Source organism: Eublepharis macularius, chromosome 2, assembly GCF_028583425.1.
Source record: "Eublepharis macularius isolate TG4126 chromosome 2, MPM_Emac_v1.0, whole genome shotgun sequence".
Lineage (NCBI taxonomy): Eukaryota > Metazoa > Chordata > Lepidosauria > Squamata > Eublepharidae > Eublepharis > Eublepharis macularius.
This window is the reverse complement of record NC_072791.1, coordinates 142731054-142978069: the sequence shown is the minus strand read 5'-3', so window position 1 is coordinate 142978069 and position 247016 is coordinate 142731054. Positions and strand designations below refer to the sequence as shown.

The window sequence follows — 247016 nt, the reverse complement described above, 5'->3', positions numbered from 1 at the left end:
CACCTACTGAGCTCATGGCAGTAGTGGGATTTAAACCAGTAGAGTGCTGATTTGCAGCCAGACCACTTAACCACTGTGCTACAGCAGCTTTCAAGATGTCATCTGCATATTGTTGTCATCTAATTCCATAGCTACGAATGAGTTCTCCTAAGGGGTTTGCATAAAGGTTGAATAACATCAGAGATAAAATTGCATCTTGTGGAACCCCACAAGATAATTTCCACTCTGAGGATAGCTGGTCTCCAATAGGAGCTCTTTGAGTCTGTCCCATGAGGAACAATTTAAACCAGTCCAAGACACATCTGATATTTACTTCTGCCTCCAAATGCCGCAACAGGCTGTAGATAAATGTAGGAGGAGCAGTAATGAAGCATGGCCTTTGTCTACATTTAGGCAGAGGTAATCAAACTAGAGCTGCTAGGACCACCTCCATCCCATAGCCTGGCCTAAAACCAGACTGAAAAGGGTCCAAGTCATCAGAATTGTCCAAGAAGGCCTGGAGTTGGTCATCTACTTCTCTCTCAACCACTTTGTCCAGAAAGAGCAGATTAGAGACTGAACAATAGGGAGAAGACACTTTTTAGTCAGCTGTAAGGGGAACCCAGCTTCTTGTGGCACCTGAATTTTTATACCTCCCTACAGCATTGGCTACAGTGGGAGAGAAAATACTGAACAGAATTAAAGTAGGAAAGAAAGCAATGGCTGACATTAGACAAGCTTTTGAATCAGTATTAATGATGTGTGTAATTTCACTTTCCAGCTTCTGTACTCCGGAGCATAAATAAATGACTGCCACTTACAATAATGAGTCCATCAAATTAATCTTGTGTATAAGGAGAATTTACTGCAACACTAAAAGCCTTGTCTTCCAAAATAAACCCCTTTTTATCATGTGAAGCTGCCAGCACCATAAAAAGCATTTAGGAGGCACAAAGTAGTGAGTGTCTGTGCATAGCAATTCAGATGCAGGTGCCAGGATGTTCCCTCTTCTGAGCATGCTTCAAATAAAACTTTGTCTGTATTAGATGTGTCTTTTAGTAGGAGCTGCCATGTTACCCCGAGCATGATTAGAATAAACCTCTGTTCCATTCAGTCCGTACAGACTGAATTTCTAACCCTGAATATCAACAATACTTAGTGTCAGGGTCTCTCCCACTCATTATAATAGCTTTGTCAATGTAAAATGAGCAGTGTGAAGGCCAAATCACTGAGATCTATAGCATCTGGAAACACTTAAGTGATACATTCTGCAACAATCCTTAAGCAATTTTCTTGAAGTACCTCTGCTCCTGGAATGTCAGTATGAGTTCAAACGCTTTTGAATTAAAATGAAACTGTCCATAATGATTCTGGCTCACTAGAGACTTTATGCCAAAAATATCACTTTATTTCCCATTAAAAATCTGGCAATGCCTGTTCCTAAGGGCACAATACTGCTAGTTCCAGATCTCATAATTTACAAATTGGAAGCCAGCAAGGAATCATGGTGGGAAATAAGTAAATGGAAACTTCCTCCCATTCTAATTTTTCACTTACCTTAAACTCTTATGGGGTTTCAGCAGGCCAATAATATCTTCCCCCTCTATTCCCTCCTTGAAATAATGAGTATTATTGTAAGTCTGCCCCCTGAAGCGCAGTTAGTATGCCCAGTCTTCATCACACAGGGCTGAATGTGTGTGTTTAGTGCACAAGTCAATTTTTTCTCCATGCCTCCTAGAACAGAAATCCTTACCTTCTTTTTGGATGTCCCTTGATAGACACTTGACTGGAACATGAGATTTAGTAGAGACAACAGCATACAGGCCCAGAAGCCGGGCTGCTAATCATCAGATGGGCTTTAAACAGGCTAAAAACCATATGGCCTTCTGCTTTTTCTTTACTTTTAACTTACACACAACATTGTAAGGCCAACAAAGATGCTCAATACTGAGCAGGCCATTTTGCACATACATCTCTTTTTTCAAGATTCTTAAGCTCTCAGGAACTCAAGCAAGCTAACTTCCTCTCCCCTCAGGATTTCCCCCTTTGTTGTTGTTATGTGCCATCAAGTTGCCTCGAACCATGATGACTCTATAAATGAAAGACCTCCAAAATGTCCTATCATTAACAGACTTGCTCAGATCTTGCAAACTGGAGGACATAGCTTCATTTGTTGACCCCAGCCATCTTGTTTAAGGTCTTCCTCTTTTCTTACTGCCTTCAGCTTTTCCTAGAATCGAATCATAGAATCATAGGGTTGGAAGGAACCTCTTGGGTCATCTAGTCCAACCCCCTGCACAATGTAGGAAATTTACAAATACCTCCCCCTCCCATGCACACACCCAGTGACCCCTACTCCATGGCTAGAAGATGGCAAAACATCATCAGGATCCCTAGTCAAACCAGCCTGGGGAAAATTACTACTTGACCTAGGGATGCCAGACCCCCGGCGGGGATCCCCTGCACTGCACCCCCCACCCCCCACTTACCTGGCCAGCGGGGGGGTGCACCTTCCGTGCGTGCTGCGGTGTGGTGCTGTGCGCTCCCGTGCGCAGCAACCACCTGAATCAGGCCCGTTTTGGCCCAGATCGGGGCCGCTGCGGAGCACGGGAGTGCGCCTGCGTTCCGCAGCAGCCCAAAACGGGCCTGTTTTGGCCCAAATCAGGCTTGTTTCAGGCCCATTTTGGCACAGACCAGCCCCTTTTTGAGCTGCTATGGAGCGCAGGAATGCTCCTGCACCCCGCAGCTGCCCCAATCCTGGCCAAAACAGGCCCGATCTGCACCAAAACGGGCCTGAAACAAGCCTGATTTGGGCCAAAATGGGCCGTTTTGGACCGCTGCGGAGCACAGGAGTGCTCCCGTGCTCTGCAGCGACCCCAATCCAAGTCCCTGCGGAGCATGGGCGTGCTCCCAGCGGGCTGCATGATGACATCACTTCCCAGAAGTGACGTCATCGCGCTTGCAGGGGCATGCACGCGCACACCCCCACACCAAGAGGTAAGTGCAGGGAGCCAGTCCCCTGCTGGGAGGTTAAGAGGGCCTGGCAACCCTAACTTGACCCCAGGGTGGTGATTGGTCTTACCCTGGGCATGTAAGAAGGGGCCATGAGAACTAAGCACTGATGTAACCCTTCCTGCCCTCCTTCTCATGATCTGCCTAGGTTCGCAGAATCAGCATTGCTGTCAGATGGCTATCGAGCCTCTGCTTAAAAACCTAAAAAGAAGAAGAGCCCACCACCTCCCAAGGAAGCATTATTGACTTTTCCAGAGAGTCTTGTCTTTTCATGAAGTTGCCAAAGTACAATAGCTACATTTGTCAGTTTAGCTTCTAGGGAGAATTCAGGCTTGATTTTACCTAGAACTCATTTATGTTTCTTTTTGGCTGTCCATGCTATCCTCAGAACTCTCCTCCAGCACCATATTTCAATTTTCTTCCTGACAGTTTTCCTCATTGTCCAACTTTCACATCCATATAGTAATAGAGAATACCATAGTCTGGATTATCTTGCTCTTGGTTCCCAGAGAGACGTCTTTATCTTTAAGGATCTTTTCTAGTTCCCTCATGGCTGCTCTTCCAAGTCTCAGTTTTCTTCTGATTTCTTGGTTGCACTTTTCCTTTTGATTGATGATTGAGCCAAGGAATAGAAATGCCAAATGACATTTTACTAAGGGCATTTGCAGATGACCTGGTCTTCACCTTAAAAAACCCCTTAGAGGGAATAGAGGTATTAATGTCTAAACTAAAGGAATTTGGTGAAGTAGCAGGATTTAAAGTTAATAAAGGAAAAACAAAGATGCTAACAAAGAATATGCAGGAAAAAGAAAAAAGTCAGTTAATGGAAAAAACGGGATTTCTAATTGAAAAAAAAGGGTTAAATATTTAGGGGTTGTCATGCCTCAGGTAGGGTGAGCCACCTTATGCTGCCAGCACTCTGGGATTTAGGGTCCCTTGGGAAGGCCCAGAGTACCCTCCCAACCCTTCTGACCTCTGTAGCTTGGCCAATAAACAGGAGTGAGGACCCAGCAGAGTAACAACAAACAAAAGGGTTTATTTACAAGGAGGTCAGTTAATATCAAGCAAGGTGTATTAGCAACAATAGATGGGTGAAAGTAAAATAAACAAAAGGCCCTAGAGCGACTGAAGTCACTGTCCCTGTCTGCCAGGCCTGTCTTCTCACCCTATCTGGATGAGGGCCTCTTCCCCTAACCGAAATATCTCCTCTGGCCTGCTCCCTGGGAGAAAGAACACAGGCTTTTTTTTTCCTCTCAAGGCTTATATAGCACTAGCCCCCTGTGTTCTGATTGGCCAAAAAGGGTGCCAAAATGGCCCAGGGGCTCCTGGGAATTGTAGGCAAGCCCACTCCCACTACTAACAGGCTTCTGAGGCCTTGCTAGGCCTTTCTGGCACAGCCAGATCATGACAGGGGTAATACTGACAAAAACACAATGTTGTTTCAAAATATCTATGTCATGGTATGGAATGAAATTAAAAAAGACCTAGAAAGATGGGAGAAATTACAACTATCATTGTTAGGAAGAATTTCCATTATTAAAATGAATGTTTTGCCAAGACTGATGTTTTTGTTTCCGACAATCCCAATTTTAAGCTCTGATAAGCAGTTAGAGCTTTGGCAAAGAGAGATAATGAAGTTTATATAGCAAAGGAAAAGAAACATATTAAACAAAAGGCTTTGCAAGATGCAAAGGAAAGAGGTGGACAGGGTGCCAGATCTAAAATTATATTATGCAGCTGCCTGTTTAGTTTTGTTAAAGGACTGTATAACGTTAAAGAATAGGAGACTCTTGGAATTAGCGGGACATGGTTTAAGGTATGGGTGGTATGGCTACCTGTGGTACGATAAAATCAAAGTAAATGTAGATTTTAAGAATCATATTATACGCCAAGCCCTGATACGAATCTGGAATAAGTTTAAGGCAAGAATAATAACAAAAACACCACTGTGGTTTTTACCACATGGGGCACTATTCAGGAGAGAAATATTACATAAAGATAAGTGGCTAACACATGATTTATGTAATTTCTCACAAGGGGGGATAAAAATGCACTCAAGAGAGGAACTGAAAGAGAAAGGCCTGGATTGTCAGTAGTTTGCGTATATGGAACTATCAGAAAGGTTTAAAAATGACCTTAAAATGTATGACATGGAAGAAACAACTAGTACATTTGAAAAAGTTATGCACAAAAGATCACTTAATATCTAGAATGTATAAATTTGTGTTAAAAATGGAACTGGAAGAAGAACAAGTGAAGGATTGCATGATTAAATGGGCTAAAAATTTTGGATATAATATCCATATGGAGCAGTGGGGAAAATGTGGAATTATGATCTAAAATTTACATTGTTACAATCTGAAAGAGAATTTTTATAAAATGATGTACAGGTGGTACATGATCCCACAAAAATTAGCAAAGATGTTTAATGGGGTGTCAAATAAATGTTGGAAATGCCAAAAAAATGAGGGTTCCTTCTACCATATCTGGTGGACCTGCCCCATTGCTAAAAAGTATTGGAAACAAATATACTTAACAATGCAAAAAATATTAAAGAGTAACTTACAATTAAAGCCAGAGATGTGCCTATTGAGCTTAGTGGATAATTCAATAGAAAGTGAATTTGGAATTTTGATTAAATATATGACAACGGCTGCAAGATTAGTCTATGCACAATATTGGAAATCGAATAAACTTCCAACAGTAGATGACTGGTTAATGAAAATGTTGGAGATTGTGGAAATGGCAAAACTAATGGAGTTGCTGAAGGATAAAACGACAGCCAACTTTGTGAAGACCTGGAAACCTTTCATGGACTTTCTATATGTAAAAGAGGTCAGAGCTAATGATTTGCAGATTCAAAAATTAGATATGTAAGGCAGGCAACAAATGATAGGCTAAAATATGGAAAAATGCGGATATCTTCGCAGTAAAGTCAAAGTTATATACTTAGTAAAGATATGGGTATTACGGAAGAGTTATTGATTATGTAATGAGTAATGAGTCTCCCTTGATGCTCTTTTTCATTCATTCTTTTTTTTCATGTTTATGTTCTTGTTTCTTTATGTGAATTTTTGCTTGTTATCTGTTGTAATAAAATGAAAAATAATATTAAAAAAACAAAAAAACCGCACAAAATTTGCCAAGAAACCGGCCAGAAGACTTGAGGGCATGTTCTAGTGTATACACTTAGTTCACAAGAAGTAGTTAAAGGCATCAAACTTGCAAACTTTGACCTGGAGTATATGCAACATTCTCCTATAGCAGCATGTGGCAGAGGATGCTAATTTTGAATAAGCTAAATATTGTTAAAATAAAATCAGTAATAGTGGGCAAACTTCTGTTCAGTTTTCCTTTTCACTGAGAAAATCCTGATAAGTTACCAGAACTCTTTATAGACAGGATATACCTGTACTTTTCAAACTATTTTACAAAATGTAATCATGGGCATGTGTTAGAAGGGTGTGACATTAGTACAACAAATACATAATATGTAATGATAATGGGTCCCCATGCTCACATTCTGCAAAATTAAAAAATGATCAACAGAAATACCAAAATTTATCAAGAAATACCAATACAAATTTTAAGATAAGTATTTCAAGATCAAAATGCAAATTCACATTTTATTTCATAAGTTCTCATTCAAAAATGTGCATAGTGAAACTAGAAAATTCAGTACATAAAACTATTCACAAATATTTGTTTCAGCGTTCACAATACTTGCAGCAGTTAGCAGATTCACTACCAATTCCCTTTGTTTGTTTATAACACTTCTAGGAAAAATTTAAAAACACTGTTATTGTAGCAGGGTATCGTGTTCCCAAGAATTGAGACCAGACAGAATCTTCAGGAAGGAATGATGTTTATTGCCGGCAGAGCTCAGCGTGACTAGTGCCACAAAGAACTGAGCTCCAGTATAAGGAAGCAACATCTCTGATATAGCACAGCTTACAGTTACGTCACAGAAGGTGGTTACTCACTAGCTAACGGTTACAATTTGCTGTGGCTGCAATCTTACAACATACAGTTACAGTGTACCATTATTTAGCTTTATCATCAAGATCATTGCCCCAGACATGACCTTTTCTTAGTGCGGCATAAATTCAGACAAATTCTCTTAAATCATCAGTCTTATCTTTTAAGCAGTCTATTCTAAGATACACAATGCTGTAACTTCCTCTTTTCCCAAGCTACAGGCTTCCTGTTTCAACAGTATCTAGCTGACTTCAGCTTGACAGCCATATTTTACTCTGAAGAAGGATTTTATTTTATCTTTCTAAATGTTAGTTTATCAGAACAATATTATAACACTTATTAGTTAATAAAACATTAGCAAGGGACAGGTTGTTTGAAACAAGCTGAAAATGATTAGATATTGACCATTGATCATAACTATTGGCTATACTAGCTGCGTGTAGCAATTTACCAATTTCCTCGGCTACATTTCCCCCCTTTTCGGCCTTGATAGCGAAGCAGGAGAGGCCGAACAATGACAGTATATCTCCCCTCTAGGGTCAATACGCCCCCTCCTCCTCATCAGGTCCTGAGGACTCCAAGCTGCACATTTTAATTAAGCGCACCCTGTCTGGGGACAGTGAGGTAACTGTCAGTAATTGGGCCGCAGGTGGGGCTCCCTTACTGGGCGGAGGCGACACTGGAGTTGCTAGCATTGTCATATTTGAAACAGTTGATTGTATTAAGCGTGTTATACAAGGGATACAACAAGGGAGAAATATAAAGCTAGCTAGAGCACATCCCACCAAGAGCAGAGCCTTCCTCCACCAGGCCCCTCCGAAGATAGAATCCCACCAAGCAGTGTCCCAGGCAGATTTCCACGTCTGCACGGGTACATGGGCAATTTTACGGATATTGGTAGCTATGTCAGTGACTGTTTGCCCACTGTCGTCAATTCGTAGACAACAGTTAGATAAATTAAATTTACCACATACTCCCCCTTCTTCTGCTAGCAAATAGTCCAAAGCCAACCTATTTTGGTAGATGGCTGCTCTCATCTGCGTTTGCTGTCGGGCCAGAAGCTCGAGGGCCATAGCAGTTTGATTGGTAATGATTTCAAGGACTGCCTGGAGACGAATTATGCGATTTAACATATAAACAGGTGTACAATAGCCCCAAGACCCATCCTGCGCCCATGTGGCCGGTCCATAGTATTCTATTATGCGTTGTGCCGGCCACTCATCACCCCATTGTGAACCTCCAATGTCCACTGAACGTTTTGAACGCTGCAGGTCATCAAATAAGGGTATACCTAAGTTATCACCTCTTCCCTTTGGCAAGAGGAAGAACCCTGGCCGGATTGTCCCCATGGTACAGGACCCAGCCCACCTTCTGGGGAGCCGGGAGTAGGCAGTTGACCCGCATATCCAATAAAGGCCTTCTGGGGCTTCCCAAGTGAGGGAAAGAACTTGAGGATCATCCCAAAACGGCTTCAAAAAGGTGAGATTTGCCCAGGGATTCTCTGTTGGAGTTGTCCGCCTGTCAGTATTGTTTACCCAAATGGGAGATGTGAAACCCGGGGAGACAGTTAGGGCCAGTTGACAAGGGGTTTCACCAACCTGGATAGTATAATTGGGACCTGCAATCCGAATGAGGCAAAAGGTGCCTTCAGTTGGGGAGGCCAGGGCCCAGCTGCAAGGCCGTGCTCGGGGGGTGGCCTGTACAGTATAATTCCATTGAGCCAACATATCAGGGGTTACCTCCGATGCTACCCAAGGCCACTGCTCACTCATTAGGGCCCCCCCACAAACCCAGCAATCTGAAACATTCAAAGAAAAGGTTATTTGCTCTGCAAGAATCAGAAAAAGGTTTCTTCCAGGGGCCGGGACAGGCACATCAGGGGCTAATTCTTGATACAGGGAAGAATACACCACTATTGGGGGTTTGGTAGTAGCTACAGGCTCTGACCGTTCGGTAGCGGCAGAGGCCTTAACCCGGACCGCCGGAAAGCATACCCAAGGAATGCTGGGACATCCCTCTATCGTACCGGACCAGGACCATCCCAGATTCCGGACCATAACATATTGTGTTCTCCCATAATAACACGGTTTGGCCAGATGCCGATGGTAACATTTTGCATTAACAGAGACTTCCGAGTAAAAAGTCCGGATTCCCCGTTTAAGGCCATAGCAATTGCTACACCTCTGTGGACGAGTGGGTATAGGGAGGAGGAGGCAACATGCAATTAGGACAAGTGGTGATAGCATAATGCTGGCAATTACAAACTGGACAAGTTTCAATAGCGGGTCGGCTATCTATCCAGAACCTGAGGAGGCAGAAAAAGAAAAAAGCTATCCACACCCCAAGTATACACCCAGTAATGACGAACAAGGGATTCAAATGGCTACCAAGGAATGACATAGAATCTTTCTGACGATCCAATCTTCCGCTGTGGGTAGACCAGCCGGCTTCCAGAGCGACTGGACCAGAGCGCCGCCGTCTCTTTGGCCGTGGGCCCGGCAGCGTCCGGAGTGCTCGGGCTCAGGGCTACTGGAACCGTTGCCTGTGAATCTAGCCGTTCCCGGTAGGCTGAGATCCAGAGGATACCTTCTTCAAACGGAGTCGGAGGGGAGTATCTGGACAGAGTTCTGAAACCCAAGGCACGGCAGCTGGTTTAATGTTAGTCCAGTGAACCCATGCTGCAATGCCTTCTACTTTAACTGCTGTGGGGGTAGCTAACAGAACAACATAAGGGCCCTTCCATTTAGGTCCCAAAGGAGTTACCCGCCAGTCTTTTACCCAGACCTCATCCCCTGGCTGGTACCTATGGACTGGGTTAAACACCGGAAGGGGTTGTTGTTCCCCAACATACTTTCGAATCTGCTGCAAACTTTTCCCCAGTGCCATGATTTGTTCCCGGAGCACTAAATTCCCCAATTGACAAGGGTCTCCTGTAACTCCTTGTAGGATAGGAGGCGGTCTGCCGAACATTAGCTCAAATGGGGACAACTTGGTCCGCTTGTTCGGCCGACATTTGAAAGAGCACTATCGGCAGAGCTTGGGGCCACTGTAATCTTGTCTCCTGGCATATCTTAGCTAATTGGGTTTTAATGGTTCTGTTCATTCTTTCCGTTTTTCCTGAGGACTGAGGCCTATATGCCGAATGAAGCTTCCACTGGATGCCTAAGAGTCGGGACACCCCCTGGACCACTTTATCCACGAAGGACGGGCCATTGTCACTTCCTATGATCGCTGGCAAACCCCATCTTCCCACAATTTCCCTTATGAGACAACGGACCACCTCCCCTGCTTTCTCAGTTTTGGTGGGGTACGCCTCTACCCACCCCGAATATGAATCGACAAATACCAACAAGTATCTAAAGACCTGGCATCACGGTAGTTCAGTAAAATCTACAATTAGGGACTGAAATGGTAGGGAACCCGGGGGTTGGAACCCAGGAGGCGGACCTGGCCGTTGCCGAGGGTTGTTCCTGGCACACACGACACAACTTCTGGAAACAGCTGCACACAGTCCATGTAACTTGGCAATATACAAATCTTTGTTTAACAATTCAGCCAGTGCGGACTTCCCATAATGAGTAGCTTCATGGGCGGCTTTTACTACTGCATAGGCGATTGTTTCAGGCACAAAGAGTCTTCCATCAGGGAATTGAAGCCAACCGTCACATCTCTGACTAATCTGGAGACCAGCCCAATTCTCTTCCTCCTGAGAATATTTCGGAGTCAAATCAGACATCTGGACTTGGAAAAGAGGGTACTGAAGGCTCAACGACTGTGAATACTCTTCCCTGGCAGCCACCTTAGCTGCTTCATCTGCCCGGCGGTTCCCTTTTGCCACAGGGCTCAACGGCTTCTGGTGGGCACGGCAGTGCATAACAGCCACTTTCAGTGGGGCATTTACGGCTTGGAGTAGTTGCAAAATCTCAGGTCCATTTTTAATTCCTCTCCCTGAAGCAGTAATGAGGCCCTTTTCTTTATACAAAGCTCCATGGGCATGCAGGGTCAGAAATGCATATTTAGAGTCAGTCCAAATATTAACTTTCAATCCCTCTGCTAGTTGAAGGGCTCTGGTTAACGCAATAAGTTCAGCTTTCTGAGCAGAGGTATTAGGGGGCAGGGGTTTAGCTTCTATGTCCTTAGTCCAGGTTACCACTGCATAGCCTGCCTTTCTAACCCCATTTTCGACAAAACTGCTACCATCAGTAAAATAGTCAATGTCTGAATTTGGCATGGGAACATCGGTCAGGTCTCTTCGGCTAGAATAAACTTCATCCATGGTTTGAAGACAATCATGAACTGGTCTGTCTTCATCCACTGGCAGCAACGATGCTGGATTAAGGGCACTGACTACAGTTAGCTCCACCTGTGGATTTTCACACAACAGCCCTTGATATCGAGTCATACGCACATTGGTAAACCAGTGGCTCCCCCTATAGTCCATCAGGGCAAGCACAGAGTGGGGAACCTTAACACAGACCTTCTGGCCCAAAGTTAACTTCTGTGAGTCTTTGACCAGCTCTGCTGTGGCTGCTACTGCACGAAGACAAGCTGGCCAGCCCTTCGCCACAGCGTCCAACTGCTTAGACAGGTATGCTACGGGCCGTTCCCAATTCCCCAGTCGTTGGGTTAACACTCCTGCTGCAGTGCCATTCCGCTCATGTACGAATAAGCAAAAGGGCTTTCCAATATCTGGCAGTCCCAGGGCACGAGCTTCTAATAGCTGTCTCTTAAGTGTTCGGAACGCTAGCTTCTGTTCTTCCCCCCACAGGAAAGGCTCCCGTTCTCCCCCCTTTGTTGCTTCGTAGAGGGGTTTTGCTGTTTCTGCGAAGTTGGGAATCCAAATTCGGCAGTACCCTGCAGACCCCAGGAATTCTCGCACCCGCCTCCGGGAAGTGGGCTCTGGAATGGAGCAGACAGCTTCCTTGCGCCCTTGACCTAGGGACCTGGTTCCTTCTGATATCTCGAACCCTAGGTACTTCACCCAGGGCTGGCAGAGCTGCACTTTCTTTCGCGACACTTTGTAGCCGGCCTCGTAGAGCACCCCAAGCAACCTCTGGGTAGCCTCACAACAAGCTTCTTGACTTACTGCCGCCGCCATTAAATCATCCACATATTGCAGCAGCACCCCCTGCTGGGGGTCGAGGGGGAAGTGAGCCAAATCTTGAGCTAGCGCCTGACCGAACAGGACGGGGCTGTTTTTGAAGCCTTGGGGCAACCTAGTCCAGGTGTACTGCAACTTGCGTCCCGTGTGCTGGTCTTCCCACTGGAAGGCAAAGAGGGGCTGGCTCACTGGGGCGAGCCTCATGCCAAAAAAATGCGTCTTTAAGGTCCAGCACACTGAAGTAACACGCTCTCTGGGGAACGAGTCCTGGTAAAGTGTAGGGGTTGGGGACAGTGGGATGAATGGTCACTGTCCGCTGGTTGACTGCCCTCAAGTCCTGCGCTGGCCTGTAATCCCCTCCTGACTTTTGGACTGGTAACAGAGGTGTGTTCCAGGGAGACTGACACTCCTTCAAGATACCATATTTCAGAAGGTGGTCCAGGTGTTTCTGTATTCCTTGGATCGCTGCAGTGGGGAGGCGATACTGTCTTATGCGAATGGGCTGAGCTCCAGGCTCTTTCTGGACCACTATAGGGGCATGATGCCTTGCCAAACCTGGGGAACTGTCTTCTGCCCAGACCCCGGGAATTCTATTCCACTCGGGTAAGAGCGGTGCTGTTTGCAGGTCACCCCCAGGCTGATGCAGCCTCCACTCCAATGGGCATTCCAATATGTAAGTTCCAGCATCGGCTGAATGCAGTACAGGGGGAGCGATCTGTAACGTAACATCGTCTGGCCCCTCGAAGGAGATGGTAGCTCGCAATTTGGATAACAAATCTCGGCCTAGAAGTGGGACAGGGCATTGGGGCACATACAGGAACTGATGGCACACTATATGTGAGCCTAAATTGCAAGTCCGGGCAGCCAGGAATGGTTGCTTCTGGCAAGTCCCTGTTGCTCCCTTTACAATGATTGTTTTATCTGTCACTGGAGCTATTGGCTGCGTCACAACAGAATGTTCAGCCCCAGTATCCACTAGGAAGGAAATGTTTTGGCCCCCTACAGAAATTTCGACCGTGGGCTCCTGGGGGCCAAGATTGAAGGTGCCCGGTCTGGCCTATGCTTCCCACTCCTCTTCCCCATCGGAGTCGCCATCCCATCCGTATTCATCCTCATTCAGCGCTGCCGCCATAGCTGGTCCTCGTCTTTCATATATCCCCTCCCGAACTTCCCCTCGGCGTTGGAAACCTCTTCCATTGCCTCTTTTGTCATTTCGACCCTTTCCTCGGCCCCAGATATTCTGGAGCCTTTCTTTACACTCGCCCTTCCAATGGCCTTCCTTACGACAATATGCACACTGATCGAATTCTAAAGGCCGTCTGCCCTCTCTTCTACCCTTCATGGAGCCTCCCATACGGCCCCTTTCTGGTGGGTAGGGTCCCGGTTGGGGTTGCTGTGCCAATGCCACCGCCAGCAATTCCGCCTTCTTCTTCATCTTCCTCTCGGTCTCTCTTTTCTCCAATTGTTCTCGACTAATGAAGACCTTATGGTCAATTTCTAGCAGCTGTTCTATATTCATCCCCAGGAACCCTTCTTGCTTCTGTATTTTCCTTCTAATATCCCCGGCCGCTTGGGTGACAAAGGTGTTTAAAACCATTCTCCTGTTTTCGTCTGCTTCTGGGTCATAGGGGGTATATTGGCGGTAAGTCTGGTAGACCCTTTCTAGGAAGGCACCAGGTGGCTCGTCTGATCCCTGTTGGCACTCCTGTACTTTCCTCATATCAGTTGCCTTTTCCCCTGCAGCCTTTATTCCTTGCATCAAGGCTTGCTGGTACCCGGTTAATCTAGCCAAGCCTTCCCTCTCTTTTTTTTTATGAAAAATTTTTTTATTGGGTTAAGATCAATTAATTTCACATTACAATCAATTCTCCCATTTTCCAATTTCTAACCCCCTCCCTTTCCCCCCCTTTTTGTTGACTTCCAACAGTTTTCCAACCCTTTGTCCCTTTTCCCTTACTCCTTTTAAATTCCTCTATCTAACAAATATGTATTCTCCCTTTATTCTAAGCAATACTTCTTTAACTATTTTTAATACTCTGTACCCTAACTATGAGTCCTTATTTCCATATTGGATAAACAATTTATCCCATTTTTCATAATTCCAATTTCAATTATTTCTATAAATCATAAACCATATAAATCAACATCTATATAAATCAAACAATTTGACTTATACTCTATATGTTACTCATTCTATCTTCTTCTTTCTATTTTAGTCATATTTGATTACATTAATATTTCTATTCCCCTTCAATAGTAAATCTATATAACTATCATCATATAATCAATCAATTTGACTCATATCTTCAAATAAACATATCCAGTTTGGTACATTATACAAATCTTACCAGAAAGAAAATATTATTAGTTAATCAGTCCTTATAGTTAACCCTTATGGTTAGTTATTTTCTATCAATATTCTGTTTGTTATTCTATATATATCAACCTGTTAACCTAACTGCTTAGAGCTTCACGTTTACCTCTTCTCCCCCCCGGTAAAGTCACCCCCCTCTACATTTTATTGTACTTCAATAGTTCTTAAACTGCCACAGTTCTCCTCCCACCTCCCCTTTCTTCTCCAAATATTGTTTCAGCTTCTCCCAATCTGTGTTAAACTGCCCTGAGTCCAGATTTCTCAATTTTCTTGTCATCTTGTCCATTTCTGCCATATACAGCAATTTGTAGATCCAATCTTCAATAGTTGGCACTTCTTGTACTTTCCATTTCTGCGCATACAAAGTTCTAGCTGCTGCCGTCATATAAAATATCAACGTCCTATGATGGGCTGGAATTCCCTCCATTCCCAAATTTAGTAGCAGGAGTTCTGGGTTCTTATTTACTTGAAATTGCAAAATTTCACTCATTTCAGTTATTATTCCCCCCCAGTACTGCCTAGCTACCTCACACGACCACCACATATGATAGAGGGAGCCCTCATGCTTCCTGCATTTCCAGCATTTATTAGAAGTGTTCAAATTCCCTAGCGCAATCTTCTTTGGTGTCATGTACCAACGATAAATCATTTTGTAAATGTTCTCTTTAATGCTAGTGCATGTCGTTGTCTTCATTGTAGTCTTCCACAAGTATTCCCATGCCTCCATTGTTATTTCTTTGTTGAAGTTTATAGCCCATTTCACCATTTGTGTTTTGACTATCTCATCCTCAGTATACCATTTCAACAGTACTTGGTATACCTTAGATATTCTTTTCTTGTCCTCTTTGAGAAGGGTCTGCTCTAGTTCCGAATTCTCTGCTCGTATACCTCCCTTTACAGAGTCCGAATTATATAGGTCTCTAATCTGTCTGTACTGGAACCAGTCATAGTAAGGTGATAGTTCCTCCTGCGTCTTTATTCTACGTTTAAATGCTTCAGTTCTAGTTATTTCTCCATAAGTTAAACATTGTTGCTCATTATCAACAGCTCTCAGATCTATCACCTCATATGGAACTACCCACAATGGGGTTCCTTCTTGTAGATAAATTCTGTATTTCTTCCAGATTATATATAAACTTCTCCGTATATAATGATGCAGGAACATCGAGTTCACCTTTACTTTATCATGCCATAGGTATGCGTGCCATCCGAATATTTTTTTATATCCCTCTAGGGCTAGTAATTTCTTGTTCTTTAGCGTCATCCACTCTTTCAACCACACTAGGCAGATTGCGTCATGATAAAGTCTCAGATTGGGCAGTTGCATTCCGCCTCTTTCTTTTGCATCTTGTAAAACTTTCATTTTCACTCGAGGCTTCTTGCCTGCCCATACAAAATCTGATATTTTCCTCTGCCATTTTTCAAATTGCTTAGAGTCTCTGATGATTGGTATTGTCTGTAGCAGAAACATTACTCTTGGTAACACGTTCATCTTAACTGCTGCAATCCTTCCCAACCATGACAAATTCAACCTGTTCCATTTAATCAGATCTCTCTCTATCTGAGTCCATAATTTTTCATAGTTGTTTTTAAATAGGTCTATATTCTTTGCAGTCAGCTCAATTCCCAAATATTTCACCTTACTGGTTACTTCACAGTCCGTTATTTCCGTTAACAATTGTTGTTTCTGCTTAGTCATATTTTTGCATAATATCTTTGACTTCTTTTTATTAATATAAAAACCTGCCAAATCTCCAAACTCCTTAATCTTATCTATCACTTTCGGCATGTTCTCCAATGGGTCCTCCACAATTAACATTATATCATCCGCAAATGCTCTGACCTTGTATGAATAGTCCTTTATTTTTATTCCTCGAATTTCTTCGTCTTGTCGTATTTGTATCATCAGAATCTCCAATACCAAAATGAACAACAGTGGAGACAACGGGCAACCTTGTCTTGTTCCTTTACTTATAGTCAATTTCTTAGTCGCTTCTTCGTTCACCACAATTGCTGCAGTCTGGTCTCTGTAAATTTCCTTAATTGCTCTGATGAATCTTTCTCCCAATTGTAGCTTTTCCATAGTGGCAAACATAAAGTCCCAGTTTAAATTATCAAACGCCTTTTCAGCATCAACAAAGAAGAAACCAACCTCTTTGTCACAACGCTTGTCATAATATTCAATAGCATTAATCACTGTCCTTAAATTGTCTCTGATTTGTCTGTCTGGCAAAAAGCCTGCTTGTTCCTCCTCTATGACTTCCGAGAGCCACCCCTTCAGTCTCTCCGCCAATATCTTCGCAAAGATTTTATAGTCATTGTTAAGTAACGATATAGGTCTGTAATTTTTCACATTGGTCAAGTCTTGGCCCTCTTTTGGGATCAATGATATATTCGCTTCACCCCAAGTATCTGGAATCCTTTGATCCCTTAGAACTCCATTAATCACCTCTTTTAGGAATGGTGCCAGTTCATTGGCCATTGTCTTATAAAATTTAGCCGTAAGTCCATCTGGCCCTGGCGCCTTTCCTAGATTTGCAGATTGTATTGCCTTACTTATTTCCTCGTCCGTTACTTCACTGTTCAATTTATTTCTCCAAACTTCTGAGATTACTGGAAGTTTCGTTTTCTCCAAATATAACGCTATTGATTCTTTATTTACCTCTTTCTTATTGTACATCTTAGCGTAAAATTTATAAAAGGCTCTACTAATGGTAATCTGTTCCAAATACGTTTTATTATCTTCACAAATTTTATTTATTGTTTTCTTTTCTCTTCTCTTCTTCAATTGCCATGCCAGGTACTTCCCAGGTTTATTTGCGCCTTCAAACGTTTTCTGATTCAGTCTTTTAAGATTCCACTCCAATTCTTTGTTACTCATTGCTGTTAACTGTTCTTGAAGTATTTTAATTTCCTGATACAGTTTCTTTCTCCCTGGTCTCTTTTTTAACTGTATTTCTTTGGCTTTTATTTTCTCCTCAATCTCTTGTCTTTTCTCCTCTTTCTTTTTTCTTGCTCTGCCATTTAAGTCCATCAGTATGCCCCTTATAACCGCCTTATAAGCATCCCAAACTTTATCAGTTGGTACTTCTTTATTCACGTTGTATTGTATGAAGAACTTTGTCTCTCTTTTCAGCATCTCCATGTTCTCTCCTTCCTGTAGCAAGTCCTCATTTATTCTCCATGCTTTCCTTTTTCTCCTTTTCCCTAATTTCCACATAATTGGATTGTGATCTAAGCCTACCATCGGCATTATTTCTACCTCCTTAGTCCATAACGCTAAGTCTTTTGAGGCCCAGATCATATCAATTCTTGATAATGTAGAGTGCCTTGCAGAATAAAAAGTAAACTGTCTGCTTTTAGGATATTCTCTTCTCCATACATCTTCTAGAGTCTCCTGTTGTATCAACTCAAAAAAGAGCTTTGGTAATAGTCCTCTTTTCTTTTGTGCCGTTATTGTCTTTTTATCTAATTCCAAGTTTGTCACTCCATTGAAGTCTCCAGCAAGAATTATCTGGTCATATGAAAGATCGTCTAGTTGCTTCCTCAAATCCTCAAAGAAGCTTTCTTTTGCACCGTTAGGTGCATAGACTCCGACTACCAACACTCTCTTTAAATTCCAAGTACATTCCACTGCTATAAATCTGGCATCCACATCTTTCATTACAAATTTTGGCTGTAGCTCCTCTTTTATATACAACACCACACCTCTTTTTTTCTTATTTGAGGCCGCTGCAAATTCCTTGCCCAATTTTCCCAATTTTAAATATTTTACATCCTGCTTTCGAATATGGGTCTCTTGCAAACAAACAATGTCACATTTTTGTTTTAATAGCCAGTGGAAGATATTTTTTCTCTTATTCGGTGAATTTAGTCCATTTACATTCCAAGATAGAACTTTACACTCCATACTCATAGTCTTGTTGGTAAGTCTTTTTCATTGTCCCTTATAAATCGCTCCATCTCTCGCTCAGATCTAATGCGCTTTTTGGCCCCTCCAAATTCAAAGGACAAACCTTCTGGAAGCTCCCATCTGTACCTGATTTTCATGTCCTTCAACATCTGGATTAGCGCTTTATATTTTTTCCGATCTAGTAACACTGATCTGGGTAATTCCTTCATTATGATAATTGTCTTGCCATCAATCTCCAATTGGTCTTGAAACTGTTTAGTCACAATCTTCTCCTTCATATTTCGTGTCGTAAATTGCACAATCACATCTCTTGGTAATTTTCTCTGGGTTGCAATTCTCGAGTTTACGCGATATGCCACATCAAGGATAGCCACAACTTCCTCCTCCTCCTTCCCCAGGTATTCAGCTAACACCTCAGTCATCTGTTCTTGCGCTGTCTTTCCTTCCACCTCCGGCAGACCGCGAAATCTCAGCTGCTTCTCCATGTGTCTACTTTCCGCAACCGCCATTCTTCCCCTCATCAGTCTCATCTCTGTTTGTTGCATGTCTGCTAGATTCTCCATCGCTCCTTCTACTGTTTTAACTCTCTGCTGCGTTCCTTGTAATTCATTTTGTATTGTTTCCATACCTTTCTTCACTTCTGACAGCTCCAATTTTACTGTCTGTTTAACCTCTTTGATCAGCTCCAATTTCGTGTCTTTAAGTTCCTTAATCACCTCTAAAAGTTTTTTATCCAGGTTTTCTATTGCCGATTGCCACTCTTTTTTCGACATCGTGGGGCTTGCTTTAGCTCGCTCCCACGAGTCCGCTCTCTTCCTTAGCTCCGTGGCGTAAAATTTAATACCTTTTTTGTTTCAAATGTCCCGGTCTTCTTGCATAGATTAATTTTTAAAGAGTCCAAAATGTCGGGCGTCTTTTCTCTATGGTTCCTCTATGATTTTGTAATCCAAAATGGCCTGCTTCCTTTTCCGCTGAAGCCGCGACCCTTCCCCTTTCAAAGATGGCGATTCCCTTCTTCCTGCCCTCCAGCAAGGGCCGCTTCTCTCCAGCCACTCTATTGTTATTACGCACTTCCTGTCTCCCGACTTCCCACAGCAGATCTCGCGATGGTATCTTTTTCTCACAGCTCCATAACCGCAAGTATTCAAAACAATAGTCCAGTTTCTTTAATAACTTCTTTAAACTTACTCTCTTTTCAAATACAACTCTTGCCGAGTCTTCCCCTCTTTTTCATTAGCCTGTTGCAGTTTAAAAATCTACTTTTATTCCTCTCTGCTTTTATCAATCTGTCCCGTATCAGAAGATAGTGATCTTTACCTTCTCATTCACTTTTCTCGGGTTGTAATCGCTGTTTCGATTTTAGCTTCTCCTCTCCACTTCTTCCCCCAATCGAAGCTTGGGTATGTAGGTCTTATGCCAGCCGAATTGGCCCCAGAACTGCCGCAGAGATTGTAGCCAACCTGTCGCAGGGTGGGACCTCAAGGATCGGGAGGGGACCCGTTGTGTAGAGCCCCCCCTCGTCCGAGATCTAACTCACCCTAGGGTCTTGAGCGTTCTTTGCCTGCTCTCCGCCTGAGAGCAGTCGCCGCGGGCTATTTTCACCCCGCCGGCCGCTTAAAACGGCAGTCCGGTCAGCTCCGCAAATGGAGCTGCTTCAGACCTCCATAAATCCCAAACCGGAAGTCCGCCAAGCCTTCCCTCTCATTGGCATCCCAGTTTGGATCTGCCAAGGGAAATGCCTCTTTCACCTTTGTCTCTGCATCCTCTCCTTCTTTTACTAGCGTCACTAAGTATTTTCTGGCTCCTTGTATAATACGCTTGCGTTCCTCTGTATTAAAGAACGTGATCAGGAGCTGGTTACAGTCCTGCCAAGTTGGTTTGTGGCTATTAATTATGGACTGGAACAAGGTAGTTACGGGTTCTGGCTGTTCAGTGAATGGAGGAGTTTGCGTCTTCCAGTTATATAAATCGGTGGTTGTAAATGGTACATACACTAGGTGCAACCCAAAGCGTGTGTCCATTGTCTCTCTTAAAGGACAAGCCTTAGTTTCTTTCAAGGGACAGACATTGCTCGCTCCCTCTTCTCCTTCTAGGTCTGGGACCTCATCATCTGCCCTTTCAGCTGCTTTCTGAGTCTGGGATCTGGTTATGGCAGGGGTAGCATTAGAGGGTTTCTTTGATCCACTTCCACCTCCCACTGCCTGCTCTTCTACAGGCTCTTCATCTCTCTCTCCCCCCTCAGGCAGAGAGGGAGCATATGGTGGCGGGGGTATCTCTTCTTATTGGGTTTGCTGGACAGGCTTAGCCTTTGGCTGGAGCCCCGCGTCTAGAGGAGCAGTGGGGCGAGTTCTATTCTGGCCTAGCTTCACCGGCACCACAGGGTAAAGGCCTCCCTTTGGGGTTCGCCTTCTGGATGGCGGGTGCATCCCCTGCCTCCTATTTAGGGCCAAAAATCTCGCCTTCTTCTTCCCAGCCCGGAACCCCGGCCATTTCTTAACCCAGGGAGGGGGATTCAGACAAGTGTCGAACCATGACTGAGCATAGATAATCTGGTCATCATGATACTTAAGAGTAAACTGGTACACATCCAGTGCAATTGATACATCAAACGTGCCCTCCGGTGGCCAGTCCAGATCGAAAGTAGGCCACTCATAGGTACAGAAAAGCCTCAACATTGCAGGGGTTGGGTCTTCCCCTGACTGGACCCATCCTCCATAAACTTCTTGAAAATGTTCCAACATCAATTCCAGTGGAGTTTATTTGGACGAAGAACCACCCATCGTTGCGCACCCAGACAAGACAAGACAGACTAGGGAGAACAAATAACAGCAAGAAACAGTAGGGGGTCTGTTTCTCAGGGGTCCCTACACAAACTCTTCTCGTCTTTGACGACCTGGACGCGGTCGCCCGGCCAGGAACTGCATCTCAGAGATTCAATGCACCGATCGCCTTATGGCGTTCCACTCATGTGGAACGCCATATGGCGTTCCACACGACAAGTTTCCAACCCAGTACCTACAGCAACAGCGGGTTCGGAAGAGTCCCACCGACTCCCCTACTTGGGCCGTGCTAGGGGGTGATCAAGCCCCTCTTCGTTTCAAAAGGAAACGGTAACCCCAGTTACTCCATACTTACTTGTCCCGGGACTTTCCTGGATCACTCGTTCCTGATTCCGTCACCGGGTCGTTGACGCCCCAGTGGCGCACCGCCGGCACCCGAGGAAGGCAGGGCCTGCTCCTGAAAAACTCAGGGGGCGCCCACAGGTCCACTACCAGTCTAGAACCAGCGGCCACGGACTAGGGGTCAAGGGGGCACCCCAAGGGTCCCCTCAATCCCAGACGAACGAGCCCCCAAAATGTAGCAGGGTATCGTGTTCCCAAGAATTGAGACCAGACAGAATCTTCAGGAAGGAATGATGTTTATTGCCGGCAGAGCTCAGCGTGACTAGTGCCACAAAGAACTGAGCTCCAGTATAAGGAAGCAACATCTCTGATATAGCACAGCTTACAGTTACGTCACAGAAGGTGGTTACTCACTAGCTAACGGTTACAATTTGCTGTGGCTGCAATCTTACAACATACAGTTACAGTGTACCATTATTTAGCTTTATCATCAAGATCATTGCCCCAGACATGACCTTTTCTTAGTGCGGCATAAATTCAGACAAATTCTCTTAAATCATCAGTCTTATCTTTTAAGCAGTCTATTCTAAGATACACAATGCTGTAACTTCCTCTTTTCCCAAGCTACAGGCTTCCGGTTTCAATAGTATCTAGCTGACTTCAGCTTGACAGCTATATTTTACTCTGAAGAAGGATTTTATTTAACTTTCTAAATGTTAGTTTATCAGAACAATATTATAACACTTATTAGTTAATAAAACATTAGCAAGGGACAGGTTGTTTGAAACAAGCTGAAAATGATTAGATATTGACCATTGATCATAACTATTGGCTATACTAGCTGCATGTAGCAATTTACCAATTTCCTCGGCTACATTATTATTGAATGTCATTTATATTCCGCCTTTCTCACTGAGACTCAAAACGGATTACACAGTGTGAGATTAGTACAGTCAATATCAAAGACATTTCTATAAACAATGCCATAGAGTAAATAAACAAGTTGACAAAGACATAGCATTAGTAAGAATCCAATACAGAGTTGGAGAAGTGCTGAAACAGAACATAAGCAGTTCTAGGACTGACATGAAGCACAGGTAGCTCCTAGGAGCACATATTTAAAACAACAGATAGTACATAAGGCAACATGGTGAAGTCTATGGTCTATAACTCTAGCGAAGCATCTGAAACCCCCGCCCTACCATACAAAAGCCTTTTTGAATAATTATCTATTATTATTAAATAACTGTCCATGAAAGAATAGAGCATGAAAGGTGGCATGTTGTGTTATTGCGCAAGCTCACTGATTTTAAATAATTGCAAATGGAAAGGATAAAATTAGCAAGACTGTTCAGAGAAATAGCAACTGTACATTAGATACTGGAATAGAACCCAAAGGGTATGAGGACCAATTATCATAATAAAGAATATGAGTCAATTGGTTATGTATAGAAGTATTCTCTAGAAAAGATTTATTGAATTTTTAGGTCATGTATATATCTCAAACCATCTTCATACTCCAATCCAGCAATCCCATCACCAATATATGTTCTAATGTCTACTTGCTTGTTGACTTTTGGAGATAAAATTATCATAGTCTTGAATGGTAGAGGAAAAAACAAGGCGCTTCAAGTTATTCCCTACAAGCTGAAAGCAAGCGATGCACTGAGCTCATTCTGAGAAGGCATGTCATAGACACATTTCAGCTTGCCCATAAACACAGACTGTCTTATGTCTCTGACTTGGAAAACTTTCTCTACAGCTGTACAGCGAGCAAACCCTACCCCCTCCCCTTTCTTTGGAAACTGAAACCGAACAATATCTCCTCATTTGTGCAAATGGCTTTTTCTGCCTCTCCACTACCTCCTGGGAGCAGCAGATATTTCAGAAAAGCCAAGGTGGCATCACTTTTGTGTCTCAAAGGAGCATCTGTTTTGAACCATTTGTCTGTTGTTGGAGGATACTTGGTTTGGAATTTCCCAATATTTTGTGATTGGTCCCACCTTCCATGGCAGCCCTTTTGTGACTGACTTCCACCTCCATGGCAGCCATTTTGTGTTGCACCCCCTACTCTTTCGCAAAATTTTAAAAAATTCCCTCAAGCACAAGAAGTTTGCCAAGTCAAAGTTTCCCAATAACAGAGCTACCAGTAACAACACTAGAAAAATATGTTGTATAGAGGGGTATTTAAAGAATAAAACAGGATCTCTTAGCCATACATACAAGAAAAACATAAGTTGTTTATAATATGGCAGAAACATAAGTTGTTTATAATATGGCAGAAACAATAAGCAAAATTACCAGGGTGTAGTTCCTCTACCCAGTAGCTCTACCTATGGGCATTTTCCAGTGGTTTTATTCTAATAGGGTCTCTCTGAAACAAGGGCGTAGACTTTCCATTTTCCCTGGGGGGGGGGGCTGGGGCTGGGCCAGAGGCACTGCTATATCCGGTCCTTAAAAGAACCGGGGTCCAGTAACATCATAGGGAGGAGCCAATGACATCATAGGGAGGGGCTTCCATCACCACCATCTATGGAGGCGGTGGCCATGGAGGATTTAGGGAGGGGCTCCCCACAAATTTAGGGGGACTCAGGCACCCATGAGGACCCTCCTAACAATCCTCCTGGGCTGGGCCAAACCTAGGAAAAGGTGGGAGTTGGCCAGTGGTTATAGTGCTATCTCAGCAATCTCCCGCTGTGTCCTGTTTTTGAAATTCACTTTTAGGATAGTCACTTTAGGACAAACTAATGGTCACAAATTTGACACTAAGAAAGTCAACACAAACCCTGTAGGGGGAAATTTGTTAAGTTTTCCTGGACGTTCATTTACAGGAGTGTTGATTCTGCCTTATTCATAAGGGTGACTTAGTACTGAAATTTACTAAATTGTAGAATTGCAGATGCCGTCACTTGGTAAATGTGTGGTTGAAGTTTGAATCAGGGCAGAATACAAAACAGTTGCTGTGCACTCGATTTCTGAGCAATGTAGAGTTCAGAGTAGTAGCAATCTCCTTTTTCTCATTTCAAACTCATATCTGCTAAGTGAGTACAAGCACATTTTGAGGCAATTCAGAACAGTGCTAGTCACAATCCCAAAGGAAACTCACAGTTATACTACCTAGGATTGCATATACCTTGCTTTCTTAGCACACTGCTTAAAAACTCCACCTTAAAAACACAGACATTCAGAATACATTATTAACAAAATTACATAATTAAGTGCACATTCCTTGCCAATGTTCTCTCCAGGCTGCACACAGGGCAAAAGGAAATTTTTAAAAGGCTGATCTGCATTCCCCCCCGCCCCAAATCTTGTTCATGCAGATGGGCTTTTTCATTGTTTCAGAGAGACAGCACTCAGGCTGCCATTTTAGGAACTGTCCTTTTTGGCAATAGATACCACCTCTCCATTTAAAAATGGAATTGAAATTGAAAGAGGAGCTTAGGAGTGGCTGAAGCACCCCCACACACTACCATGAAAAAACTAACTGTTCTCCCACACCCAGCCCCCCCCCCCACAAACAAACAGCAAGCAAACAAACAAACAAAGCTATTTCAGCAAGGAAACAAGGTGTACCCCTTCCCAGTGTTCCATTTCCAAAATACAATGTAATGATAAAGTAACTGAAAAGTAAAATAAAATAGACTCATTTTTCCCTATTAAAAGGAACAGAAACTATTCCTTAACAGAGTAGCATTGATTGCAGAGAAAACGTGATGATTGGTGGTTGGAGCATGCTGGCTGGTGTCAGTGTAAAAGAGAAAGAGAAAATAACAAACTTATACTTGCCTTAGTTTTAGAAAAGAAGTAAGAGTTCTTTATTATAGGATTTCTGTACTTTGATAGGAAAGTGGAGAGAAAATTCCTATCTACCGATCTATTCCTGAGGAGAAAGTTCTGAGATTAACAATCTACACATCAAAGGATTTTTCAGGGCAGTAAAGGAGTAAACAGATGCCCTGACCTGTCTATCTTTCTAACTCTCTGGTTTCTCCTCTTCTGAAACTTGAAGAAAAGGACAGCGTTAGAAGTGAAGTCTTGTTGTTGTTATGTGCCATCAAATTTCCTCTGACCTATAGCAACCTCATGAATGAAAGACCTCCAAAACATCCTATCATTAACAGACTTGCTCAGTTCCTGCAAACTGGAGGATGTGGCTTCTTTGATTGAGTCAAGCTATCTTGTTTTAGGTCTTCCTCTTTTCCTACTGCCTTCTACTTTTCCTAGCATTATTGACTTTTCCAGAGAGTCTTATCTTCTTATGATGTGACCAAAGTACAATAGCCTCAGTTTTGTCATTTTAGCTTGTAGGGGGGATTCAGGCTTGATTTGATCTAGTATCCACCTTTTTGTCTTTCTGGCTATCCATGGTATCTGCAAAACTCCTCCAGCACCACATTTCAAATTAATCCATTTTCTTCCTGTCAGTTTTCTTCACTCTCCAACTTTCACATCCATATATAGTAATGGAGAATATCACAGTTTGGATTATCTTGATGTTGGTTCCCAGAGAGACATCTTTATTTTTAGGGATCTTCTCTAGCTCCTTCACAGCTGCTCTTCCAAGTCTCAATCTTCTTCTGATTTCTTCATTGTAGTCTACCTTTTGGTTGATGATTGAGCCAAGGAATAGAAAAACTTGGACAATTTCAATTTCCTCATTCTCAATGTTAAAATTGTGTAATTCCTCAGTAGTCATTACTTTTGTCTTCTTGATATTCAATTGTAATCCTGCTTTAACACTTTCTCCTTTAACTTTCATCAGTAGTTGTTTCAAGTCTTCACTATTTTCTGCCAGTAACGTGGTGTCTTCTGCATATCTCAAACTGTTAATGTTTCACCAGTTTTCACTCCACCTTCTTCTAGATCTAATCCAGCTTTCTTTATGATATGCTCTGCATAGAGGTTGAACAGGTAGGGAGATAGTATGAATCCTTGTCTGACACCTTTGCCAACTGGAAACCGTTCTGTTTCCTAATGTTCTGTCCTTCCAGTAGCCTCTTGTCGAGTACAGGTTGTACATCAAAATAATAAGATGTTATGGCAGCCCCATTTCTTTTAACAGTCTCCATAGTTTTTCATGATCCACATAGACAAAAGTTTAGCTGTAATCTATAAAACACAAGCTGATGTTCTTCTGAAATTCTCTGATATGTTCCATTAGCCGTCGTAAATTTGCAATGTGATCTCTGGTGCCTCTTCCTTTTCTGCATCCAGCTTGAACATCTGGCATTTCTTGTTCCAGATATGGTAAAGAGTCTTTGGTTTAGAATTTTGAGCATCACTTTGCTTGCATGGGAAATTAACATGATCGATCAATAGTTGCTGCTCTCTTTGGCATCCCCTTTTTGGGAAATTATAATGTAGACTGAGGGTTTCCAGTCTGTGGGCCATTTTTAAAAAAATGTAAATTGGAGCCAAGCAATTATGTTGCAATTATGTCCAACAGAGGCCTTGCAATCTGACTGTTGCTACATTGAATGTGGGTGGAGCCAGCCAGGATTAAGGCCTAAGCTACTTAGTGTTGGCCATAGCCATAGGCATTTTAAGGCAGTGTATAAATTCTTTTTTATATAAAATTTATTTTTATAAATATAAGCAGAACAGAGAAAATAAAATAAAAATGATAGCACAATTATAATTACATCAAAAGAAAAAGAAATGATAGAGTAAACATATAATAAACAATATAAATAACTCAGGGTTATTTATATCCAGTATCTATCAATCCTTGAATGTGTTTGGCATCTGTCAGAAAAGAAAGTATAGTCTTCTGTTTTCAGATTTTTGATCCTCCAAGCATCTTCCAATTGTAACATTTCCATATAAATTAAACACATTTTGGGGAAGTTTGCCTTTGGTTTTTTTCACCTATCATTTTTTTCAACCCATTACCCCATTCGTATATCCAAAGATCATTACCTGCTTGAAAATCGAAAAAGGATTGGAAAACATTTTCATAAAAATTTTCTCTTGCATTGTTTGGCGCATATATTGTTGCTAGTGTGTAAATCTTGCCTTCCAGGAGCCTGATTTTCAAAATCGGATATCTTCTGTCAGAGTCTCTTAATTGTTCTGTAGCATTTCTTTGTAAATTGTTTATATAAACTGCAACTCCTTTTAAAAATCATACATTCTTAGTAAACACAGAAATACATAAGGGCAAAAAACAGGAACAAAGCCCCAAAGAATCATGGAAATTGTAATATAAATAAGAGGAGTGGACAGTCCTGTGCTTCATCTGCCATTATAACTGAGTCCCTCATATGATGGTTGTTGTGGGTTTTCCGGGCTGTATTGCCGTGGTCTTGGCATTGTAGTTCCTGACATTTCGCCAGCAGCTGTGGCTGGCATCTTCAGAGGTGTAGCACCAAAAGACAGAGATCTCTCAGTGTCACAGTGTGGAAAAGATGTAGGTCATTTGTATCTACTCAGGAGGGGTGGGGTTGAGCTGAGTCATCCTGTAAGAGTTTCCCAGGGTGTGGAATGCTAATGGCGGGAGGCTTCACTGTATCCTGAGGAGGTTCTTTTGCATATGGATTGGTGCTTGATGTGCTAATCTTCTCTGCAGGGCTATTGTTGGGTGTAGAGTGTTTTGTTAGCCTGGTGTTTTTCAGAACTGGAAACCATGCTCTGTTCATTCTTAAGGTTTCTTCTTTCCTGTTGAAGTTTTGCTTACGCTTGTGAATTTCAATGGCTTCCCCGTGCAGTCTGACAAAGTAGTTGGAAGTGTTGTCCAGTATTTTGGTGTCCTGGAATAAGATACTGTGCCCTGTTTGTGTTAGGCTATGTTCAGCCACTGCTGATTTTTCAGGTTGTCCAAGTCTGCAGTGTCTTTCGTGTTCTTTTATTCTTGTCTGGATGCTACGCTTTGTGGTCCCGATGTACACTTGTCCACAGCTGCAGGGTATACGGTATACTCCTGCAGAGGTGAGGGGGTCTCTACTGTCTTTTGCTGATCGTAGCATCTGTTGTATTTTTCGGGTGGGTCTGAATACTGCTTGAAAGTTATGCTTTTTCATAAGCTTTTCCATCTGATCAGTAATTCCTTTGATATAAGGCAAAAACACTTTTCCTGTACCCTCTACACCCAACAATAGCCCTGCAGAGAAGATTAGCACATCAAGCACCAATCCATATGCAAAAGAACCTCCTCAGGATACAGTGAAGCCTCCCGCCATTAGCATTCCACACCCTGGGAAACTCTTACAGGATGACTCAGCTCAACCCCACCCCTCCTGAGTAGATATAAATGACCTGCCCACACCTTTTCCACACTGTGACACTGAGAGATCTCTGTCTTTTGGTGCTACACCTCTGAAGATGTCAGCCACAGCTGCTGGCGAAACGTCATGAACTACAATGCCAAGACCACGGCAATACAGCCCGGAAAACCCACAACAACCATCGTTCTCCGGCCGTGAAAGCCTTCGACAATACATCCCTCATATGAGTTTGTCATTGCTTGCCCCCCTGACCAAATTCAGGGGGGCTTGAGCCCCTCAGCCCCCATGTAGTTCACTGGTTGCCCGGGGGCGGGCTCAGCCCCCCCTGGCCAAAGCCAGGGGGGCTCGAGCCCCTCAGCCCCCCCGTAGTTTACATCTATGCTCTGAACCCAAGATGTCTGCCAACTCTATGCAAAGCCAAAATAAAATGAAGCTACTCTTTTTGTTTAAATGGTATAGTTTTTATTTTTTCTTTTAAACATGTTTATTTTATAAAATTTCTGTTAATAAAAATTACACTTATTGCACAGAATTTCAGAGTAAATGTCTGTTTTTCTTTAAAAGTACAACATTGAACAGGACAAGGCACAACCCAGCAACGAATAATCTAAGTAGAATTAAGGCACCCCCCTCCTTCAATGTATAAGGTTTTTGTCCAAGTAATCCACAGAGTCAAACTCTGCACTTCATACTGGAGTAAGACATCATTAAAATATTATTTCCTAAGCAAAAATGCTTTAAGGATTGAGGCACTGACAGATTCTCAGACAAATCTACCTAGAATCAAATTTCACTGTGCTTCAAGCAATGTACTTGGAATTGTTCGCCAAGTATTGCTAACTTACAGTGAAATTTAGATTTTGCCAAAGCCACAATAGGACACAGGAGCCGTCAGTGGAAAGTACATGTGTATAAGGCATCTGAAGGTCATTTTTGGCTTTGGACCCAGACTGTTTTGGGACAAAACTCCCAATTATACTTCAGGAGCCAGCAAGTATAATTGTGTGACCACTGAAATCAACAACTAAATTCTTTGCAAAGAGTCAGGATTTTTCCCTACAATAAAATAATACAGAAATGTCCTTTAGTATAAATTGCAGTTTTACATTCTCAACATTATGAAATAGTTCTATTGTAAGTAATTTAATATGTACAAAATGTAAGATTTGAAAACAATGAAAAACTAAAGTATTCAGAGTCAAAGATTTTGTTTGGTTGTTTTTTAAAAAAAGATTAAACTACAATATTTATTTAAATGTTCTAACTCAATCCACATAACAAAAGATGAATGACACAAGTTGGACCACATCTAAAAGAAAACTTGAAGCCTCAGCTTTTGCTGCTTTTCTTTCTAATGTACTTTGTTTCGCAAAACTGACATAACTTAATTGGAACTTCCTTCTACACCAGGTATGAAACGCCAAATTGTTTGTATATGGTAATCACACAGGGCCTCTGAGCCTTTCATGGTAGAGCTTTATTCAGTTTCCCTTCTTTCTTTTAATGAATCTCTCATCCAGCATCTTTCATACCCTATCCTTCAAGCTGCCTTATGAATTCATGGGAATTTTCAAAACCAGTTTGTAGATTTTGTTGGGATTTCTCTGCCAATGTAGGGACATACAAATTTTTCCTTTGGATTTTGCCCAAAGAATCCAGACTCCACAAAAATATATATTTCTACTTAAATCAAGGGCTATAGCAAAATAAAGATGACAATTAAATGTAACATTGACACACTCCAATGAATGGAGACAGAGATTTTGTGTTGCTTTATGATCAGTGCTTACAAGACATATAGCTCTATGCAGGTGTCATTATAAATGTCAGATGTGCTGTGAGTGATGGGATATGTCAGTTCTAAGATCTTGCCTGTCACTTATGGTAGAAGTGAATGGAAATCCTGGTAAACCAAAATGCTATGAGAGCCTGTCTACAAATCGTTTTACTTGACTGTGCAAACATTCTCATTTAATTCTGCCTGATTCTCTTATGTATAGCTCTGTTCCTACCATATACTTTCACTTCTTCAAGGAATGCTGAAATATTCAAAGCTGCCTTACCATATAAAGCTAACTTTGCATTTCAGTAAAGAGACAAAATACTTCAACAACATCAGTAAGAGAATCACAAGGCTTCCAGAGTTCTTCTGTCATCTTCAAAACCAATAGCACCATTCCACAAGGCACTGGCTCTGAATACCTTCTCAACACCTTCCTTGGCATTTCTCTATACTTCTGTGGAGTTATCCATTTCACTAAACAATAGAAAAAAGGTTTAATAATTTCACAGTTTATTTATTTCAAATTTCTATTCCGCCCTCCCTGTGGCAGGCTCAGGGTGGATAACAACATATTAAAATACAAAATACAATAAAAACAACATATTAAAATACAATAAAAATCCATACACATTTAAAACAGGATGGTGGACAGCCTTCACAGGGAGGGTTTTATACACCCCTTTTTTCAGGCCGGTGGAGGCCCAGCCTCAGCCATATGCCTAACAGAACAACTCTGTCTTGCAGGCCCAGCAGAAGGATAGTAAGTCCTGCCGGGTCCTGATCTCAGCATTCCACCAGGTGGGAGCCAGGACCAAAAAGGCCCTGGCTCTAGTCGAGGCTCGGCAGGCCTCCTTGGGGCCAGGGACCACCAACAGCTGTTTGTCCCCTGATCAGAGTATCCTCCGGGGAATATATGGGGAGAGACAGTCCTGTAGATATGCTGGTCCCAGTCCATACAGGGCCTTATAGGTCAATACCAGAACCTTGAATCTAATCCGGTACTCCACTGGCAACCAATGCAGCTCGCGTAAGAGCAGTGTTATATGTGCCTTATTTGGCACTCTCATAATAATACGCACCACTGCATTTTGTACCAGCTGTAATCTCTGGGTCAGGCTCAAGGGCAGCCCAGCGTAGAGCGAGTTACAGTAATCTAGCCTAGAGATGACCATTGCTTGGATCACTGTATGTAAGTCACGGGTTGACAGGTAAGGGACAATTTGCCTGGTCTGCCACAGATGGAAAAAAGAGGACCTGACAACCGCTGTAACCTTTGCCTCCATTTTCAGGGAGGCATCCAAGATCACCCCCAGGCTCTTAACCCTTGGAACTGGCACTAACGGTGCCCCATCGAGGGCCGGGAGCCATAGTCCCAAACCTAATCCCCCGTGGCTCAAGTACAGGACCTCCGTCTTCATCGGGTTCAGTTTCAGCCAACTCTGCTTCAACCAACCAGTCACGGCTGCAAAAGCATGTTCCAGGACATATGGGGCTGAGCCGGGCTTGCCGTTCATCATCAGATACAACTGGGTGTCATCTGCATATTGATGACACCCAAGTCCGAAACTTCGCACCAACTGGGCAAGGGGGCGCATATAGATGTTAAACAATAATGGGGAGAGTATTGCTTCCTGTGGGACCCCGCACACCAAAGGGTGGCGGGATGACAATTTCTCCCCAAGCGCCACCCTCTGTCCCCGACCATGGAGAAAAGAGACAAGCCACTGTAAGGCAGTCCCTCGTATCCCCACATCGGCGAGGCAGTGAGTCAGAAGATCATAATCGACTGTATCAAACGCTGCCAACAGATCCAATAATATGAGCAGCGCTGAGCCGCCTCGATCCAGATGTCTACGAAGATTGTCTGAGAGGGCAACCAGCAACGTCTCCGTCCCATGTCCCGGACGGAACCTGGACTGGAAGGGGTCTAGGGCTGAGACATCCTTCAGGAAGCCCTGCAGCTGTTCCACCACTGCCTGCTCAATCACCTTTCCCAGTTGCATCTTGTATCACTTTAGCAGAATCTTGTAAGCAATGGCAAAAGTAAGGAGATGTAGAAATGGTTGGTGCTTGGATGGGAGATTACTTGGAGTCCCATGTAAAACCCTCTGAGCATATTAAAGAACCTGTGTTTCATACAAAGGAATAATTGAGTGGTCAAATGGCAAGTACATATGGACATAAATTCTCACTATATTTAAGCACATGTGGACTTTATCTTGCACTAAAGTAAACCATAGTGGTGGTAGCAGTAAAGAAACCATCTTCTCTGCTGCTGTAATTCCTGCAGTGTGCTATCCAACTCCTTCAATTGATTTAGCCTTCTCATTTTATGGATGAGTCTGGCACTATATTTGGAGAAAGTAAACTACTTTATATTACTACTGCAGGGCCATACTACTTTAAAGAGCATAGTCAGAGCCATAGGTACCAGAGCCACTGCCATGTCTTCTTTAGATTTGCCTTCAGTTTGTTTCACCTGCTAAATCAGAAGGTAACCCTGAATTACTGGCAGGTCAGAGTCAGTGTGGAGAGATTAAACCTTGGCTGGTGGCTTTGGTTATTAATTTTGTGCTTGAGAAAGGAATAGGGTGGGATGATGTCAAATCTGTAGGCTATTCAGAGTTCTTTCTCATAGGGCTTGCCCAGCCTCCAAAGGCCACAGCAGGATTTATTTTATGAGGAAAGTCACATGGTCTTCTTGAAGGAAGGGCAGGGTAAAAATGTGCAGAACAAATTGCTTGCAGGGATTTTTAGATCTACTGTCTAGATATGAAAAGGTGCTCTAATGACTGTCTCCATGGTGGGACTAGTAACTGCTTTTAGAACTTGTCCCATGACATGGGTGCCCATCTGAATAAAGATGACACAATGATTACATGTCAAGAGAATAACCTATAGTTAAATTAAAGTGCAAGAACCAGTCTGGAAGATATTTATTTTATGGCTTACATCATTCTCCTCTATTTTATCCTCTCAACAACACTGTGAAGTAGGTTAGGCTGAGACTGTATGACTGGCCTGAGGTCATCCAGAAAAATTCCATGGCAGAGTGGGGATTCAAGCTTGGGTCCCCCAGATCATAGTCCAACCACTTTCTCACACTGGCTCTCAAATTACTTGGATTAGTTCCCTTTGGAGGAAACAGCACTATGACTGTGTTTGTGTAGTGTTTGCTTTATTTACAAATATACAAATACAGCACAGGTGGAGGCAAAGAAATGAACCTTCAGGCAGCAGATCTTCTACCCAGATCAGACAGAGATCCTACATATCCAAGGTACTTCATGCAAATCTAAGCAGAGTCTGTTTCTCCCTCTCTTCTCTTCCAGTATCTAAAACTGTGCTTTTCTTCTCTTTCTCTCTTTGTCATGCTCACACACCTGCTAACTCCCTGATGGGTTACTTGAACAACCGATTTCCTAACAATTAAAGCCAACTAAGAAGACATTCAGAGTCCTTAAGACATGTTACCATTCCCTTTGGCATGTAGGATGAATCAGATCCCAAGCTCATTACTTTCTATATTAAGTGTAGTATAACTGGCTCCTTTTATCTGAAGAAGGGAGCTCTGACATTAAAAAGCTTATACCCTGAAAATCTTGCTGGTCTCTAAGGTGCCACTGGACTCAAATCCTGCTGTTCTACAGCAGACCAACATGGTTACCTGCCTAAAACGGGCTCCTTTTAAAGGAAATCAGGCCAGAAGATGGTATCCAATCTGTTCAAGGAATTCAGCAGCAGAGGTGAGAAGGTTCCAGCATCAGGGCTTTTTTTCAGTTGGAATGCAGTGGAATGGTGTTCTGGCACCTCTAGAAAATGGTCATGTGGCTGGTGATCATTAAACTTTAAAATCCACCCTTGCTCCAGCTGACTGGCGCCAGTCAGCTGGACAAAGGGTGGGAGTTTGGATCACCTTCCACGCCGCTTGTGAGTGATGCAGAGGGCAATTTAAACTTTAAAAAAAACCCTTTGCTCCAGCTGACTGGCGCCAGTCAGCTGGAGCAAGGGGGGAGTTTAAATCGCCAGTGGCATGGAGGGCAATTTAAACTCCCTCTCTTGTGGGAGCACTTCCGGAGGTTGCTGTGCCCTGCACAGTCCTGGCAGTGTGTGTGCACTTTACGCGCATGCATGGTACCCGGGGCACCATCTCCTGCTGGGAATTGCCCCATGTGCTGCCAACCCACTGAGTTTTACCACCTCTTTTCCCAGAAAAAAGTCCTGTCCAGCATCAAATTATATAGTTATTAAGTCAGAATGCTCAAAGCATGGATCCATTGTAACTGAAGAACAAAGCATTAGTGGAAGAATAAAAACAAATTCCAGGGACATGTATAAGCGAAGATCACAGTTTCCTTGATAGTCAACAGGCAGTCTTAAACTCTTGTTTGCTCTGTCCTCTTAGGGCCAAACTAGAAGTTGCATTTTATACCAGTTCACCACAGTGACTTGCAGCCATGCTGCAGCTGTGAGTTCCCACTGCCAACTCCATTTAGAAGGGCTGCAGAAACTTAATTTGAATCAGGACCATGGTGTGAAGGTGGGGGACTCTTGCTTTCCCTCCTTGCACCATTTTCTGAAATGGTGAAATGGCCCCAGGAGTGTTATTTGCTGGTCAGGAGATGCCTCCTCATGCTGTTTGGGATTGGGGAAAATGGAGTTGTGGGGGGAGAAGCAGGAGCCCCTCCTACCCCCTTGTCATGGTCCATATAGAAGTACCATTGTGGTTGTGGTACTTCTATATGTAGCTGCCACCAGGAACTCACAGCTGCAGAATGGCTGCAAGTCCCTGTGACAAACTTTTGTAAAATGTAATGTCTCATTTGGCTCTTAGGAGAATCATGCCTAAGACAAAAACTACCTACCTTAGTTGTTTCCGTAGCCTCTCACATTTCTGTTTCAGATGCAGATTCTTAATCCTTCTCGGGACATCAGGTACAAACCATGCTGCAATCAGTTTGATGCACAGGGCCACATGCTGTAAAAAGTTAATGACTAGATCAGATTTTGTCTGTCATAAGAAACAGGCTGCTAAAAATTTCTAGGCAGTGACAACAATAGCCAGTCAATCTTCTGTTCTTACTTGCTTCACAATGGCTCTTTTGGATGGTCAACTGTTTCACTGTGTGAGAAGTAAAGGACTTTTTGCTATCCTTAGTCTCAGGTTTCAGAAGGGGACTATAAGAGAGTTAGCAAGACAGAGAGGTCAAGGGTCTGTCCATCCTTCCTTTCTACTATCCTGGGGCTATCCCTTTGAAGTGTCAATAGTTTTCTCAGGGACTTCATTCCTTCTTGCACCACACTTTCCTCTCTTTGTCTTCTTCTCCATCTTGCTACTGTGAGAGCAGGATATGCCATCCTGCATCTCTCAGCATCCTGGACTAGATAGACAGAACAGAATGTCATTTCTATTCCTTTCCTATCCTCAATGGAGTTCTTGAAATAAATAGCTCATATTTCTTTTCTAAAGTCTAAGCTGGGCTCCATGTATGAGTTTGTTCCTTAGGACACACTTCGCATTCACACCTCATATGTCCTCTGCTGCATCCACTATGCTACTCTGCTAACACATTACTACATCATGAAATTCAGAAATACAGATCCAGATCAAACTCTTACTACACTCAATATAGATCCTTCCATTGACTGTAAAGGAACTGGTCTGAGAGGCTGTGCCAAGTTCACAGGCAATCCAAGGTGATGCCCCAAGTATAATTCACTATTCTTCCTATTCCTGGGAAAGTCAAGACTGGCACTCTCTTGCTGGCTGGCAAGAAGCTGGGCCCAGATAATAGACTAAAGATATGATTCAGTATTTGATACTGAGGAGGCTTGGCCTGGTCTGTACTGGGATGGGAGACTAGCTGGAACCCCATTTACATGCATACCCTGAACTCTGTGAAATACAGAGGAGATACAGATGTTACAAATAATAAGTGAACAGCTCCGTGTAAAGGAATTTTGGGCAGGGTGGTTTCTTGGATCAGTTAGAGAAACTGGTTCTCTAACTGTTTTCTCTAATTCTGTGTCCAGCTGCCATTTCATTCTGCCTGTGCAGTGCAAGTTCCTATATCCTATAGATCCATATGGCTGCTACTAAGGAAAACTTCTCTTGCTATGGAGCTCCTGAAAGGAACAGTAGCTGTATGTTTCTTCTCTTATGTGCAAAGCATCAGTTCAACATGCATGTCAACCAACCGAAGCTCTGGACTTCAACCCAATTTAGCAGTGCTGGTGCACCTGGAAGATTTTTTTAGTGCCTTTCTACTCAATAATTGGTAAGGAACATTATATCTGGAACTTACCAAAATGATCAATTCAGAGTGGAAGCACTTCAGGTCATAACGCATCTAAAGGAACACTCTTAAGGAGATGCCCCACTCCTGCTCATTCAACCAACCTGCTGGGACTCCACCAGAGACTGCCTCCCACAGCATTCTACCAAAAATACTTACTTCAAACACGATAAGGAAGCTAAGGCGTGCAGCAAAAACATGCCAGAACTCAACAGAGTAACTGTAGTCATCACTGTTCCGGTAGTCTCGGTACCTGCAGGAAGGGGTGTAGTAAAACATTAATGCTGCACTGTGCACTGCCTCATCCAACCTTCTATTTTCATACATTTTTTTTCAGAGCCAGCTGACAGAGATGGAACAATCAGTACTCTTCAATCATTACCTAGTAACAACAGAGTACTGTTCTCAGTTGGGCTTCCAAATCCGGGCAACAATTAAGTTAATGCCTAGATCAGCATAGGCCTGGTGGGTGGTGTCGTTGTTGTCTTTTGGGATTCTATCCCCCGGCTCAATGCCCTGTCCAGGACTCTGCTGGTTTTGAGAGTGTGTATCTAGTGTTGGGAGCGCAAGACAGAATTGGGATTCTGTTGGTGTACCACCCACCTTGCTACCTAGCCATCTCTATGCCTGAGCTAGTGAAGGTGGTCTCAGAGGTGGTGTTGAGGATGCCTAGGCTCATTTTGGAGGGAATTCAACATCCATGCTGAAGCTCTGGATTTAATGGTCTCCATGACTACTATGGGTTTGTCTCAAGTAATGACAGGCCCCACACACTGTGTAGGTCCATAGTGTTGATCTGATATTCTGCTCTGGGAAGTAAGAAGGTTATCTGGAGGTGGGGGGATTGAAGTTAGTCCCCTTGTCAAGAACAGATCACTACTTGCTAGGGTTTAGACTTACATGAATACCAGGACTCCATATGGGTGGGGGATCGATTATGATCATCTTCCCCCATAGCCTGATGGATCTGATTGGTATTCAGATAGCATATGGGGATTTTCATCCTGATATTATTGGTGCTCCTAACAATGCCTTGGTTGACCTCTGGCATGAGGAAATGACCCAGGCAATTCACATGATCTCTCCTAGGTGCCCTCTCTCAGGTCTAAGAGCCAAGGCAGCCCAATGGTTTACTGAGACGCTGTGGATGATAAAGAGACGAGGGAAACACAGCTAGAGCAACAGTAGAGAGAGACTTGGGATGAATCCAACAAGGTGCAGCCTAGAGATCATTTTAAAGCCTATTCCACAGTGGTGATGGAAGCAAAGAAACAATATTTTTCTGCCACCTTTGAATCTGAACAGTGTAGACCTGCAGAATTCTTCTGGGTAGTCGGGCCTATTGGGCTCTGGCCTACAGGAAGAGGTGGACTGCTCTGTAGCCAACTGCAATAATTTTGCTAAGTATTTTGCAGATAAATTCTCTTGCGTCCATTCCAATTTGAACTCTGCATTAGCAGTCAAAGGACTGGATGGTCCAATGGTGCCAGTTTGCCCAGTTGTGTGACTTAAGAGAGCAGTAGTGGACCAACTCCAAGTCTACTTGGATAACTTTGGTGCTCTGGACTCTTTTCAGTCTGATTTCAGGCTGGGCTATGTGATGAAGATGGCTCTAATGGCTTTAGTTGATGACCTCCATCTGAATATAGACAAAGGCAATGCTTCTTTGTTGCTCCTCCTGGATCTATCTGCAACTTCTGAAACGGTAGATCATGCCATTCTACTGAGACATTCGGAGGCAGAAATAGGTATCAGAGGGATGTGCCTTGGACTGGATGAAATCATTCTTTAAGGAACAGACTCAAAAGATTGTTGAAGACCAGCTATCTTAAGTGTATGAATTACCCTACAAGTTTCCACAAGGGGCAATCTTATCCCTCATGTTATTCAACCTCTATGTAAAGCCTTTAGAAGTAATCATTTGTAGCTATAGAATTGGATGTCATCAATATGCAGATGACACCCAGCCCTGAAACTCGTTATCCAAATCCCCTGCTGATGCAGTAAAGACCTTTGTATCTGATGAAGGGAGCTATGACTCTCAAAAGCTCATACCCTGGAAATCTAGTTGGTCTTTAAGGTGCTACTGGACCCAAATCTTGCCTGACATCTGCAGTCAAATGACTGAAATCAAACAAATTGAAACTGAACTCAGAAAATATGAGGTAATGCTGGTTGGGAAGCCAGAGATATTGAAGGACATTGCACTCCTCACTTTTGATGGATTCAGTTGACCATTGCAGACTCAGTTGAGCCTAGGGGTTATACTGGCTCCAGTACTGCTGCTAGAGAAGCAAGTAAATGCAGCTGCAAAAAATGCCTTTAGGCCAGAAGATGGCCTTCTACCTTAACACAACTGATATGGCTACCTAGATCCACTCCATTGTTACATCAAGACTACTGTAATGCAATCTACATAGGTCTTCCCTTGAAATCAACTCAAAGACTCCAGTTGGTGCAGAATGTCACAGCCCAATTATTATCAGGAACAAGGTGAAATATGTGTATTATTCCCATTCTGCAGTAACTCCATTGGCTTCCCATCAGTTACTGCCAAGCTTTTGGCTGTCATCTACAAAACCCTTAATGGACTTTGTCCCTTATATCTACAGGACCGCCTCTCTCCCTCTGCCACAGCAACTTTGCTAATCTGAACAGGGCTCATGTGAACAGATAGGACTGGTCCCAACTCCTCCTCTCCTGAGAAACCACAAGTAAGAATGAATGGAATGCTGGGCCAGGAAGAGTTGAGGTTCATTGTAAGAAAGGGAGAGAAAGAGAAGGATTTTGGTGAGGCTCAGGGAAGGCAAGCAAAGCTGCTCCAAAAACGTTCTCCTTCTCTCCACTCTCATTGGTTGTTTCTCAGGAAAGGCAGAGCTGGGACCATTCCTGTCCATCACAAGGGCTTTCTGCTGATACCATCCTGCAAATGGGCAAAATCAATAGCTGTCCATACAAGTGTATGGGCGATGCTATTGTGATGACCCCTACCATATAAAATGGACTACCTGAAGACAACAGGAAAGCTCCTACTCTCTTGGCTTTCCACAAACCACACAAAACTGTGGTCATAGATCCAGAGGATCTACAGCTGCTCACCCTCCAATGTGATGTATGCCCTCATGTGCCAATAATGTCCATCTGCTCTGTACATTGGACAAACCAGCCAACCTCTGCGCAAAGGAATAAATGGACACAAATCTGACATTAACCAACAGGCTAACGAAATACTCCACATCCCACAATAGCCCTGCAGAGAGGATTAGCATATGAAGCACCAATCCATATGCAAAAGAACCTCTTCAGGATACAGTGACGCCTCCCTCCATTAGCATTCCACACCCTGGGAAGCTCCTACAGGATGACTCAGCCCAAACCCACTTTCCTGAGTAGATATAAATTACCTGCCAACATCTTCTCCACACTGTGACACAGAGAGATCTCTGTCTTTTGGTGCTTCACCTCTGAAGATGCGAGCCACAGCTGCTGGCGAAACGTCAGGAACAACAATGCCAATACCATGGCTATACAGCCCAGAAAATCCACAACAACCATTGGTTTGGTTTGGTTTGGTATTGACGTTTGTTCCTTGTTTGGGTGTTGTGTGTGTTCATCTGTTTTTACTGAATTATTTCATATATTCTTTATTTTAAAAATTGTTTTAATTGCCTTCACACAAAGATAAGGCTTCTTTGTACCAGCTAATCTTCATCCCAACACATCTGCAATGTAATTGTGATTGAGTGAAAGCCATCTCTAGAACAGCCAAGCATTAGGTTGGTTTTCCATTCATTGGGCTTTTGAAGGAAGGCAACGCCAAGATTGGTTATCTGTATTTCATGTGGGAAAAGAAGTAGCCACATCATTATAATGCTGTCCTAATAATGTGAAAGAAAATGGGGCTTACACACATATTCCACTTAATGGATTGGGCTGTGAGGCTTCCCTGATAAAGCTTGGAATATGGAAAGTTAAAGTCATAGTTGCCAGCACCTGCAGTGGGTTATTTTATTCCCCATGGAGTCCTTAAGAACTGGCAGTTCATCACGATTCTCAAAGTCCTGGATGGAGAACACAGACAGGCTGTGATTCACATAACCTGTGAAACAGCTACAAACAAGCAAAAAAGAAAAAAAGAAAAGCAGGAACATTATTAACTGGACTGCAATTGTATCCTAGACAAATTATGCAGGTTATGAGCCCCTGGCCAAGGCTTAGAAAAGTTTTCAGCAATGCGCTTGTTTTTCATCTTGTATCATGTATTTGTGTACATTTTCTCAAACTAGATGCATTAGACTTAGAGCTGTTGATGTCATTTTATTTTCAATGTTAAAGTAACAAAATAAATTGAGACATTTCTGTATTTTGTATAATGTAAGTTTACATCAATTCTCATAATTTGTATTAAATAGTTTCCTAGTTACTTGTAAAAATATCTAGTCTGATCCTGCTTTTACTGGAAGAGTCTTCCTTGACTTAATTATTGTAGAAAAAAAATAAGATTTGCCATTATGGAGAAATGCATTTGTTTGGACTGTGTCAAAACTTTCACCCCAGTTAGCTGAGAACTGGTAGGATGGAGGAAGGAAAACCAGATGCTTTCTAAGCCATATCCAGACTGGGGCTTTAGTCATGCAGATGTGGCCAGAAGACCTTCTGTTAAAAGCTTAGCCTTCCAGGTATTGGGGTGGGGGGAGGTTGTGAGGACTAAAATGCCAGAAAGGTTACTTCCTGGAACATCCAGGAAAAGCCTCTCTGACCTGCACCTTTGACCTGCCCAGGGGGTGGGAGGAGGCTCTCTTTGGCTGGTTTGAGCTGGAAGCTGAAGGAGCTGAGAGGGGGCCCTTGCAGATGGTGGCAGTTGATCGTGTGGATGCTGGAGTCCTGAACCATGAAAGGCATGAAGACGTCTCAATATGCTGGAACTTTCTAAAATAGAGAGCCTTCCTAAATAAAAGATCTAAGTTAGGCACATACAAAAGGAGGAATAGAGGAATTGCATTTTTACCCATTTCTTTTTTAATTCCCTTGTTTGCTTTGGTGCTGTGCTTAAAAGTGTGAGTGTGATCATTTTTTTCTTTTCTTTAATAAATGCTTTTAGTAATAATCTTAAATGCTGGTAGCTTCTTTTCTGTACCACACAGACTCCTACTGTTCAACCACGCTATCTTAAACAAGTGCCACAGGAAGGGGGTGGTCTTTTGACAACTGTCTGATCCACCAATGGTGCACAAGTGCCATAAACAGTCTTACAGTAACCAGGTGCTGGGTAGCAGGTGACCAAGGCAGGGCTCAGAATGGCAAGCTTGTACAGGTGAGTGAGCAGCCTTGGCCCTCTCCATGGGTAATTCCCACTAAGGCCAAGTGGTGGCAGTGGGCATGGGACAGGAAGCCCCTCTGGGGGGGCACCATGTGGATGCAAGTGCCAGGCAGAGACTTGAACTGCCACTGGTTACCCCTAGACATCTCAGACCTAGGTTTGAATCCCTGTTCTAGCATGGAAGCTCACTGGGTAACCTTGGGTTGGTCATCGTTCCTCAGCTTAACCTACCTCACAGGGTAGTTGTTGTGAGAATAAAATAGAGAAGGAAGAACAATATTGTAAGCTGATTTGGATCTACTGGGGAAAGAGTGGGATATATGTAATTTTTTTAAATCCCCCCGAACAGTTTTTTCCCAGCTATAAGAATGTTTTTTAAAAACAACAAAGCACTTGGCTTAAAAACTTTGGCAAAACAGCTTTGTCATCACACAGCACAAAAATTCATGTTACAGACTGATACTAGGGGCGGGGATGGGCAAATCACTCTAGTATCACCCCCTGATCCAACCAGATGAACGTATGTTCCTGTTCTATGCTTCGTAACAAACTGATCTTTGCAAGTGGTTCAGAACTCCTATCACAAATGTCAAAGAACGTGGATATTTTACTTCCCCATCTCATGGAGAATGTTGATCCACCCAGCAGCTCCTACCAGCTCTTGCATGGGTTGAGATTATTAACTTTTGTAGAGTGGGTGTTATATGGCAAGACAGGGTAGTACCAGGCAGTTACAGGATCAAGGAGAAGAGACAAACTAAAGCAGAAAGGGCACAAAGGAAAGAAGAAGCACTGCCTTCTAGAGCTGATTCCAACGCGCACTTGGCCACAAAATCCTACCATGGTGGGAGGATGCAGATCAGAGCCTATCTGGGGCTGTGAGCAAGGTACTGTATATCAATTTGTGTCCATAGCACATCCCTCCAATACGAAGATTTATTTCTCTGATGCAAGGTTGTTTTGCATGTTCTTATTTTTATCAATGGAATGTGCCTTATGCTGGAGAAGGACATCAGGCATACAGTAGCCAATGGAACAGAACTATGCTCACGTTTCAAGGATTTTTAAAACCTCCTCCTCCCTCCTTGCCACAGTTCACCCACTTTAAAAGATACTAACTTCTTATTTCGTCACACCTTTCAATATCTTTCCCTCACTCTCCCAGACCTACTATATGGATGGTTCTTACACACAGTTTTTAGCAATGGGGGAACAGCCTCAGCTTTAAGAAAATCATGATTACTACATTCACAGCCCTGCTTGCCTGCTCTTGCATAGAACTCACTCTATGCCAGTGTAATTCTTCTGCATACACGGACCGCGTGTATATTTATACACTTGCATGGGGATGAAGTCTGAAGTGATAGAAATCACAAGGCCATTGGCAATGACAGCCAAAATACCAATCGCTTCCACGACCTGCAGCCAAATACCTGCAAAAGGAGAGGAGGAGAGACAGACAGACATTTTCCCTTGGTCAGCTTGATGCTGAGAGCAATCCCTCCTGCCAGGCTTCCAGCATTGGCTGAACAATCTGGTTATTGGTCCCTAGCCAAGGCAAGTATATCAGGAAAAGGGAACAACCAGACCCATGTCCTCCTCTTTCATTCCCCTTCCAGTTTGTAATTAATTAGGTCTCTGGGCCAAATTCAGACCCAGAGGGAGGGTCCCTGAGATCAGTGGCTTCAGGCAAGAGAAGCAGGAGCCTGGGGTGTAAGTGGCTCATTGTCCTGTTGACCAAGCAAAGGCAGGAGGGCAGACTCCAAGTATTTATTCCAGGGTTAGCTGTTTTAAGCTAGGCTTAAACTTCATTTGCCAGCCAGTCATGAACAGATGCTGCACACTGATTCTGAGGCTTGAGGATATTTAATTAATGTTAGTTCTCCAGACAAGGTCCAAGTCTCAGATGCAAATGACTTCTTCTCTTATTGGCTTTTCCCCTTCCTGATGCTGAATCCTATAGGGCTCCTATTTAAACCATTTCCCCAGGCTTTATCTCACAGAGAGGCTCTGCACAAGTCACAGTAAAAGTCTTGGAAATACTGTATCCTCATAATAACTTGGGTAAGAGTATTCCCCAAAGAAGCAGAGTATTAGTAAGTCCAAGTCTTAGGGCTTACTCCCCAGTTTGCTCAAGTCATGTACTTTTCCTCTTTCCTAAGTAACCTTTTCACTAAACCTTGATATAAGTCAGCTACCACTTTGTACATGAGCCCAGTATTGCCACACTAAAAATCCTGAGGTAATATAGAAGCCTGTCTTGAATTGTCTGAACAGGGAGCTTTTCTCTCTGATCACCACCGTACCAATATCCTTGGCTTTCCTGGGCACCATCCGCCTCTGCAGTTTTGCCATCTTGACAGCATCGTATCGAATTTCAATGAGGTTGTTGAAAAAGGCCAGCAATGGGGCAAGTGGGAAGGCAGCCACAAAAATGGTGGTGAAGCTGTATTGGATCACTGAAGATTCAGAACACAGTACAGTGAAAAGAGGTAGTAAATGGCAGAAATATTCTGGCATGGAATATGTTTTCTGGACTTCCAGAGATGCACCAAAGCCCAATAGCCTACATACCATAAGCAGACTGGTACAAACCTAAGGTCAACTCCTATCATCAGTTGTTTTACATGAGTTTCAGATTGGTGTGTTTCAATCCCAAGAATACGTTATTTTCCTGGACACAGGTTTTAATACCCAGGAAGAAGTGACAACACCAGGCGTTGCCAAAGCTGTGTGTATCACACAGTTCTGAGACTGCATTTCATATGCAGAATGTTCCAGACACAGAATTCAGCATCCTGAGAATTCAAAGTTCATGTTTTTAACAAACAAGTTGCTAATACTTAAGAAGGCAAAGATAATTCCAAAAACGTGTGGTAATTCTTTTGAAATCTGAGATGCTAAAATGGAGAGGAACTGAGTAAGCTTTCCAGTAGTAGGATGGTAGACTTCAGTGCTCTGTACAGGTTTATGGCCCTCCCATCTAAAGTAACAGCAGAATAAAATTATGCAAAATATTTATTTCATATTTTGGTGAGAGAGCAAGTTCCACAATGAGGTACCACAAGAGATAGGTCTACCATTTGCCCACTTACAGTGGGCAATCTTCAGGTTTTGGTTGAGTTGCTGTCACGTCACTTTTAGGGTACAACCTGGAAGTGACCATGGTAGCTCTCGGAATTGCTGGAAACTCTATGGTAAAACCATCATTTTACCATTATCAGCAACTAGGCTGGAGCTTTATTCATATTTATTTTTCTCCCACTGCCCTCCCCCATCCTCGCACTGGTTGCAAGGCTTGGCTGCAGGCCATTCACTCTACTTCATATGGCAGAGGCAGAGCCTCTGACAATGATCTTAATGGATGGGTAGGCTGGCTCAATTGAAATTGTTTGAAATTGTTACAAGTTTTTCTATTCCTTGGCTCAATCATCAACCAGAACAGAGACTGCAACCAAGAAATCAGAAGGAGATTGAGACTTGGAAGGGCAGCCATGAAGGGACTAGAAAAGATCCTTAAGAATCAGTTGCATCTAATCTATTTTTGCCCTCAACAACAGGAGTGAAGTTTAAGTGGAGCGGGAGTGAAGTATCTGAGCGGGTATTCTGTTAGCAGCTAGGGCAATTCAGATTGCAGTCCTAGGCAGAATTATGTTAGTACTAATTTCAGAACAAATTGGTGTGTTAGAATTCTTATCTATGCACAAATCGTCATATCTCTGGCATTCTACCTGAAAAAACCTAACACAGGTGGACAGAACTGCCAAGTCACCAGGAGGCAGGCAAGTCAACAAACATGGGGAAACTTGCATGAGCAATACAGGTTGTAGAATTTAGCTTTTCTTAAAGCAAAGTTTGTGCTTTTTATTGCAGAGTATACTTAAGGCTAATCACTGTTTCCAAAGTTCACAATGTAATCTAAAGCTAGTTATTGATCACATTTTCTTCAGAGAATGGAAGGTGATATGACAGATGCTTCATGCATATATCATTCCCTGTCCCATTCAGTGTTGATAGGGTTTTTTTGTAGCACTTCAAAAATTCATTTGACTTGAAACAATTGTAGGACAAAAGAAATTAAGTTTGTACATTCTAGTTAAAGCTCTGTTATTGAGCCACTCCCCCTTCCCCCCATGATAACTTACTCATCTCCAAAAACTCATTGAATAAACTGAAGATATCGACTTCGTTAAGCTGGTAGTTCTGCAACCATTCATCCTTGCATTGGTTCTGGGCACTCTCCTCCATGTGAACTCTGCTGTGGGATTTGGGCTTGGCACACAGCTTTCTGCATTGACACTTTATCCAGCTATGGGAGGAAATAAAACAAGACAGAAAAAGCATCAAAGTACTGGACTTGTGAACTGCCAAAGGTATCCATAAATCATGACACAGAAGTGGGCAACAATAGCTACAGTCAACACTGAGATTTCCTTATCACAAGAAAACATCTGTTTTCTGATGAAGGTCTAGAATAGAGGTGGGCACGAAACCAATTATGAACCAAAATTTGGCACGAACCAAGCTGGTTCAACGTTTGCTAACTGACAGTTTAAGGGAACCCCCTTTTCATGAACTTCCACGACTTTTTAGGCCGGTTTGTTTGGTTTGTAATTGGTTCATGAAGCCAGACAGCCTGGCACTAATCCATTAATTTCCTAGGCAACGGAGGGGATGATTGTCTGCAGACCTTCTGCAGTCGTGGAAACACCAATCTTAGCCCTCAAAACCTTGATAGGCAGTTCTCCCTGCCAACCAGAGAGCTCCCATTCTGTTCTATGCGGGCAAGAAGCAAGAATTAATTCCCTATGCAACAGAGGGGATGGACGTTCTGCAGCCTTGGGAACACCAATCTTAGCCCTCAAAACCTTTATAGGTAGCTCTGCCTGCCAACCAGAGAGCTCCTATTCTGCTCTATGGAGAGCAACGAGTATAATAACCAGGTCTCAGCCTTGTGGTTCCACTTTCCAACAGGCAGAGAAAAAAGGAAGAGCTGCTGTTGGGAGTTGGAGAGAGGGGGGGGGAGGATTTTGGAGCATGTTGGTGGAGTCGCAGGCTTGCTGCTTAAAAAGAGACTGATAAACAGTCTCTTTCTTATATAGAGTACCTTTCCTGGCTGGGAAGATGTTTTGTGTGGTGGGTGAGGGCCCTTTTCCCCCATCCCAGTCCCAGGACTACCGTTAGGCTCTGAGGCCAAACTTAGTGGCTTCCTTGGCTGAGGGCTCTTCTTATTAGCTCCATTAGGCCAGAGTGAGGGGCAAAGGTGGTCATGGAGAGAAGTCCCAAACTCGTCCTGCAGTCCCACCAGTGCCCAGCAAAGGGCCTCTTTTTCAACATCCACTTGTGGGGATGGAGGAGGAGGCAGAAGAGTTGTCAGTGTTGCCAGAGGAAGAGCAGCTGCTAAAACTTTTTGAGGAGGAGGAGGAGGAGGAGGAGGGATCTCAACTGAGCAGGAGGGCTGGGAGGCCAACCACAAACCACCCTGGCTGCCTGCCGCGTTGATGGGGCAGCTGGCTCACAGCAGCATGCCCTACGTGATGACGTCACGTGTAGTGACATCATCACACAATCCAGGTGCACGCGTGTAAGTGCTCGGAGGGCAGCAACAGCCCTGGAGCTGCCCCCAGGGGTGGTGGTCCTCTCTACAGCCCTACAAATCCCAACCTCTTGGGGATGTTCTTGCCTGCAGTCCACCCCTTGCTGCATCCTCCCACCCCAGCCACACCTGTCCCAGTCCCCATTTCAGGCACGCACTTTGGCAGCACTTCACAACCCTCCCCAATGGCCCCTGTGTGGTACGTTGCTGGCACTGTGATATCCTGATGCGTAGGGGCTTGGACCCCAAGCACCTGTTGTCCAGCGTCCTCCACAGGCATCTGCAGAGGCAGCACATGAGTCTGTTGCCTCTGGAGCAAGGAGAACCATCCAGCAGGGGGACGAAGAGGGCTTCTGAGCAAGGAGAAGGGGGAGGGGAACGGGAGTCCACCCTGAGGAAGAAGACTCGTACTGAGGGTGCTGTGGGTGGGAGTGGAACTTCCAGGCAGGCTCTCCTTCAGGAGGTTGTTTCCTTGGGGTTGGTGGCAATGCCAAGAAAAGGAAACAGGGGGAGGGCTCAGGAGGCGGGCACTCGTGTGGTGGCAGAGATGGGCTTTGTCCGTTGTTGAGGGTGTGGCCTTTTGACAGGTGCTGCATCATTTTTCCCCCTAGTATACCATGTCTTTGCAGCAGACAATTGGCCGGAAAGTCTTGCCATCCGTCTACTGCTCTATGGTAGAGCTGGTCCATGACGAGCTGTCCAGTGCACAAGGGCGAACTGTGCACTTCACGGCAGACCTGTGGAGCATCCGTCAGCACTGCTACCTCATCCTCACTGCCCACTAGTGGCAACCAGAGGACCTCTGGACCCCCAGGACAAAATCAGGGTCCTGGGAGGAGGGGACAGCCCTGCTGCCGGGCTATGGAGTAGTTCTGCTCCAGGTGCGGGGGATGAATGAGGACTGCATGGGGGGATGAACATTGCTGCCACAATCAAGGGTGGACTGAGGGACTGGGCACCCACGGGTGATGTTGTCCATGGCTACATGATCACATTCACCGGTAGAACCATAGTGAAAGCCATGGATGTCACATCCCTTGAGGGCATTGGGTGCCTGGTGCACAAGCTGCACCTGGTTGTGAAGGATGCTCTTGGGCTGGGGTCAGAACATCAATCCCACCTGGGACCGGGGAACATTGGACACGCGTGACTTGTTGGACAGCTTCCAGCTGGCTACTTTTTCAGCAACATTCATTCTTCCCACCAGCTGCACGAGAGGTGGGAGGAGGAGGGGGATCCCAAGCACCAGCTCTTCAAAGACATGCCCACCCGTTGGATCTCCACCTACGTCATGATGACTTGTCAGTTGGAGGAAAGAAATGTGGTGCAGGGTCCTCTGTGCCCATTGTGCAGGGGGGAGAAGAGTTCAGCATTAGGTCCACGGACTGGCTAGTCCCAAATGGTCCATGTCCTGAAGCTGTTTCAGGAGACCACTGACCTCCCTGCTCCTACAAGGCCAACCTGAGGCAAGCCATCCCCCTGATCCTGGGCTGGACCAGATGCTGGCCAAAGAACTAGAGCAGGGGGAAGCCCTTCTCCACAACGTCAGGGACTTGGTGATGAGGTTGTAGGCAGGTGTGGACGCCTGCTTGCATCCTCTCTGCCAAGAGGGGGTGTACAGCCAGGCCTGCATGTGTGACCCCTGTATAAAGGGCAGCATCGCCACATGCAATGCTGAGCTCCAGCGATGGATGCAGGACCTCCACAGAGAAGTGTGCAGTTTCCAGGAAAAACTATCTGGCCAGAGGGAAGAGGGCATGGAAGAGGGACTGGGCGGTGGCAGCAGAGCAGGAAGCCGATCAGCCCAGTGCCCCAGGCCATGAAAGCCCATCCAACAACCTCCCCACACTGGTCCTCGGTGATGAGCTGGACAGTTGGCGGCATCAGGGAGTCCACGCATGCCCTTGCAGAAGACTTGGAGGAGGTGAGGTTCAGGCACCTTGCCAAGCCCCACCAGCCCCCCAACTCCGATCCCCTGGAATGCTGGGCACACAAAGCTGACATCTGGCCTAACTTGTCATCTGCGGCCATGAACTTCCTCTCTCCCCCCACCACCTGTGTCCAGATAGAGTGAGTATTCTCCCATCTGGGAGACCTGCTTGGTGCCTGCCACTCACGCCTGGTGGATCAATTGGCCTTCATAAAGTTCAACCTCCTCCTGCTGGGCTACCCCTCACCACACCTTGGGGACTGAAGATCCAGGTTCCCCGACAATGAAAGTTAAGCTTTCCCCCCTCACCTGGAGGTATCATGGCTCCGACCCCACCCCAGTCTCTCTGCCACTGCCAGGTTTATGGGCTCCTCATTATGGAATGCAATGCTGTTCCCTCAAGGTCTGCTTCCCCCCAGGATTAACCTCCCCTCATGGATTGCCTTTTTCTTTTCCTGTACAAGAATATCCTGTCTCCCCAAAGAACATCTTCTCCTTCTCTCTATGGGAAGTGGCTTTAATGAAAGAGATTTTATGTACCTTTATGGGCCTTCTATTACAGTTATGCACTTTTACTATTATCAGGAGCTAATGTAGTATTTGTAACGCAACTTGCAAGAAAATGAGACTTGAAACAAAAGACCAATGCAGAATGTATGTTATACATGGAAATCACTGTGAGAAGTAAGATCAAAATACTGTGAAGCTTCCTACCAGGTAGGTTGCGCTTGCCAAACACCTGCTTATGACTTGACACCTGTTCATGACTTGATACAGAAACCCCTTTGTGAAACTGCTTATGCAAAATGTTGCAATGAAAGCTAGCTGAAAGCTAATTAGATTAGCAGAACCTTTCAAGGGTGAGAGGAAACCACAAAGCAGAGGAATGGGTGCTGAATATAACTTTAAGCACATTCCTAGGGAAGGGAGAGCGCTCCTCTCCCACGGAACCCAGAGAAATATTCTCCGCTTGAAACCCACAAGGTTGCCAAAAGTGACAGGGGGGAACATTTACTAAATGTTACATGGACCAAAGGAATGGGCCTAAATGAAAAGCCTATGAAAGAGATGTGTGGGAAAGGAAGGGAGATGTTCCTTCAAGAGATAGACCAAGGACAGATAAGATAAGCAATGGCAATCGGGTAATATTGTAATTGTGCTGTTGACCTAAGTTGTTTCTTCCAATAAGGATACCCCTGGACACTTCTGCCATGAGAGGTGGTCACCCATCCGAGCCAATGGGGGCCACTATATTTTCTGAGCCAATAGAATAACAAGTATTATAATTAACCAAAAGGTATTAATTGCTTTGTACTGCTATTGTAGCTCTGATGAGCGTTGGACATGAGGAGACCTTTTATTCTCTGTGTAACCATCGTTCTTGCATCGTTTAATAAACGGTTATAGATTGCTTCATCCGCAGGACTCTGCGTCTGTCTCTTATTATGATTGGCTAAGGGATATTTGGGCCACAAGTTGTGTGGAACACCTCCAAGATTAACCTCCTCTCATAGACTGTCTCTGTCCTCCTCTCATTGAAAAGAATATTCCTGTGACCCCAAGAACAGCTCTTTGACTGGGGAAGGATGCCAAGGAAGGCCTATAAAGATGGGCAGGGACAAGGAGCCAGTGATGAGTAGTCGGGAGTGAGTGAATTGGAGAGATGAGTGAGCGTGACAAGGTCAGAGAGAGAAGGAGCGACACTGGCCATCCCAATAGAGGAAGTGAGGGATCCAGAGTGTCTTCAACCCCCCTCCATACCTGAGGCTTTCATTGAGCTCTAGCTACTGCCCAGGCCAACATGGAGGGCATGCCACCCCCCAGACTCTGACAAACTTGGCAAGGAGCCTGACACAAGTCAATTGGCATTTGTGGCTGGCTCCCATTATATCTAATGGCTCTTCTCCATGCCCGCAGCTCACGCCTGGACCCGGCCCTGGTGGATCAATTGTCCTTCATAAAGGTTAACCTCCCCCTGCTGGGGTACCCCTCCCTTGACCTTAGGGAGATATTGGGGCTGTGAGCCACCCCAGTCTCTGTCCGGCTGCCAGACTCAGTTGCCCACCCTCAGGTTCCCTCGCAGCCACCCAGTCATTGAGGTGGGTTTTGGCTCACCTGAGGTGGAGAACTACCCACAAGGCCAACTTAAATCTCCTTTCCTCATGGTCCACCAACGGCAGCCATCCCCGGCTGTATCCCAATAGTGGGAGCTGGATGTTCAGAGCTGAGCTCCAACTCTGCCCCAGTCTCTGTGCCAGTGCCAGACTCAGAGAACAATTGTCTAGGAGGGTCTGGCTGTCCCATTTCCTTAGGCGTAAAACATCTCCCTGAAAGGGGGTGCCATGGGCCACCCTCTGAGCCTGTAGCCCCCAGTGGGAGGAAGGGAGATGGTCCATTGGCTGCCTCCTGGGCCCGTGAAGAGGAGGCAACCACTGTCAAAACCCACCTTTTCCAATGCGGTGGCCGCCCCTGGAGACAAGTGGAGTGCTGCGGGCCACCCCTGGAGACTGTCCCCTGGGGGACAGAAGGGAAGTGGTCCAGTCCATTGACCAACTCCTGGGCCTGCAAGGAGGAGGTGGTCACTATCATAACCCATGTCTGGGGGCTGTCATTCCATCCTCAGAGGAAAATTCTCTAGCTCCATCCCATAACTTTTTGGTGCTGCCTGAAATGTGTTCCAATGGAGCCTATGTAAGTCGACCAGTATTCATGGCTCCCATTATATCTAATGGGACTTTCCTGGGGGTCTATTACTTGGAGATCTGAAAGGAAATCTTCACCAAAGTTCAAGGAGGACTGGAGGAGAATCTGCTGAAGAGTCCCTGTGGGTTTGGCATCTTTGCATGTGAAGGGGGCCAATTCTAGGGCCTGGGGAATTGATGAACCAAATGAACCAGTTTGTGAACCGGGGCAAGTTTGTGAAAGTTCATGGTTCATGGTTTGTGAAAGGCGATGAACCATGAACCACAGTTTGTTTCTTTCCCAGTTCATGTCCATCTCTAGTCTAGAACATTCTCTTTCTGAATACTGATTAGAACCAACTAAAAAGGTTTCACCAGGGCCGGCACGCCTATTAAGGCCAGGTAGGCGGTGGCCGCAGGCGCGGGGTGCTGGAGGGAGCGCCGGAGGAGGCGCGGCGGGCAGAAGTGCACGCCACAAAGCACCAGCCTCCTATCCCTCCCACCCCGCACCGCTGCCGCCGCCAGCACAAGCCCCCGGCCAGGTGCAGCCACCGCGGGCAGGCATCTGCGGCGGCGCAGGCAACTGAGTGGGAGAGCTCGGAGGCTGCCCGCCGCAGCAATTGGGCTGGCGGCAGCGCGCACTCCCGTGATGATGTCACGCGTGATGTCATCACGCAGGCTGGTGTGCACGCGCGTGCTCGTGCGTGCGCAGGGGAGCCCGGCTGGCCGGCCGGCCACAAGCACGGCAGACCCTTGCGCCGCCCCTGGGTGTCACTTCAATTTTTGAATGTCCATGCTTCTGCAAAGAGAACTGTTCCTCTTAAGCCTGGCTCCACTTGAGGTGGCCAATTCATGGGAATGTGATGGGCCCCTGGTGGACTTTTGTGACCAGTAAATCTATGTAGGGAGTATCAAGAAACTCTCTCCTCTAGAAGGTGAGGCTGATACAGTCTCTGCAGGCTTTCTGAAGGCCTTTTCTATTCTGGAAGACTTTTGAATGGTTGGTGGATTGATGAGATGGTGCTGGTTATTACACCCTGAGATGGTTTTTAATGGGATTTTAAGTTATTTTAAATTTGGTTTTATGTTTTATGAAAATTTTAATTTGTTTTTTCTTGGAGGTAGAGAAGCAGCATAAAGCCAGAACTAATAAATTTATAAATTCTGCAGAGGCAGCTGCAGTTTCTGTATCCTGGTGGCCTTACAAAAAGATTACCCGAATTGCACATGCCCCAAATAGCCATGAGCGTAGCCCCTACACAAAGACAGCAGTTCTCACAAAAATCACCTACATGAATGGAGTCCACAAACACCCTTACATGCTCTGAAAAAACTTATATAAGGGCCACCATATATAAATATTTTGTGTGTGTGTGTGTATGTGTGTGTGTCCCTGTGACTTACATAGGCTCCATTGGAACACATTGCAGGCAGCACCAAAAAGTTATGGGATGGAGCTAGAGAATATATATATATATATATATATATATATATATATATATATATATATATATATATATATATATATATATATATATATATATATATATTGTTTATACTCTTTCAGTTTTTTCAGCTTTGTATTGGATTTTTGCTAATGATATGTATTTATTTATCCTATGGCATTGAAATGTCTTTGATAATGATTGTGGTAATCTTACTTAATGTAATTCACCTTGAGTCTTAGTCAGAAAGGTGGACTATAAATGACATAAATAAATAAAATAAAATATGAACTGGGTCATAGAGTCACATGGAGTGGAAATGATCATAAGATCATTATATCACAACACCACCCCTCAAGACTCATATTCTCATAGATTAGCTCTTCAACAGATGGTATTCCATAAAAATGCTGAGCAGCACATGACATTGCTCTGCTTGAGAACAAAACATCTCAAGCAAGTCAGCCTAGCCCCATGCTGCAGGCAAAGGAAATACCCAACCCCACTCCAAATCACTGCCCAATCTGGTGTGAAAGAACATAACATACATCCTGCCCAAATTCACCTGATTCTCTCCCAAGAACAAAGTACAATTCACAAAATATTTCCCACCAAAGGAATGTGATTTGGGCACATGCAATCACCACAGTATCCTTTTTCTAACTATGGAGGTCTGCAATACCCAGAGAAAAGGTGGACCCGGTTCCAATTGCATGAGTTATGCTTACTTACGGTAACAAATACTCCTGAAGGTGGCTCAGGGTTTGTTTTAATGTCATGATTATAGCCATCTGGATAAAGAGATCTAAAAGGCAACCACTAGGGTGGCACTAGAAAGAAAAAGAAAAAGAGAGATGTGTTGTATCTAAAGGTTGGTCCCAAGATCACTTACTGCTATTCATGTTCTAAAAAAAATGTTCATGGGAAACAACCTGAGAGAGGGCCTTCTTGGTGGTGGCACTAAATTTATGGAACATCTTCCCCAAGGATATTTGTTTGTTTACCTCTATCACTTTTCTGCCAGCAGGTGAAGATTTTTTTTGTTTTGTCTGGTATTCTCTCAATAATACTTCCTACCTGCCTTATATTTTAATCTGCTCTCTTAAGTTTTATATATTTATTTTAGCTCAGATTTGTAGTTGTTTTTAAACTATATTTTTATTATGCTTGTTTTAATGGTTAGCCACTTTGGTGCCCTTGATAAGAGTAGAAAGGTGGAATACAAATGCTGTAAAAATAAAACAAACAAATGTCCAAAAAATGCTGCACATCTGTAACATGAAATTGACAAAGCTCCAGAAAGTTTCCACCATTCATGCATATCAGATTCCGATTTGCCCATTATAATCAAATATGCCAGGTATGGAAAAAGAACCCGTATGGCAAAAGAAACTTACTTCTTCCAGTCTCCACTTGCCAGCAACACGAACATAGTTTCCAGGGTGGCCATTAATCCTAACAAGGAAATTAAGATTAAAATATTTCAGTTCTTATTATCATCTATCCTTTCTCTCAAGAACATACAGTTTAGAAGATAAAACAGGAGTCCGGTAACACTTTAAAGAGCCAGTTTGGTGTAGTGGTTAAGAGCGTGGGACTCTAATCTGGAGAGCCAGGTTTGATTCTCCACTCCTCCACTTAAAGCCAGCTGGGTGACCTTAGGCTAGTCACAGTTCTCTGGAGCTCTCTCAGCCCCATCCACCTCACAGGGTGTTTTGTTGTGGGGATAATAATGGCATGCTTTGTAAACCGCTCTGAGTGGGCATTAAGTTGTCCTGAAGGGCGGTATATAAATCAAATGTTGTTGTTGTTGTTATTATTATTATTAAAGTCTAAGAACATTTATTCCAGCATCAGATCAAATATAAGAGCCAGAGCTCAGATACAGGTTTGGAAGATAATAGTCAGATGCACAATGATTATGGAGATGCAGAAGGATTAGGAAGCAGATCCCCAGATAAGGAAAACTAAAATTGGTGCCAGCTTGACAAAGAGCAAGAAAAAAGGATAAACAGAGAACGAGAAAAACCATCAACCCCTGTTCTCTGAATACAGCAGCACTGGTTTTGTCAAAAAGGCACTATGGCAAGCAACTCTGCAGTTTTTACATCTCTGTTTTCACCTCCAAAGTAATATCTAAGTCTTTAACACCAAAGATAATTTATAAATGTAAAACATGATTTAAAATTTGCAAAGTGATTACAGTGTGTAGATTTGTTCTCACAACCACAAAAGGAAAGCCACCACTTTTTCTGTTTCATAGATGTCACCTTGAAGCAGAGAAAAAGTAGCAGAAACTGAATCTAGAAAACTTAGTCTGAAAGTCTAAACTGTGAACCACACTGGCACTTGCTTCTTTACCTCCCTAAGAAGAAAGCAACGTAGATTAGAGAAGAGAAGTGGGTGAAGAACTGGAGGATGAAGATTTTGACTGTGAAGTTGTTCTCTCGTTCAGAGAATGTCCTTGGTTTCTCTGGAAACAAGAATACAGACACACAAGTTAGTGGCAGCATCTAGCATGCCCATTTTTATTCTTGTATGCCTTCAAGTAAGGCTGCTCCAAGACCATTTTGAATGGCACTGAGGTCATGTCCACAGGTAATTCTTATCTCCTCATGTCCACAGGTAACTCTTATCCTCTCTAAATATCTCTGATATTTAGTTCAAATACATGTCAAACAGATTAATCCATGTACATAAAATGAGGCTTCTCTTACCCAGATCACAGAGGAACACAGCTACGTGCCTATTCACCTGTAAGACACAAGAGGCACACAAAAGCAGTAAGATGCATACCATGAAAAAGAACTATAAGACAGAGAGCAGAAAGATACCCCACTATATAGTGTTCATACCTTGCTCATAATGATGATGGACAAGTAATGCAACACAGCCCCAGTTACTACTGCCATAGTAGTGGCTCGCTCTCGAAAGAATCCAGAATTGGATTGAGCAAATAGAACTGTCACCACGACCCGATAAAGGACAATTGCATGTGCAATACCAATCAGCACACAGATCTACAAGGCAAAAATGTATCAGTAATACTAGAAGAAACAAATACAGGAATCCAGTAATTGATAATAGTCATGTACTATTTTCACTGCAGATTTATGGGACTGATCTCTGACAGAAAGGTATATTCATTTCACTGTAACTGTCAAAGCTTCCCCCCCCCCCAATCCTGAGAACTGTAGATTTAAAGATGGTTAGAAATCTGCCACTGATTTTACAAAATGACAGTTCCCAGGGTTGCCTAGGGGAAGAGAAGGAATATTCAATCATTTCAGTCTGTACTAGAGATGGACACAAACAGGAAAAAAACCCGAACACAATGTTCGTTGTTCATTGCCATCCACGAACAGGGATTCACGAACATCAACAAACATGACCTGTTCACAACCATGTTCATAATTGGAGGTTCGTGGGAGCCAGAACAGCCCCCTTGGGACTTAGCTGAACTTGAGCCAGAAAAGGCATGATCCATGGGACTCCCCCTTTAATGTCAATTTCTCTTCACAGTGGCAAAAACTGGACTGTCTGCTGGAAGCTACTTTGAGGGGTTACAAGCCAGAAGGAAAGCCAGAAGTTCAGACAGAGTTCAGACAGTCCATGCCTATGTTGCCAGGGGAATTGACTGAAAGGCGCCAGACTGTCTGACTTTACGAAGGGCTGATGAACGCCACGATGAGGGCTTGGAACGAACATGTTCGCTGGGAACGGGTCCTCACGAACAGCTTGCTTGCAAACAGCGGACTGGGCTGTTCGTGGCTTTTTTTTGTTTGTATTGCTGTTCATGCCCATCTCTAGTCTGTACTATTCATATGTTCAGAAATGGCAGGTTTAATGTGCACTCTATTCCAACTTGTGGTCATTTCTTGGCATGACAATATTTGTACAGATGGCAACAATAAGCAATGGCTTAAAATTAATTTTTGAGGCTTTAAGCAGGGAGTAATGCTGTTAATTGCCCCCTTTTAATGGGAAAGCTGGGCCTTATTTGCTCATTAGTTTTTTTATTTAAATAGCTCATTCTAGAGGTATCTGTCAAAGTCTTATTACCAAGTCTTGTGATACTCTGCCAAGTCTGCTCCCCATAAGTGACTTTTCTAACCTCAATCCAAGGAAGTTTTAAACATGTTTTTAAATATGCACTGAAGGGACAAGAGGAAAAAACCACATACCATAAGTGTAAATAAGATGAGCACAATTGTGGTGCGCACATAAGAGTGTTGGTACATCCGGATTTCACGGCCTTTTGGATTACTAATGAGCTCCATGGCCAAATCATCCTAAATGCAGAGAGTAAAAATATAAGTCATATTGATGAACTTTTATAGACCAATGAGCTCCACCAACAAAATGCTAACTCTAATTTGGATTTGCCAGTGCATCCTGACCTAGGACCTGGAAGGAAAACTATATGAACCACACACACTGTCATCAGCAACTATTGCTGGCAGCTTGGTTCCCCTCCCAAAAGACAAATATTCTAAACACTAGGACATCACTTCCTACAGAACTGAGACATACACAAAACAAGCCACCCTTGGTATTCTAACTGTGCAAATATTGTGGAATTGGTTGATAGCTCTGTAACCAAGACAGAGAGGAATTCCCTAAAGAAGTTCCTTTATTAAAATCAATGGTATGCTGTTCCAGTGGCTGATGGACAAGACATATTCACATATGAAACTGCCTTATGTCCTCAGACTATTAGTCCATCTGGCTCAAGATCAACTACTCTGACTGATAGCATCTCCAAGATCTGAGGCAAAAGACTTTCCTATCTCTGCTTTCTGACATACTGCTAACTGGAGATGGCAAGGATAGATCCTGGGACCCTCTGCAGGCAAAGAATGTTCTCTGCCACTGAGATAATGACCATATGAGTCAAGAATGGTGTGTACAAGACCTATCTGTGGTGGAAATGCTGCTTTGTCAAGCACAGAGATAATATGCAAGCCTGCCCCTGTGAAGTGCTGCAGAATGAACTTTCCGGAAACAGAGGGAACAACCATAGTAAAGAGAGAGAGAGCTCTGATCAGCATCAAATTTTATTGGAAAGCCACTTTGAAGAGAGGATAGAGGGTAATGGGCCACAGTCCATTCCCACAGTCCAAGGTCTACAAATGGCACTCCTTCCATATACTGACTTACCGCTGCAGTGGCAACTTGGGACAGATGGTGCCTCTCAACAGTCCATATTTGTTCCAGAGGTCACTAGTTCCCAAGCTCTATTACAGATATCTATCTGCCTTAATACAGAACTGAACTGGAGGATTCCTAAAACCTCTATCAACATCTTCAAACATCATCATGGTTGGCACAGAGTGAAATCAACAGTGTGAGCTCTTCCAATCTTTCTGCCAAACAGGACACAAGTACTAGCACATTCACAGCAGGATACCCACAAACACTAATGTAATTCTGTTTTTCCATTTAGATCAATGATATAGTGGCCAAAGAAAGAGACAACAAGAGGTGAGTCATTTTTACCTTCTCTTCATCCCACCAATATAGGTTCCATTCACTAACCACTTTAGCTCTTTGTCTCTTCCATAGTTCCAAATATACAGTGGCTGTAATATAAAGACACAACATAGTACATAGAATTGAATGTGCAGTGGAGACCAAAAAGACTTTCTGTTCACCCTTCTTGTAGAGATCCTCCAGCCAAGTACACTAGACATGGCAGTCCATTTTACACCATGGAAGAAGCAGAGGGAACCTGGATATGAACAAGATGCATCATTTTGATATGATAACTGATTTCCTTTAAGTTGTTGGCCATTCTAATGAGAAGGAGATCAGAACATATTTTAAGGCCCTTCTTTGATCATATGAATCTTAGGAAGCTTTATTTAGAAAATACACACACATTTAGATCCATAGACATATTACGCAGCATCCACCACCACGTTGTTTTCTAGAGTTATGCCTTCTTACCTACTCTCACAAGTGATTTATTTCTCAATTGCAAACAAACAGTTGGTTGCGTCAATGTTTAGGTTTGCATGTAGTTCAGTGGAGCTCAGATCAACCTTCAGCATATGTAATAGTGGCTTTTAAAGCTTTTTATGGAAATTTATTCAAGTGCCAAGGATACAATCAAACAAGCATGTATTTGTAATCTGAGAGCTAAATTGATTCAGTTCAGATACAACTGTGGTAAGAGTATTAATGAATGAGCTGTTGCATTCACCTGCTGTAAGCTATTAAGCAGTGAAGCAGGGCATGAAAATCTTCATCATCTCTCTAATAAATTTCCTGTCCAGAATCATCAGTTATAATCTCACCTGTCCTTTCTACTCCCACTTCGACATATACAATTTTCTCTCTTTTGTAAACATACATCATTCTCTGATGTGGACGTAGAGGTCTAGAATTTTTTAATCAGCACAAATGTCAAGTTTTCCCATTTTGCTAAGATAATAAAGGATGGGGAGGGGGAGATCCCTAGATATAAGTTAGGGATTGTCTCATCAGATCCAAAACAGACTCATCCAGAAACTTACCCCAAACAGCCATGAATATTGCAAAGAGTACCGTCCCTTCATTGTCAAACAAATGGGTGAGCTAATTGGGAAGGAAAGAAGAAATAAAGCAACTCAAGTGAAGAGTCTCACAGCTGCAGGGGGATCTCTGAAAGAAGGATCTCCTCTCTCCCTATACTCCACTATGACATATGCCACTCTGCATATGGGCACAATCAACAGCTGCCTGTACATGCGTATTCTCTGTGGTGGCTCCCTCCTTATGGTATGGTCTGCCTGATGAGATTTTGAGGCCTCCCACTCTATGGCTTTCTGCAAACTATGCAAAACTGAATTATTCAGGAGAGGTTTATCTACACAGGTAGAAGGGCTGTACTGTAAGGAAATGGTTCAAAGAGATGCTTTGGTAAAGGGATAGGGACTACAGACTATATTACCGTATACTGTCTGTTGCTTTAAGTATGCTCCTATTGAATAGTTCTGTGTCATGTCAATTTGCTCCTGTTTTGTTTCAGCATTGTTTTCAGCACTGTAACTGCTTGTTTTCAAATTTCTGCAATCCACAACCTATTGTATTATTTTTTTTAGTATCTCTGTTGTTGATCGTATTGACTTTCACTGTGCAATCTGCCTTGAGTCTCAGCGAGAAAGGCAAGGGAGATCATTCACAAGTAATGCCATGGAAAACAGTTTGCAAACAACTTTTCACTGAAACTCAGAACATGATAAAAGGGGTAATAAAAAGACAAAGAAGCCAAGTGTGGAGTTTCCCTGTACTGGTAAAGGCCATGATGCCTCTGTGCCATTGCTTAAATCAATAAAGATTCATTTAATTTCTTACTATGTGATCATAATCAGAAATGAATATTTTGTATCCTGTGGGATGCATCATGCTGGAGTCAAGGACAGAACTGTATTCAATTCATGTTGTAGAGCAATCTTACCTTAGCATAAGTGCAAGTATCTGACAGTGGCCAAAATGGGCACTTCTGATCACAGAGTGGACACATGATAGTAGTGTTGGCTGCACAGATCTCTTGGCTGGAGCAAGAAGGACAGCAAAATGCACCATGATTCGTAAGCTAGCTCTAAAGCATCTCACACTCCATTACCAGTCTCATTCAACCAACTCAACCCAGTCCCATGCAAACAAGGCAAGAAGGAACTAACGAAAGGTCCATCCTGCCCATGGTACTCACAGTCATAGGCAGATGCTGGCATGTAGCCAACTATGTCATTCCAAAGACTAAATGGCACTTCAGTCTTCAAAAAAATGGGGCAGTCATTTTTGCAATTTCCCATTCCCATTGCAACCCCCCCCCCTACATTGCCTCTCCTGAGCTGATCCTGAAAGTCTGCTAACCCTCTCCAACAAAACCTTAATGCAGACTGGCAATCATAATAAGTGATGGCATGTTCTTGGATATTCGGCCAGGTCATGCTGCTGTATAACTCCTGCATTAGAGTAGAAGCAGGGTTATATAGCAGCACGACTTGGCCCAATATGCTACTATTGCCAGTATAGGTAAAGACTGCAATTAGATATTGCTTTGGTAAAAGAATCCTGCCACAACATCACAAGCAAAACCTACAGTCCTGCAAACCATTTGCATTTCAAAAGACTAAAGAGGTTCCATGCAGAGAGCCATTTTTGACATCTACGAGATCTCTCTAGAGGGATATGGCATATAAACAGATAAATGCTCGTGCATGTATGTATACACTGGTGACTTCCATAAAACTAACTAGTTTCCATAAACACAGTTTATCTTTTCAGGTTCACTCACCTGACCTGACTGGAATTAAAGGACATGAAGCCATATATGACAAGAATTATGCCTGGCACTGCAGCTATGAGTAAGACGTAAGTGTACCAGCTCAGCCAGGCGAAATATAGGGCGACTTTCTCCCCAGAATACATCCTGAAAGGCAAACAGAGAGGCTTAAACTCCATAGATCACCCTTGACACTACAGATTCCAAAACTTTAGCTGTAGAACAAACTATGCTATGTAATACTATTTCACTACTGTCTGATGATACATTATGTTCCAAAACAATATAATCAATATAATGGACTGAATGGATCACTGGTTTGATCCAACTGGGCAACTCCTAATCACTCAAAATTATAACATGTTCACTCTGGCTTGCAAAACTGAAATCTAATGGCACCGTAAAGATCAACAGCATTTATTCCAGCATGAGCATTTGTGAGTCAGAGCTCACTTCCTCAGACACAATGCAAAGAAAGAAAATAATGATTCTCTTTCTTTCCACTGTATCTGAGGAAGTGAGCTCTGACTCACGAATGCTCATGCTGGAATAAATGCTGTAAGGCTTTAAGATGCCATTACGTTTCTGTTTTGTTTTGCTACCATAGACTAGCATGGCTACCTCTTTGGGTCATTCTGGTTTGCACCAGTTACAGATGAACTTTAATTCAGTCATCCTAACAGCTTACTGAAATGCTGAAGAACCAATTTTCTGGCTGAAACAGATTACTAGAAGTTTGCAGAGTTAGATAACATGACAGATAAATTTTGAGATGCAGCAGCAGTTATGAGTTACATGCCTTCATCTTATTATATTTTATGGCAAGTTTGTAACTTCTGATCATCTACTCCATTCACAGCGAACAAAGATTATTCAAGTATATAGAAAAAAATCCTTATTCACAATCAAAATTTGAATTCATGAATATCATGAAAATCTTCCTACAATAGGTTTATGTAATGAGAGCCTAACTATCGTGAGATTTTTAGATCACATAATCCCTTACCTAAGTTCTTCAATAAGATGTGTATTGTGGATACTTCTCCAGTTTATCTTCAGGAACGTATCGTTTTTCTTTCTGGGTACAAAAACATGATAACACATCTTAAGACTCCTGACACACCGTATATTTCATAGGCCATTTCTCTAGGCCAGACTACCAAGTACGTGTAAGCATACTGAATAAACATCTATCATGTAAAACTTCTCCTTCAGTAACCCTGTCCCACTACCTCAAATGTATTTTCACATGCATTTAGTGCAGTCTCCCTCCGTGTGTGGAAGCTGGACCTATGGCTCAGGATTCCAGCAAGAATGGCTGAACACTGGTTCAATATAGGCCTGGGTGGTGTCTGCAGGCCATGGCCTAGCTGAAATAAGCTGGCTCAGCTAATCAACAACAACTGCAACTGGTTTCTGAGTCTCTAGTGAAACAACCTTGAAGGCCAGTCTCAGAGAGTGCTATCTATCCTCCCTGAATGTTCTCAGAGCAGTAATACCAACTAGCAGCTTTGGCCCTGATTGGCTGCTGAGTTGCCTAGTGACACACTGAGAGCTAGAAAAGATGGCCTTTCAGTATAGATACTGACCTACCATTCTCTGTTCTTCACCTTGGCAAGCCTCCCTGTTGCACCACCCAGGCATGGAGAGGGCTCCTATTCTACCAGATAGGTAAGATGAACAGCTACTGGATGCCAACCAGAGAAGCTTAAGTTAGTCAGCAATTAAAGTTTTAGACAGGGAGATTTTAGTTTAGCAACAGTAGGGTCATTTATTTTGTACCTGTTGCCTGTTTGAGTGTCCTTGTGCTTTGCAACACTCTCTAAAGTTAATAAAATATATTTTAATCAAGCTGTGTCTGGAATTGCTGACTGAGACATGAGTACACCCCAGGAATGAACCCAGGGACTGGAGAGTCAAGGCCTTGGTGAAGGCAGAGCCCGCAGTCCATTTTGGTAAAAGGTTAGGGCACCTCATCTGCCTGACTGTTGGTGTGGCTGTGCTCAGCACCCAAAACAGGAGGCTTGGGGTGTCTAAACCCACTCCCCACCTAATGCTCCAGCCACCTAGGGTTCTTATGTTGTTGGTTCACTTATTGACAGGGATAAAGGTTGACTGCATGACTATAACTATTTCACAAATTGTGAAATTTGGTTTCAGACAATGAATCTAGAGCAAATAATTATCTTTGAAAAGAAAAAAAAGACAGCATCTGTCTTTTGCCTATCTTTTTTCCTTCTAAGACTAATAACTGAGAGGGGTGCAGTTTTGATAAACCATGCAGAGGTGGAAGAATCATTAGGATCTTGTTTGTCTTTGGAGTCCTCCTGATCCAAGATGTACCTACAGCAGCTGAAATATAGCTTTAAAAACCAAGTTACAAAAACAACCCCAAAGCGAGTAATATAGCACCCAGCCAGAAGCTCTGGAAACATTGGGGGGGGATTCATTCCCCCCTCCCCCCCTCAAAAACCTCTTGAATACCAGGAAGCCTGCCATATAGACAGTGCAGCTTGCACTGGTCACGTATCAGTATAAACTGATTCCCTTGAGAGTTCAGAAAGGAACAATCAGATGCAGCAAGTGAGAGAAAATGACACCTGAAACAGGGGTCATCTACTCTGCCTACTTCTCTTGGGAGTTTTCAATTATTACCAAGGCTGACAATTACATGCATGCAAATTCACTGGGAACAGCATATGAAAAATGCCATACAAAAAACTCTTCCTCATCAGTCTGGGCGTTCAAGGGAATTTGAAAATGTTCACACTTTTGTTCCATATAAAGTTGACCCATATTACCCCCCTTGTTCTATATTCTTGTTCCCTGAAACACACAAAACTACCAGGATTTCAGTATATACTCATTCTCACCTCATGGAGTGGAAATGCTGTTTCAAAGACATTTTCTTTCATCAAGTCTTGAAAATTCTCTAATAGTAGAATAGGAAAAAAGTTAAAAGACAAAAAGGCATATATCCTGAACTTACTGTAAGGCTGCTTCGTTAAGGGTAGACTCTTAGAACAAAAAGTAGACACTTAAGTCCTTCTTAGCTACCCTTACATGAAGCAGCAAAAAGTAAACCTCTCAAAAGTCCCTTTCAATCATTACATTTGGGGGTGTCCAACCATACATACTGACAGCACGTGGTGCCCATGATTCTCCTGGCAGGCACTGTCTCCATTTCATCTGACTGGGGAACCACATGTATTTGCAGTTTCACATAGTGCTCTATTATGAAATGGTGACTAGCTGCACATATTGAGAGGCTTGTGGGTAGCAGACAGTCCCAGTATACTTCACAGGGCAACCCAAACTTAATGACTAAGAAGAGCTTTAGTAGTACTAGAATGGGAGCCAGATATAACACCGCTCCCGCCCCCCCCCCCCTCTTTACTGCAGGCCATCCCTTCAGCCCTAGATAGATTATCTCAGAAATTTAGACAGTGTGCCTAGCAAGTTTCCAAGGTGCGCTGTTTCTATCAAAAAAATCTCTCTCAAGAGGCTGTATATATTTTTTGACTGTCAGTTAACAATCTGTCTTTGCATTCCAACCCCAAGAAGCAACAGTTACCCAGATATTTCTGCAGTTGGAAGGAAATCAGGCCCAGAAATTCAGTCATAGCTACAAAAATCATGTTTTCATGCCTCCTTTGACACGTTGATTATTCAAACAATATAGAAATGACAACAATAGGTGAGCCATCTTTAAGACCCAAACTACATGAGTCATTGGAGAAACATCTTATAAGACTTGCATTCCCTGCAGCCACACAGAAGCTATGGCAAACTTATTTCTCCGGGTGCTCCAGGGCCTGATTGGGATCAGGATTCTGGTATGAGGGAGGGGTTGGGAGGCTGCATATGCCATACTCAGTGTACATAAAGTAGTGCAATGGTGCAAACAATACCTCTGGGGCCATTTTGGGTCATAAAAACAGCATGGCTGAAGCCCTGCCTCCCCATGCACAGCAGTCTTGATTTGAATCAAGCTCTGTGGCACTTAGGCCAGCCTCAACCCAATCCATGACAGAACATCTCTCATAATTTAGGCCTAAGATCCTTCCCCCACCCCAAACTTCAACTGAACTCACTGGAGGTTGACTCTAAAGGTGTATTCCTAGGTGTGCTTACACAGGAGTAAGTCTCAGTGAAATCAGTGTGACCCACCTCTGTATAAAGATGTGTGCGCCAAAAAAAAATTAACAACTGAATTAAAGTATTAGAAAGTGAGTTTTCTAGTAAAACTTCATTTTTGCCAACTGATCAGCATCAGGAAAAGGACTGAGATGTAAGATTAACACTCTTGAAGATACACGATGGACTGAAACTCTGCCAGTGCAACACATGTGAAACTGGAAATGTGGAGATTTCTGCACAAGCCTAATATGCAAGCGAGTTCATATGACCCTTTTCATCTGGTGGTACGTAGTTTAATCTTTTGTTTATTATCTGTTTCATACATCTGAATAACACCCTTCCTCCAAGAAACTCAGAAGCATTTTAACTTCTCAATCATCCTACAAAAAGACAATGACTTGCAGAAAAGTACCCAACGAGCACCACAGCCAAGAGCCAATTCATGTTTTCTGTTTTGAAGGTCTATAGAAAAGGCCATGCTTCCTTCCTTGCATACAACATGCGAGACTGTATTAGGCAACCATTAGCGTGAGAACTAAAACGAAGTCTGCCCATGTCATGCACAAGTACCATTCACAACTCACAGTGCCATGCATGTATCTTGCCATTTAAACATAAGAACTTTAAACCTAAATACAAAATCAAATTAGGCATCTCTGAGAGACTTTGGAGATCTGTGATCAGATTTCCTATATCTTTAATGTTTCTATAAGTAGCAGGGCTAAAGACCCAAACTTCATTAGGACCTGGATACTGGCAGCAGGATTATCACTTTCCCCCACAAGCCATTTTCCTAATATAAACCAACACAGTAGCCAATTACTTCAAGATGAAAACATGAAGTTTGTTTTTCTTACTGAAACAAACAGTAGCACAAAAGGGAGGATTAATACCCTCCCCACACTATGATTCCCATCTAGGTGGGGTCTGTTGAGAGAAATGTATAAGATCAGGGTCAAATCCACATTCACCCATTACCCGCATGTTTATCGGATATCTTCCGTTTGCCTCCAATCCGCGATTTTTTCCTCTTCGTTCACATTCCTGCTTCCAATCCGTCTTTCTCGTGCATCCCTCTGGTCACATGGCCTCTCGAAAACCGCTTTTTTGGGCGGGACCTTTTTTTCCCACCCATTTTTAAAAAAATTTTGAGCGCACTTTTCCGTTATTTCGATCTTGCCTTATAAAGAAACATCATTGAAGATAATGATGCCTCTCTTTCCCCCACTGACAGCACTGATGGCTCTCTCCCGTTTCTTTTTTGGAAATTTGGAAGCATGTGGGAAGCTTTCGTGGGCATTTCCTAAGCAGGACAGTTCAGTGCCTGAATTTTACTGAAGTTTCACTTCCTTGGAGTGTCATTATTTCGATATTTTGTAATTTCGATATTACAGTAATATAAAATAAAAAAAACAGTTAAAAAGGAAGATTTGCGAGTCCGTTCTGAGGATGGATTCACCCCAAAATGATTTTTCAAACTACCAGATTTGATTCAGAAACAGCATAATCAATAAATCCAATGCTATGAAGTCAGAAACAGTCTTTTGCAGACTACGGAGCACTTGCAAGTTGAATCAGCCAATAGGAACTCTCGGAACGGCCGGAGAGACAGGAAGGGGGGTGGTTTTTAAAAAAAACTGCGTAAATTGCGCATTGGCCCGGTCACGGCCACCGTGAAACTCCCGTTGAAAACCTGTGACCACATATTCGGGAGAAATGCGAATGAAATGCGTCTGTTTAATGAGGTAATGTGACCGGCACTCGGGATTGCATGGGGAATGCGGGGAACATGCGACTTAGAATGAGTAATGTGGATTTGCCCCAGGTTTCCACTCACAGATCTTTACCATCTTACATAGTTTGGCCCTGATTAGGAATCAGAATCTGGCTTCTCAAGTCTCCCCCTTGCACATACCAGACAAAAGGGAAAGATACACTGACAGTATTATAGAAACTCCAAGGCAAAGGCACACTAAGGACACGCCAAAAGATTGCTGCTGCAATCCAAAGCTTTATTCACAAATGCTGAGGGTCAAATCAAGAAAACAGGGGAGCGCCCACACTCTCCGGCTGCTCCTGGCGGGAGATTGGCAACGGGTTTGCCTGGCTAAAGTGTCCCGTTTCGCAAGGCTCACAGCTTGCGAATCAAGTTGAAGAAACTTGATTCTTGTCCAGCAGGTTATTTTTCAGTAAAAGAAACACGTTTTATACTAAGAATTCATTTGTGGCTTTTGATGAAGCTGTGAGCCTTGCGAAACGGGACACTTTAGCCAGGCAAACCCATTGCCAATCTCCCGCCGGGAGCAGCCGGAGAGTGTGGGCGCTCCCCTGTTTTCTTGATTTGACCCTCGGCATTTGTGAATAAAGCTTTGGATTGCAGCAGCGGTCTTTTGGCGTGTCCTTAGTGTGCCTTTGCCTTGGAGTTTGGGACCATTTCCCCTGTCTTTTTGCCTAGTATTATAGAAACAACAAAGAAAAATAATTCCATACGCTTTGAAGATATATCCGTGTTCTGCAGGATAAAGTTGACAATACGTATCCTAAAAAACACAAGAATCAAGAATTAGTTGACAAGTGGGAGACCTGTAAGGACTTGCAGGGGTCATCTCATTTTCCCCTCTCTCAACACGTCATCCTCTTTCCCTTCCCTGGCCCCCATAGCCTCTCTCTTTTTCCCTGCTTCTTTCTCTCCTCCCCACCCACTTTTTTCTGCCCATCTTCACTCCCTGCCAGCAGCTTCTCCCTTACTGCCCAGTTGCATGGTGCCAGTTGAGTCAGGTCCAGTTGCATGGTGGGGAATATGCAAGGGCTTGTGGAGTGGTGGTGGTATTTCACTTTTCCTTATATCCCCATCCCCAAACTATTTTCTCACAGCCTCTATATAACTCACCTTTCTTATGTCCTCTCCTTCAAAACCACTACCCAACTTATCTTTTACTTGCCCATATTCATTTATATTTATTGACTTCATTTATATACTGCCTTTCTTCACAACGAAGATGCAAAGCAGCGTACATCATTCTCCTAGCCTCCATATTATCCTCACAGCCCTGAGAGGTAAGTTAGGCTGTGTTTGTGTGCCTGGATCAAAGTTACCTAGTAAGCATCCACAGCAGAGTGGTAATTTGAACCTGAGTCTCCCAGATCCTACTCTGAAACTCTGACCACTGTACTATGTGGGCTTTTGTTGGGAGGTGAGCTGCTGTTGAGCAATAGCAAGCAACCAGGCCTGGGTGACCCATGCAAATCATGTGATATCAAGTAGCATAGTGGTTATTTCAGAGAAATGACAAGGAAGTAAGGCAATAAAATCATAGCAATGGTTCAGCTCCCTCCAGAAAAAAATCCAGCAGTCTGTTGAAGGACAACAATGAAGGAGTTGATCAAACCTCTTAGGGCCAGGAGTCCATAAGGCTAGGGGCCATGGCTGAGAAGGCCTTGTCCTGTGTGAACACCAACCTCAATGTCAGCACACAGAGATGGCCTACAACAGTTATTCTTAAATGGCAATCGTTTTCATATGAATGAAAATGGTCCCTCAGAAAACTTAATATAAGGCCGTTTAAGCTTTTAAAGGTAAACATTAGCACATTGAGTTTGGTCTTATAATCACTCTGGAAGGCAGACTAAAAAAGGTCTCGCTAATCAGTATCATCTAGACAACTCTGAAGTTCCACTGTTAGTGCTCTCCTGAGCACCTTCCCCACAAACATCAAGTTTGATACTAGATGGAAAGTATTTAACCTAGGAACAGAAGGCTTTTAAAAATAATAGTGTAATAACTGCCTCCCTTAAAACTTTTGGAAAGGATCCACCTTGTGATAAACGATTGCCTAACCAATCATTGATTCAAGCCCTCCTTGGTAGTAGCCATGACAACCAAGAGCTGAGGACACAAGTGGTGGCTGTTCTTTTTCCAAGGATCCTGTTCAATCTTCAGGCTGAGCAAGCTTAAAAATATCCCTAAAAAACAGAACCACTGGAAACTTCAGGAATGTCCACAACATCCATTCTTAATGCAGAATCCAAATCAGAGCAAATACAAGTGATTTTATCTACAAAATCATAATACAAACCCATAATACAAAATTATGTTAAAAGATTCCCCCATCTGTCTCATGAACCCAATGTCAGGTTCACAAAGACAGCTGAACAGGATACCTGGTAAGAGAGATGGTATCCCTATAGATCCTTTCCGCCCTGTCAGCCACAAGATTTCAGACTACAGAGTAGATCACCATAAATTTGGGACAGCATTCTCTGCAACAGTGCAACACTTTTCCCCCTCTAACTTTTGCACTGGTGTGGAGAAAATCAACCCATCTATGTGGTGAGCTTCTCCATCTGAACAGCAAATCAAGTTATAACATTTGTCATATGAGGCAACCTAGATTCCGCACAGTGAGTGACACATGGAGATCAGTCCTGAAAATATTATAGAGTTTGATTTTTAAAAAACATTTTTACCTTGTACAAGTCATTCCCTGCTGTTCATCTTCTGGCTGTGTGTTCAGATAATCCAATTCATAGTCAGGATCGCTCAAAAGGCACTTGTATTTTTGGATAATTGAACTTTGGGCACGGATTCCATGAAATAGCTTTTTGTCCTTAATTGTCTAATAATTAGAGAGAATGAGAATAAAATAAAGAGAATAATATAGTATGGGTTGGGAGTGAGACTGGACAGGCCTTTTAAAGTTTCTGCCTTAATGTTTTAAGGTTTCTAAGCAAGCCTTAGCCATTTATTTTATTATTTATACAAATTTATATAAGTATTTATACCCTGCATTTCCAGGTAGATTGTTGAAAGTAACAAAAGTTTATCAGAATAAAAATTTCAATAATGGTATAAAATTAACAAAATAAAACACAAACCACAGCAAACAGTCAAATCATTAAATCTGTACTACATAATACACAGCAGGGAGGAAATCAGCAAACATTGGGGTGGTGGTGGAAAGTGTCATCAAGTCTCAGGTGACTTATTGCAACCCCTTAGGGTTTTCAAGGCAAGAGACATTCAGCGGTGATTTGCCATTGCCTGCCTTTACATAACAACCCCGGACTTCCTTGGTGGGCTTCCATCTACGTACTAACCAAGGCTGACCCTGTTTAGCTTGTGATGTGATCAGACTAGCTTGGGCCATGCATGTCAGGGCAAATAGTGTATCTGAAAAAAATTCTTCACCTGGTACCTAAATACCAATAACTAACAGTATCAAGAAAACCTCATAGAGGCTTGTTTAATGGCTTGTTTTTAAATACTGTTGTTTTAATGGTAAGCTGCCTTGAGCAGGGCCATTTTCCCACAGTCTAAAAATAGTGTGATACTCACAGAACGCTGCAGGCTTCCTTGCACAATTTCCAACATCCCCCATTTACAAAACACGATTTCTGATGTCCCCCGTTACAAAATGTCAGAAATAGTGCGAGGAAGCATTTGCACTATTTTTAGACTGTGGGGAAATGGCCCAGGACTCTGAAGAAGTGGCATAGAAACATCTTAAATAAATAATAGACATAGGCATTCCATTATGCCTGAAAGAGGACAATCACCTATCACCACCCACTTCATTTCAAATGGTGAAGGAAGCCCAAGAAGGAAGATCTTATTGAACTGTCCCACAAACACACAGGAAGCCATTGCAAGTCCTGCAGTACATGATAACATAACTGCAACGTATCCCTATCAACATTGCTGCAACTATTAGATCAGCGTACGTTTCCAATATGTATTCAAAGACAATACAGTACAATCTTCTAATCTTGAAGGAACCAGAACATGGATAAACCTAAGGAGATTCCTTTTCAAGAAAGCGTGCAGCTGGAATGCCAACCAAATTTAGTAAAAGGCACTGTGAATCATCAAGCCTCTGACAGTGCAATCCTAAGCAGGCCTCCTCAATAAAGCTTACTCCCTTAGGATTGCACTGTTAGGCATTCAAAGATAACACTGGATACAAAAAACACTCCCAACCTGTGGACATGAACTTTTTAGACAGAGTGAAAGGTCCCATGCCACTACCCAGATCTGGAGAACTTTGCCACCTCCAGAATGTTCACTATGTTCACTGTACCATCAAACTTTAACAAAAAGTTAGGTTGATGACACATCAACCAAATCCCTGGATGACATTAGCAAGCAGTTTCATGTAGATGTTAAAACAGCATGGGAACAAGGTACGACCCGTAAGTGACAACTTAGAACTCTGTCCGAATCCTGGAGATTTCCAAATTAAATATTACCATAAAAGTTACATGATCAAAACTCTATCAAAACTAAGAAAGAGCTGTTGCCTAGATTCAATGCTCCATTGTGACTGGAAAATCAGTCTCTCCATCTAGGAAAACAAACAATTTGCACCAATTCCATGCTAAGATGCAGGGCTTCACATTTTTTTTTTGTTTTAAGCTGCCCTGGACCTTTATTATACAGCTTTTCCTTATGTGACCTTAAACTTTTGCATCAGGTAGGCTCTGGTAACAACCAACACTTCTTCCCCCCACCCCCAACACAGAGCTTCAGGTGTTCTCTGCTTTACTCAGATCTTTTTAACATTGATAAAACCTTCCCTTTGGGGTTTGAATCCCACCAATAACACCACTTGTGGTATTTTGCCTCTTTTGTGCGACCTGCATATTGCTGCCTCCTGACATCCTCAGTATTCCCAACAGGTTTTCACCATTACCAAAGGCTTTGACTTTATATAGAAAGGTTTTGTTATAGATGATAGTATGACAGAACAGTCAGCAAGTGTCACAATAGCACAGAGTTTCCCCCCTCTTTTTACTGCTCCACATGCACAAAATACTCCATGTGGAGCAGAAAAAACAGGGGGGAAACCTAATTTCTGTGCTATTTTGACACTGGGGATGGCTTGAGCAAGAAGGGAGGAGCCCCCCTCCCCCTGTGGAGGCATTCTTTCTGAGGCTGTTTGGGCTCTCCTTAATTTTTTTAACAGCCATTCCCCAAAGCTGCTGTGTGGCTGGGGATCCCACACCAAACTCTTTAAAAACCTTCATGTCTAGCTTGACCTTGAGATATACATAGACTGACCCAGGCTCACATACAGTTTGCCTGACTTTGACAAAATGAATACTTTCCCTTAGCACATTGTTTAAAAACTGCAGTTCACTCCGCCCCCTAAGGTACAATTACCATCCAACTACAGCACACTTCACTTACCCATCCAGAGGCCTGCATTTAAACTCACAGTAAACATATATTCAAAACCCCACATGAATACACAGAAATAAAACACAAAAACTTATTTACATGGAAAACATTACAAGCTGGTTCTGAAGGTTTTTATTTATTTAGTTCCAGAAGGATAGCTGTGTTAGCCTGTTGCTGTGAAATAAAAGTCCAGGGTACCTTAAAGACTAACCACATTTATTCTAGCATAAACTCTCATGAGGCAGAACTCACACCATCAGATGCATAGAATCTATTAATACTTAAAGTTACAAGCTATTTTATTTAAGTCATTTGTTTACTACTTTCGCATAAAATATGCTCTAAACAGAAGTCAACACACTCAAATATTTTAAAAAAATTAAACACAATCAGATGAAAATCAGCAATCTTAAAATACAGAAAGCAAAAGTTAAAGACAATAAAGCAGCTTATGCAAAGTGCTGTCCAAAAGCAGAATACTAACAGAAAGACAAATAAAAACTATTTTCACCTGGTACCTAAAACTTAAAAGATTGGGTGACTCTCTGTGAGGAGGGCATTCCACAACCAACCCACCACTTTATCACTCTCTTCAGTGCTACAGTCAAGTCAGAACCTGTGCTAGCTATAAAGTGTTACTGATACTGCTGTTGTTTTATTTGACTTTAAGACTTTATTGTAAACAGGCATTTTATATGGAGGTGAGATAAATACATTCAAGAAATAAAAACAATACTTGGAAAAATACCCCACTCACCTCGACAATTAACTTTTTCTTACGCAGTTCTTCCAAAAACTCTTCTTCCTTGCTTTTCTTTGTACTTAAGGGTTTGTGATCATCACATACCAGGACAAAATCCCATTTGTTCGGCATCTGGCCAAAGAAACCAACCAACTGAATCAAGAGTGTCACAATAAGAATCTCTCCTTCGCTTACATGATTTTAAAGATTCTTTCCATCCCAAACCATGCTGATTTCCCTGTTTTGTATGATTAAAGGTGAAATGTAAATAGCAGCCCTTCTGTCCTGGATTCACAATCCAAGGGTTGCCAGCTCTGGGCTGAATATCCCTGTAACCTAATTTAAATACTCCAGTCTCCCAAAAACTATCTGACTCACAGTGGAGCGTCATAAGGGTTAATTTGACGCTGGCAAATTGTACGTGTTATTAGATATTGCAAGTCACCCTGAGCTTGTAGAGAGACAGCTTTTTTTAAAAAAATGAACAGTTGGCTTTGGGAGTTGTTTAAAATGGAAATTAGCCCCAAGGAATTGTCCAAGAATTAAATCCTGGTTCTCGCATCCCTGGCTCTTTTGACAACCATCTCCATTTCCTAAGGAACCAGTTTTTAAAATCTACCCACCCCAGCCATAGTTACTGTTATCCACACACTCATGATGATTTTTGCCTTGCATGATCAGAATCCCATGAAAAAGTTCAAGCAGATATTGCAAATAGTGTTTCAGTGCAACTTGCCACGAGGAAACCTCCCTTTCCAAAAGGGAGAGGTATAGGAAATGGAACAGGACCTTGAGCAGAGGCAAGGATGGAGTTCATTCACAGTGCAGTGCCAGCCACCTACTTCTGCCCAACACTCTGCCCCAACACTGTCCAACATTTCTGCACCATCCCTGAACTGCCCAACACATGCATCTAGTTACTCGCTGGTGTGATTGCCAACTCTCCTATTCTAGTATATTGTTGAAGGTTTTCACGGCCGGAGAACGATGGTTGTTGTGGATTTTCCAGGCTGTATAGCCGTGGTCTTGGCATTGTAGTTCCTGATGTTTCGCCAGCAGCTGTGGCTGGCATCTTCAGAGGTGTAGCACCAAAAGACAGAGATCTCTCAGTGTCACAGTGTGGAAAAGATGTTGGCAGGTCATTTATATCTACTCAGGAGGGTTGGGGTTGGGCTGAGTCATCCTGTAAGAGTTTCCCAGGGTGTGGAATGCTAATGGAGGGAGGCTTCACTGTATCCTGAGGAGGTTCTTTTGCATATGGATTGGTGCTTGGTGTGCTAATCTTCTCTGCGGGGCTATTGTCAGGTATAGAGTGTTTTGTTAGCCTGGTGTTTTTCAGGACTGGAAACCATGCTCTATTCATTCTTAAAGTCTCTTCTTTACTGTTGAAATTGTGCTTATGCTTGTGAATTTCAATGGCTTCCCTGTACAGTCTGACAGAGTAGTTGGAAGTGTTGTCAAGTATTTTAGTGTCCTGGAATAGGATACTGTGTCCTGTTTGAGTTAGGCTATGTTCAGCCACTGCTGATTTTTCAGGATGGCCAAGTCTGCAGTGTCTTTCATGTTCTTTTATTCTTGTCTGGATGCTACGCTTTGTGGTCCCGATGTAAACTTGTCCACAGCTGCAGGCTATATGGTATACTCCTGCAGAGGTAAGTGGGTCTCTACTGTCTTTTGCTGAATGTAGCATCTGTTGTATTTTTCTGGTGGGTCTGAATACCGTTTGTAAGCTGTGCTCTGGGATGATACCTTTATCATTTGGAGCCATGGTGAGGAAGAATTGATGGAGTTTTTAAACCACCTCAACAATATCCACCTGAACATACAATTCACCATGGAGAGAGAAACCGAGGGTAAACTTCCATTTCTAGATACCTTGGTCATCCGCAAAGCAAACTTTCAGTTAGGTCACAAGGTCTACAGGAAACCAACTCACACGGATCGGTACTTACACAAAAACTCCAATCACCACCCTCGACAGAAAAGAGGCATAATAAAAACATTAGTAGACCATGCAAGACGGATATGTGAACCGCACTTTCTCAATGAGGAAATTAATCATCTAAACCACACACTTCAAGCAAATGGCTACTCCAGAAATGAAATCAGAATAGCGAGTAAACCAAGGATAAATCAAACAACTAAGGAAAAACAGTCTCCTACAGGAAAAGTGTTTTTGCCATATATCAAAGGAATCACTGATCAGATGGGAAAGCTTATGAAAAAGCACAGCTTACAAACGGTATTCAGACCCACCAGAAAAATACAACAGATGCTACGTTCAGCAAAAGACAGTGGAGACCCCCTTACCTCTACAGGAGTATACCGTATAGCCTGCAGCTGTGGACAAGTTTAAATCGGGACCACAAAGCATAGCATCCAGACAAGAATAAAAGAACATGAAAGACACTGCAGACTTGGCCATCCTGAAAAATCAGCAGTGGCTGAACATAGCCTAACTCAAACAGGACACAGTATCCTATTCCAGGACACTAAAATACTTGACAACACTTCCAACTACTCTGTCAGACTGCACAGGGAAGCCATTGAAATTCACAAGCATAAGCACAATTTCAACAGTAAAGAAGAGACTTTAAGAATGAATAGAGCATGGTTTCCAGTCCTGAAAAACACTAGGCTAACAAAACACTCTGTACCCGACAATAGCCCTGCAGAGAAGATTAGCACATCAAGCACCAATCCATATGCAAAAAACCTCCTCAGGATACAGTGAAGCCTCCCTCCATTAGCATTTCACACCCTGGGAAACTCTTACAGGATGACTCAGCCCAACCCCAACCCTCCTGAGTAGATATAAATGACCTGCCAACATCTTTTCCACACTGTGACACTGAGAGATCTCTGTCTTTTGGTGCTACACCTCTGAAGATGCCAGCCACAGCTGCTGGCGAAACATCAGGAACTACAATGCCAAGACCACGGCTATACAGCCCGGAAAATCCACAACAACTATCTCCTATTCTAGGCTGGATACTACACCACTGCAAGTTGCACAACATACACTTGATGGACCACCATAGTTGTACCTATTATGAGAATGCAGTTATCTATGATTCTGTAATCTCTTGGTGCAGCTTTCAATGGCATAGAAGCTTTATTATGCCAAGATAACTGGACACCCAATTATCTGACTAACTTTCAGAACTCCATTCCTGCAGCTATGTCTCTGTTTTAATGGCATTGGGTAGATATGGGTTGATTCCCAGACCCTACTTACTAACCTCACCTGTCTTCAGAATAGAAGATTGCTGAAAGTGTCATCCACTGACTGTACAGTTCTGCTCTAGTAAGGGCAGGTTCCTTGGGGTTCACCATCCCCCTGATTGTTGTTTAGGTGTTATAAACCATGTAAGCTATAGAGCGTGGGAGAACAGAAGATGAAGAAAAAATGTCATGTGAGGTAATGTAGTATTACTAGACTGCTAAAACTAAGCAGGTCAACTTGGTCAGAATTTGTATGTCAGACTGACCTGGAATCTCATTTACTTTAGAAGAAAAGCAAGATATGTGTATTAAATAATGTCACTATTTTACAAAACTGACACTGTAATCTTAAATAAATTGACATAGCAATATTTTATATTAAATAGTTGAGTGTTTCTTGCTAAAAATGTGCTCATAATGAAGACATATGCTAAATAATAATAATACTTGTATTAACAGATGTCACACCTACATTTTGCTTCCTGTGTCCTACAAGTCTCATAGCTGCCAAGTTTGCTACCTCTTCATACCCTGCTCCATTCACAGCTAAGAGGAAAGTAACCACTACCAGGTGAGACCAAAGCAACAGAGCAACAGAATGTGGTGGAAGAATTGATAGTACCAACTTCAGGCTGTAGACAGGGGTGTAACATACACATCTACACGCAACTAAACACAACACCACCTAGCCATGAGAAAGGTTCTGTCCTGGTTTACTCACTTCCATGTTGGTTTTCTACTTGCAACATTTTTTTCCATTTTATGCAAAGGAACATTAAAGAATGTGATCCCACCTGTGGCCTGAATTGGTATAGTCTATTATACATCTCAAGATTCTGCTTCTTCATTCAGACACATCTGTAATATATGCTCATAGCAAGGTTGTCAACTCCTTGTAAGGAAATTCATGGAGATTTGGGGGTGGCGATTTGGGGGTGAGGAGGGAGCTCAGTGGGGATAGCATGCTATATTATCAATCCTAATGTTAGCTTGTAGGGTTGATTTATCCATATAGGCAGTATCAATTGCCTAATCTGGGGGGAAGAACAGATAAAATAAAGATCATGGACTCTGTTCCTCTATAAAATACAAACTGCTGGCTTATGAAACCATATATTGTAGCCACATGAGGGAAGGGGGGGGGATGAATTTAACTCTTCAGCTCCTGCTCAGATTGCTAATTGGAACCATTTTAAAGAAAAATATCATCTCTGGAAGGTCACAGAATTTCCATTTGAGCCCTGGATCCTGATAAAATGATCATAGTCTTCTCCAAATACCATTTTGTGAGAATGTGACTGTCATTTACATAGTCTTTCCTGTTTGGCCTTGTCTCTTCTGTTCTTGAGAAATGCTACAATGCTTTAGCTATGTGGTAGGACTTAATAAGTGGATACTTTGCCGTTATCTTGTTTATTAATCTTTAGATCTTGCATTTATTCTATATCTTGAGATTTTTTTTCTTAAACTGTTAGCTGCTTTGAGCTTGTGGGAGGGTAAAATAGGAATAAAAACTTCTGGTAATGTTTTAGTACCAGTGTGGTACAGTGGTTAGAGTAGAGCTAAGTAACAAGTTCAAACCTTCACTCCACCCTGAAGATCACTGAATGATCTGGAGCTAGTTATTATCTCAGCCTCACCTACTTCCCAGGGTTTTTCTAAGGACAGGAGAGGTATATATGCTGTCCTGAGCTCCTTGGGGGAAGAGTGGGATAAAAATAAATAGGAAGTTGTCTAAGTGTCTCTGTACACAAGACAGCTTACATGGGGACGGTCAAGTGACTTACTTTGTGTGGCCTTATATTCAAGTGTACACTGCCTCCCAAGTAGTGCACTTAGATCCACAATGGGAGAACAAGTATAAGATCTTTCACTTGATCCTACTCATGTAAGATGTCTTGTGCAGAGAGACTGCAAAGCTGAAAAACAACCTAGGTGTTTCTCTGGCAAACAAAACAATAATGTCTCCTGGTGAGTTGTTTTAAACCCTAGAACTCAACATTCCTGCAAGTAAACTGAACTGAAATTATATAGGTTGATTGATTAAGGAATGTTTACCCACCGGCTGCTGCAGAAAAATAGCAACTATAACATAAGCAGGGATGACAGACTAGTTAGCAGCCACAGACATAATCCATTATTGATGTAAGGACTAGGAAACAAAGTATACGGCTGTAAATGTTCATGGTTTAGGATACAGCTGGGTTGAAGCCCTGGGTCTGAATCTCCATTTTGCTGTCATCTAAGACTATATCAATCTTTTCTATGGTATTAAAGAACTCCAACCTGGGATGGAGGAATCAGAGCATCAACATCTTCTGAAGGATGGTCTCTCATAGGCACCCATACACTGTTATCCTAAACAGAGAGAAAGAAATGGAGGCATAGAGAGATTTAAAAAGTGACCTTTCTTCTATAATGGCAAAAAATAATTGCACAAAACAAACCTCTTCTAGCACAGTTTCCAAGCAGAATTGCCAGCTTCTTTAAATTGCTGTATGTCAGCTGCTACTAAGCATTCTCCATCAGTTTACCTCCATGTAGAACATTTTACCTACTAATCTTCTGCCCAGCAGCAGCAGCAGCAGCAAAAAAGATAAATAAAAAAAAATTGGCAACCACCCTAGCATGCAATTGAGTTTTTGTCATAATATCACAAGGAAAAGTTGTGTTGGAGCCAGTATATTTTTCAACAAAGTGGAAGCAGTTTGAAAAAAAAAGATTGCTGTTTGTGATATGTCCATTCATCCTGCTTTTAACATTTTAAAAAACCTGTTTGCACAATGGGGCCAAAAAAAAATCTGTGCGCGCATCAGGAGAGTGAAACTTTTTTTCACAGTTAACTCTCCTAAAAACCTATGGTCTGGCTCCAGCCTCAAAAGTTGCCTTGGTGAAAATAAAGATCATTATCACATGGGCTATTTGCCCCAAGTTGAATGCTATTAGTTTTTTCCTGCGTCCCCAAGCATCATGGTGTGATGCAATGGTGTACCTCCTAGAGTATCCCCAGCTTTTCTCCAAACTTTCTCAAACCCTTTTTGTTGTAAGTATGGGGAAAGTTCACAGCAAAGGTGATTTCCCCACAGGAATGGGCATTTGGGTTTTCCCATTGCTGGTGCAGCTGCTACAGCACAGTGGCAATGGAGCTTCCACATAGCAGGTTTCTCTGCAGTCTCCCTGCCCCACTCCCCCAGTAGCGGCCATTTCTACTCCTCTAGGCCAATGGGGCTTTTTCAGGGTTTTTTTTAATTGTCAGTTTTACATCATTATATTAATATATAATGATAACAATAAGTGGGAAAGGTTCTGCGAACCTTCAGCTATATTTTTTTAAAGTATCCATTCCTTTCCTCTTATATCTCTGCAAGGGAGGGGGATGAAGACTTACTTTAAAAAGTTAAATTAAGTGACAAATTTTTAAAAAAGTTGGGAATTCACAGATCCTGTTACTGTTATAACATTGTATAGATATAACCGTAAGAAACTGCAAGGAAATCGGCCATGCTGAAGCCCTGTTGACACTGTGTTGTATTAGCAGCAGCAATTGGGAAACAACACAGGTCTGTTCTTGGGTTGAAATCACCCAAGGTGGAAATTAAAGAATCAGAGTTAATTGTTCAGCAGGAGAGCCTCAAAGCAACAGTTTAAAGTGAAGATGTTTCTTTCTTATTTGGACAACTATGGCTTCATATATTTCTTTGTCTCAAACAAATATGTGTTTGAGAGTTTGCAGGATCTGAGATAAATTGGGTTCAGAGTCACAGGATAATTAAGTTACAGATTAATCAAGCATTTAAGTTACAGATTAATCAAGCAGAGCTGAAAATTATATGCAGCTCAGCATATTGTAAGCATTACAAGATTATCAACTATGGTCTATAAAAGCCCATACTAATCAGGGATAAAGTAAATATATACCAGTTTGATATCACCTCCACTCTAGAATATGTTCTGTTTGTGTTGCTCTATTCTTCCAGTGTTACAGATGAGCCGAGTCCGACCATTATTTTTTAGGCCTAGTACAAATTTGTAAAATGCCCCCCAACACTCCATCAACCCGTACATGAAATTTCATGAACCATAAAAAGTTTCTTTTAAATTATTGCTACACATTCTACATTTCTGAAAAATTATTGATTTTGCAACTTTTGTTTAGTAATAATACCCAGCCTGAGAGCCCTATAAGAACTATTTTGTAACTTATTGACCATTCTGTAAATGTCTTTTTAAAAAATTCTAATTGACAAAAGTGGCTGCAAAGATTAGGCCAATTAACTTAAAGCTTTATACTTTGGGGGGAGTTTTTCATTAAAAATCATCAACTATGTCAATTTCTCTTGCAAGTTCACACTCAGTGGACAAGATGGCTGGGTGGTTTAACTGCTCCATTGTAAAACACCTGCAGTTTTTGATGAGTGCTGGTTGCTGAAATTTCTTTCAGCTTCTTCCACAGAGACTGGCAGTGTTGAATAAATCTGTAGGGCTATGCACACTTCTCTGAAAATGGCTTTCCATAGACTCAAATATATTTTCATTTTGATTTTGTTCATCTGTTTCCCTAGTTACTGAATTGTTTGCCTGACCACAGAAGGGCCTTGTTGGGTTTGAAAAACTGGAGCAGAGACTGGTTTATTTTAGCTTCCTTCCCTTTCTTTTACCTTCTTATATTTTTGGCTGCCCAATTTGTATTTATACTCACTATGACATGGCAGTGTGGAGTATGTGTTTGGATTGTGAGTGAATTAGACACACATAGTTTGAGCCTGCAAATCCTGCCCAAAGAAGCAGCTGCCCTTGCTCCCATTGTCTGACAGTGTTTTGCTCTGCCATTCTCACAGTTGTCCCTCCCTTCTGCCTGTGCAAAAAGAACTCTGGGACTGGGGTGCTTGATTTGATAGACTCACTAGGCCCAGAATTTCAGAATACTGCTTGAGATTGCTGCACTAACACTGCTTCTTATTGGCTCTAGCAAATCTCACAAGATTTGGCAATACATAAGGAAATAAGTTTCTAAAAATATCCCCAGGCATGGTCTACAGTTTATCCACAATTTTTTCTTCATGGTAATAGGAATTGCAGCCTGGGCCAGGGCGATCTGGGCCTCTAGGCCCCAGTAAAAGTGTACCCACCCCACCAGTTATGGGCCTACTCAGTTCAAGGTATTGGCTATCACATACAAAGCTCTTCACAGCCTCAATCCAGCATACCTATGGGACCGCCTCCCTCCCTACGTTCCTCCATGGCAGCTTCGCTCATCTGAACAGGGTCTCCTGAAGGTGCCACGGTGCACACAGGCAAAATCAACAGCTATCTGAACACATGTATTCTCTGTGGTTGCCCCTACCCTGTGGAACGGCCTGTCTGAGAAGATCAGGAGAGCCCACACGCTCATGGTTTTCAGCAAATGATGCAAAACTGAACTATTCAAAAGGGCTTTTTACTCAGATAAGAGGGCTGTATTGTAGGGAGGGGGTCTCAGATGGTTCGCTAATGAGTTAGGGATCATAGACTTCACCACTATGTTGCCTTACATTCTATCTGTTGCTTTAAGTATGTGATACCTGTGCTTCAAGTATGATCCTACTGGGTAGTTATATGTTGTCTAATACCAGTCCTAGATTTGCCGACATGGGGATACAGGGGATGGCACTATAGTGGCTTGTCTCCTTTCTCCATGGTCGGGGACAGAGGGTGGCGCTAGGGGAAGAACTGTCATCCTGCCACCCACTGGTCTGTGGTGTGCTGCAGGGGGCACTGCTCTCCCCGTTATTTTTTAACATTTATATGCACCCCCTCACACAGTTGGTGCAAAGCTTCAGACTTGCAGATGACACCCAATTATACCTGCTGATGGACGGCCAGCCTGGCTCGGCCCCAGAGGTCCTAGAGCATGCTTTTGAGGCCGTGACTGGATGGTTGAAGCAGAGTCGGCTGAAGTAAAATCCCTATGCACAAACAGAGGGAGGTCTCCAATGACATTAACACAACCAGAGCAGAACTCCTCAAGAAGACCATAAACACTACCAGGTGTTATCCAAAGTTAATTATATTAATTTAAAAGTGCAAGTGCTCAATTGTGAATGATTTTTCAAATATTTGTAAATTCCTTTAGTCCTCATTCCAAGTTGATAAAGTTATGGACTTACTTTATCAACATGGAATGCGGACTAAAGGAATTTATAAATATTTGAAAAATCATTCACAATTGAGCACTTGCACTTTTAAATTAATATAATTAACTTTGGATAACACCTGGTAGTGTTTATAGTCTTCTTGCGGAGTTCCGCTCTGGTTGTGTTAATGAAGTTAAATCCCACGAAGACGGAGATCCTGTACTTAAGTCGTGGGAACGTGGGTTTGGGACCCCAACTTCCTACTCTTGATGGGGCAGTGCTTACACCAACCCTGAGGGTGAAGAGTCTAGGGGCGATCCTGGATGCCTCCCTGGGAATGGAGGCCCAGGTTGCTGAGGTTGCCAGGTCTTCGTTTTTCCATCTTCGTCAGACCAGGCAGCTTGCTCCCTATCTGTCAACCCACGATTTAACTACAGTGGTCCAAGCAATGGTCATCTCTAAGTTAGACTACTGTGATGCACTCTATGCAGGGCTTCCTTTGAGTCTGATCCGGTGGTTGCAACTAGTCCAAAATGCGGCGGCATGGGTCATCACTGGAGTGCCAGGAAATGCACATATACCATCAGTATTGCGCCAGCTGCATTGGTTACTGGTAGAGTACTGAATCAGATTCAAGGTTCTGGTTTTAACCTATAAAGCCCTATACGGACTGGGACCAGCGTATCTACAGGAACGCCTCTCCCCATATGAGCCCCAGAGGACGCTTGTTCCAGTGAAAAACAGCTATTAGTGGTCCCTGGTCCCAGGTAGACCCACCTAGCGTTGACCAGAGCCAGGGCCTTTTCAGTCCTGGCTTCAACCTGGTGGAACTCTCTGACTGATGAGACCGGCGCCCGGCAGGACTTGCTATCCTTTCGCCGGGCCTGTAAGACAGAGCTGTTCCGCCAGGCGTATGGTTGACGCTGGGCAGGGCCCCCACTGGTTGAACAGAAGGGATCGTCCCTCCCTATCAGGAAATAGCTACCACCCGACCCTTTGTGATATTCTTTTAGGGGCGGTTGGATGATGGATTATATGAATTGTTTCTGTGCTGCTGCTTTTTGTACTCGGTATTTTAGATTTTAAATGATATATTATTGTCTATTGGTTTTAAAGTTGAAATGTTAATGTTTTTTATAATGTATATGATGTAATCCACCCTGAGCCTGCTGATGTGGGGAGGGTGGAATATAAATCAAATATAAATTTTTAAAAATATATTAGCTTATTTTCTGTTTCAGCATTTCTTCAACTCTGTATTGGATTCTTGCAAATGCTATGTCTTTGTAAATGTGTATTTATTTATCCTATGGCATTGTTTATGATAATGTCCTTGATATTGATTGGACTAATCTTATGCTATGTAATCTGCCTTGAGTCTCAGTGAGAAAAACAGACTATAAACAACATAAAAAATAAAATAAATGAGAGCTCAGTCCTGGCAACAGGTAGAGGGGGCAGTACTTACTGGGTCTTCAATCTTTGAGCCCACACTCCTGGCCAGCGCACAATGATGTCACTTCTGGCAGTGACTTCATCATGCTGGCTGCAGGAGTACTCCCACACTTTGTGCAGGGCTGATTCTTTAAGAATCAGCCTGTAGGGTGACAAAATCGGCCTTGCACGAAGCACAGGAGCATCCCTGTGGACAACTCAATGACATCACTTCTAGAAATGATGTCAGTGTGCTGGCTGGGGGCGCACACATTGCTCATTTGCCTGGGTTGCCTGCTGGTGGCAGGTGATCCCCAGGTGGCTTACCATATCCGATCTATTGCCAGTGATCAGCAGGCAGAGGGGCAACTTGCCAGGAGTTTGCCTACCACTGGCAGGCACCTGGTAAGCCTAGTCCTGGCTGTTTTTGACCATTATAAACTTTAAAAAAATATTACTGCAAAAGTTTAAAGCACTTTAAGGGACAGGAGCTGTAACTGTTTAATTTAAAGGCAAAAAGCTTAAAAGATAATTCAGCCTTCAATGAAAAGAGAGAACATAAATGGCTTGCTGGATCAGACCAAATGTCCATTTAGTCAGGCATTCAGATTCTAACAGAGGCTAAGTGCTTGAAAGTAGAGCATGAAGCAGATGATGCAACTATTGTTGTCTGATGTATCTAGGATTGCCAAGGGTCCCAGAGACTCAAGTGGGGGGGCAGGGAGGTGAGGAGCAGGGGACAGTGGGGCACTTACCTCCTGTGCATGTGCTCTGCATGCATGCTCCCACACTCCCCCTCTGCAGAGGAATTCCTGTGCGCGCTGACTGAAAACCACCCCTTTGGAGGCAGTTTTCACTTTGAGCATGCATGCTCCGTGGCTCCTTCCTTCACCCAGTCCCATTCATTTTCCAATGGGATGAAGGAAACAGACCGACCCCCATACTCTCCCCTTGCTAGCCCGGAGAGCAGAGCCAGGGGACAGCATGTGGGGGCAGGGGATCCCCAGCCTCGGGTGGGTGGATGGGAAGCCTAGATGCACCTAAGGCTGCCAACTCTGGCTGTCAGAAATTCCTGGGGCAAAGCCTGGAAAGAGCAAAGTTTGGGGAGGGGTGGGATCTCAGTAGGGATGTGATGCTACAAAGCATTTGAAAATATTAAGCTATTATTTACTCACATTATTAAATCTACTAAACTATAAAAAGTAATAAAAGCACTGAAGTTCACTGTAGCTGAGTATGTTAACACTAATGGTTGGTTAAAATATGTAAGGTCTAATTTCAGCTGGGATACAAAATCAAGGCTATAACTGAGCAGCTGTGATTCAGCTTTTAAATTTCCTTAAGCGACCATGTCTATCCACTTCCAGCAAAAGGGTGCTGTGCTTGGTGAAAAGCATTACCCACTTTAAAATTACGTGAGCCTATTTTTTATTCAAAGAAATATTTCTTGAATATTAATTTTGCTATGTATCGGGCTTTTACACACAGGTTTTTTTAGTTGGTTCTGGCTCCATAAAGCTTCTGTTTATCCCCCAGTTTCTGCACATATTTGTCACTTTAGATTTCTCTTTCTTTTTGTTTTTGTTTTTTCCCCTGGGTTTCTTCCAGTTCTTTTGAGATCACTTTACGTCAATCTTTTTTTTGGAAGCTGATTTTGAGTCACTTTTTTCCTCACGTGTAATGTTTTTTCAGCTTTCTTTGTCTCACCCAATCCCACTAAGGTTTCCCCCCTTATTTTGAAAGCAGGGGTGCCAGCTGGGTGGGGAGTGCATGCTCCAGAAGTCTCTGCTGACGTCACTTCCAGTTTAAAATGGAAGCAATAGGGCCTCCGCAGGGTCAAATCAACCCCAGACAGCAATTTTGCTATGTTTTGGAGCCAATTTGGCCCCGCTGAGCTTCCATCGCTTTCATGTTAAACTAGAAGTGACATCAACAGAGGCCTCTGGAGCATGTGTATGCCATATTTTTTTGTGCTCTGTGATCTCCAACCAGCCTCCCAACAATTCCCACCCCCCACTAGCCAAGTGAGCATGGGAGGGGGTAGGATTGGCAGTTCCTCTTACCCTCCTGGTAAGAGGCACTTGCCTTCTTTTTCTCTTAAAGAATCAGCCCCAGGAGTGTGGGAGCACTCTTGAGGCCTGCGCAATCACTCCTGAGAGTGACGTTGTTGTGCTGTGTCAGGAGTGTGCCTGGGAGGCCTGTTCCCCTGCTCGCCCCCCAGCCAGGTGAGTGGTGTTGGGGGCAGAGGCTGGAAGTGGGTTGATCCACCCCACCAGGGTACCTGGAAGCCCTAGGTGGGGGGCAGCAGGTGGGGGGCATTTACACCCTGAGCAAGGGGCTGGGAACCTTAAATCCCACCTGCTTCCAACCTACTTTTTGATGATGGAACTGTTGTCATCGTCAAACTATTCGCTCTCTGATATCCATTCCACCCTGAGAATGACTGGTTTCTTTTTCAATCTTTAAAAAAAATTAAACCCTTTTATTGATATAAGCTCCCAAAATGTCTTTTCAGCAATTTAACAAGGCATTATTGGAGGGGGGAGGGGTGGTCCCTGTTGCAGTTCTGCAGTCTGTATGTGTGAGAAAGAGAGAGACAAAGAGAGAGAGAGAGCATGCATAAAAGAGAGCGAGATTGCGGTTAAAAAATCAATGGGGGAGGAAAGGGGCAAAAGGTAACAGCTCTAAGCTGATGGTTTCCTGTACTGAGCCTGCAACCATATGGAGAAGATATGGTGTGAGTGAAAGAGGGAGCCTCCACCAAGGCAAAGCTGTGCTCCGTGTGGCTTTGCATGTTCAGCAGGCTCTTTGTGCCTTGGTTGACGTGGACTGCCTCTTTGCATGGCAGCCAGTCACCACTGCTTCAGGTGCCATTCAACAGAGGTCATTTTGCCCCAGTGCCGGCCCACGCCTGCTCACTTGGGGTTGGCCCTCCCTGGCGGAGTACTTTGGTTTGGACTGTGGGATATGGGTGACAGATCTGCTCCCCTTTTGGGCCTCCTCATGCAAAGAGAGGCAGGCATGGGTGTGGGCTAGCACTGACGTTCCCTAATAGCCAGCTGCAGCCCCACTGCCCAGGAATCCTCCCCCTGCCACAAGCAGCCTTGTGTTGTGTCTGTGGAGCCTCCTCACTCTTTCTCTTTGCCCCTCTTTATGGGATGCTAAGCATGTGTTCATTTTCAATCTTTTTAAAAATCCAGCCTTTATATCAATATAAGCACACATGAAAAAAGAATGTGTGTGTGCTGCAATACCACCAATGACACCACCAATGACAACAGCACTCTCCCTTGAAAATCCTGATTATTTAAGGCACATGTAGAAGAAAATAAACCAACTCCCCACTGTAAAAATGCAGAGGGATGTGCATAAGAACTGTGCCCAAACCAATTCCAATATTTGTGGATTGATTGCCAAGAAAATCAGGAGTAAATGCTACAAATATATATGCACGACAAACATATGTTTAAGTTGTCATATGTGTTATGTTTATCAATCATACATGTGTATTTGTAATATTACAAAAGGGGGTTAGGCCATGACTCAATGGCAATCTGCTTTGCATGGTCCCAGATTCAATTGCTGGCATCTTCAGCTAAAATGACCAGGTGGTAGTACGTGAGACCTTGGAAAGCCAGTGCCAATCAAAGTAGATAATACTGACATTGATAGACCAATGGTCTGACTCAGTATAAGGGGGCTTCATGCATTCAAGTGGATTTGTGGGATTAAATACCATTATTTTCCCATAAAACAAGTGTTAGCTGTGCATTAGCCAACAAGCTCCTTTACATTAAAATTACTGGGGAAATCTTTCATCTCAAGCTCACCATCTCAAGGAAAAGGTTTTACCACCTCAGCTCTCTGTCTGAGTTCACCACCTGAGTCTTACCTTGTAATTGAACTCTGGCTTTTTCAGAATGCTCAAGTTTTATTGTTGTTGTGTGTAGGGCAGGAGTATAGAGCTGTTTGGCTATCAGTTCCCTTTTCTTGAGTTTATTGTCACTAAAATAAAGAGTTTTGGTTGGATTTAAAATGTTGGGTGGTACCTCCACTCCAGCCTCTCACCTTTTGGGGGTTTTCCCCTCATTGTTAACTCTTAATAAAGTTAATAAATTTGCTCTCTTCCTTTCTCGTTACAACATCCCAGTGATGAAGAATATCTGGTGTGAAGTTAGCTAGCCTGACTTTTGCTTTCTTTGCTGAGCACACACTTGAAGACAGGTCTCTTCAACCAAACAAATTTCTTTTAATTGCAACAAATAGGGTTGTCAACTGCTAAAATTGTGACTTCAGTTGTGCTTCTAGGAGTGGTGTGAACTGCAGCCATTAGACAGCACCAGAGCTTTTTTTCTGGGAAAAGAGGTGGTGGAACTCAGTGGGTTGCCCTCAGAGAAAATGGTCACATGGCTGGTGGCCCTGCCCCCTGATCTCCAGACAGAGGGGAGTTAAGATTGCCCTCCACTCGGTGGCACAGAGGGCAATCTCAACTCCCCTCTGTCTGGAGATCAGGGGGCGGGGCCATCGGCCATGTGACCATTTTCAAGAGGTTCTGGAACTCCGTTCCCCTGCGTTCCTGCTGAAAAAAAGCCCTGGACAGCACTAAGCATCATCAGGTACTATAACATCATGTGTTAGAAAAATGCACAACAGCAGACAAAGCTGTGGGTTTTGGTCAGCTGCAAACTCTTAAGTGTATGCTTGTACTTTTCTTCTCCTGCTTGTTTACTTTGTATTTTTGGTATTGTAAGCCATTTTGAGAAAAACAGTTTATATATGCTTAAATTAATAATTAAATAAAGTGGCCCAGAACCAAGGCACAATCTCTAGATAGCATGCAATGTGACTTTTTAAAAATGTCAGTGGAAGAAAGATTTTCTTAATCTGTACTCAGCATTGTTCAATTAATTAATCTGCAAATATCTCCAAATAAAACTAACAGTTACAGCTAGTTTGTTTGCAAGCTAGGGATTGAAAGGGTTTAGACAGAATTAGTGTTAATGCAATGTAAAATTGTGTTTATTTACCCTATGGCATTTTTTATGTACTAATCTCACACTGTGTAATCCACACTGAGTCTCAGTGAGAAAGGTGGACTATAAATAACATAAATAAATAAATGTTAAAAAGGCTTTCAGTGGTAGAAATATAAATGCTGTTTAATCACAATTAAATGTTGTTTAATTCTACAAACCATTTCATCAAGTGTTTTTTTTATCCATGGATCACTATAAAAAATAACTTGTAAGAAGCCTGAAGCATCTTTCTTTATTTCAAACGTGTCAGTTTTATACATTTTAACTCTTGTAGTTTTTCATCAATGAATTCTATACACTGTCGTTTGATGAGTGTATGGCAGTTCCTTCACTTTATCACAGAACTACAGTTCCCGGGGTTCCTATGACTATGCTCCAGTTTGAAATAACTCCTTTATCTGTGATTCTCTCAGCAAATTGCTTCCTCTGATCAAAAAGAGTCCAGTAGCACCTTTAAGACTAACCAATTTTATTATAGCATAAGCTTTCGAGAATCAAGTTCTCTTCATCAGATACCTGATCAGATTCAGAATGATTGTCAATTTTTCCTTTTAAGCAAAAGGCTTGTGTGCAAATGCTCATGTGGTAAAGACTAGAGCCATTAATGAAAGTAAGAAATATGGGCTTAAGCTGTTTTGCAACTCTCTTGGTATCTTCCTATCAGGCTGAGAAAATCTTGCCCATATACATAAACTATGGTAAACAATGCCTTCCTCCTCCCCCTTCCCATGCAACACTGCAGGCTCCCACCCCAGCCTGGAGAAATGTGACTGTTGGGAAACTTTATTTGCATTGGCAATTAGCACTATTTGTATGTGTTCACATCTGTCTCTGATAACCTAACCAAAATTAGAGGTGTCACCCAATTAAGTCTGCCATTTTAATTTTTAATCAGCTAAAAACTGTTTAGATATTATTGTAGCTTATTCCAAGTGATAATTTGAAGCTGCAGCCTTTGCCCACTTATTTGAGAATGAGCCCCATTGAATTCATTGGGATTTGCTCCTGAGTAAAGAAGCTTAGGGTCAGGGTACACTTCAATTTAACAAACAGTCTTGTAATTTCCCTTCTTTAAACACCGTGACACTGGCAAAGTCACTCAAATTAAGGGATATGCACATGAAACATTCCTTAAAGCTTCTCTAATCAGCTTATTTCGGTATCAAGAACACTGGAACAAATATTGATTGATAATAACAGTTCCCCAATAAGAGCCTCACATTCTTCTGAGGACAAACATACATATTGAAAAGTGTCTTGAAAATTTAAGTATTGCTGATACAAATGATTAACTAAAATCAGGTTGTTGTTTTTTTCAGGGGCATGCACCCATATGGAGTACAGGCACCTCTTGGGCATTTAGGACTTGGGCTGAGACAAGAGAACATCATGAATATTGGCACGTCTTTTATTTTTAAAAGGAAAAAAAAGCAATGACTATCATGAACTACCTAGCTGAGGCATTACATTAATTTTGAAAATGTTTGATTTACATAAATATATGAACAATTTTACATGTAATCAATTTTTATTATTCATGAGAAAAAATAGAGGCCCTTATATCTTTGTAACCAATTTAACACATTTGTAAAATGTGGTGTTTTTTAAATGTATATATTCTTTTAAAGAGCAGAAAATTCAGCCATGTTATATGTCAATGATCATGGTAACTAGCACCTATGTGATTCACACATGCAAGAGAATGATCCCGGAAGATGGTAGAAAACTGAAGTGGCAGAATGGTTTAGTCTGTATCTCATCAGATTAGAGGCAGAGTGTCACGATCGTATGTCCCTTATGTTAAGACTCCCTGGAAACAGAAAACCAACATTGTAAACAAAAGGGAGGGGGTTAGAAACTTTCTACAGGCTGTGTGCTAGGATGCTATTTGCGTAAGTGAAAAAAGATTCAAAACCTCAATCCACCGTTTGCTGTTTGAAGCGGTGTAATCCATTCTACCGAAAGAGGTTCTGCCACCGAAACTGAGCGTGCACCACAAGTCGGAAGTCGATGGCGGTCTGAAAATCTGACACCTGTCTTTAAGATCGTTGCTGGCAATCCGAATATTAATCAGATCTTGTTCTTTCCAAAGACTGCCGTACCACCTCTTAAAGCGTACAGCAGCCTTAGCCACCTTCAGGCCGTACAGAAAACTTAGCCACGGTCGGCGCGGAGAGACTGCACCGGTTTCTCCCGTCCAATCACATTGTGTGCTGGGGAAAGGCAAGGCTCGTTCGAGATACGATCGTGAGCGATCAAATACAGTCAAGACGCAGACCGCGGGAGTATGAAAGGAACGTCAAGCCCGCGTGCAAAGTACAGGCTGTCCAGAAAGCTTGGCTATAAATCGCACGAAGGAGCGCATTTGCCTTACCTGCATGGTGGAAAGAAACCGGCGCGGCTCCCTCTTTTTTTCCTGCCTCGTGCGAAAAGGTCCGTCCTAGGCACGGAGCTCTCGCCTGCGATTCTCGCCACTCAGAGGCTCAATCTGAGATCGTCCCGGGTGTGTGCGTGCGGGGCGGGGGGGCACCCTCTCAAGCCTCTCTTTCTCTCGAGTTTCGTCAACTCCAGACCGGTCGAGATGAGAGGACTTCCGCGTGTGGCGGTTTTGACTCTTCCTTCTTAGGAGGCGCCTGTCGCTCTTGCCCTAGATGGAGAGGGCGCTGCCCTTTCCGCCCCCTCTGCCTTACCTGTGTGGGACGACGAGGCTGGGCAGGGACGGCTTAGCGCACCTGTAGATTGTCATTCGCGACTGGCTGAGCCGAGGCTCTTCTCTGCCCGGCGGGTGGGGAGATGACAGGAGCAACCCAAGGCTAACCGCTCTGTGGCACTGCCGTCTGCGTCGCCCGCCGTTTGAAGCCGGGAGAGCATGGACTTTCATCCACATTGCCACATAGGAAGAGCCCCGCCAGAGTAGTCTCAAGGGCCCATCTAGACCATAACCTTGATGATGCTTCAGCAGATGCCTCCAGGAAGCTGTTCCAGATAAGGTGGGTTTTTAAACTGAGGGGTGGGGTGGCACTGAGAAAGTGTTTAGAGAGAGAGACTTCTAGGCATAAGGGGAAGCAAAAGAGAAAGCCCAAGATCTTTTAATCTCTCCCTCTCCCCTCTCTTTTTCTTTCTCACACACACAAATCACCCATAACAACTGCTTGTACAGGGAGGGTTTCAATTGTCTATGCAAAGCTCCACATGTGGAGGGGAGCATGCCGTGGGTGGTTTTCATACAGTCTGTTTCCATAGCCCTGTGGCTGAAAGGCTATTAACAATGGCACAGCTTACACTGTCCTGTGAATGAGCTCTTTAGCACTTAAAAAGATTCTTTGGGAGGTTCAACTGTCCTGTATTTTAGATTTTTAAACTGGCTAAAGAGGTGCTGTTATAAAGATTAATACAACTTTAAACAGAATGTGGAAAAGTGGGAAGAAATATTTATCCCCCAGCTCATAATATTAGAATTTGACATCACCCAGTTAAACTTGACTATTAAGATTATGGGAAGGGGATGTATGCATGTGCTTGCAAGTGTGTGCACCCTTGTGGAGAGTTACATTTCCCTGAGGTACTGGAATGCAAGGTGACAAAATGAAAGTTCTAAAATGTTTATATTTAGATGGTAAGCACCTCAAGGAAGGGAACTCATTACTTGTTTGAGTTGCTGTAACTCTGTGAAGCGCATTCTACATCAGTGGTACAGTTTAAATAATAATACTCACACAACACATAATTTGTGGAATTCGTTATCACAAGATACAGTGATGGCTACTATCTTAGATGAAAACTACTCACAGGATGAAAACGACTCTCAGAATATATAATTAAATTCATTACATTACCATAAGTAATGTTGATGGCTGTACCTTAGATGGCTTTCAAACAACAGGAATAGATATATTTATGGAAAATAGGATAGTTTATACATAGGGCCTATATGTTCAACATAAACGATAGAAGGACATTGCTGATTATTGTCTGTTAGATCCTGCTTAATGTTGCCTATGTTGACAGGGGACAGAGGTGGCACTGGAGTGTATTGCAGAAACTAGTCCCTGAGTGGTCCTGCTGTTGCTGGTGAACAGCCATTTTATTTAGGATGTGGGAACAATGGAATGTAGCTTCTGATTAGTTGAACAGGAAAATAAAAATGTTGCATTCAATTTTTGTCAAATATGGAATGTTTCTATTCTTCATCCAATAGACCCCCTTACCAAATATCATACAGAGAAGACAAATCATCTTGATTTTATAAGGAATATAATTTAAAAAAACTATGCAAAATTCAGCATACTAACAAGTATAGAAAATGTCCAAGAAGATATTTCATAGGTCCACTTTACCCAACCACTTGCTAAATATGTAACTTTGAATTTCTACCTGATTTAACAACAGGATTTCTGTCCAGTGGTATCTTAAAGAGACCAACAAGATTTTCAGAGTGCAAGCTTTTGAGTGTCAGAACTCCCTTCTTTAGACACCAGGTTTTGGAATCACAGTAATATAAGAATCATACAATGAGAGGGACAAGGAACCAGACTAATATTCTCTGTCTGACTGAGGAGGACACTTCATGCCAGAGCTACCATCTGCAAACTGTTTTCTGGCCTGCATTCTCTGACCCAGCTCTGCATCTCCGGGTACAGGAGAAAAATTCTTGAAACCACTGATACATGAAAACAGTAGTCTTGTGTAGTACTTAGTGAAAAGACAGAAACCTGACAGGTACAAGTTTCCCAATTTGCAACATGTATGTATAATTATCTCGTGTTTAGAAATTATATAAAAGTTAATGCTTCTGTAGAAGTGCAATTCAACATACTTTTCTTTCTTTCTTCTTCTTCTTTTTTTAAAAATGACAGTTCCAAGATCAAAAATCTTTTTGATAATGTAAAAAGGCTGTTACAAATTCACTTGTGCCCCCAAAGCATGAAAATTTTAAATTAAGATTCCTGCCAATTTCTATGCCACATAAATGATACACACTCACGTATTGTGCTCACTTACAGCTTAAGACTCCATGCATTTATCCTGAAATTGAGGATACCATAGGGGCAGTGGATAGGTGGCTATGCATCCCACCCACACATATACACTCACCACTTTCCTTATAATGTTTAGGACTTCGACTGCAGTGATGGGGTGTTTATGCAGGCAACAAGGTTGATAAGTGCTGAAAGCAGATGGAGATGAGACTGCAGTCAGCCAGCCATTCAGGTGAGTGTCTCCATTGTCAGGATGCAGAGGAGTTAGCCGTGTTAGTCTGTGGTAGCAAAATCAAAAAGAGTCCAGTAGCAACTTTAAGACTAACAAATTTTATAAGCTTTTGAGAATCAAGTTCTCTTTGATTCTTTGAGAACTTGATTCTCGAAAGCTTATAAAATTGGTTAGTCTTTTTTTTTAATTAAATTTTATAAATCAACATAACAGTAAACAACTTCAAACATCACATAAACAGTAAATACAAAGGGTAAGGTATAGAAATAACAATAAGATGTTTTACATAGAGAAATTGATAACAGAATACTATTATTTGCAGTCATTACAGTTAGAAATAGTATACAGAGTCTAGTGAAACAACTTATCTTATACCTAACTATCAAGAATTTTCTGATATAGATGGTTTGGAGGATTTGCTTCTGTTCTGTCAACGTAATCTAAGAAATGCCACCATTTTTCATAGTTGGATTTGTGTACTTTGCTGGTTAAATTATCTGTTATTTTATCTATGATAAGTTGATCCCATACTTTTGACAGCCAGCGTGAGATTGGTGGGGGTGTCTGTTTTTTCCAAAAATAAGCAATGGTTAGTCTTAAAGGTGCTACTGGACTCTTTGATTTTCCATTGTCAGGAAGCAACATACAAGTTAGTACAAGAAAGGAAAATGTATATCCTATGTTCATGAATAAACTGACTGTGAGATCCCCAGGGCCAGGGGCCATCATTTCTCCTCATGGCCAGAGCTAAGCCCATACACCAGAACTATGTAGCTTCCACTTTAATGGCATAACTCTTGTACACTGCCAACTCCCAAGATCCACCCCCACCCTGTGGCCCTGCCAGCTCACAATACCTCACCCACTACTGCATACATCTGGCTGCTAGGGCCACTTTCCCCATCTGGGTCTTCATTCTAGGTCCTTAAGTTCCTGCCCTGGCCACTGCACAATTAAGCCAGGGAGTAATCCATTTGCTTGGGTAAGCTGAGCAAGGTTCCTCCTGGCTGTCTTCTTGACCAGAAACACCAACCTCTAATGCTTCAGGAAACAGTCTATGTTCCTGTCTGCAAAGGCCCAAGCCTGCCTCTCCTAATCTTCAACCAACTGCCTCCTCACTGCCCCCAGCTGAGGCTTTTTATCCTTCTTCCCTTGGCCCCTCCCTGCTCTAACTCTCAAGCAAGCTCTTCCCCTCAGAGTAGTCCTTTTTTCCACAGGAAGCTATTACTGGCAGGCCTTCCTTCTGGCTGCTCCTTCCTTGCTGTTGCTGCCCCACCTGGCTCTCTTCCCAGTTCATCCACTGGGTGGCTGCCCTCTTTAGGACTATGCCCCTGCTCCACTCCTCTTCCCTTGAGGTAGGATGCCCTGGGTTGTGAAATATGCATATGACTGGATTGGCTTTGCTTTAAATTAATTAATTAAGAATTTACAATCAAAGAATAACTAAGTATGGAAGCCTAATTTTCAGAAAATGCCTGGATAACAGCTTTTTTATTGATTGAACAGGTACAAACTGGGCTTCACAAGAGACTGTTCTGTCAGTGCAATGCTTGCAAGAATATATTAAACATTGGTATAACACTGATCCCAGCTTTTAGTGCCCGCTCACCTTGCAGAAAAGGAGAAATAAGACTGAAAGACTAAGGGGATTTAGTGGGTGCATGGAACCCAAGTCAAAAACAACACAGGAGCCTTAACTTACAATTTCCTTCCATGCATTTTAGTGCATGAATGGATTTGTAAAACCAAATGGGTATAGATCCTAGAATCTTTTATTTGCATGAGTCCCTACCCAGGAATCGAAACAAATGCATTTGTACTTTAGGGCTTGGCTGTAGCCATTAGATCACATAGTTTGTGGTAGCTTAAAGCAAGTACGTATGCCATCCTACAGAGGTCACAGAGTAGCAGAGCTTTGGAAGCCATATATCTGCTTAGGATTGCACTGTACGTTTGTTACAGGAAAAGGAAATAAGAGTTTTTGTGGGCAGCTTAAAGACTGACACATTTGGATTCTTGCATAAAGCTGTCATGTGCCTTCGCCATCTGATGATACAATTCTTGCTAGTGTTTAAGGTGCCACAAGACTCCTTTTTATTCAAGTAGCTACAGTATGTGTGAGCATTCACTGTGTTTCAAGTATAAGTTACTGCTTTATATGAACAGCTCACTGTTGGGCTGTCAGGTCCAGAAAATGAACGAACTGTAAGGACTAGATTGCTCCATAATGTTGGGATGAAAGTATCTTGGAACTGAAAGGAACTATTTCGGAACTGAACTTGTCTTTCAGCACCATCTACTGTGCTGTTAGTAAATTGCAACAATTAATCTATGCCATTTTATCCAGTGGCTAGAGTTTAATTTAGTCAGAGTAAGTGGAAATTTACATTTGATAAAACAGTTCTTGAAACTGGTATTTGCAAGGCACATCATTCATTATGTAGCTCCAGATTCAAATAATTGATTATTATGTTTATGCTCTGACTTGGGAGAGCCCAGGCAAGCCTGGTCTTGCTAAGCAAGGATCAGCCTTGGTTAGTAGTTGGATGGGAGATCTCTAAGGAAGACCAAGGTTGCTATGCAGAGGCAGGCAATAGCAAACCCCCTTGTCTTGAAAACCCCAGCAGGGGTTGTCATAAGTCAGCTTTGACCCAATGGCACTTTCCACCACTGTATTTCCTACTAATGTAGGCATTTTGTTTATAATTTCAATGTCACTTTTCTGCTTTCATTTTACTTTGTTGGATCCAATCAGCTTTTCTGCTTTTGAAAAAGGAAGGAAGGATCCTGTTTGACCAACCAAAAATATTATGCTAAGAACTGAGGGATCTGCGTGTACAAAAGCCAAGTGGGATGGGGGTGGTAGTATGGAGGGAAACTGGACAAGATGGAGTGAAAAAGCTGGCTCAATCCAACCCGCTTATTTTTCTTTTTAACCACAGAAAACATCTCCACTGCCTATTTATTCCCCTGTAGTTCTCTTCCATACCAGAAAAAAACCCTGAAAGACGCAGTTAGAATAAAATATGAGGAAGTCAATTTATCTGTGCCTGCTTCTCTTTTTTTCACATGCTCATGTATGTAGGCTCACAAATGTATGGGAAAAGGTCAACATACACTGAAGCAGCACTTGGATACAGCTGCATTAAGTCCTGTGGTTGTGGGTTTCCTTTTGGCATGATGATAAAAATGGCTGGCTCATGTTTGACATAATTGTATACACAGCTATAGACAAATGTGTGTACTATCATGTGATTCTATGATGTAGGAGAACATATTCTTAAGAGCTCCCATATGTAAATTACAAATTTGAAATAAAATAAAATAAAATAAAACAGTATCTCATTAGGATTGCTGCTCCTCCATGATGTGGCTAAGAAAACTGCTGTTTAAATGTGTAATATTTTTATATCCTGTGGCACAACAAATGGTCAAGTATCTTGGATGCTAAGGTGATGGGTATATTTTAGCAAATGTTCTGTTAGTTTGACAATCCATGTGACCTTTTATAGAATCTGTTTGTCTTCTTTACTTGTCACAACTCTCTTGATGAAATAGGCTCACCTGCTCTGACATCACAACAGGTCTATGTTTCTGTCCCAAGAAACACTTTAATTTGAATTCTGAATCTCACAAACTTTGGCTTAAACACAATAGCTGTAGAGTGTATTTACAAATAGGCTTTCAAGTCATACTTTCCTCAGAGCATCCTCTGGTCAAGAACAGGGAACAGACAGCTTGTTGGTGTTTATAAGGTGGGATAGACCATGGCAAGATGACAAGGCAAGTCATATTCCGCAGTTCCAAATCTGTGAGCAACACTTTCTAATTTCCCAGCATTCATATACAAACATGGACACAGGCCCATAAATACTGTCTTGTGTGCTACAAAGAATTGTGCAAGCTCCCAATATTCTATTCCCCCCCCGCCCCCGCCATTGTTGGCTTCCTTTTTTGTGATGATAGCACCCATGTTGTGAACTGCTGGGAAATTTTAAAAGACTGCAATGAAAGCAACAAGATGCATATGCTCTTCATATTGGGAAGTCTCCCAAATAATTTAAGTATTACAAGAATCCTCATCTGGCAGAAGCTTACTCTGCAGAGTATAGCGCAGAATGATTAATCCAGCCCTGGAATTGATTGTGCATAAGAGTGTACTCATATTTTGGATAGCAGTGCTTTCAAAGACCAGTTCCAAAAACTCAGTAAAAATTGGTGTGGTGGAGGGGGGGATGTCTTTTTGATTTCAGTGTTCCAGAGATAATATTGCTGAGGGAGAGATGGATAAAAAGAGCAGGATTTTTTTCTGTTGGGTATTCAGTGCAGGGCTGACACTCATATTGCTTTGTTTTACCTTGAGCGTTTACTCAAAATGAAGTACTTATACTTGGTATGAAGTAATTATCAGGCTGTAGAAGAACATACCAAGAAACCAAGGAGGGTATTGGCTCACATGTATGTTGAAGGAAACTGTTCTTATGTTACTTCCTGCATGCTTATTTATTTATTTTATTTATATTCTGCCTTTCTCACAAAGATTCAAAGCAGATTACAAGATATAAAATAATGCAGTTAGTCAGACAGCATAAGACCATCAGTAAATGATGCAGTAGAACTAAGATTACCAAATTAGAGAACAATGTGAAAAGCAAGGTATACTATAAAGAATACACACATGTATAAAACTCCCATGGACCAAAACATAATGTGATAATTGGCCCAGAGTGTATCAAGAAACTGTGTAGCAAAAGGGTAGTCCATGTGATTGACTTAAGAGCTCTAGTGTGGAATGGAAATCTGTTATTTATATCAATATCCCATCTTCTCCATATTATATTAACAGAATAAAAAACCAGCTAGGCTACATTCTGTGAATATCATCTGTATAGACTTAGCTGATAAGCAATTTGAAATCATACCTGCTTGCTTGTCTGGTTGAACACTAAAGAGACTGTCAGTCAGGGCTGGAAAAGTCTACAGGCTCAAAGGAATGTGAAACAAATGGGTGTATAAGAAGTTAAATCCTTTCTCAGTTTCTCTACAAAGCTGATTACTAGAATTTTTCCAACCTTGTTTCCACTGTAATAACCCATGGAAGGTAATGTTTGGCCTGGGATCTCTCTCCCCAGCTTCTAATGCTGTTGCTGCTGCTGTGGCTATGAGATGACCCAACCGTAAAGTCTCTGTTCTTTTGGGGGAGTTTTAGTTTTTCAGCAGCACAGGTATTGACATTGCCTATCCTAATAGGAACCATGATGTGTTCTAAGGTCAGTTTGGTGAACTCATGCAGCTGTCAATATGGATACACTCAAATTTCTAGCCATTCAAATATACCAAGGAGATAATAACCTGCTTAAAACCCACCTATTTGGAACAATCATCAGACTGCTGCTTTCAGGTACCTAATGTATGACACCAGCTGTACTGGAAGATGTGGATGGCTGCCTGCAAACAACAAAAAGTTGCTGCTGTATAGATGATCTAGTAACCAATTTGGATTTGAACTGACATCAAATACACTACAAAAACTGCAACATGATTGAAACTCAGACATGTTTCCCCTTCAGTAGCACAAAGAATAATGAATGGGAAGGAAGACTAGAATGCAACTGAAGGTTTTAGCTCATATATTATTCTTTTAAATGACAGAATATTCTTAGTAATAATGATCAGCTGTCAAACTTGGCAGCCACATTCATCAATATTGGTTCAATCTTGGCAGCTGAAGTTAGAAAGGAAAGTGAGCAAATTTCAAAATTGATTCATCAGACAGTGCCATTAAGCTGTCCATGATCAGGTAGACTGTTGTCTTCAGTATGTAGGTGTGTGGATTCTCAATAGGGTTGCTAGATCCCTTTACCCTCCCAGTGGGGGGGGCAGCACTCATGTTCTGCGAGTGACATCATTGTGCAGGCTGTGGGAATACTCCTACACTTTGCACCAGGCCAATTCTTAAAGAATCAGACCGTTTTGGGCCCAAATTGGCCTGGTGAGAAACATAGGAGCACTCCCACAGCTTGTGCAATGACGTCACTCCTGGAAGATATGTCACACAATGCTGTGCTGGGAGAACACCACAGGAGGGCTTTTCCTGCACCTCCCCCTCCCCCTGCTGGCCAGGTTACTAGTGGTGGTGGGGAGGCTGGCAGTGGGGAATCCCCTACAGTACTGGCAACCCTAATTTTCAGCAACATTAATCATAAACAGACACTGGTCATAACTGCAGACCAACCAGTGCATGCTATTGCTGATCAAATTAAGTGGAGATACCCTGAATTATATTGGGAAGACAAGTTCTTCTTCATGCTAGGAAACCTCTATATAGAACTGGCTGTAATCTCAATGAGCAGAATGTGGTTAAATGATAGTGGCTGGAGTGAAAAACCTAGTCTAGTCAGGAGTTATGACATCAGAAAGAGCAGACAGCATCCTGAAGGTGTTGATTTGCTCATGAACTGAGTCTCACAGGGCTTCACATTCTTCAGCAGCTAGCTTATGACAGTGAGAACATGACAGAAAGCTTCTCTGAGTGATCTAGAAGAATGCAATAGGAATTTGGTCAGTGAAAGTACTGGAACACAACTATGGAACTCGAAGTTCTCGTGTATATTCAGAGCATATACCAAGGCAATATTCACAACTTCATCCTCAGATGTACAAAGAATTTGAGAAAGGAAACACTGAAGGAAACACAAAGGAACTTCTCAGGCATGACTCACAATCAAGTCCATGAGCAAAACAATAAACTTGTCAAACCTGATGCTACAAAACTGTCACTTCGTAGTAATAAAAGTGCATTACAAAGATGGCTGATTGCAAATCCTGAAATCACAAACTTGATCTCAGAGTTGGAAGAAGTCGTTAACTTGAATCATGAAGCTGCATCTTCTGAAAATAAACACCATGAAGACAGCAATCCATTTCCCAAACACTTCCAGAAACACATAGTTGATTTTGTGTGTTTCTACTCTTTACAATTGAAGAACTGTGGATAGAGTATGGAAGTGGGAAGCATTTATAGTAATTGACTTATTCATAAATTATATTCCAAACTTCTGTGTGGTATACCAGACCTGGTACCATTTTCCTATGCCTTCACAGGGCGTAGTGTCACTTCATCCTTTTCTGGTATTGGAAAGAGAAGTTCCTGGAAAACATGGCTATCATTTCATGATGCTGATTTGGCTTTCCAAGAATATTCACACATCGCAACAACAGTAACACTTGATAGCCCATCTTTTGCTGTACTTCAGCATTTTGTGATGTTAATGTATCATGCTGTTAGCACAGCAAGAAACATTAACCTAGTGCAAAGGATTCTTTTCTCAAAAATGAACAGAACCATTGAAAATGCCCTGCCGATAGCAGATGCACTGATGCCACACTTAAAATGTAAGAGTTTTTAATGCAACATGTGGAAAAATTGCCTGTCTACCAAAATCCAAGATCATCATCTGTGCCTCTAGGGATGGAAAAAAGTTAAATTAACATACATACCATTATAGATAACATTTCCCGATGTGAGCGAACAATGCTAAAGGGCAGTGTCCTGCCGGTATAAGGAATGGGACATAAAATGGGGACCCAAGGTCCAAAGAGACCACCAACTAGTATATATTATTTTTTAGTATTTTTTTAGAAAGTGGAAGTGCAATATGTGCAAAAATTATTAATACTTTGTAAATTACACTACTGCCCAAACATTGGGTCAAACACATTAATATTCCATAACCAATGCCAAAAATATCTCAGTTTTAGGAAAATACATCCATAGAAACATTCATAAGGTCTATCTCAATACTGAAAAAGTATTGAATATTCAGTTACCTTTCAGATGAGACCTTATGCATTAAAATAGATCATTTATTTCATGAGATAGTTAAAAGTAAAGAATGAAGTGTGGTGGCCGTTTTGCTAATGTCATCACAGCTGACCTAATAATTTCTGAGAGTGTCTCCCAATTGATTTTCACAAAAAGTATCCAACTATGTCCTACTCTATTTTTACTCTGTTTACTGCTTGTTCCACACACTATCAAATGGCCCTGGAGAGATGATGCCAGTTGAGTAGAGTAGTGGGTGGGTAGTAGGGCGTAGTTGGATACTTTTAAAAAAAGTTAATAGCAGCAACTGTGGTAGTGGTGGAGAGTGCCATCAAGTCATAGCTGACTTATGGCAACACCTGCTGGGGTTTTCAAGGCAAGAGACTACCAGAGGTGGTTTGCTATTGCCTGCCTCTGCAACCCTGGTCTTCGTTGGAGGTCTCCCATCCAATTACTAAACTGTAACTGACTAGGTTTGTGCATAAATCCAACACGGGTTCTCTGCCATCTAGTTTACAACTCCACCCCCACCCTGGCGCGTATCTTCTTGCGACTTCAATGACCCGTGATTGCATTTTCGTGCTAATTTTTTTTGTAAAGTGGTAAAGGCAGAGGAACATCAACCCCCCCATCAACACTCTCCATAGGAAACCGTCTGCAGACTTTCTCTACTAGAACACTCAGCCTATTGCTGTGATGTGTCTTTACTCAAAATTAAATCCCGGCTTCTTTCCCAAATATGTTTAGGATTTCAATCTTAAGATTGCAGCCCTAAGGCTTACTCATCTACCTAACGGGCAGTGTTGGGGGACCATCGGCTACCAATGCGTTAGACCGGACTGCAACTTTAAAGGACAGATTGACAGCCCTCCGCTCCCACAGGCAAACGTGCCTCTTTCTTCGTTCCGCCCCCTTGGATATCAGTACTGCGCAGGCGCGCAGGCTCCGCAGCGAATCAGGCCTCCTCTCGGATTAGCCCCGCCTCTCCATTCTGTCCTACGTGAGGTCACGGGGAGCGGCGAGGAGGCTCCTTAGGCGAGTTGTTGGCAGTCTCTGGCTGTTGTTGCCTGTCTGATGGGGCCGGCGGAGGGTCATGCCTGGTGTGCGCCCGGAGTCAACTGAGCACCCTTGTTTCTTCCTCTCATTCCCGTCATGAGGCGCAGTGAGCGTAGGAGTCACGGAGCGGGGCCCGGCAAGGCAGCATTAGAGGAGCAGCTCAACGGCGGCGCAGTCCCCGTTATTGCGGGGGCTTCTGGGCTTCGTGGAGACTCGCTGGCAACCAGTCCCCCGGCTGTTACTCATGGGGCCCGGCGCAGCACGGAGTCTGAGGTGTACGACGACGGGACCAACACTTTCTTCTGGTGAGAGACGGAGAACGACCCTCCTCCCCGCTTTCCTTTATGAGCAGAACGATGTAGTTGGCGGCCGCGGGATCGAGACCGTTATCGATTTATTGTTATTTGGGCCGTCGCTGGGCTTAGTACGCGAGTCAGGCATACACCAGGCTTCTGTGTCTCTGTGCCCGCCAGGAAAGTGTATCGGAAGGGGAGAGGTTCAGAGGGGAAGTTCAAGAATGCCAAACCCCAAGGTGAATTTTTAACGGGCGTTGTAATCTAGTTGGGACCAGGTGAATCTCCCCTTGCTGCTGATGTTCCTGCCAACGCGGAGATGAACTCAGCATCCACCTTAAACTGACTTCTTTCTTAAATCACTGTTATACCATCACATTCAGTTGGCCCTCTATCCTCACATTCCCTGACACGAATTTTTAGCTGCATGTTGGGAGGAGGGGAGAAGTTAAAGACCAAAGGTTTGGGGGCGGATATACACATGGCATTCCCATTTGCTTGCTTTAAATCTGAGTAGGAAAAACATATGTGCGTATGCTCTACTTGCTACCTCCTTTCTAGGCTTAAAAGGTGGTGGAGGGGAATTTCTGTTTAGAGAAACACTCTGTGAGGAGAGAGCTAGAAAGGGAAGAGCTTTAAAAAAAATCCTCCCCAGTGCTGCTGCAGCTCCCGATCAGGTGATTGAAAAGGCATCTTTCAGAGCATTGGGGAAATACTCTCCTAGCCTGCAGGTGGGATTTGTCCATTTCTCCAAGTGCTTAATGTTTTTGAGTGGGCTTCAGTTTTTTCTGCTTGTATTCTGGCTCTTATTTTGTTTGTGCCCATCTTTTGTATCTAGGCGTCATTGAGGGAGATATATGGAGCCTGTTTATAGTTGATTGGGCATGGGAAAAATGGCTGCAGGATATTTGTTTATTTTCAGAAAAAAGAACGAATTGACACCTCAGCTTAATACTCTGCCATCTGCAAAGCAAAAATGGTACCTGATAGAAATGGTACCTGGATACTGATAGCATAATATACTGAATGAAGCATGACAAGTGTGACTCTATTAGATGTTTTGGGGCATGGCATTAGTAAAAAGACTGTTAAACTCTGGATAATTACTGTTTCCCAACAGATCTAGTAAATAGCATCCATGCATCTTATTTTTCTGTTACATATGCACATATTTCCTCTCTTCTAGTAAGAACTGTAATTTTTTTTAATTATTTCAGATATAGTCAATACCATTCTCAACAGTTGTGAAACTTTCTGCAGAAAGTTTTCCAAAGCAGAAATTTTCTGGAAATTGTTTCAGTGTTCTATTTTGTCTGTGGAAAAGTTTCTACCCCACATATGTTAGTATAGTGTATTTTTTCAGGGCTATTCTGCAAATTGATCATTAGGTGGTCTAAGTGTAAGATATGAAGTATGGACAAATGCCAGCGCTTATACACGGTCCTGGCTTGTATTTGCCATCTTTTGCAAACATTGGAATCAGAAAATTTTCAATTCAAATTTTCTTTGGAAGCCTACATCACTGATTCTCATACTTTTAATGTGTTTGATAAGGTGATTCTTCTGTTAATCTCACAGTTGGCAAATCAAATTATTTGCTGTGATTGAGAACACAGCTGTCTCCTAGAAAACAATGTTCTTATCACAAGCGTGGTAATAAATGCAGTTTCTAGTTTAACTTGCCAATTTTTTTCTTTGTACTAAATGAATAATAATAATAATTAACAACAACATTTGGTTTATATACTGCCCTTCAGGACAACTTAATGCTACACTCAGAGTGGTTTACAAAGCATGTTGTTATTATCCCCACAACAATTGCCCTGCGAGATGGGTGGGACTCGAAGAGCTCTGAGAAGCTGTGACTGACCCACAGTCTTGCAAAGAGAAAAAAAGTGGTTATTGTGGAAAATGGTCCTTTACTCTACAACTGTCTGTTAAAGTTCACTTTATTTGGCCTACTTTGCAGGGTTGTGGTAAGATGGTAGGAGCAAACTAGCAGGTTAGAAGCTGACTCCCAGCTAGGGATGCGCAGTCCAATTGTGATGCAAGTGGACTCTGCTTGTGTAATTTTATAAAAGGGAGAAATCCTACCTCTACTGGAGGTGGGGTTGCCAGGTCCCTGGAGGGCCAAACTGGAGGATGAGGGCATGTGCAGGGGGGACAGGACGGGACTTACTCTAGAAGTGCCCCACATGTGCCAGGAATGACATCATTCCTGGTGTGATGTGGGACTAATGGGTTGTGCCAGAGGCCAATTGAGTAAAAATAAGCCCCAAACACTAGATTGGGGGCTGATGGTTACTCATTATTCCTGGCCCAACATGGGGTAAATGGGGGTGCTCCTTTGCTGCTACCACTGCATTCCCACACCTCCCCCCTGCCAGCCAGGTGAGAGGTGACGGGGGAGAAGAGGCTGGGGGCAGGGGATCCCCCCAGTGGGGGACTGGCAAGTCTAACCAGAGGGGGCAGCAGAAACGAAGGATAGCTAGGCCACCTTCCCCTGTCAAACAGAAATAGACAAACTATAATCCCAACAAGGGAGAGTAGCTCAGGTGATAAATTCTCTGAACAGTAAAGGGAAGCTCTGTGTTCCTGGGCTCTCTTGTTTTGCTCTCATCTCTGGACTCATGACAGCTGGTATGAAGGATTCTCTGGGATTCCATTTTGACTAGTGTAGCCAAACAATGAGGAAAAACCCAAATCATGATCTCAGGGTAATAGAACTTTCCTGAAGGGTTGTTCCTCTTAGAATTAAGTGCTTATTGCTTTAATTATATCCGTTAGGAATAAGTTTAGTTAAGGGGACATGGGCAGTTTTCACCTTTGACCATAAGTATTACTGTATAGAATGCATTTTGAAAAATACTGAGTGATCTAATGCATCACCCTTATTACTAGTGTTATGGATCGGGGGTGGTGGTGGTTCTGTGTTCTTCCCTCCCTCTGGTCCCCTAGTGTCTCCTAAATAGGGCTGCCACCACCCCAGCTAAAACAGGCTTTCTATCCAGTAGCCATTGGGAAAGTTGGTTAGCCTCTGAGCATACAGAGTTCTGGCAACTGACCAAACTGTAGGCACATGGGTGAGAACTGACCCACTTTTATCTTAACCAAGAAAGGTCTTTATTGAACTACAGCAGACTACAGAATATGAAGAGCACACAGGTAAGGGAAAATAGATCTTGAACAAAAGGTTTGCAGCTATGAAAGTAAACAAAAGCAGTTGCTAGTGTCTGTCACTTCAAGGTTTACCACAGTGTACTGTATTCATCTCCTACTTGAGATGGATACCAGTGTCTGGTGCGGGGAAGGAATCCTGGCATCCATGAACCTCTGTCCCACCATCCTAGGAACTTACCGGAGCAGCACAGCTAAACAGTTGCAGGCTCTTTTTGTACCCTCTCTTTCCCAAGGGGGGAGAAAAGTTCCATCCCCTAAAACCCAGCCTCTTTCCTAGCCATCCATGGCTAGGTGGTTCTCCTTGCACGTATCTATCTCTTGGCTCACATGTCTCTAGTTTTATGATGGCTAGAACAATAATTTATTGCAAATTGTCTGTTTCCCCAAACATTGGAAAGAGAGGTGTCAAGGGAGAAACAAATGACAATTCAATTGCCCTGCTCTTCCTGCCTCTGCAGGTTAACTCAGAGCTTGATTATGAAAAGGTGAATCAGAGGCCAGTTTGATATTAAAAGGCCTGTGCCTGAACATAACTACATTTGAAATTGTGCTTGTCATGTGACATTGTTTTTGTTTGCTTTAAATGACAGTTGGGTGAATATTGCACTATTTTCTGTGGTTCTGAAGGCAGTAACAGTCTACTCTGATTACTTTTAAAAGTTCATGCTATATTTGTACATTCTAGACATTGTAATAAAGTTTAGTATTGTGAATAACCATCTGGATAGACTTGCTGTAAATATGACTTTCTTCCCCGTAGTTTTTAAGAGATGCTTCAAGTTTTAAAACATCCTGAAAAACAAATTATATCCTTCAAGTCATACTATGTTTGGGGAAAAAAGCTAGGGTAAACAGCTCTGAGTGAGATGAAAAGGTGTAACAGAGTTTGTCCTTTAAATGCTATAAGCAACCTTTTTAAAAAGAAAAACATATTTTAAAAGATCTTTTGATCTTCTATAGGTAACTAATATTTTGATATTTCTTCTTTTCACCCGAAACCAGTTGTTTTAGATAGAATTCTAGTGGGTTAGCCATACTAGACTGTTGCAGCAAAAGAGAAAAGGCATGGTACTGGGAAAAAAATACTGTCAACTTAAGTCTAATTCATTTGTTCTGACAAAAGTCTTTTGTGCATTAGTGTTCCCCTCAGTGTTCTCAGGAGATGTGGTCTAAGTAGTCAAGATGCTGGGAGATTAGTGATCAAGTCTTCTCAGCGTTTTTAAAAGTGAAAGATCATGCTGGTCTCCAGTTTGAATTTAACTTTTCCACCCCCGTTCCCCCATAGTCACAACCTGCATTCCCCCTTACTCCTATTAGCCCTGAAAAGGAGAAAAAAAGACAGTGAAGGTGCTTTTGTCTGCACCCCCTGTCAAGGTCTCATGACAGCCGATGGAAGGAATTGATGTTGATTGGCAAACCTGGGCATTGCAGAGGCCCTTTGTTGTTGCTGTTTTCCTTTTTAAAAACCACTGGGAAGAGCTCATCATAGATCTCCCAATGCGTCATCTAGTTAAACAACTCATACGTACATGGGCATAGAGGAAGAAGATTGTGAAGTGTAAATGAATTTGTATGAATGTGAGCTGTGGGTGCAAGATAAGCACGTAACAGTCGCTTTCACAAAAGCAATAATTGGCATCAACAGGATCTTCTTAGCTTTTCTACGCTAGTTAAACATCTATAGTGGGGAGAGAACCTTCTGCCTTTCTATTTGCTTAGAACTAAAGCTTGCAGATAAATTCCAGTTCAGCAGTTTCACTCAGTTGAATTTTTCAGTTCATTTTGTTTAGTGATGGTGACTTTTTGGTTAGCAGTAGAATATTTTTTGAATGTTGCAATTTATTGGTGTCATTTTATTCTTTTCTGGACACAAATATTAGTGTGACTCTTCAAATGATTTGTATATCAACTTTTAACACTTAATAAGTTTCTACTGAAGATCCAGATAGCTGTAATCCAACTTTGGTTTCTGCTGAATTTTTGCAAAGCAGGGGTACAAAGGCAGTAGGGGCTTGGAGGATTTTTTAGGTAAAATCTGCCAAAGATAACATTTCAGTTGACTTATTGAAGGAATAATGCTGCTTTCTCAGTTTCTGGTGTTCATTTTATGTGATGGATCATAGGAGCTCATGCTTGATTGGTAAATCAAGTGTGACTGTGGCCCTTACAACTGAAAATGAGCTTATCAGTCTTTAAAGGTAAGAACTTCAGCCCACTGGATGCTGGGGCACTTACATACAGTTTTAAATCTGCAGAAATCTGTTCTGATAATTTGCTTTGACAAAGCACAGATATTTACTAAATTGATGCATTTCTTTGCAACATACTGTCTTAAATTAGTGCATCAGCCTCTTAGGTTACTAACTTTGAAAAATAAAGTACTTGAGTGCTTACTCTGTGTGAACTCATTTTTCACATTGCTCAAGTTACTATCCTATTGTGAGAATCCAGGTGTCTATTAAGGATAGTTTATAGTGCTGCATTTAGTTTGTGTTTAGCTGGTTATTGATGGGAGAACAGCTCTGATTCTCCCAGCAATTTTTGATGCTGTAGACAGTACAATTGTTTTAAGGCCATCTTGAAGATATGGTAGGGGTAAGGTATCTGGCAGAGTTCTGTCTCCCTGAGTGAGCAATGTGGTCGGAGCTCACCTTGAACCCAACCAGTGGATGTGCAAGACTGGGAGCAAGTGCCAGTGACATGTAGGCATCCTTTCCTCATGGCATCCTGACTGAGCAGATGCTTGGGCTAAAACTGAACCCTGGTGTTTAGCTGACACTTGAGAGTCATGTAAAACCTTTCTGTTTGATTAGATTCAAACTGTGGCCATTGAAAAGGCTACTTCAGCACTGTAACACCTGTGGAGTCTCTAAAGGCTCAGTGTTTTTGCCAGTATTGTTTAAATGTTGTGTGAAGCTGTTTGAAGAGATTTTGTGATTAGGTAGTATCATTAATGGCACCCAACTCTTTTTTACATAAACAACTAGAAGGATTTCTAAGCTCTAGTACCTGGACGTCATGGGTGAGTGGAATAGAGTTGGCAGATCATTGAAATAAAAAAAATAGTTTAATATCAGGCAGACATTTTAAAAACATTAATTTCATTAGAAAAACAAAGGTATTTTAAACAGCATCAGCTTTGATACTATTGCTAATTTTAAAAAGCCTTATATAACAGTGTAATTAAGGACAGTTTTCTATAAATGTGGCTGATTCACTTCTTCACTTTGGTTTTTATCCTGGAACATATAGACCTGCCTACATTTTAAAACATAAAACAGAAATAAAGCAAAAGTGATAGCAATGTTTAAGGTGCCACTATAGTAAACCAGCACCTGGCTAATGTTTTCTGTTTAGAGATGCCTGCAGTTATAGTAGGCCAGTGGGAAAAGTTTTTTCTGTGCTGCTTTGCCTGTCCCATCTGTTGCAGGCCAAGCAGGCCTCCTGTCCTTGCCAGCAAATGATACCATATGGAATAAAACAAACAATAGCCTAGTAACTATGCTGTCATTCCATATTTTAGGGAATAATTTAACTATATGACTGTTTTCAATTGTATGTATTGGATTGGTCAGTTAGTAAAGTGTGCCAATCCTGTAGTAGATTAGACAAGTGGGGACCCAAAAGGACATGTGGAGAGCATCTAATTTCCCCATCCCCCACATGTCCTCTTTCCCTTTCTTGCCCCCATAGTCTATCTCCCTTTTCCTACTTCCTTCTCTCCCACCTTTGTCTGCCCCCATCTTCACCTTTCCCCCTCCCCCTGGCAGCCTCTCTCCAATGGCCCAGTTGTCTGGTGCAGGCTGAGTTGAGCCCAATTGCATGGTGGGGAATGTGCAAGGAGGAGAAGGGTGCTTCACTTTTCCCTCTATCCTCTTCCCCGCACTATTTCCTCTTTTTCTCCTGGCAGCTTCCATATGTTGTTCTTTCCCTGCATCCTTCTCTCCTTCAAACAATCCATATTCAATAACTTGCCTTTTATCTGCCCCCATCTTCACTTGTATTTTTATTTACTTCATTTATATATCACTTTTCTCCACAAAGGGGACCCAAAGTGGCTTACATTGTTCTCCTTGCCTCTATTATCCACACAGCAACCCTGAGAAGTAGGTTAGACAGTGTGTGTGACTGGATAAAAGCCATCCTTTGAGCTTCCACAGCAGAGTGGGAATTTGAACCTGGGTCTCCTACACCCTACTCTGAAATTCTAACCACTACACTTCTCTGGTTTTGGAGGGGATGGGCTCCTGTTGAGCATTGGCAGGCAGCTGGGCCTGAGTGAATCATCTGAGTTGTGGTATCAAGTTGTCTGGTGGTTGCTTGCTGCTGGGCCTGGCCCCACTGAGTCCTCTCTCAAAGGCAAAACAGCCTTAGAAAGAGCCCTTTCCTCCCTATGCCTTTTACTGACAGAAAACCTGGAATACTGGATAAATTGTTATGTAGGGTTGCCGGCTTCAGGGTGGGAAATTCCTGGAGATTTGGGAAGTGGAGCCTGGGGAGAGGAGTGAACTGAGCAGGTATAATGCCACATAGGCCAAATTCCATAGTAGCCATTTTCTTTGAGGGAAATGATCTTTCTTGCCTGGAGATCAGTTGTAATTCTGGAAAACCACTTGCCACCTCCTGGAGGTTGGCAATCTTATGGTTATGGTTGCCTCGCAACAGCCACTGAGGGCATCTAGTTAGAGCTACAGGCACTCCTTTGATCATTTTTTGTGTTTTAATACCCACTACCATGTGTTTTTATAGATTACAGATTTTTCTGCAAACCTTGGGAATTTTTCAGGTGTGTGGGAAAATCTGTCTTGTCCATTCATGCCTCCAATCTCTGGATTTAAGTATCCTTAGCTCAGGGCCACTTGGCTTTTAGTATGTAAGAGTAAACAAACTGAATTGTAATGTTGTGTTTGGGCAGTCATCTCATCACTCTAGTGGGGTAGGTTTGGAACCTTAAGAGTCTCCTGGTGTTTGATTCGCCTCTAGGAAAAGTAGCTATTTGGAATGTGTTTTATCAGCTGCACGTATTGCACTTACTTCAAGGGGACTCTCATCATGCTTATCAGTGCTCTCGTAATCATAACAGTAATGTGCTTAAAACTGAACTGCTCTTGATGAAAACCTGGACAATGTAGTTGGTATAAAATTCTGTAGCCTGCCTTGCAGGGAAGTAAACATATCTAACCAGTTTTGCAGCAACTCTACAGACTGTCTGTGCTCTGTTGGTTCCAATTTGAGGTACTGATGTTTACCTTTAAAACCTTTCATGGTATGGGACCAACCTACCTTAGAGACTACCTCTGTCTATGTGAGTTCCCACACTGTTCACGACCTCTTGATCATTATTTGTCCTAATATCAACTGCTAGAAGCAGAACTTTTACCACAATTGTCTTGAGGCTCTAGACCTTCCTATGAAGGCCAGATCTAGCTCCTCAGAAAGATAGGGTTACCCACATAACTTTAGTGCATTTTGAAGTTTGACTTGGTGGGCAAAGGGTCTGCTTTGAATTGTTGGTATTTGTCTGCTGATGTAATTATTTTTATTTGCATTTCTGTCTAAGCCACCTTGAGCTTGGAGAGAGCAACATGTAATACTAATAACTGCTGCATTCAGCTTGTTGAAAATACTGAGCCATCTGTTAATAGAACGAAAACATTTTGTTAACTTGCTTTTTTCTATGCGACAGGCAAGCACACACGTTAACAGTCCTGTTTATCCTTACTTGTACCCTGGGATATGTGACCTTGCTTGAAGAAACTCCTCAGGATACAGCCTACAACACAAAAAGGTAATTTTTATAATGCGGAACAGTATGAACTTTGCCTTGACAAGTTTTTATTAATTAGCTATTAACATTCTTAAGCATTACTTTTGTCATTTTAGTGTACTTTTGTATCTTTAGCAATGATATTTATTACTTCCTTTATTTACACTCCCTTTTTTCTCAGTGGGAACCCAAAGTGGCTTACATCATTTTTCTTCCCCTTCATTGTATCCTCACAACTCCTCTCTGGGGCTGAGAATATGTGACTACCTCAAGGTTACCCAGCAAGCTTCCATGGCAGAGCAGGGATTCAGATCTGGGTCTCCCAACTCTAACTATTACTGTACATTGGCTCTTGTTTGATTTACTAGTCTTATTTGTAAAAATATTACAAATCATAAACAGGATGGATTGATTTAAATCACTGAGTGGAAGAGGCCAATTTAAATCAATTAATTAAATTGGAGGAAAAGCCAATTTAAATCAAACGTTTCCATTTGTGTGGATACTTCCTAAATAAAAGTGTATAGGAAATGTTGTAAATAAATAAATTTAACACTGAGGGTTTATGTATTCCAAGAGGGCACACTATGGTTGTTGTGGATTTTCCGGGCTGTATTGCCGTGGTCTTGGCATTGTAGTTCCTGACGTTTCGCCAGCAGCTGTGGCTGGCATCTTCAGAGGTGTAGCACCGAAAGACAAGGTTCTCTCAGTTTGACACTGAGAGATCCCTGTCTTTCGGTGCTACACCTCTGAAGATGCCAGTCACAGCTGCTGGCGAAACGTCAGGAACTACAATGCCAAGACCACGGCAATACAGCCCGGAAAATCCACAACAACCATCATTCTCCGGCCGTGAAAGCCTTCGACAATATATAGGGCATACTATGTTTCTTAATTTGTTAATATTTTTGCTGTTTTAGAAAATGATAGTATGCTGATGCTTTGAAAGTAAAAAGTCAGCTGGGGGATGTGGGTAATCCAGTGTTGCATGAAAGAACCGTACTTGTGTGGTGGTGGAAGATAAATTTAAGCTGCTAGGCATGAAATTAAAGGCTGGGACTTCCTAGACAGCATTTTTAGAAATGTTGCTTGTTTCATGCAAAGGGCTATCTAGACAAGTAGAGATTAAGGTTTTCCGATCATGGGTGAAACTGTGATGTTGGGAGGAAGAGTTCATATTTGCTGCACTGTGGAATGTTTTACAGCCGATTGATTCTTTGCAAAAGATCAAGTTGGGTAGCTGGGTTTTGTAGTCTGTGCAAAAGAGATGGACTTCACTTCAGTCAAAGTGGCATAAGACTGCTGGTGGTTAATATTAAAAGGTTTAAAAACTAATATAAATCTAACTCTTTGCAAAGTGTTAATCTCTTAAAAACATGCAACTTGTTCATAAAAGTGGCCCCCCTAGTGTAGTTTTAGAGGGTAAGAAACTTAATGCTTATTTTTAAAAAGTGATCTAGGAGGATGTCTGGGAAATTACATGCCAGTTACCCTAATATCTATTCTGGGTAAATTGGCAGAAATTATTGTTTAAATATAGAATTACTGTAAAAGCTTTATTAAGCAGTTTCCACAGGGAAGTGGTTGCTGGTTAACCAAATATGCTGGTTAACCAAGTTTTTATCCAGCACTAACATGGCAGAAGCATCAACCTGGCTGGAACCTCCAATGCCACCTGCTTGGCAGTGTCACCACATTGTTCTTGATGGCTCTTATGAGGCCTGATTAGATATAAGCATGTACTTAAGAAGCTGCAGGCATCTTGTTAGTTTTTCTACATCAGATCATTTAATTTATTACAAGAGGTACACCTCAATAATGTCTTAGATTTGTTACGGGTACAGTGTACAGGTAATAGCAGAGCTTTTTTTCTGGTAGTATGCACCAGTATGTGGTACCAGCACCTCTTTTTGCAGAACTGGCACCTCTTCCACCTGGCAGGCTTGGGCCTCCAATGCAGCAAACATCATGAGTACCAGCACCTACCTACCTACCTACCTACCTACCTACCTACCTACCTACCTACCTACCTACCTACCTACCTTTCTTTCTTTCTTTCTTTCTTTCTTTCTTTCTTTCTTTCTTTCTTTCTTTCTTTCTTTCTTTCTTTCTTTCTTTCTTTCTTTCTTTCTTTCTTTCTAGAAGTACTGAGTAATTCTATTAGAGAAGCTCTGCTTCTGTTTTAATCTTTTATTAAAACTTAACTATTACATTTTGAACATTGTCTAAATCAACACAAAACTACCATCCATTATTACTGTTACATAGATAATTAAAGGAGAGCAATTACATGAATCCATAAAAGTATCTTACCTAAAGCTGAGCAGGTCACAAGTAGACATGGGCACGAACAGCATTACGAACTGAAAAAACCCACGAACAGCCTGATAGGCTGTTCACGAACAAGCGGTTCGTGAGGCCCCATTTCAAACGAACAAGTGGTCGTTGCAAGCCTCGTTTGTGGTGTTCGTCAGCCGTTCATCAAGCCAGACAATCTGGCACCTTTCAATCAATTCCCCTGGCAACATAGGCATGGACGGTCTGAACCCCTTCTGGCTTTAACCCCTTAAAGTAGCTTCTGCAGACAGTTCAGTTTTTTCCACTGTCAAAAGAAAATGACAGGAAAGGGAGGGACCCATGGATCCCATGGAGATTCTCCTCACCCCTCTCGCACCGGGCCGCAGCAGCCTGGTGACACTGGGGTGGGGCAGGGGGGGTGGGGGTTGTAGGTTGTTTAAAGGGCCCTGCTGCTTGCAAGTGGCAGGACAGGGCCCTTTAAACTATCAGCTGGCAGGCAGCAGGGAGGAATCCCCCCCCCCGCCGCCTTCCAGCTGATAGTTTAAAGGGATCTTTAAAGGGCCATGAACAACAAACATGTTCGTGTACAGGTAATGTTCGTCAATGTTCGTTGTTCGTGGATGGCAACGAACAGCGTGTTTGGGGGTTTTTTCCTGTTCATGCCCATGTCTAGTCACAAGCAAGGAGCCCTTTCTGAAAAGAAGCTGTTGATCAATTTAGCTTCCCATATTTATAGGTTTTAAAAATCATCTCCTAACAGTAGCTAACTGTCATGCTTGATAAGGATGCACATTTGTATCTAACTTAATCGTATAACTTCAAAAGCCCTATAAGATTATCTATATTTAAAATGTCTTCAAATATATGAAAATTGTTAGTTCGTTCTTGCCACTTTTTCTCTTAACAAAATCTATTAAAATAGTGATTACTAGTCTATCATACATATGAATATCATTTGATGCTTCATCATACTCCTATCTGTATGAAAGTTGCTGACCCAAAACTAGGTCTTTGAGAGAAAATGGCTGAACTTAGGTTCAGGACTGTAAATGTTGTAAGGTTTGTGGTCAAGCCTAGGAATGTATTTGCAGAGTTGATTGGAAACACCTCTGGAGCAGTCTTTAAGTTCCCCAGGGATTTGACCTTGGAGAGACTGTTCTTAGAGAGCTCTGTGTTGACTCCCTAGTTTTTCACACAGCTGTAACACCAATGAACAGCTTGACCCTGATTGGTTCTTGAGTTGCTGGGTGATTCACTGAGACCTGAAAAGATGGCTTCCCAGTTTGACTAGTTTTCATCATGATGCAAGTATGCTAGAGAGAAGTTAAAAGCTGCATGCTATTCTATCACCTTAGCATGTCCTTATGCCAGATCAACTAGGCATGAGAGAGGGCTTGCTTTCTGACGGATGGGTGAGAGATGCAACAATAGAAACCACTTAGAGATGCTTAGGTAGTTAGCTCTCAAGATTTAGATAGGCAGTTTTAATATTTAGCAACAATAAGGATTTCTTGTTTTATTACTTGTTGCCTGAGTAAGAGTGCTTCATGTTTTTGGAGACACTCTTTAATTAATAAACTTATCTTTTACTAAACTCAGTCTGGAATTCATGTCTTGTGCATGAGAACACCCCAGAAACAGACTCAAGATAGGAAAGCCTGGTCTTTGGGAAAGGGAGAGCTTTCGTTTTCACAAATAAGGTGAACTCATTCTACCTGCCTGGTTGCTGGAGTGGCTATGATCAGTGCCTTGAACTGGGAGGCAAGGTGGCAGGTTCCTTATATCATCTTTGAACTATATCTTCCCTTCTGTGAGGATCAAAGTTCTTGCCATTCTCCAGTGCTTCTGCACCTGCGTCTCAACACATAATATCTATTCATATAGGTTAGATGGCTTCCAGTCTATACAAGGCCATATAATTGGGCTACTTTTGTTTCTTGCTCCTCTCTAAGGCTATTACATTCTGGGTCTCTAAACTCTTTTTGGCATGTTAGCTGAGAGGCCAGGTTAGCTTTGTTTCTGTGTACCAAGACATCCTTCATAATCTTCTTTGTCAAGTCCAGCAAATACTCCCTATATTTCTGGCCATATCTCTGACACTATTATGCCCTCCTCACCATCCAGGTAATTCAGAGGAATGCCAGGAGCTCCAGCCTGGCAGCAGCGAGAAAACACCAATGCTAAATGGGTGATGCATGGGTGACTCACACAGGCATCTGTATATGTGGTTTAACAGATGTTTTACAATATGGAGTATATAGAAAAAGATCTACTGAAGAAAAATCAGCACATCTGCAAAAGGAAGCCTTGCTTCTTCAAACTGGTAGGGTCCTAGAGGTAGTTAATTATCCACACATTAATGGACTATAAAATAAGCATGATCTAGAAGATATTATGTTCTTTTAAAAGCTTTTGGCAAAATCTTCCAAAATACTTTTCAAAATACTTTTCAAAATACTTTTGAGTATTAGTCATACAATAAGAAAATGGGTCTCATGTGTTTAATAATTGATTACGCAGGAAGCAGAGGCTAGGAATACATGATCAGTTCTTGCCAATATATGGAAGTAAGAAGTGGGATCTTATGGGGGCAAGCAGTGAAGTGATCAAGTTTGTGGATGATATTGGGTAGTTCATTACAATGAAAGCCAAAATTGATCGTGGAAGAAATCCAAAGGATTTCTCCAAATTGGGAAAGAATATGGCAAATAATTTTAAGTAAATGTAAAATGATGCAGATTGGGACAACAGACACTGATGGGGGCTAAATTGGCAGAGACCTCTGCATCAGGAGTCCTGTGCATGCTTCATCAAATATACTTTATTCATTGGACAACAGTGGTAAAAAGCCAAAACCTGTGTTAGGGAGGTTATTGGTGAATGGGTTGAAAATAAAATGGCTTTTATGTGATTCTAGTAGGATAGCCTTGTTAGTCTGTTGTAGTAAAACAAAACAGAAGTCCAGTGACACTTTGAAGACTTAACAGCATCTATTCCTCTATGAGCTTTTATGAGACAGAGCTTACTTCTTCAGATACCATAGAAGAAATAAACCCCTTAGCCTCAGTTTTACAGAAAATTATAAAAAGGGAGGACCACTTGGATAGTTTATTAGAGGATGGGAGAGGTCAAAGGTTCTGGCCTCAGACCTTTCCCATCATCTATTAAACTATTGAAGCAATTTAAGTCCAGACATAGAGAATATTATCTAATGTATTAGACTAGGCCTCACTCTGCTGAACTATTTCCTTTCTTATAATTTTCTGTAAAATACAGAAGTGAGCTCTGTCTCATAAAAACTCATAATAAAGTGACTTGATGGCACAGAACACACAGACTTTAAGGTACCACTGGGCTTCTGTTTTGCTGTTGCAATGACCTTGTATATATCTGTGGTGCAGCTGCATTTGGAATATTGTGCGTAGTTCTGGTCTTTCTGTCTCAAAAAGAATAAAAAGCTAGAAAAGGGCAAGTAATGTGATCTAAAGGTTTCCTGAACAAGGAAAGTCTAAACCATTTGGGGTTTCTCAGTTTAGAAAAAAATGGTTAAAGTAATAAAGACTTGGGACCACTTATTTAACAAAATTTATATCCTGCCTTCCCTCATAAGGGCCACCAAGGCAGCTAATTAAGGGTAGTAGATTTAAGATAGAGAAAAGGAAGCACATAATTAATATGAGATGCAGCACATAATATCTCACTGCAGTGGTTTGTGGAGATGACTGGAAGCTTAAATTGTTTTAAACGGGTATTAGACAAACTCATGGACAATAGGTCCATCCTTGGATATTAGTCATGGTGGCTGGCCTCTATCTTTGAAGGCAGTATGCATCTGAATGCTAGTTTCTGGGGTGGGGCAGCAGGAGGAGGAAGCTGTGACATGTGTCCTGTGCTGTGAGTCTTTGGTATTTGGTCAGAAACCATGCTGGACTAGATGGACCATTTATGTGATCCAGCGCAAAGGCACTGGCATTCTTACGTTGTTGCACTACTTGTTTTTAGATGCACTTATAACTGCAAATAGTGTATCTCTTATGTCCTGCAGCAGCCATGACAGGGTTTCTTAAGGTGTCAGTTGGAATCAACACTAGCAACTGCTGCTGCTTTCTGCTGTTCCTTTTCTGGCTCGTCTCTTCATCTTTGCCATTTAACTACAAGAAGCATAGATTATTTCTATTTGCTGGACAAACCAGAAATATTATTTTGGTTTGAATCCAGTGGCACCTTAGAGACCAACAAGATTTTTTTAAGGGTATAATCTTTTGAGAGTCAAAGCTCCCCTCTAAGTCATATGATTAATGTAGTTTGTCATTTTGTGATATTACTTTTTATTTACTTCATTTATAGCCCACCTTTATCACAAGACTAAAAGTGGTTTACAAAACAGAAAAAAACAATTAAGACAGGACAAGGCATCCAAAACTAAGAGGCTGAACTAGAACATACAACTCACACTCTGAGGCAGTCCTCTAACCACACTTAAATTCCTAAAGAGTTCATAAATTTGAAAGGTAATTGAAAGAGTGTATCTGAATGTTGTCCCAGTAGATTCCATGGAACTTGTTCTGAATGTTCGTTATGAGTAGGGATAAACATCTAGGAAGAAAAACAGATCGCTTGTGTGTTTTACTAGGCATAACTTCCAAATAGCCTGTGTAAAACAAGATTTCTTTGTTTTTCCAATAAGGAAATGGTGGTTGGTTTTGTTATGATTAATAGCAAAGCCAGTTTGTTAAAAGAAACAAAATTTACACTTCCACTTTACACTTTAAAGAATTCTCTATGCTAACAAGTCTCTCTTTTTAAATTTATTTATTATAACTTTTATACAGAACACAAAAACATGCAACTTACAACTTGTATCAAGATATGGATGTTAATACAACTTAAGCTATTTGTTATGTGGCTTGTTGACAACATTAACTTTATACATGATATTTGGTAACTATGTTTACTGATTAAGAATGTTTTGATATAATTGTTTCAGAGATTGTATCTCTTCTCTATTGATATATTCAAAAAAGGGCCACCGATTTTCAAAAAATTTTGTTGACCTTGTAGACATGGCATCTTGTTGCAAGTTATCTGTAATTTTTTCAATAATAATTTGACCCCATATTTCTAAAAGCCATTGTTTTGATGTAGGGGGTGTTTGTTCCAGTGTGAGGGTATCAGTGACTTTGCTACTACTAGCAGGCTGTTTATTAGGTCATGTCTTATTGCTGGAATCTCAATATTTTGCCATAGGTTTAAAAATATTAATTGAGGCTATAATGGGATTTTATACTTCGTTATTTGTTCAATTTGTTGTATGATTTCTTCCCAAAATTTGTTAAGAATTGGGCATTGCCACCAGCAGTGTGCATAAGATCCAATGTTACCACACTTCTTCCAACATGAGAGTGAGTTAGATGAGTAAATTACTGATAATTTTTTTGGTGTTAAGTACCACCGTGTCATAATTTTGAAAGTTTGAAGCTTTGTATTTATTTCTTGGGAGTTAAAATAGTCCAGAGGTCCAGATTTCTTTCTATGGATCTTCAGTTATAGTTATATTACAATCTTGATGACATTTACTTTGATATTTAAACATTTTTGGTTTGTTTATTTCAGTAAGAATTTTGTAAATATGTGAGATGGTTCCTTTCTTTTTTATTAGAATCTAGGATTTCTTCAAATGCAGTTTTTGGCTTACGTGTTATCTCTATTAATTTGATTTGGTACGCCATGTGTGATAATTGCAAGTAGGTGAACCAAGGTATAGTGTTCTCCTTTTTTTTCTAGTTCAATTTTAGTTAATAAACCTTTGTGTGATGCTATATCAATTAGTCTTTTGTTGTCAGATAGTTTCCATTGATTGCTGGTTGATTTTTTATTTCCTGGAGGGAACCATTCTTGTGACAAAATAGTAGTGAATCTTGATATGTTAGGGGTTACTTTTGATCTGAATTTATCCCAGGTTTTAAGTAGATTTGTCAAAAATATATCATCATTGATTCGAATTGGATGAAGATTATTTTTACTCCATAAAATTTCTTGGAGAGACATGGGGGTATAGAGAGGTTCTTGTATCTGGATCCTAGCTGGGTCTTCTTTGTTTTTTAGTATTTGTATTATTTTTGAAAGTTGAACGGCATTCATATATAGTGATATGTCTGGGTATTTAAAACCACCGTTATTAGTATTTTGTCTGACTACATAAAATGATACTCTTATTTTTTTGTAATTCCAAAGGAAGTTGTTAAGCATTGTTTGCCATTGATTTATCATGCTGTGGGGGAATGAGATAGGTATTGCACGAAATAGAAAGATTAGTTTAGGGAGAATAAAAGCTTTAAGTGAAATCTATCGTACCAGGAGTACTGTTGTTTGTTCCAGTTTAAAATGTTGTTTTTATAGCTGTAAGATGTTCTAGGTTAGAAGGAATGTTAATTCCTAAATATGGTAGATATCTAGTTACCCATTGGAATGTATAGGATGCTCTAATTTTGTCTTTTGTTGCTTGCGATAGGTTGGTAGGAAGTATATTTGATTTTGAGACATTGATAGTTAGTCCGGATATTTCTGCAAATAAATCTAAGAATCATTGTAGTTGAGGTAAAATTGAGTTTGGTTTGGTAATGTATAAAAGCATGTCATCTGCGAACATGCTGAGTTTATGGGATTTGGATGCTATTTTTATTCCATGTATTTGGTTATTGTTTTGGATTTCTGCAGCTAGAGGTTCAAATGCTGTGGAAAAAATGAGTGATGAAAGAGGATACCATTGTCTGGTCCCTCTTGTAAGTCTTATCTCTTTGATAGTTTATGCTAACAAGTCTCTTGAGGAACATAGTTAAGTCTGGCTTTAACCAAGCTGAGCCCAAGTGTTCTTAACTGATACTTATGGAGTTCACTTTACTTTTACAGTCACAGTTAGAGGTATAAAGTAAGCCTCTAAGGAGACTGGGGCAGTTGCTGAGCAAGGAACAATCTACCATGGAAGAAGGAGCAAAAGGAAGCAAACTATTATATGCCTTTCTGTATGCCCCCATCCACTGTGCAAAAGGATCTAGGAGAGGCTTGCAGTCATACAAGGGAGTCTGCTCATTGAAGAAAAGCAAGCCTCAGATCATTCCATCATGCATTTTAAAAATTGAATTATATTATATTGTAATGCTTTGTATGCAATGCTATTTAATTTTGATTTTATATCTGATTACTAATGTGAGTGGGTTTTTTAAAGTTGTTCCTGTAGGTTTAAATATGGACCTCTAAGGAAAAAAGGAGGGAGGCTGGATGGGTTAGTGGAGTACGATCTGATTGGATGGTAGCTGTACCCTAGGGGGCAGAGCAAACTACAGTTTATAGTCAGTGTGCAGAGAGAAAGTATTCATTTTTGCTGAGTCAGGAAAACTGTGTAGAACTTGTAAGAGTCTAGCAATATTCTGGTTGTCAGTCTTTGGGTATCTCAGACTAAATCAAGCAAGTTGTGTGGAAGCCTAAGTCAGACAAACCGTGTGTGCGCCTCGGTCAGTTTGTGTATATCTGAGAGAATGATTATTCTATATAGGTCTAGGGTTGCCAAGTCCCTCTCCCCTCCCGCTGGGAGAGTAGGGTACCTGACACTTACCTTGTGTTGAGCATGAGTACGTGCGCGCCCCAGGGCTGATGCGGTGATGTCACTTCCAGCATTAATGATGTCACTGTGCTGTCAGGGAACACGTGTGCAATGTGTGTTCCCTGGGTGCCTGCTGGTGGTGGGCAACCTCTGTGGGGGCTTGCTACCTCCTGCTAATTGCTGGTGAGTGAGGGGGCAAATCCCTGGGAGTTTGCTCGCCACTGGCGGGACACCTGGGAACCCTATGTAGGTCAGGCAAGCTGTGTGGAAAGACCCAAGTAAATCTGTGTGTGGATGAGAAGACTGTGTATTCTGCTAGTGAAGATCTGTGTGGAAAATTGCAATGTAACAGTCTGTGAATATGCCTTTAAAAAGAGAATTATTTTTTTAAGGATTTATTTGACTCAGATCAAAGGAAGACAGGTTTTAGAATTAAAAATTCAGAGTTAGAAGAACTTTTGTTAGGGGATAACAATAAAGCAATCTCTAAAATGTATAAACTGTTATTAAAGTGGTTTACAGAAGATGAGGCAGTCAAGGTTCAAATGATAAAGTGGGCGATACATTGTAATAATGAAATAACGATGGAGGCATGGGAGCAATTGTGGGAAAATACCTTAAAAATTTCAACATGTACCAGTATTAAAGAGAGTGGCTATAAAATGTTATATAGATGGTATTTAACACTGAAAAAATTAGCCATAACTAATAAACAGCTGTCTAACAAGTGTTGGAAGTGTAAGGAGCATGAAGGTTCTCTATTTCATATGTGGTGGACTTGTGGCAAGGCCTAGAGACTTTTGGGCTAGAATATGTGCCGAGATGTCTTTAATACTCCAGTATAATGTTAAAAATCCAGAAATGTTGCTGTTATCTTTACATTTGGAAGACGTTAATAGAAATGATAGGATATTATTGTACTATATGATAACAGCAGCAAGAATATTGTATGCACAATACTGGAAGAGAGAAGAAACACCTGAAATTGAAGAATGGATACGAAAACTGTTGTACATGGCTGAAGTGGACAAATTAACGAGAAAACTGAGAGACCAAGATCCAAAGGGATTTTTCGAAGATTGGAAGAAAATGATAAAGTACTTAGAAAGAAAATGGGATGTCAATGGACAATTGTGGTCTTTTGAAGTATATTAAATAAGATAAGATATACTTTAGATCTTTACCAGTAGTAACAGACTAATAATTATGGTGTAGAAATATGATCAGAAAATGGGGGGTTGGAGTGCTGTTGGAAGTCAACATTGAAAAGGGGGAGGGGAGGGGGTGGGGAACATATACTTACGGGAACTGAAAAGAAATGTAGTTGCTTTTAATTTGATTGTATGTTAACCCATCCAATAAAATTTCATTAAAAAAAAGAATTATTTTTGAAACCAACAAGCTTAAGAATTATTCTGAAACAGGGTGGATTTGATTTAAATCAAACTGATTTAAATCACTAGTCAGTAAGGCTTGATTTAAATCATAGTTTTCTACATAAAGACTAATTCTTGCTGGTATAACTTTAATATGCAAGTAGATGAAGATTTTTAGAATAAGAACTTTTCATATTAGTTTTACAGTTGTATAAAATACTGATTTTAATACTATTAGAAACACATTATAGTTAATTTATTGTGAGATGAATTATCCCCAGTTTAGGTTAATCATTCATATTTGGACAACTTTTCTGTTGTACTTTATTGGAAGGAGAAAAATAATCATTACCTTAATAATAACAATTTAAATAGTTTTATTTATTCAACTGAAACAATAACATTACAGCATATGTTATTTGCAAACATCCATGTTTGTTAACTAATTTGGCTAAACAAAATATGTATATTTTAAGAAACTTAGACTGAAAAACTTAAATACTGTCCTCTGTAGCTCACTCGTCATCTTCATCTTCTTCTTTGTTCATAATCTGGAAAAGAAAAACAAGCTTTCCTGCTTTATTGGGTCCCAAACGATTTCTCAATTTAGAATGAATGAGTCCAAAGGAAGAGAATATTCTTTCAATGCCTGCAGAAGAAGCTACTGCTGTTAAAAGTGAAATCATTACTTGAACAGTCTCTAAATCCAAGTGCTTAAGTGACTTCCACCAGTTCACTGGTATGACTTTCTTTAAAATATCTTCAGCAAACATATATTTCTTGAATGGTTCCCCCTTAGCTCTGAAGTTTATTATAGTTGGCATTACAGATGGATGATTGCTGGATACCCATGTCATAGCTAACTCATCTTCCTCAGCACTTACGTTTTGACCCTGGTACTGGATATTGACAATATTTGCCAAAAAATGAGCTGGAGACAATGCTTGTCCCATTCGTTTTTTTAATGCTTGTAATTTAATTCTGTCCATGTGTAGTTCTGTTTTTAAGTGTTCACTCAGTTCCTTCCAAATTTCAACAGCAACAGCAATAAAACAGCTATTTTTCTGTATTTTGTTTAAAGCTTCAGAGATGGGTTTCAGGATGCTCAGCATATGTTCAACATTTCTCTTAAGCCCAATGTTGAGGATTTTGGCCGTGACAGTGCCATCTATTTTATCTCAATTTTGTTCACAAACTGTCATCAGAATAATATCTTGTAGGCAGAGGAACTGCCCAATAATCTTACAAAACCTCTGGAAGAGCATGACATTGTGAATGGATTAATGGAATTTATTTACCAAAAAAATTAAATATATACAGCCTTATTCTACATAATTAAAAACTAATCTTTATTTCATGATGGAATAACCTTTGGATGGTAATATATTTTCCTCAAAAAGCATTTTATTTTAAAAAATCCAATTTAAATCAAAAAAATCCGATTTTTTAAATTTTTTTAAAAAAATCATTGATTTTTATCCACCCTGTTCTGAAACCAATACTTATCAAACCACCATCTATAACAAGCCTTCCTATATTACCAGTTAAACTGGACTCTAAGGCTAAAGCCTTCAGTGGCAATGAAAACCTTTTGAGGGAGTTAGGGAGACAGCAATATGAAGGTTGTACAAACACAAAAGGGAAAGTGTTCTTGAGGTAAAAATCTGAGCAAAGTAGAGGACACCTGAAGCTCTGTGTGAGTGGAAATAAAAAGAGCTGGTTGACCAGAGCCCTTTTGAAGTATAAGATTAAGGTAATGTAAGGAGGGCCTGAATTAAAGGTCCAAAAGCAAAGGTGCGAAAACGTTTAAAAACAAACAGCAAATCAATATATATATTAATGGCTATTAGAGATGGGCAGAAAACCAACCACGGAACGTAATTCTGTTTGGAACGGCTGGTTCGTTTTTAAAGAAACACGTTCCGAGCAGCCACATTTTTAAGGAACAAACAAACTTTCCTAGCATTTCGTTTTCCTGGTTTTAGCAGCAACACACATTCATTCCATCACCCAGGCAACGGTGGCAGTCTTCAGGTTGCCCCCAATCTGAAGCCTCCACGTTTGATTGACAGCTGTCCTTGGCAAGTAGAGAGCTCCCATGTCTGGCCAATCCAGCCAGGGAAAGGGGGGGAGGGTTAGGATCTCTAAGGCCACTGAGGAGATGGGTCTTCAGCAGCCATGGTAACACCAATCTCTTCCTCCAAAACCATGGTAGGCACCTTTTTCTCCCAACCAGAGTGCTCCTGTGTTGTTCTAATCTTGGCTTTTTCTATAAATAGGGAAAGCCATGTGACCTGGTTTCATTTTTCTCCTGAGTGGGTTGTAGAGAGCTTGCTGGCTGCCTGTCTGGCTGTTTTGCTAGGAGAGGATCTGTGGCCATTTCTTGCTTCTTGGGAAGGCACTAAAAATCCTCTTTTCTCTTTCTTCCTTTTCTTACTGGGGACTGGGGGAGGTTCTTGGAAAAGGGTACTTTTTTCCCTTTCTTCCCCCACCCCATTCCAATGCTAGCTCTCTCTCTCTCTCTCTCTCTCTCTCACTCTCTCACACACACACACACACCCAGCCTAGTCCTAGGCCTTTGAGTGGGACTGGGTTTCTTGCTTTTTCTCTGTTTCTCTCCATCTGCTTTTTTGAGCTCCAGTCTTCTGGTTTGTTTTCTGGGAGTTTGTGGCCCCCCTTCCCCAAGGAGCCCTTCTTTTATTTGCTTTTCTTTCTTCCTCTGCTTTTTGGAGGGTCTGTCTTCTGTTTTGTGTGCCCCCCCTCCAAGGAGCCTCACTTTTCTGTAGGCTGGCTCCCTGTGTGTGTGCACTTGTGTAGTGTGGTGCAGTTTCCCTCTTTTCTCCACACTCCTCCAGTGCCCTTTACTTTCATTTGGAGTGCCTCTACAGCCTGCACCACTGACTTGGTGGTGTTTGGGGGGGCTTGCACCTCTAGTGAGCTAACTCACACCCGCACGGGGCTGTTTGCTCTCTGTGTGGACTTGTGTGGTGCAGTGAAGTCTGCCCTCTTTTCTGCACACTCCTCCTGTGTAGAAAAGTTTCCTGTGTTGAAACTATTTCCCATGTTCTTCTCCAGTGCTCTCTTTATCTGGCGCCACGCCGGGATCTTCTACATCCTATATTAGCCCAACTTTCAGAGTTTTCTGATGATTTTAAGGTTCAGTTTCTGCTTGACAACCCAGATGTGGAAATAACTGAAATAGTAGCAAAGTTTCTCTACAGTGCCATGGCTATACGCCCTGACAAGTAATATTCTTTACTGGTTTTGCTGCACTGCTGCCCTGTTCCTATCTGTAATTTTAATCTCATTTTGTATGGAGTTTCTGTATTTACAATTTTATATTTTATATATGCCAATAAAGGCTTGCTTGCTTGCTTTTCTGCACACTCCTCCAGTGCCCTTCACTTCTATTTGGAGTGCCTCTCCAGCCAGTGCCACTGGGCTTGCGCCTCTGGTGTGCAGATTCACATCTGCACAGGGTTGCTCAAATGTCTCTGCTGCACACACCATCAGCGCATGCACTGTTTCATTTTATTTTGAGCCCCTTTCCAGCTGGGGGCAGTGTCTGAGTGGAATTGGTTTTGGGGGCTGCCTGCTGACACACAACTGCATGGGTAGCTTTTCTGTCTGCAGGCTCCCCAATTGCACACTTCTGTTGGGCAGCTTGCTTTTGCTGTGCGCACGCACACCATCAGTGCACACACAGTTTCATTTTATTTTGAGCCCCTTTCCAGCTGGGGACAGTGTCTGGGTGGAGTTGGTTTTGGGGGCTGCCTGCTGACTCGCAACTGCAAGGGTAGTTTTTCTGTCCACAGGCTCCCCACTTGCACGCTTATTAAGCTCGCCTTTGCATGCACGCACCCGTATGGCTGTGAGGGTGGGAACGGGATGACACCACGCAGCAGCCAGACCCCCCCGCCCCAAGTTGGGAGGTGGCCAGCCGCCTCCCAATACCCACTTGCAAGGAGAGGGCGGCCGCCTACATGATCCACACACCAGGTGTGCAGTCGCCCATAGGGCTGTGCAGGTGAGCACGGGGTGCCGCCAAGCAGTGGCAGAACCCTGAACTTGAACTGGTTCGGGAATAGGGTGCGGTTCGGAAGTTCGTGGTTCGTGTTCCATCAAAATGAGCGAACCTCGAACCAAGCGGTTCTTTTTTTTCTGTTCCATGCCTATCTCTAATGGCTATATATAGATAATAGCTTTTCAGAGAGTTGGAGGCAGCAGTATTGGCACATCTTTTACTCTGTCCAGTTACAAAGCTTCGGATTACATGATTGAGGCTTTTGTCTGTAGTCTTAAGAGAGATGTTTCTCTTCAGAAACTGTTAATATCCAGCCATTCCTTCCCCCCACCCCACACAAATAAGTACAGTTGGGGAGACTCACTAAACATTTCAAAATGCCATCTCTGTGGTGTTTGCCTCTCTACGCTTCTTTCATGAATAGAAAAAACTAGTTTTTTCCACATGAAATATGGATAATGAGTAATCTGTTATTTTTAGGTCTTTAACATAACAGTACTTTAGAGCTAAGAATGAGACATGTTAATTTGCTGTGTTTAAAGCTGACCTCAGTCTAATTATGAATTCAGGTTGATACATTTATTTTTCCTTTATATTTTGGGAATAAAGGAGTAGTTAATGCATGATCCCAACTGAGATAAGCAAGATGGGACCCAGTAGTAAACTAGCAGATATGTCAATGGCTGATTGAGCCCAAAATCTAAGTGGAAATGTTGCTTGCGGTCCTGATAACCAAACAGTGTAGTCCTAAACAGAGTTATACCTTTCTAAGCCTACTGACTTCATTGAATCTAGAAGGGTATAAGTCTGCTTAGAACTCAACTGAAAATTCTTTTAAATGCCAAAGAATGAAGATATGAATGAAGATATGTATGCATGAGTGTATATATAAAATCTTTTTTATATAATTAAGTCTTAGTCCTTTTTCCCAAGAGAACTTTAAGTTTAACTGGAGATACACTTACAATTCTGTTTATTCAAGAGAGACTGGAGCAGGAATCTTAAATCCTCTTAATCCTACAATGAAAGGCTGAAAGGACCCATTGCAATCAAAATAATTTCAGGTAGGTAGTCGGGTTTGGTCTGCAGTGCAACAACAGGATTTGAGTCCAATGGCACCTTAAGAGACCAACAAGATTTTTCTCTGAAGGGAGCGTCTTGCTGCAAGTTCCCAGTGTTTACGGCTTTCCACAATTTGAAATAGTTACTCTTTGATTAACAGGATAATTGTTAATACTATGAACAGATTTGTCCACAGGTCATAGTGTTTAATTCAGAGATCTATACAATTATGTAGTACGAAAAATTTAAGGAATAAAGATCGCACATTCATTAAATATTCCTTAAATCTGTTATATTTGACCAGCATTGTATTTGTACCAAACAATTTCACAACATTGTTACAGTGACACTGATAGAGTAACTGTAAGGATTATATTGGACCTTTTGAACTCAAAATTGGGTCTGTATATACTTAGAATGTAATGTGTGTGAGAGGCCCTGGAAGTTTCTTTGGTGATGGCTGTGGTGAGCAAGCTACAGAATCACGTGAATGCTATGATTGGAGTGGTCATGTTTCTTTCCCTCTGTATGTGCCTTGCAAAAGGGAATTTGATTGCAGAAATGAACTCCCCCTCCATGGAATACATTCTCTCCAGGCCTCCTCTCAGTCATGCTATGGTGCTCCTTTCTGTAGAAGGTTCTTTGTTCCTGCTTCTGGTGTGTTCTTTGTCATCATGTGTTGGTTAGCTGTTTCAATCTGTCTGGCATGAGGGTTGTGTTGGTACACTGCTCCTTAATTGGGTTGCTGTGGATTCTGACACATGTCACAGCTTCTTCCTACAGCTGCCCCACCCCAGAAACTAGCATTCAGATGCATACTGCCTTCAACGATAGAGGCCAGCCACAATGACTAATATCCAAGGATGGACCTATTGTCGATGAGTTTGTCTAATACCCTTTTAAAAGCAAGGCTTTTTCTTCATCTGTCCTCTCACCTTGATAAATGTAAAGTACAGACTAGGAGTGGCAGTGCTATGCTGGTAATGCTTTGGGTTCTTAGGATGGGGCTGCACAACTGCTGTATTTAACACATGATAGATCAGATTAGAATCCCTGTGCTCATTAGCTCAGACATAGTCCAGTAGCACATATGGCAATATGCCTCAGTATAAAGGAACTGTTGTTAGAAACCTTTCCCTTCCCTGCCCCCATTGTCTTTCCTCCCTTTCCTGCTTCCTTCTCTCCTTCCCACCCACCTTTGTTTGTGTCCCCATTTTCATCTTTCCCCCTTCCATCCCAGGCAGCCTCTCTCCTATGACCCAGTTGCATGGTGAGGATCCTGTAAGGAATTGTGTGTGCATTTGGGGTGTGTTTGCTTTACTTCCCCCTGTATCCCCTTCCTCACACAATTTCTTCTTTCCCTCCTCCTGGCAGCCCTGATATGCTCTTTGTCCTCCTTACCTCCTTCAAACCCACTAAACAACTTACCTTTTATCTGCCCCATCTATATTTTTAATTGTCTTCATTTATATACTGCCTTTTTCCACAATGGTGACACAAAGCAGCTTACATCGTTCTCCTTGCCTCTGTATTATCCCATCAACAACCTTGGGCCAAAGGCCAAAACAGCCTTAGAAAGAGCCCTGCCCTCTCCCCCTGCCTTTTACTGACAGAAACCAAGCCTGGAATACTGACTGACCTATCATGGATGCCTAGCAACAGCCACTAAGGGCATCTGGCAGGTGCTCCTTTTATCATTTTGTTTTTTTAAAAACCTCGTATTTTTTTTAAAAAATCAGATTTTTCTGCAAACCAGTGGCATTTTTCAGGTGTATGGAAAGATCTGTCTTGTTTGTTCATGGCACCAGTCTCCAGATGTAAGTATCCTCAGATCAGGACCACTTGGTTATTAGTATATAAGATGTTACAATGTTAGTGCTTTGAGTACTGAAACATTTCGATCTTAGAACAGTATCTGCCATTAAAACTTTGACTGTGTTTTAACGTATAGTTCACTTAAGTGAATAGAAAACTACTCAAATCAATATTGTTTAATTATGAAAGTTTTTCTTTCCTCAGTAGTAGTTCTCTGTGTGCCTGTTGTTGATGTCTTTATTCTGATCAATAACTGTGCATATATGGGCATTCATTGCTGTGGTCCCCACCTTAAAGAATGACCTGCCTAAGGAGATCAGGAAGGTTCCCATATTTCTGTCATTCTCCAAACTATGTAAAACAATTGTTCAGAAAAGCATTTTTATAAAAGTTACAAGTGAATACAGAATAGTTCAGAAGGGTGCTTACATAAAGGGAATTGAACTGTGGACTATACAAATGAATATTGTATCTATTATCCATTTGCTGTATGTATTGCTGTCACTGCATTGTTTCTGCTTTTGTAATACCATTTTCTGTATTGTCTAATACTTGCCATATCTAATACTTAAGCTTTCTTTCAGATTTCTATAATCCTAGTCTTATTACATCACATGTTAGATGTCTCATCCTATTGATTACATTGACTTCACTGTATAATCTGCCTGGAGTTTCAGTGAAAAAGGCAGACTGTAAATAATATGAATAAATCAGCAGCAATAGACTGTGTGGCTTCTGTATAGGATTTATTTAGATACTTGGTTTACTTTGTCCAAGAACTGATTCAAATGTTCAGAAATAACACATGATGCAACTCTTATTGTATAATAACTTGAGAGTACAGATTGGGTCACAATTTTGAATGTTCACCTACATAAGTAGCTCCAAGTGTGTAGAAAACCATGATGTCATAGAAAAGTATTTTAATCTAGTCCCACTGTTGCATTTCTCTTTAGACCACTGTTCTCTGGAATGCCACAGATCATGCCAAGTAGATTATACTGGAAGTTCTTGGGTGAAATTGAGATTCTCAGCCTTGCTGGGTCAGTTTGGAATCAGACCCATGGCATTTGGCCTCTTTCCCCCACCCCACTGTTTCCCCAACTTGAAGTGGTTTGGGGTGGGGACTCTATTTTTCCTGTTAGGAAAATGAGTGCCCATCAGCACACGTTTCCCTAGCAAGGCAAATAGTGGCTCTTCCACTATGCAGGAAGAGCATACTATGTAATTCGGCTCTGTGGTCCTGCCCTATTTCTTTGTAACTATAGTTTGTAAAGTTAATGGGTAACTGAAGATGTTTCCAGGTACCGAGAGTTGATTTTTACTTGCTACAGGTGACCAGGAAAGCAGGTAAATACAAGTCTACTGTTGGCAACTAGTAACTTTTCTAGGCATGCAGTATGCTTGTTTGTTTGTCCTCATGTTACCTTAATCAATTTTAGTTTGGAGTGGGGTGCCTTCTTGCTATGTTAAATTACTACTTCGATCTTTAACCTAACAGACCAGAGATACCTAGCAGACTTCTATGGGAAATCAGGAAGGGATTCCTTTGCCAAAGCATTTCTCATTTAGGAAACTTCTTTCAGCTATATACCTTATGTTTTACAAAAGTTCTTCCACTTCTTGATAAGGCTAGACCAAAAGCCTGTGAGGCTCTGTGTAGGATCTGTAGCTGGAACCAGTGGGCTTGAGGTCCTTTATTCCTAGGCTAACTTTAAATAATCTTTTGATGAACCTTTCTCTCTCTTCCCCCACCATCCTTTTTAAGAGGTATTTTGTATCTGTATTTTTAAAGGATTTGAGTGTTGATTTTAATGAGCACACAGGCAGAATTTTCTTCCTTACTGCATGTTTTTGTCTGCTGAAACTTACTGAAGAGGCTGCTTATTAATTAGTATGAATTTAGAGTATTTCATGATCCTTCAATCTTAAAACAACTCCTTGAAACTAATATTTTAAATTTAGACGTTGAGTGTTGAAACAAGTGACTTTGTCTTTTGTTATCAGATGTACACTGAAGAGTATTTTGTTCTTGATTTTTTTCCAGAGGTATTGTTGCCAGCATTTTAGTCTTCTTGTGTTTTGGAGTCACTCAGGCTAAAGATGGGCCATTTTCAAGACCTCATCCAGGTAATCCAAGCTGGTATAAAATAAAAAATATACCTAGATGCTACCAAAATGTTAAGATTTGTATAACAATTAGGAAATTCTGCTTAACACCACAGGCCCTTCAGGTAAAATGTAGTTTTATTAATTTACACTAATTTAACCTGGTATTATGGAAAGCCTTCTCTTGCATTACTACTGAGACGTCACTTTCCAGATTAGCAGAACCATCAACTTTAATGGATTTTAAAAGGATGTAACTGCTCAGGATGGCACAGTGAACTTTTTGTTTACCATTTTATTTCCTTTGGAGTATCAGCTGACACCCATTGTGTCCAGTATCTTTTCAACATGAGTTGACTGGCCAGACTCTTAATTTAAGTGATACGGCTTGTCACTCTTAAGCTCAATAAAACATAGTTTTTAGAGGACTGATTATATGCCCTGGGTTTAGTTATACCTGGAAAGGTATATCTTTTACTCACCCCCCTCCCCGCCAATAGTGCCATGCTACCAATGAGTATATTGACAATCCTTCTCTTATGATCTCTGTGACAGGTTTTTCTCACACACAAAAATCCCTGCTGTAGACAATTTACTAAATATGCTTCCTATAAGAAGATAAGAATATGCAACTCTTCTGACAATGCAGCATACTCACTGTTGTAGTTTTAAATGAATTTTGCCATTGAACACTTGGAGAACGTTCTAGCCTTAGTCACCAAATGTTTGCTTGATTCTCTATACTATTTGGCAACAATATACTGAGGGCTTTGAACCTTCATGGAGTTTGAAGACAAAGTTTAGTGGTTAACAGTTTAGAAAATGCAAGCTTATGCTGACCTTCACTTCAGGAATTTGACCTTTTCTGTTCACATATCTTGTGGGGAGGAGAACAAAAGAACCAAACTGAGTGAAATGAAGATCCTTTTGTAATTCTGAATGACTGAAACATCAGAAAATGTTGAAAGGAACAAGTGGCCCTTTTCTACTGATCCTGAATCACATAATTTTCAATCAATTCATAAGAACATAAGAACATAAGCAAAGCCATGTTGGATCAGGCCAGTGGCCCATCCAGTCCAACATTCTGTCACACACAGTGGCTAGAAATCCAGTGCCATCTAAAGGACTGTCAGTGAGGCCAGGACACCAGAAGCCCTCCCACTGCCTTCCTTCCAGCACCAAGACAACAGAGCACCACCTCCCCACAAAGAGAATACCATCTATCTCCTGTGGCTAATAGCCACTGATGGACCTCTGCTCCATATATTTGTCCAGTCCCCTCTTGAAGCTGGCAATGCTTGTAGCTGCCACCACCTCCTGTGGCAATTCAAACATCTTGACAGCTGTATAAACAAGATTTCAAAACTATTTGAAAAACACAAAAAAACCCTCCTTTTCACCATGCAAAGAAAGTGATTGTAATAGGAATGTTTTAGTATGATCATTTTTCTACTGAATTTACAGGCCCCATCCCTAAGCAAAATTACATCCTCAGATGAAATTAGTGGGCTAACAAGAGTGTAACTCTGTTTAGGATTGCACTGTTAAAGTAGTAAAGAGAGAAATTTCCATCATGAAAGTAGAATAAAAGAGCAAACTGTCATTGTGGATAAATAAGTTCTTAATGAGTAAACTGGAGCATATTTATCATGGAAAGTCTCATAATAAGGTCACTGTAAAATGAGAGGTTCAGAAATGGGCAGCATATATAATTAGTTGTGATCTTAAGGAATACAATATGCTTGCTGGATAACATCTAGATATACCTGTGAGGTACACTTTCCTTCCACAGCAGCATGTGCTACCATCCATTTTCTTTTAAGAGATTTTAGTGGAATAACTGAAACTCTACAATCCTCCTAACAGAACTGATAATTTGTCAACTTAAAATGAACCACCTGATACTTGCCCAGGCTTATTATTTAGTGTAAACTAGATCAGCCTGAAATGAAATTTAGCACCCTTCTCCGGTTGATTTTTAAAAAAGTATTTCAAAGAAGTGTTAATTAGTATTTCTGTTAGATAAATTTAGTCCTGTTCTTGTTTTAAAAAACCATTTTTATCAAGAAAGCGGATCTTTGTCTAAAGAAAATACTGGCAAAGATCTTTCTTGAAGTCAGGTTTTTTCTATAAAAATGTAAGATTGACTAAAATACTAATGTTATCAAAATATGCTGATCAGTTAATTTCCTACAAACTTGTCAATGTTCTCTGAATTCCTTTTTACCAATTTATCAATACTAGAGGTGGGCACGAACTGGGAAAAAACCCAAACCATGTGGTTCATGGTTCGTCCCATTTCCTGAACCACAAACTTTCACAAACCTATCCCAGTTCGCAAACAGGTTCGTGGTTCATGGGGCTTAAATAACCCTTTCTGTGCTGCTTCCCAGAAGCAGGGAAAGGGATATTTCCCAGCAGCAGGGAAAGGGGCAGGGAAAGGACCCACTGGGGAAAGGGGCTGCTTTCCCCAGCGGCAGGGAAAGGGACAAGCAGTTGATCCAGGGGTTTAATTGCCCCTTTCTGTGCTACTTTGCAGTGACCCGGAAAGGGGCATTTAAACCCCGCCCCCCATCAGCTGCTTGTTGGGGAGATCCCTGACAAGCAGCTGATCCAGGGGTTTAAATGCCCCTTTCTGTGCTGCTTTGCAGCAGCAGGGAAAGGGCCATTTTACCATTGCAGGCTTGGATCAGCTGCTTGTTGGGGATCTCCCCGACAAGCAGCTGATGGGAGAGTTAAATGCCCCTTTCTGTGCCACTGTGAAGCTTTTGGGCTTTTACACAAACTGAACAAACTGGCAGACCAGTTCATGGAAAACAGGCTTCCACGAACTGCTGGTTCATGAAGCATGAACCGGCCCAGTTCGTGACCAACTTCGTGACCATTTTTCCTGGTAGCTGAGTGTTTTAGGTTTGTTGGTAAGAAGAATATTGTAGATTTTGGAAATTAATTCTTTACATGGGTGTACCGGTTTGTCTATTATATTTTCAAAATCAGATTTGGGTTTTCACATTATCTGTGATAATTGTATCTGGTTTGTCATATGTTTAAGTTGTAAATAGGTGTACCAAGTGATTTTCTGATTGATTTTTCTTTCTATTTCAGTTTTCTGTAAGATCCCTTCCTCAGTGGCTACGTCTTTCAATCTTGTTATGTTGTGTTGTCTCCAGATTTCTTTGTTGAGAGGGCTTTTGTTTTGTGAAGAATCTTTCATGTGTTAGAAATGTGGATAAACAAGATATCTTGGGAACTGATTTGGTTCTAGAGGTTCCATGATTTGAGGAATATGTTTTCTTTTGTTGTTGGAGGATGAGAGCTTGGTTTGCACCAGATCAATTCTTGAATGGTCAGTGGATTGTGAAATGGTTTCAAAATCTTTGTCCAGTCTCATTGTTATCTTGTATGAAGCATTAGTGCAATATTAACTGTGTGTGTCACTTTGGAATAGATGTCCAAGTCCGGGTAGTTGTAAAGAGTGGGCAAACCCTCTGGGCCTGGTTCTGGTGCTGATAACAGCCACACAGTACCCCAGAAGCTCTCCCAGAGTAGTATGCCCCGCCTGTTTATACCAGACTCACAGGTTTCAGGGTCCTTAGCTGGAAGCCATTGTGCACAGCAAGCAGACACTCAAGACACAGGAAGGATAATTATTTATTAGCTCAAGAGAACAGTCAAATTAACCATACTCACTCTTGAGGCAAAGCAATGGCAATAAAAAAAAGAGCTTGACCTAATCTGAGCTAAAACAAAGCCCACTAGACAAATAGGTACCCAACCTCCATGCTCCTGTGATTCAGCCTCTTCCTTCTTTCTTTTCGATCCACCCCGCCTTTTCTTAAGCCTGGGGGAGGAGCCGCCTAATCAAGGACAACCACCAGGTGCACTTAATTAGCCACTTATCCACTGTTCTAGACAGTAGTTAAAGCCCCCTTTAATTTATAATGTTTTATTGAGTTTTCTGTTTGAGCAGATAAGTTGATAGGTAAAAGGTTTGTTTTTGTTTGTTTGACTTTTAAACCTTTTATTTGACCAAATTTTGTGAGAGTGTCTTGTAGGTGTGAAAGGGATTCTTCCGGATTTGTAATGTAAAGTAAATTTTCATCTGCAAATAAGTTTATTTTGTAGGTATTTGGTGTTACAGTTATTCTTTTGATTTGAGAGTTTTCTTTAATGTCCATTGCCAGAGGTTCTGGTGCTATTGAAAATAGTGCTGGTGAGAGAGGGCATCCTTGTCTGATTCCTCATTCCAATTGGATGTTCTTAGATGAGACTCTCTTAACTTTAATCTGAGCTGTGGGTTTTGAATAAATTGTTTTAATGATGTGTAGGAAGTTATCTCTGAATCCCATTTGCCATAAAAGTGCAAAAAGATAAGAGGTTTCTAAGGAGTCGAATGCTTTTTCGATATCTACAGAAAAGAATACTGTTTCAGTTCAGTTTTTGCTACAGGAAGCTATTATGTTCAAGCTTGTTCAAGCATGTTGTCAATCAAATCTCTCTCTGGAATAAATCTGGCTTGATCCTGATGAATGTATTTAGCTATGAAGGTATTAAGCAGTTTTGCCATGATTGTTGTAGATATTTTGTAATCCTGATTCGGAGAGAGATTGGTCTATATGATTCTGGATTTGTTGGATCTTTGTTTGAGTATTACGACTGTAGCTGCTGTGGGCCATGATGGAGGTTGGTTTCCTGTCATCAGCATATGTGGGGACTTTTTATCATGCATATGTGTAGCAGCTGATTGTTTTTGTAGCATCTCTTAAATGTTTGTCAAATTGTTCACTTTGGTGCCTTTCCAGGGTAGTCTTAAAAAAGACTTTGTCCAAAAAAGGTTGTTACATGGTCGTTAGTGATTATATATTGCTTTGTAAGTTTTGTCATGGGATTTTTATTATGGATGTTATTGATGTATGGAGTGTTCTGGAGGTATTAGTCAAATTGTACTGGATAATTCTTCTAACTCTGTTTTTTAACTGTTTACCAATGTTGAAGAACATTTCCTTTCCTTTTGTATTTGAAGATGTTTGATCTTGAAAAGTTTGGCCCCTTGCAGACCAGACTTTGTTGAGTGCTTAGATATGGCACATGTGCCAGTTAGATAGAATTCAATACTGAGGTTCTGTATAATGATTCAGTTGTCCATCTTTTAATAACAGGGAAAAATGAGTTTCTGAGTTGTGTGTCAAGAAGGCCCCCCCCCTTGCATCTTGGGGTTTTGAAAACTGTTTTAGAGTTTGGGATCAGGAGGAAGGAATAGCAGACTGTCCAGTGTGGACTGGAAAGAGCTGGGAAGTAAAGGAAAGAAACGACAACTGTTCAGATCTCCTGTAACTCTTCTTACACCTTTTGTTTTTGCTTTCTGTAAATAAGGGCTATGATCATGAACTAAACAAATAATTGAAAAAGTGCTTAAATTATGAAAATCCTCTGTATATTTATCCCAGCCTTGTAGATAGGCACTTACCTGGACATACGAATTCCTCTTTCAGGGCTTAAATATGTCTGTGGACCATAATCAGAGGTGTTATATAATGTTCTACTTTGCAAACATAATCCTTGATGAGCAGTACTTATTGAATAAGCAGTCTTGGTTAAGTGTTGACTCCATTGAACCTGTATTGCTTCCTAGAAAAATGTTGTCCAATCTTTCCTGTTGAAGATATGATCATTTCATAATTTGCTTTAAAAGTTTGCAATTTTTTAAAAAATTATCAATTAAATTGTCCCTTTTGTGTACATGTGCATTTTGATTTTCTTGTTTGTTCCTATAGCCTACTGGAGGTTCTGGCTATGTGTCAGTGTTGTGTATGAGCTTTTCCTCATCTTCATACTCTTTCAGGTAAGAAATTTAAAAATAGTCTCATGAAGCTGCTTTCTGAAATGTAGAGATCATACCTATCCGCAACCCCTTGTTGGTTACTGCTGTGGTCATGTTGCTCTGAGAGTAATTAACTTTATATAACTTTATTTGTTGTGGCGTCCGTGTTGTCCAGTTTAGAGAAAAGCACTTGTGTAGAACAAAATGCTCTGGAAAGTTCTGTTGCAGGAAGGGGAGGTCCTAACTTTCCTTCCAGCCATGCTGTCTTTCCTGCTTGCAAGGGAAGGAGGCAAGTGGACTATTGCCTTGTTCCTTTCTGAATTTATATAAACAGCAGTAGTGGGAAGTTTTTGGCAGAACCTTTTTCTTCCTGGCAAATTATGATGTTCTCCTTTAATATGCAACAAACATTGTATGTGGTGTCCTATAACTGATCCCGTGACTTCTCAAATCTGTATTGGTGCCTTATGGCACATAGAGAGCAGTCTTCCTATAGTACTGGGAGTGGATACAATCATTTGTATCTAAGCTACAGAAGGTCTTCTTGAAGCACTTCTTGGTGGGTGCTACATTGTATATATTCTTGACTACTGTGTAAATAAGCCTTGGACACCCAGACCTTTATTCCCTGTTGAAATGCTATCAAATTCTAATATCAGTTCTATGATAATGGACCATAAGAAGAGCCCCAGAGATCCTGCAGGTTTGGAAGAAATGCACTCTTGTATTCTATTTCTATGGTGCTGACTGCCATCAGATAACATTGGCTTGCTACCAGCATCTTTGCCATTAGTCACCTGTCTCCAGTAAAGCCTTCCTTCACACCTTGAAGAGGTTCCATATTAAACTGAGTTGTTATAAAGATTTACATGTAAGGCAATGCTTTTTTTCCTTTCCAGCTTGGAGCCCACATATGTAAGCATGAAAGAAATGTCTTAAACTCAGGTTCTATATTGCTCTTTGTTCCTGCTCAGCTTGCTGGTTAGAAGAATGTTCTATTTTATAGTGATGCTCTTACTCTGCAGGTTACTAGACCCGTATGGCCAAGTGCCATCTTCCTAGAGAACATTTCACAGATAGCTTGCCTTTCCAATGAAACTAGCATGCAGTTTCAGCATTGCACGTCTGAGGCAGGAAGGTGGTGCAAAGAAAATACGTTAGGGTTGCAGTGCTAACTCTACACTTGGTACTGGGGCATGATCACATGTATGCACAATTTATTAAAATAATTGGTCTTTAGTCTCATTAGTGTATGCTTTTTTCCTATTTAAGAACACTGAATGAAAACCTGACTTCTTTCAGTCTGTCTCTGGAGGTGAGAGACTGAATGTGTAAGTTCTCTCATCTTTTAAAGAGAACTTGACTGTCCATCTACACCAGCAGTTTAACAAATGTAAAAATAATTTGTTCTAGGAGTGTTTTCTTCTGTCAAATTTTAGAACCTGCCAAATGGTTTACTTCTGATACATATGTTTCTGCAGACTGTACATGATGGAAGACAGTTCATGAAATTCATCGACACAAATTTAGGAGTCCCCTTGCCAGAAAGAGACTATGGTGGAAATTGCCTCATATATGATCCAGGCAATGAGACTGATCCATTTCATAATGTCTGGGTGAGAAAAGGAAATAGAGCTTTTACTCAATTATTAACATTTTATGTTTTTATTGTATACATCTAGTAGCTCTTAAGTCAATATCATCCATCATAATTTAGTCTCATAATCAAAAAAGTCGTGTACTGTAGTTTGCTGCTTACTGACTTCAATTTAAAAAAATGAAAAAGCATGTTTCAATCAAGTTTTCATTTTCAATATAGGCTTGAAAATAAGTGGGTAGTGTCTGATTAAATGCCTGAAAGATAGCTGAATAAAGCTTCTATCAGTCAGAAGAGAGGTTTCAGTGCCCTGTTTAGCTCTTTGGCATTCCTTGTGGCTATTAAAATCAGCAAAGTCATGTAAAATAAACAAAATAATGCAAACCATTTATTTATGCCAGCTGTTGAATGCAAAAGTTTTCCTAATGCAACGTTTTGATTTTTATTTAATGCTGATTATATGTGCTGCTTATTCTGCTAATGCCAGTATTGGTCTTTGCTATTGACCAGATCATGTTATCCAATCCCCTGTAATCTACCTCTTTTATTAGTGAGCTAAATTATTTAATTACTTTTTGCCTTCAGAATACATAAATGTAAATCTACATCTGTTCTGTTTTTGTGGAAGCTCAGGCTTACTTTGCTATTGCAAAGCTAGAGTCTTCTGCCCTATTTCCCTTACAGGAAAGCTGGCTCTACTTTGTTGGGATACTTCTGCCCTAGCAGGCTACTCTCACTCCTTGCTCAGGCAAACATCCCTTGAACAAGTGAGAGAGATGCAGCCCTGCTCAGAAACTAGTACAGAAGTCATTCTTCTGGTGAGGGAAATCTACCTGTCCCAGCTGAAATCCCTTGCGACTCCTCAACCCCCTGGTAAGCAGGGCCTACCCTTTAGTAGCCTACCACCACCTCCTGTTATTTGCTTCCTCCCTCCCTATTTTGGCAGCCAGGAGCATCTGCCAAAATGGGGCAGTATTCATAACATGAGCTAGAAGCAATGTGTATGGGTAGGAATCAAGGCAACACATCCTTAATTCATCAGCATTTTTTCCACAGGCACAACTCTAGAGTAAATATAGTATACAAGATAAAGTAACAGACTAAGGTGTACGGGTAGGAATCAAGACAATACATCCTTAATTTATCGCTGTTATTACTACAGGCACTGCCCTAGAGTAAATACAGTAAATATAGTAACAGACTAAGAAAATAAATGAAACATGGAAAGGTTGCTAGCCTGTAAATTTTCACAGATGTCCAAGCCCATCTGCCCTCATCCTATCACGTATGGAATTCAGAAGGTGTGCCTGAATTTAATAGACAGTCCAACATAAAGGCATAAAATCTAAATAGCTGATCAAGACGTAAATTCCTTGTATCCAGGAGTGTGACTTTAGAGCAGTCTTTTTTTTTTTTTAAAGCATGCAGGGTATGATTTAGCCAAAGTTGATCATATTGTAGTCTCACTTGATTTCAGTGAGGATGTTTAAACGTGTGTTAACTCACATTGAAATCAAAGTTACTTCAATGTGTTTACTGTTGTTGGTTGGATCATTCCTATTTTGGGTTAAATAACCGTGTTATTTAGAAGTTAGGCAATCCAACCACAAATTTAGAATGAACGAATCATTTGTCTGAGGATGCCATTGACATAAGAGATGAAAACTTGTGTTGATATAGTTGCTTGACTATCTGCATGATTACAGGACTTTTAAAATATATTATAGATAAGCATTACATTTTTATTTGTAAATGAAATTGGATATTTGTGGTGCCTTGCAATTACTACTGTAAATATTCCACAATGCAACTTTATTGTTCTCTGTTTCAGTGGCTCTCCTAAGTAAAGATTTATTTTACTTGAGAAAATAGGGACTAACGTATAGAACTTAATTTCTCTACTTGAATTATAGGACAAACTGGATGGCTTTGTTCCTGCTCATTTTCTTGGCTGGTATATAAAGGTAAAAATTGGTGGTCCTGTGTTCAGCGATAGTTAGTTTTGAAAGCTTGACTGTCTCTTTTTCAGTGTTGCAGTGTTCAGAATCAATTATATAAGACAGTCATCTGTGAAAAAATTTAAATTGTTCGATTTATATTCTCTCACAATGCTTAATCATCTAAGTTCTTTCCTAAATATCATTCAGTTAAGAGGGTGTCTGTTTTCAGAGTTAATGTTTCACCTCTGATACATAAAACTTAAAATAAACACCTTATCTATTCCCTGTTACATAGTATATATAATTTACTTTGTGTGCAGTTGAATTATTTTTTTCCAGACAAATAGAACAGCTTACTTCTAGGTTCTTATGACACTAACATACATAAACAGCATGTTTCTTTGCCTACATACATGAACAACATGTATCTTTGTATTCAAAGTTGAATGCAAGGATTGTGGATGTCCCTTTTATCACCAGCATTGAATGCTGTTATGACTGATTATATCAAATGTTGCTGATAAATCTAATGATATCAGCAGTAATGGCTTGCCCTTACCCAGCTGTTGCTGGAGATCAACCAGAGACAATAGTACTGTTTTAGTGCTGAAGCCTAGCCTGAAACCAGTTTGAAAAAACTGCAGTTGTTTTACCACAGCCTGCTCAGTCACCTTTCCCTAAAAGAGGAAATTGGGCACAGGTTGCCAGTTGCCCATATTCCTCTTATCCAGAGATGACTTCTTAAAGACTTTAATCATAGCTTCCTTCAGCTGTGAATGAGACACATCTTGTAAGAGAGACATATTAATAGGTTTCCACTTTCTCCTGGCCTGATCTTAAGAGCCAGGATTGGCAAGAATCCAGTTTGCAGGAAATGATCTTCACAACTCCAAACACTCTGTCAAATCTATCAGGGAGATCATCCTGAAACTATCCATAAAACAATGACAAAAGGTTGCCAGTGATGGACCCAATACAGGAATTATCCTCAAATTGGCATCTTAAGTTGGACCAGGTGAGAGAGACTTCCCAGGCCTTCACATCTCTAAGTAAAACACATTTCCAACTATGGGTTACAGTGCAGCTTCTGTAGCTAAAACTTGGCATATAATTATAGAAAAATACATTATCTGTCTGTGGTTGAAAGCTCAAGTTATAGTATAGTCTTCATTGTAGCTTTAGGAACTATTGTTTTATATAATGGAACTTAGTTTAGTATTCTCTTACTGATGCTTCATCTGGTAGTGTTGAAGTAAACTCTGATACATCAGGGCAGTTCACTATTTTAGTACAGTCATCATGGACACTTCACATTCCTTTCCCAGATAAGATGTTCAGAGTGTTACTTGGTACTTCACAAAGCAGCTGAGCAGTTAGCCCATTGCTCCTTAGTAAAAGGCAAGCCTTCCAGTTGATTAGCTGATCAGACCTACTGCTCTGACCCACACAAATACATATGGGGGAGGGTAGACTGGTAATTTTCCCTTGCTTTTTGGTATAACTGGAACATTAGTTAATGTTGAATTTGTCCTAGTAGGAGAGGAAAATCTGCACATAAGTAGTACACTCTGATTCAAATGCAGCCATGCTTAAGATCTAGTTTTCTGAAAAGGGAAAAAACCTGAATCCATATCCTGCTTGAAAATAAGTTCAACAGTTACAGCACTGTCAGGCAGTTTCAGGTCTTCTCTTCTAGAGGGCTGGGATAATCTTCAAAGGAACATACAAATTTGGTGTGCAGTCCAGAGCGTCATGTAACTTCACTGAGAATTTTCTGGACCTTTTTATACAGTGTGTAATGTCTACTTCTTGTGTTTTTAATGGGTTTAAATAGCTTTTAAAAATTGAAGTTATTGGCTGGATTAATTGGATGCTGTTTTTTGTTCAGACACTTATGATTCGCGATTGGTGGATGTGCATGATCATCAGCGTAATGTTTGAATTTCTGGAGTACAGTCTAGAGCATCAGCTTCCAAACTTCAGTGAATGTTGGTGGGACCATGTGAGTACTATTCTGTAAAAAAACAAATTCAACACAGCATTGTGGGTTGGATTCAGTGGAGCACTTCTGCAAATTGGAAGGGGATGCAGTTTGTGTCAAACCCCTCTCCTCTAGCTTCATACGTCCCACATACCTCTCATGGTCCTGGGTATTCCCTTGTCCCAGAGGAGCAGCATTTTGCAGGTCATTTTAGTCTGGGATGGGAAGATAGAAGTAGGGAAGCAGGGCTGCAGACAAAAATCTGTTTCATCTGCAGAAATTCCTGCTGGATCCGACTCAGTGGCTCAGATTCCTCCACTGACATCCTGCTTCAGGATGTTCAGTTACTAGTTAAGTTTGAGTAGCTTGGGAAGGAAAATAATTATTTAACATTTAGAGTCTAAACAGCAGATAGTTCTCAGTCGGACTACCTCTGTCTGGAAAAAGTCTTTGTAGTTTTACATACTTAAATGTGCTGGAAATATGGTGGCAGAAAAAAGATATCCAACTTAATAAAGTTTGAATTTGCCTAGCTCAGAAGGATACCAACAGGCCTGGAGAAAAAAAAATATCCTGTTCCTTTAATAGAAACATAATGAAAGTCATTTGGTGATGTTTGTTCCTGTGCAGTGAAAGGCTTCTCAGCTGCCTACGTCTGCACACTTAGGCCTCTGCTATGGATAGGGCATTCTTCTCCAGGCCTGTTGTCAACCTTAGCAGTATGACATACATGGAGGGAATTCTTTGGTTATTTATGGGTTCTTCATAAAAATTACATTTATTCTTACAGTGTAAATGCTGGGTTATCTGGCAGCATTTCGAGCTAGTATTTACATTTTAAAATGATACACTTTTCTGCTGAAGAATTAGAGAAGAGAAAGCATAGCCAAAAATAACTGAAGCAAAAGTTGCAATCCAGGGGAAAGAACAGATAGTATATACAGTGGTTACTGAGGAGATGTTGGGCCCGGTATGAGAAATTAGAATATTTAGAAGAAAATGTCAGTGAGGTGGCTGCAAGTCCACACCTTAAGATTTTGGACCAATGTTGTATCACATTAATATAGGACATGATAAACTGACCATCAAAGGAATTTCTTAACTGTTGTAGAAGAAATGCATTGTACTATAAACTAATGCCAAAAATATTTAACTGAAAATAGGGTTGGTGGAACAGTCTCGGTATTGGAGGGTTCAGTAGTTTCAGTGCAGAATCTGTGTTCAACAGAGATTTTTTATATTTGGAGGAATGTGGAAGAACTTTTTGACCTATCCAACGGCTGTTGTTATGAGTGACTTTTGAAGTTATTTATAACATTATATTGCACATCTCAGTGGATTGGATTATAGAAGCATATACAAGTCAATCCACGGTGCTCCTATTGCTGTGTCACTGAGGTTGTGGTAATTGTTTGAGTGTATTTCCATTTTTTCTTTCAGTGGATTATGGATGTACTCTTATGCAATGGACTTGGCATTTACTGTGGAATGAAGACTTTAGGATGGCTTTCCTTGAAAACATATAAATGGCAAGGGCTTTGGAACATACCCACTTATAAGTACGTTAAGTTATAAAAATCATATATAAAGTGGAAACATGTAAGAGCTTTGAAATCCCAATATACTAATATATTTCCCCCAGTCAGATTTAGGTTACAAACAGTTGTTTTGTTGCCAGCTTGAGGGAAAAGGGCTAAGGTGGAGGACAGAGATTGTGGTGAAGATAAAAAGGCCACAACTTTATTGCTTACAGCTTATCAGAGCCTTGGCACTGCATGGGGCATGGAACCCTGATTGGCTGACCTGCCTACCAGTTGATACACCCCTCAGACCGCAGCATGGTATGACAGTAAATGGGAACATGCTTCTGCATGTTTCACCTGTCACAAGGGAGTGAGCATGCCCCAGCAGCCCCTGAGTTGGGCATGTCCCTATCCTGCATCGCTCCCAAGATCCCATAAGGGGATGCCTTGCTATGGGGAAACAGAGCATGCAGGCCGTATTAACCCCAAACGGATCCGTGCCTAATGCCAAACCACCCCTAGGTTGTGATGAGTAGCTTACAGAAACAAACCCAATGACACACAGAATAGCAAAACGAGAAGTGAGGATAGGCCAGGTGGAATAGCAGGCTAGTGGCTGAACATGTGGGAGCCTGGGCAGCAGCGCCTTAAGTGCATGCAGAGCAGGCCTGATGGGAGCCAACACTACCTAGGCATGCCCCCTTGCCTGGCTATTGGCTCACACAGGGCCGGCAAGAGCAGCCTGGGCCGAGATGCGGCATGGAACTTCTGTGGCTCGCTCTCCCCGCATGGCCCCACAAACTGGCCAGTTGGTGAGTCAGTGGCCAATAGCTTTTTCTTGCATACTAAGTAGGTGGGTGACTTGCAGTTGCAAGTATGCCAGTTTTAGTAGATACTGGTATAAACATAATTTTAAATATGCTACACATGTCAAATCACAACAGTTTATCATGGGATATTTCTGATTTTGTTCCCCCTCAGAGGTAAAATGAAGAGAATTGCCTTCCAGTTCACACCATATAGTTGGGTTAAATTTGAATGGAAGCCAGCATCCAGCCTTCGCAGATGGCTAGCAGTCTGTGGTATTATGTTTATAGTAAGAACCCTTTTACTTTCTTTTAACTGCAAGAAATTGATATGACTATTCCATTTTGCCTTTTTAATATTATTAATATGGATTTTCAGATTTGCACAGCAAACATCTCTAGGTCATAAAAACTGCTTCTGAGTTTAACTTTAGTCATATAAAAAGATATGGTTCATTTGGAACCATTCCTTCCTTCATCCCAAAAACAAGCCAGTCAAACATACAAATGAAAATGGGAAGGGGTTTTTCAGTCCATTGCATCTATAATTTTCCTCATGTGACAGACCTTGAAAAGCGAAAGGTGTCCTGTCTTCCCAAAGTTGTTTGTGTGAGTGAGGCCACACAAAAGGGACAAAAACACAACTTCCTGATTTCTAATGGCATTCTGCATCTAATAATTTATAAGCATTCATTTGTGGCAAATCTATTCTTTTGCTTTCTGGGACACTGCACTCCCACATGCTTTAAGAACACTGGCCTAAAGTCTCTTTTTTAAAACATAGTGTTGATCACTTGAATAAAGCTGTTTAAATGGACCATATTATTTAGGGATTCTAAAATATTTTGCGTAGTCAAACAGATATGCAAACAGATATGGCTGTTGTCATATCTCATTGGCTCCAGTAGGACACTGGGGCTTGGATCCAGCCTAGAATTTCTGACGATGCAAGGAGGGGTATGTGATTTTTGTGATTTTTGCTGATTTCCCCTTCTTATTGCAGCAAAATTCCCCCCCCCAAATGCCCCCTTAGGGATGGAGGAACCCCCCCTCCCCAAATATCTTGGGGGATCAGTTTCCTGTAAGAGGTGAGAAATCCATAAAAATTGCCCTCCTGCATTTGTGAAAATTCCAGGCAGGATCCAAGCCCATGTAGTCCATTTGAGTTTGAATTCATAAACTGATAAACTATGAAAAAGGGACAATTTCCATATTCTTATTCCAGAATTTGAGTAGATATTGCAGGAGGGTGATACCTTTCATTTTGGAAGGTTCTGTCAAGGAACACTCTGGCTAATACCTTTGTGATGATAGTGAATGTCAGTTCACTGCACTGCAAAAGAGTGTTAGGGGTGGAGATTAAGAATTGATGAAAATATAACTTTGCAGAATGCAAAACAGCTAAATCATTCCTTTGTGATATACTTCTGTTCATGAAGTAAGAATACTCTTGATTTTTATGCTTTCCAAAATGCTGGTGTAGTAGATTTGAATTATTTGAAAGTGTGCTGAAGTTAAATGACTCAGTTTTATGTCTGTCAGTTTTTATTAGCAGAGTTGAATACTTTTTACTTGAAGTTTGTCCTCTGGATGCCTCCAGAACACTACTTGGTCCTGCTGCGACTTGTCTTTTTTGTAAATGTGGGTGGTGTAGCCATGAGAGAAATCTATGATTTCATGGATGACCCGTAAGTCATTCCTCTTGTTCAAGTAAAATAATTGCCTTACTTTGTTTTATTTTTAGAACTACTAGGGACTGTTGCAACTTTGCATGTGTGTGTTGAGGGATACCCAGAGCTATGGACAGTGCTGCAGCAGCAAAGAAATCTGTAGCCTTTTTGTTTTCAAAAACAGAACAGATTGTGTCTGGTGTACATGAGAGTGGGAAGCCTTTCACTGTCCCCTCCCCCATCACTGTACATAATTGCTTGAAGGAATTTTCTCCTTGCTCTACTCTCTTTTAGTATTGGAGCATTGGGTGAAAATACTTCTGGTTAATGTTGTACAGAGTAAGATGGGGGAGGTAGCAGGATTTACCTCTCCCCTGCATTTAAAAAGAAAATGAAACCAGTGCACACACCCCTGCTTTATACATGGGGATACTCCCCTGGCATCTGGTTTAGCTGTGAAGTTTGCAAAGTTTTGAGAAGGCTGTTGACTTCTTTTTTGCAAGGTGTATTTCAGGCTATATAGATTCTTTTATTGCATTCATTACATTATAGCTTAATACAAACTTTTTAATTCTAGTACATAATAAAAACTTCCCAATGTTTACAAAACTTATCTGTATGTTATGAATGATTTCTCTTCATCCTTTAGTAATATGTTAATTTAGTGAATAAGGATACATTCTAAATATGATCCAAACAATCTTTATAAAAGATTCTATACAGATTCTTAACCCCCCTAAATTGATATTTCGAAGTCAGATCCTAATCTGTAGTCTTAGAAAAAGAAAACAATGCAAGTCAGATGAGGCTGGCTTAGATCTGAGTAGGCTCCCATTTACTTCTGTAGGTCCTAATGAAGACTCCATGATCTGAAACACAGAACAGAGTAGATCAAACTTTTATATGTATAGTGAAAAACAACGATCTCTGAGCACAGCTGGCTGGTTTATCTCACACCACAGTGGTGTTTCTTGCTTTCCTTCATTTTGAACGGGATTTAGCTTGCCCATGGACCCAGACACTGGCACGCACAGCTGCTGCAGTCCAGGATAGAGCAGTGCTGAGTATGCCATCCTCTCCTGAAAATGTCTCTAATGTAGTAGTGAATGTATGAGAGGGACCCCTTCCAGGGTCCTTGTTTTAGAGGGAGGAAAGATAGAAGCATTGTTCAGCACTGCTTGCTCCCAACCTTACTAATCGGGGTTGGAGTAAGGAAAAAGATTCCTTTTTTCTTTAAGATATGAAGGCAATGATGTTTGGTTTGGAAAAGCAGGCTTGGTCCTACCTTGAAAGAGTGGCAGTCATAGATGTGAAGGTGGAAAAATGTTGCTGGAATGCAAATCTCTGCCCCTCCTCATTAATCAGAATGTAGCAAGTAAGTAGAAATAATAAAGGTCTCAGAGATTAAGCTACCTTGGTAAGGCTGCTAATGACCATTGTTTCCAAAGGCCTCTTTTTTGTAGGTTTTTTTAGGAAGTGGTTTTTAAATAAAGTAATATTGAATGTGTGCTTTTATTTCCTATTGTAGAAAAACATAAACTGCTTTCACGCATGTTGGATAATGCACTTTCAGTGCTCTTTAGTTATCATTTGCAAGTGGGTTTTCCTGTTTAACCCAGGAAAATCCAGTTGCAAACAACAGTTAAAGTGCATTGAAAGTACATTAACCAATGTGTGTGAAACACACGCTAATTGTTAAACTTATTTGCAAGTATTCAAATTTCATAGAAGTTTTGATTGATGCAATTCTACTTTGTGAATATTCAAGAAGAAATTGCATACAAAGAATGTTTGCATGTGGATAGCTGAGCCATATCAAATTACTCTTTTTTCCAGTCTTTTTTTGGTAAAGTTACAAAGGGAAGCAGTCTGGTTAATTAAACTGCCATGCTTATATGGAATCTAGTCTCCTTAACAGGTGTGGATGTTATTTGTAACCAATATTTACAACACATGTGCATACCTATCACAGATATTTTGCAATTATATCATGAGCGCCTGGGGATCATATGGGATCCATTTAAAGACAAAAGCTAGGAAGCAAAGATACCCAAGAACACAGCTAAGTGTGACTATACTTTTTTTTGTGCTGTCAAGTTGCAGCTGACTTATGGCAACTTCATTGGATTTTCAAGGCAAGAGACATCCAGAGGTGGTTTGCCATTGTATGCCTCTCCATAGCAACTCTGGCCTTCCTTGGTAGTCTCCTATTCAAATTCAGATCAGGGTCGACCCTGCCTTCACCTGGTGTTGCTTGCTAGCACTAGTAGTATTAGCTCTACAGTAGCATATCTACTAGCAGGTGCTTCTGAAATCACACTGCTTAAGTGCTAGTTCCCTGAAATAACCTATTGAGTACCAAAATACAGGAAAACTTCTCAAGCTAGTGATAACAGTGGAAGAAATTTTCAAGAATGGTAGTCTAGTTTTACATCCACAGTTTCTAGAATACTACATATTCTGTTTTTGCTTTGTAAAGGCAGCTTTGAATAAAGAACTTGCTATGCCTATACACTAATGCTGTTATTTTATTGCAGGAAATTCCATAAGAAGTTGGGTCAGCAAGCTTGGCTGGTTGCTGCTATCACAGCCACAGAATTCCTTATAGTGGTAAAATATGATCCATACACCTTAACACTGTCGCTTCCTTTCTACATTACTCAGTGCTGGATCCTTGGAATCATGCTTGTGCTTGTATGGACAGTATGGCGCTTCTTCATTCGGTAAGCAGGAGCAAAAATCCATGTTCTCATGTGTTAATTTTGTATTGTATGTTTTCTTGGTAACCTTAAATCATAACATAAGAAATGTTCTGCTGGATCAGCTTTTATCATCTCCAGTAGAGATGGTATGTGTAATAGCTCTTTTCTCTGTGTCCTGGAGTGGGAGAGACTCAGGAGGTAAGCTCTCTGCCAACCCCTGATTATTTGCAAGGCCGCTGTAGAAACTATAGTTACTATCTCTTTAGAATTAGGAAATGTTTAGTGTTTGTTTATGGAGTCCAGTGTGTACTGCGTTGTTCAGGGAAATAAAGCGAGCAAAAAAGGACAGAAGTTTTTCCTCTACTAAAAGTGCAGTAGATGTTTCTTTTTGTAAACTAAAAGTAGAATGTCTTCAAACCTCTTGCACTAAAATGTTTTGTTTTGTTTCTAGCGACATCACCTTGCGGTACAAAGAGATAAGAAGGCAAAAGCAAGAACACAGATACGGGAAGGACAAGGGTCTGAGCAATGGTGATGGACATGCAGCTTTGGCAGATGAGCACAGTGGGAATAAACTGAGAGAGAAAAAACTTTGAACTAGAGTAACAAATTAAGGGCTAAGAGGAGTCCATCTAACTTGACTTGCAAGTTTAACCCTACCTAATTTTCTAAGTTTCAATGTTTTCTCATGTGTGAGAAGCCAGTTGGGAAAGATGCCATCTAATCTTGTTTGCGGAAGACGTTTACAGCTGACATTATAAGCAATTTCCCCCCCAACAAGGGGGCCTCCATCTGAGTGTGTGTTTAAATGTGTGTGTCACCTTACAAAAAGAAAGATTAGGAAGGCTTGAACAGGTGCAAAGGAATTCAGTGGCCCCAATTCTGGAACACTGTTACTGCTTGGGGCGTCAAGAACACATATTATGGAATTATGTGCACTGTGAAGAACAGTTGGACATTTTCTGCTGAAACAACTACCATGAACTGTAGTGTAATACTCATGTCCTTTTGATTCTTATTCGCCTATTTAGGGGAATTATCAGCAAGATAAATGAAGGGTCATGATTGAAGCATGAGAACAAACTGCATAACTTGCACAACCTACTATTATGATCACCCCAGAAGTCCTGTTTCTTGATGCTTGTTCCTCAAAGCAAAGGTGCATTACCTTGAAGCAGCCTGCTACTTTTATATGGCATAATATTGATAACAAATACCTCTTAGTCCGTCTTTATCTTGGTCATCTCTTTAGGTCAACAAGGTCCATTAGCTAAACAGAGCAAGTGAAAGCTAAAACAAGCAGAAAAGAGCTAATCCACCAAAGGTGTGTGTTCTTTGCCTTATTCCTCCAGCACTGCTTTCTGCTCTCCTAGGCTGTGCTTGCTTCAGTCATGGATCCCCATTATGCAAGGCAGAGAGTGTTGTACGGTTCTCCTGAGTAGATTTAAGTGCATTAAATACTGTAGGGATGGGAATAAGCAACTGCAGCGTACACAATCATCCCTTGAATGATTGGCAGCTACAGCTGACAACATCACCTGAGAGCCTCTAGTTCAAGGATGCTGGCTGTCTTGTGTTTATCTCGCCTCCCAGAACAAAGCTTGGGCGAAACAGTGTCCATGTTTATAAACACCTTTTCTATGATGATAGTTGTTGTCATCATAGGTACTTGTTGCACATTCCTAAAACAGCTATGCGGGTTTTCCTTTATGTGGAACACTGAATTAAATTTTAACTCATCAGTCTTAAGTTTGTTGGAACTTCTAGAATTTATTTTGAAATAAGTATAAGCTAAACATTCTAAGCCTTGTCTTGCCACCCCCCTGCCCCAAAAAATCTCTAAAAATGCTGCTGGTTAAAGCACAATGCACAGACCTTGACTTCCTTTCAGTTGATACTTGAATGGTAAAAGTCTGCCTTTTCCTTGTTTCTACAAAGACACTAATATATTTTTCTTTTAAACAATGGACACTTTCAGCAGAGCAAAATAAAAACATTTCCATTTAAATGAATTTTTCAAAGTTCAGCAAATGAAGCAATCTTTAGCACATAACAAGTGAAGGAACTCATCTTCATGATCAGTATAAGGAAGATCACATGAAGGTTATTGAATTATGTATAAGATAATGTTAAGACATTGAATGGCTGCTGTTTAAAATTAAAATTTATCTGCTGTTCAGTAATATACTGTGGGCTGTAACTAGACATTAACAGACTTCTCTTAAGGGCATATGCTGAGTTGAGCTGGTATGCATAAGAAGCCTTTCCTACATATGAATGCAGTACATTTTTGAAACTGTTCAGGTTCATTTTGTACCTGTCTTGTGAACTAACTAGAGATAGTACGTGTGCTGGTGTGACCCCAGTTTTACAAGGCTTGCATAGGCATGTAGTCTGTTCTTGTACTAGTGAATTCTGCCCTTGTAATTTTGTGTTGTAATGTTCTCTGTGTAATTCTGATGGTAGCAAGTGCAATGGAAAGAACTTGATAAGAGTTTTTAATTTTCTTTTGTTACATAAAATTTGAAGAATAAGAGGCAGGGAAACTGTTTCCCATGTTAAAGTTGACCTACACTCAAGCTTACTTTTATACTGATCTTTGTTCATTGAAATACTGAGTTTTGCAGTTAGTCTGTATAACTGAACAGGTGTAATAAAAAGATGTTTGCTGATGTATCTTGGACTTGGAAACTCTGTGTGTGTTTCTGGGTGGAATAGAATGCCAGGCTTCATTGGATATCATAGTTGTGGTTTTATAAGGCCAGTGGAACATCCTGGATGCACAATTAAGCATTTTGACTGTGGAGGCACTAAAAGTTGGTGTTACACAGCTCTAAGATGCTCCAAAATGTTCCAGGTTTGATACCTAATTATCAGAGGATAATGGGATGCTGTCCAGAGGAAAGGCACAACAACAACAACTATCAATTTTAGAGGTACCTGGAAAGTTTGAGCAGAATTGTGCCCAATGCTTCAGGTCAGTCATCCTAAATTCCCCAATTTCCTATGGAAATAAAGTCAAGTTACTTTATATTGAAGTAAAAGCTATAGTATCCTAGGATGGTTGCTAATCTAAATTATATCCTCTGAGCTGCCCTATAAGCAACATACTCGGCTGTGCTAACAATAACAAAGTGATGTGCCCCTTTCAGGTTGCTTGTTCATAGAGCTGGGCCTAATGTGCTGGAGAGATCCACTCATGCAGGTTTGGACTGAGCTTGGGAGGTGGCTTTGAGATTTTTATTCCTATTGGGCAAGATGACCCTAGAGAGCCCATAAGACTAGAGTGACTTTAGATACTGGAAGCTAATGTTCTCATTGCTGGAATATTAATTCCTTAGTCTGTGGTTAAGAAAACTAGAGCTCTTGACCCCTCTTTTGGGTTCTGCAATTTGACCTTTTGCTGTAGTAGTACTGCAGTTCCCAGAGTTTAAGGTTCAGCTTGAGTTGCAATACTGTAATAGGTGTCAAGGGGTACAAAATGAGCTGTGTTACTAATATTACTGACATGAATATTAATTTAGATGCTATTCTAAGCAAAAGTGTTAGCTGCCTGTCTTGCAGTCATAAATCCTTTTAGCTTGTTTGAGTCATGAATATGTGCCAGTTCCTTTTCAGTATTTCACTTTACCACATGAAATATGTTTTATAGCAAATTCCAATTTCCTCATCTAGTTTGTCTGGCTTAATATTAAAGTAATTTAAATGTCTTTTTAGTGGTGCTTGTGTAGTGTTTTTCTCACTGGAAATTATTTAGGACTCCCTAAGAGTCCTGTGCATGGACCAGAGTGGAAGAAGTTATTGAAGGGAGGTGGAGAATGGTAGGGCAGGATCATAAATGCTAATGAGCAGAATTCAGTCTAGGTTATTGGAGCCTCACCTTTTTTGAATACAGGGACTATCTTTGGTTTATTGGTCTTTTCTTTAGCAGACACTAGCTACATATTGCTCATCATATCTTTACAGTCACGATGGAACCGAGACAGCCGTACATGGTGCCAGAGTAGAGGTGCTGTACTTCCTGTGTGGCCAGAAATCCAAGACCACATTGCAAGGTGCTTGATCATGATTGCTGCTGTGTTGGCATTTCTCTTCTGGTTAACTTGAGCTCAGAAATGCTTGGCTAGAATTGCTACTCAGTTTCCATTTACAGCTTGCTGCTCGGTTTCCATTTACAGTGCAGCATATCTGGGTGTCAACCTGCCCTCTTCACAAAAGAGTGTCTCTTCTAAAGAACAAGATTTGTGAGATACCCTGAGCAGATGAACAAACTGTTGGTGCTGGCTTCAGCATGAAGGCATTGTGTGGCATTTGGTGACAAAATGTTTCAAAAAGAGATCATTTAGCTGGCTTCTTTCAGTCATTCACATTGCTGCATCTTTTCAGTGGATGATAGATCTAGCTCAAAGGTCAGTCACATCCTTTGTTATAACTGTCATTTAGATCTCCTGAGTCTTTCAGCGTAATATCATTACTTCTAGAATGAGAGTTCTTTCTAACTGGTTTGCCTTTAGATATATGCATAGTGGGTTAGATCCAGATTCAGGAAAGGAAGATATAATTTCTGTCAATTCTGTATTCTTGCTGTAGACTGCAGAGGTGCCATTCATGAGGGTCTCCTGTCTCCCAGGAGTATCATTTCAGGGAGATCAGTGGGTTGCTGGGGGGCGGGGAGGAAAAACTGTGTTCCACTGACAAGTGTCTTATCAGCAGAAACGGCCAGAGAAGCAACTGTATATACAGCTCTGTTTCCATATGTAATATACACTTAGTATCACTGTACTGAAGGTGAAAGGAAATTACTCCTCCTTCTGTGAGCAAGATCTGGGTCCAATAACACCTTAAAGACCAACTAGATTTCAAGGTATGAGCTTTTGAGCTTTGACTCTCGAAAGCTCATACCTTGGAACAGGTCCCTTCCCTCCCCTAAGTGACAGCAAATCTGCACCCATTCCAATTTATCCACATCCTTTTTGAAGTGAGGCCTCCAGAACTGTACACAATACTCCAGGTGGGGCCTAACCAACATGGTATAGGGTAAAGGTAGTCCCCTGCACAAGCACCAAGTCATTACTGACCAATGGGGGATGTCACATCACGACATTTTCTTGGCAGACTTGTTACGGGGTGGTTTGCCATTGCCTTCCCCAGTCACCTACACTTTACCCCCAGGAAACTGGGTACTCATTTTACTGACCTCAGAAGGATGGAAGGCTGAGTCAACTTTGAGCTGGCTACCTGAACCTGGCTTCCGCCACGGGGCTCTTAGCTATATACCAGCATGCTATATAGTGGGACAAATGACGTCATGTGATTTGGATGTTATGCCTTTGTTGATACAGTCTTAAGAGTGTGTTCGCCTTTTTTGCTGTTGCATCACACTAATTGCTTAAATTTAGCTATCCATCCACTCATGTCCCAAGATCTTGTTCACACACACTGCTACCCAGAAGTGCATCCCTCATCCAGTATGTGTGCTTTTCATTTGTGTTACTTAGGTGGAGAACCTGGCACTTACCCATGTTAAATCACATCTATTCAAATCTGCCCACTTTTCCAGTGTGTTCAGATCTTGTTTAATTCTATCCCTGTCTTCAGGGGTGTTTGCTACTCCTCCCAGTTTGGTGTCATCTGCAGATTTAATAAGTAATCCCTTCACATCCTCATCCAGATTATTTATACAAATATTGAAAAGCAATGGGCCCAGAACTGAGCCCTGTGGCAGTCCACTGGACACCCCCCTCCAGTCAGATGTGATGCCATTGACAAATACTCTTTGGGTGTGGTTATCCAGCCAGTTCCCTATTCATCTAACCATCCTAGAGTTCAGTCCACAGTCCACCCATCAGAACATCCTGAGGAACCTTGTCAAAAGCTTTACTGAAAGCCAGAGGAACTACATGGACAGTATTCCCACAATCTAGCAAGCCTGTCACTCAGTCATAGAAGGGAATGAGGTCAGTTTGGCAGGACCTGTTGGGGACAAATCCATGCTGACTTGCCTGTATCACCATGATGCTTACAGACTGATGCCTTTAATATCTGTTCCAGTATCTTCCCTGGGGACAGAGTCAGGCTGACTGGCCTGTAGTTCCCAGGGTCATCCTTACTCCCTTTCTCAAAGATTGGGATAGCATTCCCCGCCCCACCGGTCTTCCTGCATGTCACCTGTCCTCTAAGATGTTGCTGTTCGACTGCAGACCAACATGGCTACCTACTTATTCTGTGTGGTAAGTGCTTTATGGCTACTGCAGCTGCGAAAGAAGGCCTGTTGTCTTCACTTCTACCCATGAGTTGAGACAACTCAGGCACCCAGCCACTAGGCATACAGTGTTTGCACAGCAGACATGTAGCCCCTGTAATGTAGGGGGAATGCTTGTGAAATGCCCTAGTCTGAACAAGATGCAATGTGCAAAGTCACATGGGTGAACTCTGTCTGCTGAAGACGCATGAGATAGAAATAGTGAAGAGTAAAACACTAGTGCAATGTGCGATAGGAAGGATCAGCCCTTCCTTGAAGGATAGAAACAGACATGGCTGTTAGCAGTGGATTTTTTTACAAGCTCCCTGTTCTTCTGTTACAGGGAAAAATAAAGAATAAGCCAAGCAGGCTTTGAACAAAAAAACTTTCCTAGTCATGGAAGCCTTTTGAATGAGCTGGATATTGATATGAATTCATGGAATGAATGTGCAATACAGTTGTGAGCTAAGTAACATGAAAGAAACTAGCTCTTTTCATGTATAAAAAAGACTTGGGAAATGGTAATACTCAACATGATAAGTGATGTGGAGAATGCATGCCTGTCATGGTATCTGAATTGAGATGGCAGGAATCGGTATCACATTGACAACAGCAGTTTGAAAATGATCAGACAGAAGTGGCTGCTACCAGAATCTGCAAAGGAAGGAAGGCACCTGCCCACCGGAGGGTAACAACTATGAACAATTAGAATACACTTCAGAATTATCAATCCACTTTTTTAAAGTGCTAGAAGTGCTCTATTTTGTAAACCATGAATATAATAAATACAGTTTTATGCATACAATATATAACAGTAGGATTTCAAGGAAGAGTACAAAAGCAGCTTAACACTGAACACCAATTTCCAATAAACACGCCATACATAGCATTATAAATCTAAACTGCTTGATGCAATAAATACTAGTTCTTGTACATGAACAATCAAATGCTGACATATTTTTACAGGTAAGTAACACCTTTTTCAGTCCATGAATATGTTCTTGTTTCTTCTTTCTCTATGAATCCATATAGGAAACGCTGTGATGCCTGACTTCTGGAAGAATTACTTGTACAGAGTCTTGAGGAAGAAACTGCCAAGATGGAGCCTGACGGGGCATTTGCCAGCATTTTATTTTTCCCGTTTTGCAATACCCACTTTCTCAGAGGCTCAACATTATCTAGACCATCAGAACATCATATTGCCAAGCAATTTCAGTGACCAAATGGTGTGTGTTCTAGTCAGAGAATGCTGTCTAGATTCTACCAGAATCTGGCTGTTCTTTTCATTTGCTAGCACTTTGCAAGCTACTCAGTTCCTTAAAGCAATGCCCAGAGAGACTTTTATTGTCAAACACCGAGAAGATACTTAAGATGACGCTAGACTTCGGTTTTATTTTGGAGAAGATACAGTGTGCAGAGGCTCCTTAAATCTGTAGCCTGTCCTATCCCAGTTGGGTTAACAAACACTAAAAATGCACACACTGCACATTTTAGTTTGAATCCTGTTGAAATGTCTAAAAATGTTACACCCCTGTAAGGTAGCTCAGTAGTAGTATCTTCAAATTGCAGATGTGGGTGTTGGTGCTGAGAAGAATAGCAATTATAAGCTTGCCTGATGAATTCATACTAGGATACTCAGAACAGTCTGATTCATGGCTCACTCTCTCAACCACTGTGACAGCATTATGCATATGCTGATTTGTGAAAAGTATTTCTGTTATGTTGCACCTCCTCCTCCAAAACTGCAACTGGATTTTTAATTTGAGGAATTCTACTCTTCCGGCTGTTTTGAAGGCTAAATGATAACATGGGTGATTGCTGAGTCTGCAACTTATGTCATGCAGTCAACTAATTGGGGCTCAGATTGCTACACTGTATCAAATGCTGGTTTGGTTGCTGGCTGACCTAGAAACACAGCAGTTTGGTTTCTGATGAAGAAATCTTTTCTTTGTCTGAAGATGAGCGCAACTGACACTTCCCTTATAGCAAATGCCAACCAAAACAGAAGCGCTTCCTAAAACCCATAATGTGATTCATCCCCCAAAAGAAAATAATTCTTATCAAAGGGTACAGTACAAACTGTAGCCCTGTGTGAAAACAGGTTTTTGCTTTTAAAAATTTCTGAGTGGGGAGGTCATCGGGAATTCATTTGTTATAACAACAGATAATCCTGTGCTGTCAAGGCTTCCCTGTCACCAATTTTCAAAAGCCTCTAGACTCAGATTTTTAAATCTGAACACTTCAGATGACTGCAGTGTTGACAAACCTTTTAAACCAGATTTATACTGAAGTGTTCAGCGTGTATCCATTCTTCATGCAGTTCATGCTGCTTTCATTGCCAAGTTAAAGCTAAACCAAAGCAGTGGCAGTGGGTGGAATGCCAGGGACTATGTTGGTTATGATAGTAAAAATTCCAGCTAGAAAGCATGTATGGACATGATTCTTTATGGCTACAATTAGCTGTCAAGAAAGAGACCATCAAAATCAGATTAGTTGCTAGAAGAACAATGTAGCTTTAAAAAGAAAATGTCCCAATGCAATGAGAAGGAAGGAGAGTGTACACGAGTGCAGCAGTTTTACACTATTAGGGAGATTTCAGTGTGCTTATCTGCCACAAGGGGGTGCCACTAGACAGGGATTCAAGAAGTCCAAATAAGTTTTTAAACAAAGTGAAAGGAGGGCAGCCTGATTTTATAGACCAAGTGTAGGTAAAGTAATGAAGGCAGTGAGTTGCCTAAGGGAGTCTGAACATGTAATTTCTATAATAAAAGCCAATGAATATAGTGACTAAGAGACTGAAATTAAGATTTTGCTACGAGCATGTTAAGCAGCGCTTGGCAAGCCATTCTCAGCCCCCTACTGTCTGCAACATTGTCTGCCACCCAGGGCTGATTTGTATGTTGGGCTCTAAAAATGCTGTAGTGGTGGTATTAGGATGTTCAGGTTGGTTTCTGATTTCGTTGTGCCTTTAAAAGGTCAAGAAAATGCCATTTAAGATTTTTTTAAAAAACTGAAGCCGGCCTTCCTGCAGTGTTATGAAGCAGCCCATGGGAGAGTCACATAAGGCTAAATCTGAACTGAACTTACGTTCAGCACCACTGCTCTGCTGTGGAGCACGATTAGCAAGATGGGGACCTGGAGTGGAGGAGAAACCCCATCCACCCTTCGCCTCTCTTTTGGCTTGCCTCCCCGTCTAGGCTCAAGCTCACCTTCCCCCTCAGCCTTTGGCTGCAGCCATTGCTGTTGCTTCGTCCTGGCCATGGCCAGTTTCTGCCTGCCATCTCTAGCAGTTTCTGTTTTGATTATGCCTTTGGGGGAGGGGTTGCCCCACATTAAATATCTTTTCCCCCTCCCCCTACAAATATGGAGCTTACATGACCCTAACTCACAGTTGTGGCTGACCTCCGCTGGGCAGATATGGCCTTTGCTATTAGATTTAATGACTTATTTATTACATGTCATCCTGTCATTCTCCAAGGAGCTAGCTTAGGATAATGCAAGTTTTTGTAGAAACAAGGCTGTGTTATTAGATGCATGGGGGGCGGGGGGAGGTGGGCATGGTTCATTCTGCCCAGCATGCAGAAGGTCCGAGTTTCAATCCCTGGCATCTCAAGTTTAAAAAGATCAGGTAGTGATATGAAAGACCTTGGCCTGAGACCCCAGAGAGCCACTGGTAGTCTGAGTAGACAATACAGATCTTGATGGGCAAACGGTCTGATTCAGTATAAGACTGTTTCATGGGTCTATGTGGGTCCAAGTAAGCTAAATGCTAAACACTGAATTTCAATAGCTAATGTTTTGAGCTTAGCAAATTACATCCATTCCTTCATTGTTGGTGGCTCCAACTATATCATAAATATATAGTTTCTGTCAACCCCTGCCACCCCCCCCCAAATATGGGTCATTTGAAGGAATAACTGGTGTCTCTTGTAGGTAAGAAATGTGTTTCTGCGGTTTGCACATTCTTTTAGAATTTGGCAAGCTCATCATTTAAAAATTAATTTGTAGCACCACAGAATTGCCTTGCTGGAACAGATGAAAGACATTTAGTTCAGCACTCCTTTTTTCTACAACAGCCAGTCAGTTGCCTCTGGAACCTCCCAAACTGGGCACACCGCTTTCTCCTCTGTGCCCCCCTCCCCAGCATTTGCCATGCTGTCTCTACATGGAGATGCGAGTCACTCCAGTATTTCAAAAGATGTTGTTTGGATAATGTATCGATCGACTACAAGCCTGATCCTTGAATGACAGAGTTGCAGTCAAAGGTATTGCAGTTCACAAGTCTTGCTCTATTCACTTCACATGTATTTACCACTGAGATTTCTCCAAATCCTTTATATAAGGAGGGGGGAGGGGGGAGGGGTTACAGGAGTCATTCTGTGTTTGGAAAAGTTAACTGAAGAAAACTGCAAAGGTCTTCTCACTCAAGTCTTTTTCCCAGAAGCAGAACCATCCACCACTAAGCCAGTCTTATCTAAATGACTGTCATATATTGAGAGCAGGTGCATGGAAGACCAGCCAACAGCTGAGGAATGATTTGAGTAAGGCTGCAGGGACACACCCCTTCCACCAAGCCATTAGCCAATCTGATGTGGAGGAAAATGCCTTCTCAACCCCAAATACAGTGATCAACAAAATCATGAATATGAGCAAAGTTAGCCCCCCCCTACCCTTGACACACATGCATGCCTGTTCAGTGCTGCTGCCTGTGAGGTTCTCTGTGGCTGCAACAATCCTAGGGAGAACATTCCAGAATGTTGCCCTGCCAATGAGAGGGGTTGCATTACTGGCTCAAAGGAAGGTCCATCTTGTCCAGCATTCTTCCTCCAGCCGTGGCTGAGCAGTGGAGGATGAAGGTGGTGCCTCTTTTTCTGGAATCCTCAGTGAGTCCTTGCAGTCTGTCACTGCACTGGACTGTCACCATTTAGAAAAGTAGCTAAAGCACTGTGCGCATCTTCCAAGACATTTTCTCTATCAGTACTGCATCACAATGTCCAAGCCTTGCAAGAGAGGGTATGGCTCAATGGCAGAGCACTCCAAGAATATTCTGGTTTCCTTTCCTGGCATCTCCAATTCACAGAATTTGGGGTAGCATGTCTTTGGAAAGTCATTTCTCTGTGTGAGATCCTCAAGAGCTGTTGAGGAGGGAGCAGTTGTTAGAAGATCCTAAAGTGAGAGCCAAATTAGAAGAGACACCTGACACATGGAAGACGTGTCAATTTCCTACAAGTTTCCAAGAGAAATGTAGTGAGAAGGCACCTCTGTCAGGGAGAAGAGGGAGAATCCCCCTCTCCCTGGCAGAGGTTCTTTATCTAGGTGTCTCATCTAGTCTGCTCTGCTCCCTCTTGCTGCTACCAGCACACTTGGTTCCCGAGTGCATTTAGGGGAGCAAGGGGAGCGGGTAGGCAGTGGTGAGAGGGAGCTGAACAGACTAGATGAGACACCTAGAGAAAGAACCTCTGCCAGGGAGAGGGGGGATTCTCCCTCTTCTACCTGACAGAGGTTCCTTCTTACTACATTTCCCATGGAAACTTGCAGGAAACTGACACGTGTCCTCCACATGTTAGGTGTCTCTTCTAGTTTGGTTCTCAGGCCCAGTTAAATCATCTCCAGAAGCAGATATTGAGAGATGCTCTTCCCTAAACCCTGGGCAGCCAGAATAGGTAATAGGTATTACCTATTGAGCTAGATGGACCAATTGCCTTGTTATGGAGTTGTTCCCACCCATGGAGGGGCATTACTTAAAACAGGCATATAGAAACCACAAGTCTCTTTGCCTGTTTTAAAGAAGTGCATTAACCACTTAACCAGTGAGGTTGTGTGAATAATGGTCAGTCTTTCCCGTGATCAGTCAGTACAGGCACCAGTCTGGAAAGAGGTCAGAAGTTTATTCCAGGTCTTGGTGAAAACCGTGTATCCCAGCCAAGGATCATGCAATGTAGTCTTTTAAGAACTTTATTTAAAATCGCTGTGTTACTCTTGAACAGATTAAATATACGAGAATCACAATTACACAGACAACACTAGCATATGTATATGAGATTATAAGTAAAAAAGCATACATGTCATCTCTTTTCTACCTGGCCTGCATTTAAAGATAAAAAGCAATTTCTAAGATTCTTATCTACTTTTCTGGAAAAGATAGTCTCACTGCAACCCAGATTTGAGAGATTTGGGGTTTTTAAGGTGTGGGTATCTTATATAGACACAATTACATGAGCCTCGCATGGTTTTCTTAAACCATCTAATTCATCTTCTCTCAAGCTGTGATGTTAGGCACTTCTTCCGAGCATTCCAAAGAATAACAGTTGTAAACTTTGTTCCATTTGTTCTAGAATTTATTCTGGATATAAAGCCATCAATTCATAAGTGATCTTTTTCAAGGTTGAAACTAGGTTTGCTGGAACAGTGAAAAAGGCACGCTTACAGATTTATACAAGAACCTAAAAACAAACTCTCAGGTCTACGGTGTCTTAACATCTTAAACAGTGATTTAAAGTTAAACTCTGCAACAGTCTGACTTCTTATAGGGCAGCTAAATACACTGAAAGCAATTCACTCCCTGACTCAAATGAAGTCCCAGTATTGTTAATCTCAGAGAACAGAGAAGACAATATATTATACTTTCACCTCCGTGCTCCTGAGGCCCCATTCAGATGGTTTGCTTATGCAAGTATTTCTAGTTTGGGGTATGGGATCCCTGTGGATCAGACAGCTCAAGCAAAAGAATGCTCAGATGCTGTTGTATAAAACCTTGTGCAACTTCTAGTCTTTTTTTCTGGTCACAAATTTCTATGCTCTTGATTTAGTAATAAATTATATAACCAGAGTATGAGATGTTGCTTTCAGTGTAATTTCTTGCCTTGCCTTCTGTTATTAAATCAGCCAAAAATCTCTCTGTTAGTGATGGACAAACCTTCCTTGGCTCAGTTTGGAATCTGTTTGGTACTTTATGAGCATTCTCAGCAACCCTTTAGAAAAAGCTCACTTGTTTATGAGTTCTCTCTTGGATTGTTAACACTTGTACTGATGAAGCTCTAAACATGCAGCCTGTCATATTACTTCCTGAGAATTGTAGTTTCCAGCCCTAGCCATGGCAGAGAAGTCTGCAAATTCACCACTCCCCCAACATACCAAAACAAACATGGCAAGGAAATAGAAAGGATTTAAAAATCAAATTAAAAATTAGAAAGGATTTTAGATTTAGGGGAGATGAGAGGGGAGGCAATGGGCAAAAATCACATAAGTTGCATTACATGTTTGCAAAAATTAAGAAAATGTATCTAAAATGAGAGGAGATACTTGGCAAATAGAAAACTGATTGGTGATATGAGTTGGTCACATAGGCCCATTCTGAATGGCACACTTTAAGCCAGTGATGCTGAGCATTTACACCAATCACTGCTGAAACAGCTTAGGGTCCCATCATTCTGCACTGCATGACCTCAAGGCGATTTGGTGTCTGCTGATGAGATGTGTCTGTTTGGAGCTGCATTTTATGGGGGCTGGAGCTGATGTCATTTTTTTTCACGTGTGGTAAGGTTGCAATGTTGGAACCCATCCTCCCTGTATTTGCTGATTGGGCTGTCCCATGCCCACTGGATAGGCAATTGGTGGCAGAGTTCTGAGGGAAACGTACTTTTCATGCTTGTTCCCCTCTCATTTTTTTAGCCAAGCCAGGAAAGGGTTAAAATGATGCTGCTTCATCCCCTCCGGGCAGCTTCCCTGCCGTTTTGTTTCCAAATGGCTGTGCAAAACGCTCATTTTTTTTCTCTTTAGCATCAGGAGAAGCCTGAAACATCCGGGAGGGAGGGGGAAACAGCCATTTAACCCTTTCCTAGCTTTTAAAGCCAGCAAGGAATAAGCAGCAATGTTAAGAACTGTTCCTAGTTTTGAAAAAAAATAAGAGTATGTGCATACCTGGAAAGAAGGAAGTGAACGGAGAAGCAGCTTTATGACCCTTACCCCACTTTACTGATAAAAATGGTGGAAAAGGAGTTCAGAGAGCTGAGGAGGGTGGGAGTGGTTACCAGCAGACAGACCAATTAGCTCCTGGTGAAAGAAAGGGGGGAAGAGAAGCAGAACAGAAGTTTTTGATTCTTCATGGACAGAATGTGTGTGAGCAGTGACTGGGCAGTAGCTTAAAAAAAATCACGGAATGTGAGCAGAGGAAAAATGGGGAAAAGATGGACAAAACCCGTTTCTGCTTCTCATGACTACTTGCAGGTGCACAGCTCTGGTGAACTTGGGAAGCAAAATAGATTCTGAAACACTATGAAGTGATCATGCAGAAAATACCATAGTTAAATGACAGTGACAGCTTCATAGACAGTACAGACTTTTTTTTTACATCTGCTACCATCACAGCAGCTAGCACTGTAGTCCATGTGCACTTTCACAGAATGATCAGTAAGAGTAATATCCTGTCTATCATAAATCAAGAATAAGTTAATATAAGCTAATAATAGTTTTTGTCCATGTCTGGAAATCACAACATGCTAACACTAACAATGAGAAATAGTGGACTTTACTACCTCTCTCTTCTAAGAATGAGGAAGAATAAGTAGTAGAAGTGTTGCCAAAATCTGTTAATTGCCTGATTTGGAAAGTTAATATATCCAGCATCCACTTGGCTGTATTATAAAATTGTCATTTCCCTCCAAAAAAAAAAACAACTCTTAACAAAAAATGAGACTCCTCCTGTGTGGTCAGAATTAGGATTCAACATGAGTAGCATGCACAAAAGACTTCACATGACTGCTAGAGACAGACCTAGGTGTGGCAGCTGGCTTGGTTTACAATTGGGCTCTACAGGAATTATTTTTCTAAAGAATGCTAATGCAATGCAGAAACTTTTGGAAATAAGAAGGGTTCTCTGCCTAAGTCAGGACTGCATTTAAAGAAAAAAGTGCCTCAAAAATGCAACAAGTCATACCTAATAGGATCATTCAAATTAACTCAAAGTCCATTCATCCCCTCTCTTCTTTTTTCTGCTTTCTTTTGCTAATCACGCCTTCCTTTACTCTAGTTGAAGGATCTGTATCTTCTGTACTTCAGCTTTGATCACTGTCTTTTGTTTGCAGGTCTTGTAAGAGTGCTTACGCTTGCTCCCCTGTTGTTGTTATTTTCTTGCCCTCTGTCAGGAATATTTCTAAAGTGAATGGAATTTTCCGACAATATCTTATTTGCTTCTGCTGAAACACACACTTCAAATTTCCTTTCATTTCTTTATTATATTTTGTGGTAAATCTTGAAATATTTTTATTTCCTTTCCTTCAATCTTTAATGGATGTTTCCTGTGTTAAGATAAAATGGTGTCCTTCAATTTTTTATGAGTAAAAGTAACAAATATGTCTCAAGGTACTTTGTTCTGACTTGCGTACTTTGAATTGATTCTAAAAATTTGCTCAATTTCTGGAAAATCGCCTTGTACTTTCAAATAATCTTGCATTAGCTTTCAAAATCCGTTCTGAGATTCCATGAATCCTTAGGTTGTTGCTCCTGAGTTTCATTTCTAAGATTTCTATTCTCCAGTCTGCTTCTGTTAAGGGACTTGCTTGTACTAATTCAATTTTTTCTTGTGTCCCTCTGAGTTCCTTCTGCTGTGTCTTAATTTCTTGAGTATCTTGTTTATTCTCTTGCTTTTTTGGCTTATTTCTTGTATTCCAGAAGATAACTCAGTCCTTAACTTTGTATGTCCTCCCTTATTCCCATAAAGACAACTTTCTCACACTACATATCTAACAGTTTCTAAAGGGGCTCATCCATGTATCTCATGAACTGCAGTTACAAGTAAGTGCAACCTTGTTTTCTTGCTCACCACCACTTCCTCCTCGCTTTGCCAAGTCACCTGTTCTTTTCCCTCTCCTGCCTGGTTTCTTCTCCTTTCCAAGATAGCAAAATCACTTGTTTTCCTCCCCCTTCTACTAGACATTGCCTATCTCCTGAATTTTCACAGCTTTGATTCTACCCCTCCCTCTGCTCTGCAATTCTTTATGTTTCTGCAAACATATACAACCTAGCCCTGGATGACTTCTTTGCAGGCTTTTAAAAATGTTGGTCAGCAAAGGAAAGCTAGTAATTGCTTTTTAGATGTGACAAGTGGGATACCTGCAAGAACTTGTAGAAGACATCTAATCCCCCCCCGTATCCCGTTCCCCACACTATTTCCTCTTTTTCTCCTCTTGACAGTCCCCCTCCCCTCCCTTTTCCTGCTTTTTTGTCTTTCCCACCTATCAGCCAACTTACCTTTATCTGCCCCTTTCTGTCAGCAGTTTTCCCTCCTTCCTTACCACTTGCAGCCTCTCCCTTGAATACCTAAGCCAAGTTGTATGGTGGCTACCAGTGCAAGTCTGCACCAAGTTGTGCAGTAGCTGCTGGCACTGGGCCTGCTTCCTTCTCACCTTCCCACCTAGTCAACCTTTATCTGTCTTTAAGTTTCCCTCCTTTCCTATCCCTGGCAGCCTCTCCATGGGAAAAGCTTGGCTGCAGGGCTGGTGCCAGGGTTTCTGGCGCCTGAGGCGAGATACCTACTTGTGCCCCCGCCCCCGTGCCAACCAACTTGATATTGTAGGCTTAAAAATGATCCTTCTACAAAGGATCCTTTCCACTCTGGAAAGGGCCCTTCCCCCCCACTTTTTACTGATAGAAACCAAGGCTTGAAGGCTAGCAATACTGTTGTAGTTGTTTAGTAATGACCACGGAGAGACATTTGTTTCTTAAGCTACAGGTGTTGTTTCTATTATTTGGAGAGGTTAACCTCCCAATATAATTCTTTATGGATTTCAGATTTTTCTGCAAAATTGGAACTTTTTCTAAGTTTGTAGAAAGATCTGTTCCAATCTCTGAATTTAAGTATTCAGTAATTGTTTCAATGGGAAACACATTTCCAGATGTAACTATCCTTCCCCTGCACTGGGGTGACATTCTTAGGGATTGTATTTTCCATCTAACAATTTGATGTCTAAAAATTTGTCCCTGCATTAGTGGGTACAGCTCCAGATCACAAGAACTCATGCAAACACAGGCTCACAAAGCCTTCTGAAAGCTAGTGACATGGTATAATGGCTGATGGAAAGTCAAAATGCTGTGCACAACTGGGATGATCCTATTCGGCAGGAAGACTGGATGTTGTCTATGTTGGCCATGTGTCAACTGAGTCATCGTTTCCACATGACCCTTTACATGACCCTTACTCCCTGCATCTACTCCCCCTCCCCTCCCCACCTATATACCTCTGGCCAGTTTCTTCATACCCTCCATGCATCTGACAAAGAGAGCTGTGGCTCTCAAAAGCTTATGCTACAATAAAATTGGTTAGTCTTAAAGGTGCTACCGGACTCTTTACTATTTTCCTACTGCAGACTAACATGGGTGACTCCTCTGATTCTTTCCACTTGTGGCTGCTCCCACTTCCAGCATAACTACCTAATTAGAAGGCATCCAAGTGTTCTTCCATGTCCAAATAATTCTGTTCTGATTCAACCAATTTATTGTATTTATAAATAATCAAGGTTCAGGTTGGACTTTCATTAGTAAATTGGCCTTACATGTGGAAATGCTGCCCCACCTCCCACAAGCATGCAGATGTACTCTATAGGGACCAGGTACCCTTGTTGAGTAGGTGGCTAGTCAAAGGATTGATATATTGCAAGGCCTGTGACTGGCTGTACAGTCTGGAGCAGAGGTACTGCTGGCAGGTTTGCAGGGCAGGAAAAATGTGACATATTTAGACGTTAGGAAATGGACCATGAAGTACTAGGAAAAGTCTTGGACTTTGCTCCTGGAGTCTGACTCTGCTCCTAGTTTACTCAGCTTTTATTAAAAGGGATCGTCCATTCCTTCTGTATGGTAGGAGCTGCTAGCGAATTATTTTTCCTAATGTCAATTAAAAGCTTTATGTTCAACACCTCAGGGCAGATCTTGCTCTTCCATTAAAAGGACGGTCAGGCTGGCACCCATTGATTCTGTTTTTGCCTGAGGCACCATGAAGACAAGGCAAAGTGACAATGTCTAAAAGGACAGGAGAGTCTTCGCATGCTTCCTAGTTCTGCAAAAGAGGGAACTGGATGACCAGCTGTGCAAGCCCAGGCCCCTCGTTTTGCAAAAATGGCCCCGTACAGGAGCCCCGCCGCCGTTGCTTGTTCCGATCCGCGCTAATTTCGAAAAGCGACCTTGGACCGAACACTGCTGGAAGTCCGCCTGGGACTGGCATGGAGGTGGGCGAGGTGGCCGCTGGTGTCTGGCCCTCGCCCTGCCCATCCGTCCCTTTGCCCTGGGTCTCCCTCGTACATGTGCACAGGGAGGACACGGTCAGCGTGTCCTTGCCGATGGTCGTGTCAGCCTGCGCGAACCCTCCGACACACGGCCGTGCTTCATTGCAGGGAGGGTCGCTGCAGCCTCCGCGCTGGCCCGGGCTGCCTTCCGCGCCGCCGCCCCCTTGACCTCATGGCTCTCCCGAGGATCCCCTCCAGGGGGCAAAGGAGCGCGCGCGCGCGCGCGCGCGCTGGGCCACCTCTCCAGGCATTGCAGGGGTACATGGCGCTCCTGCAGTCAGGCGGGGGTGGACGCGGAGGAACGCCGCCGCCGGCTTTAGCGCCACATCTCAGAGCTGCGCGCAGAGGCGGCGAGTCCACGCCACGCCACTCACTCCCCGGGCTGAGTCGCGCTCCTCGCCTCGGTCTTTTGGAAAGGAGCTGACGGCTTCCTTCCCTTCCAGCTGGAAGAGAGCGGGGCTGACTCAGGCTGCTGCTCCTCCGTGGGAGGAGCTGCACACGGAGGATTCCTTCCTTGCCTCCTCTCCGGCCGCTGGGGTGAAAAGCACGCTGCAGGTGAGGCGCAGCCGGGGAGCCCCAGCCGAGCTGCAGAGTTCGCAGGTCATTAGTGCTGCACCAAACTCCCCGCGAGGTAAGTGGCGCCGGCGGCGGTTGGGAACTCAGCCCGGGCGAGAACTGTCTGGTCGGGAGAGGATCGCTAAGGCGGCAGGCGCTTCCGTGGAGGAGCGGGCGCGTGTAATGCAACGTGGCACGCTTTTTGCTTTGAGCTTGCAGAGCTGCTTTACGGCCCCCTTTGATCCCTAGAAAAGATGCTGTCCACTCTCGATAGGATCAGCGGTGTCTTGCTGCACGCTGACTTCTCCCGGGCGGCCCATGTCCTTCAAGGCACGATCCCGAGGCCGAGCAGCAGCAGAGCCTTCTTGCAAAGTTTGCGCCTCGGGCTTGTCTGGGGGTGGGAGAGTGGCTGGCGTGGGAACCTTCCTTCCCTGGAATTGCCCTGTAGAGTCCAGCTTGCCTGTCCCCAGGACGCGTGTCGGCGGGGCGCCAAGCCTAGGCAGGCTACGGAGGCGAGTCTTTCTCTAGAGGGAAGCACAAGGCTGGGATAAAAGCCGGAATAGCGGCAGAGGCGCTCGGGTGGCGGAACGAGCCGAGGTCGCGATTGAAGCGCATCCAAGGGCAAAGCGAGCCCCGCGGAAAGCGGTGCGGGGGGGGTGTCAAAAAAATGGTCGCGGGACGGGAGAGGGGAAACCCTGAAGGCGCCCGGGCTCGCTCGGATCGTCCGCAGCCCTGCTCCTCTCTGCTAGTGACCGGCTCCGTCCAGGGAGAGACCGGGGGCGCAGTCTGCTACACCGGAGGCTTTAAGCGATCCGCGCTCTCCGAATGCGTGTAGGCTTTCTCTCTTCGCTCCCGGCCCGTTTGGGGCGGGAGCGATTCGAGATCCCTTCGCTGCAGAAGCTCTCTGGGAAGTTTCCGCTTTCTGGCGGGGTCCGCCGTGGCAAAGGCTTGCGAGGTCTGGCCATGCATCTAGGCCGGGGTGACCTGCCCGAAATTCAGATAGGGTTTCCTCTACCCTTCCGCCCCTGACTAGGCTAACAGACGCCCGGGGCGCGGATGTGATGCTATGCTTCGTATCTTTCGTAGCGGAACAAGATCCACTGGGGCGGGGGGAGGCAAAGGGCATGCTGAGCGCGGAGAAAAGGCTCCAGCCTAGGTCCGCCTTTAAGCAGCTTGTTAGAAGCTTGCCTTGTGAAGGGGGCTGGGCGGGCTTGAGACGCTTTGAGCCCTCTGGTTGCTGGCAGTGCACCCAGCTCCCCCTCCCGCTTGCTATCCTTCCCTCTAGAGATATCGGGAGTGCTTCAGTTCCATTTTTTTACCTTCCCGAGAAAACTGCCTGCCCTGCGAGAACAGGATGTGTACTAGTGCATGAATAATGAATTGCCTTGTACAGGGAATACATTTCTCACGTGTAAATCAAGACTCTTGGCTAGTGGCAGTTTCAGAAACACTGTTCAGTAACAGCAGGATAGGATTTGTTGGTAAAAAAACATTCACTTCCCATAATATCCGTTGGAAGAACAAATCTACAATTTTAATAAATCTACCTTTTGCAATTGAAGACCCTTTATCACTATTTTAGACAAGCATTCCATTGATCCTCGATGGGTCTTTTCTTGAGCCCCGTCGCTCAGGGTGGGATGCTTGTGCAGGCTTTCCCCATTTCATCTTTGCGGCTGAGCTGCCAGGCAGCTTAGGGTGAGATGTAGTGAGTAGCCCAGGTTCACCCAGTGAGTTTCAGGGCTGAAGAAGAATTCCCTTCTGGACTTCACCCAGTCCAAACCCAAACTCTGCACTCTGTACCACACTTACTTTGTAATACTGAACACAATTTCTGGAGGAGGGGGAAAGTAGACAAAAAGCCAATTTTGCAATTTTCATTTATTTTGATAGTTTAATTTTTAATCAAAATTAATGAGAACTGCAAAATTGGCTTTGTCCCTACTCCTCTCTCCTCCAAAAATGCACCGACAGATAACATTCTTTTCATAATTCAGCATACCCTAAAACAGGTGGTGTCACAAATCTCTCTGTATTAACTAAACCATTTTGAGCAATTATCTTCCTTCAGCACCTGAGTTGATACAGCACTTGGCACTTCCTTGATGCTACATGGCATCCTTGAAAAGAGCCTGCAAAAAGCAGTAGCCCCTAAAATTTGGTGCTAGCCAACTTTTTAAAACACCTATGTAAGTATTTCTGCTGCATTGCCAGTCTGAAAGGGAAAAAAATCAATTCTTTTCCAGTTTGCCAGCAATTCTCTTTGGATTTCCTAGAGGCATGCCTAAACTTGCCACAGGTTACTTACAACCTGCTGTATAGATTATAAATAACAACAGCAATAGTTATAGCAATTGTTCTGCCAGAGAAAGGGGAAACTTATAGTACATCCTGAACAGAGTCATCCCAAAACTGAATAGCCTAGGCAAGCCTGATCGTGTCAGATCACGGAAGCTAAGCGAGGTCAGCCTTGGTTAGTAATTGGATGAGAGGCCTCCAAAGAAGATCAAGATTGCAGAACCAGACCATGGCACACCATCTCTGTTAGTCCCTTGCTTTGGTTGCTGTAAGTCAGCTATGATTTGATGACATTTTCCACCATCAAGCAGAATCATATCCTTCTATGTTCATTGAGTTCAGTGGGCTTAGAAGGGTGTAACTCTGTTTAGGATTGCACTGCTTTTCCTTAGGGAAGCCATGACCCAAGGGGATGTGCTAATGTGCTCCCCGCCCCTGCCCCCCCATATGTCTCACTCCATTTATGCTATATGTGAGGTAGGAGTTTGTATTGGTTACAAATGGCACCTCTTTTCCATTGCAATTGCTTCCAGTCTGGATGCAACAGGTTTACACCAGTATTTCAGCATCAGCATGCAAATGCAAAGCAGGAGCCAAAGGCTGGATTGAATTCTGTCCACTCGGCCCCTGCAGTTCAACTTGTATTTACTATCTACTGTTTTTCTGCCATTGCATGCAAGGCAGTTGACAATTCAAAACAATTGCTTTCAATGTAATTTGCATGACACCAGAAGAATAGGAAGAGAAGAAGAAAGAAAGCAAACTGATAAAAAAAGTCTTGATAAGTTACATAATGGTTGCTCAGTGGCCTGATTTACCAGCCATTGGAGGAGACAGTGCTGAGAGGGGAGGAGCCAAATGGTAGATGCTCCCAGATGGGCAATGGAGGGGTGTCTCACCTCTCTCTCTTACACAGCCTGGCTCACAGTGTGCCACAAACAGAGAGCAAGACAACTTGTCTTGCACTGTTTGCGGCACACTGTGAGCCAGGAAGGTGCCTGCAGAACAAATACTCCAGATGATTCTGCTTTTTTATGGAACAAATTGTATATGTTGCCTGGGGTAGTCAAAAAGCAACGTGCTGTTACACAAAATATTACTAAATGGAGAAAACAGCCATGTGACACCTGGGATATTTAATAGAAATTAGTGGTGGCCATAGTCCAGGGTATACGTTTTGCCAGTTATGTTTTGGGTAACTTGTACGATCTTGTCAGAGTTCTGTGTATATGAGATAAAAGTTCAGGAAACATCTCTTACGTTCAGTCTCTTTGTTGTAATACTGTGCTTTAGCCAAAGAATGTAGGCAAGCTGTGTTGGTCCACAGAAAAATGCCCCCCAAAGTCGCATAATACCTTTTTATTAAAACATTACAAAGCAGTGTGCAAGCTTTTGAATTCCTCAGAATTCTCCATTGGGGTAGCATGTTCCATCCAAAAAGAAAGGACGAGAAAAAGGTGTTTCAGGGCATAGTGGGGCAGTGTGTGCTCTGCTGTTTGTAGAGTCTTAAAATGAAATGCAGGATGTGTTGCAGGGTTATTTGTGTTCCATGGTGCTGGATGCAGAAATGATTTCAAGATGCTCCAAGTGCTATTGGGACAGAGAAGTATTAAATGGTCACACTGGCTGGGTTTTTTGTTCGTTTGTTGCTACTACTTTAGTTGTGTATAGTTTATATGAGCTTCTGCAATTGGGAGTCCCCAGAGAGATAGTAATTTTGGTCTGCCTATGGCTTTGGAATATGTTATGCATTGATATACTTAAAGCAGGAGTGTATGTATATTCATTATAGGAACTCTGTTAGACTCTTATATGGATGCTTGATGGTCTTTTGGATTTGTTGCCTCTAGTTGCGAACACATGCAGTTCTAGTTTTTTAAAAAGTAATTTCTTGTCAGATCTATCCTGTATCCCCCTAGGGCAGGGGTCCCTAACGTGGTGCCTGTGGTGCATAGCACCTGCCAATATTTTTCTTGGTGCCTGTGAAGTTTTTTTAGAAAGTGGGCAGGGCCAGATGGGACATTTTCCCACCAGAGCTGCGAAGAGGAAGCTAGAGCACTCCCACCCTCACATGCTTCTCTTGTTATATTCAGAGCTCGGCACTGACATTGCAGCTAGGCTGGGTCTGGTGCCTTAGTAGCTTGGCCAAGGAAGGACCACCTTCTACAGGTTAAGGACATATAGCTGATACTGATCTAGGTAATGTTGCAATAAGTAGAGAGCGGGAGCAAGAAAATGCACTATACCAGACAAGGAGCACTCCAGTACTTGGCACTTTCTTTTACTTAGCAGGCTTGAATCTGGTTCTCTTTCTGTGTAGATTGAGAGTTGGAGTCTTAAAGTCAACAGAGCTATAGGCCAATATAACTGAATAAAGAGCTTCTCTCTAACATTTTATAGTCACGGTAAAATGCTTTCCCGAATGCTCCTAAAAAGATATATCATGCTCCAATAACTATTACAAGCTGGTATCAGTATCCAGAATGATAATAACTGTTGCTATAAAGAGTGATATTGCACTACTTAAGAAATCTGACAAACATATGTGAATATCTTTGATTGTAATTCATTGACATGTCGTGATGATATAGGTGGATAACCTCCAAAATATGCAGCATGAGGAAAAAACGGACCTCCTTTTTAGCCTGTCTAGGGTAACTGTGGTGTGCTTTGGCATTTTTCTACCAATAGTTATGTAGAAACTCCCTACATCCTTATATAACTTATATTTTTGTCCCTAAAGATAAATTTGAAGACAGAAATTAAGCATCATCCCAATGTGTGACACATTTCATAGTGAAAGTAGGCAAGTATATATGTCCCTGTGTTTACTGTATTTTTCTCAGATTGGAAAATGTAAAAAAAAAAGGCTTGATATTGCAAAATTAATTTTCAGACTCACAATCACCATGCCAACTTGTTTCCAGTTGTGTACTATGAGACTGTACATAAAGTCACATTCCATTGCTTAGCTGACAGTACTCTCAAATGACAGGAATGTGTCCTCTTTTCCTAATAGCAAGGTTGAATCTGGAGGGAGAGTTGTGCCCACATTGCTCTGTGTGTGCGCACTTGTGCATGCATGTGTGAACTTGCATACAGTACTTTATCTTTTGCTGATTATTGAGATGGAACTGGTAGAGAAGAATTCATTTCAATGCATAGCATACCACTTTTTCAAACATTAATGTGTGCAAAACTGAAGCGCAATAACAGATATCAGAAAAGACCAATACAACAGCAGTCCAGTTGCACTTTAGGGACTAACAATTTATTCCAGCATAAACTTTTGTAAACCAACTCTCATTTCACCAGATACAGTCCAGATTCTGAGGCCGGTACTAAGTGGTATTGTTACCAGAACTGCTCTTTATTATAATGGGGAATTAGCTGTAGCAGTCTGTAACTTAAAATTAGCGCGGATCTTAACCTATGTCTACGGAGGTCCCGATCCCAGACACTCTAGTGAAAAAGAGGCAGACTACAAATAGGTTCCAAACACGTGTATTCAGTGTGGCATAAGCCTAAACTTGCACAAGCATACAAAGAACATACAAGACCTAAGAAATACAGAGTAGGAAATATAGAGACTTTCGCATTAGCAGGTTCCCAACGATGATAAGGGAAATACTCACAATCCTGGAGCGAAGCAGAGACACAGCAGCGAGGGTGGCCCAATGCCAGCACTGGGACCACGGACGGACAGCGAGGGGTTCTGGATAGGATGGCACGAGCACCGAGTGGTCTGGGAGACCAGCTTAAATACCCCAAAATGTACCCTGGGGCTGGTGCTATACTTGGTGGTTCTCACAGTTTAAAACAAAGGTTCTAATGGGCTACTGAATGGCTTAGATGGGCCACTTTGGTAATCAGATCGCGATAAGTGACACCTCAGGAAGAGGGGACAAAAGAGGGAGGGGGACATCCGAGTGGGCTGAATGGATGTTCCAGCGGACAGGGCTTGTCCTGATGTCATCAGCTCTGGAATGCGGAGGTTTCTTTGAGATGCATTCTCTAAGTGCTTGGGATGGTCGGCACTTAGTTCCTTCTCCGGGGCGGCTCCTAAGATATGCAGAGCGGGGCGAGGGGCTCTTGCTGCGGACGTGGTGTGCCCGCTTCGCCAAAATGGCTTTCCAAAGCAGTCTCTTCCTCTGGGTCTTCTGGGGGCCTGAGAACATGGATGCCGGCTGGGCATAGCTGGGGCTGGTTTGCAGGCTGCCCGGTAGCGAGGGCAAGCTCGGGGGCCGGCCCGCGGGAGGCTCCAGGCGGGAACTGACCAGGGAGCGCCTAGCCAGGCTTGCTGGAGGTTTCCCCGGCAGGCGCCCGGCTGCTAGCAGCGGCTTGGGCCCATATGAGGCAGGCTTCCATGGAGGCAGGGGAAACAGCACTCAAAACACAGTCCAAGGCAGGGAACAGGCACGGTCCGTGGCAGATGGCAATGCAGGCACGGGGCACACTTGTAACAGAGTCCAAAGCACACACGGGGAAATCCCGATACAGGTCAGGGCAGGGCTGCCCAGAAAGAGAGTCCTTTGTGCAGTTAGCCAAACATGGAGTCAGTATACTACACAGTCTATTGCAGCAGCAAGGCAATTAAACAGCAGGCAGGAAACCGACACGTGTACTAGAGCACACACTGCAAAGCAGTCTTTGGTGCAGCAGTGAAACAGCAATGCAGGAAACTTTAACACAGTTCATGGCAGGCCTTAAAGCAGGAGAGGGGGCCTGCTTGGCAACAGTATAGTTTCTTTGGTTTGGGTGGAACTGCCATTTTGCAACAGGGTGAGGATCTGGCAATTCGCAGTCTGCATAATGAATAACAGTTGTGGGGCATGCTGACTTTTGCCGTAGTGAGAGAGAGTGAGAGAAATTATACATATTGAATGAAAGCTTTGAGGGAACCCTTCATGGGCCCTAAAAGAGCTAGAAGTCTTTTAATTCCAACCTTCCATAATTCAGTGGATTGAGGACCATACAATATTAAATGTATGGCATATAGACAACAGTTGCATATAGACTTATTTTTAGATATTTGGAAACCTTGTATGGATGCTTATGTGTAGACCTTCCACTGTTGTTTTCATATTGTTCTCTCTCTTTTGTATGAGGTTTGATTTTTAAAAATAAAAATTTGAAAATCAATGTGGCCATATGTTCCTCTTTATTTAAATTTATAATAGGTTCTTTTGGGGCTCTGGAAGTCTCAGAACTGAGTAGGAGCAATTACAGAGGGAGAAGAAGCTGAAGGATTACTGCTTGTTTCCTGCCTCAAAGGATGATGGGAAAGTCTTCCAACTATAAAAATGATGCCCTCAGGTTCCATATAGAAGTAACCTTCATGTTATGGGATCTAGCTCCTGATTTCTACACTGTTTTCGCCATATTGTGCTTGATGTAGTTTCCAAAAGATAAAAAACAGACAGTAAAATACAATGGAAAAACAACAATATGCATCAACACCCAGGAGCATTAAAATATAAATAGAAAAAGCAGCCAAAAGTTAGTTCTTAATGGTTCTTTAAAACTATTTTTGTTCAGAAACAGCTTCTTAAAACTTCTGTTAAAAACCTCTAGAAACCATTTCTAAAAGCAATTTGTGCGAAGAATGGCCAACTCAAACATTTGATAACAACCTGGTGTTGAAAAGTTAATGCTTTTGGCACTGGACTGAAAGTAAGAGGGCAGACGTTCTTCAAGTGAGGAGCCAGAACAGGAGTGGCCCTGTTTGTAGTCACTATCCACTTCTTCTGAGGGCAGGAACACATGGAGTGCAAGGGCCTTTGATGGCAGCTGAAGTTCTCCAGCAGACATGTTTGTGTATTATCTCAGCAATGCTTACAACAGCCTTATGAGAAGGGCTGTGGTGATATTATTATTCCCATGTAATGGCTGGGGGTGGGGGGAGGACAGAAAACTTTTATGTAGCAGACAAAACAGCTGTAGGATCCAGTAAAATTGATGGTTTATTTTGCCATGTGAATAGGATGATGTCAGATAGTACATTGTATTGGTCCCTATCTGCATCCATGGGTGTGTGGGCAGGCACAGCTGATAGAAAAGTATCTGGATAAGGAGAGTATGACTTGATGTAATTTAGTGGTTAAGAGCACAAATGGCAACTTGGATGTTCCCAACATAAATTTCAGCACATCCCTGAACACGTTGAGTATTCTCTACATTCAACAGCAAAAAGCAGAGTGGGGGGGGGAATCCCTTTTAGGCACTAACAGGTTTATTTATTCAAGAATCGGCTTTCATGGATAATTTCCTGCTTCATCACATGCATGAAGTGATTTGAGAACATGATAGGTGTTTGTATTATAGACTTAACTTGAAGATGAGATTTTAATTTGTATATTTTAATTTGTTAGCTGCCTTAGTGGTCATATGCAGGGGGAATGGTGGGGTAAAAATCTTGTAAAATAAAATCTGAGAACTGTAGATAACAAACTATTTTAAAAAACCAAAACTGTCTTTTCTTCACTGAATATCATATGTATGAATGTTCAAATCACAGGAGAAGCAGTTGTAATCTGTTCATCTATTCTAGTAATACTGTTACTAAATCCAGTAACATAAACTGTACTCGCTAGGGCTTATTAATCTAATATGCACTGATGTCATATTAACATTCAAGTTTTGCCACTGTAGAAAGTGGGATGTTGGGATAGAAACCATTGGTCTGATCCAGCAGGGGTAATCTTCTTTTCTTTTGCTTAAAAGAGAAGAATTTCAAAGCATGAATAGGCTTTTATTCTACAACTGATTTAAAAATGCCCAGTCTTATATTCCAATTCCAAGATGATAGAATAGTACATATACAGCATATTTTTAATCATTCTGTAATACTTTACAGTAAAGATTCCATTACCCTAACATAAAATAAACTTGCAGTGTATAGGTTGTGAAGCATGCATGATGTTTTTACATTCAGAATGTTTGCAAATACAGACCTGATCATGGCTGGCAAGGTATTTAAAGGGAAATCTGGGAATTGTCCACACACATACCTTCATAACTGATGCAAAGGTGGGATGCAACAACAAAATGTATCATATGACCACCTTATACCTAAGACCATGGAGCCATCTGACAGGTAGCAGGTGGCTGTTGTCTTTCCCGGTCTCACTATTTGAATTCCTTTCAATACCACAGATTCATCTTGGAACTTGTTCCAGGTCCATATCATAAGAAACAGGTTTGTGTTAATTTCTAAATTACCCCAGCAAATTTGCTATTAAAAAGCATTTGAACTCCCTCTCTCATAACCTTTGACCTCCTGTGATCATCCAACCAGTGCAAAAGATGAGGCAAGAGAGAATGTTGATTATTCAGGGAAAATTCTAAACAAACATTAATTTTCAAATGTGATATTTCCAGAGAGGAAACAGGTATCCCAGAGATGACTGGTTTATAATGCATGTAGTAACTGGCTTTGGGGGTAACAAACTAGATATTTGAGCAAAAAAGGTAAAAGATTCAGTATTAGTAAGGTTCTATAGTGACTTTCATTACAAAGAGGCTATTATAAAAATACATGTCTTAAAATACATGTGTATCATAGTTTTGTCACCGGAAAAATTTTGATTCAGGAATCTGGATTTGATTTCAAAAGGGGAGGAGAAGTTGATAACTAGGTTGGAGGAACCAATTGAATAAATTGTGCATTGCCTTTTCATCCAAGTGTTAACAAAGCAAACAAAGAAATAAATACTATGTCTCCCCCCACCCCCATGGCACTTAATTGGTTGGATGAATGGTTTTAAGATTTTAAACCACTTAAACATAGTCACATACTGAAAAGACAAATTGGTCTGTCTACAAATTCTGTATTATCAGTTGATCCAGATGACTTTATGCAATCTATGATATTATATATGAGAACATCACTATACTTGCTTCTCTGAGGATGTTGAAAGAAATGTGAAATAACATTTAATCAGCAAAAGCAGCCATGCATTGTTAGGAAAAAAGACAATCTAATAGATTTTTTGTTTCCTATTATACACCAGAGCTAGAAAGCCTTCAGAACAGAAACTAGCATGCCCTTCCACCTCATCTCTACCAGTTAAGATTTGTTTCCACAGATAAAAATATTGCTGTCATTGATACATTGATTAATTCGCTGATAAAAGCACACAGACCCATTTTGGATCAAAGTTGTATTTCACATCCTGAAGGTGGATATTTAACTGTTCCTGAAGGTCTTTTTTCTATCAGTTTCCAAATATTGTTTCTCTTCTGGAATGATTTCTCTAGCTTTATTTAGCCTTTCCTGTCACCACTCTTTACAGCAGCTCATAAAGAAAACTAATGAGAATCGGTCTCCAATCAACTTTATCTTCATTAGATTTTTACCAGCCACCACAGACTTCACCACTGTGTAACTGAAACTGCTGGTGACACAAGTTGTCAGAATTAAATAATGTTACTTTAGGAAATGAACGCAGAACTTTAGTGAACACCCTACCATCTCTGCAGAGGAGTCTGGAGATAACATGAAGTTTGGAAGAATGCAGAGGGGGAACATTTTGTTGCATACTCACAGCTTACCTTCAGTGACACAATGAAGGTTGTTGTGTTGCGGTGGCAGCTGCTGCCAAAGCAATGTTTTTATAAATTTGCAGAGCCAGTCAGATCTTCAGTGTCCAATCAGAAGCTCTCCTGGGCAAAAGCCCTAGCCCTGTCCACTTTCTAGAAACACTTGGCGGGCACCAAGGAAAGGTGTCAGGCACCATGGTACACACAGGCCCCATAAAGGAGACCCCTGCTTTAGAAATATTTAAACGTATGTTGAAAAACATACAATACAAATCCCAAATGTATATGAGAATGATCTAAAGCCCATTCCTGGGATTCTGAGATATGTGTAAAGTGTCTTCTTCCATCATACTTGGAATCCCCCCAAACTCTCTCCTAATGCTGAGAATCATGAGACTAATTATAGGTGAAATTTTCTTCAAAGATACGGCTTTTTGCCAAATGAAACAGAAAGGGGTGTCTAGGACTCTTACCATTTTATTCACTGTCTTATTCTGTAGGTTCTTCTGCTTTATTCTTCTCCTCTCTCCCCCCCTTTTCCCTACTCATAAAGAAAAAAATTAGCTGTAGGGTATTTTAAGAACCAACTACTTCCTGAGTAGGAAATCTGAATAAATGGATTCAAATCAAAAAGGTGTTGTTTCTATATCAGGTCCTCATCCTCAGTGCCAGTTGTTCAGATCCCCAAAGTATGTAGTAAGAGGTTGTGGAAGACCTGTCCTCTCCAAAGCCTGCGGGCATTTAAAAGCAGTTTGTCTCTAGCAGCTACTGGAGCTGTCCAAGGTTCTGCAGCTTGCCTTCTGCCAAGTCTTACTCCTGATCACCCTTCCTGGCGGTGATTCCACCCTTTAAGGTTCCTGCACGGCCTTGACATTGTCCTGTGAGCACCCAGTCAAGGCTGTACAGGGCCCAGCTTTCAGTTGGCAGAAGTGATGTATGTGCATTTGTGAACGGACTTGTACATGATGATATAGCTATGATAAACAGAGTTGGGATTTGATGGAAATAGTATGGTTAAAAGTTCTTTTAGGCAGTGGGGCTGGCAGTATTTCTCTGGGATTCATTTTCAGTTTATTTCTTCCAGCATTTCTGTGATTTATAGTTCCAGATGAGTTAACCGTGTTAGTCTGCAGTGGCAAAATCGAAAAGAGTCCAGTAGCACCTTTAAGACTAACCAACTTTTCTGTAGCATAAGCTTTCGAGAATCACAATTTGAGAATCATCTGACGAAGAGAACTGTGATTCTCGAAAGCTTATGCTACAGTAAAGTCGGTTAGTCTTAAAGGTGCTACTGGACTCTTTTCGATTTTGTGATTTATAGTGTAATCCTAAGTAGTGTTACAGCATTCTAAGTCCATTAAAGTCAATCTGCTTAAAAGAGTATAACTATGCTAAGGATTGCACTGTTACTGTCTATATTCAGAAGGAACTATGAGCTGCCGACCTAATGGTCTTGTGGCAGAGATGGATTTTTATTCCAGTATGATCAGAGATTTCATTTTATCCCTTTTGGATTTTCCATTTCGGGTTGCTGATACTGATATCTTTGCGTGCACCACTCTGTCAGTCTTGCTAGCTGAAGATGCCTTTTAGAGCATCTTAGGATATGGTTGTTTTTCTCAGACAGGAGTATCTTGCTGTCTATTTTACTTACTGTCTTACTTAATATTTTATAAGCAGAGGCATGAGCATCATGCAGAGGATCTGAGATCCAGTTGCCAACCACTCTCACTTTCAACAGAAGTATAAAAACATGTTTTTTAGTAAATTAGCAGTAAAAAGTCCACTGGGTTTTGTCTATTAGCTTTATATATGTGTCCAGATTATGATAAATGACTCTTGTCATTCATGTGCATGTATGTGTTGTGAACACAGAGATGAGGAAAAGACAGGCTAGGAAAAGTTGTCTGCTAGTAGCGTAGAAAAATATTCAGCAAGATGAAAGCATCCCCTCACCTCTACAAAAATGGTTTTAGCCCTGTACGGGGATGGGGAGTTTATAGTATTAGATGAAGCAAGCAAGGACTCAACCATAATAGGAGCTGCAGAGCCCTCCTAGAAGATTGCTTTAACCTCATTTCCTCTCCACTTCCCCTTTCATTTTAAAATTGGAGACCAATACAGTATGTCCTTTGGCCTGTGTCTCTGACCTACAGTCCCTTCCCTAACAAGCATCCTAAGGGGGAAGAAAGGAAGAATCTTCTCTTTCCATCAGGGGATGTATGTGGAATTGGGCCTATTGCCACACAATCTGAGTCTATATCCCTCCCTTGAATCCTAGTTAAGGGTGACTGTGCTGTCTGCCCGAAGTTGTCAGACAGGGATTTCCTCTACAATTCATCCCCCTGTGAATTTTACAGGGTCCTCAATGCTTATAAATATGCGTTGTATTGAAAGAATTCCTAGCTTGGCCAGCACCATGCAACTGGGTCCTAGGAGTGAGAGGGGGAAAGGTGAAACAAGGGGACATTCAAAGGTGGGTGGGAAGGAGAGATGGAAGCAGAAGTGGGAGAAGCTATGGGGACAGGGAAAGGAACTATCCTATTCTCCGAAGGCTGAAATTCATTCACTGGGGAGATTTGCTGTCACAAACATATTAGCCAGCAGAAGCTTCTCTAAATTCCACTCCAGTGTGTGAGCTGCAAGTGTCTAGCTGCTGCTCTGGAAATCTCCAGAGTCCCAACCTAAACAGTCAGGCTATCTTAGCAGCATATCTCCCTGTATATCGGCACGATAGACAAAACCTCTTTGTTCTCATTATATGGAGCAGATTGCTGATGTGTACTGAATCTGCACTGTGGAATTTGCTTGTCAACTCTTTATAATGTCTCTGGCTGGCTCAGTGCTTTCCATCTTACTTGGTATCAGGATCTTGGTGTGTAATGTCATTTGAATTTATGAAATTGTTGTTTTGGAAATGAGATGTTCAGTGACAATAATGTAGACAGTTATGATTTCTAAATATAAATAGGCACACTTGTTACACTTACTATTTCAAAAAGTTGTGGGCAAAGACATATCACTAACTGCCCCTCAAGTGTTTTCGTCTTCCTTGCCTGTGTTTCTCATGGTTAACGTAAAACCAGTGTGCTTATTTCCCTGTAATACAGAATTTGCAAATGAAGCAGCCTTGTTCAAGATTGTCATTTTATCTTAACTTCCAGAACTTAACTATTTCTCTTTAATTCTTCTAATGCTTTTTGGTCTCTCAGGCCTCAAGGAGATTTCAGGAGGGTTCTGTAGGATCAGCTAAGGTGTAAAGACTTACTGGCCAATAAAACTGTAAGTGCCAGAGAAGAGGGCTGCACAACGAACAGATCAAGAAACAAAAGAACAATGGTGCAGTGGAAAAAATTGTTTATTTTTTCCAGTGCATCATTGTTCTTTTGTTTCATGCTGCAAAAAACTGTAACACGTGCTGTAGAAGATTCATTCATGTTCTTAATTCATGCTTACTATATGGTTTAAGATTTTCTGTTCCTTGGCTTAATCATCAACCAAAAGAGAGACTACAATGAAGAAATCAGAGGAAAATTGAGACTTGGAAGTGCAGCTGTGAGGGAGTTAGAGAAGTTCCTTAAAGATAAAGTTGTCTCTGAGAACCAAGATCAAGATAATCCAAACTATGGTATTCCCTATTACTATGTATGGATGTAAAAGTTGGACAATGAAGAAAGCTGACAGGAAGAAAATTGATTCATTTGAAATATATTGCTGGAGAAGAGTTTTGCAGATACCATGGACGGCCAAAAGACAAATAAGTGGGTACTAGATCAAATTAAGCCTGAATTCTCCCTAGGAGTAAAATGACAACACTGAGACTATTGTACTTTGGTCACATCATGAGAAGACAAGATTCTCCGGAAAAGTCAATAATGCTTGGAAAAGTGGAAGGTAGTAGGAAAAGAGGAAGACCTAAAATGAGATGGCTCAGCTCAGTAAAAGAAGCCACATCCTCCTGTTTGCAGGTTCTGAACAAGTCTGTTAATTATAGGATGTTTTGAAGGTCTTTCATTCATAGGGTCGCCATAGGTTGGAGGCAACTTGATGGCACATAACACACACACATGGAATTGTTTTTAACATCAGTCTCTACAATAGAAAAGATAAAGATTGCAGGTAGCCATCTTGGTCAATTTGAAAAAAAAAATCCCACATAGTGATGTTTTAGGATTGCTAAAATGTCAGACTTGCTTTTCCACCATGCCTGGAAACATCTTGTCTCTCTCCTGTGCTAGTCTTGTGCTGAACATCCAGTCTAAGGAAGAGTTCTGAAGTATTTGAAAACTAGCTAACTAGCTAACTATTTTGGAGGGCACTGAAAAAAAGACTCCTATGAAATATTTTCTCTTTCAGAATCAGTTAAATACTTTTGAAGACAGGGTTTTACTCACTCAAAAAGTGTAGCATGAATTTTTTATGTAACCATCTATTGCATTAGAGAATAATTGCTGTGTACGCCATGTACAGTATTTTCAGTGATGTACTTATTGTTCAAGCATGACTAATTTTGTCTATGAACAGTATGCCATAATATGTATGGTAATAATATGCTGTGGAAGAGTTCATTACTTACAATGCTATAACATTTAATTTTATCCACATATACTGCCAGTCCTTTTGTAACCGTAAGATAATGTTTCTGTGTAAATAATATGCTTTTGGGGTGCTACAATATGTGTTTTCTGCTTTAATGTTTTCCCCGTATCTCTCAGATGACAAAAAATACTCTCTCTCTTTCCCTCTTTCCCCCTCTCCTCATAACAACAAGGAGAGGCAGGTTGGGGTGACAGAAAGTAGCTGACCCAATGTTGCCCAGTGAGCATCATGGTAGAGTAGGGATTTGAACCTGGGGCTTCCCAGTTCTGAACAGTCATTAGGCCACACTGGCTCTCAGTGAATCTCTCTCTTCTGCATCTCAGTCCAAATAAAGCCTTTACAGAAAAACCATATGAAGTTGAGAGGGGTCCTTAGTTTTTAGAACAGCCCATTAATGAAAAAACTTGATGGAAGCTCTCAGGTCACTAGCTGCTCTGAAGCATGGAGGCTAAGCAGGGAAGTCTTGGGCAAATCCTTACGGAATCATTCATCATCTGGATCAAGAAATGGAACAGTGTAGTAATTCTTTGCTAGCTAGCAAGGAAAACAGCTTCGGGAATGAAAGATAAGCCAGGTGTCCCCCAATGGCAGGTTATGTTGCTGAACTTTTGCACTGTTCCGAGCAATCAGTGACCTCTGATCCTGGACACCATACCTGAGAAGCAGAGTTTAACAAAGCATTTCCACAAAACACCCTGCAGGGAGGGCTGTCTTCAGTCCCCATTCATCGGAGCGTTAAAAATAAAGAAACTTGAAAAATATACACATGGAGTTTTTTTTTTAATCGTCCTGACCTTTTTTTTAAAAAAAAATTGGCACACAACAGCCCATAGGAAAAGCTAGTATTCTCATTCCTATGTCTCAGGTCTGATTCTGACTATTTCCTGGGTCCTCTTTCCCCATAGCGAGAGGTCTCACTGGTGGTGTGGCGAGAATTAGCCTGAATTGCTTTGGCACAGCTTCTCCCAAGGCTAATGGCAGAGAGCAGAAATATGTATGTCTCTCTAAATGAGGGGAAAACCAAAACGGACAGCCCCATTTTGTTTAATTTGTTTGAGTAATGTAACTGAATGGGAAAAGCCTCATATGTTGTTTATTCACGCATTATATTCAAGCCTTATTGTTCAAGCACTTCCTCTTCCACCTCTGCCTCCTCAGCCTCTCCTCCCCTGCCCCGTCTGCCTCCTGCTTACCTGGCTGCTGCAGCACCCCATGAGCAGCCTGAGACCATAGCTCAGTAACTATAGGTAGACAGTGGGGAAAAGGAGGCTTTGTCTGCTCTGGTGGGAATCTAAATAAATGAATGCAACAACAAATGATGTGGCAAAGAACAAAATTTTTGAAAAGAATGTTGAAAATGTGTAGCAAAGTGTGGAATAAAAATCTATGTGTTTGTGGGAACAGAAGTAGGGGGGGATATTATTAATTCTTTATTAATGAGCCCAGAATACAAGTGAACTGTCTTCGAGGATCCCATGAGCTGATCACAGTCTCAGTGCAGCATTGTCCCAGTGTCATCCAATTTGTTTTGCTGCCACCTTTTCATCACTTTCTCTTTCACTCTTTTAGGCCATTGCTCTAGCCCAGAGTAGCGGCCATGGACAGTAACATTGCTGAACACCAGCTCAGCGGTGAGTAATCTCAAACACTGAAGAAATTGTTAGGGTATAATTAGGGAGATTCTGACTTGCACAAGACAGTTTTTTATGTTTACTTATTCTTCCCCCCTTAACACAGACCTTTCCTTCTTGGCACATTCTGTACTCTGGGTTGGCCCCTTTTGGCTTAAAGCATTGAGGAATGTCCTGTTTCTGAGAAGACCAGCATCACTGATACGGGCAGTACTCAGGAAGTGCTTTTGTTAAAAATGTGCTGTCTGGGGGCCATGTCTAAGACTTATTTCTTAAAGGACTGTTCCTGTCTAAGGACGCGTGTAAAGGCCATAGAGCCATCCATTTCCTAGTTCCTGGTTTCTTGAAGATTTCCAAATTGGTATCTCTGGGAACTGAACAGAATGCAGTGTACACTTATGTGCTTCTGGGTCTTTTGGAAAATGTCACCGGAAGAAATCCTGAGCGTCCTCCTGACAGTTTACAAAGAATTTTTTTAAAAATGTGTTCATTTCTGTCATTGCTGCCCCTTTGTAACTCTTTGTAGTCTCAGAGCATATATGTTTACTTTGGTGAAGTTTATCATTAATAAGCAGGAACACCTTCTTGTGCAGGTACAAAATGCATGTAGCATGAAGTAGAAATCTTAGCAATAAATCTTTGATGAAAAGATAATTGCAATGCAAAGACTGGTGAAAAGGCTGTTTGGATAAATATGGAAACACAATGTGTGCAAAATAGACTGTCAAAAAGTGAAAGATTATTTCTCAAAACTGCAGAGAAAGGAAACATTTTGATAATCGTCAAGATGAAAAATAGATACATTCTAAAAGCTATGGACGTCCAAGGTAAAAGAAGCAAAAGGATTCCATAGAAACAGCTAATGATCGCATTCACAGATCAATACTACTGTTGAACAGGAACAGAATAACAAAATTATTTAACAAAAGATTTTTTTGTATTAAAGGAAAAGATACAATGATGATAAAAGTAAAATGCAGGTATTTCATTGCATTTGGAGTTACTGCTGTCATTCTAAGCAAAAATTCATCAATTAAAAAACACTTGGTAATGCTGCATTTCAATTTTGACAGTTAGAAAAGTGTTGACAGTTTTGGAGGATTCATTTTGCTGCATTTTGAGTGGGAAAATGCTGTATTTCTGTAGAATAAAAATTGAAAATAATCTGTACTAGGAATTTCAACTTGCCTCACTCATTGGCATCACTAATTTATTTTAGAAAGATACTACATAGAGGGCTATTCATTATATAGTCCAGAAATGTTTCTGTGAGGTTTAAGTATGCTGTAGGTATGTGCTGGATCTGGTTACATGCTTCTTCCATATGACTGTTTTCTTGCAGTCATAAAGAGTCCACCTGGATGGGAAATAGGCATCTATATAACTGGTGCACTTGCTCTGTTGGGAATAGCTGGAGTAAACCTATGGAAGTTGTGGAAATCTGGAAGCTACCCTGCACCATCTCCATTTCCAAATTATGACTACAGATACCTGGAGCAAAAGTATGGGACTACGTATTCTCAGATCAAACAAAAGGTAAAGACTAGCTGACTGTAAAGCAGCTGAGAAATCCATCATTTACCACATCCATCCATCTGTGTGCCAGTGTAACAATCACACTTGACTAAGAGCGCTCTCTTAAGTTCAGGATCTGCATTTCAAGTTGATGCAATGAGAACGTTCTGCATTTGTGAGGCAGCAGCAAAGATGGAGTCATTTTTTTGTGGCTGCTTCCCAAGTATCAGAATCTTTCCTCCTGAGACTTGCAAAAGCCTGAATCTGAATATTTTTAGAAGCATTGCAAGACCTGGCCCATTTGTTGGCCAAGGTTAAGTTGTTAAATGGGTAGAGTTTGGGCATCTTATTCATTTAAAGATTTTATTTTCTCATGTCATAATTATTAACCTACTGTTCCCAGCTGGGATGAGGTGAGCTAGATCTCTAAATAACTAAAGACTATTTGAAACCAACACATTTTCAGTATGGATCATGAAGTCAATTTTGTTTTCTAGTGAGAATGTTGAAAAATCAAGATCATTGTGGAGGATATATGATGTGTTGTAGCTCAGAGTTTATTGGGATTTTGTCCAGGGTTGGGTGCCCCACCTCCGCTCTTACCTCCATGATGGGAGCCAACTTCAGGGGTTGTGGCAGCCACAAAAGTGGGCAGGCACCAAGCGGAGGACCACCCAGGCCACCCAAGCCTTGGGGAGGTGTGGCCACTGCTGCCAAACTGAAGAAGCCAGCAGCAGCAGCGGCTACCACAACAGCAGCAAGACGTGTCACCAAGCCCAGCAGCTTCCAGCAAGTCTAGGGAAGAGGGAGGAGCAGGTATCTGGCAATGTATTACTGAATCTAGGCCCACCAAAGACTGACGTGCCCCCAGGGGCAGCACCAGGGTTTTTGGCACCTACGGCTGCCCCTACGTGCACACGCACCCCCCCCCCCCCGGACTGCATGATGATGTCACTCCATGTGACATCATCATGCAGCAAGCTGGCCCCATTGGCCAGTGGGTGGCTGGGACGGCACACGGAGGCTGCCCACATTCCCAGTCAGGCACAGCGGATAGCTGGGGAGATTCTGCACACTGCCCCGGATGCCTGCTGCACCTGGCCCACGGCTGCTGCGCCTGGCCGGGGGCGTGAGTTGGCGGTGGCAGCACGGGGCTGGCCGGCTGCAGCAGCTGCAGGCCAGGCATGCCAGCTCTGTGGTGCATGAGCCCACCGCTGGCACCCCCTCCGGTGCCCCCTTCAGCACCTCAGTGCTCGAGGCAGGGGCTGGACCTGCCTCAATGGGTGCACCGGCCCTGCGTGCCCCAGGCTTCCTAGTGGTCTGCCACAGGGCACCCAGCTCAGGATGCACCTCTATCTTAAAGAGTGCCTACACCAATAGCAGGGCCCTTTAAAGGCAGCCAGGGGAGATGGAACAGGAGGGAGGGAGCCCCAACCAGAGGTTCCATTGGCTGGTGCTTCTGCCATTCTCCAGGGCCTCATCCTAAGGATGGGGAAAAGAAGAGGATCCAGGGATATCCAACCCCTAAAGGACCTTTTGAAGTGCATGCCCATTGAGAGTCAGGGAAGATGGGCCAGTCTGCTCTCATGGACTAGTCATGGGAGAGAAGGAGATCAGGGATTAACCAACCTCCCCATACCAGCCATATTCTGAGGCTAACCCTGGGTGTGACTGCCAAAGAAAGGGACACTGGAGGGGGCACCACAACCCCAGACTCTAGCCTGCCGCCGGGGAGTACTAGTTCAGAGTGGGTTTCAGGGAAAAATAAAGGCATAAACTTTGGTCTCCATCATCTGCTATAGCAACTATGTTGTCATCATGTTAATGTGAAATGGTAAAGCGAGGAGAAATTAGAAAGTTCAAAATTATATTTGTCTAATGATACCAAAGAATCAAAGACTGTTACTGGTTGTTCTGATTTGGATCAATTCTCCAGTCATTAAGGCCATTCTCTTCATAAATAGGAATAACTGGTATGTTTTGACTCATATAGCCCCTCCAGAGACAGACAGAACTCTGGCAGGAGAAAAGAATTGGGGGACCGAATTGGATGCCGTTCTAAAGTCTTCAACAGGGCTATTAACACCGACGAACACAGGAAAACTCAAGGCTGCATAAATTGAGTTATTGATTCTCAGTCAGAGCCAATATATTCCAGCAGAGGATGAGGACTTAATGGCTTGAAGCCATAGTTCTAGTCACCTTGTTAGAAACAGTCTGGATTACTCACATAAAAGACAGGCACGCTCATTATTGTGTATGACATAAAACCTGTGGTCAATGGCAAACTTTCTTATGATGTTAGAGCATCAAGCTTATTAATAAACACCAAGAAACACATGCTTAATGGTATTGACTCTTCATTTCCAGAGTTTACAGAGTGTTGCACGCAGGTTATTTTCCATTCAAGCTGATACTCTGGAAACACTTTCCTTGTAACTCACCTAAATCCTATTCATGCATGTACAGTGTAAATGTAGGAGTTATGCTTGGAAATGCTGTTTCATAATAGTCTAATAATTATTTTATTTAATAACTGAATGAAAAAGTAACTGTGGAATGGCCATTAACTGAGTTATGTAGAACAACAGAAAGGAAAGAAATAAAGAAATAAAATGGGTACCTAAATTATAAAGTAGGAAAGACATGAAGTCCCCCTGAAAGTGCGATGTAAAGATGTACATTGATAGTAAAAATAAGAAATTTAATATTATTTATTTATTTATTTATTTATTTATTAAATAAATAAATAGTTCAGGGTGGCCTACAAAATTATTAAAAATATCCAGATTAAAACCAAGGTAACAGAGTTCTGTTAAAATGTATATTCATAAAAAGATGAATTGGGTTACAATAACAAATAGTTTTAAAATATTTTAGATCAAAGAGATTGCCCTGAGGAGTTGTAATCAGGATTATCCACATTATGGGCAACTTCCAACTTAAAGCCCCCATGTGGAGATTCCCCTGTGCAGCAAGTGTTCCTGGCAGCTTCTGGAGAGCAACCATAACATGAGATTCAATGTGGTATAGTGTGGTTAGAGCATCAGGTTAGAACCTGTGAAACCTTGGTTCAGGTTTCCACTCAGCCACAAAACACATTCGGTGATCTTTGGCCAATCATGCTTTCTTAGTCTAATATACCTCACAGACTAGGTATGACAACAGAAGATAGGATGGAGACATATACATTGCCCTTGGAGAAGGCGCAGAATAAATTGGATAGAGAAATAACAATATTCCTAATGGAGCAATACCTCTGCCTGGTCTCAATTTTAATTTGATTTTAGTATCCTTCCCTTAATATGAATAATTCTCTTGGGGCAGAGGAGGAAACTACTTTTTTAAAGTTCAAAACATCTTTTTGAAAAATGAAGCCCAAGAATGCCATTAATAGTTTTCAAAATATAATAAATAACTTTTTACAGCTTGGAAAATTATTTTTATATGAGACATACAAACACTAGGGGTGTGCACCAAGATTTTGGCTTAATTTGGATCCAGTATTCAGTAATACCATAAATATTCAGTATTGCTGATATCTGGGTCAGATTCTCAATTTGGGTTCGGTTTTAACAGGGAATCCTGAATATATTCCACCATGAGGAAAACTATCTGGGGACCTGGGGGGCATTTTTAAAGAAAACTTAATCAAATTTGCAGGGAATCTAATCCTGCCTTTCCACTAACACCCCCTCCCTTAAGTTTCAGGAAGATTGGACCCAGAGGTTCCAATTCTATGGGCCTCTGAACAAGCCGCCCCAGCCAGACTCCATTGTTTCCTATAGAGGAAAAAATTCCAAGACTTTTCTGTCAGAGAAACTTTAAGCACAGGAGCAACCCATGGCTAAAAGCCACTTCCCAGTGCAGGTCCCAATGCAGGCTAAACCAATGAAGCCCACAAGAACCAAACTGATGTAATGGGACCAACATCACATTGGAGAATCCCGCCAGAAACAATGTCAATCAAGATCAAAAAGAGTCCAGTAGCACCTTTAAGACTAACCAATTTTATTGTAGCATAAGCTTTCGAGAATCACGTTCTCTTCGTCAGATTCATGGAGGGCAGAAGGAAACTGGCCAAATATAGAGGAGGAGAGGGAGGATGTAAACAACTCTTTTGATATGGAGATGCAGACAGCTCCTTTTGGTGTGGGGATCAGTTTGCTTGTGTAAAGGTTCAAAGGAGTTTGCCGTGTTAGTCTGTAGTAGCAAAATCAAAGAGTTCAGCAGCAGCACCCAGACTATCCAATTCCACTGCAGCACAAGTGGTTATCAAAGGCTTGTGCTGCAGTGGAACTGGATAGGCTAGGTGCTGCTGCTGAACTCTTTTTGATTTTGCTACTACAGACTAACACAGCAAACTCCTTTGAACCTTTACACAAGCAAACTGATCCCCACACCAAAAGGAGCTGTCTGCATCTCCATATCAAAGGAGTTGTTTACATCCCCCCTCTCCTCCTCCCCCTTCCCCCCTCTCCTCCTCTATATTTGACCAGTTTCCTTCTGCCCTCCATGCATCTGACGGATTCTCGAAAGCTTATGCTACAATAAAATTGGTTAGTCTTAAAGGTGCTACTCTTTTTGATTTTGCTGCTACAAACTAACACGGCTAACTCCTCTGGATCTATGTCAATCAAGAGAATCTGATGAGAACCAAACTGAAGGACACTGTTGCAAGCCCAACAGAACCAGAGTCATTTAAAGAACCCAGGGCAAGCAGAACGCAGGATCAGTACAAGCACAACAGAACCAACCCCAAACCACAGAATCCCAACAGAACCCAACTCAACAGAACCAGTAACCAACATCAAATCATTGCCAGAAACGTCTGGGAACCCTGCAAAGAGGGGAAACCTCACTTGTTCACTCACTCACTCTCCCTCCCTCCTGCCTTACTCCCTTTTCCCCTGAAGTAAAAAAGCCCTGGAAAGCCTTGGAAAGTTGGGAGGAAGAGCTTGCAAGAGCAGCCAGCCAGCTCTAAAAAAGCTGTAGCTGTGTTTGTTGGATAAACCCAAATTAATTAGGGTTTACCTGGCATTGATCTAATCTGTATCCCAATTTTATTCAGGATTCTCTAGTGTGATTCTGTATACCTGGTCAATACCAAATCGGCAATTACTGAATAATAAATTGCGCACCCCTAACAGGCCCCCTTTTCATCATGTTGCTTTGAATACTGGTTGTATAGCTTAGGGTTCACTCACAGCATTTATACACACGAGTGAATCATTAGAAGTTGGTTCTCAGTAAACTCTCACTAGTCATGCCATTCTTCTTCTGGTCTCTAGAGAGGTACAAACAACTACCGCAGGGCTGGAGAAAGAACATCTCCTCTTCACAAGCCAAGTTTGAAAATGGATGATACCTTTGAAAACATTAATGAGTTAGGCACTCTGGAGCTGATGAACAAAGATCTTGAATTAGCACCTTATGGACCTCTGAAAAAATCCATCTCAACTGACTCTCTCAGTTCCATCTCCTCCATTGGAAATAATTTTGGCCAAGAGTTCACAGTGGGACAAGTGGAAGTCAACATGGAATACAATATAAATTCCAACACTTTACATGTCACACTACTGCAAGGGAAAGATCTCATGGAGAAGGAAGATGTCAACTTTGAGTCCTGCTTTGTGCGCATCAGTTTGCTTCCAGATGAACAAATTGTTGGCATTTCTCGGGTAAGTTTCTTCACCATCCTCTCTTATACTTTGGGTGCATTGCAAGACTAGCTAGGTCCATGGCCTATGGCTATGGCAACTGGTTCAAAAAGACTTCTGGTCATGTGAACAAATATTACTCAAGTGAGCAGGTGTTATGCTGTATTGCTGGAATGTGGTTTTGGACAGTGGGATTTGAGCTCAGTTTCTGTATCAATTTGGCCCCTGATAATAGCTTATTCTAGAGTTTGGGCTGATCACTAGCATCGATGTTGGTCTGGTATTCTTTGTGGCAGAGATTGGATGTCTTTTGTGTTGTGCCTTCTGGGGATTTTGTTATGAGTAAGGCAAATCCCCAAGGCTTGCTCGTCCGCTACTTCAGTTCTGTTTGCTTCTATGATTATCTTCAGCAGATTATCTAGCTGAACTGAGACATTTGCTGTAACAAAGGGTTGATCCTCAGATGTTTCATCTAATTGCTGCTTACAGAGATCTTTTTAACAACAGTCAAAGCTTTCACTGGCAAGTAATTTAGCACTTTTCCCACATCTCTTTCTGTGGCATTTTTTCTCGTTTTCTAGTTAAATGAACTTTACTGCCTTCTCCATGCTCATACCAAATGTGGACAATTATGAGCTTGTTTTTAATCAGATTATGATTTCAATAACTTTATGTTTTCTGTGTTAAATAGGTTATCCATGCTAGCAAAAACTTTCATAATTCATATTTTTATCCTAAGTCAAATGCCAGTGTATTTGGGAGTAAAAATATCCCACTTTTTTGGTATGGTAAAATAGTTACTTTGTTTCACACTACCCAAACACCCAGAACTTGAAAACCCACTTTTACACAAGGCAAAATGTTTCTTTTGAGTAGATTTACCCCTTTCTTTTTGTATATTGAATAAAGATGGGCACGAACCAGAAAAATTACAAACTGTGGTGTTCATGGTTTGTCACTTTTCATGAACCATAAACTTTCATGAACTTGCCCTGGTTCACGAACAGGTTCATTCGGTTTGTGAAAATGTCACTTCTGGATCAGCAGAAGGTCTGCAGAGAGCCCAGCCCCTCCTGCTGCCTAGGAAACTGATTGATCACCACCAGGCTGTCTGCAGTGATGAACCAAAATACAAACCAAATGAACTGGTTTGTGAACCAGGGCAAGTTCGTTGGGGGGCAAGTAATGAAAGGGTTAATTCTGTCACTACAGAATTATTACAATTCTGATAATTATTACATTACAGAATTATTACAATTATTAACTTCTCTTCCACAAGGTTCTAAAAGGCACAAGAACTCTTTAGGATGCAATCTTGGCATCTTTGTGCATCTGATCAACTTTTTATAATGATTTTGAAACACTAGCTACTAATTTACGTTTATCTAGCACTGTGTTACATAACATATATATGTATAATGTTTGTCCCAAGAACTTATGCTATAAAAAAAGACAGAGGGCAAAAGTGAAAAGGGAGACAGCAAGATTCAGTATGATATAGTCGTACAGAGTGCTTGGCCTGGGTTAATAGTAGAGCAGTGATGCCTGGATAGGCAATAGTAGAATTGCATTTAAGGCAGCTAAAATCCCAGTGACTTCCAATCAAAGAACTTTAGCATAACCATTTAAAAATTTGCCCAAAGGAGAGATAGAACTGCAAAAATACTAAACAAAAAGATTGGAATTAAAATCTTCTGACCTACCTCAGAGGCTTTCAAACTTTCTACCTTTTCTCCATAGATTAATTTGTCAATTTTATTGGGCCATATGTAATTTAGCTGGATCCTTATACTGAGAAAGATCATTGGTCAATCTAGCCCAATACTAGTTATTCAGGTAGCAGCTTTCAAATGTCTTGAGCAGGGGCCTTTTCCTATCTCTGCTGTCTGAGAGTCTTTAAACCGAAGATGCTAGGGGAAGTTTAGCCCAGGATTTTCTGCATGCAAAACATGTGCTCTATCACAGAGTTATGTCTTGGGGTACTGCTAGTCATGTGGAGCCTCACTGTTGCTCTTTTCCTGTAGCTGCACATTGCAGGGGAGACTGGTACTGGTGGGCAAGCATCCAAGAAGCTTGTCAGATCTTGCTGATCTTCCCAGTGACAACCCTCCCCCAATAAAATTCCAAAAAACTCAGGAATCTACTAACTAAAGAAATGTGTGTGAGCAAACATTGCCCAAAATGCAAGTGGTTGTTTGAGTGATTACTATATTAGGGAAGTGATTAACAGGGTTCCCCCCCCTCATTCCTAGTATAAGCACCTATCTGTATTAAATTCACATGGTCAGGTAAATGGATAAAACAAACCACGGAGAAAGGATGAGAGTAAGGGAAGGAAGAGACAGTTTTATCATAGACTACTTATAAGTGCAATTCATAGCCAGTCCAGTAGCAGTGTTTACTGTTTGTCTGCCAAATCTGTACACTGGGGATATAACTCATTTTAGCGCATTTTAAAGGCCATTTGAGATAAATGTTTGCGAACATCTGAAAAACAGCTATAACTCAGAGATTCAGCACACTGTATAGGGCCACCTTTGCATTTTAAAATCTCACCACCTTTTACTGCTGCATCCCAGGAACTAAGCAGTCTGATCTAATGTTATACCACTAATTTTAGTATACAGGAATCAGCAGACAATGTAGTTCCTTTCCCTGTCATGCCTGTGTGGCTTCATCCTGAGAACTTCCTAAACCACATAGTTACTATACAGATGTTACCAGCAAGACCTGGGACCTGAGGACTCCAAAGTAGCCTCTTTACCACCATATGAACCAGTGAACTGGTCCTTTATCCCAAACAAATAGCAAAGCTATGTTAATCCTTCTGATACAGAGATGGACCCCTAAAATGCAGATCTTTAGTTTTTTAAGAAACAGGCTGGAGAATAATTTCCAGAACATAGAAATGAAGACCTCCTATTTTGCAAGGGCCATGCTAATACCACAACCATACCACTTTTCTTTTAATGATCATTTGCTATAAAGCTGTGCACAAGCCCCTGTTATTATCTACCTGCAAGTTCTACTGCCTGGATAAAGCAAAAGCAGGCTTTCTGTGAATTAGCCTTTTATTCATGTTTCTTAAGAATGGTTTCATATGCCTCTCTAGCTTTTGACAAAATATGAGAAGACTGAAAACTGATTTGCAGTGAGCTATTGTACCCTGGATTATACAAAAACGATGGGCTGCTTGGTGCTCTTGGGTAAATCACTTAAGCTGCATCCACACATTATTAGATAGTGCAGTCATTCACAACTGGTTGTTTCTGTGTGGGCAAGACAATCTAGGAGCTGAGCATTACTTATAGCCCAACCACAGTGCAATATCCAGTGCCGTATGGGTTCGGCCTAACTGTCAGCTGAGTCAGCCTCACAGGGTTCAGGTAAGATGAAAATTAAACTTCTTGAAAATAGGACATGTTACAACTATTTAAAAAACAAGCAATTTTCTTCCCCCCAAATATTCTCCCAGTATACTGAAGGAACAGATGCAGACATAAGAAACTGCTTTATATTAAGTCAGAACACTAAAGTTCAGCATTGCCTAGTTCAACTAGAGGGGGCTCTTTGGAGTCTCAGGCGGAGAAAGGATTTTTCTATCACCTGCTATGAAAGATCTTTTAATAGGAGAAGCCAGGGACTGAATATATCTGTCACTGGGCCATGGCCCCTTCCCAAAGCCTGAGTTATATTTGGCCTAACTTTCAATCAATCTGGCTCCCTTCCACTGGGAGATAATCTGTCTCTCCACCATTCTCCTATTTAGTTTGCTCTGTAAACTGCTTGGAATTCTTATGATATTAACAACGTTCCTCCCACATTAATTCAGTACTCTATGCAACACATGTATCACCAAGCTTCAGCCATTCATTACAGTATTAAGTGTAATCACATTACTTAGCAAAGATTTCCAAGCTTGGCAAACAAACCCTGCCATCTTTCACACACATGATTTTAAATTATCTGGGAAAGAGCATTGCTTAGAACTGCTAAAGTACAGACATTATGGTTACCCCACTGTATATTTCGATACAAATGTTAGGAGCTTCCATTTTCCATGGGAATTAAGGATTCTAAAGACAGGTTCACAAATACATGTTCACAACTAGATTCATCATCATCTTGTGGCTGAAAGTGTGAACTGATTCCAGGGAAGGCCTTATTTCGGAGGTGAAAGAGAACAAGCAGATCATTCAGTCATATCTGACATCAAATAATGCATATGTGAACCTTATGATTGTACCCACACAGGGACTTCTGATAGGTCTTGTTCTGGAACATTGGAACATAAAGCAGAAGCGCACCTGAGCAGAATTACATCTTTCTAAGCCCACTGACTTCAAAGGACTTATTAGGCTTTAACTCTGCTTTGGATTGCGCTGGCAGTCTAAGAAGAGGATGCAACAAAAAGAAGAATGAACCCTCTTTTGATTAATGGTAAGTGGTTCTCTGCAAAGAATAAAATGGTCATTATTCCCAGTGGGAAGAAATGCTTGCGATTCAAAATTCAGCACAAACACATGGCGGCTTAAATTAGACCCAGTAGGGAAGGTGATGTGGCAAAGAGATTCTGCGGTTCCCTGCCCATTTACAAAGGGCTGTTTAAAACAGCATATTATCCTCAGAGCATAATTTCTTAAACTATTTGAGATGTTGTTGCAAAAGAAGGAAAAGAAGCAACAAAAACAGAACCTTTTAGAGCCTCTTTCAACTGTTGTATACAATCCTGCAAAGTTTTGCCATACAAATAATTTGTGTTTTATTTCTACTGGTTAATAAGGCTTTTTGGATATTTGTTGTTATAGTTGAAAAATGCAGACCTCTAAAGCAAGAAGGGGAGGCTGAATGGATGGGTGAACCATGCTGTGATTGTATAGTTAGCAGTACCCGAGGGGGATGGGGTGGAGTGGAATTTAGTCAGAGTGCAGAGGGAAAGTTTAGTTAGCTTGTCTAGTTTAGGGAGTTAGTCTAGTTCAGTCAATCAGTGTGGAAGTCTGTGGTAAGAGGAGAGAGTTATTGTATTATTCTGTGAGTGAAGAACTGAGGAAAATAAGTCTTTGTGACTGAGTCTGTTTATTATTTCTAGCCTAAGTGGCAACTGTGTGGAAAGTTTGTTTTTGTGAAATGTTTATTCTGCGTCTGAATAAACATTTAAGGATCTATACCTAATTCGAAATTGCCAAACTTATCAACTTAGTCTGAAACCAATATGCTTATCAATACTCTGCCACCATTATACATATGTATTTATAAATAAACTCTATTTCTGGTTAAGCAGAACACCTGCTTCATGTGGAATATAGGATCTCTTTTTTCCCCTCACAGCCACCTCCTGTACACTGACCATTCTGTCATACTACCATCTATCACTAAGCTTTCCTATATTACAAGTCCAGTTGAGAGAAAACTAAGGCGAAAGCATTTGGTGGCAGTGAAACCCATTTTGAGACACAAAGCAAGAAGCAGAGAGGGAGCATAATACAGGCCATTTCATAGACTTACAGCAAGGTGCCATTACAGGAGTTATAATGTACGACTCACATAAAGGCAGCAAAACACCACAAATCTCATTCCAAATAACAACATTAAATCTACCTTTGAAACTGAGCTCTCACACATATCATTCAGAAACCTGAAATCTCTTGTTTCCCCAGCAACCATGATATGTGTAAATCCTTAACTTTGTCAAAAGATTAGCTTTCCACTTTATATTATACAGCACAACCGGGGGATGGGAAGAAGACTCTTATTTGTAGATGAATATTAGTATAGCTCAGCTATGGCACTAAACAAACATGCTGCAGGTCACAAAACGTCTGTCTTCTCCGGACACCTTGACAGGTGTCCTAAGATGCCAGGTATACCGGAGGCTGCCAAACAGGCAGGCTGCACTGCAGCAGGGGGCTTGGATATGCTGTTAGAGGCATGCAAGGCAAGAGAACCAATGTGCCATGGCACTGAAGTTCTGAATGCTGACACAATGTGCATTTAGATCAGATTCCACTCAAATCAGCTAAGTAGATTAACTCTTCAGATAATGATCTTGCCCTTAGGTACAAGCAATGTTAATGGAACTGTCCAAAAATATAATACATCTTCCACATCTTAAAAAACGGCCATTTTTCATGTTTACTAGAATGCAGGCAGAGGATGTAGAAAGGGAAGAACTGCCAGACATGGAACAGAACCAGATCTTCATCCTCCTCCTTGGAATAATCCCTGTTAACCATCATATGTTGATACCTGAAAGCTAAATATCATTTTGAAGGTTTTATGATGGAGCTGTTCCTTAAAAGGCCATTGAAGAAAGCAAAGAATAAACTGTATCTTTTATCATTAAAAATGTATTAGGAATACCAACTCCATGATAAACTGGGGTTTTTTTAGTTCTATCCCAAACTTGAACAATAACGTTCTATTGAACAATGATAAAACATCTGCAATACCATATTCTGAACATCACCATTAAAGAAGGATGTTGACTAGTAGGGGGTTCAGGATAAAAGATACCAGGTTAATGCAAGTTTCAAAAGATAGCTCTGATGAGAAAAAAATGAAAAGAACTAGGGTAGTTTAACTTAATAAAGGGGTTTAACTTAATTAAGGGGTTTGTATTTTTGACTGCATCTTAGAAGACAAGACAAGAAGCAGCACATATGAGTAGTGGGAAAGCAGATTAGGTAAGAGCCATTTAGAAAACCAGAACATTCTTACAAATGATAGGAATGAGTGTAGAATAAAGGTGCTGACTGTTGCTTACCTCTGCACCACCACTAAAGTGTTGGACTTGGATCTGGAGGACTCAAGTTTGAATCCCTATTCTGCCATGAAAGGTTGCTAGGTGATCTTGGGTCAGGCACTCTCTCTCAACCTAACCTGCCAAAGGGGTGTTGTTGTGAGGATAAAATGGAGGAGAGAATTATGTTGTTATGTTCTCATTGTGGAGAAAAGTGTGTTATAAATATCTAAATAATTCAGAAACCACAATATTCAAAAACCAGTGGAGGAACATTTTAACCTCTTAAGACATTCAATTGCTAACCTAAAAGTAGCAGTTATCCTGCAGAGAAATTTCATGGGAGATTAGAAAGAGAAACTGCTGAATTGCAACTGATAACGAAGCTCAAGACAATGCATCTACCTGGATTGAATCAAGATCTAGGCTTCCTATTTCATTACCAATGCTGATTTCTCCACACCCACTACCTCTCTGCATACCCCACCTTATTTAATCACACCTGCTATTTTCATTAACCGGCTATTGTCATTTGGCATCGGAAATCACTCCACTCTCCAAGATGTAAGGACAGATGGACTCACATTCTAGTTGTATCTGAAGAAGTGAGCTTTGACTCAAAAGAGCTCTGACCTTACTACAAATTTTGTTAGTTTTATAGGTGCTACTGGACACTTGCTCTTTTTTAAATAAATAAAATTATGCTAACTTGGTTACCTTTTAGGCAAAGTTTGAAACCATGGTTTCAACCTAGTTTGAAAATCCTGGTTCAAACTATTCAGCAGTAGGTCCAATGTATTACTACACCATGGTTAATATTGACAAGGGGAGGATGGATGGACCACATGATACAGTTGTGTGCTGCACACATCTGCTCTATATGCTCTGTGTATAGATTACTGGGCCTTTGTGAAGCATAGAATAGGAAGTAATGTTTTCTATGGGTCACCATGGGGTTCTTTGGGTCCTGTCCACTACAGTCATCTTTGGAAACTGTGCTTTGAGTGCCCCCACCATCTGAGGCTAGACAGGCAACCTGAAAAGGGCCTTCTTGGTTGTCATGTCAAAACTTTGGAATTCTCTCTCTAGGGCAATTCATCTGTCTCCCTCTAGCATTGTCTTCCACTAGCAGATGAAGACTTTCTGTTTTGTCTGGTGTACCTCAGTAGCTCTTATTGGCACTTCTACCTGGTTGTGTTGCATTTGTAGGTCTATGTTTTTACTGATTTGTAAATATTTAAATATTTAAATAAATACCTCATTTTAAACAATGTTTTAAATTTATTTAAATAAATAAATAAATGTGCTGCCTATCTCTGCTCTATGTACTCTGGATCTAGATTGTCAGTGCGGAAGAGCTTGAGATACCTTTACTACAAAACATCTCATTAGGACCTCTTCTTTTGGCTTTTATCAGTCATAGACTGATCTCTACATAAAGTTGAACAGTCTGCAGATGAAAGATGCTCTACAATGCACTCATTTTCTAAAAAGACTGTAGAACATTAAAGGAAAGAAACTAATGTGTCATTATTACTACTCTCAAGACACCGAAAAGACAATAAACAGTGGCAGTGAATTGTAAATAATGGAGATAAATAATAAATAACAGTGAGGCATAAATATAAATCGTTCCTTATTTGCTGAAGATTTTTCTTTAGCCAAAGCTATTGCTAGCATTTTTCTCAGACAGTATTTGTACTTATCAGGGCCTCCTGGAAACCCTGGCTGTAAACTCCAGTTTAGCAAGGGTGTTATTTTTCTTGGTAGTTTTCTGTAAGTAACACACAAACCCCAACAAAGGTCTGCTAAAACTCTACCCTAGAGGGTAGAGATCCTTGTTTTGGAATAAAGTACTGAAATGACCAAAGGTATATGTTCATAGCTGAAAACTTCTGTTATGAGCATACAGTGTGACATTGTAACAGGTGCTGTGAGAACTGGTATAAATTTCTGAAATAAAAACCCCAATCAGTTCAAAATAATGTAAAGCAGGAAAGATTTCTGGTTCCTGTTTGATAGTGTAGGATGCTTATAGCTGTGCTCTGCTTAGAGGCTTCCAATTTTAACTTATAGAGGCTTTTAAATCCCCCCTCCCTATTTTCTTATCTTTATGTTTTGTAGTTCTTATCATTTCAATGTACTTATGGAGCTGCATAGACTTAGCTCTAGTTCTCCCCCCCCTTGTTTATCTATATGAGGAAACTGAAGGAGTGGGAGTGGATTTTTTTTTATTTAGAGGTTTGTTAGAACATTGGAGTGTGGTTTTGTTTTTATTTTGCTTTCACTCTGACTTCTGCTTTCCTAGTAGTTTAGTTAATGGTACGCATGTTGGTTTATGTTTTATTATTATTGTTTAATTGGTGCCCTGTGGGAACACGTGAACTGAAGGAGTCTAAGAATGGACCCAACAATGCAGTTGGAACCACAGATATGCTACTATCAACAAACTTGGCAGCCAGGTTGAAATGAAGCACAGAGACTTTATCTGTAAAATAAGTTACAAATAAGTCACAGCTAAAAACTGAATCATCTACCACTTTAGACTCCATAGAAGGTGTAGTTGACACCGAATAAATCTAAATAATTGAGCTGGATGCGAACTAGTGGACACAGTAGAGGCGCCTTCACTGCCACTTCATAGGCCCTCAACTGAGCCCTATAATGTGTTCTCATAGAGCCAAGCTACAAGTGACGAATTACACTTGCCTGGCAAGTGAACAGACTCAAGTGTATTCCTCCCTGTTTACTTGCCATTCACTTGCACTCCACTTGATCAAGTGGAGAGCAAGTGAATGGCAAGTGAACAGGACGGAATACACGTGAGTCTGTTCACTTGCCAGGCAAGTGTAATTCGTCACTTGTAGCTTGGCTCATAGTCTTATTTTGAGTGTGGCACCATTTACACTCTAGCCATCTTAGCAACTTCTTAGCCTTTCTTTACTCCTCATTATACCATGGAGCCACTGAGGGCAACAAGGGCATCAGGAAGCAACTCTGTTGATGACCTCCTGAAGACCCTTATTCCAGGGCTCAGTAAGCCTATTGAGCGAGCTGTCAGCAGGCTCAGGGCCAAGCTACAAGTGACGAATGACACTTGAACGGCAAGTGGATTGAGTGGAGTGCAAGTGAACAGGGAGAAATACACTTGCCATTCAAGTGTCATTCGTCACTTGTAGCTTCGCCCTCAGAGAAATCCCTCAAAGCATTCCAGAATCCATTAGGATCCATATGTCTCCATGAGTGAGCATAAATCAGCTCATTGCCCAAGCAGGAAGGGGAAGCTAACTTCAATCCCACCCTAACAAGGAAATGATCTGACCATGGCACTGGTTCACAGACAACCACAGACTCCAGATGAACCCCTGCACAAAAGATCAAATCTAGCATGGGTCCAGCTTCATGCATGGGAGCTGATGCAACCTGGCTACCAATGTCACCATGGTAGCCATAAAGTCCAAGGCTGATCCTGACAAGATAGCCTCTGTGAGGATGTTGAAGTCCCCCAGGACCACTGACCTGGAGTACTGCAGCATCTGATAGCCTCAGCAAAACACCTATTCTCTCTCCAGCTTCCCATGCCAGGCCTACACATTCAGTGCCAGAAATCTTTGGCATAGAGACCCCTCAGACGGGAAAAGTATCTTGGAGTAGTATTGTTATCCCAGCCCTACCCCCAACCTTCTGTTTGATGTTGATGAAGGACAGAGTAACCTGGTGGTGTTAATTGTGTGAGAGGGACCATGTCCTCCTCATTCAGCCAGGTCTCAGTCACACAGACCAGGTCAATAATTGTCCCTCATAATAAGCTTTTTCATCAGCTGGCTGTTTTAAAATGTAAATTTTACTGCTCTCATTCTCACTTCTTATCTTATTTACTACTTTTTTTTTTTTGAAAAATTTTTTATTGGGTTAGGATCAATTATTTTCACATTACAGTCAATTCTCCCATTTCCCAATTTCTAACCCCCTCCCTTTCCCCCCCTTTTTGTTGACTTCCAACAGTTTTCCAACCCTTTGTCCCTTTTCCCTTACTCTTTATATATTCCTCTATCTAATCAAATGTATATTCTCCTTTTATTCTAAGCAATACTTCTTTGACTATTTTTAATACTCTGTACCCATAATAGATAAACAATTTATCCCATAATTCCGTTTTCAAATATTTCTGTATAACGTAAACTATATAAACTATATAAGCCATACAATCATATAAATCAACCAACTTAACTTATACTCTATATATTATTCATTCTATCTTCTTCTTTCTGTTTTAATTATATTTGTTTACATTAATATTTTATATATAATATCAATCAATTTGACTCATATATACCTTCATATAAACATATTCAGTTTGGTACATTGTACAAAATCAGAAAGAAAGTATTATTAGTTAGTCAATCCTTATAGTTAACCCTTATGGTTAGTTATTTTCTATCAATATTCTATTTATTATTCTATATATATCAATCTAATAACATAACTGCTTAGAGATTCATTTTTACCTCTTCTCCCCCCCGGTAAAGTCGCCCCCCTCTGCATTTTATTATATTTCAATAGTTCTCAAACTGCCACAGTTCTCCTCCCACCTCCCATTTCTTCTCCAAATATTGTTTCAGCTTCTCCCAGTCTGTGTTAAACTGTCCTGGGTCCAGATTTCTCAGTTTTCTTGTCATTTTATCCATTTCTGCCATATACAACAATTTGTAAATCCAATCTTCAATAGTTGGCACTTCTTGTACTTTCCATTTTTGCGCGTACAAAAGTCTGGCTGCAGTCGTCATGTAAAATATCAACGTCCTATGGTGGGCTGGAATTCCCTCCATTCCCAGGTTTAGTAGCAGGAGTTCTGGGTTCTTATTTACTTGAAATTGTAAAATCTCACTCATTTCTCTTATTATTTCCCCCCAGTACTGCCTAGCTACCTCACAGGTCCACCACATATGATAGAGGGAGCCCTCGTGCTTCCTGCATTTCCAGCATTTATTAGAAGTATTCAAATTCCCTAGCGCAATCTTCTTTGGTGTCATGTACCAACGATAAATCATTTTGTAAATGTTCTCTTTAATGCTGGTGCATGTCGTTACCTTCATTGTAGTCTTCCACAAGTATTCCCATGCCTCCATTGTTATTTCTTTGTTGAAGTTTATGGCCCATTTCACCATTTGTACTTTAACTATTTCATCCTCAGTATACCATTTCAACAGTACTTGGTATACCTTGGATATTCTTTTCTTGTCCTCTTTAAAAAGGGTCTGCTCTAGTTCCGAATTCTCTGTTCGTATACCTCCCTTTACAGAGTCCGAGTTATATAAATCTCTAATCTGTCTGTACTGGAACCAATCGTAATAAGGTGATAGTTCCTCCTGAGTCTTTATTCTGAGTTTAGATGCTTCAGTTCTAGTTATTTCTTTGTAAGTTAAACATTGTTGCTCATTATCAACAGCTCTCGGGTCTATCACCTCATATGGAACTACCCAGAAAGGGGTTCCTTCTTGTAAATAGATTCTGTACTTCTTCCAGATTATATATAAACTTCTCCGTATATAATGATGCAGGAACCTCGAGTTCACCTTTACTTTATCATGCCATAGGTATGCATGCCATCCAAATATTTTTTTGTATCCCTCTAGAGCTAGTAATTTCTTATTCTTTAACGTCATCCACTCTTTCAACCACACTAGACAAATTGCGTCATGGTAAAGTCTTAGATTGGGCAGTTGCATTCCGCCTCTTTCTTTTGCATCTTGTAAAACTTTCATTTTCACTCGAGGCTTCTTGCCTGCCCATACAAAGTCTGATATTTTCCTCTGCCATTTTTCGAATTGCTTAGAGTCTCTGATGATTGGTATTGTCTGTAGCAAAAACATTACTCTTGGTAACACATTCATCTTCACTGCTGCAATCCTTCCCAACCATGACAAATTCAGTCTGTTCCATTTGATCAGATCTCTCTCTATCTGAGTCCATAGTTTTTCATAGTTATTTTTAAATAAGTCTATGTTCTTTGCAGTCAGTTCAATTCCCAAATATTTCACCTTATTTGTTACTTCACATTCCGTTATTTCCATTAGCGATTGTTGTTTTTGCTTAGTCATGTTTTTGCATAATACCTTTGATTTCTTTTTATTGATATAAAAACCTGCCAAATCCCCAAACTCCTTAATCTTATCTATCACTTTTGGCATGTTCTCCATTGGGTCTTCTACAATTAGCATTATGTCATCCGCAAATGCTCTGACCTTATAAGAATAATCCTTTATTTTTATTCCACGGATTTCTTCATCTTGTCGTATTTGTATCATCAGGATCTCCAATACCAAAATGAACAACAGCGGAGACAGCGGGCAACCTTGTCTTGTTCCTTTACTTATAGCTAATTTCTTAGTCACTTCATCATTCACCACAATTGCTGCATTTTGGTCTCTGTAAATTTCCTTAATTGCTCTAATGAATCTTTCTCCCATTTGTAGCTTTTCCATAGTGGCAAACATAAAGTCCCAGTTTAAATTATCAAACGCCTTTTCAGCATCAACAAAGAAGAAACCAACCTCCTCTTATTTACTACTTATTTATTACCAATTTATTTATCTCACTTTCTTGTGCTGAAGTGATTGTGTGTCTGTTAAATCTCATAATATCTAGTTTTATCGTTCTAACTAAACTCATAATTTTAAATTTACTAAATAATTTTTAAATAACTTATCTATTTAACTTTTTCCACCAATCACATTATACACTACCATAGGTGATTGGAATGAATAGGAAAAGGGACTGTCCTTTCAACTCTATTAATTCTTCCATCGTAAAACGAAGCAAAGTTAGACACTGTCTTTACTTTTGGAGTTGAAACTTCAAGTAGATTCCATACCCTACATGATGAATGGTCAGAGAATGATGCTGTTGAGGAACGAGGAGGATGTCATATGTAGGTGAAGTCTGTTCTAGACTCTACTTATAATGTTGACGAGGGTTCACCAAAGAAATTTTGTCCTTTGGAAAAGGGGGGAAAGAAAAAGGATCAATCTGATATTCTGGGTATTCTAGCTTCACAGACGAAACCCTCCAGAAAAGATATGATAAAGTCAATTCCCTTGGGGGTAAATTAACTTCTCTTTCTATGCCAAGAACTGGCTTTAGTAAGAAAGATGAAGGTCATCCTATCTTTTCAAACAGCAAAAATAACAAAGATCCTTTGCCAGGGTCCCTTTTTAAAAAACTTACCTTTCTTCCTTCCCCTATGGCTTTAGATACATGTAAAATCTCACTTTATCTTTCCTTTTAGGTGGAGAGTGATATCTTGACATAACAAATTGGATATAAAATAGCACCTAAGGTATTTGTTGAAATATTCTCCCAAAGAATATTGACTTAAAACGTTTTGATAAAAGCCCGGCTTTCTCAGGGAAAACTGCTCAACTCTCTTTTTAAAATTCCAGTATTCCCTCCCAAATTTTGGCTAATCAAAACCGGTTTAATTTCCCTGGGATTTTCCCATGGAAGTGTTATTGTAACCCAACGAGCACTGCTTGTTCTCCAGTGGAAAATTCATAATAAGGAAAGAAAAGGGAGCAAAGAAAGGAACTTCAGCATAGGGTGTGTTGTGTTGCTACACTGGTTTGGAATTGCCTGTATCTGAATGTTAATTTTTGGATGTAGACTGTGATTCTTTGACAGATCTTTATTGAAATGGGAGAATGTGGATCTAGACGATCTGTAGGAGCAAGTACATTATCACAGCCTCTCCAGTTTGGAGCAAAACGACCAACTAAAGCTTCATACACCGTGGAACTACCACTAGAACAAGGATTAGTGCGAATCGTCTTTGGAGGCTCTTTATTATGAATGTTTGAGAATCTTAAAAGTGAACTTTGCAATATAAGTGGAATGGAGCAATATACTATTTATTAAGTGCATATATCATTTATGAAATATCATAGGAGCACTTGCTCTTTGTTGGATTATTTGGGGTCAGGTAGCAATTTTCCACAGGCCAGTTTGGCTAGGGATCCTGGAGGTGTTTTGCCATCTTCTTAGCTTGGAGCAGGGGGTCACTGGAACAGTCGGGGTGGGGAGGTAGTTATGAATTTCCTGCGTTGTGCAGGGGATTGGACTAGATGACCCTAGAGGTTCCTTGGATTGGATGGAATTGGACGTTGTGTTGGGTCATGAGCAGATTGAACTTAAAGAGGCCTTTATAAATTGCCCCAAATTATGGAGTAAACTGCTTACTCTTTACAGTTCTGCTATTTGGATTAAAGTTGAATCCGATAATATTGATCAATCCTGGTCAATTTCTAAGAAAACTGTTGAGAGTACCCCATTGTATCTCAAATGTTACATTGCAGGCGGAATTTGGCCAAATATCTTTGGAAGCAAGAGTGTGGCTCTCCACCCTTAAACTGAGATTAAAATTGGGTTTTTGCTGAAGATGATGTATTGGCTACCTTGAAACAGGATACTTTCAAATTGGTTTGGATGAAAGCTTTGGATGAGAAACTGTCATTAGTTGGTATGATGACTGATCTTATTTCTGATACAGACAAATCAAAAGCTTTCTTTTTAATTAAAAAGTGCATTTTGAAATTGACAATGGAAGTTTGAAACTTAGAGCTCACCATTTCTGCTTCCCAGTGTTTTTCGGCATTACTCCTCCAAAATCTTTAAATGCCCCCCATATGTATTTTTTTTAATTTGCAAGACTGAATATTATACTTTCTATGGTTTTAGAACGAAGATTTTTGAATAGGCCTTATTCTAATAAAATCTGTCCTTGTGGTTTGATGCATCTTTAAAAGTCCTGCTCGAATACCATTTGTATGAGAATATCATAGATTACTATATAAAGCCACTTATTACTGATCAATCACCTCTCCCCCTACACCTCAGAAACAATGTTTTATTTGCTGATAAATAATGATGCTATGTTTTCTTTGGCGGTAGCAAAATTTGTCTCAATCCTTCTATCCCTTGCGTCCAAAACATGATGAATAAGAAGTTTTTGCTGCTCAGGATTTGCTAATCGATGAGCTTCTAAGGGAATTAAAGGAAAGAAAGGTAAAGCGGGGGGGAGGGAATCATTAATCTTATACAAATTCATTATAGTATTTTAGTTGCTCAACTCAAGCTATTACAAATTTGTAAATTGGAGGCAAAGAAACACAGTATGGTGGTAGAAAGGATAATTCCTGCTTTTTGCCTTTAAAAAAAAGATTGGCATCAACATCAGTGGAATAGGAAAAAGTGTGTATGCCCCACAAGCAACCAAGGCTTTATTGTTCTGGACGACTCTGGTCAGGCCTGATTCAGATATAGCATGCACTTTAAAAGCCCTAGGTGTCTAGTTAGTTTTCCTATATCAGATCATTTAATTCCTGGCAAGAGGTACACCTCAGTAATGTTTTTTTTTTGGTCTGTTACAGGTACAGTACACAACTAAATACTGTTAGAGAATCTCTGCTTCCATTCTAAGACTTTAATAAAAACCTTTATTAAAATGTAACTATTCAGCATTCTTAACATTGGTTATATCAACAGAAGATCATACCATCCATCACTGCTACATAGATCAAGGAGAGCAATTACATGAGTCCATAAAAGTTCCTTACCCCAAAGATATGAACATCACAATCAAGGAACCTCTTCTAAAAAGAAGCTCCTGATCAACTCCACTTCCCATATTTATAGGTTTTGAGCAATGATAATAATCTCTCAGCAACAGCTAACTGTCCTGCTTGATAAGGATCCACATTCTTGGCTAATTAATTACCTTAACTTGAAACACTAGTTATATCCATGGCCCTATCATATTGCTTTCAGTTCTCAAAAAACTTATCATTAGCCTCCAGTCTATAAGCATATTTAAAAGAAAGTTGTTGTAATGTGCTCATCTTTGAAAACTTCTCTAAGGATTCAGCAAGTGATGGAAACACGTGTCTGCAACTCCAGATGTGATTTTTTTTCTTCAAAAGCAGCTGCAGAGTCAGGACTAGAATACTGGCAAAGGGGAGGGGAGTTCACTCTTCCACCCTGCACTGTTTCCCTGATCAAAAATGCCTCCCATCAAGCTACTTGAAGTCCCAACAGAGGAACAAACAGACAGACATTGCCAAGATAATTCCTCTCTAATGTACTTCAGAATACTCTAAGTGCATTGTTGCATGTGAATATACCTGACCCCAGTCAAGCACTTATAGCCCAAAGACATTTGTATGCCCTGACTGGGCATACACATTTTCATTAGCATTGCAAATACAGATAGAAATATATAGCATATCACCCTATAACAAATACTGAAAAATAAAGTGGAGCTGCAACAGATATCACATCTTTTTTTTTTTTTTGAAAAGTTTTTATTGGGTTAGAATCCATTATTTCCACATTTACATTCAATTTTCCCCAATTTTTTCATCTCTAACCCCCTCCCTTTCCCCCCCTTTTTGTTGACTTCCAGCAGCTTTCCAACCCTTTGTCCCCTTTCCCTTACTTTTATTAGCTTCCTCTATCTAAAACAAATATATATTCTCCATTATTCTAAGCAGTACATCCTTAACTATTTTTAACATTATATGCCCAAACTGTAAGCCTTTGTTTCCATCTTAGATAAACAATTTATCCCAATTTTTCAATTTCAGGTATTTCTATATATCATAAACCATATAGATCATACATTCGTTTATATCAAACAATTTGACTTATTCTCTATATATATTACTCATTCTATCTTTTTATAATAGTTCTATATATCTCTCCTCACGTAGTCAATCAATTTGACCCATCTATATCTTCAGACATTCAGTTTGGTACAAAACTTGTCAGAAAAAAAAGAAAATATTGTTAGTTAATCGCTCCTTATATTTAGTCCTTATAATTAATTATTTTCTCTATGTTCTGTTTGTTAACCTATATATATCTATATATATGTCAATCTATTAATCTGACTGCTTATTAATTCACATTTATCTCTTCTCCCCCCGGTAAAGTCTCCCCCCTCTACTTCAATACTTCAGTAGTTCTCAAACTGCCACAGTTTTCCTCCCACCTCCCATTTCTTCTCCAGGTATTGTTTCAGCTTCTCCCAGTCTGTGTTGAACTGCCCTGAGTCCAGATCTCTCAATTTTCTTGTCATCTTGTCCATTTCAGCCATATACAGCAATTTGTAAGTCCAATCTTCAATAGTTGGCACTTCTTGTACTTTCCATTTTTGCGCATACAAAAGTCTAGCTGCTGCTGTCAGCAACAGATATCACATCTAACAGTGCACATGGGCATCTGCATCCGGTGAACAAATGTGGTTCCTGACTTAAGAACAGAAACCATGTGCATTTGTTGTTTGCATGTAGGTATTTCTCTTGCTGGATCAGAATGCAATGTTTTTTTCCTTAATAATTGTCTCCCCGTTTCATATGGCAGAATATAGGCCTGTTATCTCTATAGGGGTTACTCTTCCTATTGCTTTGAATGAGACTGCATAATGAACATGTTCTTCCATTTGTATAGAGCAGCTAGGAAGATGAAAAGGTTTCCGTACAGAAGTGCACACACTTTATGTTTGGTAAATCACTACATACACCTCAGATATTTGGCTGTAGAGTACCAGCTATGCCATTGATACATGATAGTCCAACATGCTCCCTGTCAATTAAAAGTCTTAGATCCCTAACTAATCCTCCTAAATACACCACACTTTCTCCCACATATCATCTTCTTGATAAATGACAAGAGTAGAAGGAAATTCATCTTTAGTACAATTGCAAATGTATCTTTAGTACAGTTGCAAATGCACTGACAATATACATTAGTACAGCTCCACCCTTCCAGATCTCTGCTTGTGATATACAATAATTCAGCTTCCCCACAGGCAGTAATGCTTTTATGTAGTTTTTGATTGTAATTGCAAGCAACAGGATACATGAATATTTGACAGGACAATGTGATGGATCTGCCTAAGGTGAAGGGGAGAAGAGGAGACTGACTAGATGAGGATTAGGTCAAGGCCAGCTTTACAGTCCTCTGATTCTGTGATCATACTGCTTCTGACAACCTGTGACTACTTAGCAAATTCATCACTGCTATATTGTACAAAGGGCACTCATTAGTCTTCTGTAGAACAACAGAAAATGACTGGAGTCTTCCAAATGGGGAAAAAATGGTGATGCTGTATAATTTGCCTTTGCCTATCTCATAAGAAACTAAGGAAGTCTGTCCTTTTCCAGACACAAAGTTGCCATGCCATGCAACTGCCCTGCATCAGCAGGGCCATGGATGCCCTCAAAAGCCATGGATGCAATTATATAATGTTAGCTGCTTAGTTTAGCAATAGTAGCCCATGGAATGTAAAATCAAAGGCTTCCTCACTGCCTCAAGGCAGCCAGCAGGATGATTCATAAGTCTATGTGCCATGACTGTGATGATACAGCAGCTAAGCCAGTGGCAGCCAAAAGGTGATACCTTGGGGCAGCTAACGTGGAACAAATTTGGAAACATCCATTCTGTACTAGAATACTAACATATACTCATATTTTATTGACTTTAAGAATTCATTATTTTTATTATTATAAAATATTAGTTGCTTCTCTATTTAAAGAATACCGAAAGCAATGTACAATAAAATAAATTAAAACTACCCTGCTACCAACAATGCCCACCTGCACATTAGTAAACAGTGTCTCCAAAGTAGCAGTTTTCTTCTGGTAATCATAAAACCATCTGGGTATGAGGCAACCTCAGAAATGTACTGATTTTTACATTGGGGGAATTTTTTACCTCTTTTATATTTTTGGGGTGGGGTTAGTTTACCAATTCAGGGAAGTATAAGTGCTCTAAAGAGATACCTCTCTCCTTATAACCTGTTACCATAGACAGCTATGTTCTGGGGATACAAAACTGCCCTAGGTACAAACAACATTAGAAATTATTGGTTTTATAAATTCTCCTTTACCATTTAAGAAAGTTTGCTAGTTTTCTATATCTTTGGTTCAAAACACAGGTTCTTTCAAACGGAAACTAAAACTACATCTTTAAAAAGGAACAGAAGTCATGAGTTATTCAATATTAGAGGTGGGCATGAACCGAAATACGAAGCGAAGTTCATCACAAACCAGGCCAGTTCGTGGTTCGTGAACTGGTGGTTTGTGGGAGCTCATTTCTTATGAACCATGACGAATTTTGCATTCAAGTCTTTAAAGTTCCTGTAGCCCTCCCAGCCTTCTCAATTGCTTCGTTGCTTTCTTGAGATTGCCTTGGGGTGATTCATGGTCCCAACACTTTAGAACTTTAGAAATACGCATGTTTAAAATGTTTGGGGTTAAAAAAAAAGATTTCAGCCATGCGTATTCATATTTCTGTATATTTCTTATGATGGCAATAGTCAAATAATAAAAATTGTTTAGCATCCATTAATAAAGCAAACATAAAGATGTAGTATGTATAATTGCATGACTGCAAGAGTTGGTGGCTTTAGAAAACCATTTTGCACCATCCATTTCATCTTGCCATTGGACTAGCAGTCCACTTAACTTTGAAGCTGTTCCTGTGTTTGCAGTGACCTCTTTTGTGATTAGACTTTTAGACATTTGTACAGGCTTATCTTAAACAGAGATAATCATCATGATAACTAGTCAATATCACTGTTGTAAGTTTTTGGCTACCTTGTGTTCTGGGAGCCAAGTGAGAAAAGAAATATTGATATTTTGAGTGTAAGAGTGAAGAGTGCCTTCCGAAGAAAATGCACCCTTGGTGCATTTATATTGTTGAACAATATAACTGCATTTCAGTTGCTGTTTTCTACTTGAAGGTGTTCTCATCCCGTAAGTTACTTTGTATTATCAGGTAATTAACCACTACAGGTCTGCAGGATACTCTGCCAGAAAGCTCTGTCTTGAAGATGCTGTTGAGAGGTTTTTTTAGTAAGAAGTGCCATAGTGGACAATAAAAGAGAAGGAGGATGTTTAGTTATTAGGATGTAGAGAAGGAGGATTACATGGATTCTGGCAGAACAAAAAGAAGGCCAGAATGCTGGCACTGCAGTTGAAAAGCATTGAAATGAAATACTCACAAAAGGATGATGGATGTAAAAGAGGATGTGCTTTGGGTCAAGGCATTCCTAAGAGATGAATTCACACTTTTAGATTCCGGAAGTCTTCAATAAATATTAATATCTTCCTTTACTAGTATGCATACTATTCCATTCTAATATCTGCACTTCTGAGTGATTACAGATTACTGTTTTATTATCTATCAGCAGCTAATGAATGGTAAAATTCTCTGTATCATAGCACTTGCTTGGCAGGATAATAATGGCCAAGCTACCAAGCAATGAGAGAGCTCTCCCTGAATTGGTTTGGTCATATGCAGGGCACACACTTCTTCATCACACCAGAAAATGACGTTTTCCAGCATGACATGGAAACTGCAGTTTATGCCAGGGGACACTAAGTTTGGGAGCACATTTTAGTGAATTGTCCCCTAACATGACCCATAGCTTCCACATTGTGCCAGAAAATAACATCATTTTCCAGCATGATGAGTGGACGTAGAGATAAGTGCTCTGCTGCCCCTCTGTCCCCTTGCCCCCAGCTTGGCTCCTCGGGAACTTGGCACCCCTAATTGATTTAATTGTGACAGTTCAGGTTCTGGAGAGTTTATTCACAAGTAGTGCTTATTAAACATGGTCACAGAAATTGGTTCTGTATTCTGTAGCACTCCCTCCCCCAATTTCTAGCCTGTTCCTTTCCAAAGCTCCAAGGCACAGAACATCTGTTTTAAAAGCCTCAAATGCACACACACACACTAAAATACCCTATTAATGTTTCCCACAGCTATAGCTGCTTAGTTTGTACTGTTGAATGTCAACCCTCAAAGATTTTTCAAACTTAAAAAAAAAACTTTTGGTTTTGTTACTTGTCAGTGTTTGAGAACACCTGTCTGGGGTGGAGTTCCCAAAAGATTCTGATATAACTGGATTGGCTGCACTCGGGATGGGGCAAATCACAGAATGTTTTCTCTGGAGGGCATGCCAATTACAAAATGGGAAGTTCCACAAAATATTGGGAGGTTCCAAGCCAAGCATCCTACAATGGAGGCAGGTGCTACTGAATGGACAGAAATAAAGGCAATGAACTGTGGGTTGTTCTAAGCACCTCTTGCACCAGGAAGATGGAGGAAAGCCTGATCAGCTCTTTGCTTTGGAGAAAAGACACTGTTTGGTTTCAGTTTCCAAAGAGAGAGCTTGCTCCCTGCATGGTCACAGGGAGAGGTTTTCAATCCCAGAAACCTAAAAAAGTTTAGTTGTATGGTCAAGCCGAGGACACACAGATGTTATGCATGTGTCCAGTGCTCCTCTAGTCAGTCAGCTGGTAGGGACTGACCTGAAGCTCCCTTTTTATTCTATTAAATTTAAGACTCTCTGGATTGTATCTCCAAGAGTCAAAAAGCAAACAGGTGCCAGGAAAAACAGATGTGAAACTGATGATTTGTGTGTGTAAAGTGCCATCAAGTTGCAGCTGACTTTTGGTGACCCCAAAGGGTTTTCAAGGCAAGAGTCATTCAGAGAGAGTTTGCCATTGCCTGCCTCTGCATAGTTGTTTCCCATCCAAGTACTAACCAAGGCCAACCCTACTTAGTTTCCAAGATTTGACAAGATCAAGCAAACCTGGGCCATCCAGGTCAGGGCACCAACTATCTACAAGAATATAATGAATGATTGTATAACAGAGCCTAATATGCTAGGTATTCTAGGTTATATTTTTGTTATAGGATCCTTTAGAGTTATATTTTTGGGTTATATTTTTGTTATAGGATCCTCTATAGAATTCCATCCAAGAGGATGGAATTCAGGTATTCCCTGACTTCAACCTTGACTTAAAATGTTTACTTGAATACATATACCATGGATTTCAACAGAACTTGCTTCCAAGTCAGATCGTTAAGACTGCATGCAAGTTATTTTTTTTCTTGACTTTTGAAACTTTTCCAGACAGCACTTGTGACAGTCAAGTTGAGCACAGAAAGCAAACATTCTTAGTCTGCCTCTGCAACATGGCATGTTGTTGAGAAATGCTGAAAATTTAATTCTGCTTCAGTGTTGGCACTTGCTGTGTTCTCTAGGCTAATTTTGTCTTTTCTGAGCACAGGAAGGGTTTGTGTCAGATGGTCAGAGATGCTAGAGGAAGCAGAATGGAAGAAACCCAACTGCATTTTGAACAAAAGCTTGAGCCCTGAAGCCTTCTTTAGAGAGGTGCTTCATAGAAATAAGTAAAACCAGAAACAAGCCAGAAGGCACTTTCTTCATCACAGTGTCAAAGCAAAAGTTATGAATTAGAAAGAATAGCAAAGAGATGTCAGGAACTACTGCCAGACACAGTGGCTCAGGTCCCTGCTAGCTCACTCAAGAAACATTGGAAAGATATGAAAAGATTCTATCAGCTTGAAAATAATTCCAGAAAAAGTAATTAGCCTTTGTAACCTCTATAGTCTTGCTCAGTTATGAATGTATTAGTCATTTGTTATCCTAGAAAGAAAAAGAAACAATTTTTGCAAAAGCATTCATTCTCAATCCCCTATAGATGGCTCTTATTCCATAGTCAAAAAGAGTCCAGTAGCACCTTTAAGACTAACCAATTTTATTGTAGCATAAGCTTTCGAGAATCAAGTTCTCTTCGTCAGATGCATGATACAGAGACTGGTCAAATACAGAGGAGGAGGGAGGAGAAGAGGAGGAGAGAGAAGAGGCAATTGGGGGGGAGAGGGAGGGAGCAACCAAAACATTCCTTTGCTAGTTTATGTAAACATCTCCTTTTAGTGTGTGTATCAGTTGGCTTCAAAGGAGTTTGCCCTGTTAGTCTGCAGCAGCCAAACAGCTAGATCATCCAATTCTAATGCAGTATGAGCCTTCGATAACCACAGCTCTCCCTGCTAGATGCATCTGACAAAGAGATCTGTGGTCCCCGAAAGCCCACGCCTGGCATGGGCTTTGGTTTTGGTTGCTCCCTCCCCCTCCCCCCTAATTGCCTCTTCTCTCTCCTCCTCTTCTCCTCCCTCCTCCTCTGTATTTGACCAGTCTCTGTATCATGCATCTGACGAAGAGAATTTGATTCTCGAAAGCTTATGCTACAATAAAATTGGTTAGACTTGAAGGTGCTACTGGACTCTTTTTGATTTTGCTACCACAGACTAACACAGCTAACTCCTCTGGATCTTATTCCATAGGAAAGTGGCTGCTTCTCATTCTGGACACTGGACTATTTTAACCGGTGATACCAATACAAACTCATTAATACCTTTTGAACTCTGAATGCCTTTATAAATCTCTCAACTTCACAATGTGGTATATAAGTTCACTTTGCTTAAATCCAAGATTGTCTACAAATTGCATACAATTTGGAGGAGAGGGGCATTTTCACTTTTTGTGTCATGGCTGTATCCTTGGGCACTGGGAACATTAGAAAATGTCATACAATGAGGATGTGATGCTTATAAAGGCAAAAACAAGCTGCATTGCTTAGTATTTCCAGTCCCCTGAATGCACACTGCCAGTCATACTTTTTTTCCCTGCAGCTCAAGTTTGATTTACCCCCCCAGATCAAAGAGGAGATAAGTACCATTGAGAACACAGCCCTCTGTTAAGCCTCCAGCTGGAGGACTCTGAGCTATCGGGTTCTCCCTCAGCCAAGGGGGAAAGGGGAACTGTTAAAAGAAGGGAATATTCCCCTAGTACACATAGTCATCCCGAAGCAGACAAAATTTTTCCCCAGGAGCTGTATTCTAGATTGCTCCCTAAGGTGTTGAGAGTCCCAGGGTGTTCCTATAAGGCCAAGAGGAAGGAGGAATCAGGCCCAGATTTCTCAGAAGGGTGAGAGGGGAGCCTCCCCAAAAACAGGAAGCCACTCTGCCAGGGATTCCCCTTTCTAGTAGCCTTTTATTCCTGAGGAAGGCTAAGAGGAAAACTCCAACAAAACCCAAGCTAACCACTCTTTCTTTTTTCCAAGTCTTATACACCGATTCCAGAGGCAACTAAAAGGATCAAGCTGCCATTGGTGGGTGATCCAGTAACCAGCCTGCTGTCTAATCCCATGCTGCCCACTGACACGGACGGCCTACCCAAGGAATCCTGTGTCAGGCGGTTCAAACTGGCTCTGCACAGAAACTTGAAAGCTTCCACTACATCTCTCAGAGCATTGGCAGTAGCTTCGCTCTTGACTAGAGCCACATTCTTTTGGACCTCAGACCTGGCTGCAGTGAGCAGCAAGATCCTCAAAGAGCTGAAAGACAGAACTAAGAAAATAGCCCTGGCAATAGTCTTTGCACAGCCTTTGATGCTCTGCTATGGTCAGCAAGAACCATTGTTTCAACGTAGTAGCCATGCACAGCTCTTGGCTTAGGAACTGGAACATTGACCCTTTGGCCCAAGTAACCGTGGTTCCCTTCAAAGGCATTAACCTATTTGGAGAAGCTCTGAATTTAAAAAAGCGGAAAATTCTTCCCTCAAAGAAGAAGGAAGGGAATTTGAGGAAGAGGCTTTAGTCCTTCCCAGAGTCCAAGCATCCTTCCCACACAAGATACACTAGATCATTCAAAGAAAGATAGCAGACCAAAATATCAAGAAGACAGAAGTCCTCCTCCCTCAGCAAATCCAGTTGGAATACCAAGGGGCCAAAGAAGGGAACTCAGTCTGACTATGTCAAGGCAGCAGGCATGATTGTGATTGGAGGGCGCTTAACAATGCTTTACAAACCCTTGGCAGCAAACAGTAAGCAACAGGTGGGTGCTGTATACAGTGATCAATGGATATTCACTGGAATTCAACTCTGTGCCAACTGGGTTTTTCCTCCAGATCCAAAAGAATTGGTCAAATAAAATAGACACATAGGGACAAGAAAGTTTGGAATGGAAATGCTCAAATTTGTCATGACTGCCATTCAGAAGGGAGATTGTCTGGCTTCCATTGTTCTCTTAGGGCCAAACTACAAGTGACGAATGACACAGGTTGGACACTTGTCAGCTTCCCTCAAGTTTTGATGGGAAAAGTAGGCAGCTTGGTGGAATGTTGAACAAGTGACAGTTGAAAAGTCCATTGGACAGCAGTCGGAGAGCCAAGCTGCAAGACTAGGATGCCTACATTTCCCATCAAAACTTGAGGGAAGCTGACAAGTGTCCAACCTGTGTCATTCATCACTTGTAGCTTGGCCCTCAGAGGCACTTCCAATATAGGGCTCTGCATTTTGACCTGAAAGCACCACCCAGGTTGTTCACCAGAATCCTAGTAGCACTGATAGCACAGCTAGACTGCAGGGAGTGGCTCCTTTTCCTGTATCCAGATGACATCTTGGTCATGGTTCCATCCCTGCTAGAGCGGGTGGAAGCAGTGAAATTGACTGTAGGATCATGGATTCATGGTCAATGAAGAAAAGACCAGTTTTATTTCCAACCCAGTTAAATATTGCCCCTGGGGGTAGTGATAGACATGGCTCAAGACAATGTCTTTCATAGGAAAGGCAACAAAGATCCAGATGATGGCAACAGAGGTCTTGAGGAGTCAGAAGGTGGAAGTGATGCTACTGGCTCAGCTGCTGGGGATGAGGGTACCCTATCAGGATGTCCTCCAGGGGGCAAGGTTCTAGGCCCGTTCGCTCCAGAGAGTCCTGTTACCATACCAAGAAGTGTTAGAGCACAAGAGGTCCAAGATAGTTTAGTTGCCAGAGATCATCAAACAGGAGACCAGCCGGTGGCTGGACCACATCCGATCACACGATGGCATCCTACTCAGGGAACTAAAGAGAACGGTAATGATCACGGACACAAGTCTATGGGGCTGGGGAACCCACACCCAGGGAAGAATGACATAAGGTATCTGGTTGAAGAAGAGATGATCAACAGTGTAAACCCTTTGGAACTTGGAGCCATCAGACTGGGTCTGGTGGAATTCCAGGATCTTCTCACAGGTCACTACATGTTTATATAGACGAAGATGAACCTTGAATCTCTAAAAGCAGTACCCATAGCAAACCAGGACAACTCCCTAGTGGTCTAGCTAAGCCAAACAGTAATGGGCCAATCAGAATGGATGCTATCCAGACAGATATTTCAACTAGTCTGCTGGAGTTTCAGCAAGATTCAAGAAGAAGAAACCCTCAAGCCTTAGGGATAGATGCCGTGAGCTGCAAGCTGCCTCCACAACTCCTGTATGTTTTTCCCAGTACAGCTATTGCATAGAGTTGTTCAGAAGATAACACCACAATGTGCAGAAGTGATTCTAACAGCACCCTTCTGGTCCAGAAGGATGTGGTCTCATGACTTGAAGAGACTATCAAGCATGGATCCCTGGCATCTCCCACTGAAGGAGGGCCTGTTGATGCAGGGAACAATACCACACCCTCGACCAGCTCTGCCAAGCTTCACAGCCTGGAGGTTGAACACAAACAACTAATAGGGTTAGATTGTGCAGACGGTGTAATTGGTACTATGTTAGCCACCAGGAAGAGTTCCACAGAGTCTGTAACAATACTTGCCAAGTTTCCAGACATAGTGCATGGATAGAGGCATGGGACCATTTATGGAGCCAATTAGGGAGATACTATCCTTCCTTCAAGAAAGGTTGAATAAAAGTCTTAACACCAGCACCTTTGGACAGCAAGAAGCAAACATCTTGACAATTAGGGATTCTAGGAAGGGACATTCCCTTATACATCACCATCATAGCAACAGATTCCAAAGGGGGACCTCATTGTTGAATCCTCCAGGGGCTCACATGGAATCTTAATTTGGTACTAAGAGCATTATCCAAAGACCCCGTTGAGCCTATGGTCTCATGTCCTCTAAAAGAATTGACCTTTAAGACCATCTTTCTGATGGGAATCACATTAGCTAGACGAGTGTCAGAGCTGCAGACACTAGCAGTAGATAGGGAGCTATGCCCCTTCCTTTAAGATGACAGAGTAAGTTACGAACCGAATCCTTCATTCTGAAGGTGAACACTTTTTCATAGGACAGTAGAAATAGTAATACTCTACCCTAATCCAAAGCATGAGAAGGAAAGGGAATCTTACTGCCTTTTTTAGAGCCGTGAGATTCTCGGGCAGGACTAAACTGTTTTCACAAGTCTGAGATACTAGTTGTGTTTTTCAGGAGATCCTCCTTGGGACAGAGAGTGTCCATTTCCATGCTAAGTAGGTAGATCAGAGGGTACATAATTCTGGCATATCAAGCCAGAGGTCTGGAGATGCCTCAAGGTGTCATGGTGCACTCATTAAGGGGTGAGGGAGGCAGCAACATCAGCAGCCTATAAATCCTTTAGTCATCATTAGAAAAGATCAATAAGACAGCCACATGGATATCAGTACAATCACTCATCAGGCACTACAGGATAGATGTTGGCCTCTCCAGAGGCACCTTTTGGCAGAAGGGTACTACAATATACCCTCTAGACCTGGAAGCTGGACGGCCCGCCCCGGGGCACACTGCTTTTGTATGTCCCAAAAATAAGGACTGCCCCATTCCTAGGACCACCGGGGAATGGAAGATTTGTTTTCACTTACCATGAAGCTTCCTTTCTTGGTGGTCTAGGAGTGGAGCAGTCCTACCCACTCGAGTTTTCTTGGAGGCAGCTTCTAAGATTAGATGGAGAGTTAGGACAGTAGTCTTTCTCCCACTGGTGTCAGGGGAGGGACCTTACTATTTAAAAGAGTTGAGGTAAGTTTTTTTCTCTTACGGTATCATGATGAGGAGTCAAGGCTTGGGAATGGACTGGTGATTCTTGGGACATGCCCCTCTCCTCCGGGATAAAAATCAGCTGACTGGCCATGCCTTCAGAGAGGAGGAGCTATATCCCAAGAGTAAGGACTGATTCACTCCTGGACCACTGAGAAAGGAAGTTTCATAGTAAGTGAAAACAAATCTTCCATTTTTCTTCATGTAGTTGGCTACCTTACAAGTGGCTAGCAGATCCACAGTTTATTCATTGGGATGTCTTTCTTCTGCCTCCATACTTCCAGCAGGCTGAATGACTTTTTAAAAATATGTACATGCTTTCTGATTGTCCCTTCCCCTTCTCCCTTTTCTACAATCTCAGACCAACTGTGTTACTTTGTCTTGTCTTGAAATCATTGCTATTAGATTCAAATGTTATAGCTTGTAATCTGCTCACTGATTACCTGATGTTATATTTTGTAATCTGTTTTCTGATTGATTGAAAGTTTATATCATGCTTGTAATCTGCCTTGGATCCTAGTGATAAGAGCGGACTATAAAGGAAAGTAATAATAAAATAATAATTAATGTGCATTTGTACTATTTTTGTTTAAAAAGGGAATACATTTTTTAAAACAATGAAAACATTTGGAGAGGAGAGGAGAGGTGGATGAGCATTGTATGCATTAGCTTCTGCTGCAAAAAGGAAGAAGGTATTTATTTTGAGTTCAGTCTGAAAGAGCAGAAGGACTGACCAAAACACAGTGTTTCCACAGCAAGCTTCCTGCTCAAATTACTCTGGAACACTTAGCTAGATCAGGAATGGTTCCAGTATAAAAGCTATAATGTATCTACAAAAACCCTGTTATATCAGAGTTTGCTTGAACAACACATTACTAATACTTTTCCAAGTACAATTTCTTACCATGACCAATAAAATAAAACATTAAGTATTCCTTGTGGCGATTGATGGAACCAGTAAAACATAACAACAATTGATTTATTGCCCACTCAGTATCCTCCGCAACAATTCCCTGTGAGGTGGGTGGGGTTGAGAGAGATCAAAGAAGCTGTGACTGTCCCAAGGTCACCCAGCTGGCTTCAAGTGGAGGAGTGGGTGACCTTGGATCAATCACAGCTCTTTCAGAGCTCTCCCAGCCCCACCCACCTCACAGGGTACTTGTTGTGAGGATAATAATAATACACTTTGTAAACCACTCTGACTGGGCATCAAGTTGTCCTGAAGGGCAGTATATAAATTGAATGTTGTTGTTATTATCCCTTATCCCTAATTATTTTGCATGTTTCTGATTTTAATTGCAATCCTGTGGACAAAGTTTGTTCTTTTTTGGCTTAGTACAGTGCCTAGCACTGAAACTCTTGTTAAGTAATAAATATAATCATGACTTAAACACCCATAAGAGCAAGTAAATTTTCTCCATACCTAACAGCTAGTAGCAGGTGGGTTGTAAATTGTAATGGCTGAATATGAAATCTATATCTCTGGGACTCCATTAATGTGTTTCAGCATTGTACCAAATAGCAAATTTGCCCTGTGCTGAACTAGGCATATCCTACCGATCCAAGTGAAGGGTCAATAGACTACAACCGGAAAAAATGATGGATGAGTTCTGCGTTCCTGCAATCTGATGCACAACTCATGTTTCCTGCTATTCTTAAGAATAACAAAAAACACCAAAAAAGGTAAAATATTGCTGGAATGTTTGGGAAAGCAGTACCTAATGAAAGGAGAACAGAATGTAGAAGTCAGAAGAAGGCTGCCTTCTTCAGATGTTATGTCCATGAGAATTGGGAGCCCGTTGACTGCAGATATAGACTATATGGTCCACAAAATACATGCCATCAACATTTTATGAGAATTGGACAATGCATGGATTTTCCATACACATAGAAATGTGATTTTTCCAGGGGTTCTGTTTTTATGAAAGCTGTACATGCATGGAAAATCTATGCAGTGCCCAATTCATATGAAACAACAATTGCACATATTGACTGCATCATGGAGACTTCATGCTCCCAATATACACAGGAGCTTTTAGTTTGCATGGAAATAATATCTGAAGAGACCTACTCATCTTCAAGGAAATTGGAAGGGTATAGGTTTGTAGGAGAGCTGCAGTTTTGCATGCAGAAGTTCTCAAGTCTGGTCCTAGAATAAACTGAATCTCAAGAAAGCTGGATAAAGCCTTTTTGTGTGTGAGTGTATTGGAACCTTGTCCTCCTTTGTATCTGGTGAACATACTTTTCAAAAGAGATTGGGGACTTGGGGTCTTTGATGCACTCATTTTGTTCACCCCAACTCTACAAACATTATGGTACTTGTTCTAGGCTCCTATGTCTTCCCAGGAGAAGTTGAAAAAGCCTGGGCTGAACACAGATGGCACAGTCCTTATACCCAAAAGTCTGTTGGAGCTTGTCCAAGAAACCTTATGTCTCATTGTAGCTTCTTCCTACTACAGTTTCCCGTAATTAGGAACATGGAAAATGGGGTGGCCAGATGCATGCTGAGAACCAATGCAGTTTAGATTAGGATCAAAGAGTGTTTTAATAGCTGTGCAAAATGTAAACGATGTGTTTGAGAGCAGTATAAATATGTGGAGAAATTGGACCTCTGTTCCAGGAATATACAGGGGTGGGGCTGAGGACAGACTGAATGTGTAGACTGAAACAGTATTTTATCCAGTTTTACCCACCAGTTGTAAGGGAATATGTTGGTGGAAAATATGGGTCTCCAGTAAGCCCTGTGGCTGTCATACATTTCTGTCACACTGACAGCCCTGCTTTAAAACAGCTACACAAAACATTTTCTGTCAGATTTTTTTGCCAGAAATGGTGCTTTTGCTTCAGTGAAGTGGAAGCTGAAGAAATAAGCAACCCATGATCGAGTTCATTGCATGTGAAGGGAGAAGACGAAGAAGGGGATGTGGGTGGAGGGTATGTTGGGAATGGACCTTGTTAAAATATTTTCTTCCGAATACCAAAGCCTTGGCCTCTTTGACTTTGTGCTGCAAGCTTGATCATTTATTTAGCAAACCGCCCACGCACCCTGGAAATGGGAGACAGAAGCAGGCAAGGAGGGGAGGGGAAGGGAGGAGGTTCACTTCATAAATTTACATTCTCAGAGGCAGGCCAAGAAAAATCTTCTAATTTGTATCTAAATGCTTCCCTCTGTGTGATGTGTCTCTTATGCTAATTGCAGTCTGCAGTGAGTAATAGGAGAAAAGTGCTCCTTTCCTGCTGCTGATCAACTTGTGAGCCCAAGAGACATGATGCAGAGGAGCTGGCCGTGTTAGTCTGTAGTAGCAAAATCAAAAAGAGTCCAGTAGCACCTTTAAGACTAACCAACTTTATTGTAGCATAAGCTTTCAAGAATCACTGTGATTCTCGAAAGCTTATGCTACAATAAAGTTGGTTAGTCTTAAAGGTGCTACTGGACTCTTTTTGATCAAGAGACATGAGAGAGCAGAGAGGGCAAAAGCTGAGGCGAGAGCTGCTTTCAAACATGATGACCTTCCTCTGAGACATTTGACAACATCATGTAGTTGGGGCAATAGATTACATGTACCTAAGACATTTTATAGGGCATACTGTCACATACCGGCTCAGAGATTGCATGTCCTCCAACAGAAATCCTTGTTCTTTATTCTCTCATTGCATATTTCATGTTAGTTAAGATTCATGTCATCTAAAAAGTAATTTTGGATGCAGCCCTGAAAGAGAATCACCACTCCAAGGATGCTCAATAAATATCTGGGTGGGCTGACATCTAGGGGTGCCACCTCCCAGGCAGCCTCAGCCTCCTGTAGGGGTGGTTTACATAAAATGTTGTGGCATATTTTCTGTAGGCAGCCCATGTACAGAGGTCTCATACACTCTGGAGGTGGGTATGCCAGCCACAGCCAGTTTTGCACCTGGAAAAGCCACTGGGATCATTAAAAAGGTTATCCTCATATAAGCAGTAGCTTTAGACTAATGTTTCTTTGTGCGCTTGTTTGTATTCAGGCAGTCAGTTGTGTAAACACGTGTTGCTTGATTACGAGAACTGGTGGTAAGATTTCCTGTGTGAAGAGGTATTTTCAAGGGATCCCAGTTCTAATGCAGCCTGATTAGCATTGGCTGTTTGAGTGGCAGCCAATGACACATAAATAGGCATTACTTCGTGGAGAACTCTCCCTGTCTGTGTCATGGTCCTACCCACCAACCAAATGGCAACTTTCAAATGGCAACAGAAAGTGAGGGCTTTGTATTTCTTGTTTTGTTTTAAATTCTTTTCTTTCCTGCTCCCCTCCCCCTTTTTTTCGGGGGCCAGCAGCCATGGACATAGGATGGCAGCTTGAAATGATAGTGCACCAAAATATTTGGGGGGGGCGGTGTTTCTGAATTACAACTCCAAACCAAAAGAGCATGTGTGTAATAGTACCTTAGGAGGTGGTGTTGCTGTCCATACCTACTGATTTAGCTACCATCAATAGAGGCAGCTTTGATCTTTAAACCAGTGTTTCTTTGGATTCAGAGTGTGGGGATGAGCATGGAGATGGAAATACTATAGTAAAATATACTCTAGTGGTTCCTAGTTTGATGTGGGAAATCCATTGGTCTATTCCTGCTGGGTGGGGCCAGCTGTGGTTCTAGCAGTGAGAAAAAAGTGAGACGGGGTAGTAGTGGGTTATGCACACTGTATACTTGGTGGTACAGATATACAGTGCTGCCATGCATTGTTGATTCTTTTCTTGTATTGGTTACAAATATCATCTGTGGGATTGTATAATTGATCAAAGAAGCCTCAGAAGATCGGAAGCAAAATTTGACCTTTTACTGCTTGCCATGGAAGTTCCAAATATACAGGTGGTCAATACTGAACAGTACCATTTTTGGCCCGTTCTTCTAGCACTCTCAGTGCAAGAGCAAAACTGGGTTCAGAAAGGCTCAAGACTTGGTATAAGTGTCTGGGGAGAGAGAATTGTCCTCATTCTGTGCTCTGTACTACATGGTAACTTTTCAGACACCAGATGAGAAGGGAGATAGGCAAGCATTTTGATCACTGCAGCCTTGCACACCTAGAGCAGTGTTTGTGTGTTTGTGTGTGTGTGTGTGGGGGGGGTTGCATTTAATCAGTTCCCACCAGCCTCCAGAGACTTGCACTACAGCAATCTGGAGTGTGGTTGGGAGGTGGCAACACTAAGAGAAAGTAAAGCCAGTGAGCTGGTCCAGGCTACTGTCTAGATTGTGACAGCAGTAATGGTGCATGTCTGCCTGCAGATAATTATTGGCTGGGCTTCAGAGATTGGCATATACTTACTGATTTTGGAAGCTGTTGTTGCTTAAGTAGCTAAATCATAAATTGTTCAGTACAAATGCTTAAGTCATAAGAAAAATGTGTTAATCAGCAAAGTGCACAGAGAGCATTATTCAGAATGAAACCAGAGGTAGGAGCAAAGGTTATAGATTTTGCACAGAGAGCATCCTCTGGCGAACCTAGCATTGGTGCTTCTGGCAGCAGGTGGTAGGTTTAAAAAGCTTCTCTTGGGAACATGTGGCCCCAGAAATCATGGTACTTGTAAGCAGTTAAAAAGTAAATAAAGAAGCTGTAGCGGCAGAAATGCAGAAGGTGCCATAGGTATTGCTGAAGAGTTCAACTTCAGACCCTTAGGCATAAATTGACACTAGGACAAAAACTGTTGCTTGCCCCTTTTTTTTAAAGCTCACCTTCTGGAAAAAAATTGCGTTAATACAATTGTACATTGTTGCTTTTATAGTTCTTCTTCTTCTGCTAGCTGTTGAGAAAGTTTCTCTCTGGCTTCTGAGATTTCACTGAGTACTGCCAAAGCTAATCCATAAGGACTAGAAGCACATTTGGTTTATCTGGGTTTTTTAACTGTACTCCAGATACTAAGTTTGATTGTGACCTACATGGCATAATCACAGCTTTGTTTAATGCATACATTCCTGCTTGCAGTGTACATTTCCATTAGTTGAAACCTGAACCAATGAACCCTCACATGAGCCTACTCAAGTGCAATGTTTTCAAGAATGGATGTTGCCAGCCTCCTGCAAAGAAAGATCCCTGTGGCATCCACACAGTCTTTCATATATAGCAGCAGCTGGCACCAAGCCTGAGTGCAGGTCACGTTCCTTAGTTTCACGCCAATGTGGGAGGGCTGGCTCAGCATTCTCTGCCCTTCACTCCTGTTTAACCACTCCCTGGAGTGTTCTTCTTGAGCTGTGCATCAAAGCATCAGCACAACTGCATGCTTAGCATTTGCTGTAAAATAGCAGTGTGATTTCCTTCTCTCCCTGCTTAATTTTCTTAACATTCCAGAGATTTTCCAAAGATGGCTGTGGGGAAAGCGCCTCCTCATTAGCTGAAGAACTTAAGAGGCAAGCAGAGTGTTTGCTGATACATTTCTCAGCGCCCTTGGCTGCAGGGAATCTCAACCATTGCCAGAGAGATCGAGGAGTAGATAAGACTTCTCTAAAAGGCTAATCAGCTCATTTTAGTAATTAGATATTTTATTGGGGTAAAGTTACAGAGATGCTAGAAAAAAGTTAGAAACCCACTTTCCTCTAGCTTATGCATATGGCTGTTGAGGATTTCAGCCTTTAATAGTTAATATCTCATTTAGGGGATTCTCACATTAAGTGAAGGAAAAAGAGATAAAGAATACTTTAGGAATCAAAGGTATGGTTTGCTGGTCTGAATCTGCCTAACCTTGTAAAAAAGGCCATTGGTCTGTCTAGCTTAGTATTTTCTACTCTCAATAAATATCAGCTTTCCAAAGACTTGGTCAGAGGAGGGTCTTTCCCAGCCCTGATATGTTCTTGTCTAGACCTTCTGATATACCAACCTACTGCCTTTCTGGTATAATTGTTTTTCAGAGTTTCCCAGGATCCAGCTGTCTCCCAGGATCCAGATGTCAGATGTCTTACCTGAATTTTTGAGTCTTATCCTATCTTTTTTCTGTGCATAGATTCAAAGAAGTGCCTACTCAGTTTTCTTTGATGAGAGGTTTTCAATTCCCTTGGATCCTGCTGCTCTGGAGGAAAACCACTTGAGATTTTCTGTCTTTGGCATTGATGAGGATGAGAGAAACATCAGCACTGGCGTAGCTGAGCTAAAGTTGTCAGACTTGGATCTCTCTATCCGGCCTTTCAATGCATGGCTATATCTGCAGGATATGAACAAGGTAAAATTGCTCTCTTGGTACATCTTTCCTTTTATTTTCAGCTTTGTTTCCTGACAATGAATTATCGAGCTACAAAAGAGATGGATCAATGATATTAAAGAGACAGCAAGTGTTTTAGTCACCCACCTCAATCCATGTTGTCATAACAGACCCTAAGATAACTGTCACTTGGTTGTGGTGCAGCATGGCTTGCAGGGGATAGAGTAGTACAGAATTGACACGATTGGGGGTTCAGAAAGACATCTGGAGACCATTAGTAATGTTGCAACCCAGATCATCTGAATGTTGATTAGCTCTGAGATATTACAGTGGTTACTTTGATGGTTTTCTAATGATCACCATTTCCAGGAGACAAGGTAGTATATTCTGCCATTACTTCTCCTTCCAGAGTGATTTCAAATTAATCTACTTGAGCAGAAAAATTACTGCAATTTTAGTGTCCATTAACAAATACAAACTTTAGTTTATGAATATTTGAGCATGCTGGATTGTCCTAACAGAACTGCAATTTGAAAAAAGCATTTGTTCTGAGACATCTGGGCCCCAAGCTTTATTTACACCATTTCCAAACTTCTGTGTTATACTGTCAACATTTATGTTGAAATGAACACAACCACAAGGAATTGGGCTTTTTCAGAGTCTGAATTCATGAAAAAACTTCAGCAATCATCCCACTACAGAGATCTTAAAAATCAGTTGGTGACATCAGTGGAGAAATCGTAAGCGCTGCCCAGAGTTCCTTGGAGGAAGGGCAGGTTAAAAATGTGATAGATGACTGAGAGAAAGTCCCTTTGCCATTGGTTTAATTGATGGACTTTGTACATGAGTAGCTTGCTCAGTAGGGAAGATGGAGCAGTCAGGACTAGTGCTTCAACTGGCATTGGTGCTTTGGTGAGGCTGCTTCCACATGGCAGGCTTCTTGGCAGTTTCCTTGCTCTGGTCTCCCAGCAGTGGGCCGCCTGGACTTTTGCAATTGTTTTTTAAAAATGTTATAGTGATAATACCATTGTAACAATAGATGTAATGGGTTCTGTGAAGTCCCAGTTTTCATGTTTTTTAAAAAAGAGCAAATCTCTAAACCCCTTCTTTTGCGAAGATGTGCCCTTTTCCTTATATTTATGCAAGGGAAGAGACTAGAGCCTTTGTTCATTAAATATGAGGATTCAGAGAACCTTTTGCACTGACTGTTAAAACAGTATGTCGATATAAGGATATTCTAGTGCCATTTAAAAAAAATTAACCCCCCACCCCAGTGGTAGGGGAGAAAATGCCTGACGTAGAGACAGGGTCAGGGAAAATGGTTGCCATGTGGGTGGGAAAATCTGAATTCTCCCACACACACACACAGCAGTCACCCAGGCTTTAACTGCAACATTTCCAAAATTTTGAAGGAAAGCCGGTTCAAGAAAAATCAGAGCAAAGCTGGGGAAAACCCTGGAGGTGCACCAATGCACCATGAAGCTGAGGGGGAGCAAGAGGAAAACCTGCTTGTCAACAGCACTAAACCTAGGCCAGATAACCTAGGCCTTACGTATTTCCCCCATTTATTTTCCATTATCCCTTTTTCATAAAGGAACTGGAGTGGCAGTAATCATGACTTTCTGCTAGGTGCTGCCCACAATTTCCTTAATTTTGTTAGGAAATGTGGGGGTTTGACCTTGTTGATGGGAAAATAAGGGAGGGGGAGCCTGCTGTGGAAGATCTTGTTAATTGAGGACATACCACAGGAGCTGACTTTGGATTGTTGTTTCTTTTGGACAAAAACTAGCAGCCATGACTCAGAGGTAGCAATGATGAACAGACTTAGAAGAGTGTAGCTTGATTTAGGACTGCACTGTAAGACTGCTACTTATAAACAGTTAACTCTTATGCTGGACAAAGTGAATTCATAGCAGTGTAACTAATGCAAGAGTAGTACAGTAAAGAAAAATGAACGGTTCCTTCTGTTTCCCTGTAGGCAACTGATTCAGTGGGTGAAATCTTGCTTTCGCTTAGCTATCTGCCAACAGCAGAGCGATTAACAGTAGTTGTGGTTAAGGCCAAGAATCTTGTGTGGACCAATGGCAAAATGACTGCAGGTTAGTAATGAGTCTTGAAATATACCCATCCCACCTGTAATGTAGCTGTGGCTGGTTAGATCCTGAGAATGCCACCTAAAATCTTAGTGATTCGATTAAGAATGCTTGTGCTATAATTTACATACAATGCTGTGCATAAACAAAAGGTGGATTATAAATAACGTAAATAAATAAAAATTTAAAAATCACATGCATCGGAAGAGATGTAATGACCATCCTTGCATTTTAGTTCCCAAGCTAGAGCCTCCTCCAGTCTCAGCTAAATAGCACTTAATGTAGTTAATACAAAGTAACATTTTGTCTGGGAACCATATTTGTTAGTGACCACTCATCCGTAGCCTTACAGTTAGGCCCAAAGGTTGTTTTTTGCCAGGGGGTGGTGGCTATTTTTGCTGATTCTCTCCTCCCACTGCAAACCCACATATCCTCCCATACTGTTCCTGAGGTTCCTCTTACCCCCCCCCCCCCGAAACAGCATTTTGGAGCAGGCTGAAATAGAAAGGAAAAAATGGGCAAAAATCACCCCTTCCATGGGTGGACGTAACTCTTGTTGGCAGAAAATGACCTTTGGATCCAGCCTCTAATCTTTTGTAAACTAAGTGTTAATTTGTCTGTCATTGTACACTGCTGGAAGACACTGGCCATGGTGTCCGGGTGAAATTTAGTTTCCCTTTTAGTATACACAGGAGTACCAAAGCCAGCACATATTGGAAAATGATACCTATATCCAAAATGTTTGGTATACAAATTACTACTTGATGCGGTGATATGCTTGTTAAAGCATATGGTGCCATAATGACTCTTTTGGAATATCAGTTGTTAGGCTGACCTTTGCTATTCAATGAAAAGTTCAAGCAGCTCCATTAAATTAGAATTGCTACTGTAAGTATGGAAACTGATCCATTTTTTAAAAGTTGATGTCCTATCAAAGGTTTCTAGCAGAGCATACAACATTAAGAGAATGCAGTCTAGTAATAGTAACTTTTGAATGGTTGAACTTGATCTCATAGTTTAAAATTCAGAAAAATCATGTAGTACATTTATACTTCAGTGGTTATTCATAACCAAGTCTTTCACAGTAAATCACAGTAAATCTTATATTTTATTCTGTTGTACTACAGTGATTTAATAAATGCTTTAAATGTGAAGAAAGCTATTGATTTGCAGCTGAAGTAACACATGCATTAGCAGCACAGAAATAAGGAGTGCTTTGTCTTTTTCTTCCTTATTGTAGCTTAGACAAGAAGCAGTCGTTAGGACGTTTTTGGTTCTGTTACTCATGAATGATGTAATTCCTGGCGAGCCCTGTGCTGCCCCTGAGATATTTAAACAGCACCATCACCTCTCAGTCTGTGGGTGCAATGAACTACACATGTCCACAGCCTAATCTCTAAATCATAAGCAATAAGATACTTATTTTTAAAAAGTTTGATAACAAGAAACACATTGGAAAAAAAATAATGAATTTGGTCATTAAAACTAGTAAACTGTATAGCCAAAGGTTTGTACACTGGTCTTACACCATCTTACGTTGGTAGCATAAGAGCCAATTCATGACATCTGAAAAAGAGGAAAATAATTTCACTTCCTGTTTTAATTCAGGCTTCCTTAAACCTCTCCCGAGAGTCATCACAGCAGGAGCAGTTGTTAAATATTCTAGAGGGTGTCAGACACCCTGTTTCAACTACTTGAATACCCATCAACAGAAACGGAAAATCTGTTGGAGGTGATTCTCTTTGAAGAGGTTAAGAAGTGATCGTTTAGTTTCCCATTTTAATTAACTGGATTTCTCTTGATTGTTTCTTAATTAAAATTTATGTAGATTTGTTATTCTGCTCTATAGCAGTTTAAAGCCAGACAGCTTTTTAAAAGTTTTAAAATACCATTTTACCAGACAGTCCTAAAGTGTGTTTTACATGCATCACACCCCTGTTTACATCTGGTAACATAGTCCAAATTGGCAGGATGTGTGCAGCTTCCAAATATAGCGTGGTACATTTTTCTGAACTTACTTCCAACTTGTAATGTTTCAGAGTTTCAAAGATAGTCTGCATACAAAATACAGTTTTTCTGAAACAACAACACAGTTAAGATTATCTGCTTCTTACCATCCAATCAGATCCTTTTGTGAAAGTATATTTGCTGCAAGATGGGAGGAAGATCAGCAAGAAGAAGACAGCGACAAAAAGGGATGACACAAACCCTGTGTTTAATGAAGCCATGATTTTCTCAGTGCCAGCAATCGTCCTACAGGTAAGAGTCCCCTGGTTCAAAGTGAGGACCATTTGATGCACGTCTGTGCTGAGGCAGCAGCCTATAGCATCATGTATACAGGGTAAAACTATAGCATGAAAGAAACCATTTGTACGGCTCCAACCCCATATAATCTCCATTTCACTTGAGTATAGTGATGCACTCCTATACAACACTGGTGGTCTTCATGCCTTGCATAATATCTCTCCAGCTATGTTTGTAAATTCTGTACCTACCTCTGGTAAATCACAGCCTCTTTTTAGCTGTTTGTACAGGGCCTGGAGGATGGTAAACCCCCCTGTCCTGACTATATTTGTGTTAAAAACTGAAGGGTTTTTTTCCCGAAATTCACTACAGCACTGGTGTCAGAAGGTGCAGTTCCCAGAGGTGAGGGAAACAATGTTTTATAAGCAATTGAAATGTTTTATAAGCAATTGAAGTTCGATGTACCATGTATTTCTTTGTTTTGGTTAACTGTATTTCTTTGTCCAGTTTCCTTTCTTTGGCATATGTGCAATGGGCTACCTGGCTTGCGCACAGATTTCTCTTGCCTTTGTGTTTGTGCAGTTCCCTATTGTAATGCATACATGCATTGTTGCTGTACCAGTGTGTACATACTGGTACAATGCAAGGATACTAACCAGTTTAAAACCATTTGTGACACAGGATATGACTGACAGATACTATTGCTAACTCCTGACATGGGGGAAATACAGCTCCCATTGTCCTTTGCAGAACTGCACATGCGTTACACAGTGTGCACACCCGAAGGCCAGTGCTGCATGCCGGCTGTTGTTGTGTTAGACCTACAGCAACCTGGTGAACTTTGTCCGGGGTCTGAGGCACAGCCCCCAGCCTTGCTGGGAGGAAACAATGGGAGACAGCCGGGAGGCAGCTGCCCTACTGCCCCGGCCAGCCACCAGAGCCAGAACCTGCCTGTGCCAGGGAAAAGGGGTAAAGGCCCAAGGCCCCAGAGGGCTGGAAGGGGCAGGGCGAGGCCAGCCAGCCCCACCCTCCAAGGAGGAGATAGGGAGCTAAGCAGGGCAGAGGGAGGGAGCAAAGGCAGGGGGAATAGGGACCCAGCAGCTGCCCAAACAGAGCCCTTACCAGCCGAGAAGGAGAAGCAGCCACAACAGCTCAGAGCCACACCCCAGGCTATCCACCAGCTAGAGGGCAATAACCAGGCTCAGGGAGTGCCAGGAGCAAAGCGACTCCAGGTGGAGCTGCCACAGGCATTCTGGGGGAGGAGATGGGCAGTCCCGTCCACCATCAATGGGCAGGCAGCCCAGAAGCTAGCCAGGGCAATTCCTCGCGAGCAAGGCCAGGGAAGCTCAGCAGCTCAGAGGCCTACTGGGGAAGCTCCTCATGAGCAAGGCCAAGGAAACCTCAGCTGGGGATTGTTCACATTTAACCCCACCCTGCCAGAAAGGCAAAGAAGCCTAGAAGGGATTAGTGATGGGAGGGAAACACCTGAGGGGAGGCGCAGCTGGGCCAAGTCAGGAGAGGGAACAAGCTTGGAAGGAGGGTGGGATGGAGAAAGAAAACCCTATAAAGGATGGCTAGGAAGAGCTCTGAGGTGGTGGGTTTGAGTAGGAGTAATGGAGTGGAGTAAAGCGAGAGCAAAGGCAAGGAGGAGAGTGGATGGAGGAGGAGATGGCAGAGATCAAAGGGGGTGAGGCGCAGTTTGAGCAGACCAGCAAGTGGATTGAGAGGGAGTCTGGGTGATGTATACTGCCCCTCCTTTGACAGAGCAGGGTCCTGCAGCATCCCTGGCACCCCTTTGATGTCAGGAGCAGATCGCCTGGTGCCCCACCCAGTGGCAGCCGCTGCAAGCCCTGACAAACTTCACCAAATGCTCATTCTGATCATTGGTCAGTCAGGATATTGGTAACTGCAAGATCTGAACCTACAGGAGTTTGGGCATCCCTAATAACAAACAAGTGGAAGATGCTTTTTCAGGAGCGGATCGAGCCGTTTTTCTAGGAGTATGTACCAATCTTGTTAATCCTGATCCAAGTTTCAGGGATACAAAAAAGATTCAGTATCCCTGAAATCTGATTCAGATTCTCTAACCCAGTCAGAGAATCCCAAATTTGGCTGATTCCACACATGTTGGATAATGTACTTTCAATGCACTTTATCAATTGTTTGAAGTGGATTTTTTGTTCCGCACACAACAAAATCAGTTCCAAATGATCTATAAAGAGGATTGGAAGTGCATTATCCAACGTGTGTGAAATCACTCTTTATCCAGCAATTATTCCCTATGGGGAAAACTAGCGGGGGGTGGGGGGTGGGAGGGTGTCCACTAAAGATTCTCCCAAATTTCAGAAAGATTGGACCTTGGGGTCCAATTCTGTGGGTCCTGAACAAGGTGCCCCAGCCATTCTCCCTTCTTTCCTGTGGGGAAAACATTTCAAAGGCTACAGGCAAAGGGAAACATTAAACAAAGGTAACCCCTGGCCAAAAGCTAGTCTCAAATGAATGTCCCACTCTCAATGCAAGCTGAACCAACAAAGACCAACAGAACCAGAGGAAATCAATGTCAAACCAGAGGATCCCAATATCAAACCAGAGAACCCCAAACCGAAGCAAGGGGAGTGAGGCTGGGTGGCGCTGCAGAGTTTAAAAGGCAGCCACCAGCTACTTGAAAGGTTCTTTTGGAGCTCAGGCAAGGGTGCCTTCTGCCTCCCATCCCCCTCCACCCTAGCACCACTCTTCTGGCCGTGGTGTGAAGCTTGCCCCCACTTTGCACTGCTGCCCTCTCACTCACTATTGTTCTGCCTCTGGCTGTCTGCTTTTCTCCATGAGGTAGCTGAATAATCCAGCCCATCAGAGTTCAGCTTCCCAGATCCAATATAGGATTCTCCAGTGAGATGTAGCATAGAGGGATTATGCTGGATTGGCACAAATCCAGCTATTTAGCCGGTTCATGAATCCTGGATTGCACACCTCCACTGTGTACATGTACTACAGGCTACCATTTTGTCCAATCAGTTTTAACTGGGTTGCATCTGAGTGCTAATTCGCATGACTTTCACACACATGTAAACCTGCTTTATATGGAGTCAGATTCTTGGTTCATTTTGTCTATAATATCTGAACTGTGGTTCTGATTTATTTTTAATCGTTCAGTTTATTCAAGGAAAATGTTGAAAATCCCACAGCGTATTGGTTTCTCAAAATGTAGCCACTGAATCTGTTACAGAGGGAGACTATAAAACTATGTTAACATATAAAATACATTAATATAAAAAGGTTCCCATTTATTGAAGGCTTTTTTGTTGGTTCATTTTAAAGCACTCCCTTTGCTGGAGCTTTGTGGCAGGTTTCACTCAGAAGCAGAAACATTTTATATGTGGAGTCCAAACGTTGGAGCGCCCCTCCCCCTTCTTCCTTTGCAAGTTATATTCCAAACCCAGAGCTTCTCTGCTGGTTTCTTTTCTGTGGATGGCCATCTTTTAAACATTCTTTCAGGTAATGATAGAAAGGTTACAGAAGCTGTTGCTAAGTACATTTTAGTAGCTCTGAATATCCCAAAGAATTGCTGTCTCTAGGATAGATTTCAGTTTTAATCTTAATTTTTTATCTTTTTACCGGGAGATGCCAGGAACTGAACCGGTGATGTTCTGTATGCAAAACCATGGGCTCTGCTATCAAGTCACGTCCGTCCCTTTTTACAGCCATTTCAGCTTGTGCTGAACCCGTCATGATCCTGCACTGTCAGAAGCTGTATTTTTGCTTTGCTGCTACTTGTCTCCCTGTGTGTCAGCATGTTGTTGGCAGAAATGGGCTAGCAGTGGGACTGCAATCAGCATCCTAAGCTGTTGCTTGGCTTTGGAGTTAGAAACAGTGGCCCACCCCTAGAATTTCAAAGGTAAATTGCATAGACCAAGACATTTCTGCCCCATTTGGGAAGGTTAGGATATACCTTAAGCTTTTATGGTATAAAGTACTGTTTCTGCTGCTGCAGTTAAAACCAGGATCAGGCTGTCTAACTCAGCTTTTAAAAAATATACCAGCAATGCTCAGGGAGGTTTGTGAGAGTCTGTCTGTTCCTTGGTTTTAAGCCAAAAGGTTAATTAGAAGGTGCGTTTTGTGGATGGGTCAAAAATAGCGCCCCCCCCCCCAGCCAATTCACATGGCCATTTCTGTGCATGGTTGCTGCATTCCAAAATTAGCATATGCTGATTTTCAGCTGCATTATATATGCCCACTGCTGCTGGTTGAATTCCATTTTTGCGTGCCTTCTCAAGCATTTACTGCAGGTAGATTGTGAAATGACTGGGGGAATGTGACCTTCAGATGAATCCATGCAAAAAGATTAGTAGACAACATCCAGCTAAATTAGTATAGGAATACAGCATTAATTTCTGTTTACTATTTCTCTGACATCTGTAATTCTTCTCAGCCTTTCTGAGTTCATAAGTCTTTTCTTGATGGGAAATAGATTTCTGTCTACAAGGCTTTTGTGTGCAAGGCAGAGGCAGTAAAATTAAACCCTGACGAAGGAGAGAACACCACAGGAATGGGGGGGAGGGTTTTGAAACAAAATTCCTGCATCACTTGGGAGGCCAAATATATTTTAATTTCAATCATTCAAAGGCTGGAAGCTAATATAACATATTTAAAGAGTAATCTTCAAAGGAGCAGTAATAAGGAGGAAGCTTTATTCACCACCAGCATGGTGATAAAAATTTGGATGAGTTACCATAACGACCAAGCAAAGACCTACCACTGTGGTTTCTCTCTTCCTTTCTTGGAGGAATTGTGGAGGTTAGGACAATGGCTCAGAAAATGAACTCGAGACAATATCTAAAAGGTGGGAGACTCAGAGCCAAATTTTGTGGCACACAAATCTTGAGAGGGGTTTTCTTTGCAAGCAGGAAAGAGCCTATACATTAAATAAGAACGGATGGCTAGTAAAATGTTAAAGGCATGACAGTGCAGTTATAAACAGGGCTACACCCTTCTAAGCCCATTGACTTCAGGGGATTTAGAAGGATGTAACTTTATTCAGGATTCCATTGGCGAATTAAGGGGTTGAAGTTCCCTAAATGATTGGTCTGGAAGAAGCAATTTGGCACCCCGGCAGATGACCCAGAAAAGCTTAAGAGATTCAGGGGTTACAAATGGGGGTGCTGCTGAATACTTTTCTCAGTCTTTCCCCCTGAAGCCCCCAAACCTGCTATAGCCCTGGCTGTACTTCCAATACTGTTCCCACAGGTGGTTTCCTGCCTTCCATTCCCTGTTATCTCTCTCCCTTTTTTATTATTGAGAAGACTACATTTAAGTGGAAGGAGGCAAGGATCTCTGTGCCAGCCATTCAGACACTGATAGAAAGAGGAGTAGTAAGTAGTCAGACTTTTAGAAGGAAGTGTTTTTTTTAAGCAAAATATATAAGCCTTTACTGCCCAAAAGATACAATGGCAGGTACTGAGCTGATTTTGCTGTGTGATTTGCTTATCTTTATTTTTTGATACCGAGGCAGTTGTCACAACATGGCTGACCAGAGCAATCACAAAGGATAAATAGACTCCTTTTATAGGAGCAGAGAAGGAGGGATTTTGGAAGAGCAGAATTTATCACCAGAAGTGCATGGGGGGAAAATACAACTGCCAGAATTCCCATTTCTCCACAGCAATTAATTGCTCAGGAGGAGCCCTAACCTCCTTTATATCTGGTTATTTCCTCCTTTTCTCAGTCCTTATAAACTATAGGCAACAGGTGACAAATGACATATTCTAGAGAACTAACATGTATTTTAGTGGACCCACAGTGGAATGAATGGCATGGAGAAGGCAGCTGTGCAGGGTTCACCTCTCTGTGTTTACTCAGAAGTGTTCCATTGTGTTCAGTGGAGCTTACTCCCAAGTAATAAGCACTTACAGGGTTGCAGTCTTCCACTGCAACCATATGCATTACTAATCTTTGAAGTAGTTCTTGTTGGGCATTAATAACAAGAGAAGATGTCATTCTTTGGAAATAACAGTCTTGCATTCTTAGCCAGGCAACATCCTATTTCACTTTACAGAATTTCCCCTTCTGCAGTGTCAGTTCCATCTTGTAACATTTTGTGCATTTAGATATAATCTACTGACCTTAAGAGCTGCAGGGACAGATTTCTTGGGGAACAAACTGATTGCTGAACATGTGGATTTTGCCTGTTCACTCTCTTTCTGGATGCAAGAGAAAAAGATAAGCATTAACGCATTAATGAGAAATTTGCTGGAGAAAAGAGAGTAGCCAAGATGAATATGTAAGTATGGGACCAAGTCACAAGATTTGGCTGCTAGCTTCTCTGGCATTTGGGTCCCAAAATTTTATTTAAAGGCCTCTTTGTTATTTTTGAAAAAAGGATATAGGGTTTGGGAAATGCATAGCTCCTGATAGGACTCAAATTAAAATAGGTTGAAATTATGCATAACAGCCTTCTGCAAGCCAGGACAGTGGGGCTGTGAGACTGGAAGTAAGACTCAATGGGAGAAAAATGGTTGGGGTGGCTTGAGGGGGGTGTTCCTCCTTCCTGCCCCCCTTGCTGTACACAGTTCTTATGACTGTGTCCCCTCATGAGTATATGTAGAATTTATTGCATTCATCACCCCCCCCCCCCCAGTAAATGGGAGCAGTTGCCCACATTGCTTGGGAGGGGGCCCATAAATACAAAGCCAAGGAAGTTATGATAAAGATCAGATAATCTGTGCAGGGATAAAACCAATGCTGGATTTTATCAGTTATTTGTTGGCACCATACAGTTTGTCTGCTTAGGGCATTGGATCTCACCATGTTGCAGGCGTATACTACATTTTGAAATCTGGAAAGATGAATATTTTTGAGACTGTCATTTTTGGTACATTAAGCTGAACATTTGAAGTGTAAATCTAGATTGTAAGGGAATACATATTTGACCATTTCAGTGCTTCTTTGATGAAGTGTGACTGGAGATCTTGTTAAAAGTGACTCATTCATTTGTTTTGCCCTATAATGCTTTGTTTAGTTGGGCCCTAATTCAGAAATAATTACATGTTGCAAAGTATTCTTTTTAAGGCAGGTAAATTCTGTGTTATGTCTCTGTGTTATGTGCCATCAATTTGCCTCCAACCTATGGCGACCCTATGAATGAAAGACCTCCAAAACGTCCTATCATTAACAGATTTGCTCAGATCCTGCAAACTGGAGGACGTGGCTTCTTTTATTGAGTCAAGCCATCTCGTTTTAGATTTTCCTCTTTCCCTACTGCCTTCCACTTTTCCTAGTATTATTGACTTTTCCAGAGAATCTTGTCTTCTCTTGATGTGACCAAAGTGTGATAGCCTTAGTTTTGCCATTTTAGCTTCTGGGTAGAATTCAGGCGTGATTTGATCTAGTACCTACTTATTTGTGTTTTTTGGCTGTCCATGGTATCTGCAAAACTCTCCTCCAGCACCATATGTCAAATGAATCAATTTTCTTCCTGTCAGATTTCTTCACTATCCAACTTCCACATCCATACATAGTAATGGGGAATACCATAGTCTGGATTATCTTGATCTTGAACAATTTCAATTTCCTCATTGTTAACTTTAAAATTATGTAATTCCTCAATAGTCATTACTTTTGTCTTCTTGATGTTCAGCTGTAATCCTGCTTTCTCCTTTAACCTTCATCAGTAGTCATTTCCTGTCTTCAACTGGCTAAAGAGCCAGTTTGGTGTAGTGGTTAACTTAAGAGTGATGTGTGACTCTAATCTAATTGTTTGTTGTGGGGATAATAATGACATAATTTGTAAACCGCTGTGAGTGGGTGTTAAGTTGCCCTGAAGCCACATATAAATCAAATGATATTATTATTATTATTCACTACTTTCTGCCAGTAACGTGGTGTCATCTGCATATCTCAAATTGTTAATGTTCCTTCCATCAATTTTAACTCCACCTTCTTCTAGATCTAATCCAGCTTTCCTTATAAAAATGAGCTATATGGATGAATAATAAATCACCGCAGGGGCCTCAGGTAGGAGGATGTGCATTCTTGTCCATATCACAAAATGGCACATCTCATCCACATAATAAACACAATAAATATCAGATGTTTCCCCTTTATGAGGACTGATACATAGCTTCCATTCAAACAGAAGCTGCACATGCAGCCCTAGGTAGGATACGCAGGTGTCCAGTCATGGATGCTATCTACATACAGAGAACCCTATTCAACACACAGATTCTGATCCAGTAAGTGGATCCATGTGTGGATGGCGGCTACCAGGTATACCATTTAAGTATCCCCATTGCTAGATCTGGGTTGCTCTGTTATTTTTAATTTTGCCACTTTTGGATCCAAAGTACAATGACTGATATATTTGAAAAACAAATATAACAACAACAACAACAACATTCAATTTATATACCGCCCTTCAGGACAACTTAATGCCCACTCAGAGCAGTTTACAAATATATACCACCGTCTAATTCTACAGAATCTGCCTAAGCATAATGAAACATGTCAGGAAAAATCTGTGTTTGAATTGAACCCTTGATGCCACTTGACACAGATGGCAATGTCCCGTCCAGAATACTATGTAGCAAGCAACATCACAATCTCTTTGCCGTGTTGTTTTCTGGCAGTAATGCTGGCCATGGATCTTCTTCTCAGCTCTTAATAGATTTCTGGGATGCAAAATCATGTATAGTGTGCTTGCTTTTGCACTTCATTTTGCATTGCTTGTTTGTTTGCCTTTCAGAATAATTTAAATCAAGGAAGCAATACTGGGTCCCATCAGCATGCAGAAATCATCTTCATTGTTTATGAAGCTTTACATTAAGCTCACTGTACTCTTCAGCTCAGGCAGGAAAGAAATCTCTGTCAGTATAATGTATTAATTTTTGAGTTACGCCCTTCACTGCTCATTATTCATGCAAATGCTGACTTTTTAATGAGCAACAAAATAACTTTTACATTAGTTCTGCAGATAATCTGAACAGAACAAAAAGTCTGGGATTAACTGCTGTTATTGAAACTCAGATCAAATGTCTAAATTGTCTAATTTATTCTTGGAGCATGCCAACCCTTTACAGCTGCCACTTGTGGAAACTGATCGTGTTTCATATGTTCAGGGCTTTGCCAAGTTTAAAATATTGAGACTTATAACTAGGGGTTTTCTGCTTTACCTGAAAAGGTTACAGTATAAGGATCTTGGCGTCAGTGATGCAGCTGTCTTTGGCACTGCTGTCATGGTGCTCCCCCCAATTAGCCCCACCCAGTCCTTTTACTGGCTAACTGTGTAGTATGAAGGGCTTTATGGATGTGCAGCATCCCTTTGCAAACACCTAACATTTCATTTTGGCTGCAGGAAAATCTGTAGATGCAATACAAAGCTATACTGGCCAAAACTAATGTAAGAAGATAAGATCATTAGGATATGAAACCTGTGGGGTCATCTTGCTTTCCAAGTACACGAATGAATTTCAGCTCAAGTCACTCAGTGCTCCACTATAGTGCATACTGATTTATTATTTATTTATTTTATTCAATTCCATTTATATTCCACCCTCCCCACAATAGCAGGCTCAGGGCGAATTACGTACAATATAAAACATAAATATATATATATATATATATACACTTTAAAACAGAAATAAAATCACTCCACTATAGTGCATATAGTGCATAGTGCTCCACTATAGTGCATACTGATTTATTATTATACTGATTTATTAAACATAAATATATATATATACACTTTAAAACAGAAATAAAATCACGTAAGTATTATAAATACTTAAAACAATGTGGCAGCACTTCTCAAAAAAAGGATACACCACCCAGTCCTCTCCACAGATGTTTAACAGAGAGGCTGAGCGGAGAATACATCTGATAGGGAGGGCAGATTTTCGTTTATTTGGCCAGCAGGGAGGCCCTAGCCAGCATCAGTCGTATGCCTGGTGGAACAGCTCTGTCTTACAGGCCCGGCGGAAAGATAGCACATCCTGCCGGGCCCTAGTCTCTTGCGACAGAGCGTTGCACCAGGCTGGAGCCAGGAATGAGAAGGCCCTGGCTCTGGTTGATGCTAGGCGGGCCTCCTTGGGGCCAGGGATCGTTAACAGCTGTTTATCGCTGGATTGAAGCGTCCTCCAGGGCTCATACAGGGAGAGGCAGTCCCGCAGATATGTTGTTCCCAGTCCGCATAGGGCTTAATAGGTTAATACTAAAACCTTGAATATGATTCGGTACTCCACCGGTAGCCAATGCAGATGGCGCAATACCGGAGTTATATGTGTATAAGATGGTACTCTGGCGATGACTTGCGCTGCTGCATTTTGGACTAGTTGCAATCTCCAGATCAGGTTCATATTCTTCAGATGCTGGTAAAAATCAAAGTAGCAGAATTCTAAGATTTGTGTACATTGGAATATTGTTAATGTCTGCTTATCTGTTCACAGGAGCTATCTCTGCGGGTGACTGTGGCAGAATGTTGTGAAGATGGCAGAGCTGAAAACATTGGCCATGTTGTCATAGGTCCAGCAGCAGGTGGCATGGGCATCACACATTGGAACCAGATGTTGGCCACCTTGAGAAAGCCTGTGTCCATGTGGCATCCACTTCGACGAAGCTAAAAATGTACTTACACCTTGGTGTTAATCATCTAGCAAGCTGCCTAAACTTTTCCAGGAAGTAGAAGCTGCTGACAAATGGTGTTTATGACTCGTAGGAGCAAAAACTATTTTCCCAATTATTTACAAAAAAGAAGTAACAATAATAGAAGAGAAGATTGGTTGCTGAATGGAGTCACAGGAACCTTGAGAAAGCTTCAGAGAATTCAAGCATAGGAGAGGAAGCCATTGGAATAAGCAGTAGCTTGCAATAGCTTGTTGCTGCAGTAGCTTATTGACAAATTGAATGGACTGTGGCTCCATCATTCTAACATCACCAGCTTGGGGGAACCCACTGGGACTCCCAAACATTGATTAATTTTATACTGGGTATTGAATCCCCATGTGGTCTTTTCACTAACCGGGATGTGGGGGGGGGGGAGTGGCAGTGGCAGTGGCAGCAAGCATATAATATCCACCCAGCTTCACCCATTGAGTTCAATGGATCTTGCTTCCAAACAGGTGTACTTGGAAGCCTAGCTGTGTAACTCGGTCTTCGTCACATTTATGAAAACACAAGACCCATTCGTTGAACTTGATTTTAAGGGGAAGTACTTCCAAGAAAATGTGTTTAATTTCACAGCCCCATGGTATCAAAATTATGTGCATCTTCAGCTGATGCAGATTCCAGAAGAGTAGCCCTGTTAGTTCATTGCAGCAAAGATCAAGAGGTTAACTTACCTGGGCTAGCTAATGTATTCTAATGTGAGCTTTTGTAGGAAAAGACTTTCAGATACATGAAAGGTACATATTTTCATGCATATGAGGAAGTAACTTTCCTATGAAAGCTCATGCCACAAAAAATTAGTCCCTTGCCTCTTTTTTCCTCTTCTCTGTGACAATAGTATTTAACCACAAGGTGTTTTGCATGATTGCAGAGACCTCACATGATCATCCAAGAACTCTCTAGATTAAATTTAATCCTGATTAAATGTGGTTTCTCAGTGATAGCATTATCATCACTTAGAAGGCTCCTTTCTGCTCTAGATTTCTTACCCCAGAAGATGACGCGTTACTGTTTTAGTCACATGGTAACTAGATCGTGGGTGCCTTTCTTGTTCAAGGGAGCAAAGCATTCCAAGAAATGCAGGGCGAAGGAGCTAGTATGTGATGTGGATGCTAGTGCATGCCTGCAGGATTCCTCTTTACAAGGATGAATTGGGTGGTCTTTAGGTCCACTCCAGTCACAGGATTCTAATTATTGGCATTCAGTAGCGAAAGGGATGGCTTCCTGAAAAGAAAAGAGAGGTTTCCCAATTCAAACAAAACCTTGTGTACAATTACAGTTTTCCTTGGCTCACTGTCTGCACAGTGTACAAGTACTCTTTGTCATTAGTAGAATCAGTTAAAAAGCTGAACATCACACAGAGCATCACACCAGAACTCGGCATCTTAGAATCTGTGAATTTGGGTAGCTGGTGGAAAGGGTGAGCATTCTGATAAGTAGTAAAATGGATTTTTTAAATGGCTAAGTAGTGTGAAAACTCAATTCAGCCTGTTGTTGAACTGGTTAAAAATATGTGAATATGTGATTTCAATAGACTTGCAAGAGAGGGA

At 41.6% G+C, this 247016-nt stretch overlaps 4 protein-coding genes across 4 annotated transcripts; 2 read left to right on the top strand and 2 right to left on the bottom strand.

The window, feature by feature from the left end:
* Positions 1-9519: 9519 nt before the first annotated feature.
* Positions 9520-13829, bottom strand: LOC129323478 (uncharacterized). Its single transcript, XM_054970018.1, is given in 5 exon segments — positions 9520-9961; positions 9963-10325; positions 10503-12274; positions 12276-13069; positions 13163-13829. Coding segments are annotated over 5 exon segments (4038 nt in total).
* Positions 13830-29175: 15346 nt separating this feature from the next.
* Positions 29176-92489, bottom strand: ANO9 (anoctamin 9). The gene is made up of 25 exons (XM_054972877.1): positions 92270-92489; positions 79599-79670; positions 74103-74219; positions 70636-70784; positions 68659-68708; positions 64902-64960; positions 64502-64503; positions 63035-63106; positions 62041-62175; positions 61198-61294; positions 60275-60335; positions 59256-59338; positions 57941-58048; positions 56612-56776; positions 56474-56510; positions 56118-56229; positions 55154-55211; positions 54489-54586; positions 46250-46413; positions 44411-44563; positions 43390-43537; positions 40778-40894; positions 36944-37037; positions 35354-35466; positions 29176-30962 (listed from the first exon to the last, which is right to left on the bottom strand). The coding sequence occupies exons 1-25, from the start codon at positions 92273-92275 to the stop codon at positions 30935-30937; spliced, it is 2298 nt and encodes a 765-aa protein (XP_054828852.1). The 5' UTR covers positions 92276-92489; the 3' UTR covers positions 29176-30934.
* An 11457-nt stretch (positions 92490-103946) lies between these two features.
* PTDSS2 (phosphatidylserine synthase 2) lies at positions 103947-154237 on the top strand. Its single transcript, XM_054972686.1, has 12 exons — positions 103947-104292; positions 113147-113248; positions 133450-133532; positions 139289-139356; positions 140817-140951; positions 142846-142896; positions 144761-144874; positions 146294-146412; positions 147358-147472; positions 148725-148870; positions 151390-151575; positions 152006-154237. Exons 1-12 carry the CDS (start codon positions 104084-104086, stop codon positions 152148-152150), a joined length of 1473 nt encoding a protein of 490 aa, XP_054828661.1. The 5' UTR covers positions 103947-104083; the 3' UTR covers positions 152151-154237.
* Positions 154238-187660: 33423 nt separating this feature from the next.
* Positions 187661-246155, top strand: SYT12 (synaptotagmin 12). Its single transcript, XM_054972254.1, has 7 exons — positions 187661-187694; positions 189037-189230; positions 194501-194890; positions 230285-230500; positions 232458-232578; positions 234698-234831; positions 245250-246155. Exons 1-7 carry the CDS (start codon positions 187661-187663, stop codon positions 245421-245423), a joined length of 1263 nt encoding a protein of 420 aa, XP_054828229.1. The 3' UTR covers positions 245424-246155.
* The last annotated feature ends 861 nt before the right edge of the window (positions 246156-247016 follow it).

Bases quoted from the DNA above. Each gene is read 5' to 3' on its own strand.
- SYT12 (XM_054972254.1), top strand. From the start codon at position 187,661: ATGGACAGTAACATTGCTGAACACCAGCTCAGCG. The intron at 189,231-194,500 runs GTAAAGACTAGC...TCTGGTCTCTAG, and splicing joins ATTCTCAGATCAAACAAAAG to AGAGGTACAAACAACTACCG. The intron at 230,501-232,457 runs GTAAAATTGCTC...GTTTCCCTGTAG, and splicing joins ATCTGCAGGATATGAACAAG to GCAACTGATTCAGTGGGTGA.
- ANO9 (XM_054972877.1), bottom strand. The intron at 54,587-55,153 runs GTAAGTTTCTTT...TTTTCTTTCTAG, and splicing joins GCAAGTGGAGACTGGAAGAA to TGCCACCCTAGTGGTTGCCT. The intron at 37,038-40,777 runs GTGCTGGCAACT...CCCTTCCTGCAG, and splicing joins AATAAAATAACCCACTGCAG to GTACCGAGACTACCGGAACA.
- PTDSS2 (XM_054972686.1), top strand. From the start codon at position 104,084: ATGAGGCGCAGTGAGCGTAGGAGTCACGGAGCGGGGCCCGGCAAGGCA. The intron at 139,357-140,816 runs GTAAGAAATTTA...ATGTTTCTGCAG, and splicing joins TCATCTTCATACTCTTTCAG to ACTGTACATGATGGAAGACA. The intron at 144,875-146,293 runs GTGAGTACTATT...TTTTTCTTTCAG, and splicing joins GTGAATGTTGGTGGGACCAT to TGGATTATGGATGTACTCTT.